The following is a 257,505-nucleotide window of genomic DNA, read 5'->3' as shown; positions in this document are numbered from 1 at the left end:
TCGCGCGAGAGAGAGAGAGAGAGAGACAGCGCGCGCGAGAGAGAGAGAGAGACAGCTCAGCGCGCGCGAGAGAGAGAGAGAGAGACAGCGCGCAGCGCGAGAGAGAGAGAGAGAGAGACAGCGCGCGCGCGAGAGAGAGAGAGAGACAGCTGCGCGCGAGAGAGAGAGAGAGAGAGACAGCTGCGCGCTGCGCGAGCGAGAGAGAGAGAGAGAGACAGCGCGCGCGCGCGAGAGAGAGAGAGAGACAGCAGCGCGCGCGAGAGAGAGAGAGAGACAGTCGCGCGCGCGAGAGAGAGAGAGAGAGACAGCGCGCAGCGCGAGAGAGAGAGAGAGACAGCGCGCGCTGCGAGAGAGAGAGAGAGAGACGAGCAGCGCGCGAGCGAGAGAGAGAGAGAGAGAGAGACAGCGCGCGCTGCGAGAGAGAGAGAGAGAGACAGCTGCAGCGCTGCGAGAGAGAGAGAGAGAGACAGCGCGCCGCGAGAGAGAGAGAGAGAGACAGCGCGCGCTGCGAGAGAGAGAGAGACAGCGGCGCTGCGAGCAGCGAGAGAGAGAGAGAGAGACAGCGCAGCGCTGCGCGAGAGAGAGAGAGACAGCAGCGCGCTGCGCGAGAGAGAGAGAGACAGCGAGCGCAGCGCTGCAGAGAGAGAGAGAGACAGCGCGCGCTGCGCGAGAGAGAGAGAGACAGCGCGCGCGCTAGCGAGAGAGAGAGAGACAGCGCGCGCGCTGCGAGAGAGAGAGAGACAGCAGCGCGCTGCGAGCAGAGAGAGAGAGAGAGAGACAGCGCGAGCTGCGAGAGAGAGAGAGACAGCGCGCGCGAGAGAGAGAGACAGCGCAGCGCGCGAGAGAGAGAGAGACAGCGAGCGCGGCGAGAGAGCGAGAGAGAGAGACAGCGCGCGCGAGAGAGAGAGAGACAGCGCGCGCGAGAGAGAGAGAGACAGCGCGCGCGAGAGAGAGAGAGACAGCGCGCGCTAGAGAGAGACAGCGAGAGAGAGAGCAGCTGCGCGAAGAGAGAGAGAGGACAGCGCGCGCGACGAGAGAGAGAGAGACAGCGCGCGCGAGAAGAGAGAGAGAGAGAGAAGCAGACAGCGCGCGCGCGAGAGAGAGAGAGACAGCGCGCGCGAGAGAGAGAGAGACAGCGCGCGCGAGAGAGAGAGACAGCGCGCGCGCGAGAGAGAGACAGCGCGCGCAGCGAGAGAGAGACAGCGCGCTGCGCGAGAGAGAGACAGCGCCGCAGAGAGAGAGACAGCGCGCGCGAGAGAGAGAGACAGCGCTGCGCGAGAGAGAGAGACAGCGCGCGCGCGAGAGAGAGACAGCATGCGCGCGAGAGAGAGACAGCGCGCGCGAGAGAGAGAGAGAGAGAGACAGAGACAGCGCGCGTGCGAGAGAGAGAGAGACAGAGACAGCGCGCGCTGAGAGAGAGAGAGAGAGACAGAGACAGCGCAGCAGCGCGAGAGAGAGAGAGAGAGAGACAGACGAGACAGCGCGCGCGAGAGAGAGAGAGCGAGACAGCGCGCTGCGAGAGAGAGAGCGAGACAGCGCGCGCGAGAGAGAGAGCGAGAGACAGCGCGCGCGAGAGAGCGAGACAGCGCGCGCGAGAGAGACAGCGCGCTGCGAGAGAGAGACAGCGCGCACGCGAGAGACAGCGCGCGCGAGAGACAGCGAGCGAGACAGCGAGCGAGAGAGAGACAGCGAGAGAGTTAAGTAATTTGGTGGTGGTGAAGCAGGGGACACACAGCATCTAACCCAAAGTCTCTTTTTTGCCACTTTAATTTATTCAAATTGTGAAAGGACTGGAGAAGAAAAGAGGGAGATTAATAGGACACACTGTTAAAAATGACCAGGTTCAGTCTTTCGTGATCAGGTTAAAGCAGCCTTCCCCGACCGGCTGCCTTCCAGATTTTTTTTTGCCTGAATGTAGAAACATACAGGTTTGTTTTTATTCTAAATGTCTTGGTACCAATATAGCCAAGCAATCCACTTATCAAAAGCACATTGAAAAGGTGACTAGCAGGCCTGCTAAACCAGATAGTGTACAAGTAATCTTTTACATTAAAAGATATTACTGTGCAGGCTTCGTCTGCAATACAGCTTTGAATAGACTTGAATACCTCATGGTAAGGTAATACAAGATTTTTTTTGATCCAACTTCACTGTAACCCTTTCAGACTTCGCCTATAGCCAAAGATGTGAAGACCCAGGAAAAATTAAGGAAGTTTTTCCTACCCCTTTTAAGGACTTTTAATTTTCCCCTCCCCAATATATATATATCTCTCTCTTTTAGAGAATACTGTGAAGGACTCCCCTAAAAAGTTTTCTCCTTTGAAATCAGATTTTTAAAAAAGGCTTTACTCACTCAAAAGGTATAGCACAAAGATTTTTATGCAAGATAATCTACAGCAGAGAGAAGGATAATTCCCATATAAACTGCAGAAGGAGCCATGGTGCAGCCCTCCAAATGCTGTTGGACTACAATCATCATCCCCTGCGCTGGCTGGGGATGATGCCATTATGGCTACACCTGCTGTAGACATATACAACACTCAAATCCATGGCGCATTTCTGCATTTAGAGGATTCTGCAGTCTTCATGAGATGAGCCTACAGAGGAACTTTTGTTACTTTCCTATTTCTAGTGACCGTTGAACTTGTTTGAACATACTAGAAGCAAGTATCCTGCATCTGGTATGTTTTTGTCCTGACCCTTACATTGTGGTCATCCTTTCCTCCTCACCCCTCAAAATGGCCAAAAGAGTCACCTTGATACAAAGCTAAGCCATTTATACTTTTGAAGCTAAAATCTTCTGCATGTCCATATAGGAGTAACTTTTACTAAGCAGAGATTATCCCAATTTTTAAGAATACATGCTTTGGATTGCCCTGTAAATTTCATAAATATTAGGTACAATTTCATGCACTAAGTGATAGGTTGGGGTGGGCAACCTACAGTATTAGGGTCAAATATGGCCCTCAGTCTCAGTTTCAAAAGCCCTCTGCAAGTGATTTTAGTTCAGACCTCTGGAGAGAGCTCTCTGTCCAGCCCCTGACTACCTGCAGGAATGGACAGAGAAAGGGCAGCCCACCCACTTTTTTTGCAACCTGTCACATAATCTTAAAGGGAATGCAACCCTCAACAAAGAACAAGTCCCACACTTTTTACAAATGCATTTTATGGTGAAAGATTTCAGTTATCATACCTTAAAGTTTTACCACACTTTTTCATCCAAGTAAGTAGCCTCCAATAGTTTTAAAGTTTTCTAGAAATTTTACATCCACCTGTATCCTATTTTTATAATTCACCATATCTCTTCCAGTGTAGGTGGTTTTTTGATGTACTTTAATTTGACAGGTTTTTCCATTTTTAGAAAATGATCTGCACAGGGAACCTGTCTGGTCAGAAATTAACTTTTTATCACCCTGCCTCTCCCCACCACCTGATCAAGTAGTTAGAGGTTCTATCTCTGAAAACTGTTGTGCATGTTTTTGGTACAGAGTTGAGGTAAATGGAACAGTTATGACAAAGCTGCTTTATGCCCCATGAGTCAAGGTGAGAAGATGTGCACACTATTTTAAATCTAGATATACAGACATTTTATTCAAATTATATAATTTTAAACCTACAAATAAAAACATGCGGTTGTTAAAATGTTCCAGTCTTCCTGAAGTTAAGGTATCAATAATTTTAAATTGTTTATTAATGAGCCTGTTACTTTTGTTGGTGGATTAAAAATGTATCACTGCATGACTGAATAGACTTCTGTATTTCTAAGTGGTACTTCAAATAGTTTCTACACTACTTGCTTTCTTGGTAGCATCTGATAAGATGGAAGTTTTCAAAGTACATATTAAAAGCTTCCATATTTCTTTAGATGTCATTTTAATCAAATACCAAATTAGATATGTTCTCAGAAAAGACAAATACATTTTTCCAATACATATGATGGTTGTATTTTTATAATGTAGGCAATAAAAAGCTACTGTAGGCAAGAGATGCATTATTATAGAGCGATACCCAGCTCATACTCCAAGGCATACTCTTAAGTAGCCCAATTGAAATCAACAGACTTAAATTACTTAATTCCATTAATTTTAGTGGGATACCACCCGGAGATTGTAGTTGTCTAAATGATTATTCAAGTTAAGTAGGTTTGTCCAAAGAAGCAGGCCCCCTAGAATGTACAGGAATTAAGTGGGAAAGATCAGTTACAGCCACAGTGGCTTATTTTGCGTAAACTTCAGTTTGTTGTGAAGACTACAGAGCACACTTCCTGAAGATTCTTTGATGCCATTCCATCCCACTTATACTAATTAATAAGTTAAATTAATTATTCTAGTACCATTTAGGTGGTGATCAGAGAGATCCTGTGATCTTGAAGTATAAGCCACTGCCACAAAGAAAAATGGTATTTTGAAGAGGCTGCATTATTTGTTGTATTTACTAGGACCACTGTGCACACAACAGCATTCTAAAATTTGGCATTGCACTGGCCAGATGCACATTGGAAGGCCCGGGGAAAAAACCGGGAAGATGTCCCCCCCCCCCAAATATTTCCAATTTTCCCTGGGCCTTCACATCGCTACATTGAAGGTCACTCTGGTAGTAAGTTCACCCAGCTAGCTCCATATGCTAATGGGTCTTAGGGCTTCTGCTTCTCCGAACGCAAACCCCTCGTACTGCCTGGTAAGCAGCCATTGAAAGACAGGGGATACCAGAGAAAAGAATCAAGATGCAATATTAATTGTATCCCAGATTATATGCCTAGTAAACAACAGAATTATAGTCTTTTAGAGCAAGCTGCATGAGAATAGACTAGACCTATAGTCAAAGTACAGCTACCAAGATTTAGGCCGCTTTTAACTCATGCTTAAATTCCCATCTAGTTTGGAAATGCAATCAAATGAAGGCAATTCAGAATGAGCTGCACAAGGATGAAGATCTATTAACTACTAAGTCACTATTATAGAAACCCTGAGTTAGCCTAATTAGCCTATTTGCACAGCCATATATAAAATGGAATAAATTATGCTTTATTTAAGGACTAGCTTCAAGGACTAGAGTTCAAATAATTCAAACTTGGCTCTGAAGTGCAAATATGCAAGACAGATAACGCGCACACACAGATCTGGGATTCAAAAGTTGCAGTTGAATTGCAGGAAAGAGTCACACAAGCCATGCTGCCTCCCAGCCCAGCTTCAGTGGTTTCTGAACTAGGCTTGACAGCTAAGTAGCAGAGGTAAAATGAAGCAGAGAGGTTGTTTAGTTTGTCCAGTGCTTTGTTTGTCAGTGTGACAAAGATGAAGAACACTCTGCCTCTGACCAAACCTTCAAGACATTCACAGTACAGGGCACTTCAGAGGGCTCCTAATCAAATCATGATTTACCATACAGATGAGGAGTTTTACCAGCCTGAAGTTTTACCCTACTGGCAAAGGGCTGTTACCTACACTGTGGGCATCTTAGTCAGCAGCAGATCGGGCCTTTTCATATTGAGCCCATCCTCAGTTGATGCCAGTATTTCAACATCCTGGAATGATCAGGGATCACAATTCTAGGTGAGCTAGATTGACATCCACTATAGTGGGAGTGTTACTAGAAAGGTCACTTGTGATAAGGCTGGTAACATTTGGAGATTCCTGGTTTAGTAGTCCAGTAGGAGCTTCCCACATCTTCTCCTACCTGGGCTTGTTGCTGGCAGCAATAGCCTCTGGTCCTTGAATAAGTTGTAGTTCTTCAACATGGTCTCAGCCCTGTTTAAAAAGGAACTGGTCAATGAAAGAAAAGCTAATTTCAAAATGATACTTTTCTAGAGGTTTTAAACCAACCTAGTCAGTTTGTCTTCTGCCAGTCTCTCACGAACGCATAGCTCCCGCTCTCTCTCTGAAACAAAAGACAAGTCACGTTATCCAGTTGCAGAGAGGTACATGCTATGATAGCTTTTTATTCTGACCAGTAATTGGTGACTGTGCCCATAGGAAAAGCAGCACATAACTTATAGTTTGCAGTGTCCCTCGCTTCTATTAACAGTGTTCCAAGTCAATTTGTTAGGTTTGCCATACTGGGAGGAAGGGCAGTATATAAATTTAATAAAATTATAAAAGGATAAAATAGGTCCTTAGCAGAGAATGCACACAAGTACAGTAATGCCATTGCATACATGTTTAGACACCATGACTGCACCCAGAGACCATCAGCTGACTATTTAGTGTATTTAGGTGCATTCCAAGCTACATATGATTTGATCTTCTGTTCTCTTCCAAATGTGCTGCCATATCATGCATCCCATGGAGATGTGTACTCATGTTGTGGCAGCTTAAACTTCATGTGACCCAAGGGAACGCATCCCATTGCCTTTGAAAGCACTTCTGGAATAGAAATCCATACCCCCACATCCCACTGCTGCATTAGTTCTTACGTTCTAGCCTGTGTTCTCTCTCTTTTATGGCTCTCTCCCTCTCTTGTAGCTGTTGTTCCTTCAGTTTCAGCTCATTCACTGGAGTTCCTGAAAGTCTTTCTACTTTATCTTGCTCGCCTGATCGCCGCCCTCTTCTCTCCAAGTTCCTCCCCTGTTCCTCCAGTACCAGCTCAGCTATCAGAGGGTTCTGCAGAATTTCTTCAACTGAAGGCCGATAGTAATCCTTGAAACCAGGGAGACTTATAATATTCAGTGCAGGAATGTAACATTTAAAGAACTTTTTTGGGGTGAGCAATACATTTTGGAATCCAGTTATGCACACACATCCAACACTTACCTGGATTGTGTATGACTGCGGTCACTTCTGCTGCATCAAATACTAATCTGGAGGGGGTTACATGAAAACCATACTTTTCTTTCTGGAGACATGACAGGGTATTTGGATGGGTACTAACTGAATAAAATGGAAAGGGCCAATGGGCCCAGAATAAGGGCAGAGGCTCCTATTGGCAGCTTGTTGGACCACCCTTTGAGAAGTCATCCTTACCTTTAGGTACAGCATCTTCGTGATGAGTTCATTCAGCTGATCTGAGTAACGATATGGGATCCGTCTGAACTTTCCTTCCCTTATCTTTTCCGCTAACTCTTTTTGGTTAAAGGCTGTAAATGGAGGCCTGGAAAGAGTGAACAAGCATGTTCTTCCACTTCACTCCAGCATCAACTTGAAATGAATTGTTTTCTGATATTTCTATAATGTTTTTGTGCCCATATTTTTATTTAAATGCTTCATGTCAAGAAGTCACTGCCAAACGCCTGCCTAGAAACTTTTAGCCAGTACTGTACTTACGACAATGCACACAACTCATACAGCAGACATCCTAAAGACCAGATGTCAGATTTCTCATTGTAGGACATGCGATTTATTTGTTCCTAAGGGAGAAAAAAGCCTCAAATTCAGAATCCATTAACAGTAATTGCTTAACAATTAGTTTGCAAATTAGAGGGAATATTGCCACAAAATTGGTTAGTTAGCAGTATGCATTCTGGAGTACTACCTAGTGATAAGCATTAAGAAACACAAAGAAAGTAGCATTTCATAATGGCAGTAAAATCAGGGTCCATTCAGTACAAGGACTACTGATAGGACAACAGAAACTTCCCCCATCTGCCCCCCCAGTCTGTTCTAGGAATTCCCAAAAACTCTGAAGCAGACTTGGGCAGGTTGTGGTTAGAGGAGAGAAGTCCAATTGCATTAGCAGTAATGCTTGCACTGAGGGAATGCATTAGTGAAATACTGCCCTAAGTATTAACTCAATCTTGCTGCTCACTATATTGTAGGACTATCATCCTATCTATTTGGCCTTGACTGTATCAGCATTAACACTGAAAGAGGAAAGCCATCTTGGAATTCAAATCTGTCTTCAATAGTTACCTTTAACAGGAAAGTTAAAGTTTGTTTTTCTTAACAAGGCTGAAAGGCACAAAATTAATGACGTTCCCCTGATTTTTTTCTGCAATTTCACATTTCTAGAAATGCAACCTTCTATAAAGTCAGTAACAATGGATGATACAAAACAGTTAAACTGGGCAGTTTCAAAGCTGAAATTCACTTTTAAGACTATGCCCAGGAAATATATATACTATATTAGTATGTTAACAGGTTTTGTTAATATGTAAATAACAAAGTATATGCAATTAAGTTTTCCTTATATTGCAGCACTTAAGCTAGCGTAGGTTATTGAATTCTTTCCATTAAATTCACTTCAATTACTTCTGTCTTTTAGAAAGACTGGAGATAATTTACACAGTATATAAAATATGGTATACCTTAGTTTTGTTTACTAAATGCAGGTCAAATATGCTAAATTAGATGCCAATCAGTTTACAACACTGGAAACCCAGACTGCTGCTGAAAGATAACTCAGTTCTGACAACCAAGAAGTAAAAATATCCTGCAGATGTTGAAAAGGTGCAGCAGCAGCTTTTGTCTCAGGACACTTACTGGAGACATGTAATATGGTGTGCCAACAAATGTTTTTGCAAAACTCGTATCATGGTGAAGTATCCTGGCCAGGCCAAAGTCACCAAGCTTCACGTTCTTCTTGCTATCGAGAAAGATATTTGCTGGCTTTAGATCCCGATGAAGCACAGTGTGACCACCATCACTCCGCCTGTGGCACTCCTTTATAGCCAAGGCCAACTGGGTGAGGACGCGAAGGACAAAGTTTTCATCCAGATAATGTCTTTTGAAAGAGGAAACAGCTAGTTATTTTAAGTACCTTTAGGCCAAAATCCATGAGTCTCTTGATAAGCCATTACTGTAGTGCAACCAAAAACCCTAAGTATAGGTTTCTGCATGGCTCTGTTCTAAGTTGCTGGAGTCCAATGACAGGAAATGGTTTTAAATGCAAGAGGGTTGGATTCAAACAAAGCCCTAGTCAGAGTAGACCCAATGAAATTAATGCACCCAAGTTAGTTGTGTCTATTATGTTCAATGGGCCTAAGAGTAGGACTAGCATTGAATACTACCACAAGGATTCTCCCATACAAGTGAATGGCTGACATTTACCCTTCTTGGGAAAGTAAAGCACTAGGCATGAAGAGATTGCAGCAAAATAGGCAAAATGGATGTGATGGCGATCTGGCTGCGACATCTGTCACCCCATTGATCGCCAGGGTTGATTCGGCTGATCTGGCTGGCTAGGCGGTGTCCCCTTCCTCTCTCACCACTCCATGTGCGTCCCTCCCGAAGCTCCGTGCTCAGTGGAAGAGGACGACCATCCCAGATAGAAGGAGTGTACCATTCTTCAGTCAAGGGTATACGAAGGAGCCATAAGCAGTCACCCAAGCAAGGTAAAAGCTGAAACTGCAAATACCTGCTAAGCCTCACGCTGTTCTTGCCAATGCCCTAATAGTAGCTATCCGTAAAGTTTAATGTCTGCTTTTAAGTATCAAGGGTCTTCTATTTCTAGGAGACTGGAAGCCACCACAATTGCTTCATTATTTGCTAGGCAGCTTAATTTTTCTCTAGTGTTTTTTTAATATAGGGAAAAAGTGTCAAAACAAAAAGCTGAACTAGACATCTTTCTTTCTACATAATGCAAGACATCACAGCTTTTAGGCTATTTATAATCCAAAATTTAAAGATTCCAGTACTAGAATGTTAGCATTAAAAGGCCATCAAATGTATTGCCAAAGGACAGTTTCCTTAAGAGCACACTGTAAGTTGCATTTCTGAAATCTTAAGTCACAAAGATTTAATATTTAGTATACCAAGTTGTGGTGTTAGGGCATCAGTGGTGTTAGGGCTATCAAATAAGTAGTGCAGAATTTATAACTGTCATGTGTGAAATCCAAGGATAAGGCCTTTCACAGTATACACCTTTAGCTGTCAAGCTAAAAACCTCATGCCTCTTCTCTGGAACAGCCAGATCAATGTTTTAAAATGCACAGGAATATTCCTCCTGAGGATTTCGGGGGGGGGGGAGAGAATAAAAACAACCTTTACTAAGTAGTAACTTACCACAGTGTGTATGTAATTTGTCTAGTAAGGCAATCATCCATGTCCATACAAACTGCCATTTTGCTACAAGTTGGCAGTTTGTGTAGTAAGGTTTCTTTACCACATGGTAAAATAACACAGATAGAGCAGGTTGTCCAATTATCTGTACAGTCTAGCATTTTGCCAAGTGGAAAAGAATTTTATACTTCATACTGCAAATGTGCAATAAAAATTGTCATTTCTACTCAGTAATATTCTTGCATTCTCAATGAAAGTTGGCTCCAGAGATTTTACATGCCTTTCTTTTGTACATTTTGCAATCAGGGTCGCCAGGTCTCCACCTTCACAGTATTCCATCACAATATATAGAGTTGTATTTGTCCTGTCAATTATGCGGTCATAATACCGGACAATATTTGGATGTTTTAGTTCCCGGAGCAAGTTCACTTCGGAAACAAGCATTTGCTTTTCAGATTCTGTCATAGATCCATAGTCAAGTTCCTTCCAGACCAAGACCTGAAAAAAGTTGAACAAGCCATCTCTAGACAACATACTTAAAAAAACTTGCAGTACTATGATACTGAAAAAAGCGCAGCAGACTAGCATTTTACTTTAAGCCAAGAATTATCAAGCTATATGTCAGCCCCTACCTGCAGCAAACTTGACCTTATCCCTTTGCTGCTTCCACACTGTATCAAAGCAAGGATTACTAGTGGCAGCTTTGTTAGTTGAGATTTCTCTTATAGTAAAATCTCCCCAGGTTGAACATATGGATATATAAAATCTGCAGCTTCCTTTTAAAGGAAATAAGCTCTAGTTAGGATTAGCTTATCACCAGGTGTGTCAACATTGTTATAGTACAAAGACCTGAGTAAGAGAGCCACCTTCCTGGTCATTTACTACACACTATCCAGTACATAACTGCAGAATTAAGAGGGCAGCAAAGTATAAAGGTATGGTGAAGTAGAAAGATCCCATTCATGTGCCAGAACCTAGGTTTCTGCTAGCCTAACTATAAAGGCTGCCTGTTTCCATGCCCAGAAGTGGATCATTTCCGAAGCAGAGGTGCAGCAACTAAGATCTTATAAACAGAACCCAGTTTCCTGAACTAAAGTACAAGGAGCCAGATACCATACTGTTGTTAACAGAAGGGTAATGCCAGCCCAGCAGGAATTGGAGGGGAACTTAGTCGTTGGATCAAAGCTCAAACCTGCTTTGTTTTGCAAGCTGCCAAAAGCCACAAGAGATCTTACATTGGCATCCGACTGTAAGGCAAGAAAATAAATAAACAGTGAGCTATTTCGGTGAGTTACTAACGCCATTAAAAAGCAGCGTGATGCCCTTGTTCCTCCATCTCACCTTCAAATATGAAAGACCAGGGATGCACCACATTTGGCTTTTAGCGGGGGCATGAAAGCAAAATACGCCAGGAAGAGAGTCTGCATTAAAGGCATACGTAGGGGTGTAGCAAAAATAGTAATAAAACATGCGACGGTGGCCGAGGCAAGAAAAAACACTCTGCACAAGCTCAGAGACAAAAGTAGGGCTGAACTGTACTACTGAAGAATGTTTCTGGTCCCAAGCTCTGCCTTGTGTCAAATTCTCTTTAGTGGCGCCACCATACACAAGGTTTAAAAGGGAGATACTGCATTTGCGGACCTCTACATGTTGTTAAGCCTCCAGCGGCTATTAGCCGCGGTCCACACGACCATTGATAAGGCTAGCAATTAGTCATGACGGCTGTAGGCTACCTCCAGCGTGAGAGGCATGCCGCCGAACTCCAGGCGCTGGGGAACTACAGCAGCAGAAGGCTATTAAGCTCCTGTCCTGCTTGGGAGCTTCGGGGAGGTATCAGTTTAGCCACTGTGAGAACAAGATACTGAAAGAGACGAGCCTTTGGCCTAATCCAGCGGGGCTCTTACGCTCCGAGAGGATGATGGGAACTGTAGTCCAGCAACATCTGGAGACCTACAGGCTTCCCACCCTCGGTGTAAAACCTGCCTTCACCATGGAGTCACAGAACTCCCCCACTCTTCCTCGCATCCTCTTCCTCGCATCCCCTGCATCGCTCACCTTGCCGTCCGCCCGCCGCCGCACCTTCTGGCACCTGCCATAAGAACCAGCGCCGATGGTAAGGAGCACCTCGTAATCCTCAGGACGGCTCGGCATTGCTCCACACTACCCAACCGAACGACCAAAACACGCAGCCCTCTCCCGGCAGATGTTTAAAACGCCCCGCGCCTGCCGCTGATTGGCCGGTCGTTGCGGCACCGCCCAGACCTACCCGTCCGCATTCCGATTGGCTCCCGAGGCTACGAACACCACGCGCCGCCTAACGGCTGCTTCGGCCCGTTGCTGGGCAACCGCAACCAGTGGCGCTCGAGGGCGGCGCGAGAAAATTAGGGTTGAGATATTTGCATATACCGCGGAACCGGATCCAAAGTTGTGCTTTGATCGAGGGCTGCCTGTCAATAAGCGTCATAAGGCAGGCGACCGGAAATAAAATATTTTAAAAAAAGAAAACAAAAAGCAAAAGTTTTACACAGCCGTCCCTTCCAGTACTATATTGATTCATTACTCATAGTTACCACTTAATTGCCGGAGAAGCAGGAAGATTTGGGTTGTTTTCTCTATTTCACCGGCTAGGTTTTGTTTCACTAGTGCAGAAGTAATCTTTAATAAGCACTGCAGTCCTGTATGTGTCTACTCGGAGGTAAGCCCCATTGGGTGCAATGGGACTTACTACCAGGTAAGTGACTATAGGATTGCAACTAAAGCATACGTTTGAAAGCTGTGCACCTTCTTAAAACTATTGTTGTTTTGTGCCTTCCAGTGGATTACGACTTATGGCGACCCTATGAATCAGCGACCTCCAGTAGCATTTGTCAATCAATCAATCAAGTTTATTTGCGGTCAAAGACCCGAAATACAATATACAGTTGACTTTACTCATAATAGAAAACCAAGAATAATAATAATAAAAAATATTTACAGTAGCCTGGTTGACTAGGAGGGAGGGGGGATCTTCCTTCGAATCCGTTGGGCTGTAAAAATAAACTTTGCGACGGATAAGGTTATTGATTTGTCCTTGCCATCCAGAAGATATTGCAATAAAACTATCCTGGACCTGCCAGGAAGCTTTATTAAAATAGGATTTAAGTATCTGGAACGTGCCATGCGATAATAAGGGCAAACCAAAAGGACATGAGACAAGGACTCAATGTCTACGGTATTACAGGGACAAAAACGGAGATCAAAGGGGGTACCCTGATATCGACCCACAATGAGCGAGGAAAAAGTACAGTTAAACTGCGCCCTGGAGAAGGCGTGGCGGAATTTAGGTGTAGTCAGGTATTCCAGATAGGGGGCTGAATTGGGGAAGGGGAAACTTAAATTGGAGTATAAGGGAGAACAAGTTTTAGTCGCATTTGTCAAGGAGCTTTGAAGGTAAGTGTCCTTTAATCGAGTCTCTATGGTCCATCTGGCTGTCTCAGGATCCAATGAGGATAAATAATCCACTGACAAGCCTAATAAAGCCAGTTTAGCAAGGAGGGCTTTGGACCATGAACTTGAGAAGAGATCACGCCAAAGAAAATGTAAGTAGCCGGGGGGAAGGTTCATATAGGTTAGTTTGACCCAATATCTAAAAGTTAATACCCAAGCATGGAATTCAAGGGAAGGTAAACCAGCCTCCAGCCTGAGGGCTGCGGCTGGAACACAACGAGGGACTCCAAAAATTAGTCTTAAAAAAGTTGACAGGATTGATTCGATTTTAGGATTAAAACTTGGGGCCCATAGGGGAGCACCATACAAAAGCTGAAGAAAAATCTTTGATTTAAAAACCTGAGAAGCGGCGGGAATGTACTGTCCACCTCTAGTATAAAAGAAACGTGAGATAGCTTTCATTGTATTCCTGGCAGTTTGCATCGCTGAATATATATGGGGGGACCAGGATAGGGAGGAGTGGAACAAGACCCCCAAGTACCTGAATTGCCTAACCTGGGCAATTTTTTCCCATTAATTGTCCATTCAGAAGTTGCACGACGGCGGGAAAAAGCCAAAATTTTAGTTTTGTCAAAGTTTATGAGTAATGAATTTAGAGAGCAGTAGGTCATGAAGGCGCGGAATAATCTTTTAAGGCGTATTGGAGACAGGGCAAGAAGGGCTGCGTCATCTGCATAAAGGAGCAGAGGACACTTTTGGTCAGCCACCTTTGGAGGATGAAAAGTGGGAGAATAACAGCATACAGTAAGGTCACTTAAGTAAAAATTAAAAAGTGCAGGGGCCAAAATACATCCCTGCTTGATGCCATTATATACAGGGATAGAATTTGTTAATGTCCCATCAGAACCACAGCGAACACGGATGGTAGTCGTTTGGTGCAGACGATAGATAAGGTACAGAAGTCTCTTATCGATGTTAGAACGATAGAGCTTGGCCCAGAGTTTGTCTCTTGGTATGGCGTCAAACGCAGATTTAAGGTCAACAAAGGCCACGAATAAGCCATTGCCCAAGGAGCCCATATATTTTTCTGCCAAATGATTCAATAGGATGCAGTGGTCAAGTGTGAATCTCCCTTTCCTAAAGCCAGCCTGTTCCCAGCCTATAATGTTTTCATCCTCGAGCCAAGAGGTCAGCTTTAGATTTAAGTAGCTGGCATAAAGCTTGCTGACTACCGAGAGGAGGCTGATTGGCCTATAGTTCGACAGCTCGTCTCTGGCACCTTTCTTGTAAATAGGAATAACAATGGCTTCAAGCCAGGTGATGGGAAAATGGCCAGTGTTATTAACTGAGGTAAATAAATTTGCTAGGAGAGGCGTCCACCAAGCTTGGTTGGACTTTAGTAATTCAGGGGGAATAGTGTCTGGACCAGGCGCCTTTCCGGGTTTCAGAGTGCCAATCAGAAAGGAAATCTCACTCTGTATAACCAGCGGCCAAAAGGGTTGGGTAGGAGAGTCTGCAAGGGGGAGAAATATTGAGGACTGGCCATTCTGAGTTGCGAATAGGTCAGCGAAGTATTGCTCTCAAGTGCTAGCAGGAATATTACAGGAAATAGGGTTGGAAGAGGTTAGGGCATCAGTGACAAGCGACCAAATTTTTTTTGAGTTTTTATTCTGGGAGGCATTAATCAGAGCTTTCCATCCCTCTAGAGTAGCCTGTCTTTTTTTAATGGTTATCAAATGTTTATATTGTTTTTTGGTAGAAAAATATTCTGGGGGGGTGAGTTTAGGTTATCCCTTCTGTAATGAAGGCATATCTTTCTAAGATTCAACTTGGCGTCAAGACAGGCTTTATCGAACCACCTAGGGTGGTCTCTCACTGGGTGGGATTTGGGGATCGGTGGGTTAGATTTCAGTATTGTGCTCAAAGCCGAAGTCATTGAGGAATAGGCAGTTAAGACGGAACAAGGATGAGGAGCATCAATTATTCGGTTTTTAAAGCTCTGTCCCTGGTAAGAGTCTATAAAAGAGGTGATCTTGTTTCGCATCCCGGTTGTCCATTTAGTTCTCCAGTGCTTCAAGGATATTCGACTACCAGGGAGTCTTTTGTGGGGAGCAAGAAAGAAAAATTTAACGGAAGATGGTCACTATCTTGCCTGAACCCCATGGCAAAATTAAAGATATAATGAATCAGGGGTTTAGGGATCAAAACATAGTCAACTACGCTGCTGCCACGGCCTGAGACGAAAGTAAACTGCACTGTTGTCAACCTGCGAGAGGCCATTCAGGATTGCCAAGTTAAAGCGACTGGCCAGGTGGATGAGGCAGAGTCTCCCATAATTCACCTTCACATCCTTGGATGACCAGTCATCTTTAAAAAGGAGGTCTTCCGTGTCAGCAGCTCCCCAATGTCTAGAGGAAAAAAGTGAGTTATTATTGGAGCCTATCCTTGCATTGAGATCACCCATTATTATAAGGAAGGCTCTAGGATAATGGGATTCAAGACCTACTATATACTGTTCAAGGCCCTCCCAAGCTAAAGAAATTTCTTACCTGGAGGAAAAGGGGGGGGGGATATAGACATTGATTAAGAGGAGAGAGGTAGATTAAAAAGTCATTAGAGCCGCTATTTCAATCTTTCCACAAGGGGGAAGCTTTTTGATGTTTACGCAGGGGGTGGTAGATAACAGTATTATCAGGCCGGCCTTAGGCCTACCTCTCCTATTGGGGGTTCGGCAAGGAGCTCAATTGTTGAATAACCATCCATAAGGAAGTTTTTAGTACATCAGGTTTCCTGGAGTAAAATTACATCAAAGGTATTAAGAAAGGCAAGGATATCACGTTTATCTTGTTTAGAAGCCCATCCTGCGATGTTCCAGGAAAAAAAGTTAAGATGGGCTTTAGTGTGGGTACTTGATTTCCCAGGCTTAGGGGGATGGAAAGGTGGGGACCCTGATTTTAAACTGGACGAAGGGATGGGAATGAGTTTTAGAACTTTCTCTTGTCAGTTTACTTCAGAGATCAAATTGAGTTCACCAGTTGTATCCACATAAATGGACCCAGTTTGAATTGGGAAGGTAGCGTACGTTGATTCCTTATTGTCGAGGGTAGTCATAGGAGGAGTCGTTGGTGAAGGGCCCTGCTCTTCTGGGCCTAAATATCTGGATCGTAACCAATCTGGTCCTGACTGTAAAGGTCTAGATGGGCGGTCCTAGGGATAATCCTTTGGGGGTTCAAGACACTCTGCTACCATTGAGATAGAGTTTGAAGGGGCTCTAAAAGGAGCTGTGGTAGAGATATTAGGTGCCAAGTGTTTTTTAGTCCAGGCAATCAGTGGGTCCAGTTCCCGGGGTATCGGAGGCTCCAGGGGTCGGGGTGGTATCGGTACACGCTCCTGTTGACTGCTGGGATTATCCTGGGACATAACATGAATAAGTGTGTCCCGTAGGCGGGAAAGTCTTAGTGGTAAAGATGTGAATGATTCTAAAAGGTCTGCAGTAGCATTTGTTATAAACCATTCTGTTCAGATCTTGTAAGTTCAGGTCTGTGGCTTCGTTTATGGAAACAATCCATCTCTTGTTTGGCCTTCCTCTTTTTCTACTCCCTTCTGTTTCCCCCAGTATTATTGTCTTTCTAGTGAATCATGTCATGTCTTCACATTAAGTGTCCAAAGTAGGATAACCTCAGTTTCATTATTTTATCTTCTAGTGATAGTTCTGGTTTAATTTGTTCTAACACCCAATTATTTGTCTTTTTCGCAGTCCATGGTATGCACAAAGCTCTCCTCCAACACCACATTTCAAATGAGTTGATTTTTCTCTTACCTGCTTTTTTCACTGTCCAACTTTCACATCCATACATAGAGAGCGGGAATACCATGGTCTGAATGATCCTGACTTTAGTGTTCAGTGATACATCTTTGCATTTGAGGACCTTTTCTAGTTCTCTCATAGCTGCTGTCCCCAGTCCTAGCCTTCTCCTGATTTCTTGACTATTGTCTCCATTTTGGTTAACAACTGTGCCGAGGTAATCCTTGACAAGTTCAATGTCATTGTCAACTTTAAAGTTACATAAATCTTCTGTTGTCATTACTTTAGTCTTTTTGATGTTCAGCCGTAGTCCTGCTTTTGTGTTTTCCTCTTTAACTTTTATCAGCATTCGTTTCAAATCATTACTGGTTTCTGCTAAGAGTATGGTATCGTCTGCATATCTTACATTACTGATATTTCTTCCTCCAATTTTCACATCTCCTTCATCTTTGTCCAATCCCACTTTCTGTATATGTTCTGCGTATAGATTAAACAAATAGGATGATAAAATACACCCCTGTCTCACACCCTTTCCAATTGGGAACCAATCAGTTTCTCCATATTCTGTCCTTACAGTAGTCTCTTGTGCAGAGTATAGGTTGTGCATCAGGACAATCAGATGCTGTAGCACCCCAATTTCTTTTAAGGCATTCTATAGTTTTTCATGATCTACACAATCAAAGGCTTTGCTGTAATCTATAAAGCACAGGGTGATTTCCTTCTGAAATTCCTTGGTCCGTTCCGTTATCCAACGTATGTTTGCAATATGATCTCTGGTGCCTCTTCCCTTTCTAAATCCAACTTGGATGTCTGGCATTTCTCACTCCATATATGGGAAGAGCCTTTGTTGTAGAATCTTGAGCATTACTTTACTTGCACGGTATATTAAGGAAATAGTTCAATAATTACTGCATTGCCTGGGATCCCCTTTCTTTGGAATTGGGATGTATATCGAATGCTTCCAGTCTGTGGGCCATTGTTTAGTTTTCCATATTTGATTACAAATTTTTGTCAAAATTTGGACATATTCAGTGTCCGTACCTTGTAGCAACTCTATTGGTATGCCATCTGTTCCTGGTGATTTGTTTCTTCCAAGTATTTTAAGAGTAGCTTTCATCTCACATTCTAAAATTTCATAGAATAGTAGAGTTGGAAGGGGCCTATAAGGCCATCAAGTTCAACCCCCTGCTGAATGCAGGAATCTAAATCAAAGCATTCCCGACAGATGGCTGTCCAGCTGCTTCTTGAATGCCTCCAGTGTTGGAGAGCCCACTACCTCTCTAGGTAATTGGTTCCATTGTCGTATGGCTCTATCAGTTAGGAAGTTTTTCCTGATGTCCAGTTGAAATCTGGCTTCCTGCAACTTGAGCCCATTATTCTGTGTTCTGCACTCTGGGATGATTGAGAAGAGATCCCGGCCCTCCTCTGTGTGACAACCTTAAATGTACTTGAAGAGTGGTATCATATCTCCTCTCAGTCTTCTCTTCTCTTCTCCAGGCTAAACAACGCCGAGCTCCGAAAGGTCGCGGGGCGAGGAAGGGCAGCCACTGTGGGGGGGGATTCCCAAGCCTCCTTCGTGCCTTGGTCTAGTGCCACCTTGGGGAACCCCTCCTCCTCTTGGGGGCTTGGTGCCCCGCCCCCGGGCTTTCCTTCCCTCCCATGGTGCGGCAGTCCTCACTAGCCTCCCTCCCTTTCTCCCTCCCTCCCTGCAGAGGTGGGCTGCAGAGCCCAGTGGCTAGCTCACAGCTGCATCTTGCTAGTGGTCCTGGGTCACTTGACCTTGGTGCTGGGGGCCATCGTCCATGGCTCCCTCCTGCGCCACGTGGCCCGGCCCACGCACACCATCACCTCAGAGTATGCCGTGGCTAATGTCATTGCGGTGGCTTCTGGGCTCTTGAACGTTGCTGCCGGTATCCTGGCAATCCTGGTGTCCTGGAGCTTCTCCCACCGTTACCTGGACACAGCCCTGGTCCTCTGGCCTCCTTCCTTGTTGATGACAGCAGTGGAAGCTGGTTTGTCTGCCTGGTGTTGCACAGCCTCCCTCCCTCTCTCTGGAATTGGCCCCTCTTCAGCCTCCTACAAAATGGCCCTGCTTCAGGCAGCTGCCCCACAGGAGGTGTCTGCAGAGGAAGGCTTTGAAGGGGAGCCGCACCACCAGCCTCTGGTTGAAATGGACGAGGAAGAGTGCTGCCTTTGAGGGTGGAGGGAAGAGAACTACCAACTTTTGCTGCTACACTGTCCTTCATGTTCTTGAATGGACAGATGGGCTTGTGTTCAAGGTACAGAGCTGGCCAGGCTGGAATCTCTCCCAAATTGTTTTTTTTTTTAAGTGTTTTTAAAATTGTATATTTGTTTTTAATGTTTTTAATTGTCGTAAACCGCCCAGAGAGCTTCGGCTATGGGGCAGTATACAAATGTAAATAATAATAATAATAATAATAATAATAATAAACATGCCTAGTTCTTTCAGTCTCTCCTCTTAGATTTATGAGTGAGCTGTTTGAATAGGAGGCAATAGGGATCTCTTGGGTTCTAAAAAGCGTCTGTTTTTCCCTACCCTTTAGTGCATTTTGCTTGCTTCTGTTTTATTTTCTAGTGGTCCTTGGAATTTCCATAGTTTGCCCATATTCTCCTAGCGACCAGGATGCATCTTTCCTGTGGTGGGTTCATCTGGGATAAGGTACTCCCTAAAAGTTATTTTCTGCAAATACTACTACACAGTAAGTGTGGGTGGATGTTAAAGAATCCCCTCCCCAAGTGGCAAATTAAAAATGTGAAAAGCTTGCAAAGAGGCTTAGGCATGTCTCTTGCTGAGCAGGAGCTGATGTCCAGGCATTCATTAAGAATCCAGTGTGTATATTTGACTTACAGTGCAATGATATACATGTCTACTTCAGAAGTAAGTCTCTGTGTGTAATGGGGCCTACTCCCAGGTAAATGGGTACAGGATGGCAGCCTGCACTTTGGTTTAGGATTGGCATTGGGGATAACAGGCTTCTTGTGCCTTTAACAGCTGTATCTCTACAACCAGGATCAGCAGGACATAGTGACTTCCCCAGCTAAACATGAGCTGTTTTCTAAGGGTAGGAAATCAGCAATGACTGTGCTGTTCCTAATTTTGTGTTATGACATGCCCCTCATGGCAGCTATTTTGTGACCGGTGCCCACAGCATTCTCTCAAAATTTGAAATGTTTCTCTTGGTCCAAAAAGGTTGGCGACCTCTGGAATAAAGTGTGGAGGTAGCACAGGTGTGCTAAGCCCAATCCCTGAACTTCCTTGAGGCTGATGGTCTGATGGAGAAATCTGCCTGCATTTAGCTGAATGCGCTTAGAATCTTCGATCTTGAAGAGGATTCTAAGTCCGATCAGTGGGTCGCGGGAAGGATGGCTCTTCTGATATTTCCATGCAGTGGGCAGCTCAAAGGATGGAACCGGAAGGAGAGGTGTGCAGGGCCACCCCACACTTTACTCCCACTCTTATTATATTTGAGCATTGATAGGGGTTGAGAGTTTAATGGGGGCTGTTATTGGTGCTGCAGTTGCAGTGTTTTGGTTTCAACTGGAGAAATATCACATGCCTTCAAAAGGCTGTATGACAGATAGAAATTCAACAAGTGGAGTGTTTCTCATTGCTTATTTACCCTGATGGACATCTTGTACCTGTTGAATTTCTTCAGGCAGCCTTTTAAACTCTAAAAGACTAAGAGCTCTAGAGAAAAGAAAGTTTAGTTTCTCTTTCAGTAGAGCACAGCACTGCAGCAAAATCATGTCTAATCTGTTTTCTGTAGGTTATTGCATTGGGTAGGTCCATCATTCTTTCTCCCAAATAGGAAGGATTCATACAGCTGTAGTTAGGAATCCAGAGACTGTTGGACCTTGAAGAAAATATATCTGGGAAACAGTAACGAACTTCAGTCGCACCACCAAGCGTCAGTGTCAGAGTCCTTGCTCTTCTCTGCCTGCTTTCATTTCATTTATGGAATGTCCTGTCCAGCACTAGCTTCTGAAACAGATGTGTGGAATTCAAAAGCTTGCATGCTATTTTATGACATTTTGGTTGGCCTAACAAAGGTATTGCCCTAATATGGTCTTCGGAATTAAACATAATAGTTTCCTTTGAAACACACATAACTCCATAGTGAATTTCACTGGTTGGACTTTAAAAACTGCTGCAGTGCCCATTCATAATAATTTAGTAGCAGTATAGGGGATTGTTGGGGTGGAATGGAAGCCATGCATATTAAGCGTTCATGTGCAGGCATCTAAATACAGGTGTGAAAGAGTCAAGATGTATCCACTGAGATATTTAAGGCTGTAACCAGTATAAGTCATACTCAGAGTAAACCCATTTAAATGAATAGACATTATTAATGAAGGTCTATTATTTTCAGTGTTTTTACTCTAAGTAGAACCTAGCTGGATTCAACCCTGTATATAGTGTAAAGACCCAGGAAAGAAGGCTTAAACCTGAAGATCTTTGTCCTTTATTTTTAAACTTAACCCCCATCATCTCAGTGAAAACCAAATAAGTATTTGCACCACAACATAGGAATTGTGCTAGGTAAAGTGGACAGTTAAGCTTATCCTAGAATCACTACCTATTAGTTTATTCCACCTCCCATGTCTCTCTCTTTACCACCCTCATTTACCTTTGGGGTAAATAGCCTTTCTAAACTGGTCCTAAATTAATTCTAATGTACTACCATTTATTATTCCTTCCTATGTCCTAATTATTTTCTCTGTATCTCACCTGGGCTCTAAATGTGGAAATTATGTTGATATAACTGATGAAGACTGTAAAATGTTTTATAACACAATGATAAGTGTTGTTCCTGGAAGGTAAGCTCTATTAGGTAATGTTTGGGAGTGGGCAGTAAGATAGTGTAAAACATACTGACCTCAGTCAAACCAAATTAAATGTAACTGTTTTGGGGGACTTAATTGTGAATTGAGGTATAAATCTCAGTTTTGATCTGTTTTGAAAGACAGTGCAAGTGAAACTATTGTTGGTCTGATATTGGATGCAATAGTACAACATTTCCATTAGATGGCACTTGGTAATCGTTTCTGATCCTCTGAGGAAAAACAGCCAAATATGACAGTTTAAAGTCTTACAGATGTGAACTTGAGCCCATTTTGTTAGATGCATCATGTTGCTGTCAACTTTGTATATCTGTGTGAATATCATTCACACACAGTGAAAAAGTAAGGTCAAAAGGACATGTTTTTCATTGACGACTTGAGGTCTCAGCAGACCACAACTCATATTTTAATAACTATGGTCTTGTCTTTCTAATACAATAATACAAGAAAAATAAAACAGCAACATTTTTTCTGCGCCAGCATTGGCATCATGATCAAAACCAACATCATGTTATGAAATTTGTAGGCCCTAAGCAAGGCTGCTGAGAAGGACCTCTTTTAACTGGTAAATTTTAAGGGGGAAAATAGTAAACTACAGCAGTGCCATATTATGAAAATCGTAACCCTAAGCCTTGTTAGCCTGTTCAGTAATTCTACCCTGCTTAAAACAGCCTTGATATGTTGTCCCCCTCAAAAAATATAGGGCCAAATATAGATATTATTGACTGCTCCCCAGTGTTTTTGTGGACCACCTGAATGGGACTTGAGCTCCGCAGTTTAAGAACCACTGCATTAGGCTTTGTATTGAAGTATTACAAACAAATATTAGTGATTCTCTTAAAATATTTTTTTCCAAACAGAAAATATCTATATATCATGTTTGCTGTTAAATTGTTTTCAGGGTAACAAATAAAATTGGAATAAAGTGTGAGTGTGTGTGTGTGAGAGAGAGAGATCAAGAGATCAACCAAATAATATTGCAGTGTGTCCTTTGTCAGTTATGTGTGTCTCCTTGCTACAGCGTTCTCAGAAACTATGTGAAAATATTTGTGAAATGTAGCCTTGAATTCATAATGGCTCAATTCAGACAATTTTCTAAAACTGGATTCATGCCATGAAATGTTTTTTAAAAACCAGCAAAGTATGGTTAGTGCTTATCCTCCAGCCAGAATCATAAACTCATAATAATCCCATTGGGGAAGGGCTCAAATTAGGGTTGCCAAGTTCAGGGCCTGGCAACCAAGCGGTCTTCTGTATCTCTAAAAGTTGTGCAGGGGGAAGGGAGAATTCCACCTTGTGGTTTTACCCATTATAGTGTTGCAAGAACACCTGCACTTGGCTGACTTTCTCTTCTCCTAAAGATACAGGATCATTCTCAGGCCCTGAGCCTGGCAACCCTAGCTCAAATAGCTCAGTGGCAGAGCATCTGCTTTGCATGTAGAAGGTCCCAGGTTCATTCCCCAGTGTCTCCAGGCAGAGCTGTAAAAGGCCTCTGACTTGAAACCCCACAGAGCTGCTGGCAGCCAGTTTAGACAATACTGAGCTAGGCAGATCAATGGTCTGACTCTGTATAAGGCAGCTTCCTATGTTCAGTTCAATAAAATATACTCCATAACAAATGTCCTTCAGAATACAGCTTTAATTATGATAAATGTTTTTTTAATTAGGGAAGGCTGCAATTTTATACCCAGGTATTTGGGAGTAATCCCCACTGAATGTAGTGGGAGTTAAGTTCCAAGTAAACATGCATAGGGGTGTGTTGTTCGTGTGTTCGTGTATTAACATTCATTGCCTACAGCTGTGGTCCTAAGTACATTTTCCTGGAAGTAAGCTGTTACTGGATTAAGGTCTTTGTGGATCATCTGTGAAAAATTAGATGTCCATTATATGTTAATTATTGTCATAGATTAACACCTGCCCACATATACTGTATACAGATTGGGTTATGGGTCATAGTTCTATTGTGCAAATGATTTTAGACAAAAATTGTTCTAACCAGAGATCACATGTTTGGGCAGAAATCCTAAATACACTTACTAGGAAAGGGAATTTGCTTCCAAGTCATTTCTTTATGAGTAACATGTTGAAGCAGTAATTGCAAAGAAGCCCAGATGATGACCGTAACAATTTGTTCTGACCTTAACTGCCACTCTGTTAAAAATAGTTTTTTTTTCAGATTCACAATGATGAGAAAGTGAAATACAAATTTAATATTGTCTTTGTGCCTGTTAAGAGCAATGAATGTAAGCACTTAACAGGTTTCTTGCTTGCTGCAGCTGGATAATAGAGAACACAAGATAATCATTAGTAGTTCTGGTTATAGTGACCTTACAACAAGGATTCTCTTACATTATTAGCATCATAAATAGACAGTGACATTAGACAATAATATTACACAAAAAAACTGTACAGCATGCATCAGATTGGATTAAATTATAATTTTCTACTTTAAATGTATTGCTTTCAAACTTCTCCCATGCAACACAATGTCAAGTGTCACTCAAAATTAAGTCCCAACTGAGTTCAATCTGACTTGCTTCCTTTTAAGTGTGCTTAGTATTGTGGTTTGAATTAGTAAAAATTCCCATGATTTATCATGATGGGAACAATTCTAGCCAAGGTTTAGGCTCACACACAGTTCACTCCTCCTCCAGTGTGGCCGCAATGGGTGGCATTCAATGCTAGTCCTACTCAGAGCAGACCTATTAAGTTAATAGGCTTGACTAACTTAGGTTCATTAATTTCAATGGTCTACTCTGAGTAGAACTTAGTTGATTACAACCCTAGGAGTTTGAAAGCTTTCCGTTCCATTTTCGATTAAACATAGCTTGTCTTTTTATCTGAACCTGACAAGCTATGGTTAATCTTAACAATAGTTTCTTTAAAACAGGCCAACTTCAAACCATGGGTTTATGAAGCTGGCTTGTTTCAACAAACCATAAAGTCTAGCCACAATGTAGGGTTTGAAAAGAACACAAAACTGTGGTTAATAAAAAATTGAAGTGAAAGCTTCTGATCTCATGGCCTCCCTGGAGAAAGAGAAGAGAGTGGGGCAGTGCACAAGGCCAAGGCTCACCTGGGTTCATTTGCATTACTGTTAAGGATGGAAATTGTTTACTATGTTTTTTAATAATGTTTTTAACCCTTTTTAAAGGTTGTCTTTAAAATGTTTTTAATGCTGTTTTGTTTTAATGTATTTTAAGACCTGTTTTTATGATGCTGTTTTTATGATGTTTTAAAGTTTTTTAGTGCTTTGTTTGCCACCCTGGGCTCCTGCTGGGAGGAAGGGTGGGATACAAATTAAATAAATAAATAATAAAGAGCTGTTAGTTTGTTCCCTCAGTTTTTCATTTTTCCAGTCTTAAATTCAGTTCTCTACATTTCTGCAGCAATCTGTAGATTTTTGAAGGTAGTTTTGACTAATGTACACATTTTTGTAATGAATTTTTCATCATAGAATGCATTTTGTATGTTGTTTTCTTTCACTCATATAGTCATTTTCGTGCACACTTTACCCTAACACATGCATTTTTGTAAACATTGGTTGGCTGGAGAACTGCACTGCAAAATTTGCAAAGTCTGAAGGATGTCTGTATTTCAGTTCTCATGTTGCATTGGAAAGTGCAAATTTTATAGATTTGGCTTGAAATGCAAACTGAATTGAATTTCTTGCCCAAGTCACAATAAAACATGGCTTATCATGATATCGCTGCTGAGTCATTCAGTTTGTGTCTCTTCATTTACACTTCAGTCGAACCTTGAAAACGGCATTGCAACTTCAGCTTCATAAGCTGGTAATAATTAACCTCTAAGTAGTTGTACATGTAACTTGTTTTCTGCAGAACCAGGCTCAATGAGGTTGCAGCTTTTCAAGATGGCTGGTGCACTGTGCCTTTAACAAAAGGTTAATATGCAGACATTAACTGGTACTAATGTTTTTCTCCGTGCTGATGATTTCAATCACCTGATAATTTCTTTAAATAAGACTTTCTTGATGCGTAAAGCCTAGGATTGACAACTCCTACTGTTGCTCCGTTACCAGCAACTTAATGTGCATCAGCACCTGAAACTTTTCACAGTCTGTACATTATCTCCTAGTGTCTATACATAAAAGACAGTGTTCAGTGCAAATTTAATTGTAATAAATACAGAGGCTTGGTGACAGCAAGTTATATTAATAACATTTCTGGAAAAATGTTTTCAAGAGTTTTTTCTGGATGTAATATTCCAGGACTTTGTGCTGTAGATACAAAATGGCAAGACAAAGAGGTAGCTTAACAGAAGCTTATACCAATTTCCCAAGTGCTAGTGTTGTACACTGTGTTTGAGCAAAAAAGTTAGAGAGCTGGGAAAATGTATAGTTGCTCAAGATAGAAAAGCTTTTATCCCCGTTCCTCTGAAGGCCATCTGCCAAATGTTTAATTGGAAAAGGAGGAAGTAAAAGAAATAGATATGCATAAAAAGCACACGAAAGTTTTTAGAAATAGCATGAGAAAAAGATTAGGAAGCTGCGCAGATGGGCAAACAAAAGGAGATATTTCTTTAACAGTTGATATGTAGGCTTTTGTGTGTTTATTCTCTGACCAGTTTTACTCCTTTCATGACCTTGATTGTTTTCAAGTGCAATAATTTCAAAAACCACATATGGTAAAACAATCTTATTTAAACCAGTGGAGTAGGCTCCTTTGCCCCCCTCAAGGGTTCCAGCCAAAGAGTTTTTTAAAACCAACATCATGATTATTTGAACATGATCCTATTCTTAATTTCATTTTCCAAGACCCACATCTTAAGATTCAGTTACATTTACTTCCCTTTTTATTATCTCCCAGAAAGGCCATCATTCAGGGCTAGAACACATGTCCCAGATTGAATTTCTGTTTTCTCCAGGTAGGGCTGGGAAAAAAATCCTGCCTGAAACTTTAGAGCAGGGTGGCTAATTGTTTTTGGTCTGAGGGCCACATACATCTTTGGCCGGCATTCTGGTGGCTGCATATCAGCAGTAGGTGTGACCAAATATGGATATGGGCACCCCGCACTCTCTCACATACATACTCCTACGTCACACACAGGACAAACATACATATAGGAGGACACACACCCCTCAGTTGATCCGTGCAAATCAGCTGAGCAAGGGGATTATTGCACCCTCCACATTCATCAATTGATGAATCTGATATAGCAACATAGGAAACTGCCTTGTACTGAGTGAGAACACTGGTACACCTAGCTCAGTATTACTTACATTGACTGGCAGCAGCTCTCCAGAGTTTCAGAAAGGGGGTCTCTCCCAGCCTTACCTGGAGATGCCAAGGACTGAATATGTCGGAGGAGTTGATGGTCTGCATCCCCACCAGGATGCTGGACTGTAACCTTTCTGCCCACCCCAGCACTAGAGTGTTTGTCTGTCTGTCCTGTGTGTGGTGTATGAGGATGCATGAGAGTGGGGAAGAAGGATGGGCTAGAAATTTGTTTTCTTTTTGCTGCTGCCACCAAAATTGGTGGAGTCTTCCAGGGACCAGAAGAATTTACAGAGAGGTGAGAGTTAACCACTCCTGCCCTAGAGAGCTGCTGCCAGTTAGCGCAGACAGTACTGAGGTAGATAGACCAATGGTCTGAATTGTTATAAAGTTGCTTTTCATATTATGGTAAAACTGTTGAAAATTATTGTTATTACTGCTAGTGATATCGATTATGCCACATTCATTTGTTGCTTATTTTAAAAAATATGCCACGCCCAGTGCTTTTTTGGTAAAAAAAATGAGGTTCCGGTACTCATACATTTATAAAAGTGCTGTGGGTGCCAGCACAAAATGGTTGCCATGGAGAGCCAAAATGGAGGTGCTGGTATTCTGTACTGGTAAGTACCATCACACAAAAAAAGCACTGGCCAGGCCAATGGTTCAGGAAGTTCAAGTTGCATATCCTCCATCATCAAACCACACAAACTCAGAGTCTGCACTCAGCATGTTTCGGCAGCTACTTGGGCCCCCACAAGACCCACTAGCAATGACACCTGTCCTAAGCGCCCCATGCCAAGTTGCTGGGTCTGTGAGCCATAGTATTTAAATTTCCCACAATCCCCTGGAACATAACAGTGTCAGGGGCATTGTGGGAATTTTTACAAGGCAACTGGTAGTTGCTTGCTGCTGCCACCAGGTAAGCCAGCACCAGGGTGTGGGCAGCTAGAGGGAACTTTGAGCTCCCCCCAAACCTGTAGCTGATCCTGCACCCCCACAAAAAATAGCAGCATCTGTAGCAGTGGATTGTGGCACTTCCTTTTTGTTTCGGTCAGGCTTTCATAAACCTGTAACCCACAAAGCTGAACGCTGCTCACTAGTTATGTATCGTAGTGTGCCAGGAGATGATTGAAGGACCTGTCTCGTTCCTTCCTTCCTCAGACAATGCCACTGTGGGAAGGGAAGGGAAGAGAAAAGGCTGAGAGTTTTTGTTATTGTTAGAAGGAGGGAAGCCAGAGGGGGAACCTGATACCATTTTATAAAGTGCAGATGTGAAAATAGGCGAATAGAGTCTGCCTGAGGTGAAAGGGGGAGATCTCTCTGTTACTCCCTCCTAGGCACCTTGCTGAGGTGAAGTGACTTTTGATGCTATTGTGAGAAACAGTCGGGGTGTGTGTGCAGGAAGAAGCTACAGTTGGAGTTTCATCACCCAAGGTACCCCTCCTCCCCAATCAGGGATGGAAGGACCTCTCCGTTTCTCATGTTTCTAATCTTAAACTCGGTTCTCCACATTTCTTTAGGAATTTGTGGGTTTTCAAAAAAATCCTCATGAAAAATCTTCTGCATTTTAGTGCAACTTTTATGCAGTTTTGACTAATGTACATATTTTTACAAATGATTTTTCTTAATATAATGCATTTTGGTATGTTATTTTCACCAATGTACTCGGTTTGTGCACACTTTCCCCTAATAGATGCATTTTTGTAAAATGTAAAATGGAGAACGGCATCAAAACATTTGGATGAGTGCAAATTTCAGAGGACAGCTGTGTTTTGGGTCTCATATTGTTTTGGAAAGTGTGAATTTGATAAATTTGGCTTTCAATGTGAACTGAATTGACTTTCACCCCAATCCCTACCCCTAATACAAGAGTTCTGAACAAAACATGAGCATTTTGAGGTGCTGAGGTGAGGATTTTACATTACTATCATGGCAACATTGTTCCGCAGATTGTTTGAGGTTACCCTCGATCTGTCTCCTCCTCTCCGCATATAAAGCAAGGTCTGTTCAGAGCTTGGAAAAGTTACTTTTTTGAACTACAACTCCCATCAGCCCAATCCAGTGGCCATGCTGGCTGGGGCTGATGGGAGTTGCAGTTTAAAAAAGTAACTTTTCCAAGCTCTGGTTTTATCATAAATTATTATCATTGCTGCTGCTACTATGACAATTGCTGCAGCTATAAAAAACAAAGGACCATGCAAGAAGAATGGGCCATTGATCCTTCTTGTCTCCCACACCTCTCTCATCCCCATCAGTCCATTGTTCCAGCTCTTCAGGAGGAGAGAGGGTTGAGAACCCCTTCCCTACATGCTCCTTCTACTGTTAAAGAGAAGCAGAAATAGATGTAGAACCCATAAGCATGATTAATCAAGAACCATGAGTAGTTTGCAGGTCACAATACAGCAGACTTGTAAATAATAGCTTTGGCACATCTGGGTTTGGCCCTTGGAATATAGTTAGGCAATGCCTGCATGGAATAAGTAGCTATCAAGTTCAATTGCTTGTAATCTGTAAGGTAGGGGTGACCACGACTATTAGCCATGCTAGCTGGGGCTGATGGGAGTTGCAGTCCAACAATAACTGAGAGGGCCACAGCTAGCTACCCCTGTATTAATCCTGCCTCTGGATTGAACAGATTTAATAACCCTCATCTTCAGGGGTTACTCTTACGCCAAGGAAAGTGGTGGGACTCCCCACTTCGCAAACTTACCTTCCAACTTGTGGAACCCATTTAGAATGGTGGTGAGGTGGTGGTGAAGCAAGCATACCTGTTATGTTTGTTTTTTGAAGCAAAGGGCCTGTTTTGCAAGTTTCTGAAGTGCTATAAGAACCAGTAAACAGAGAGGCAGCAGTGAGATAGAAAATCAGAGTTGTAAATGCATGGGGGACCTCCATGAATACAAAAGGCTATCTGGGGAAGCCACTGTTGGTATGGTGGTATGTATTCATCACAATGTTGCCTTTCTGTTCACTGATGTTACTGGTTCTTGTAGCACTTCAAAATGTGCAGACAGGCCTTCATTTCAAAAATATGCTAAACAAGGGTGCAAGTTCCACCCCCATCACCATTCCAAACAAGTTGACAGGTAAACCTGTGAAGCAGGGAGCCTCCTGGTGGTTCCCCACCCTTTCAGAACCCTAGGCTCTAGGAAATTGGTATTTATCCTGTTTTGGATGGTATTGAACTGTGCCTGAAAGAGCAGGTACACAGTTTGGGGGCATTCCTTGATCCAATAGTGCCACTTGAGGCCCAAATGGCCTGGAGTGCCTTTTACCAACTGTAACCATTCCTGGACAGGGATAGTTTAGCCACGGTGACCCATGTCCTGGTAACTTTCCCATTGGAAGCATTATACATGTAGCTGCCCTTTAAAACAGCCTGGAAGCTTCAGTTAGTGCAAAACTTGCCTGCTAGAATGTTAATAGGTACAGCCAGAATTGTTCATATTATATGTATTTTGAAAGATCTATATTGCTTTCCTGTTTGCTCCCAATATTAGGTATCGGTGCTTACCTTTAAAGCTCTAAAGAGCTTGGGACCCAAATACCTGAGGAAGTGCTTCTTCCCATATTGGCCCGTCCATGTCTTTAAGGTCTTCCATAGAGGCCCTGTTCTTAATACCCTTCTTAGAAGAAGTATGTTATGCTTCTACAAAGGAAAGAATCTTTTCTGTGATGGCACCTTGACTTTGGAATGCCCTGCCTAGGTGCTGATATTACAAGCTTTTTGGCACCATATAGATACTTCCATTTTTGCTTATGCAATTTCCATTTTAGATAATTTTTGGAATTGAGTCGTATTTTGTTTTTTTTGTTTTGGTCTCTTATGTTTATTGTAATGTTTATTTGTTGGCTTTAATAATATAGTGTTTATGTGCTGTGTGAAATAATTTATTTAGTTTTGTACATCGCCCTGGAATCCTTTGACGAAGGGTAGTTAAGAAATATTTTAAATAAAATGTATTTTTTAAAAAATAAATAAAATTCCTGTGGCTTTTGAAAACCTGTGTCACTAGAATTGAGATTATTGCAGGGCTATGTATACTGTTATAGATTGACAGAAAGCAGTGTCTGTCTCATACCTTCAACTCTCTTCCCTATTATAATCAGTCTTGGAATAAAATTGAAACTAGTTGTTGTGAAACAGACTAACATCAGACTCTTATAAATATCACCCAGAAGTAAACTCTGCTGAGAATGCATGGGACAGCAGCCTTAAAAGTCTTATATCTGATTGAGGAAGGACCATGGCTCAGTTGAGCATCTGCAGTGCATGCAGAAGGTCTGAAATCCAATCACTGGCATCTCCAGGTAGGGCTGAGAGAGACTCCTGCCTGAAACCCTGGAGAGCCACTGCCAGTCAGTGTAGACAGTACTGAGCTAGATGGATCAATGGTATGACTCAGTATAAGGCAGCTTCCTATGTTTGCCATTTTGGTTTCTCCTAAAGAGAGATTTATAATGGATAGCAATAATAGAATCACAAGGTTGGACAAAACCAGAATGTTAGCATAATCATAGATCTACTGCCTGCATGTCTCTAGAGAAATGTATGCTGGGAATCTGCCTGCCTGCCACAACATACCTTTGGTTCAGCTGTAGGTCTCTGTGTCTCTACAGCAAGCACAGGGAACAGGTGCTCCTCCAGATGTTGTTGAACTATAACTCCCATCATCCCAGACCATTGATCATTCTGGTTGGGGCTCAGTGGAGTTGGAGTCCAACAACATCTGGAGAAACGTCAGGTTCCCTTCCCTCTATAGAGCATAGGTCCAGAGTTTGCTGGACTACAGCTCCAGTCATCCCTGACCATTAGCCATGACCTCTACACTAGACTCTACAGTGCAAAGGTCTCTGGCTCAATTAGAGGTGGCAAAAAGCCTTGCTGATCTCCTGAGCCATATTAAACTTATATTGAAGCCAGTGTTACAATTTTGGGTTAATACATTCTTCAGCCAATTCCACAGTCTGTGGTGTGACTAATTAATTTATCACCCTTAGCAAGAGAGCATATTAGTTGCATGACCTTCTCAGGATATCAGGATTAGCAGATTGCACAGACACGTGGGAGGGTACTGAGGGAATTGAATTAGCAAATGCCAACAAAGCCAATGAGCTGGGGACTTTCCACACTCATGAGCATTAGGAGTTCAGGGCCTTGGGGATCACAGAGACTAGGCAGCTTCTCCACCAGATTGTGTAATATGGATACTTCCTTAGGGATGGGAAGTAAATACGCATTTGGGTTTTTTATTTATTGGTCAGCTTGTGAATCACTTGATCTAATTCACGCCAAAAATGCATACGGTTTCAGTAATCAAGGCTGCGTCAGATTCACTTTGAAATAGGACTTTAATGTTGGTTTTTCATGACATAAACACTGCATCTGATTCTGTTTAGCATAAAAAGTCTATCCTTATTCATACCTACTGAATGGGGATAGAATTGTTCTAAAACTCACCTGCCCTGCTGGAGATCAAAGGCATGTCAGGGCAGTGAATCTACAGCAGTGTTTGTTTGTTTATTTATTTATTTAATTGATGCCCTGCCCTCCCTCCCAGTTCCATTGCACTGGCAGTAGGCTATCTTCAATAGAAGCCTATATTGCAGCAAGACGGGAAAAAATGGGCAGAGTTGGAGATAGAGATGAAAGGATCTATCAGTTTTGGTTCTCTCAGTTTTTCAGTTTTCCAATTTAGCTCTGCAGCAGTTCGCAATTTTTTTAAAAAAATCCTCATGAAAATTCTCCAGCATTTTAGTGCACATTTCTCCTAATAAACACATTTTTGTATACAGTTTGGACTAACGAAAACATTTTTGCAAGCAATTTCTCCTCATAGAATGCATTTTGTATGTTATTTTCACCTATATATTCCTTTTTATGCACACTTTCCCCATATATATGCATTTTTGTGAACTTGGTTGGGTTGCATTGCAAAATTCGGATAAGTGTGAATTTTGAAGGATGGCTGTGTTTCAGTTCTCATATTGTTTTGATGGTAGATATGATAGATTTGGCTTTAAATATGATAGGGTTGGCTTTAAATACAAACTGAATTGAATTTATCCCCCATTCCTTGTTGGAGATGAGGAGATCTTAGATGGAATCCTATACTCACCTAGAGCCGTTCCCTACCTCTGTGTCAGTATAATATCAAACCTTCAAAAGAGATGTTATAAGTTACACTTCTACAGAGAGGCCAAAGAGGTGCTTCCTCTGTCCCTCCAACCATGATAGAGGATAAAATTCCTGCTAACTTAGGAGCCAATCACTCACTGTGGGAGGCTGTGTGGATCCAGAATTGGCCTCCACAGCCATTTACGGACCCACTGTTAAAGGCCTTATCTTGGAAGACAATCTTACTCAGCCATGAGTGATTGCCAATGATGATGAGCAGCCCTAGAATGGAACAAGTCTTTCTTACACAGTAGGGCCCCACTCATACACATAGCTTGGAAAAGTTACTGTTTTGAACTACAACTCCCATCAGCCCCAGCCAGCATGGCCACTGGATTGGGCTGATGGGAGTTGTAGTTTAAAAAAGTAACTTTTCCAAGCTCTGCTCATACGACAGGTTAGGTTCCAGACCCCCACCGAAAAGTGAAAACTGCTGAAAAGTGGATCAGCTGTAGCACGGGGGTCTGGAACCTAACCCGCTGATCGCATCAGAGGAGGAGATCAGATCTTTTCTCCTCTGGCACAATCAGCTGGAGTGCGGGAGTCTGACTGCCCCGAGGAGGAGAAGATCAGCTGTAGTGTGCTACAGCTGATCTTCCCCTCTTCCGGTATGATCAGCTGGAGTGCGGGGAGCTCCAGTCCCCCCTCCAGCTGATCATCGTGCTGGCGCTGTATTAACGGAACGCCGAAAAGCAGGGCCCTACTGTATCAGGATGTACAGCCTGGGGTTGCATCACTCCGTTCCCACCCCGTGTCTGCCAAATTGAGAGTATATAAACTTAGTGAGGAGGGGGAACTTTGGTAAGAGAGTGTTTTTATCAAAAAGCCAAGGCCAACAATAGTATAGGAAGGGCAAATGCACAATGTATCTTCTCAGAACCTTTACAGGTAACTTTACCTCAGGACTCATCCAGATACCTACCAGGAACATCAACTCTACTCCTGCAGTTGGAGCTGTGAGGATAAAGCACCTCACATAGGTAAACAAGGGGGGATCTTCCAGGGCCAGCTCCAGGCATGCCAGGGCCCTTGGGCACCAGCTTGCCCCGGGCCCCTCAGCTCCCCTTCCACGATCCGCGGCAGGGGCACGGATCGCAGGACAGGAGCTTCTGAGTTGCCCGCCATCCCCTCGCTATCCCCCCACTTCACCTACCTTTCTGTACTGTTTTTTGCGGCTGTGTGCACTGTGTGCACAGGGTTGCCGTCAAGCAAGATGGTGGGCGAGGTTTCTGTAAGGGGCTAAAGCCTCTGCCGCAATCTTGGTTAATGGCATGCATGCGCGTGCATTGCTGCTATCAACCAAGATGGTGGCAGAGGCTTCAGCCCCTTACGGAAACTTTGGCCGCCATCATGATTGATGACAACCCTGCTCGCACTGCTGAAAGCAACAAAAAAGCTTTCTTTAGTTACATCCATAGTAAAAAACAGAAAAGAAATTGTGATTCAGCTACTCACTTAGGATGGCAAAATGATAACAGATTACAAAGAAAAGGCAGAAATGCTCAGAACTTGGAAATGTTACTTTTTTGAACTACAACTCCCATCAGCCCCAACCAGCATGGCCACTGGATTGGACTGATGGGAGTTATAGTTTAAAAAAGTAACTTTTCCAATCTCTGAAAATGCTCAGTTCCTACTTTGGCTCAATCTTCTCCCAAAAAAGGGTCTATGATCCTCCTGGCAGATATGAAGTACAAGCTGAAGGGGCAGGATTACAGTTTGAGATTGATAGACAAATGGTCAAGGAATACTTAATTACTTTGAATGAGTTCAAATCCGCAGGGCCTCATGAACTGCACCCTAGAGTATTGAAGGAACTGGCTGAAGAACTCTCAGAACCACTGTCTATTATCTTTGCAAAATCGTGGAGGATAGGTGAAATGCTGGATGACTGGAGGAGGGCTAATGTTGTCCCTGTCTTCAAAAAGGGCAAAAGGGAACCTGGGAACTACAGACCAGTCAGCCTGACATCAATCCCTGGGAAAATTCTGGGCCAGATCATAAAGCCGTCAGTGTGTAAGCACATTGAAAACAATGCAGTGACTACTAGAAGCCAACATGGAATTGTGAAGAGCAAATTCTGGCAGACTAATCTTATCTCATTTTTTAATTGGGTAACCTCCCTTGTAGACTGTGGGAATGCTGTGGACATAATATATCTTGACTTCAGCAAAGCTTTTTATAAAGTGCCCCATAATATTCTGATCAGCAACCTAGCTAAATTTGTACAGGATAGAACAACTATCAGGTGGGTCCATAGTTGGCTACATAATCTTACTCAAAGAGTGCTCATTAATGGTTCCTTCTCAAATTGGGGGGAGGTAACGAGTGGGGTACTGCAGGGCTCAAACATTTTTATTAATGACTTGGATGAGGAGGTGCAGAGCATGCTTATAAAATTTGCAGATGATACAAAATTGGGAAGGATAGCTAATACTGTGGAGGACAGAAACAAAATTCAATATGTTGTTGATAGGCTGGAGATAGGAGAGCTTTGTGCATACCATGGACTACGAAAAAGACAAATAATTGGGTGTTAGAACAAATTAAATCAGAATTATCACTAGAAGCTAAAATGATGAAACTGAGGTTATCATACTTTGGACACATCATGAGAAGACATGGTTCACTAGAAATGACAATAATGCTGGGAAAAACAGAAGGGAGTAGAAAAAGAGGAAGGCCAAACAAGAGATGGATTGATTCCATCAAGGAAGCCACAGACCTGAATTTACAAGATCTGAACAGGGTGGTTCATGACAGATGCTCTTGGAGATCGCTGATTCATAGGGTCGCCATAAGTCGTAATCTACTTGAAGGCACATAACAACAACAAGGCTGGGGCATTGGGCTGCAAACAACAGAATGAAATTTAACAGAGACAAGTGCAAAGCTATACACTTAAGAAAAAGAAACCTAATGCACAGATATAAGATGGGGGATACTTGGCTCAGCAATAGTACATGTGAGAAGGATCTTGGAAGTGTTGTGGATCACAAACTGAATATGAGCCAACAGTGTGATGTGACTGCAAAAAAGGCAAATGCTTTTTTAGGATGCATTAACAGAAGTATAGTTTCCAAATCATGTGAAAGACTAGTTCCCCTCTATTCGGTATTGGTTAGGCCTCATCTTGAGTACTGTGTGTAGTTCTGGACACCTCATGTTAACAAGGATGCAGACAAACTGGAACAGGTTCAGAGGAGGGCAACAAGGATGATCAGGGGACTGGAAACAAAGCCCTATGGGGAGAGACTGAAAGAACTGGGCATGTTTAGCTTTGAGAAGAGAAGACTAGGGCGATATGATAGCACTCTTCAAGTGCTTAAAAGATTGTCACACAGAAGAGGGCCAGGATCTCTTCGCAATTATCCCAGAGAACACAGAATAATGGGCTCAAGTTACAGGAAGCCGGATTTCAACTGAACATCAGGAAAAGTTTCCTAACTGTTAGAGCAGTACAACAATGGAACCAATGACCTAGGGAGATGGTGGGTTCTCCAACACTGGAGGCATTCAAGTGTAGGGTTGCCAGTTCTCAGGGATCCCACTGGAGACTCAGGGATCACTGTTGCTGTTCTGACCTCCAGTCAGACTCACCCGCATGTCCCTGAATCTCCAGCTTTTGTGGATGCCCATCCAGCCATGCATGCGTGTCCTAGCTTCCAGACCCGCATATGCGAATTCCCCCCTTGCTTCTACCTTCTTCAACGTCTCCTTCATTTGCCTCTCTCTCTCCTTTGCATGCACCTGCATTGCGCCACCCACCCTGGCAGCACAACACCCCACCAAGCTGGGGATGGGGAAGGACTCCATTCACCTTCCCACCAAGCACCACCCTGCATTCTCATTGGCTGCTCCTGAGGCCCAATGAGAGCCCAGGCTTCCTCAGCAGCAGCGCAATCGGAGAAAGTGAGGGAGGAACTTGGAGCAGGTATGGCGTGAGTTGGCTGGGTCGCTGGGAAGGGCTCCAGCTTTGCGTCTTTTACCTGGATTAGACCTGCTACCCGGCACCTGCTTAGTTACTGGGTGACCTTGTCATTGCCTCTCAGCCCCAGAGGGAGGCAATGGTAAACCCCCTCTGAATACCACTTACCATGAAAACCCTACTCATAGGGTTGTCATAAGTCCGGATCGACTTGAAGGCAGTCCATTTCCATTTTGCATCCATGCTCCTTAAGCTGGTGAGAAGGAATGACCTTGTCACTTCATCTGGACCTGGGAACACCCTCTTTTAGGTAAGATTTCTATCTTAATTTCCAATCAGATAATTTTTTTTGAATGGTATGCTCCAAGCAACTGTGGTTAATACTTAATGTATCATGCTTAATGACATCACTAGGGCCCGCCCCATGATGACATTAGGACCCGCCCCATGACATCACTAGGGCCTGCCCCCATTTTCTCAAGTTTTCGTATGTTTCCGTTGTGGCAACCCTATTCAAGAGGCAGCTAGACAGCCATATGTTGGGTATGTTTTAAATTGGATTCCTGCATTGAACAGAGGGTTGGACTCGATGGCCTTATAGGCTCCTTCCAACTCTACAATTTTATGATTCTATGAGAATTAAGTTGAAACCCTTCCTATTGTGGAAAATAGGAAACTTCACATACTGCCACTAGGGGGCAAGGTTATACATGCTTTCATAGTTAAAGGAAGAAGTGCTATCTATGACCAGATTTAGGAAAACGCTATAGTTTGCTGGGATGTAGTTTCCTGTTTGGTTGATGTAGTTTCCTGTTTGGTTGATTTTTCCCTCCCCTTCCTCCTCCTCCTTGCGTGCTGCCTTTTGAATTCTCCATTACCACATTGAGCATGGCGCTGCTTGTCAGAAGCTGAAAACTATGAACTGAAAGTAACCTCGGTTTCTTCTTTCTGATTTCCTAAGCTGTGCCTGTATTGCTGTATACATGAAGTGTTCGTGAAGAAACTATTTTTATATAGTTTACTGGGGAACGTGTGGTTGCTTTATTCTGTCAAACTGTATGAGGCAGGACAAAGGGTAAAGAGTGGGACTGGTAATTGTCCTTTCCATTTTTTCCATTTTACTGTGCTAGAGATGGAACCACATGATTGTTTTATCCCATAAACCCCAACACTTATGCCTACCAATGGTCCTTGCAGATACCTCCCCTGAATGCCATTTCTCTACAGACAGGCTCACTGTTGGTTGCTGAGCCTGGTTGGGGAAAACTAGCCTAAAAAGACCTGATGAACATTGCTAAACATCCACTCCCATTCACGAGTAAAAAACATTTTGGAACAAGGGCTCAGAAAGAATATATATTTACAGATTCTGGCCTCTTTTGCCTGTTCACCTCCCACCATAGCTGCTCCGTTCCATTATCCATCCATGTTTACCAGATGACAGTTGCAACAGTGATGGAGAGGCCTCACTGCAGAACCTCCATTAGGCCCTTGATGCTTATGAACCAGGAATCCTATGAAATGTAGTTCCAAAGACCCCTAGTAAAGATGGCTGGAGCAGTGGGAACTGTGTTTCTTCGGGATCCTGATACATTGGATGGCACTGGAACAATGTTCTGGGGCAGAGATTGGAAAACATTTTCAGCCCGAGGGCCAGATTCCCTTTTGGGCAACCTTCTGGGGGCCACATGCCACTGGGGGCAGACTGGGGGCAAAAGATGGTGGAACAATTAATGTGAATTTTATCTTAGAGCAGTAGGCTATTTTCTACACACGCTCACACACCCCTCTCCTCTATCCTTCATCCAAGCAATCAAGAGGGGTTATCACATTTCAAGGATGCATTCCAGCCAGGTGAAAACATTCAAGGAGGGCTGATGAGAGATGTGGCCTGAGCAGAGGGGGCATGAACTGGAAAGAGTTGTCAAGGCCCGATAGAGAGGCCTGGAAAGATTGCTTAGGCCCCTGGACCTGAGGTTACCCATCCCTGTTCTAGGGCTTCATGAGGTATCTCTGTAGCTGCCTCAAGATAAGATGCGGGTGGGGGCTGGGGAGCCCAAAGAGAGAGGTGCTAATCAGCAAAATGTTAACATGTTTTCTGATCATTCATTGTAACTGAGCCCATTCCATATCAAGATGATGGAGGGAGTTCATTCATCACAGTAACAGGAAGGGGAAAATTTTGCTGATGCAGCAGCAGATAATGGAAAACAGCAACATATAGGCTCAAGAAAGGTTATCATTCTCACAGTTATGAGGTGTTTTGGGGAAAATGTGTCCATCCCTGCCACTCCGAAAGCACTACTTCCAGCCCAGAAATGGAAATGGGAGAACATTCAGTGTGCCCCTAAGGATTTCTAATGTACAAAGAGGTTTATCAATGCTGCCCCATTTGTAGAAGTTTTAATTACTATATTATCTTGCCTTTGCTCAGAAAGCAAGCTCCCCTTCCAGCAAGGGAACAGTACACATTGTTGCTATGACATGGGCACTGCTCCAAAGGTGGTGGTCTTCTGACTGCCAACCAAACACAAATGACTTATCTAGCTAGGCAAAAGGTACAGGTGGTGCACTAGCTCAATATATTAGACTTTGACCATAGGAAAGCTGAACTGAGGTCACAAGGAAAAGATAAATGCTTATCATTCTGTTCTCCACAGCTATGGTGAGAGTTCTCTACAATGCTCGTGAATCTTCTTAGAGTCAAGATTAACATTGTTTGACCTATGCATCTCTAAGAGTTTCCTATTATGGCCTAACCAATCCCCAGCATTACATTATGAGGGCTGTGTGGGGCAGGGGTGGGCAACCTGTGGGCCTCCAGATATTGTTGAACTCTAACTCGCATCAGCCCCAACCAGCAAGCCCAATGGTCAGGGATCATGGGAGTTGGAGACCAAAAAATACATATATTCACTTATATAGGAGAAAGTAAAGGGGTGCACTCAAGATGTCCCCACTGTGGGGACCAGATATGTTCCCTGCTGACCAATCAGCCAGTGAGGTCACCCTGGGAACTGTAAGTTTGTTAAGGGTGCTGGAAATGGTAGCTCTGTGAGGGGTGAACTACAGTTCCCAGTTTTTTTGTGGGAAGCCATGGGCTTTAAATGTATAGTGTGGATATGACCTGAGAGTTAAGCCTGGACCCAGCTGCATAGTACCATCCTGGGATCTGTTTCTCGAAAACAGTAAACTGTGATACAATATTGGGAACCTTCTTTTATACATTATTACGCGAGACAGAGAGAATAGCCACAACTAGGCTTTCTACTTTGAAACTAACAAATTAATTATTGTGTCTGAAGTTGAGCATAAACTGAAGTATCAGAAAGATGAATATGGAGGATGTGTCTCTTTCATATTCCACAGCAGATAATGAAATCTCTGAAACTGCACATTAATAAATGGTTTTTTTAAAAAATTAGTTCTATTTAGAGATATGATATGCCTCCCACACCCTTTTTGTTGTTGTTGAGAGAGGGGTTGCAGTATCCAAGGCTGAAGTGTGTTATATAAAAACAACACAAAAGAACATACCCAGACATTCAAGTGTCTGTGGCTTAAGCAGCTCTTCTAAGAATGATTCAGCTAAAGTTAAGCATGTTGAGGATTTCAGTGGAAGAATTAAGCACATGTTTAAGCCTAGCTCATTGAAGTTAGTGGGATTTTAAAGTGGTTGATTTTGCCTGGATCATGCCCATGGCTATTTCCATGTCACCCAATTTTTGGTACAGAATATCCTCAAAACTATTAAATTACCAGCTATACATTATCTATGGCTGCACTTCTGTACATATTTACCTTGAAGAAAGTCTCATTGAACTCAGTGGGGCTTACTGCTGAAGAGACCTGTATAGGATTGAGCTGTAAATATTTCCTTTTTAAAATGCAGGGGTCTGTTATATCAGAATGTTTGGTTTCTGTACAACCTGGGCTTAATTGCACAAAAAATGTTTCATCCACTATAATTGTCTGTTTTTAGTGTTAACCCTGAGATTACCTTATAAAGATCTATCGCAGGGGTGAGAACCTTTTCCAGCTGGGGGCGGGGCACATCCCAGTGGTGGGCAGGGCCACAGACAAAACTGGACAGAGCAAGGAATGCAAATTGTACACTACACATACTCACACACTTCTCCCTTCCAACCAAGCAAGCAAGAGGCATTATCAGAGTTCAAGGATGCATTCTAGCCAGGCAAAAACATTTGAGATGCAAAATAGGGTCACTATGGCGTGGGAAGAGTACTGAGGGCCGGATAGTGCGGTCTGGAGGTCTTCAGCGTGGGCCTGAGGAATCCTGGGCCTGATCTATAGGATACAGAAAACACTTGAGTTGCAAGTTCTACTCAGAGTAGACCACTGGAATGAATGTAACGAAATCAGTCGTGCCTATTTGTTTCAATGGGGCTGAGTGTGACTAAGAGTGGTATTCAATGGTTGTTCTACTCAGAGTAGACCCATTTAAGTTAATTAATTTCAATGGGTCTACTCTGAGTAGGCCTTCGTGGAATACAAGTGTGTTTGAAATTTGCATCTTGGCAATTTTGTTTTGTAGCTTTGGTTTTGAAGTAGAAGACATAGTTCTTATTTGTCTCGCCAAAGCCAGCTACAAACCTCAACACAGATTGTTGAAAAGAAAGCCTGCCCTTCATTGAACGTGTTTTAAAACTGTTTTAATGTACATTAAGTGAATATCCGCCCATTCTCCCTTGCTGGACCCTGCCTTGAACTCACTCCCTGAATTTCTAATGTGGTGCCACCTCTTCTTCGAATCCCTCCTGAAATTCTCCTTGAGAATATTGCCTTAGAATCATAGAATAGTCGAGTTGGAAGGGGCCTATAAGGCTATCGCGTCCAACCCCCTGCTCAATGCAGGAATCCAACTTAAAGCATAGCTGACAGATGGCTGTCCAGCTGCCTCTTGAAGGCCTCCAGTGTTGGAGAGCCCATCACCTCCCTAGGTAACTGATTCCACTGTTGTACTGCTCTAACAGTTAGGAAGTATTTCCTGATGTTCAGTCGAAATCTGGCTTAATGCATTAGTCCATGGTTTGGCCATCGTAGATGTTGTTGGACTACAGTTCTCATTATCCCTCACTGTTGGCCATCCTGGCTGGAGCTGATGGGAGTTGGAATCCAACAGCATGGGGGGCGTCCGATTGGCTTTCTCTGCATTAGTCCTTCTCCCCAAATGAAGTAATGCACAAGTTAAAGCAAGTTCATTTGCTGCTTAGGTTAATCTTTACTGCTCCTTTCCGTTTGTTGGTTGTCTCCCCCCACTGTCAACATTTAAGCTTCTTAAGGTTGTCTCTTTTGCTTACTCCACAAACCATCATGTACCCATATGGCACTATATAAATCAGGGACGGGGAACCTGCAGCCCTTCAGATGTTGTTGAACTCCAACTCCTGTCATTGCTGATCATTGGCTAGGGCTGATGGGAGCTGGAGCCCAACACACTGGGAGGGCATAAATTCACTATCATTGATATAAATAATAAAGCAAATTTGTATCTATTTGCTTATTTTGTATAATTTATGCTCCTTCCACTGGCGATGGTAAGGGTATGCTGCTGCTTCATATTTTGCACAAGATTAAAATGGTCCTCCTAGACGCAGAGCTACTCCACTTTCTGCTTCTTTATTTCATTTGCAAGTAACAGTTGAAGAAGAAAAGAGATGTTAACATTTTAATCTTTGGAAAAATAAAAGGTCATTTTCAATATCCTGAAACCATCTGGGATCCATGTTTGTGAGATCCCAATGTTCTTGCTAAAGCACAGGGTATGTTAGTTTCTGATATTAGCTATCCTGCTTTGACTCTTACAATTCAACTGAAACTGGTTGGGGTGCAGCTGTTCAGGGCTAAACCATGGATGACTATGATTGTCCCTGCTTTAGGAAACTGATGTGCAAAGATATATTGATTCCACAGAATATAAAGTCCAGCCTAGAATGTAGTAGGTGTTGTGGGATCTAGAGAATCTGAATTCATTGTTTTTGCTTACCTTTATAACCAAACAAAATCCAGCAGAAAGTTAGGGGAGAGAGACTCTGTTGCCATCAGGGGAGGCTGCTTCCACCTGCCTTGCCCCACCCTCCAGCCTTCAAAAGGGAGCTGCCTCAAGAGAAGGACTATGAGGGGAGAGAGACTCTGTTGCCATCAGGGGAGGCTGCTTCCACCTGCCTTGCCCCACCCTCCAGCCTTCAAAAGGGAGCTGCCTCAAGAGAAGGACTATGAGGGGAGAGAGACTCTGTTGCCATCAGGGGAGGCTGCTTCCACCTGCCTTGCCCCACCCTCCAGCCTTCAAAAGGGAGCTGCCTCAAGAGAAGGACTATGAGGGGAGAGAGACTCTGTTGCCATCAGGGGAGGCTGCTTCCACCTGCCTTGCCCCACCCTCCAGCCTTCAAAAGGGAGCTTCTTTAGGAGGACTTTCTGATCTTTGGGCTGGGCTGTGTGGGTTGGGGGACAGCTTCTACTTTGTTGTTTAGTTTTATTGCTTCTTTTTTGATGTTTATATACTTTTATGTCTGATGTTTATATGCCTTTATTTTGTACGTCGCTCTGAGTGGCTGGGTTTCCAGCCAGATGAGCGACTAATAAATCGAATAAAATAAATAAATAAATAAATAAATAAATTATGCTGAATAAGTCCTATTGAAACAAATGAGAAATGGAACAGGCTGTTATTCATTTAAATGGGGTTTGTGCACGAGAGCTTCTTGGTGGCTTGTGCCCAAATTGCTGTCCTCCTTAGAATTCCATGCAAAATCTTTTTAGAATACCATGCAAAATCACCAAGCAAGTCCAGACAGCTAAATGCTGTTTAGCGACAGCATATAAAGCACACAGGAACACATATCCAGCATGTATGCCAGTCCCCAGTGTTGCGTGCTTAGTCATGGACGTACTATAAAAAAGGCAACCAGCTCCAGGTGCTCTTGGATGAAACCGATTATCTGGATCCGTTTCAATCCGGTTTTAGGCCCAGTTTTGGCACTGAAACAGCCTTGGTCACCCTCTATGATGACCTTTGTCGGGAGAGGGACAGGGGGAGTGTGACTTCGTTGATTCTCCTTGATCTCTCAGCGGCGTTTGATACCATCGACCATGGTATCCTTCTGGGGAGACTCGCGGAGTTGGGAGTTGGGGGTACTGCTTGGCAGTGGTTCCGCTCCTACTTCGCGGATCGTCGCCAGAAGGTAGTGCTTGGGGAACATTACTCGACACCCTGGACTCTGGACCCTGGACTCTCCATTGTGGAGTCCTTCAGGGGTCGGTTTTGTCACCCATGCTTTTTAACATCTACATGAAGCCTGGGGGACGCAAGGTTCCTACCGACCTTCGTCTGCTGTTGTGCAATGCCAGGTCTGTGGTACAAAAAACTTCACTCATCCACGACATGATCTTGGATGAGTGTGCAGACCTGGCATGTATTACGGAGACTTGGCTGGATGAGGCCTCTGCACCCATTCTTGAGGCCATGTGTCCGCCGGGTTTCTGCTGCGCACAGCAGCCGAGGGTGGGTAGGCGGGGAGGGGGTGTGGCAGTCATTTACCAGGAGTCGTTGGTTTTTGCCAGATCTCCTCTCCATAGGACCAAGTTTGTTGACTGCATGTACTGGAGGTTGGGCCCGAAGGGCAGTTTAGGGATCCTGCTGGTGTACCGCCCACCCCGCTGCACAGCAGACTCCCTGGCAGAGGTGCTGGAGGTGGTCTCGGCTGTACGGGCGTTGTCCCCAGAATTGTTAGTGCTGGGTGACTTCAACGTGCATGCCGGGACCACTCTCACTGGAGCCCCTCGGGATTTCCTGGAAACCATGGCTTCCTGGGAACTGCACCTCAGTAATACTGGGCCCACCCATGTAGCCGGTCATGCTCTCGACCTTGTGTTTGTCTTGGGAGAGGAGAAAAGTGCTCTGAAGTTGGGAGTGGTTCTTTCCACTCCTGTGTCATGGTCAGATCACCATCTGGTAAACATGGACTTCACGTTGCCATACCCTCTCCGCAGGGGTGATGGACCTATTAGAATGGTCCGCCCCAGGTGCCTGATGGATCCTGATGGATTCCTGACTGCGCTAGGGGAACTGGAACCTGCTGAAGGTTGCCCGGTTGAAACCCTGGTGATGGAGTGGAATGGAAAGATCACCGGGGCGTTAGACCGGGTGGCTCCGAAACGTCCTCTCCCCCTGAATAGAACTCAGTTAGCACCGTGGTACACACCACGGTTGCGTACTCTGAGACAGGAGGTGAGACGACTGGAACGCCGGTGGCGGAAATCCCGCTCCGAAGGTGTCTGGACACAAGTTAGAGCAGCAGTAACTGCCTACCAAGTGGCAATAAAGATAGAAAAGAAGGCTTTCTTTACTGCCTCTATTGCGTCTGCAGAGTGCTGTCCCAGGAGGTTGTTCCAAGTGGTCCGAAGCCTGGTCGGTCCAGTTGCTCAGGAACCCTTGGAACAGTCAAAAGCCTCCTGTGACACTTTGGCTAAGCACTTTGCTGATAAAATCGAACACATACGGAGCTCGATCCCGTGCGCCGTGGATACAGTGAATGAATCAGAGTTGACCAGTTGCACGCCGGTATGCTGGGATCGTTTTCAGCCTCTCTCTTCTGAGGATGTGGACAAGGTGCTCTCGACTGTAAGGCCTACCACCTGTCTAACTGACCCTTGCCCATCATGGCTCATCATGAGATGCAGAGAGAAATTGGGAGAGGGGATCAAGGCGGTGGTAAACGCATCCTTGAAAGAGGGTGTGATGCCATCAGCCCTCAAGGAGGCAATTGTAAAGCCCATCTTAAAGAAGCCCTCCTTGGATCCCCAAGTTTTTAATAACTTTTGCCCAATTTCGAATTTACCATTCTTGGGCAAGGTCATTGAGCGAGTGGTGGCCAATCAGTTGTCGACACACTTGGATGAAACGGATTACTTAGATCCATACCAATCGGGCTTCAGGACTGGTCACGGAACTGAAACAGCCTTGGTCGCTCTGGTAGATGATATGAGGAGGGCATTAGATAGGGGAGAATTTACCTTCCTTGTCGTCCTCGATCTCTCCGCGGCTTTTGATACTGTCGACCACAGTATACTTTTATATCGCCTAGAGGGATTGGGAATAGGAGGCACTGTATTACGGTTGTTCCGCTCCTTTCTCTCTGATAGATACCAACAGGTGGCATTGGGGGAGGAGGTTTCAGACCCTTGGCCTCTCAATTGTGGTGTGCCACAGGGTTCTATCCTCTCTCCCATGCTATTTAACATCTATATGAAGCCGCTGGGGGCGATCATCAGGAGATTTGGGCTGCAATGTCACCAATATGCGGATGACGCTCAGCTCTATCTCTCGTTTAAATCTTCACCAGAGTTGGCTGTTGAGACCTTGTCCAAGTGCCTGGAATCCGTGAGTGGATGGATGGGAAGGAATAGGCTGAAACTGAACCCCGACAAGACCGAGGTACTGCTCGTGGGGGACAAGAGAAGGTTGGGAACTGTTGACCTGAAGTTCAATGGGGTGAGTTTACCCCTAAAGGACCAGGTCCGCAGCCTCGGGGTTGTACTTGATTCCAAGCTGTCCATGGAGGCTCAGATTTCGGCTGTGAGCCGGGCAGCTTGGTACCAACTACACCTTATACGTAGGCTGCAACCCTACCTTCCTGTTCATCAGCTCCCACTGGTAGTACATGCCCTGGTCACCTCTCGATTAGATTACTGTAATGCGCTCTACGTGGGGTTACCCTTGAAAACGGTCCGGAAACTACAACTTATTCAAAATGCGGCGGCTCGATTACTCACAAACAGTCGTCGCCGGGCCCTCATCATGCCAGTGTTGTTCGATCTACACTGGCTTCCAGTTGTTTTCCGGGCCCAATTCAAGGTGTTGGTATTAACCTTTAAATCCCTACACGGTCTCGGCCCAGTTTATCTAAAGGCATACAACGCCACCAATCATGCCGCCTGACAAGATCGGCCACACAAGGCCTTCTCTCAGTCCCGCCAACCAAAGCAGCTAGGTTGGCAGGCACTAGAGAGAGGGCATTTTCAGTGGCGGCCCCCACCCTCTGCAACTCCCTCCCACAAGATCTTCGGCACATCTCTTCCCTGAATATGTTCCGCAAGGCCTTAAAGACCTGGCTTTTTCAACAGGCTTTCGGGATTTTTGGGGAGGCTTAATATTCTTCTGTTTAAATGCCTCCTATTATGTATTGTTTGTTCTTATAATTTATATCATTTCACTGTATTTTTGTATTTTTTTTTGCCATATTTATTGTATGTACGTCGCCTAGAGTGGCCATCGGCCAGATAGGCGACACATAAATTAAATTTTATTATTATTATTATTATTATTATCAAGGTGCTGGTTATGACCTATAAAGCCTTACATGGTGTGGGACCGCAATACCTGGTGGAACGCCTCTCCTGCTATGAACCTACCCGCTCACTTCGTTCAGCATCTAAGGCCCTCCTCCGGGTACCAACCCATCGTGGTTACTAGATCTAGGGCCTTTTCTGTGGTGGCCCCCGAGTTGTGGAATAGCCTCCCCGAAGAGGTACGCCTGGTGCCTACATTATTATTTTTCCAGCGCCAGGTAAAGACCTTCTTATGCTCCCAGGCATTTTATTCCTTTTAATCTTTTTATCTTTTTAATCTTGTAATACTAATCCTTTTATCATCTTATATTTTGTTTAATTGTATTTTGTTTTCATTGTGTCTTATATGTTTTGTGATTTTATTATTATGATGTATGTATTTTATCCTATTATGTTTACCGCCCTGAGAGCTACTTGCTATGGGCAGTATATAAATGCAACAAAATAAATAAATAAATAAATAAATCTGTGTGCTCCCACTTTCTCAGCCACTCTTCCTCATCCTTCTCATTTAGAAATAGAACATCGCAAAAATGGTGATGAAGGGAGCTTGCATCTTTGCATCTTAGATAGCATACAGACATTTGTCCACATTCCCAAAATGGCAAATTCTCTGAACATACTCATAAACAATGCCTGTACCTATTATAGTAGGTGTAGCGCTGAAGTTAATGACAATTTACCCATCATGCAGCCACCTCTAACTTTGTTTGGCTGTATAGATGGGGCCTTACAGAAATATGAAAAATATAGAAAGACACTTATGCGTCTTTATGTTTGTCGCTGGTGCATCTGGAACTGGAGCAAAACAATACGCTTGTGCCACATTCCATGCATTATGGTAAACCCATGTTTTCCTGTACTGTGATGAAAACAAGTAGAAGAAAGTAGTTATAGGAAAACAATATCTACCAGCTTCCTGACTGTTTGATAGCGTGGCTGCCCTTTATTTACCTACAGAAAAGAGTGGGAACATCAACAAACAGCTGCAGTATTGGGCAGTATACAGACATGAAAACATTTGGATATTGCAATTCATATTAAATCCAACATAAAATGAAAGAATTGGACTTGAGAGACCAGGGTTCAAATCTCTATTGGGCTATAAAGCTCTCTGGGTGATCTTGAGCCAGTCAGTCTCTCAGGCCTTAACCTACCTCACAGGGTTGTTATGAGGATAAAATGGAGAGTAAGAGAAATATGCATCCTGCCTTGAACTCGCTTAGAGGAAAGGTGGGATACAAATGCAACCATCTGCTAGCTGTTTTGGGAAATTGTTTGTCTCTTTGTTCTCTATGCATTTGGACCCCTCTTAAGATTGTTGTTGTTATGTGCCTTCAAGTCGATTACGACTTATGGCGACCCTATGAATCAGTGACCTCCAAGAGCATCTGTCATGAACCACACTGTTCAGATCTTGTAAGTTCAGGTCTGTGGCTTCCTTGATGGAATCAATCCATCTCTTGTTTGGCCTTCCTCTTTTTCTACTCCCTTCTGTTTTTCCAAGCATTATTGTCGTCTCTAGTGAACCATGTCTTCTCATGATGTGTCCAAAGTAGGATAACCTCAATTTCATCATTTTAGGTTCTAGTGACAGTACTGATTTAATTTGTTCTAACATCCAATTATTTGTCTTTTTCGCAGTCCATGGTATCAGCAAAACTCTCCTCCAACACCACATTTCAAATGAGTTGATTTTTCTCTTATCCACTTTTTTCACTTCCAACTTTCACATCCATACATAGAAAGAAATTGGGAATACCATGATCTGAATGATCCTGACTTTAGTGTTCAGTGATACATCTTTGCATTTGAGGACCTTTTCTAGTTCTCTCATAGCTGCCCTCCCCAGTCCTAGTCTTCTTCTGATTTCTTGATTATTGTCTCTATTTTGGTTAATGACTGTGCCAAGGTATTGATAATCCTTGACAAGTTCAATATCCATGTTGTCAACTTTAAAGTTACATAAATCTTCTGTTGTCATTACTTTAGTCTTCTTGACGTTCAGCTGTAGTCCTGCTTTTGTGCTTTCCTCTTTAACTTTCATCAGCATTCGTTTCAAATCATTACTGGTTTCTGCTAGTAGTATGGTATCGTCTGCATATCTTAAATTACTGATATTTTTCCTTCCAGTTTTCACATCTCCTTCATCTTGGTCCCATCCCACTTTCCGTAAAATATGTTCTGCGTATAGATTAAACAAATACAGTGATAAAATACACCCCTGTCTCACACCCTTTCTGATGGGGAACCAATCAGTTTCTCCATATTCTGTCCTTACAGTAGCCTCTTAAGATATCATAACCAAATTTTTCATTATAGTTTCTGAGACTGAGGAGGTTTTCATCTATGGATACAAATGGAACCTATTTTGAATCAAGTTGGTGGACTGAATCTTTCAAAACTGCACTGATTATAACTAAATGTAAGATTTTGTAAACAAAATTTGCATGATGACTCCTGAGATGAAGGAGCAGATTTTCATCTATGTTTGGATACAATTTTTATTATTATTATTATTATTTATTAAACTTATATACCGCCCGACTAGCAATAGCTCTCTGGGCGGTGAACATAAAATAGCATAAAAATACAATGAATAACAAAATAATACTAAAATACAATCAACAATCCAATACAATAAACATTTTTAAAATTAAATCAGTGTAACTTAAAATGCTTCAGAGAATAGGAAGGTTTTGACCTGGCGCCGGAAGGAGAGCAGAGTCGGCGCCAGGAGTACTTCCTCAGGGAGACTGTTCCATAGTTCGGGGGCCACCACTGAGAAGGCCCTAGATCTTGTCATCACCCTCCGGGCCTCCCTGTGAGTTGGAACCCGGAGGAGGGCCTTCGTAGCAGAACGTAGTGCACGGGCCGGTTCATATCGGAAGAGGCGTTCCGCAAGGTATCATGGTCCCGCACCGTATAAGGCTTTATAGGTTAATACCAACACTTTGAATCTAGCCCGGAAACATATTGGCAACCAGTGCAAGCTGGCCAGAACAGGTGTTATATGCTCGGACCGCTTGGTCCTTGTCAGCAATCTGGCCGCCGCATTTTGCACTAGTTGTAGCTTCCGAACTGTCTTCAAAGGTAGCCCTACGTAAAGCGCATTACAGTAATCCAAACGTGAGGTTACCAGAGCATGTACCACTGATGTAAGGTCCTCTTTACTCAAATAGGGACGTAGCTGGGCTACCAACCGAAGTTGGTAAAACGCATTCCTAACCACCAAGGCTACTTGAGCCTCAAGTGAGAGGGAAGAGTCTAAAAAGACTCCCAGACTACGAACCCGGTCCTTTAGGGGGAGTGTAACCCCGTCCAGGACAGGGTATATATCCACCATCCGATCAGAGAACCCGTCCACCAACAGCATCTCAGTCTTGTCTGGATTGAGCTTCAGTTTGTTAACTCTCATCCAGTCCATTGTCGAGGCCAGGCAACGGTTCAGCAAATCGACAGCCTCACCTGAAGAAGATGAAAAGGAGAAGTAGAGCTGCGTGTCATCAGCATACTGATGACAACGCACTCCAAAACTCCTGATGACCTCTCCCAACGGCTTCATGTAGATATTAAAAAGCAGGGGGGACAAAACTGACCCCTGCGGGACCCCATATTGGAGAGCCCGCTGTGTCGAGCAATGTTCCCCAAGCACTACCTTCTGGAGACGACCCGCCAAGTAGGAGCGGAACCACTGCCAAGCAGTACCTCCAACTCCCAACTCCGCGAGCCTCTCCAGAAGGATACCATGGTCGATGGTATCAAAAGCCGCTGAGAGATCAAGGAGAATCAACAGAGTTACACTCCCTCTGTCTCTTTCCCGACATAGGTCATCGTACAGGGCGACCAAGGCTGTCTCAGTGCCAAAACCGGGCCTAAAACCCGATTGAAATGGATCTAGATAATCAGTTTCATCCAATAGCGCCTGGAGCTGGCCAGCAACCACCCGTTCCAAGACCTTGCCCAGGAATGGAACATTCGCCACTGGCCTGTAGCTGTTAAAATTGTCTGGGTCCAAGGAAGGCTTTTTCAGGAGTGGTCTCACCACTGCCTCTTTCAGACAGCCCGGGACCACTCCCTCTCGTAAAGAGGCATTTATCACTTCCTTGGCCCAGCTACCTGTTCCATTCCTACTAGTTTTTATCAGCCAGGAGGGGCAAGGATCCAGTACCGAAGTGGTTGCACGTACCTGTCCAAGCACCTTGTCCACGTCCTCGAGTTGAACCAACTGAAGCTCATCCAACAAAACAGGACAAGACTGTGCTCCGGACATCTCACTAGGATCTACTGCTATAACTTGAGAGTCTAGGTCCTGGCGGATACATGAGATCTTATTCTGGAAGTGATCGGCAAACTGATTACAGCGGGCCTCCGATGATTCCACCGTGTCCGGAGGGTTTGAATGGAGAAGCCCCCGGACAACTCGAAAGAGCTCCGCTGGGCGGCAAAGAGATGATTTAATAGTGGCAGCAAAATGATGTTTTTTAGCTGCCTTCACTGCTCCTACATAGAGCTTAGTCGAAGCACTAACCAGCGCATAATTGTATCCGTCGGGAGTTCGTCTCCATTTCCGCTCAAGCCTCCTCCTATCTTGCTTCATCGCTCTCAGCTCCGGAGTATACAATTGGACACCATTTGAATCAATATGGCAGACTGAACTTTTCAACGCTGCACAGATTTTTACCACTGATTTCAAAACTGCACTGATACTACACACCAGCTAGAATGGGCAGGAGGAACCCAACCTTGTCTACAGAGTGCTGATGGGGTTGTGGACTGCTTGGTATATACTACCATATGTGTTGGTCATGCCTGGTAGTAGCGGCCTGCTGGACTATCTTCCTTGTCAACAATGAATAAAATACTTTATAAAGAGTGCATTTTATACTTACTGGCCACTGCAAAGATGCAAATAGCTCATCATTGGCAGACCAGTTCCCCCTTCACCATTGAGAGATGGTGGAACAAGGTGTGGCATCTTGCCTTGATGGAATTTCTCACCCATGAACTTAGATTCCGCAGAGGCACAGCCAAGGCCAACCATTTTGAGGATATATGTTGGCTTCTTTTCATGTTTATTAATCAGGACAGTGCTACAGTTTGACCTCCTGAATCACAGTTCAGATTTTGCAGAGAGCTAAACCATTCTTAATCTGAGCAATTAATGTTTGGAGCATAACCTTTACGCTATAGTTGGAAACTTGTATTATCCCTTGCCTTTATATATATGTGCCACTGAATACATTGTACTCGTTATTCCCATGGTTTAATACCCTTTCCCTTTCCCTCCTTTTCCTGTATCCAGCTGAAAAATTAAATAAATATTTGATTAAAAAAAACTGCACTGATTTTTTTTGTTTCTTAGGCTTTCTGAACGATGTCAGGTATGAGGCTGCTAGTAAATAAATAACCAATCTGGACTTTATCCCACATGCCCCCATGCTTTTTGTGGCTTGATAAAGTTGCTTTTTTTTTTTAAGTTACATAGTTTGCAAAAATAAAGAGACAATAAAAAATGAGAGACAAAGTGGCTGTCAGTTTGGATCTTTGAAGCAGTACTTCATAGTATTATGTGGCATTTTCACATGCTTCATTCATCTCTTGTGCTGTTTATGGGTAGGTCCACAGTGTGTGTTTGTTTATTTATTTATTACATTATTATAATATTATTATTATTATTATCTTTATTTATACCCCGTCATTTTTCCAAAACTGGAACTCATGGCGGCTTCCAGATAAAAAATACATATAATTAAAAACATACAAAGTCTACATTAAAATAAGATTAAACTATTTCCAATATTAAAACCATACACACATATAGCTAAAAGAGTTCAGACTAGTTTAAAAATGATATAATAGACATTAGCAATGCAGCACCCTTCACGCCCTGTCCTTAGCCTTCAATTCCAAAGGCTTGTTGGAATAGGAAGGTCTTTGCTTGTCGGCGGCAGGGCTGCAAAGAGGGGGTCATTCTTACCTCCCTAGGTACCTACATTTATATACCGCCCCATAGCTGAAGCTCTCTGGGCGGTTTACAGCAATTAAAAACAATAAAAACAAATATACAAATTTTAAAACACAGAGTGTTAACCTCTAATCATTGTTCCTGCAGAAGAGAAAGTTTCATGGGTGAAAATGCTTATGGTGGTAGTGGTGGTTTCCCCCCGCCCTTCAACGTGTGCCACTCTGCAACATGGAGAGTCTCACACAGAATGAGGAAAAGTCCCCAGCTTTAGCTTTTTTGCTTGTCAAAAGTATGGCACTCGCTAGCAGCTTCCAATTTAACCTCCTGAATAAAACATAGAAGATAAAAATAGATGAATGTGCTACCTAAACTCCCTAAATGCATAAACAGTAAGAAGCATGTGACTGTGTTCTTAAGTCAGTGTTGGCACTAATTAGTGCAACTGGTCTCTTGACTTTTTGCCATATGCATCTTTAGCAAACACTCAAGTTTTGCATTATGTATATCCTTCCTATCACAACAAAAAGGCTGAGCTGAAGTCCAATTATTATTATTTTTTTGGGGGGGAAGCAAGTTTGCTTCTAAAAATAGGTCATCCAGGCATCCACAGCCTGCAGTGGCTAGCATGTGGGTCTCCTTACTGCTGTGCACTTTGAATGCAAATACAGCAAGCGCCCTGGGACAATGTTCCTTCGCTTTCAGGGGGAATGTTACGGGGGGGGGGGGAAACAGTGGCTGGTGTCCTGCCTTCCAACAGAGATACCGAGTTGGGACTCGAGACTTGATTTTTCATGAAGGTTTATTCCATAAGTCAGTACAGGAAGACAGCATCAGGCATTCTAGAAATGAATCAGGATACGGAACAGGAGCCAACTAGGCATGCCTCAGGAACAGACTAGACATGTGGGCATATCTCAGGATTGGAGGCCCAATGACCTTATCACATCCGGCCACTCTAAATAATAAGAGAGGTAAGCTGGCACTCTACTGGCACGAGTTACTCTGGCATTTTCTAGCTTGTACTGGAAGACAGGAGCTCTTTCTGGGAAGAGACGCTGATTCCTTTAGCTGAAGCCTTCTTTTCTCAATTGCTTTTAGTGTTTTGACATTTGTTTGTTGCCCTAGGCTCCTTCTGGGAGGAAGAGCAGGATATAAATGTAAATAAATAAATAAAGTTGCAGCTCGAGTGTGTTTGACCTTGAAGTCAGCTTCACACAGTCTTAACAACTGATTGCCCATCAACCCTGTTGCCATTGAAGGCGTGTCCAATGAAAATGCTGTGCTGTAGGCTCAGGCAGACACAGCAATTGGCCCAACAGCTAAAATGGCCTGGCTGCTTTTGAAGCAACTAGTGTGTCTGCAGCCTTTGTTTTTCTTTCAGCAAGCTTTCTAAATTGATATTTATCCCAGTTGGTATCTGTATTGAATTTGAACTGATTTTATGTATGTGCTGTTGTCATTTTAAATTAATATACATACATAGTTTGCTTTTTAAATTGTTTTTATATATATCATTGCTTTAACTGTTGTTGTTGTTTATTACATTTGTATACCGCCCCATAGCAGAAGCTCTCTGGGCGGTTTACAATAATTAAAAACATTAAAAACAAATACACAAATATACACATTTAAAAACACTTAAAAAAACCAATTTAACAACACATGGTAAAATGCTTGGGAGAAGAGGAAAGTCTTGACCTGGCGCCGAAAAGATAACAGTGTTGGCGCCAGGTGCACCTCGTCAGCAAGATCATTCCATAATTTGGGAGCCACCACTGAGAAAGCCCTCTCCCTTGTTGCCATCCTCTGAGCTTCCCTCTGAGTAGGCACCCGGAGGAGGCCCTTTGATCTTGAACGTAGTGTACGGGTGGGTTCGTGTCGGGAGAGGCTTTCCATCAGGTATTGTGGTCCCAAGCCATGTAAGGCTTTATAGGTTAAAACCAGCACCTTGAATCGAGCTCTGAAACATACAGGCAGCCAATGCAAGCGGGCCAGAATCGGTTTTATATGTTCGAACCATCTGGTCCCTGTTACCAATCTGGCCACTGCATTTTGCACAAGCTGCAGTTTCTGAACTGTCTTCAAAGGCAGCCCCACGTAGAGTGCATTGCAGTAATCTAACTTGGAGGTTACCAGAGCATGGACAACTGAAGCCAGGTTATCCATGTCCAGATAGGGGCGTAGCTGGGCCACCAACCGAAGTTGGTAGAAGGCACTCCATGCCACCGAGGCTACCTGAGCCTCAAGTGACAGAGATGGTTCTAGGAGAATCCCTAAGCTACGAACCTGCTCCTTCAGGGCGAGTGCAACCCCATCCATATGTAACTGATTGTAAATCACTTTGGGATGCCTCATGGGAAGAGATTCATACATGAATTAAATAATAATAAATACATTTATATTATGTAGGATTCTGCAGTTTTAGTTATTTTTTAATTTTACTTCCACTTCACAATGTTTACCAGTGCAGACATACAGCAAAAACAGTGTGGTGCTCCACAGAGTGATACTTCACTCATTAGCTCACTTCCATCAAAGCCCCGTTGTACAGCAGTTCCAAATTGCCCGACCATCAGCTGGCTTGGGAGGCAGTGGGCTTGAAAAGCACTTTGCACAGCACCTTTCAAAACGTCCGACAGCCAGCTGGTACTTGAGCATTTGGGAAGCAAAGGGCTTTGCAAGGCCTGTGCTTTGACAGGAGTCAATCACCTGATGTCAGATGATTGTCAGGTGTTGTCCTGCCCACCTGTCAGTTGACCTGCGGGGGTGGGGGAGAGATAAGGATCTCCTAGCCCATTGGGCCAAAAAGATTCCCTACTCCTGCTCTAAAGGAAAGCCACTTCCTTTATCTCAGATCTCACTCATGGACACTTCACTATATTTTGGTCATTGCTATCAATTCAGAACACCAGCCGTAGACCTGCTCTGCTCATGCAACATAATTATTTTTTATTATTATTATTTATTAAATTTATTAGTCGCCCATCTGGCTGGCTGTCCAGCCATTCTGGGCGACGTACAAAGTAAAAACATACAAATACATTAAAACATTAAAAATCTCAACAATAATAATAAAACCTAACCCACCCCAAAAGCCTGCCTGAGGTGACAGAATGGACTGCACTACTTTAACTGCAGTAGTCTGGAGGGGTAGAGTCCACTATATCACCAGTGTAACAATTAAAATCAATAAGCAATGAAAGGCAGCAAACAAACCTCATTGCAGCCAAGACAACTTCTCATTCTGCTACATGTGTGGACCAGGCCTCACTAGAATTGCTTAAGGTGTTTTTGCAAATATTTTAAAATATTTTAAAGGGACTCCCTCCCCTTCTACCTAGCTTAATTATTCTGCATACTTGTGTCACTTTATAGTCACAAGAAGCTCTCAAACCTGCTTACAAAAGACTGACATACACATTCAAGAATATTATCAGGAACAGAAATGACATTGTGCTGGGATGATTCAGGGTAACATTTCCTGCCCCCATCCTTGGTATTTGCTGGTGTCTTCCTTCCACCACTATCTTCGAAGCAGCAAGTCCAGAGGGTCTCCGAGGCATGAAAGTTGGCCCAAATAGCTAGAATTCACTGAGTCCATGATGGAGGCAAGGCTTCGCTTGCTGGCATTTGGCAGGCAACGACTCCCGTGGAAGAACTCTAAGGCAGGGATGGAGGAACTTGTGGCCCTCCAGCTGTTGCAGGACTACAACTCCCATTGTCCCAACCATTGGCCATGCTAGCTGCGACTGGTGGGAGTTGGAGACTAACACCATCAGGAGGGGCATAAGTTCCCTAGCCCTCCTCTAAGTAAAGGAGTGGGGCTGAGCTTAGTGGCTTGACCTGATGGGTTCACCTCTTCTTCCACACATAGACACACAGATTTCTACAGCTACACCAGCCACCCTTTACTCATTCCCCTCTCCTCCATGCTATTGAATGAGCCCAGGTGCTTGAAGGGATGCTGCTGCTGCTGCTGCTAACCGCCCCAAACATGTCACCTTGAAGGAATTCATACCTCCTTTCCTCATGCTTGCCTGCTGGCCTGGCTTCTTGCCTTCTGTGCTAATCTTGGGCACTCAGTGAGGTGGGTCAAGAACATGGTAATCGCACCTACTACAGTTTCAGCATAACTGCTAGTCTGCACAAAATGTAGTTTTCTGACTTTTAAAAAGCCCCAAATGGTCTAGGGGCAGAGTATCTTAAGGACTGCCTCCTTCGCTATGAACCCTCCTTGTTCGTTTAGATTATATCTAGAGGTCCTGCTTCATATTTGTCAGCCTTTGAATGTGCAATGGGTGGTTATGCAGAACAATGACGTTTTAGTGATGGCACTAGATTATGGAACTTCATCTTGAGGGAGCCTTGCCTTGCTGCCTCACCAATGGAGTTCAGATAGCAAGTTAAGAATTTGATATTTCAGAAGGGATTTGGACTAGCAGCCCACTGTTCTTCACCTTTATGTAATCGTTCAGGAGTGTTATTTTCTTGCTGCGGATACTATACTTGTTTTGTTGGTTTATTATGCTTTTGTATGTTTTGTTTTCATATGGATGTTAAAATAACTTATGTCCCACTGAAAGATGTGCAAAATGGCTTTAACATCTGTATGAAAGCAACACATACAAAAGCATAATAAACCAACAAAACAAGTATAGAGTCCAGTTACCAACCAACAAGGTTGTCCTCAAAAGCTCTTTGCTTGTGTGAGGCCAGCTATTCTACTTTGATTCACAGAAGAGGGGATGCAGTGTATCATCCGATAATCCAGCCTGTATGGCGTACACACTTTTTAAAAGCATTGGAGACAATGGCTTCTTTCAGACATGATGCTAAACCGTGATTCCATATTACAAGAACATATTAGTGAACCTCAGGCATGCACCCCCCCACACACTTCCCCCTTGTGTTACGTGAAGGGAGAAAATTTGAAGTTTCTGGTTACAGTTGTTAACAGCTCAACGCTTCCCATTTCAACTTACTACACAAAACTGTTTACAGTTAACAAACTACGATTTGATTCTCACCATTGCTTGTTCTAAATAAACCATGTTTTCTTGTTGTATCTGAATGTGGCAAATGTGTGGCCCAATATTTGGGATGCAGAAATCACATTTGTATGAAAGGAATGATGCCAGCATGGCTCTCTCATGTCTTTTAGTTGAAACAAATGGGGGGGGGGAGAATAAACAGTAAATATGTGGATAAGAAAAAGCAGGTAAGAGAAAAATCAACTCATTTGAAATGTGGTGTTGGAGGAGAGCTTTGCGGATACCATGGACTGTGAAAAAGACTAATAATTGGGTGTTAGAACAAATCAAACCAGAACTGTCACTGGAAGTTAAAATGATGAAACTGAGGTTATCATACTTTGGACACATAATGAGAAGACGTGATTCACTAGAAAAGACAATAATGCTGGGAAAAACAGAAGGGAGTAGAAAAAGAGGAAGGCCGAACAAGAGATGGATTGATTCCATAAAGGAAGCCAGATCTGAACAGGGTGCTTAATAGCAAATGCTATTGGAGGTCGCTGATTTATATGGTCGCCATAAGTCATAATCAACTTATGTATTTGATTTATATCCTGCCCTTTCTCCCAGTAGGAGCCCAGGGAGACTTGAAGGCACATAACACACATCTGGACAGGTGGCCTTAGCAAAGATGTATTAAGCACTGCAATCTGGTGTGGGGGGGCTAATCACTCCATGTTTTAGGTGCGTAGATATAGATTGATTGGCTTATAAAGTCTGGCAAATGATTTGCAACTTCCTCCACTGCATGCAAATTACCTACAACCTTTAACCTCATTTCCAGTGTGGTCTTTGGTACTCTTCTAGTACTATTCTGATACTTAGCCAACATGGGGAAAGCCTTTGTGTTAGTTTCTGGTCAAGATTCATTACATAACTTCACATGAGCAGAGCCAGCGCATCTCATTCTCATTGCATGTGTCATTCACGTTACCTCAATTTATTGCTGATTCAGCCGAGATACTCAGCAATTTGGAGTTGGAGAATCCACAGAGCATGTTAATAGATTACCTGAAAGACCAAGCGCAAAGAGACCTGGGAGGTATAAATTTTATTGATTTATATCCAATCAGCATGTTATGATATGGTCATACCTGCTCATACAGCTGACATTCTTATAGCCAAAAGACTGTTTTTCCTTTTAAAAATATATTTTTCCCCCAGGAGGAAGGAACTTTACAAACATTGTTTATATTAGAAATGAAAAACAATGGCTTTTGTCAAATATGTGCAGAATAGGGCTGGTCGGCACTGGATCTTTTAGTGTTTTAAACTTTATCTTTCAAGTTCCCCCTACCCTATTTTTTATTTAAAATAACACTTTCATTATTAGCACAAATCCAAATCCAAACCCCCAAAAAATCCAGAAGTGGAACAAAGAGGTAGGCTTTTACCATTGCACAGTTCTCTGGACTGCAAAGTGCTTCGGTCTGCTCTTAAGAGTTTCATTTGTTTCTATTTATTATAGTCACTTGTTTAAAACACCAACACCGTTTGACTAAGGGTTCAGACTAACAGAGCTCTAGACAAGCACCAGGGCTGCCATCAGGCTTGTGTCCGGTAGCTCAGTTGGAATTGCAAAAATCACGGCTGTAGAGACAGCTCCACATGGAGATGCTGACTCTTACAAATATTAGTCTCTCTGCACAAGTCCTGCCGGATCACAAAGCTGTATCATTTTCCTGTGGGATTGCTGTTTGTCTGAACCAGGCCTTAGTGCTATTAGAGAGTGCTATATCACAGGGCCATAATGGAAATGGCACCATGTCACTCTATATTGCTTACGTTAAATGTCCTTTAAATTTAAAGTGGTTGCATACATTTCAAACAAACAAAGAGATACATAATGGCAGCAGCCTTCTTAGGAAAGGGACCTGAAGTCCAAGTTTTCCATATTGAAAACTATCTTGGAAATCCTAATCTTCTGTCCCTTAAGTAAATCTGAAATGTTCATAGCTTTGTATTGGTCTCTAGATCTTTGCAAACATTTATGCAGAGTTATTACAGCAACTGTGAGTTAAAATGGCAAAAGACAATCCAGTCCCTTCTTGCACAGAAAGATGAGTCTCTATGCTATTCCTGAGAACATAAACAGAACTATTCAAGTTGGAAGCAGTATTAACAAAACCATATATTCAGGAGACACACACACAAACTTTCAGTAAGAGCGGTTAATACAATTGATTCAGTGTTTTATGGGAAGCAAAGTGGGTACAATTTTCCCTTTCCTGTCAAACATTCTATTAACAACTGTAACACAAAAACAGAATAAAAACTCCAAATTCAATAATGCCATCTATTTACCTGCAGAGAGGAAAACATTTTGGTATCTAGAATTATAAAAGAATATTGATTGTTTAATTATTTTAATATGAAAAAGTATCTAAGAAAGAAGTCAACTCAAAACTTAAGTCCAAATTTGAGGAGTCCTTTAATAGAATCACATCATGGTGCCTGCATTCATTCCGATCATATGTGGCATAAAACGAAGAAGATAGGGGAAGGAAAAAAAAAAAACAGACGTAAGGTTGTACTGGAAATTTAAGAAGTGTAACAATAAAATGCATAGTCTTTCTTTAAACCACCATATTTTAGGAATTTTTGTAGACAGGTATACAACAGAAGAACCTATAAATTTTGTGCAATAGAAACAAAAGCAATTCACAACTACTTGCAGCTTAGTTTTATTTTCCCTTTCCAACTTCTTCCTTACACAAGCATATAACTGCACAACATGCTATTTTATACATAATTTTTCATGTAGTTCTTTTTGATCCCTCACACATATAGTACAGCAGCTTCAGCTATAAGCTTTCTTTAGCATATCTGGTTCTGGTAGAAATAGAAAGCCACGGTCAATCACTCTTTCAATACCATTCCTTCATACCAACCTGTCGTCTGAGAAGTCCAAAAAAATCATTAACTTTGGTCCCAAGTGTGTGTAAATTTTGTCTAGACATAATTCGCAAAGTCTGAACTGCTGCCGCACACAGTTGTTTGATATTCTTGTTTTCTACTGACAGATGGAGTGATTCACAGCACTGAACAGTAAAGAGGAAGAAAGGCAGCTTTGGGGCACAAACCACCAAGCACTGCTGCAGAAGGTGGTGGATTAAAGGGTGGCTGTTTCCCCCCCGCCCATAATTATATTAAGAGCGGCCCAGTTCACATACGCATGTTCAATCAATCAATGACAACATCAAAGAGCCACAGCTGTTCAGAGACTTCATATCACTTCAAAATGCATCCCTTTTCAACAAAAGCCGTTCACACATTCAGCTGTAAGTCATCAATTGCTGAATAATCAAGTCACACAAATGTGCAAGTATGCAAACTAGTCTTAAGATCCCTCATATTTTGGTTGGGTTTCAAAGGAGTATAATCTTGCTGCCTGAATACCACAAAATCTTTGGATCTTTAAAGTAAGATTTACTCATATAAGTTCTTGATAAAATAGTATAATATGTAAACGTAAGCTTGCAGAAAAGTGATTATCAGCTTGGGAGGCGGGGAGGAGATCTGTGTGAATGGCACACATTGCTTTAATCTAAAACTGTTAAGGCCTTGATGGTTTCTTGTTAATAAATGATTTATTGGTCTTAACAATGTTTAAAATCTTCAGATGATGTACTACCTATTTATCAGACTAATGTTAATTTGCAAGATTGAGAATAGATTGAGTTGAATTTCCAACACCCACACTAAAGTTAAGAACAGTAATGTTTGTGTTTTCTACTGTACACATCTTCCACAATGAAATGCAACTGTCCCATGTTAAACCATTATATTTGCTAAAACAATATTCTGTTGGGATTTTATTCTACACATAAACTGTTCTGAACAGAAAGTATGCAAGTCATAGCAAAATGGGCTGTATGAATAGATTGCTGCCATCCACCTTTCACACTTTGCCAAAGAAGCCCCCATTATTCAGGTGTCCAAGGGCCAGTTCTAACATTACAGCCTCCACAGTGAAGCTGCTAAAAATGTGTGTGCACGTACATGTAATTGGTGCATACTGCCTGAATCACCCATGTGAGTTTTGCATGATGATCCCATGCAATCAAGACCTGTCCCATAGCTAATGTCCATATAGTGATATACAGGTATGGGAAACTGAAGCATGAGAGCTGGCAGCACACTGTATATCTTCAGAGAGAAAGCAAGGGTGCATACTCAAATAGTTTAACACAAATTAGTAGCCTCTTTCTAGCCTTCAACTATTTTGATATCATGATATCAACACACCTCTTTCATGCCTGTAGTGAAACGAGAATTAGTGACTGCAAATTTGGAACTGTAAGGTGCTCACCTAGATTAACTAATACAGGTATTAACATGATACTATCTATCTGGAATTAGGTGATGCAAAGGATGTTGAGGGAATTCATTATGTTCCAAGAAGTAATTACTCTTCCCCTCTCCTCTTTATAACATAATGAATGTGAGGAGGCAGAGGACCAGGCAATGCCCACTCACCTCTCACTATGAAATGCTGTATTAGATGGATGGCTGAACTGGTAAGCCAACAATAACGCACAGGAATTCTGCGAGTTTTCAGCTGAACTGCTATGCTCAAAACAGACTAGACCAGCGGATTGCATATATACAGCATTTCATACAAACAAAAACGTATTTTTAAAAATTTTCTCTTTAACTAATTACTTTCTATTCTTTTGTAGTCCTAAAATATATCCTGGATTTGATCCTGTTGAATTCAATGTGGCTACCGCAGAACAAACAGGTAGTTTGAAGATAATAGTCCAAGCTGAGAACAGGAAGGTGCTTTTATTTTAGGCGTTCCTAAAAACGATGTATTTTCAGTTTCTCCTGGTTCAACCATAAAGGAGACACAATGATCTAACCTTCTTCACATTTTCCAGTACAGACATGTGACAGAAGGGAAGAAAAAAATCAAGTCTAATGTAACTTCCATCCAATCATGTTATTTGGAAGCAAGTTTTACTGATTCCACTTCATACAATGTAGTTGGGGTCATGGTTCTAGTCTACCTTGTTCAAATGACCATCACTGCCAATAACATTTTGCCATGTTAAAAAGGAACATATTGAAACAGGTGATCAGAGTGCATTGAACTCTATGGTTATCCACTTCTGTTTCAATAAAGAACAAATCAGTATTTATAATATTCTAGACAACATAGAACAGTATCTGCAAAGCGTGGGAGCTGTATTAGTGCAGGTGGCTAATATTTGTTAAGAAAGCAGGAAACTGCATACCTAGTTTTTACTACTTATATTTAACCTTGTCTTATCTTAAATTAGGTCATATGTCCAAATAAACTAAATGCTGAACAACAGCTGCTGCTTTGCATCCCAGTTCAATAAGCTTGTTGTTCAGACTGAAGCTCTGATTTATAGCTACATATATCAAATGAACTCCATAACAACTTCCTGCTATGCGGCAAATGAAGCACACTGCTTGCTATAGCTCAACAAGTCTATAGGATTAATCGCTAAACAGGATTAAAAACCAAAGAACTGTCCCCTCCCCCAACCCACACACTGCTTCCTTTTGCAAGAATTACTTTACTTAAAATGGATTTTATTCTTACACTGGTTCTCAACTACCTAAAGGTCAAAAAAGCAGGCTTAAGAACCCATATTTTATGCTCAAGGGAAGAACACACTAATGACCTTTTGCCTTGTATCTGTGATGGTCTCATTCCATTGAAATGTTCCAAAGTATCTTCTAGAATGAAGGACGGATATTGTTGTCATCCATGCTGAAATGCATTTCATTATTATGTTTAGCCTTGAGAAGAGAAGACTGAGGGGAGATATGATAGCATTCTTCAAGTACTTGAAAGGTCGCCACACAGAGGGCCAGGTTCTCTTCTTGATCATCCCAGAGTGCAGGACACAATAATTTGCTCAAATTGAAGGAAGCCAGATTTCGACTGAACATCAAGAAAAACTTCCTAACTGTTAGAGCAGTATGACAATGGAAATAATTACCTAGGGAGGTGGTGGGCTCTTCAACACTGGAGGCATTCAAGAGGCAGCTGGACAGCCACCTGTTGGGTATGCTTTGATTTGGATTCCTGCATTGAGCAGGAGGTTGGACTCCATGGCCTTATAGGCCCCTTCTAACTCTACGATTCTATGAACACTCGTTGTCGTACTTAATTGACATTTCCTGGGAGACCAGGGTTCCAATCCCCACACAGCCATAAAGCTCACTGGGTGACCTTGGGCCAGTCACTGCCTCTCAGCTTCAGAGAAAGGCAATGGTAAACCACCTCTGAATACCGCTTACCCTGAAAACCCTATTCATAGGGTTGTCGTAAGTCAGAATCGACTTGAAGGCAGTACAGCTACAGCTCATTCACATAGCTAGGGGAAATTCATCTTTTCCCATTGTCCCTCTTCCCCACTCAAAACAAAAGAAAAAAATATATGATGCTTTGGTTTTATATTTTTATTTTATATACTACTCACCAAAACTGGTTCTCATGTGATTTTGGGGGGGAAAACCCCCAGGAGAATATATACCTCAAATTCAGCACAGACAGCTGCTGTTGCTTGGCTTTGCTCTCAGAAAAACTTACAGTCCATAAAAAGACAACATTCTGTCATTCAAGTTTTGCTTACACTACTGTATATGGAAATTAGAAACTGCTTCCTAGGAACTGGTTTTTTTAAAATATATCTTCATATATTCATACAGCCAAATATTCCAAGACTGATAGATAAAACATAAAGACCTTTCCTTCAAAAACTGTAATGTTATAATCTGATATCCTGCTTTACTGTCATTCCGCCTCTTAAATTAAATTCCCTTTCTATGACAGTGACATTTTTCAGCCAGATGGCAGACTTTGTAACGTTCTTCATGGTTCAGAGAATTTTCACACTACTTCAGGATGGTAAAGCAAGTGTTTTCCTATTGTTTTACCCAATGACTAGATATATTGTTTTGTGACTTTGCTAACTTCCTTTTATTTTTCCTATAAGCAAAATATTGAGGAACTTGGCATATACATACATAAACCTTCTCACAGATGTTCCAAGTGCTATTGTGTCAAATGGAAATAAAGGCCTCTATAAAGGTTAAAAACAGCACAGCTAACACACATCACCTTGCCTAGACTGTGGCAACTCGAACCCTTTAGCGTTGACAATCCCCAGACCTTCCTGAACTGCTAATAGCTATCAAGAATCCAATCTGCCAGGAACAGCATTAAATTTCTTTCAAGCTATGCAATTTTCTGTTGCTGTATTGCATTTTCAAAAGTGCATTTTGTAAAAAAGAAAAAACATACTTATCAATTTACAAAATGCATTCTAAAACCAAAATGGGAAGCAGATTATGTGATGTGCCAGTTTTGAAGCACCCTTATGAGAAGTTTAAAGACAGTAAACATGGTAAGAACAGATGGGTCTATGAGGTATGCACAATTTTTTCAATACTTCGTGACGCTGTAATGCCTTTTGCTTTTCTAGCTTTCCAATACACTATCTCACTGAGATATTCACCCCCCCAAAAAAGTTAAGATGTCTCTACTAAACAGGTAACATGGGGCAGTCACAATACCATAACCAGGTCTGCAGAGTACATGAAACAGATCCAGCGTGATTAATTACAATACAACTTGAGTTTGTGCAGATGAGGGATCTCTACCACAAGACTTGCAGTACAGACTACTGGAGAGAAAGTTGCTGAAGAGTCCAAGTTTTTACTACAATGTTGAATACTATCCGTGGTGAAAGCATTCCTGCTGCTGATGTTCACCTGTGATAGCTGTATAGTTGCATCTCCTGTTCAAATGCTGTATTTGCTGATGTAGGTGTGTGAGGAGACACAGTCTTTAAAAATATGGACAGTTCTTAAAATACATAATTAGGTCACTGTATTACTGTATTCTGTCTCCTTGTGGAGTTTAAAATCCTCCCAAGGGAAGGAAGTCCATCCAGTATGTTCCTTTTTCCTGCTGTATTCGCATTTGCACGTAACATGATGCACTCTGTAAAGTACCAAGTTCCTCATTGTGTACTTAGGTCCCATTCATTCACCTTTTAAAATAGGCATTGATAAAAATACTGAAGAATGCAGTACCACATACCACCTGACAAAAATGCAAAGAACTGTACGAGGATTAGCCACAAATTGCTAAGGGTCATCTCCCGGGAAACCACTTCTGTCTGTCCGGGCAAAGTGGGGAAGGCCCCTGAAAGAGAAAAAACAGCTTGTGAGTTACACATTCAAGCGACCTTTGCAGAATTACCCCGGTCATGGATATAACAAGAATGCAATGCAATGCAGATGTAACAGAGCATGGGCTCTCAATCATCAAGATACGGTTTACTCAGAAAGCCTTTAAAAAAACTTTCACATAATCATTCATCTTACTAGTAGTGTGTTATTATCTTCCTCTTTGGAATAGGAATTAAGGACAATCGGATCTAAAGGATTTTGGATATGTCTAGCTTCTAAGGCCCTCCTTGAATTTCCTCAAGTGAAATTAAGGAAGCAAACAAGAAGTAATTTCTGTAATGAGACAGCATGACAATTTATTTATTTATTATTATGCTGCTATATGCTTACATGAAGAAGAATCAAATTGCTCTGTTAAGGGAGAATAGTGGGGTCCTTTCTAGTTTCTAGTTTCAATGTTCGGCAGCAGGGCGAGGAGGCCAGGGCCCCCCACTCTGCCCGTCTGTTCCCTGACCTCAACTAAACCGCAGTCTCCAACCCATTGACGTAATAAACCTTAAACAAAACTATGCAGGTAAGAAGCCAGCAGGGGTGTGGGGGCTTTCCAGTGTTTTGCACCGCCTGCAGCATGTACGACTATCTGCCTGTTGGCCAGAAGTCGTGGGTATGCTCTCGGTGCAATGAGCTCCTGGCTCTCCGGGAACGACTTCATTTCCTTGAGGCCAAGGTGGCGGACCTGGAAAAGCTGAGAGAGGCAGAGAGGTGTGTGGAGGAGGCCTTCAGGGACGTTATAGCTGTGTCCCACTCCAACGATGATAGCTCTCCTGCTATCATGGACAACGATGGTCTCGGGGAAGGAGAGCATCCAGCTGAGGAAGAGGGAAACGATCCCTTAGAAGGGACCCATTCCTTGGGGGATGAACAGCTATCCTCTCGTGCCGAGGATATATCTCCAGGGGGTGGAGGGATCCTTGTAGTGGGTGATTCGATCATTAGGAACATAGACAGTGGGGTGTGTGATGGGTGTGTAGACCGCAAGGTGTTTTGCCTGCCTGGTGCGAAGGTTGCGGATATCGCCCGTCGTTTAGATAGTTTGGTAGACACTGCTGGGAAGGAGTCAGTGGTCGTGGTGCACGTTGGCACCAACGACATGGGGAAATGCAGCCGTGAGGTCCTGGAAGCAAAATTTAGGTTGCTAGGTAGGATGCTGAAAGCCAGGACCTCCAAGGTGGCTTTCTCTGAAATGCTACCGGTTCCATGCGCAGGACCACCCAGACAGGCCCAGCTTCGCAGTCTCAATGCGTGGATGAGACGATGGTGTCGGGTGGAAGGGTTTGGATTTGTTAGGCACTGGGGAACATTTTGGGACAAGCCGGGCCTGTACAAAAGGGACGGGCTCCACTTGAACCAGAATGGAACCAGACTGCTGGCACTTAAAATTAAAAAGGTGGCAGAGCAGCTTTTAAACTGACTGAGGGGGGAAACCCGACAGGAGCTGAGAAAGGTCCGGTTCGGAATAAACCTCCCCCCTGGGATAAAAACCAAAGAAATGATGAAATTTTAAAAGGGGTAGGCCTAGAAGTAGGCATTGTGAGAGCAGGGGCACAGGATATAAATTCAGAAGAGCAAAATTACCACAGGCCTAACCACAAGTGCCAAAGACACTTGAAGAGAGACACTGCTTACAAGTGCCTGTACGCTAATGCTAGGAGCCTGCGAACCAAGATGGGAGAACTGGAGTGCTTGGTCTTAGAGGAGAGCATTGATATAGTGAGCATAACGGAGACCTGGTGGAATGGAGAAAAACAGTGGGATACGGTTATCCCTGGATATAAACTATATCGGAAGGACAGGGAAGGACGTATTGGTGGCGGAGTCGCTCTATACGTGAAAGAAGGCATTGAATCCAGCAAGCTCGAAACCCCAAAAGAGGCAGACTCCTCCACAGAATCGTTGTGGGTGGTGATACCATGCCCCAGGAGGGACTTAATACTGGGAACGATCTATCGTCCCCCTGATCAAAATGCTCAGGGAGACCTGGAGATGAGATATGAAATTGAGGAAGCATCCAAACTAGGAAATGTGGTAGTAATGGGTGACTTCAACTACCCGGACATAGACTGGCTGCATATGTGTTCCAGTCATGACAAAGAAGCAAAGTTTCTAGATATTCCAAATGACTATTCCCTAGACCAGTTGGTCATGGAACCGACCAGAGGGACGGCAACCCTGGACTTAATCCTCAGTGGGGACCGGGACCTGGTGCAAGATGTAAGTGTTGTTGAACCGATTGGGAGCAGTGACCACAGTGCTATTAAATTAAACATACATGTAAATGGCCAATTGCCAAGAAAATCCAACACGGTCACATTTGACTTCAAAAGAGGAAACTTCACAAAAATGAGGGGATTGGTAAAAAGAAAGCTGAAAAACAAAGTCCAGAGGGTCACATCACTCGAAAATGCTTGGAAGTTGTTTAAAAACACTATATTAGAAGCTCAACTGGAGTGCATACCGCAGATCAGAAAAGGTACCGCCAGGGCCAAGAAGATGCCAGCATGGTTAACGAGCAAAGTCAAGGAAGCTCTTAGAGGCAAAAAGTCTTCCTTCAAAAAATGGAAGTCTTGTCCAAATGAAGAAAATAAAAAAGAACGCAAACTCTGGCAAAAGAAATGCAAGAAGACAATAAGGGATGCTAAAAAAGAATTTGAGGAGCACATTGCTAAGAACATAAAAACCAACAACAAAAAATTCTATAAATACATTCAAAGCAGGAGACCATCTAGGGAGACAATTGGACCCTTGGATGATAAGGGAGTCAAAAGTGTACTAAAGAACGATAAGGAGATTGCAGAGAAGCTAAATGAATTCTTTGCATCTGTCTTCACAATGGAAGATATAGGGCAGATCCCTGAACCTGAACTAACATTTGCAGGAAGGGATTCTGAGGAACTGAGACAAATAGTGGTAACGAGAGGGGAAGTTCTAAGCTTAATGGACAATATAAAAACTGACAAATCACCGGGCCCGGATGGCATCCACCCGAGAGTTCTCAAAGAACTCAAAGGTGAAATTGCTGATCTGCTAACTAAAATATGTAACTTGTCCCTTGGGTCCTCCTCCGTGCCTGAGGACTGGAAAGTGGCAAATGTAACGCCAATCTTCAAAAAGGGATCCAGGGGGGATCCTGGAAATTACAAGCCAGTTAGCTTAACTTCTGTCCCTGGAAAACTGGTAGAAAGTATTATTAAAGCTAGATTAACTAAGCACATAGAAGAACAAGCCTTGCTGAAGCAGAGCCAGCATGGCTTCTGCAAGGGAAAGTCCTGTCTCACTAACCTATTAGAATTCTTTGAGAGTGTCAACAAGCATATAGATAGAGGTGATCCAGTGGACATAGTGTACTTAGACTTTCAAAAAGCGTTTGACAAGGTACCTCACCAAAGGCTTCTGAGGAAGCTTAGCAGTCATGGAATAAGAGGAGAGGTCCTCTTGTGGATAAGAAATTGGTTAAGAAGCAGAAAGCAGAGAGTAGGAATAAACGGACAGTTCTCCCAATGGAGGGCTGTAGAAAGTGGAGTCCCTCAAGGATCGGTATTGGGACCTGTACTTTTCAACTTGTTCATTAATGACCTAGAATTAGGAGTGAGCAGTGAAGTGGCCAAGTTTGCTGATGACACTAAATTGTTCAGGGTTGTTAAAACAAAAAGGGATTGCGAAGAGCTCCAAAAAGACCTCTCCAAACTGAGTGAATGGGCAGAAAAATGGCAAATGCAATTCAATATAAACAAGTGTAAAATTATGCATATTGGAGCAAAAAATCTGAATTTCACATATACGCTCATGGGGTCTGAACTGGCGGTGACCGACCAGGAGAGAGACCTCGGGATTGTAGTGGACAGCACGATGAAAATGTCGACCCAGTGTGCGGCAGCTGTGAAAAAGGCAAATTCCATGCTAGGGATAATTAGGAAAGGTATTGAAAATAAAACAGCCGATATCATAATGCCATTGTATAAATCTATGGTGCGGCCACATTTGGAATACTGTGTACAGTTCTGGTCGCCTCATCTCAAAAAGGATATTCTAGAGTTGGAAAAGGTTCAGAAGAGGGCAACCAGAATGATCAAGGGGATGGAGCGACTCCCTTACGAGGAAAGGTTGCAGCATTTGGGGCTTTTTCGTTTAGATAAAAGGCGGGTCAGAGGAGACATGATAGAAGTGTATAAAATTATGCATGGCATTGAGAAAGTGGATAGAGAAAAGTTCTTCTCCCTCTCTCATAATACTAGAACTCGTGGACATTCAAAGAAGCTGAATGTTGGAAGATTCAGGACAGACAAAAGGAAGTACTTCTTTACTCAGCGCATAGTTAAACTATGGAATTTGCTCCCACAAGATGCAGTAATGGCCACCAGCTTGGACGGCTTTAAAAGAAGATTAGACAAATTCATGGAGGACAGGGCTATCAATGGCTACTAGCCATGATGGCTGTGCTGTGCCACCCTAGTCAGAGGCAGCATGCTTCTGAAAACCAGTTGCCGGAAGCCTCAGGAGGGGAGAGTGTTCTTGCACTCGGGTCCTGCTTGCGGGCTTCCCCCAGGCACCTGGTTGGCCACTGTGAGAACAGGATGCTGGACTAGATGGGCCACTGGCCTGATCCAGCAGGCTCTTCTTATGTTCTTATGTTCTTATGAGAACGAAGTCATGGAAGGACAATTTTCCCTGGCCAGAGTGTGATAATCCACCCTTGAGTGTCACAAATACCTGCCTATTAGCTGGTAAGGAAACAAGCAGTTTGAAGTGTTTTCCCAGCCAGCACATCAGAAAAAGCAGCAGTTGCTGCTGAGGTGGTAGGTTTCACTGTAGTTAAGGACCTTTATATTCCCTGTTTGCATTCAGTTATTCCATGCCTCCTCCCTGCTCCCATCACACAGGCATTGTTCAAAAGGGGTAATTTCTTCTATGACGGGGTTCCTTGTGCCTGTGTTTCAAGCAGACTGTCTACCTCAGAACGAACACAAACAAACCTCAATTCATTCTCTAAGCACTAGAAGCAGATCCCCCAAGCAGCTTTTCTTGGGCTACCACCACCATTTCCCAGATCCCACTGCAGTAATTCTAGGACCCTCAGGAATCCATCAGAAATAGTAGGATGCTATTCAGAACTTAGCTAGTTTACCCCAGCCTAGCTATAGAAAGCAAATGGCATTTGGAAGCTACAACTGCAGCAAAAGAAGCAAGGAAGTGTTTTGATGCACTGGGGTGAAGTACTGGCCAATTAAGTATGTGTTTGGGGAGGTGAGGATATCTCATGGGAAGCCAAATGCACAATATATCCATACATCACTTTGCCTTCAATTGTCAAGAGTCAGTTTATATGTGAGTAATACAACATTGCTGATGTAGGCAAGCACTAAAATGAAGATTTCATATGCAACTGCACACAGTAGGCATATAACAGTATGGGTGGTTGGGACATTTGTGTACATATATAAGTGGTGTATGTAGTAATTAGCTATTTATCTGTAAAGGAACTGCATACAATGCCAGATTTCCCTAATGTGTGTGTTGGGAGGGGGGGGCTGATCACTTGACATTCCTAGATAAAAGGGCTAAGTTGATTAGGCTTTCAAAATGGGAGTTGTAAACATTTGTTAAAAACTTCTTCAGACAGTATCATAGCTGTAAGTCGAAATAATATATGCAATTAAAAGTGCTTTAATGTATATCTATGTTGGAATTGCTTTTTAATGTTTTTAAAGCTTTTTTTAAAAAAGATGTTTTCAAAGATGCTTTGTTGTATTCTATTTTAAAGTCTGATTTTATGATGTTTTAGAGTGTTTTTAGTACTTGTGTTTGCCGTCCTGGGGTCCTACTGGGAGGAAGGGCGGGATATATATACCAGGTCTGGGTCTGGTCAGTGCCTTGATGGGAGACTAGCTGAGAACCATATGTATGCTGTCTTGGGTTTCTAAGATGAAAGAAAGGTGGAGTATACATGTAATAAATTAATACTGTTTACAAGTTATGATTTTCACTCCTTTCATGTCAACACACTCTCATCAGCTAGTATGGGAGAAGATTTTTGCCAGATGTGGGCCCATACTACTCTGCATCTAGATTTGTATGCAGTCACATTATGAAGTGGCTCCTGTCAGTTGTAACCCCAGCTTCTGCATTTCCTGGATGCCTAATCCTATGCCATTTTCTTCAACATCTCCCTCAGCCCAGTCCTGCCCTGTCTCTAGTGCACAAATGGCTAACCTTTTTTGGCCAGAGGGTTCTATTCAACCTTGGCCAAACATCTAGGGGCTTCAAGCAACTAGTGGCTTGGCCAAAATTAGGTCCCTGAGCTGGCTCAGCTATGCCTGCTCTAGTGAACTTGATAAGATTAAGGGAGATATCCTTCTCAAATCCAGTGATGCCTTGTCAGTTTACACTAAAAATAACAGTTCTGGTATACACTAACATGCTTTTTTCATAGAAGGCCAACAGAAAGCTTCAGAAAGGATGTATGTGTTTACAAGTGACATAAAAATGCAAGAAGGCTGAAACACAACTGTAGACCATCTTTCTTTGTGGCCATCAATTGATTTTAAAAAAAAACTGATTCAAACACATTTAATACTACATTTCTTTCACCCAAGCATACCATCAGCAGAAGAGGCTAAAAGGGACTTTCAGACTGCAATCATATTCACTTACCTGGCAGTAAGCCTTACTGAATCAATGAGGCTTACTTCTGAGTAGATATGTAGAAGATTGGGATGAAAACGGCAAGTCTAAGATTGGAGGTGAAAACTGACATCTTAACATTAGAGTTACAATTTGTTAAACATTAAATGAAAATATGCTTGAAAAGAGCTGAGTTTAAAAATGCTTACTTTTTAAATATTAAGAATGTTTACCTGTTTTGTAGAAGTGTGACAAAAGATCCTCCTTTTCAATGAACCGTTGATACAACCAAGTGGTGAGTGCTTCAGGCTCAACAGGTACATCTTTAATTGGAAAAATCCTGCATTTTAAAGAAAGTAGGAGCAGTATATTAGACCTATAAAATACTTTTCCTTTTGTATGGGGAATCTGGTGAACTTCTTTCTGTTTTGAACTCTGGATCATGCTCTGGCATATGCTCTAATATTTATTCATTCTATTTTCAGAAGAACTGTTTGCATTACTCTCAAGCCCTTTTAAAAAGTCACAAATTGTTGGGGAGGTTTCCCTTTCCTTTTTACTTCTTGCAATGATCTTTAGAAAACAAAAGGGGCACAGTTCTGAATGACTTAATTATGTCATGCTGCCAGCAGAGAGGCAAACTGATTCAGGTTAAGACTTTCAAATAATGATTAAGGTTCAATTCCAGATCAGGAAACACAGAAGTTCATTCTGGTTTTCATTTCAGAACTAGAATTAAAACGGAAACCTTTATTTTTCTTGACTCAGAAAAAACTGAACTTATTTGACTATCTGGTTTACATTTTGCTACAGGTTATATTTTGTTCCTCTGTGGTCTTCTGCAGTTTCTAAGACAAATAAAACTCAAATACTTCCCATTTCCAAGATCCTAGAATGGAGGAGCAAATGATCTCTAGATGTAAATGTGAATCACAATAACCTGAAAAGCTAAAATCAATAACCAGACTGGAGACGGGAATATTTCAAGTTCCTAGGCACCAGGGTCTCTGGTTTTTGTCACCCCTAAAAATGTTTTCCAGTTAGTAAAGTTGAAAATTACATTCACTGATTCATATTCAGCACTGGTGTAGAAAAGCACTACAACTTGCTCTCACCCTACATATCTCAGTAACATACTTAAAATGCATTTTGGGGTGGGGTGGGGTGGGAGGAATGAACAATTCCAGAATTATTTTTCCAAATCCTTTATTCAAATTTTAATCCCTCATTTATACCGAATTATGCACTCAAGGCAGCTAACAGTAATAAGAAATAACAAGTACAACATAATATCAGATGTAATAAAACAACTAATAAAATAAAATAAGTAGGAAAAAACCACTTGCTATCACCCAGCAAATGGAGAATACAATAGAAGGCTTGTCTAAACAAAAAACAACAACAACAAAAAAACAAAAAACACAACTTCACCTGTTGGTGAAAGACTATCAAAGAGGGGGCAAAATAGACCTCCCTCGGAAGAAATATGCAGAGTCAGTGCAGTCACTAAGAAACTCTCCCACTGCCCTGCCAACATACCTCTGATTGTTGGCAAGACACAGAAAAATGCCTCTCCCAAAGATTTTATTACCTGGGCAGCCTCATAACTTCGAACATTTGCTCTCTTTACCCAATCAGCTCAACTCAAATTTCACAATGATCAGGGTCCATCAAGTGTATTTGCACAGGCATATTTTTTCTCCAACACTGTTATCTGCCCCATTCTCAAGGCCAGTCCCCATTTTATCATCACCACTTATAATTCCATTTATATATAATAAAGTGTGGGTGTGTGCACACACGCACATGTACCCCATGCCTCCTGGATTCAGTCTGGTACCCAGTCTAGAATTCAGTCTAGTACCCAGAATCATACTTTCCATCTAGCAAACACAGCATTGACACACACTATCTACTTTCTGTCTCAAAAGAGACCACTGTTGGGCAGTTTTGCACCAAGCAGGACTTTCCCTTAGTGTCAGAAAAGGAGCACTTATGTTACAACAGCCAGGGCTAGTCCCTCAATGCAAGAGCCAGGGAGGACTATATCCCTTTCTGCCATCACCATAACACTGAACCCTACGCCCTGACATTCCAAAGGACAAGATCAAAGAACCAAAACAGAACAAAACAGAACAAAAAAACCAAACACCAACACCAAAACAAAAACACCCAAGTCTTCTTTACACATAATAAGATGGCTAAGTTAAAGGAGTGCAGTTTTATAGCCACATGACATTAAAAAAAAGCTAACTGACTGAATGGAAAATTTTGCATTCACTTCAACTGCCAAGTATTTATCTCATTCATTTCACCAACAAATTTTCATTCCCACCATCACTGCCTCCTTTTTTCAGGATCTTGCTATTATGTTTTAGCTTCAACAAGCCTGGAAGATATTGAAAGGTCAAGAAAGTAGCTCTCTCTATTTATTCTCATTAGTGAACTCTTGAAGGTAACTGTCTTTTGGCTTCTATTATGTAAGACTGCTGTGCATTGGCCTTCCGGTTAAAGGCATGAAATGACTAGCTGAATTTCATCTCAAAAAGGAAAAATCATAATAGGATTTTGTTTGTCACTGCACCTTTCCTATGCCTTTCCTATGCTGTTAGCTGATTTCTAAGTGCTATTTAAACTATAATTCATAACACTGAAAAGATTTACAGGTAACAGAACAGTCTACAGCTGAATGTGCAATGATTTATACAATACACCTTCTCAAAAGGGAAATGGGAAAAGGGAAATGGGAAGTGTCTGAATAGGATTATGAAGTGCTAGGTACCAGTTCTATTAAAATGTTATTTTTATTCTTGCATCCCCCCCCCATTTGTCATGCATGCCTCCTGGATTCACAAATGCAGTGCCAGAAATGTATACTAGTAAATCAAATACTGACATGGGCATCTATCTGCCTTAGCCCTTTCCTTCAATGCTTCAGGTGGGTCAGCTCTTTGAGGTTTCATATTGGTCCAAATATGTGCATATATTTCAATTGTCACCATATAAATAAAATACAAAACTTCTCCAAGCATTATACTGGAGGAGAAAATGTTTAATAATATCACGAGCACCAGCTAATTAATGCTATGCATAGATGGCTTCTGCTGCAAACTTGCAGGACCTTTTCTAGAAAGCTTAACTCTGGAAAGGTACATGGACTGGAGACAGTGAGGATGCCTCCAAGTTTATTTGTTATATGGAAGAGTGGGATATACATTTCTAAAATAAATGTAATGCCCCACTTTAATATTTTTATTAAATATAATAACCCTCTTTCAATCCTTTCCTTCTTCCGTCATGTGCCAGTTTCAGCACAAAGATCTTGCCTTGTTTTAAACTAGAGTTCTGCATTATACAAATTAATTAATTAATTAAATAAATAAATAAAGTGGAAAACTATGGCTCAGTGCAAGCCAGGATCTTCATGATGAAGAGAGTATGTGATGGAAGGAGAGAAGGGACAAGGGAGGAGAATTTGCTCCCAGATTCATAAACCTTGGTCTGTGAAGCCAGGAATTCATGAACTTGTTCAGTCCCAACACTTGGTTATTCATGATTAGTGAAGCCAAGGATGATGCAGAAAGAGAAGAAGCCAACAGAAGAGAGGGTCTGACCCTTCTCCTTTTGTAAATATATTTCTCTCAAGCCCTCAAGTTATTTCAGACAACTTAACAGAGAGGAGAGGGGAGGGCTAGTGGCCAGACTTAATATAGATTGGCTCCCATTATTCAGTAAATTTTCCAAAACTGCAGTCAATGTATTTTGCTTAATTGTCACACACATTCTCAGAGGACCACCTTATACTGCATATGGCAAATCCAAGGTAAATGCATTGAAAACTAAGTCTTGCAGTGTCATTAATGCGTAAACACTTGGTGGACACATGACATCTGCTTTTTGCTCAAAGATGTGCATCACTTATTCAAATTTTCTGGTATTATTTGAATGAGTATCGCCAAGCACTTTTTTTTTGTATATAATGTTTTATTGATTTTCCAAATAAAATTTACAATGTGATGTAACAGAAGTTTTTGTCGTTTCTTCTAAGATGGTAATACATACATTATAATTAATTAAAAACATACATCCTACATGAACCTGCCCAGGATTTGAGATCTTTAGGTGAGGCCCTTCTTGTGGTCCCTACACCTTCGCAAGAACATTTAACGCGGACACAAGATAGGGCCTTTTCAGTGGTCGCCCCTAGGTTGTGGAACTCCCTCCCGAGTGAGGTACGATCAGTTCCCTCCTTGCCGTCTTTTTGGCGACAAGTAAAGACTGTTTTATTTCAGCGGGCATTTGGGACAGAGAACGACCAGGATTAATGTCTTATAGGCTTGGTGATCATATTATATGATTTTATTATTTTAAATTGTTCGCTGTTTTAACTTTTATCTTATAGTTTTTAATTTTCCCTTATAGTTTAATTCTTTTTTAATAATATACTCTGTATGTTTTAATGATGTTGTTTTTAGTTGTAAGCCGCTCTGAGTCCTATTGGAAAAGGGCGGGGTAAAAATAAAGTTTTTATTATTATTATTATTATCTTTTATATAAATGTCAACTTCAAAACAGCTAATTACAAGCCCCTCAAACAAACCCTCCTCCCCCCAACCAAGTGGCATTACTTAAGGAATATGGGGACGTGAAAAAAAAAGAACAGAAAAGAAAAAAAAGGGGGGGATAATGGTGGATGAAGTAGGTGAGCAAAATATACATTTCTAAATTTGTTTAATGTTAGTCGCTCAAAATTTTAGCATAATAAGATGGTGGATTTTGATTGTGCTCTTTATTGTTAACATATTGGACAAAAGAAAACCATGTTGAGGTAAATTTGTCAGTTTTAAAAATACTACAGGCAGCCCTTAGTTTGTGTGTTATTTTTCCATAACAGCAATGAACCAGATCTTGTGGTACCAATATTGTATTATGGCACCTTTTAGATCTTTCCAATGTCTTGCTATGGTTAGACGGGCCTCCATAAGTAGATGTCCAATTAATGGTTTGTCCCTCTCATCCACATCGGTGAGGAGATTAAGGAGCGCTACCTGCCGAGTCCTGTCCTCGAGCCCAGGCACAATTAATTGGATCTCTTCAAAAACCAGATTCCAAAATGAATGGGGCCTGAGGACAGATGATAATACGTGCCCTGCTCCCCGCAGCCCCTCCAACAAAGTCCAGACATTGCTGCTGGATTTGTTTGGGACAGCCACACCGGAGTGACATACCATCTATGCACCAATTTTACAACATGTAGCTGGTTAGAGGCTGATTTTATTATAGGTTTTTGCCAGTAAGTACGCCACAGCCCCTCATCTATGAAAATATTATAGTCGTTCTCCCATTGCATCTTGAGATTGGATAAGTCGGAGCCTTCAAGTGATAACAGCACTGAGTATATTTGAGAAACAATGCCCCTCTCATCATTATTTGCAGCTAAAATCAGTTGTTCAAAAGCTTTTAACTGGCAACAGGCCTGTTTTTTGATGCGTGCCCTTGATAGAAAGTCGTGTCTGATGCCATTGGATGCAAGTAAAATTCATGTCACCCAGCGTATCTCTAGAAGATTGCTCTGTTATTAGTTGGTTGTTAGTGAAAAAGTTTTGAATATGGAAGAGTCCCCTCAACTTCCATTCCTGCCAAGCTATGTATCTATTTTTATTGTAAAAATTGGGATGGACGGAGAGGGGAGTCAAAGGGGAATTTAAACCAACCAGAGTTTTTTCATGCTTCTTCCAGCATTTAATCAATGTGGCTGTAAACGAATTTCCCATCATGCCTTGTAATGTTGTTTTAGTAATTTTTCTAAAAAATTGTGTGTTCAAAGGTAGGCCATTCACCAATACATTCTCAATTTGGACCCATTCCCAAGCACTTCTAAAACCAAAAAATGTAATGAAATTACGACTTAGACTGCAGTCTTACACACTAACCTGTGAACAAGTCTCGTTAAACTTATTAGGACGTATTACCGAGTAGAGATGTATAGGATTACATTGTTAATTGTTATGATCAACTTTTGCTGAATTGTGCCCAGTGTGTTTGAAAAGATCTGAGTTATGAACTAAAACCACTGCATCATTCATTCATTCATTGGCGATCACTCGTCACGAGTAAGATTGTCTTCCAAGATAAGGTCTTTAACAGTGGGTCCGTAAGTGACTGTGGAAGCCAATTCTGGATCCACACAGCCTCCCACAGTGAGGACATAGGTTTCCAGATGGAAAATGGTCGCGATGAGGATTTGCTTGATGTGCCTTCTGCTTAGCTTGTTTGTCCCGTTTGCCCTGTATTCGTGCTTCTTCAAAGTCCACAGCACCTTTGATAATAGCTGACCTCCATTTTGGACGTTCATGGGCCAAGACTTCCCAGTTGTTGATGTTCATGTTACATTTTTTTAGATTCGCTTTAAGAACATCTTTAAACTTCTTTTGCTGTCCACCAATGTTCTGTTTTCCATCCATCTTAAGTTGGGAGTAAAGTAGCTGCTTTGGAAGACGGTGATTAGGCGCTCGAACAACATGGCTGGTCCAGTGAAGTTGATGTTGAAGGATCATTGTTTCAACACTGGTGGTCTTTGCTTCTTCCAAAACACTAACATTAGTCCATCTGTCTTCCCAAGTAATTTGCAGAATTTTCCGGAGGCAGCGTTGGTGGAATCTTTCAAGAAGTTGGGAGTGGCGTTTATAAATGGTCCATGTTTCACAGGCATACAGTAAAGTTGGTAGTACAATGGCTTTGTAAATAAGCATTTTGGTCTCCCTGCGAATATCCCGATCCTCGAACACTCTACGCTTCATTCGGGAGCATGCGGTACTCACAGAGCTCCGACGATGTTGAACTTCAGCACTGATGTCAGCTTTTACAGACAGATGGCTGCCAAGATTGGGGAAGTGATCAACGTTCTCCAACGTCACACCATTAAGCTGGATTGATGGTGCTACAGAGGGACTAGTTCGCACCTGTTGATGAAGCACTTTGGTTTTTTTAATATTAAGTGAGAGCCCAAGCTTTCCATATGCTTCTGTGAAGACATTTCGGATAGTTTGAAGATCTTTCTCTGAATGTGCAGAGACTACATTATCATTGGCATATTGAAGTTCTACGACAGAGGTTGACATTACCTTACTTTTTGCTTTCAGCCTACTGAGATTAAAAAGCTTTCCATCTGTATGATATATGATTTCCATACCAGTAGGAAGTTTCCCCTCATTAAGGTGTAGAATCATAGCAATACCTCAAACTTTATACAGTAACCATACTTGCTGCAAGCTTTATGGTTCAAAGGAATAAAAATTCCTTTGCCTTAACGGTGCCATCTAGTCTTTCCTCATGAACTTTGTTGCTGCCAAGAATTTGTGCAATATATAGCTTATGAAGCTGAATTAAGATCAAAGCTTCTCTCTGATCCTTTGGAGAAAACATGTTAGCTAAACAATGCTGTTCTAATTAATTGTGTGCATGTGGCTATATATGGCAAGAAGAACAGCTTCTTACTGCTGTCTGATGTTGGATAATAGGTACATCATTGCACAAGAGAAGCAGCACTGAATCTGCAAAGATGGGACTTGCATGGAAGCTAGTCAAGTAAAGAAGTCAACAGAAGCTTCATCACTTTTTCCTTGACATCAAGTCTAGTTAAAGGCCCACTGCAAAGCCTGAAAAACTGTTGCAATTGTTGCAGTGACACTAGCCAGTTTCAGTTTCTGTTCCAAATCTCCTTTTATGGGATGATCAAGGGTTTTATGGTCACAACCTGGTACTGACAGTGGGAGGGGAGAAGCTGTGTTGTTCTTCATTATAGATGTCATGGGCACATCTAATAAATGTTTCTGACATTTGCAAGAGCCACACTGACAACAATATGCAAGATCACCATGTTCTCACTAACTAGCATGTACAGGAAGTTATATTGAAGTTTTATAGCAGAATAGCAGCTAGACCATATTGTGCCCACAACTGTCTTGATGCAAATGCAGCAGAATTCTTTCTTCAGCAACTTGTTTCCAGCAATTCAAACAGTGTTAAAAAGAGGATAGCCATCCAGCAGAGCTCAGGAACCCAAATAAAACTGATAGATCATATTGTCACATAGAATTTAAGCTAAGCTCAGAATAGGGAACCGGATATGCAGAAAGGCCTGCCATGAACTTGAAAACTGTGCACACTCCAGCAAGACATGTGCTATAAAAGAAAGCACATGAGACAGTCACTCCCCTTCACAAGGTACTGATGCATAGTGAGTCCGTGCCCAATTCATAACCAAGCCAGGACAACTTCCTTGCTTTGGTTCTTAAATGACACAAAAGACCACAACTGAAGTACTGGTTATAACTGAAGGAGCTTACTGTTGGTCTGACTTTTTACAGCTCATGCCACTGGTAGGTAACGATCCACCTTTCCCCAGCAACAGCTATTTACAGACGTACATCTCCAAGGTACCTCACTGAAAATAATCTGCTGTTCAAAACAGGAAAAGTTTTGAGATATAAAGTAACACATTTTTACAGGTCTTAAATTAAAATTAACAGAAGACAAAGATGTATTTCCTACCTGTAATGTACATGTGTAATTGTTGGTCGCCTGTAACCAAGAATCCAGGTCTGGATGTCTATGGGTTCAGCTTTGGGATATGCAATGGTTGTATCTATCACCCACTGAAGACCTTTTGATTTACTTTCTAAGAGGAAGAGAATGGAAATAGGAAGTGTAAGACTTTCAGTCATAAGTATCATACTTCTGTTTAAATACTACATTTCATTAATGCAAACTGATCTGATCTGTATTCTATGAGATAATGAAGTACCACCATACTACAAGATAACAAAGCAGACAGGCAGATATTCAGTTCTTATTTCTCAAACTAGGAAGTGAGAAGAGAACTCCCTTAAGTTCTAAATTGCCATCTACAAAAATAGCTATCCTTGATCAGGGTTTCATACATTTCAATTATCCAAATTCTGGATATCCAAAGACCCCACCCCTACCACATCACAATCCCCTCCCCCCAGCAATGAAAACCCACAGCATATCCTCCATATAACCCTAGAAAAGAATAATGCAGGCTAAATTAGCACTGCTATGCAGCAACAATCTTTCCTCCTGCGGTTTCTTGGTATTCTGAAGCATATGACTTCTGACCATGAAGGTAGAACACAGTCATCATGGCTAGTAGCCACTGATAGCCTTATTCTCCATGAATTTGTCTAATTCTCTTTTAAAGCCATTCAACCTGGTGGCCATCACTGCTGCCTATGGGAACAAATGTAATAGTTTAACTATATGATGCGTGAAGAAGTACTTTCTTTTGTCTGTTCTGAATCTTCCAACATTCAGCTTCTTCGGATGTCCTTGAGTTCTAGTGTTATGAGAGAGGGAGTAAAACTACTCTATTCACAATATACAATGTGATGAAGCTTTAATAAGAGTATACAAAATATGATTAAAAACATCAGTAGGCATTGAAGTATATCATTAAATATTTAGCATTCTGTCTATAAGTGAGATGGTAATTAAACCAAACACTTAACTCAGTGTTTAAATACTTAACTTAGTGCCATTTTCTGTGTAGGAATATTTTCTCCCTAGGCAGGGGAGCTGACATAAAGCTGATATACTGCTGAAGCTTCAAGTTCTTGTAACTTCTGGTCTCAACAGGCTTAGCGCTCAAATCTTTTTAATACCAGGATCAGCATGGAATGTGTGAAGGAATATCAAAGAAGATATGGCAGTTTACTAATTTATTTATTCTGGCATAAGATTTCATGGTCCAGAGACTTCTCTTAGTCCCTCATTCAGTTTCAGGTTTCCAAAAGCTTCTTCATCATACTTTCTCAATACTGACAAGAACCCTGTTCAGGATATTTTAGCAAAATAGTGGCTATATTTAACAAATGTTTAAACACAATGATATATAATATGCATTTTAATTTACAGCCCATTTAAGTTAACACTTCTTTATTACCTAAGTAGAAGTTTTAAATTACAGGATAAATGGTGCTGTGCCTCACCTCAGTATAAAAAACCCCTAAACTATATATACATGATAAATCACAGGATAATGTTTTCATAACTTCAAAGAGAAAAACACCACATCAGCATCACCATACCTAAGAAAGGAAGTCGTCATAATTTCATAGAAACAAGAACCATACTACCTTATGCTAACTTAGTTTATGACAAACGTACCATGACAAATTAGAAAAAAACAGATAAGGATGTTTTATTTCCACTCAATTGCTTCACTTATTTAAAAGGTTTATATGCTGCCTCTCTGCCAAATGGCATTCAAGGTATCTTACAAAATAACTCAAGCATTATAAAAATACAAAACAGGAGAATAAAGGAGTGCACAGATATAAAAATGCATATATTTATTTATTGTTATTATTTATTTATTATTAAATTTATATCCCGTCCTTCCTCCCTAAGGGAGCCCAGATTAAAGCAGTTGTTTAAATATTATAACCATAGGTTTCGTTTTAACTATGTGCTTTGCTCTTCAAATACAGCACTGGCCCTTGAGTCTGTGACATGAGCTTTCAAAGGCCTACTTCAGATGCATATAACAATGAAATATAGTATAAATACTAGAAACCTTAAGCTAAAGGACTGACTTGTTTGTTTCAATCAATATGTGAAATGTGACCCTGCCCACCCGCATATTCTTGGCTTTTTTGTTGTCTTAGGTCATAATAGTATAGTGACAGTAGAAGCTACAACTGGCAACTCTTCTATGAAACTCAGGTCTTAAAATTACAGGATCACTTTCAAAGACTGTCAATCTACATAGTATGATAAATGTGCTTATTAACAGTTTACTTAAACTACTTGTTTTGAAGTAAAAAGCAGTTGCAGGGTCCCAATCCAGAACATGCTTCTGATATGGATCAGGCCCCGCACTAGTTTCCTGTGAAAATTTCCCCACAACAGCTGCTGTTTGCCCCTGAAGGAGCTGTTTGCAGTGGAACCTCATAGCTGCATATTTTTTTCAAAACAGAAGTGGACACATTGAGCAAAATGTGTATCATAACATGTAGTTTGGCTCTGAGTGTTACACACAGTGAATCGATTCCTCACTTACTGTCATGGCTACAGTTCCTAGCCCCCTAAATCTCCTTTGTCTACCCACTCCTTTCCAATAATACACATTTTCTTCTGCCCTAGGTTTTGTGAGGTTTTGCTCCTGTCTATAGTTTCCTTGATTCTTCTTTTTTCATTCATTGTTTCCTCCTTGCATTATAACCAGGGTCAGCACCAGACTGCAAGGGCCATTGAAGGCTGTGGCGGTAATAGGCTTCAACAGGCCTGGCTGCGTCAGCAGATAAGCACAATGCATGTGTATGACTGCCATCTTGGGTGATGGAAAGCATGCACATGCAGCACACTGATTCAATGCCACAGGAAGTTACGCAGCCAGCCTGCACCACAGGCAGCAGGGGCTTTGCCTGTGAGGGTGGCTGCTGCTCTTTGATCTGTGCCAGCATTGGGTCGCAAGGAGCATGCTCCACAACCCAACGCTAGCACAGATTTCGGAGCGGGAATTACACCTACCCAGTCCCAGTGGCAGGGGCCCCTCGGCCAGTGCCCAACTTGGCTGCCTGCTAGCGCCAGGCCTGATTATAACCTACAATATATTTTCTACCACTTTCTTCAGACATCATATATTAAGGCTAGCTTACCTACTATTCCTATCTCTGTCATCCCACATCAATTTCCTCATCATACAGCCTCTCCTGATCTTTAATGCTAGTAGGGGTCAATCATTCAATTTCTAGTGTTACTTTCACATGTGTTTATCCATGAAGTCTGTTCTATATAGTTTCTGCTTAAATATGAGATTTTTTTTTAAAAAGAATCTGTACAAAAATGGTATTTAAGGAAGATTTTAAAATCTATTTTCTTTGAAATCACACATCTAAATATTTTCTCTCAAAAATAAGAAATAAGAAGAAAATAATCAATAAAAAAGTTTTTTAGCTGTATTTCAGTTGTCATGGGCTCACTGTGAACACTCTGCTTCAAGGTGGATCTTCAAACTGATAAAATATGTATTCCATAGGAGACAGACTAGGATTAACAATTTAACAGATTTTATTAACGTAAGAGCAGAAATCAAATACCAAGCTATGTTAGTTGACAAGTACAGTGTGCCTTATGGTATGAATTGCTTTCTTTTTTCAACACAGAAACCTTCAAAACAGAAGATCTCATATCCCAAACTTAAGAACCCTTGACCCTAGTCCCAGATCTACCTGCTTCGACTGACAAATCCTGACAGCTCCTTCCCCAACATTTTGCCTTCTAGTCTACTGTCCCTCCCTCTTGCCTACTGCATGCAAATGGAGGTAAAGCTTTTCCAGTTTGTGCAGGTCCTTACTTTTTTCCTGCAACAGGATGAAAATCCACAACCTAACCTGCTGCTCTGTAAGTAATATTTCTTCCAAAGCCACTTAATCAGGATCATTAGAGATCCTATACATTTCAGGACAGAAGAGGAGAATATAATTGTTCTTGCCTCCTTTTTTTCTTGATCATCTACTTACTTTCCCTAAAATCTTCTTTCTTCTATTTTCTCTGCTAGCCTTTCTCCTGGGCATTGACCATGTTATATGTTTTGTTCTCATGTAAGCCACTCGCATCTTTACACTTGCATGTCATGATGTCAGCTCTACTTTGGTGGTGGTATTCAAAAATTATTACCTTATAAAACAGATATTAAACTTTTTATAACATTGCTTAGAATGAGTAAACATTTCAGAAGCCCTGACCTTTGCCCCCCCACATCTTCCTTGCCCACTTTTAATAGTATATTATTATTATTACTATTATTATTATTGGTCGCTTTTCTTCATAAAAATTAACCCAAAGTGACATACAATGAAAAGATTAAAACCAATATGAAACTAACACAATAAAAAAGTTAAAAAACACAATGCATGGATAACAGGGTGGAACAACCCACTCCCTAAATGAGACTACAATGTCAGAAATCCTCCAAAAATTAAGAGCCACATGCATGGGAGAAGAATGATTTTGTCTGGTGCCTAAACATAGATAATGATGGTGCCAGATGTGCCTCCCTGGGGAGAGTGTACCATAAGTCAGGGGCCACCACTGAGAAGGCCTGTTCTCATGTCACCACTCAGAGGGGGCACACAAAGAAGGCCCTCAGATGCTGAACACAGGGTCCTGATTGGTTCATATGAGGAGAGGCAGTCCTTGAGGTATTGGGATCCTGAGCTGTATAATTTAATTTTTTTCCAAATGACTGTGCATGCATCAACATCTTCAGCAATGTTATAGAGGCCTAATTCAACGTACTTCTCCCCCCCCCCCAATTTTGCACACCTACCTGACAGTATTAGTTCAAATAAGTCCTACTCGGAGTAGGTCCAGTGAAATTAATGAAGCTAAGTTAGTCATGTTTATTCACTTTAATGGGTCTGCTCTGAGTAGGACTAGCATTGAATATCACCCTTAAAATTGCCTCTATCGGTGTACAAACCACTTCACATAAATGGCTTCCAACTTGTTTTTATTAGACCAAAGGATGAGCGGGCATTTGCAGGACAGGCAGGCAGGCAGGCATTCAGACAGACAGACACAGTGCTTATCTACAACAGCTGTATGCTCCAAGAGACCATAATCCTTATCCTGAAAGAAATACACTATTGCTGGAAGAATGATCATCGTCTACCAGGCTTGGCTCCCAACAGCAGCAATTACTAAAGCTCCAGAAATGCCACTGCTACAATAAAACATTTTAAACAACATTAGTAGACACATTAATGCTTTTTGAAAGAAGGGATTTTAAGAAAGGAATTCAAAGAAAGATGGGGAGTAGACCTGATATGGGACCCCAGAAGAGGCAAACAGGGTAAAATGTAACAAATAAATAAAGGACAGAAATGGCAACAAAGAGGGGATGTCAGGAGCAGAAACTTTGTGATTTGCTGCCTAGATTAATAGAATACACACTTTTAAAATAGCCTGATCATTTTTTTATGTGGCTCCCTCTTGTTGAACTGGAAATCCTCACATGAGAGAAATTGATTCCTTTTTTTGTGTCTGGGCACCTGTTCAAATATAGGCAACATAATATTCCTTTAGGGTTAAGCAAATAAAGGCAACTACATGTTCCTGTCTAACACTTTCTCTATAAAAGAAATACTTCAGTCAGCTGACAGAAGAGATAGGATCCAAGAAAGCTATCCAAACAGTGAACCTATCATGTACTACTCAGGAGCACTGCAATAGGATGTATGCCAAGAGAGATGATGTTTGGACAGGACAGGGATGGTCCCGAAGCCTCTTTCTTACACTCTTGGCTTGCCTAGTGCAGCCAGACATCTCAAGCAGCCAAGCTATTTTGATCTTTCCTTTTAGAAGACAATGAGAGTTTCTTTTTAACAAATGATCCAATTGCCAAGGACTGCTAGACTCAACAGCAGCCAGATCATCTTCTCCCTCCACGGCATGTTCATTTTCCTTCAGGTTTCATCCTGGCTGCTACTTCTCACATGCTATATAAGCTCATACTGAAGCATCTTTGGACAATTAAATTCACAATCCCTCAAAGGTTAGCTACATACGTTGGTGGGCATAGTAAACAAAAATGCAATATAGGCCACCTTGCATCACAGAAACAAATCACAGCATGAAAGAAGTAGCTCATGTCACTTTCTTCATTTCTGTTCTTAAAACTGGAAGATAGGGAAGTGGGTGTTATAAGAAGGACTGTCTCCAGTCTACAGACACACACACTTTGTGAACAGTTGAGGGAGTCACTATAAAAACAGTAGCCACAGAGTACTTATGTGTTTTGCTTCTGTGCTTGATCTGAACACTCTGCCTCTGCCAGAGAGGAGACGGGAACAGAGAGAAAACACAACATGGATATATCCATAGCCACATTGTGGTACTGTACTTCCCCAACTAGGGAAACAAGAAGCACTGTGGCCACAGCTTCCATGCTCTTTTCTGACAGCAGAGAAACATCTGTGTCCCAGCATGCAATGATGGTGGCTGAGTCAGACCATTAGTCCATCTAGCTCAGTACTGTCTATGAGACTGGATGCATGCCGAGGCTAGGCAAGAGGTAGCAGTCTGGAGAGTCAGGACTAATCATAATCTGAGTGCAAACCAGAAAGTAGAACCAGAGAACAAACGGGTCAGGACCAAGACCACAAATGCAAGATATACTAGAGCTCGAGTAGACCTTGCAATTGAGAGAACCTCAGCTGGAAAATGAAGTCCTTTAAACTCCTTCCTGTCCAGGAGAAGCGCAATGGCCAGATCTGGAAGGTTGTTACCTGAACACAAGAAGAGCCTACTGGATCTGGCCAATGGCACATCTAGTCCAGCATCCTGTTCTTACAGTAGCCAGCAGACATCTAAAGCACTGCAGTTATGTGGCTCACTGCATGGGGCAGGGGGCAGCAGTTCCTCACACAGCAGCTCTCTGTGGTTTCAAACGGGACTTTCCCTGTCTTACCGGAGAGATGCTAGGGATGTAACCTGGGACCTTCTGCATGCAAAGAATGTACTTCATCATTGAGCTGTGAGATCAAAGGCTGCATCTAGTTGCATGTGGACATTCTTACATACTGATGCCAGAGATGACCTTTAAACAAATTAGATGGCCCATTGTCCATGGATTTATTTTACAATTACAAAGGATACTTGAGAATAACTGAACAGGTAAGTATCCCTGAGTATGTTCTCCTGCTTTAGAATATAAGAAGTAGCTTGCAGAGACCAAGGTCTACGTAGTTCAGCATTCTTAGCAATAATCAGTAACTAGCAAGAGCCTGATGGTCCAGTGGTGGATTGCAGTCTTCTGCCCATTTCTGCTACAGGGAATCCAAAGTAATGCCAATTTATAAGACTGATCCACATAGCTTTTAAGTACACTGAAATGTGAATCTTTCTAGTGAGGTGTCATCTCAACCAGGCACCACTCAGGCAGAGCCCACAATGCAAGCTGTAACACCCATGAACATTTAGGTACATGGATTGATAGGGCATCTAAAATCCAGACAGAGGTTAATCAGAATCTCAGGAATTAACACAATCACCAGCTATTTAGCATCCAGGGAGCTACAGGATAGAGATTAAGTGAAGCTCTTAGGAAGATGGCACAATATGACAGCAAGAGACTGGGCAAAGAACACTACAGCTCCCTCCAAGCTGATGTTTTATGGTGCTGCAGCACTGGTAGGTGCTATGGCTCTGCTTGCTGGTGAGTGATGGCCTCCAATTCTGCTGTAAGTCTGAGTCAGTCAGGTGCTCCATCTACTGTAGGAGATTTCTGCTGGATGTAGCACTGCCTCATGAGGAGATCATGCCCTGGTGGGGTCATGATCTAGGGTGCCGGGGAGACACAATTCTGGGGCTACTGAGGACACATGTCTCTGGGAATGAATCCCTTTGGACTTTCACCTAATGACATTTCAGGACAACTCAAATGATGACAGCTTCTCATTTTCACACCCTGATAGAAGCTTAGGTGGAAGCTCCTTTCATTTTTTAAAGAAGATATCAGGAGCTTCCTAAATGGGAGAGCAAGAAAAAAAGGGAGGTGCTGAATCAGACAAAAAGAGAGAGAACCCTCCCACCAGGAATCACACCTTGATTAGGGAGTTTAAGAGTATCGAAGAAACTGAGAGCAATGTCATCAGGAGTCTAGACCAAGACTCTAGTCTCCTAGCAGGGTCACCCAAGGTGGAATGGTCAAAGCTGAGACACCAGACTAAAATGCATCCAAACTCAGAGGAAGGCAATGGTAAACCACCTCTGAATACCTTTTCCTATGAAAACCCTATGAATAGACTATCCGAACTGCAACACAAGATAGTGCCGGAAGATGAGACCACCAGGGCAAATGGCACTCAGTGAGTTACTGGGGAAGGACAAGTATGAGTAGCGCTGTGACTAATGACACAACTGGGTCAAAGCCTAAAGGAAGCCCAGAGGCTGAAGCACACATGTGTGAAATGTGAGTCCGGAGCGGTACGACGTACACAATAGGAACATGGAATGTGAAAAGCATGAACCAGGGAAAGTTAAAAATTGTCAAGAAAGAAATGGAACATACCAATATTACAATACTTGGCGTGAGTGAATTAAAATGGACGGGAATGGGAGGCAAATACAAAATATTTTATGCATGAAATGATAAATTAAGAAGAAATGGGGTTGCTCTAATAGTGAGAAGTGATGTAGAAAAAGCAATTAGGATCTATAACGCAAAGTCTAAGTGAGTGATATCAATGAGACTTAATGGGAAACCTATCAACACAACCATCATCCAAGTCTATGATCCAACAGCAAACACAGAAGAAGAGGAATTGGAGAGATATTATGCAGATGTACAGGAAGAAATTGATCACACACCAAAACAGGATGCTCTGGGGGAGTGGAATACAAAAGTAGGCAACAGAGAAGAACTAGAAATTGGGGGAAATGGGGCTTAGGAGACAGAAATGAAGCAGGAAAGAGACTTATTGAATTCTGTGAAGCCAATAATTTGTTTCTCGCAAACACTTTTTTTGAACAACCCAAAAGACGACTGTATATGTGGACGACACCAAATGGTCAATATAGGAATCAAATTGATTATATAATTTGTAGCAGAAGATGGAAAATTCCATACTTTCTGCAAAAAGAAGACCAGGAGCAGACTGTGGTACATGAACATATCGAAAATCAGAGTAAAGCTAAAGAAGAACAAAGCAATCATAATGCAAAAATACAATTTAAATAACATCCCAGAAGAATATATAGATCAAATAAGGAACAGATTTGAGGCTTTAAGCTTAGTTGACAGAAAACCAGAAGAACTATGGAGTGAAATCAGAGACATTATCAGGGAAGAATGCAAGAAGACCTCTAGTTAAAAAGAGAGAAAGGCCTCAATGAATGAATGACGAAACTCTTAAAATGGTTAAAGAGAGAAGGAAAACAAATCAAAGGGAAATTCAGACCATGAGTAGGGATGTTGAATAATCAACAGGGGAACACACTGACTGACCAAGATAAAATAAAAGGAAGATGGAAGCAATACACTGAAGAATTATATAAAAGAGATGCAAGGATGACAGATTCATTCACAGAGGAGCCGTATGAAGAAGAACCAGAAATTTTAGAATGTGAGGTGTAATCTGCACTTAAAATACTTGGAAGAAACAAATCACCAGGAATAGATGGCATACCAACTGAGTTGCTATAAGGTACTGAGACGGAATCTGTTCAAATTTTGACAAAAATTTGTCAACAAATGTGGAAAAATAAACAATGGCCCTCAGATTGGAACCGTTCAATATTGGAAGTGTTCAATATATATCCCAATTCCAAAGAAAGGGGACCCCAGGGAATGCAGTAATTATCGAACTATTGCCTTAACATCCCATGCAATTAATTATCAGGGAAGAATGCAAAAAGACAATACCTCTAGTTAAAAAGAGAGAAAGACCTCAATGGATGACTGAAGAAACTCTTAAAATGGTTAAAGAGGGAAGGAAAGCAAAAAAAGGAAATAAAAACACAATTAGAACTCTAAATGCAACAATACAGCGACTAGTACGAAGGGACAAAGAGAACTATTACAACAGTTATTGTATAGAAACAGAAGAGGAGATCAAAAAGGGTAGAACAAGAGCCCTGTTCCAAAAGATTAGAGAAATGAAAGGGAAATTTAAACCAAGAGTAGAGATGTTGAATAATCAACAGGGGAACACACTGACTTAGATAAAATAAAAGGAAGATGGAAGAAATACACTGAAGAACTCTATAAAAGAGACGCAAGGATGACGGATCCATTCATGGAGGAACTGTATGATGAAGAACCAGACATTTTAGAATGTGAGGTGAAAGCTGCTCTTAAAATCACCAAGAATACACTGAATACCAATGGAGTTGCTGTAAGCTACTGAGGCTGAATCTGTGCAAAGTTTGACAAAAATTTGTAATCAAATATGGAAAACTAAACAACGGCCCTCAGACTGGAAGCGTTCAATATACATCCCAATTCCAAAGAAAGGGGATCCCAGGGAATGCAGTAATTATTGAACTATTGCCTTAATATCCCATACAAATAAAGTAATGCTCAAGATTCTACAACAAAGGCTATTACCATATTGGAGCAAAAAGTGCCATATGTCCAAGCTGGATTCAGAAAGGGAAGAGGTACCAGAGATCACATCGCAAACATACGCTGGATAATGGAACGGACCAAGAAATTTCAGAAGAAAATCACCCTGTGCTTTAAAGATTACAGCAAAGTCTTTGACTGTATAGATCATGAAAAACTATGGAATGCTTTAAAAGAAATGGGGTCGCCACAGCATCTGGTTGTCTTAATACGCAACCTATTCTCTGGACAAGAGGCTACTGTAAGGACAGAATATGGAAAAACCACTGGTTCCCAATCGGAAAGGGTGTGAGAGAGGGGTGTATTTTATAATTCTATTTGTTTAATCTATATGCAGAACATGTCATACGGAAAGTGGGATTGGACCATGATGAAGGAGGGGTGAAAACTGGAGGGAGAAATATCAATAATTTAAGATATGCAGACGATACCATACTCTTAGCAGAAACCAGTAATGCACTGAAATGAATGCTGATGAGTGAAAGTGGAAAGCACAAAAGCAGGACTACAGCTGAATGTCAAGAAGACTAAAGTAATGACAATAGAAGATTTATGTAACTTTAAAGTTGATAATGAGGACATTGAACTTGTCAAGGATTATCGATACCTCGGCACAGTCATTAACCAAAATGGAGACCATAGTCAAGAAATCAGAAAGCTAGGACTGGGGAGGGCAGCTATGAGAGAACTACACAAGGTCCTCAAATGCAAAGATGTATCACTGAACACTAAAGTCAGGATCATTCAGACCATGGTATTCCCGCTCTCTATGTATGGATGTGAAAGTTGGACAGTGAAAAAAGAGGATAAGAGAAAAATCAAGTCATTTGAAATGTGGTGTTGGAGGAGAGCTTTGCGGATACCATGGACTGCGAAAAGGACAAATAACTGGGTGTTTGAAGAAATTAAACCAGAACTATCACTAGAAGCTAAAATGATGAAACTGAGGTTATCATACTTTGGACACATAATGAGAAGACATGATTAGAAATGACAATAATGCTGGGAAAAACAGAAGGGAGTAGAAAAAGAGGAAAACCAAACAAGAGATGGATTGATTCCATAAAGGAAGCCACATACCTGAACTTACAAGATCTGAACAGGGTGGTTTACAACAGATGCTACTGGAGGTCTCTGATTTATAGGGTCACCATAAGTCGTAATCGACGTGAAGGCACATAACACACACACAAGAGAGAACCTCTACCTTCTCCATAAGTCCCAAATTCAGATAGATCACCAAAAACAATTCCAAAAAAATTCCCTGGCCAAGGAATGGGCATACATGCTGCCAGGAAAATCCTTGCACTGATACAACCTTTGTCCATAAAGTGTCAGAGGCTCAATAGATGTAAGTTGCTTGCTGTTTTTTTCCTTTCACCCCAACAAAGAAGTATCCACAATTAATTTGTGGATTAAGTGCCAACATTGCTCACCTCCATCCCCACCTTTCAGACCCTAACTCATTGAAAACAATAGTGTGCCTTGGACCTGGTCTTCATTCAGCCTCTGAGTTAATACAAACATGTGCTAAAGTGTCAGAGATGAAGGAGCATTCTCACCTCCTTGGGCTCCAGCCTCACTTCAGAGGCTGAGGAGGCCTGGTGCTGTGCTTCACGAGTTTTTGGGATGTGGTGCTAGGCCTGCTCAAATCCATCACCCTCTGCATCTCATGGACCCACTGGGCAAGGGGACTATGAATTCTGTATCCCTAGAGTTCTAAGAATAAGGCACTAGCCTCCCAGAATGCCCTAACCTGCTAATCGAGGAATTCAATGGCAGGGATGAGATGGAAGTGGGTAAAAATTTAATCCAACTCCACTCTCTGCTATACTTAGTGATGACTCTAGAAAATCTAGTTTGGAGGAGCAAAGGAATGGCAAAGGCCCTCATTATGGGGTCAAGGATTTTGCCCTATACATTAAATACAACTATACTTCAGCTGAAATCTGGTGGAACAAATGAGGTAGTAGGAAATATTTTTAAGGAGCACCCATCACCTTTTGCTACCTCTTGGAATCACTCCTGCCCATTCCTCTCTCCATTTTTAAGCAAGTTTCTCACAGGTATCCACATTTGATTTATTTATTTAAAAAGATTTACAGACCACTTAATCACAAAACCATCTAAACGATGTATATAATAAAAGTCTTCATAAAACAATGCTAAAATCTACAAAACTGTAACAAATGTACATAAAGTATCAATAAAAGAAAGATAAAAATCAGCAAAACTTTTAAAAATAAATAAAGATAAACTAAATTATAATTGCTGAAAGTTTTCAGCAGGCTAAAACAATATAGCCAGGATGTATGCCTAGTGTCAATATCTGTATGTAGTACTTCTTCAAAGTAGCTCAAGAGTGGTCTACATGGTGATTATCCCATTTATCCTTAAACATCATTAACAGGCAGCCTTCCCCAGCCTAGTAACATCTAGATGTTTTGGGCTACATCTCCCACCAGCCCCAGCCAGCATGGCTAATGGTCAGGAATGGTGGAAGATGTAGTCCACAAGATCTAGAGGGTACCAGGTTGGGGAAGGCTGTAAGGTAATTAGGCAATGAGAGTGACTGGCCCAAGGACACCCACCAAGCTTCATGGCTAAGTGAAGATTATGTGTGTCTCATCCATCTGACACTTTATAATGAAGCTACACTAGAACTCAGTGTGTATTATACCCACTTTTCAGACAAAAGTGCCAGACTAAATACTGGAGATCAAAGATTAACATTTCTGAAGGCATCCCAGTTGAGTTACTAGAAGAAATACAATTTTGTAAATACTTCAGAGACTACACGTAAAAATATTTTTTACAGTCTTCAGTGCTCCTCCACTTGAGAATACTCCTAGTCTTTGCTTCCTCTGAAAGCAAATAAATTAGCCCACAGAGATTTGAATGGAAACCCTGCAGGTTGGAGGATGTATATATCTATCCCTCTCTACACCCTTCCTTCCAGAGGCTGCCAAGAGCAATAGCTTAGCCTAACAGTTCTGAATGTATTCTTTAGTAAGACTACTTTCATCCAGTGCCAATACAAATTCTCACAACACTTGAGGCAATCAAAAAAGCAGAAAAGGAATAGACTTCTTTTAGCAATGTTACCCATTCAAGGATAACATTTTGGGCTATCTGTCCAGGTACCAACCAGTAAACAAATATATAGACACATACATATATTCATTCCCCTTTTGAAAGTTTGGTAACCAGAAATATGGCATCTCTGTGTCACCAATATCATTTGGGTATCATAGCTATAGAAGCCATAACAGAAAAAGCGTAGTATTTATTAAATACAGCATCACAGATATATTGTGTTTCTCCCTGAAGCCATACTGACACTTACAGGATAACTTAGACATTATCTAAATGGAAGTTACATTCCAATACAAGTAGAAAGAAAGAAAGAACACGCAGTAGAGACTATGGAAGGGAAAGACAATGCAGTGGTGGTGACCTGCAAGATGTGTGCAATGGTTGTTTTCTTGCCTGAGATCAACATGGCATACATGTGCAACAAGTGCAAGCTGGTGGCGCTGTTGGAAGAAAAAGTGAGGGGCCTGGAACGGTGGGTGGCTACACTGAAGAGTACAAGGGAATATGAAGAGTTCTTAGATATTACGCTGGAACAACAGCAGCAAAGAGAAGTACAGGAGATGGAAGACCAACAGCATGTTGAAACAGAAGAGGAGCCTGTTGTGGAGGCCAACAATGAATTGGAGGAAACTCTGTGGAAAAGGGTGACACTTGGGAGCAGAAGACATCCATTATCAGTGGAACTATGGACCGCTTCCAGGCACTTGAGGATGAGACTAGAGGAAGGTCTGCAGGGGAAGAATTATAGGAGACCCCATGCAACAGCGAGCGAGACTGAAGCTCAGTCAAGCAGAGGCAATGAAACCATGCCCCACAACAAAAAGAAGAAAAGAGTAGTAGTGGTGGGAGACCACGTGGGATTGACACCCAAGTATGCCGAGAAGATCCATGGACTCACCAGGTATGCTGCCTCCCTGGAGGACAGATTAGAGATGTGATGGAAGGGTTCCCATCACTAATAAGACCCACTGACAGATACTTCTTTCTTCTCAACCATGTGGGAACAAATGATACTGCCAAGAGGAGCTACGAAGAAAGTGACCACACTATACTAGAGTTCTTGATTTTAAAGGAAGCAAAAGCCGAGGGTAGCTATACGCATACCCTGGACTACAGGAAAGTCAATATTAATAAACTCAGAACAATGATAAGTAAGATTACATGGCAAGTGACCCTAATGAGAAAAGGACTCCAAGATGGGTGGGAGTTGCTAAAAGAGGAAATTCTAAAGGCACAATGGCAAACAATTCCAACATGGAAAAAAGGGGTAAGACAGCAGAAGAAGCCAGTGTGGCTTCACAAAAAGCTTACAGATGACCCGAAAACAAAAAACATATATGAAGTGGAAGGAAGGCAAGGCCAAAAAGGAAGAGTACAGACAGGAAGCACGGGATTGCAGGTATGGTGTCAGGAACGCTAAAGCTGAGAATGAGCTGAGGTTGGTTAGTGAGAGGTGCCAAAAGCAACAACAAAGCTTTCTTCAGGTACAACCGCAATAAAAAACAGGAAAAAAAATGGTGGTACAACTACTCAATGAAGATGGCAAAATGGTAACAGTAGACAAAGAAAAGGCAGAAGTGCTCAATTCCTACTTTGGCTCAGTCTTCTCCCAAACAAGAGTCTATGACTAGGGTTGCCATATTCCAGTTCCACAAATCCGGGCAGGCTAATTTGCATATTATGCAAATTATTTGCATATTAATAGTTGGATTGTCCAGTTGTTTTGTTTTTGTGCCTAGGAATTACCACCAAAAACTGGGGAAAGATGTGAGAAATCTTTTTTTTTAAAAGCAACATTTTCAGCCTTAAATGCCTAGACTCTAGTTTCCAACACTACAGAGTATTTATTGATTGATTAAGAGTCTTTATATCCTGCCCTTCTGCTGTTAAAAACAGAGTTCAGCACAGCTTACAAATATAATAAAAACAATAAAAATACACAATCAATATAAAAACATAATAAAAACACAAAATAGCAACAAACATAAAGTAAGTCAGGGCAGCAGTACGGTTAACCATATACGATATATTTCAAAGATGTGGTGGGTGGAGAAAAACAAGAAGCCAAAATGTTAGGAAAAGGAGTCTTTCACACCACATGCTCAGTTCTAAATACTGTTGCAGCAAGTTTTACAAGTTCCTCCAGTATTCCACTGGTGCAGGCACTCAGACATTCAAAGTATCTGTATGTTTCTTAGGTTTTATAAAAGCAGAGCTTTGCTTAACTCAAAATTTCTTCTCCCTTTGATCAACCACATCTACACAGGTTCCACCTCCATACTCAAAATGAAACTGGACCTGGAAGTGTGCAACAACCCCACACATACTTTGCTAATTAGATTACCAATGCCAGGATGTCTGTCTTATTGACTACTTTCCTGCTCCCCCCCCCCATCATGAAAGACCCAGTCCTGGGCTCAGAAACAAAATAAATATCTGGTCCTCTTCAAAGTATTGATAAGCCTCTTGTTTTAATTGAAATAATTATAAACTCTTGCTCTTATCACTAATGGGAGTTAATTATCTTGCATATGCTGCTGTTGCTTCTATGGCTGTAACGGAGTGAGGTTAAAGATAAGTGAAATGCAAATAGGAAAAAAAAACACAAAAGGCAGTAACACTTTCCTAAATGTAATACCATACCAACCGCAAGATTCCTATGAGTAAGGCAAAAAAACTCAGCATCCCACAACCAGTCAGGATTCATAACCAAAAACCCAAACTAAAAAAATCCTAGCAGACAGTCAGCCACGGTCACAGAAATCCCCATGCAGCACAACCTGACCTGGGGACTGCAGTTAATGCAGAATGCTGCAGCACAATTGCTGACACGAGTGAGATCCTATCAGCACATAATACCTCTGCTGTGAAATCTGCACTGGTTGCTGATTTGCTACCAGGCCAAGTTCAAGCTGTGCCTTCCATGTTATGGGTGCCACATAGTACTTGTTCTGCTCTTGTAAGAAATCTGTCCTGTTAAGTGGCAGCACCTACACTTTGGAACTCCTTGCTTATTGACATTAGGCAGACGCCTCTTTTCAGCACCTGCTAAAATCAGTTTTCTTGAGGCAAGCCTCTCCAGGCATGTGAAAGCTATTGTGTTTTAAATCTGTTTTTAACTCATTGTTCATTTTATTATTTTGAATGTTTTTAAGTATCTGTCCTTAACGCTTTTGCCAATAATTTTATTGTTTTAATTCTTTCTGTAAACTGCTTTGAGATTTTTTACAATAAAGTGGTATATAAATGTTGTAAATAAAAATAAATAAATGTTGGAGTCACTGTTGAGTCTCTTCCCACTTTTAGGAACCAAGGAATCTGCCTTATACTGATTCAGGCCATTTTGTACCATGATTTCTTAAATGCAATACCATACCAACCACAACAAGATTCCTATGAATAAGGCAGAAAACTAAGCATCTCACAACCAGTCAGGATTCCTAACCAAAAACATGATAAATGAAGAATTTTTTATATAAGCATGACTATCAAATATATTTATTATTTACACAACTGTAAAGATATTTATAGTGCAATCCTAGGTTTATTTATTCAGAAGCAAGTCCCAGTGTATTCAGTGGGGCTTACTCAAACAGGGACAGAAATGCAACCTCAAGTGATAAGCAACTTCATTCACACAACCCGAATTTCCGAATCATGCCACTTTACACTGTTTTGCAACTGCTTATACTTGTTTTTATGGTTATTGGATTTTAAATGGCTTTATTTCTTCTTGTGAGCTGCCTTGGTTTCCAACCCTACCTCACAGGGGTGTTGGAAAGACTCCATACACGCACACGCACACACTGCAGATGTATAAATACATACAGCCCATATAATAGTTTATTGTCAAACCAGTTGGTCATTGCAGAAAAATCAGTATTAGTTTTAAAAAAATCAGTATTACTTTCCTACAGAATAAAAACTGTAATACCTAAGTAAGCCCTGCCTACTTGCTTTAAAATAGGACTGGAGGGGGAGGGGAACAGAAAGAGTTAGAACACAAGCACAATTCTTTTTTACATTCACTCCAAAGTCCCATTGATTTTCAGCACATTCATAACCATGTCTACTCAAAAGTAAGTCCTATTGAAGTATTGGGAAGATTTTCAAAACACTGCCCAAGATCTGACTCCTGCACACAAGAGGAAAAGAATCTGAAGTGTATATACTTACCCAATTTATGAGATTTTCAGATAAACGGGGGGAAACCACCATTTTGTTTTCTAGACACTGCCTCAGGTCAATGAAACTGAAACACAATCCTGGCTTCACTGATTGGCTGCAATCCTGAACAGGTGGGGTTTAAGCTACAAAGTGATATAGTACTGTATACAGTACTGTTTAAAGAAAGATTTAACAGTCGGGGGGGCGGCTGACGTTTTTATGTATATCTTGAGAACCGGACCACTTAGAAACTTAATTTTTTTTTAATTAAAGCTGAGAATCCGGGCCACATAAGGGATTAGCCAGGCGATGGGTGGCATGCAAAGAATCCGGGTAAAACCCGGCTAACCGGGCAATATGGCAACCCTATCTATGACCCTCCTGGGAAATGTGAAGTTGAAGGGGCAGGATTGCAGCTTGAGATTGATAGACAAATGGTCAAGGAATACCTAATCACTTCGAATGAGTTCAAATCTCCGGAGTCTGATGAACTGCATCCTACTCTTGGAACCACTGTTTATTATCTTTTCGAAATTGTGGAGGATGGGTGAAGTTCAATGGGATTTATTCCCCTGCAATCATGCTTAGGATAAGTGAAACTGACCGGGGGGAGGAGGAGGGGGCAAGAGAGGGTGGGAAAAGGGGACTGGAAGGGGAGGGGGAGCGAAGGAAGGGGGAGGGAAGGGGCAAAAAGGAGTGGATAGGAATGAAGAGGAGGGGAGGGCAGGTTTGATCATTTGCATGCTTTTTAGTTCAATGGGATTTACTCCTGTACAATCATGCTTAGGATAGGTGAAACTGACCTGGGGCAGGGGCAGGGAGGGGGGAGGGGGAAAGAAGGGGAGGGGTAGAGTAGGAAGAGGGAGGTGAGGAGATTGGGTAGGTGGGCACTGGACAGAGGGGAAGCCCCTTTCCTTTCCAAACGGAAAACATTGTGAACAGTATAATTCTTTTTCAGGGTCTCCCCCACCTTTTTATTCTCCAGCAGGCACATGTAGCCTCCCACACAAATTTAAACCAAAGCTGTCCCTGGCCACATCCACACCAGACCTGTATGTCCCTTTAGACAGTCCTAGCTTCCTCCAAAGAATCCTGGGAAGTGTAATTTGTGAAGGGTGCTGAGAGTTGCTAGGAGAGGCCCTATTTCCCTCACAGTGCTGCAATCCTTAGAAGAGGAGCTGTTAAACCACTGTGGCCACTGGAGCTCTGTCAAGGGAATAGGAGTCTCCTAACAGCTCTCAGCACCCTTCACAAACTACACTTCCCAGGATTCTTTGGGGGAAGCCAGGACTGTCTAAAGTGAAATAAATGTCTGCCATGGCTGTAGCCACCTGATTGAATTAGATTATTGTTGTATTGCCTTTTGTTGGCTTTATTAATATCTTGTAACTATGTAATTTTCCAGCTGGTCCCAAAATGGTGCAGAGTCCTGTTTATGGGGGAAGGGTGCGATGTATACGTTTATTAATAAAAGAGCAGTTGTTCTAAATTCTATTAAGTTTTCTGATATTCACATGTAAAGCGGTGGATATCATAATAGCTAGGCCTGCCTTAGGTCTCCCCCTTCCTTTAGCGGGCTCCGCAGGTAGATCTAAAACCGAAAAACTATTTAGGACAATGTTTTTAGTAAACCAGGTTTCTTGCATACAAACCACATCAAATGATCTTAAAAACTCCTCACATCCAGGGCAGTGTAATTTAGAAGCCCAACCTGCAATATTCCATGTCAGAAATTTGACATGGTCTGATTTCAGGCCCAATTCAGTCATCTTTTGATGTCGTCGTACTCCATAGTGTTCAAATGCAGGGCTGTTGGAAGTGACTACAATTTGGGGAGATTGTCAGTCTAGTTCTGTAATCTGATTCAACTCATCTTCCTTATCCAAAAATATGGCTCCGGATCTAGCATAGGGTGGAAGTGGTGGTTTTTCAATTGGTGGAGATTTAGGAGGGCCGTCCAAGTCATGTCCTAGTTCCTCAGGATCAAGGTATCTAGATCGTAACCAATCTGATCCAGATTTTAAAGGCTCATTTGTAGTCTTAAAGACGGATGGCTTATAATGAACCTGCATCCCTTCAGAGTTTGTGCTCGGATGACAGCCATAACCCCTCAGGGGTAGGGACCCAGAATCCTCAAGCGATTCAATCATCTGAGCCAAGGGGTTTAATCTATTCTGCTGAAAAGAATTCATCATGCAATCCGGACTTGCTTGAGTAGATTTCACCGTTCCAAAGCGGAGGGGCATCTTGTCAGAGGCTGAGGCTTGGGCAAGAGTATTTCTTAGAAATGTTAGTCTTTCGACAATCTCATTCTGAGATCTTGTAGGCAAGGAGTGGAACAATTTTATGAGCTATTTTTCTTCCAGTGTAAAATCAAAAGTTGAAGGGCAGAGATGTTGCTGGGAAAGATGTTGTTCAGCTAGTGGAGTGAACCTTGACCAAGGGCCCATCCTGAGATGGAGAGAGATTTCTTGTGTTTTTCCTAAAAGCATGGTCCTGGGATTTGCTGAATAGGTGCATCGGCTTCTGGTTCTCAAATAATCTACTTATACACATGCCTACATGATAATAATGGTCTTTAACCGTGTCACTACTGCTGTAGCGGTTTTGTGCTCGTAAGGGAGGTATTCAACATCTATTATATCTTCCATCAAGCCGCAGTCTGGGACAGTATTTCGTATCAGATATTGTAAATGTACTTTGCGCTGGCTAGGAGTCAACATAGCCCTCGGTTTGGAGAGATTGAAGATCGCTAATTTGCAGCGGCTTAACACCAATTCCCATTTTTGCTGAGTTAGAGGGAAAGGTGTATAAGACACCTTATCGTGCGTCAGTTTGTCAGTGTCCAGAGCGTGTTGCCACGGATCTTGTATTTCTTTACTAAGAGCCGCGCTGTCCCTTGAAGTAGTTAAAGGTGTTGCAAAAGGTATAAAGACATCATCTAGACGAGTGGGAGAAATAAGTGGTTTAAAGCAGAGATTTGAATCGGCCTCCACGGATCTTGCCTTAATGGTCTGTGAATCTGGCTTAAGTGTTTTTACTTGTTTAGCAGAGGTCTGCTGGGATTCTTCCATTATCTTAAAAAATTTCTTAAAATTCATTCCTTTTCGCCGTTTTGAAGGTAAATCGGTTTTCCTTTTAGGTTTAGATGTAGTTTTTTGGTTCAGGGCCCGCTTGGCCTGCTTAGTGCCCTCTGCTTTCTTTGGCTTACGCTTAGTTCCTTTCTTTTTAGGTCTGGAGATAAGTACCTTTGTTTTGGGGTCAGGGCCAATCTTGTCAGTTTTGTCAACTATATATTTTCTTTGGTGTCCAGGGCACTGCACACAGGAATGAGCTTTGTGAAATTCAGCTATTACAACCAAAAGGGCATAGCTTTCAGCCAGAAAGTTTTTTATTTGCACTAGTTCTTTGTTCATCAGGAGCAAGTGTAGCTCCAATTCAAATGGATGGGTGTTCTCTGTCCCCTTCGTCTCAATTTGCCTAGGAGAGGAAGGAGTAATCAGAGGGCTTGACGCTTTGCCGGTCCTTGTTAAGGGAGAAGGTGTCAGACAACCTTCAGTGCTCAGAGTCCGATCGTGGGCTCCATTCCACTCATCGTCCACCCGGAGGGAATCCTCCAGCTCAGCAGCAACTTCAGAGGCCAGAGGGGGAGAGTCTGAATAACATGGTGGCCCCCCGGTGTCTCCACGTGGGATTACTAGAGAAGCGTCCATCAAAGCAATTTCTGCTGCAAGGTCAGTCCCCGGGGAAAGCTTATCATATAAGTATAAGTATCATATAACTGGGACCAAGAGGTCAGAACATATAACACCGATCCTGGCCTGCTTGCACTGGCTGCCTATATGTTTCCGGGCCTGATTCAAGGTGCTGGTTTTAACCTATAAAGCCTTACACGGCACGGGCCCGCAATACCTGATGAAACGTCTCTCCCGATACGAACCTACCCGTACACTGCGCTCAACATCGAAGGCCCTCCTCCGGGTGCCTACTCAGAGAGACGCCCGGAAGGCGACTACGAGAAAGAGGGCCTTCTCGGTGGTGGCCCCCGAATTATGGAACACCCTTCCTGATGAGGTTCGCCTGGCGCCTACATTACTATCCTTTCGGCGCCAAGTGAAAACCTTCCTCTTTGTCCAGGCATTTTAATATTTGTAATATTTTAATATTTTTTGTATCTGTTAATAGTTTATATTGTATCTAATGTTTTAACAGACAGTCATACAACACACCTTTTATAATTGGATATTAGCTGGTTTTTTAGCTGCTTTTAAATCGTTTGTAAGTGTTTATTTTTTATGTACACCGCCCAGAGAGCATTGCTATGGGTGGTATAAAAGTTCAATCAAATAAAATAAATAAATAAATAAATAAGTATAGATCACATTTATTATGAACTACAGTCCAGTCATGGCTAGATGGAATTTGGACCGGCCCCATGCTCTTGTCACTATCCCCACTCTGCAGAGAAGAACTTCTTCCTCCACCTACCCTACGTTCTTCTTTCTTAGGGAAATATGAGATAATTTCTGTTTGTCTTTTCCTTTTCCTTTTGGGAGGGACTGAACCTGTTAGAATGGTCGCCCCTAGCAGCCGGGTTGCTTGACAAGTGAGAACCATTTGCTCAATTGAGTTTGTAGATAAATAAGAAATAATTAAAAATGTCTGCAATATAACAGCAGTAAACACAGCTTGTAGAATAAGGTTTCCCTCTCTCGGCTGGCCGCTGTAGTTAATCAGCTTTTGTCCCGGTGGAAAGGAGGGGGGGGAAGTCTTTACCCTTGTCTTTATCTCTCCAGCGTTTTCCACTGTTTTCACTTCCAGCAGCCAATTTAACACTCCCCCGTCAACTCCAGCAGATGCTATAAGTGAAATAAAGTTGTTTTGCTACAGTTTGGCCATCTATTACAAAGGCAGAGCTTACCAGGCAAGAAAGAAAACACATCAGTATCCAGAAGTTTTAACAAGCTCTGCTAGCACCGCATAGTTGAATTAGAAAAGAAATACCCTAGGGCATATCCCATTGTAATGGGCGACCTAAATGCTAGAATTGGCCCTAATAATGACATCCTGGCTGCATCTCCATTATGGGGGGCAATGGATACTGAAAAAGTTATTCCATGGTATGACAGAAGTTCTAAAGACCAAAAGGTGAATTATGCAGGAACACGCTTGATCCAACTGGTGGCCCGCCTGAATTTGATAATTATAAATGGGCATACCAAAGCTGATGCTCCAGCAGAGTTCACTTACATCTCTGGGTGCGGTAGTAGTGTGGTGGACTATGTGTTGACCTCCCTCCCTTTATTCAGTCAGATCTCCAGCTTTCTTGCTGGCGACAGGTTGGAAAGCGATCACCTTCCCTTGACCTTTAATCTGAAAATAACGGGTGGGATATCTTATCTCATTCCCCCAACATGCGAACAGTCCATCTGACCCCTGTTATAAGAGAGCCTGCTGGAATAAAGTGACCTCTTTAAAGGTGGCCAGGATTCTCGACTCTCCCCTGGGCTTAAATCTTAGATCTCGTATAACAGAGGCCAGTGAAATATCTGCTGCTCTGCTCGATTATTCTACTTTGTCTTCTGCTCTGAAAAATGCTTTAATAACATCATATCAACCTGGTCGATCAATAAAATCTATCTCTTCAAGTTGGTTTGATAAGGAATGCAGGGGAACTAGGTACAATTTAAGAAGAGTATATAACAACTACAGGAATACCAACGCATACACTCTTCCACCCGAATACTATCTGATCAAAAGGAAATATAAACAGCTAATTGCCTATAAAAAGAGACAAGCCATTCAGGAGAGATGGAAGGTTTTAATAAATGCCTCTTTAAATAACGATTCAAAATTCTTCTGGTCTTTAGTTACCGATGCCTTGGGATCTTCCTCCTTCTCCCAGTGCACCATCCCGTCTGCTATTTGGAAACACCATTTTACCGCATTGTTCGCTAACCTCAGGGACCTGCCATTCCAGATATATACTTCGGCAGATCCCAGCCCTACGCTGGACCTTCCTTAGGGTACTTAAACTTGTTATGGAGGGATTTCTTTATAAGCTCTTGGTCCAAGATCTTTAAAGAAAAGATAAAGTGTCTTGGTCTTTCACTGGAGCTATTGTCAACCTGGGACCTTGAGGTAACGAATAATATTGTTGGTCAACGTATTAAGGACATTGACCTTCAATTCTCAATGGCCGGAGCACATACATCTTGCTCACCCATCCATTTTGGCTTGAGCTTTTCGTTTCCAAAATATGCAGCTTATTTTGAAACTTTAACTTTGACTTTTTTGCACTACCGATCCCTGTTTACCAGAGCCAGATTTAATTGTCTTCCCTCTGCAGTATTAGAGGGCTGTTTTCAAGGAACCCCCCTGGAAAGGTGTCTATGCTTCTGTAAATTGGGGGAGGTTGAAACAATTGGACATGTCCTACTTTCCTGTGAACTATACAGGGATGCTCGATCTAGACTTATTTTTCCAATCACCAAAGCCTTTCCCGGTAGGTCTATTGAGTGGCTCGTGCAATATCTTCTGTCTGACAAGGATAAAGACACTACTGAATTAGTTGCAAAGTTTCTCTATGTAGCTCAGACTTTACGGAAAAGGCCAATCTGTACTACCGTGGCCTCTTGCTAAATTATTATCGTTATTACTGTATTTGGTTTTAATCTTGTTTGTTTAACTGACTGCTTAATCACTTGTATTGTGGGTGTATGACTGCATAATAAATTTTTTTTGAGTATCTTCTAAGCCACTCTGGAAGCCTTTTCGGCTGAACAGTGGGGTAAAAACAAACAAACAAACAAACAAATAAATTAGCCAAGCCAAACAGCAGTGAGTTTTGCTTTTAGAACACTGACGGTTCTTACTGAGCATGCCCGACACTATAATAGATGTCAGTGTTAAATTTCTTAAATTAATTAAAAATCAACCAGGCATTTTTTAACTTTTAAACTGCGGAAGATGTTAAGAGTTTGGGCAAGGTCAGTAATAGGATTACAGGTACCCTGTGAACATGGCTTATTTTTAATTAATTTCAACAAATTATGAAACCACTGACAGAAAAAAGTCTAACAGGAGTCTGGATTTCCCCCCCTCTTGTTTTACACTTTGAACTCTCGATTCTCTCTGAGTGTTTTGCATATTGTCATGAAAACTTAGAGGATTGTTTAAGCAAGCGTTTATGAGTTCAGGACTGTACGTTTTGTTTTGAAATGAGCTTATGGGAAGCATCAGAATGGCATGGGGGTATTTTCAATTTAACATTGCAGAATGCAAAAAATCCATGCTGGCTATAGTATACTGCAACTCTCATGGCTATATAATACGTATTTGTTCTGCAGGTGGCAGTAGCATATTGTAGTAATGACTTGAATGCTTCCCCTATTAACTATTTAATTTAGATTTCTCAAACATAATTTAATTCTGCCCCCCTCAGAAACCTATCTGATTTCCTACCCCTTTACCTCCTGTACTTCCCATCTCCTACACCATCTCACCCTCTGTATACTATTTCTCACTCCTGCCTCCTCTTTGAAGGCCAACTCCAACCCAAAGTACCTTAGTCTGCAGAAGTCAAGCACTATAAATAATGGGCCGGAGTTGATGCTCCTTGCAGGATTAGAACATTAACAAATGGGAATATGGTTACACAGAACAGCTAGAGGCTGATTTTAGACATGTAAACAATTAAATCTAAATTAATTAAGCTGGTTCAGAACTAGAATCAGGTAGAAAGCAGCACAGTCCAGGGCAAGGAGGCATTTAATGCATCCATCTGGATGCAATATATAACAAACTCACATATATTTAAATTGAGCCAGCAACTGTCCCCAAATTATTCCTTTAAATGACATCAGAACCCTATCATTCAGGTGCATAATCCAAAAAAGTAGACATAACTATCTGTGTCAATAAGATTTACTCTTATCTAAATAAGTAAAAACCTTCACTAGTATTAACAACTGGCCCACTCCAAATTCAGAATTTTTTTATAAACACTGGCCATTTCATTCCATTATAGCCCTGTCATTAGCAAGATCTGACAAAACCTAATTGCTCTGGTTCAATGGTATGGTATCTGCAAGCCCATTTTGATCCATTGATGATGTTACTAATGAGGTTCTTCTAACTTACATCAGGACTAATGAATAAACACAATGTTTCAATAATAGGTTTATAGCAGTGAGTAATCACAAGCTGTTACAGCAAAAATCTGTTCCTGAAAATTTACACAGCAATGTGATCACAACTGCACTTTCAACCCATTTTAAAAAGCCCAACAGGACCATGACACACAGAAGAGAAAATGCAGACAATAACTGAAAACTAGTTATAGTACCAAAGTGTAATATGGATTATATTATTCCAGAAAGCATCATCATTAACAAACAAAACAAAACTATGAAGTAGCATGAAAACAAAAATTACACACAGACACTGTAGCCTTGTAAAAAGGAACCATCGCTGACAAACAGAAAACTCTCACCCTGAAGAATAGCAATTTGACATGTACATAGTAAGTTCTTGACAATATTTAGCATATAGAATCCCTTATCCTGTAAAGTTATAAAACAAAACTGTCACAGAAGGAAGGACTGTAGAAAGGACAATGCTGAGAAGACCAATGAAACTGCTAAGCAACTGCAGTATGCTGTGCAGGACCAACCATCAATGTCAAAATCCTAAGAGAAGAGAAATCTTATTTGACATGCCAGAAACTGTTCAAGTAACAAAGACCTACAAATAAATTAATATGGCTTCTTCCTCTTAAACTCACACCCCTATAAAGAAGATCCAAATTCTCTGAGTCTCATATTTAATTAAAGAAGATAATCATTTGTAATGCATATTCACTAATAGGCAAAAAACCTTGCGGTTTAAGAACATACCTATAGCCCACAGACAGTTCTATCAAACTTTAAAAAGCAGGGAAATTGGGCAGCTTATAGTGAATGCAGCAGAGGAGCAGCAGACCTGACCTCCTCTCTGAGATATTGGACAGCCCTACAAATTGGTCAAAATGCAAACACAATTTGGGTTGGTCTTTCACAGTTCAATCCACTTCCTGTGTAGCTTGGAAGAATTTGGTAACATGTGCCTCTGAGCATATGGTGAGTGGTGGCAACACCTGCCATCTCCAAAGATGGAGAATTATCTTTTTGTATGTTTGTTGGTTTTCTTCTTACTTTGCTTCTTTCCTGTGTTACTAATATTTATACAGAGAATCTAATCTAGAAAATTTTATTTCCCTCATTATTCATCCTACAAATCTGTGTCAAATTTATTTTTATTAATTTCAAAGCCTTTTTACTGGTCAGTGTCATATGATGGTGAAGACAGCCTTTTGTGTTTCAAATTGGAGGTTATGTTCTATTTCTATTTTGGGTGCATTAACAGTTGAATCTGAAACTGCAGTTTGATGTAAAATCAGACTGATTACATGTTGCTACTTCAGCGATGACTCTAGCTGTTGGAAAAAAGAGGATGCATGTTTTCAGCCTGCCATGTTTCAACCATTTCATTTAAGGCAAGGTAGGCACAGTCAATTAAAAACATAGAGCACACCTAGCATTTTGCTAGAATGTATTTCACCTCCCACTGTTTTATGCAAATTGAGACACTCCTGAGCTCCACTGGAGACTATTCTGCAGGATTGTCAGTGTCATTATTCCACAATTATTTTTGGAGTTTTTTTAGTGTAAATTTTGCAAAGTCTTGCTGTACACATATTCACAGAAATAAAAACAAAATAAAATGATTTCCTATAGGAAACTTCACTAAAATTGCAAAGTAAATCCGACATATTTATAGTGACCATCTGAACTATATCAACTGTCTTAATAATGTTGCTTCCTCCCGGCTTAAACAAGATCAGAACAGCACATGTCTTCTTTCTATTATTTGGGCTGACTGCAGGTGTTGCCACCACTCACCATATGCTCAGACGCATATGTTATCAAATTCTTGCAAGCTACACAGCAAGTGGATTGGACTGTGAAAGACTAACCCAAATTGTGTTTGCATTTTGACAACTTTGTAGGGCAGTACAATATCTCAGAGAGGACGTCAGGTCTGCTGCTCCCCTGGTGCATTCACTATAGCTGCCCAATTTCCCTGCTTTTTAAAGTTCGATAAAACTATATGTGGGCTATAGGTACGTTCTTAAACCGTAAGGTTTTTTGCCTATTGGTGAATTTCTCTGCATTTTAATCTGGGAGGTAAGAGATCCTGTGCAAGTTTGCTGAGGACGTATTGATCATTTGCGTGCTTATTGAGTTCAGTGGGATTTACTCCCCTGCAATCATGCTTAGGATAGGTGAAACTGACCATAGGGGGATGGGGAAGAAGAGGAGGAGCCAGGGGAGGAAGAGGAGGAGCCAGGGGAGGAGGAGCCAGGGGAGGAAGGGCAGAGGGGAGGAGGGAGATGGGAGCAAGCAGGAGAGGGAGGGGAGGACAGGTTTGATCATTTGCATGTTTATTGAGTTCAGTGGGATTTACACCTGTGCAATCATGCTTAGGATAAGTAAAACTGTCCGGGGGGGGAGGGATGGCTGGAGTGGGCAGGAGAGGAGGAAGAAGGAAGAGGGGAGAGGAGGAGGGAGGGAGAGGAGAAGGAGGGAAAAGACAGATCGGAACATTTTCTTGCTTACTAAGTTCGATGGGATTTACTCCTATGCAATCATGGTTAGGATAGGTAAAACTGACCATGGGGAGCAGAAAGGGGAGGGGGAGGAAGGGATTAGAAGGGGATGGGGATGGGTAGGGAGGAGCAAAGGAAGGGGGAGGGAAGGGGCAAGAGGGAGGGGATAGGAGGGAGAAAGGAGAGTGAGTTTGATCATTTGCATAATTTTTTAAGTTCAATGGGATTTATTTCTGTGCAATCATGTTTGAAAATGGACTGCCTTCAAGTTGATCCTGAGTTATGGCGACTCTATAAATAAGGTTTTCATGGTAAACGGTATTGAGGTGGTTTTACCATTGCCTTCCTCTGAGGCTGAGAGGCAGCAACTGGCACAAGGTCACTCAGTGAGCTTTATGGCTGTGTGGGCATTTGAACCATGGTCTCCCAGGTCATAGTCCAACACTGACCCAGGGGAGGGGCAGGGAGGGGAGGAGGAGGGAAGGAGATTGGGTGGGTGGGCATTGGGCAGAGGGGAAGCCCCTTACCTTCCCAAAAGGAAAATACTGTGAACAGTATTATTGCTTTTTAGAGTTTCCCCCACATTTTTATTCTATAACAGGCACATGTAGCCTCCCGCCGAAATGTAAACCAAAGCTGTCTCTGGTCACATCCACACCAGCCCTTTATCTCACTTTGGAGAGTCATGGATTCTCTCAAAAAATCCTGGGAAGTGTAGTTAGTGAAGGGTTCTGACAGTTGCTAGGAGACACCCTGTTCCCCTCACAGACCTTCAATCAGAGTAGCTGACTGTTAAACCAGTCTGGCCACTGGAGCTCTGTCAGTGGAATAGGAGTCTCCTCTCAGCACCCTTCACAAACTACACTTCCCAGGATTCTCTGCGGGAAGCCATGATTGTCTCAAGTGAAATCAAAGTCTGGCGTGGGTGTGGCCCCCTGATTAGCCAAGCCAAGCAACCGTGAGTTTGGCTTTTAGAACACTGACAGTTGGTTCTTACTGAGCATGCCCAACACTATCATTGGGTTCCAGCCAAAATTTCTTAATTAAAAATCAGCTAGGCATTTTTAAAACTTTTAAACTGCAGAAAATGAAGATCAGTGTATGGGGCAAGGTCAGTAATAGGATTACAGGTAGTCTGTGAACATGGTGGATTTTTAATGGATTTCAACAAATTCTGAGAACTCTGAAAAAAGTCCAAAAGGGCTTTGGCTTTTTTTTGTTCTTTTTAGACTTTGAACTCTTTTTTCTCTCTGACTGTTTTGTGCATTGCCATGAAAATTTACAGGGTTGTTAAGCAAGCATTTCTGAGTTCAGGACTATAAGTTTTGTAAGGTTTTGTTTTGAAATGAGGTTATGGGAAGCATCAGAATGGTAATGTTAAATTTTCAATTTAACATTGCAGAATGTGACAAATCCATGCTGGCTATGGTACACAGCCACTCTTGTGGCTGTATTATGTAAAATAACATAGCTTCCAAGTCACTTTTACAGTTATAGCATTCTGTTCTAAATCACGGCATTGAGGAGTAACCATTTTAAGTTGTACTCATATGTGAAATTGTTTGCTAAATTCCACTGTATCTGGTGAACCTTCTAAAAAGTAATTGACTGTTTTGCACAGCAGTATACTGAGAAACTTCCTAGGTTTCTCATATTAACTTTGAACACAGCTGAATTTTGAAAAGCATGCCTCTGAAGAGCCATAAAAACAATCCTGCAGCTCCAACACACCTGAACTCTGAGACCAGTAATGTAAAAAATAATCCATACATTATTCTTCAAATGACAAGGCCATGCTCAAAAAACATCCAGACTACAATACTATAATGCATTGTACACAAAGCTGAGCAAGAATTGCCAAAACACAATCAATGTATTAACAACTGCTAGAAAAAGGAAAGATAGATGTTGCCAGTATGCAGATAACTGAATCCCAGATAATGTACAAGCTCACCAAAGGCTAAATATTTTATTAATTAAATCTCTATACTGCTTTTCTGGAAACTCAAAGCAGATGACAGCACAAAGCCACAACAGCATGACAAAATATAATAACAGAATCAGCAAGCACAACGGATTATTTATTTATTTATTTAATTTGTATCCTGCCCTTTCTCCCAGCAGGAGCCCAGGACGGCAAGATTATTGGTTCAGGTTCCCCCAAAGTCTTTTTAAAGAGCCAGGTATTCACCAGTTGCTGGGACAATGATGAGGCTATAGGGGCCTCTTTAGGGAAGAACATTCTAGACCACTGACACCAGGGGTGTAGTTGTCCAGGATCTCAGGGAGTCTCAGACCCCTTACTTTTCTGGGATCAGGGTCTCTATGTTTCCAGCATCTTATGAGCCAATCAGCATCAAAGAGAAATGTGTTAACCACTGAGAAGAGTCTTCTAACATGCTTCCTTGTCCTTTCCTGCTGATTGGAGCCCGTGAGAGAGAAAGGAGGTGAGCCAGCCACTGAGAACACTCTCCTCTTTTATGCTTATTGACTCCTAGGGATGTCTGTTGTTGAGGGAAAAGGCACTAACAAGGATCTTGTTCTCAACCCCTCAAAAAGGGGTGAGGGGGCATGGTTGTGACTACATGGACCCTGATTCTGCTTTTGCCACTACACTACTAACTGACACCACAACCAAAACGACCCTGTTCATGAGGAACCCATATAAGAGATGGCAATGGTCCTTAAGGTACACAGACCCCAAGGTGCTTAAAGCTTTAAAGGTAAGAACCAGTACTATGAACTGAGCCCAGAAACAAATGGGTAACCAATGCAGAGTCATATGCTTTGTCCATCCCATCCTAAATGGAGACGGTGACATTTTGGACCAAGTGAAATTTCTTCTCACTTTGCAAGGGCAATCCTGTATACAGCTCATAGTTTGAGGTAAGCACTGATAGAATAGAGATGGCAGAGGATCACATCAAAAAGTGTAAGCATTGTTCTTAAGAGTTGTAAAGCAGCTGGTGGGTGGAATTGCAACAGTAACTTAGGTGCAGAGCTAACTAACAGCTCTGGTTGTATCCAGACAGTCCTGGCGCAAAATGGGCTAACAAGGGGAGGGAGTATTGCTTAGCAACTGGGTGGAGACAAAGACATTTCCTTCAGGCTAGATTACGTCTGTATAAAAAAACAGATTAAGGATGCTGTTGGATGACCGCCCACCCTGTTGCTCAACAGCCTCGCTGACCTCGGGTGAGGTGTTGGAGAAATCCAGAACAGTGGTTTTGAGTGATTTCAACATTCATGCTGAGGCCACCACAGTTCCAGCTTGGGAGTTTAAGAACATAAGAACATAAGAAGAGCCTGCTGGATCAGTTTATGGCCTCTATGGCAACTATGGGCCTGTCTCAAATGGTCATCGGACCAACACAACACACAGAGCATACCCTCAATCTAGTCTTTCCAGGGAGGGTGGTGGTCTGGAAACTGGTGGGATGGATATCACCCCATTGTCATGGTCAGACTACTTCCTGGTGAGGTATGGTCTTGCAGCGACAGTTCTCCCCTGCAACGATGATGGCCCAGCCCGAGACTGACGGAATCCAATAGATTCCTGACTGCTCTGGGGGATTCTCCAGTGGATAGAACAGATGATCCTGTTGAGCTCATACAATCATAGAGGTGGAAAGCCATTGAGTCCAACCCCCTGGCTCAATGCAGGAATCCAAATTAAAGCATACCCAACAGGTGCCTGTCCAGCTGCCTCTTGAATCTGTCTAGTGTTGGAGAGCCCACCATCTCCATAGGTCATTGGTTCCATTGTTGTACTGCTCTAAAAGTTAGGAAGTTTTTCCTGATGTTCACTTGAATTCTGGCTTCCTGTAACTTGAGCCCATTATTCTGTGTCCTGCACTCTGGGACGACTGAGAAGAGATCCAAGTCCTCCTCTGTGTGACAACCTTTCAAGTATTTGAAGAGTGTTATCATATCTCCCCTCAGTCTTCTCTTCTCCAGGCTAAACATGCCCAGTTCTTTCAATTTCTCCTCATAAAGCTTTGTTTCCAGTCCCCTCATCATCCTCGTTGCCCTCCACTGAACCCATTCCAGTTTGTCTGCATGCTTCTTAAAGTGTGGTGTCCAAAACTGGACACAATATTCAAGATGAGGCCTAAACAGTGCTGAATAGAGGGGACCCAATACTTCACGCGATTTGGAAACTATACTTCTGTTACTGCTGCCTAAAAGAGCATTTACCTTTTTTGCAGCCATATCACACTGTTGGCTCATATTCAGCTTGTGATCAACAACAAGATCCTTGTCGCTTGTTGTATTGCTGAGCCAAGTATCCCACATCTTATAACTGTGCATTTGGTTTCTGTTTCCTAGGTCTAGAATTTTGCACTTATCCCTGTTAAATTTCATTTAGTTGTTTTCAGCCTAATGCTCCAGCATATCAAGATCCCTTTGAATTTTGTTTGTCTTCCAAGGTATTAGCTATTCCTTCCAGTTTTGTTGTTGTGGTTATGTGCCTTCAAATCGATTACGACTTACGGCAACCATATGAATCAGAGACTTCTAATAGCATCTGTTATGAACCACCCTGCTCAGATCTTGTAAGTTCAGGTCTGTGGCTTCCTTGATGGAATCAATCCATCTCTTGTTTGGCCTTCCTCTTTTTCCTACTCCCTTCTATTTTTCCCAGCATTATTGTCATTTCTAGTGAATCATGTCTTCTCATGATGTGTCCAAACTATGATAACCTCAGTTTCATCATTTTATGTTCTGGTGACAGTTCTGATTTAATTTGTTCTAACACCCAATTATTTGTCTTTTTCAAGGTCCAAGCTCTCCTCCAACACCACATTTCAAATGAGTTGATTTTTCTCTTATCCTTTTTTTCACTGTCCAGCTTTCACAACCATACATAGAGATTGGGAATACCATGGTCTGAATGATCCTGACTTTAGTGTTCAGTGATACATCTTTGCATTTGAAGACCTTTTCTAGTTCTCTCATAGATGCCCTCGCCAGTCCTAGCCTTCTTCTGATTTCTTGACTATTGTCTCCATTTTGGTTAATGACTGTGCCAAGGTATTGATAATCCTTGACAAGTGCAATGTCCACGTTGTCAGCTTTAAAGTTACATAAATCTTCTGTTGTTATTACTTTAGTCTTCTTGACGTTCAGCTGTAGCCCTGCTTTTGTGCTTTCCTCTTTAACTTTCATCAGAATTCATTTTAAATCATTACTGGTTTCTGCTAGCAGTATGGTATTGTCTGCCTATCTTAATTTATTGATATTTCTCCCTCCAATTTTCACACCTCCTTTATCTTGGTCCAATCCCACTTTCCGTATGGTATATTTTGCGTATAGATTAAACAAATAGGGTGATCAAATACACCCCTCTCTCACACCCTTTCAGATGGGGAACCAGTCGGTTTCTCCATATTCTGTTCTTACAGTAGCCTCTTGTTCAGAGTATAGGGTGTGTCATGGCCCCGTCAGAGGACTCCTCAGATGAGGACGACTCGGGAGTAACAGCAGCAGACCCAGGAGCAGCAGGAGACACGGAGGAGCCTCCTGAGAATCCAGTTCCTTCTGCCCCTCAGCTGCAGAGCACCCCAGGGACAGCAGAGGCCCTGCAGCCAGACACAGACAGTGAACAGGATACTCCCCCCTCACCTGCAGAACGTAGACAGCAGAAGGTCAGGCAGAAGAGAGGCAGGCCTGTCTCCTTAAGGCCCAAGCGCTGAGGGCTCACACCTGCTGTCCATCCTGCTCTTTATAAGGCACACCTTGGCTGCAGCTTGTTGCTGACTGCAACGTCAGGCGTGGCTTTGTGTAGACCTAGTTTCCCTGCAGCATCTCTTTGACTGACCTCCTTGGCAACTGATCCCGGACCTCCACTGACCTCGCTTCTGGACTTCTGACTCGGCAAGTACGCTTTGGATAGGCCTGGCAGATTTACAACCCGACTGCTGGCTAAGGACTTTCCTTCCCTGCCAAAGACCCAGGAATTTCCAGCCCCCCCTGACACTGCTGATGCAGTGTAGAGCTGACAGGGTGCACATCAGGACAATCAGATGCTGTGGCACCCCCATTTCTTTTAAAGCATTCCATAGTTTTTCATGATCTACACAATCAAAGGCTTTGCTGTAATCTAGAAAGCACAAGGTGATTTTCTTCTGAAATTCTTTGGTTGGTTCCATCATCCAACATAGGTTTGCAACATGATCTCTGGTACCTCTTCCCTTTCTAAATCCAGCTTGAACGCCTAACATTCCTTGCTCCATATATGGTTAGAGCTTTTGCTGTATAATCTTGAGCATTACTTTACTTGCACGGGACATTAAGGCAATAGTTCAATAATTACTGCATTCCCTGGGATCCCCTTTCTTTGGAATTGGGATGTATATTGAACATTTCCAGTCTGTGGGCCATTGTTTAGTTTTCCATATTTCTTGACAATTTTTTGTCAACATTTGGACAGATTCAACCTCAGTAGCTTGTAGCAACTCTATTGGTATGCCATCTATTCCTGGTGATTTGTTTCTTCCAAGGATTTTAAGAGCAGCTTTCACTTCACATTCTAAAATTTCTGGTTCTTCATCATACGGTTCCTCCGTGAATGAATCTGTCATCTGGACATCTCTTTTCTAGAGTTCTTCAGTGTATCACTTCCATCTTCCTTTTATTTCATCTCGGTCAGTCAGTGTGTTCTCCGGTTGATTCAACACCCCTACTCTTCGTTTAAATTTCCCTTTCATTTCTCTAATCTTTCGGAATAGGGTTCTTGTTCTACCCTTTTTGTTGTCCTCTTCAATTTCTATACAAAAGCCATTGTAATAGTTCTCTTTGTCCCTACATACCAGTCGCTGTATTGTTGCATTTAGGGTTCTAACTATGTTTCTATCTCCTTTTGCTTTTGCATTCATTCTCTCTTTGACCATTTTAAGAGTTTCTTCAGTCATCCATTCAGGTCTTTCTCTCTTTTTAACTAGAGGTATTGTCTTTTTGCATTCTTCTCTGATCACGTCTCTGATTTCACTCCATAGTTTTTCTGGTTCTGTGTCAACTAAGGTAAAAGCCTCAAATCTGTTCCTTATTTGATCTATATATTCTTCTGGGATGTTATTTAAATCGTATTTTCGCATTATGATTGCTTTGTTGTTCTTCTTTAGCTTTACTCTGATTTTCGATATGTTCATGTACCACAGTCTGCTCTTGGTCTTCTTTTTGCAGATGGAATTCTCCATCTTCTGCTACAAATTATATAATCAATTTGTTTCCTATATTGACCATTTGGTGTCGTCCACGTATACAGTCATCTTTTGGGTTGTTCAAAAAAAGTGTTTGTGAGAAACAAATTATTGGCTTAACAGAATTCGATAAGCCTTTCTCCTGCTTCATTTCTATCTCCTAAGCAGAGCTTGGAAAAGTTACTTTTTTGAACTACAACTCCCATCAGCCCCAGCCAGCATGGCCACTGGATTGGGCTGATGGGAGTTGTAGTTCAAAAAAAGTAACTTTCCCAAGCTCTGCTCCTAAGCCCCAATTCTTAGTTCTTCTCTGTTCCCTGCTTTTGCATTCCAGTCCCCCATGAAAACAGCACATCTTGTTTTGGTGTGTGATCAATTTCTTCCTGTACTTCTGCGTAAAATCAATTCCTCTTCTTCTGCATTTGCCATTGGAGCATAGACTTGGATGATGGTTATGTTAATAGGTTTCCAGCTTTGTATCATCTGCAAATTTGATAAGCATTCCCTGCACCTCCTCATCCAAGTCATTAATAAAAGTGTTGAAGAGTACTGGACCCAGGATTGAGCCCTGCAGTACCCCGCTTACCTCCCCCGATTATTATTAAATTTTATTTATACCCCGCCTTTCGGTCAAAGGCCCTCAAGGCGGCTTACAAGAAAAATAAGCAAGTATAAAAATACAATAAAAATATTATAAAAGCAATACAATTTACAAAAAATAATTTAAATAACATTATCATTATCGGCACCGCCAAGAAAGAGGAGGTGGTGTTAGCGGGGGCAGCTGTTCCTGAGAAGCAGAAGGACGATAGGCATTTGTTACAGCAAAGCTGTTTGCTGTTTCGATGTTGTCTTCCTCTCCATGTCCTAGGGCTTGCTCAGCTGCTGCTCCCCGGGCTTCTGCTGGTGGTGGTGGTGATGGTTTATGTTGGGAGGCAGCTGCAGGAGCTCGAGCTCGGGGACCTGGGCCTTGCCTGGAGCAGGAGAAGGATGCAGTGGCTGTTGCTGAGCAGGAGGCCCCGCGTCAGAAGGCCCTCACCAGGCTGTCGTTGAGCAGGAGGCCCCACGCCGAGAAGCGGCAGCAAGGACCTGGGCCTTCCCTGGAGCAGGAGGAGGAGAAGGACATGGTGGTAGCGGCAGCAGCACAGATAGGGTTTCTGGTGCAGCATATTCTATACACAGAGAATCCATATAGGTCAAAACCAAGTCCAGAAGGAAGATCAGTCTCCAACCCATTGACGTAATAAACCTTAAACAAAACTATGCAGGTAAGAAGCCAGCAGGGGTGTGGGGGCTTTCCAGTGTTTTGCACCGCCTGCAGCATGTATGACTATCTGCCTGTTGGACAGAAGTCGTGGGTGTGCTCTCGGTGCAATGAGCTCCTGGCTTTCCGGGAACGACTTCATTTCCTTGAGGCCAAGGTGGCGGACCTGGAAAAGCTGAGAGAGGCAGAGAGGTGTGTGGAGGAGGCCTTCAGGGACGTTATAGCTGTGTCCCACTCCAACGATGATAGCTCTCCTGCTATCATGGACAACGATGGTCTCGGGGAAGGAGAGCATCCAGCTGAGGAAGAGGGAAACGATCCCTTAGAAGGGACCCATTCCTTGGGGGATGAGCAGCTATCCTCTCGTGCCGAGGATATATCTCCAGGGGCTGGAGGGATCCTTGTAGTGGGTGATTCGATCATTAGGAACATAGACAGTGGGGTGTGTGATGGGCGTGTAGACCGCAAGGTGTTTTGCCTGCCTGGTGCGAAGGTTGCGGATATCGCCCGTCGTTTAGATAGCTTGGTAGACAGTGCTGGGAAGGAGTCAGTGGTCGTGGTGCACGTTGGCACCAACGACATGGGGAAAGGCAGCCGTGAGGTCCTGGAAGCAAAATTTAGGTTGCTAGGTAGGATGCTGAAAGCCAGGACCTCCAAGGTGGCTTTCTCTGAAATGCTACCGGTTCCACGCGTAGGACCAGCCAGACAGGCCCAGCTTCGCAGTCTCAATGCGTGGATGAGACGATGGTGTCGGGTGGAAGGGTTTGGATTTGTTAGGCACTGGGGAACATTTTGGGACAAGCCGGGCCTGTACAAAAGGGACGGGCTCCACTTGAACCAGAATGGAACCAGACTGCTGGCACTTAAAATTAAAAAGGTGGCAGAGCAGCTTTTAAACTGACTGAGGGGGGAAACCCGACAGGAGCTGAGAAAGGTCCGGTTCGGAATAAACCTCCCCCCTGGGATAAAAACCAAAGAAATGATGAAATTTTAAAAGGGGTAGGCCTAGAAGTAGGCATTGTGAGAGCAGGGGCACAGGATATAAATTCAGAAGAGCAAAATTACCACAGGCCTAACCACAAGAGCCAAAGACACTTGAAGAGAGACACTGCTTACAAGTGCCTGTACGCTAATGCTAGGAGCCTGCGAACCAAGATGGGAGAACTGGAGTGCTTGGTCTTAGAGGAGAGCATTGATATAGTGAGCATAACCGAGACCTGGTGGAATGGAGAAAACCAGTGGGATACGGTTATCCCTGGATATAAACTATATCGGAAGGACAGGGAAGGACGTATTGGTGGCGGAGTCGCTCTATACGTGAAAGAAGGCATTGAATCCAGCAAGCTCGAAACCCCAAAAGAGGCAGACTCCTCCACAGAATCGTTGTGGGTGGTGATACCATGCCCCAGGAGGGACTTAATACTGGGAACGATCTATCGTCCCCCTGATCAAAATGCTCAGGGAGACCTGGAGATGAGATATGAAATTGAGGAAGCATCCAAACTAGGAAATGTGGTAGTAATGGGTGACTTCAACTACCTGGACATAGACTGGCTGCATATGTGTTCCAGTCATGACAAAGAAGCAAAGTTTCTAGATATTCTAAATGACTATTCCCTAGACCAGTTGGTCATGGAACCGACCAGAGGGACGGCAACCCTGGACTTAATCCTCAGTGGGGACCGGGACCTGGTGCGAGATGTAAGTGTTGTTGAACCGATTGGGAGCAGTGACCACAGTGCTATTAAATTAAACATACATGTAAATGGCCAATTGCCAAGAAAATCCAACACGGTCACATTTGACTTCAAAAGAGGAAACTTCACAAAAATGAGGGGATTGGTAAAAAGAAAGCTGAAAAACAAAGTCCAGAGGGTCACATCACTCGAAAATGCTTGGAAGTTGTTTAAAAACACTATATTAGAAGCTCAACTGGAGTGCATACCGCAGATCAGAAAAGGTACCGCCAGAGCCAAGAAGATGCCAGCATAGTTAACGAGCAAAGTCAAGGAAGCTCTCAGAGGCAAAAAGTCTTCCTTCAGAAAATGGAAGTCTTGTCCAAATGAAGAAAATAAAAAAGAACACAAACTCTGGCAAAAGAAATGCAAGAAGACAATAAGGGATGCTAAAAAAGAATTTGAGGAGCACATTGCTAAGAACATAAAAACCAACAACAAAAAATTCTATAAATACATTCAAAGCAGGAGACCATCTAGGGAGACAATTGGACCCTTGGATGATAAGGGAGTCAAAGGTGTACTAAAGAACAATAAGGAGATTGCAGAGAAGCTAAATGAATTCTTTGCATCTGTCTTCACAGTGGAAGATATAGGGCAGATCCCTGAACCTGAACTAACATTTGCAGGAAGGGATTCTGAGGAACTGAGGCAAATAGTGGTAACGAGAGAGGAAGTTCTAAGCTTAATGGATAATATGAAAACTGACAAATCACCGGGCCCGGATGGCATCCACCCGAGAGTTCTCAAAGAACTCAAAGGTGAAATTGCTGATCTGCTAACTACAATATGTAACTTGTCCCTTGGGTCCTCCTCCGTGCCTGAGGACTGGAAAATGGCAAATGTAACGCCAATCTTCAAAAAGGGATCCAGAGGGGATCCCGGAAATTACAGGCCAGTTAGCTTAACTTCTGTCCCTGGAAAACTGGTAGAAAGTATTATTAAAGCTAGATTAACTAAGCACAGAGAAGAACAAGCCTTGCTGAAGCAGAGCCAGCATGGCTTCTGCAAAGGAAAGTCCTGTCTCAGTAACCTATTAGAATTCTTTGAGAGTGTCAACAAGCATATAGATAGAGGTGATCCAGTGGACATAGTGTACTTAGACTTTCAAAAAGCGTTTGACAAGGTACCTCACCAAAGGCTTCTGAGGAAGCTTAGCAGTCATGGAATAAGAGGAGAGGTCCTCTTGTGGATAAGAAATTGGTTAAGAAGCAGAAAGCAGAGAGTAGGAATAAACGGACAGTTCTCCCAATGGAGGGCTGTAGAAAGTGGAGTCCCTCAAGGATCGGTATTGGGACCTGTACTTTTCAACTTGTTCATTAATGACCTAGAATTAGGAGTGAGCAGTGAAGTGGCCAAGTTTGCTGATGACACTAAATTGTTCAGGGTTGTTAAAACAAAAAGGGATTGCGAAGAGCTCCAAAAAGACCTCTCCAAACTGAGTGAATGGGCAGAAAAATGGCAAATGCAATTCAATATAAACAAGTGTAAAATTATGCATATTGGAGCAAAAAATCTGAATTTCACATATACGCTCATGGGGTCTGAACTGGCGGTGACCGACCAGGAGAGAGACCTCGGGGTTGTAGTGGACAGCACGATGAAAATGTCGACCCAGTGTGCGGCAGCTGTGAAAAAGGCAAATTCCATGCTAGCGATAATTAGGAAAGGTACTGAAACTAAAACAGCCGATATCATAATGCCGTTGTATAAATCTATGGTGCGGCCACATTTGGAATACTGTGTACAGTTCTGGTCGCCTCATCTCAAAAAGGAGATTCTAGAGTTGGAAAAGGTTCAGAAGAGGGCAACCAGAATGATCAAGGGGATGGAGCGACTCCCTTATGAGGAAAGGTTGCAGCATTTGGGGCTTTTTAGTTTAGAGAAAAGGCGGGTCAGAGGAGACATGATAGAAGTGTATAAAATTATGCATGGCATTGAGAAAGTGGATAGAGAAAAGTTCTTCTCCCTCTCTCATAATACTAGAACTCGTGGACATTCAAAGAAGCTGAATGTTGGAAGATTCAGGACAGACAAAAGGAAGTACTTCTTTACTCAGCGCATAGTTAAACTATGGAATTTGCTCCCACAAGATGCAGTAATGGCCACCAGCTTGGACGGCTTTAAAAGAAGATTAGACAAATTCATGGAGGACAGGGCTATCAATGGCTACTAGCCATGATGGCTGTGCTGTGCCACCCTAGTCAGAGGCAGCATGCTTCTGAAAACCAGTTGCCGGAAGCCTCAGGAGGGGAGAGTGTTCTTGCACTCGGGTCCTGCTTGCGGGCTTCCCCCAGGCACCTGGTTGGCCACTGTGAGAACAGGATGCTGGACTAGATGGGCCACTGGCCTGATCCAGCAGGCTCTTCTTATGTTCTTATGTTCTTATCAGTATCGCCAGGTATTCCAAAGTACAGCAAGGCAGCATCACTTCCAAAGTGATGTGTTCTCTCAATATTGGCACTTCCAGCACGTGCCTGATGCTTTTTGAACAGATGGAAAATGTTTCTCTAGGAAGCCTCTTTGCCATTCAGGTCATTATGATTGAGAAGGAACCACTGATTAGCACTCTTTGAGTACGATCTGGAGCCAACTCTGGATCAACCTGATAGTTGTTTCATCCACCCCAAATTTAGCTAGCTTGCTAATCTGAATATCATGGGGCACTTTGTCCAAAGCTTTGATGAATTTGAGATATATTATGTCCACGGCATTCCCACAGTCTCCCAGTCTCAAAAAATGAGATAAGATTAGTCTGGTAGGATTTATTCTTGATAAATCCGTATCAGCTTCTAGTAATCACTGCATTGTTTTCAAGGTTGCCCTGGGCTCCTGCTGGAAGGAAGGGCGAGATATAAATCTAATTAATTAATTAATTAATTAATTAATAAAAAATAAGATGCTTACAGATTGACTGCTTTATAATCTGCTTCAGAATTTTCCCAGGGATCGATATCAGGCTGATTGGTCTGTAGTTCCCTGGTTCCTCCTTTGTGCCCTTTCTGAAGATAGGGACAACATTAGCCCTCCTCCAATCATCTGGCACTTCACCCATCCTCCATAATTTTGTAAAGATAACGGCAGTGGTTCCAAGAGTTCTTCAGCCAGTTCCTTCAATATTCTAGGGTGCAGTTCATCGGGCCTTGGAGATTTGAACTCGTTCAAAGTGATTAGGTATTCCTTGACCATTTGTCTATCAATCTCAAGCTGCAATCCTGCCCCTTCAACTTCATGTTTCCCAGGAGGGTCACAGACCCTCTTTTGGAAGAAAACTCAGCCAAAGTAGGAATTGAGCACTTCTGCCTTTTCTTTGTCATCTGTTATCATTTTGACATCCTCACTGAGTAGCTGTACTACCGTTTCTTTTCTCTGTCTTTTACTATGGATGTACCTGAAGAAAGCTTTTTGATTGCTTTTGGCATCTCTCGCTAACCTCAGCTCATTCTCAGCTTTAGCCTTCCTGACACCATCCCTGCAGTTCCGTGCTACCTGCCTGTACTCTTTCTTTGTAGTCTGGCCTTCCTTCCACTTTCTGTATGCATCTTTTTCTGTTTTCAGGTTATCTCTTTAGTTTTTTGTGAAGGCACACTGGCTTCTTCTGCTGACTTGCCTCTTTTTTCCACTGCAGACTGTCCTCTAGTTTCATCCTCAAGTGCCTGGAAGTGGTTCTGTAGTTCCACCGGTGATGGGTGTCTCCTCGCTCTTCTGCTCCTGTCACCCTTTTCCACAGAGTTTCCTCCACTTCATTGTTGCTCTCCACAACAGTCTCCTCTTCTGCTTCAAAGTGCTGCTGTTCTTCCACCTCCTCTACCTCTCTTTGCTGTTGTTGTTCCAGCATTCTAAGAACTCTTCATCACCTCTTATACTCTTTAGCGTGTCCAGGTGCCATTCCAGGCCCCTCACTTTTTCTTCCAACAGCACCACCAGCTTGCACTTGTTGCATGTGTATGCCATGTTATTCTCAAGCAAGAAAACAACCATTGCACACACCTTGCAGGTCACTACCACTGGAGTGTCCTTCCTGTCCATAGTGTTTACTGCCTTTGTTCCCTTCTTTCTATTAGTATTGCAATGGCCTGTGCTTTGTCCTGTCCTTCTTCAGTGTAAATAGGAGAGTCCCACTGGTATGCGGTGCGCCATACAAGGAGGAAAAAAAGGGTCCTAGTCTCACTATGGAATAGTGAGATACATAGGGCCACTCACATGATTGCTTCTGAGGACCCTCTCTGGTACCGTGGAGCTCCCTTTGCTCCTTGATATACTGAGGAACTGTGATTGATGAAATGGACCAGTGAGGTCTAGAGCATAAGTGGCATACATCTTGCTCCAGAGCCGACCGAGCATGTGTTCAGACTTATAATTGTGCCTACTACATGACGGTGAGGGAAGCAAGCAGATCCTATTTTGCTACCTCCATTGCCTCCTCGAGGAGCTGCCCGGCTGAGTTGTTCTGTGTGGTTCGGAGATTGGTCACTCCTGACCAGAGCAGTGGACGTCTGGAGCACATGGTGTCCAGCTGTAACCAGCTGGCTAAACACTTCAAGGACAAAGTTGCTCACCTCCGCAGTGATTTAGATGTTGCTATTGTGGCAGTTCCAGCCAAAGTGTCCAATGTAACATTAAACCCAATGCTGTGGGATCAATTCCAGTTAATGTGCCCTGATGATGTCGACAAGATAATTGCAGTGCTGCGCATGGCCACCTGCTCATCAGATCCTTGTCCATCCTCACTTGTTAAAATTAGCAGGAAGGGGGTTAATGAATGGGTCACAGGTGCAGTAAATCCATCTTTGCATGATGGTGTGATGCCCACTGCCCTTAAAGAGGCAGTGGTACGTGCTCTTGTTTAAAAGCCCACACTGGACCCAATGGAGTGCATTTTCTATATACCAGTCGCCAACAGCCCATTTCTTGGCAAAGGTGGTGGAGAAGCTGGTTGTAGAGCAACTGCAAGTATTCCTGGATGAGACTGATTATCTAAATCCATCACAATCTGGATTCAGGCCTGGTTTTGAAACAAAATCAGCCTTGGTCGCCCTGTTGGATGAACTTTATCGTGAGAGAGACAGGGGGAGTGCAACCCTGTTACTTCTGCTCGAACTCTCAGTGGCATTTCATACCACTGACCATGGTATCCTCCTGGATTGCTTCAGTGGCATGGATATTGGTGGCACTGTATTAGTGGTTCCACTTTTACCTTCAGTGTTGCGTCCAAGAATAACATTGGGTGAGTGTTCCTCAAGCCCCTGACACTTTGGAATGGCGTTCCACAAGGTACTATTCTCTCCCCACAGTGCTATTTAACATCTATACGAAACCGTTGGGAGCAGTCATTAGGAGTTTTGGAGCACGGTGTCAGCAATATGCTGATGACATGCAGCTCTATTTCTCCATAACATCTGAATCAGGAGAGGCTGTGAATACTCTTGATCGGTGTCTGAATGTTGTAGTGGACTGGACCATGGCCAATAAACGGTATATGAATCTTGGGAAGGCAGAAACTCTTTGGGTTCCCATGTCTGGGAGATAGTTACCTGTTCTGGATGGGATCATGCTCCCTCTGAAGGACCTGGTCTGTAGCCTAGAGGTACTTCTGGATTCATCTTTGTCGCTAGAGGCTCAAGTATCCTCTGTGGCTAGAGTGCCTTTTACCAGCTCATCAGCTATGGCTGTTCTTGGACAGGGATAACCTGACCTCTGTAGCCCATGTGTTGGTAACCTCGAGGCTGGATTACTACAATGTACTCTATGTGGGGCTGCCCTTGGCCTTGGTTCAGAAGCTCCAACTGGTGCAAAATGCGGCAGCAAGACTGCTGATGGGAGCACATGGCCAACACAGGTGATACCACTCTTAAAACATCTGTACTTGCTGCCCATCTACTGCCGAGCCAGGTTCAAGGTATTAAGGTTGTCATCCCATGTTGGCAAGGCTCATTTAAAATTGACACGAAATTGAGTTTCAGTGTCATTGGCCCAGTTCTGTGGAATGCTCTGCCAACAGAAATTCAGCAGGAGCCTTCTGTTATAACTTTTAAACGCTTGCTGAAAGTGCTTCAACGCTTTTAAACACTTGCTTTTTGTTCCGCCAGACTTATGCAGGCAACGAAGAACTTTTTGCAATAGTTGACCTTTGTTTTTACTGTATTTTTATTGGGTTTTTTTTAACTGGTTATAAACCACTTTGATATTTTTAATGAAATACAAAGATATTTATAAAATAAATAAACATTAAAAAGGCCAACATATTCAGTTTGTTGATCAGAGACTGGATGTGATTTGTCTCCTTGTCCCCCCCCCTTCTTTTCTCGGGATACGGTCTATATTGGGGGTGGCAAATATAACTGCGCTTTACAACATTTAGCGGCTGGAAGTTTTATTACTTAATTGGGGGAGTGATTGGCCGCCATTTTATAAGTGGTTAGATTTTGTTTTGGTGTGAGTGTGTGAATGTGTGTGTATGTGTGTTTTTTATCATGTGCCTGGGATAGAGGACTTTGCACCGAGTGGGGAGACTTGCGGGGGGCCCAGTTAGCGTAGTGACGGGTAGCGGGAGGTATGGTGGTGGGAGAAGGACATGCCAGGTAAGGGGAACTCGGCCCAGACAATTAGTGGCTGTGCCCTGTTCCGGTCCTTCTCACATCCACAGGGTTGCTGGGTGTCCTCTCAGCCAGCTCTCGGATCTCCAAGTGCTGCTTTTAAATGCCAGATCGGTACATAATAAAACCTCCCTTGTCCATGATTTAATTGTGGAGGAGGGGGCCGGTCTGGCATGTATAACCGAGACTTGGGTGGGTGAGCAGGGAGGAGTTACTCTCTCCCAGCTCTGCCCACCTGGGTATATGGTTCAGCACTATGGTAGATCCGAGGGTCGGGGAGGTGGGGTTGCTGTGGTCTATAGGAGTTCTTTCTCTCTCGTCAAGCACCCTGTCCATGTGACTACTGGTCTGGAGTGTCTCCACCTTGTCTTGGGCCATAGGGACAGACTGGGAATTTTGTTGGTGTACCGTCCACCCTGCTGCCCAACAGCTTCCCTAACTGAGGGGACAGAACTGGTCTCGGAGGCATTGTTGAGATCCCCTAGACTATTGGTACTGGGGGATATCAATATCCACGCCGAGGCTGCTTTATCAGGGGCGGCTCAGGACTTCATGGCCTCCATGACAACCATGGGGCTGTCCCAATTTGTTATAGGCCCAACACATGTGTCGGGACATACTCTGGATCTGATTTTTGCCACAGGACATGGAGAGGGTGATCTGGAGCTGGGGAATTTTTCAACTATTCCTTTGTCATGGACAGATCACCGCTTGTTGAAGTTTAGACTCACAGCGGCCTTTCCCCTCTGCAAGGGTGGGGGACCCATTAAGCTGGTCCGCCCCTGGAGCCTGATGGATCCTGAAGGTTTTCAAAAAGCTCTGGGGATTTTTCCGGCTGAGAAGACTGGCGCTCCTGTTGAGGCCCTGGTCGAACTGTGGAACACGGAAATGACTCGGGCCGTTAACACAATCGCTCTTGCGCGCCCCCTCCTATGTAGAGCTCATACAGCTCCGTGGTATACCCCGGAGCTGAGAGTGATGAAACAAGAGAGGAGGCGGCTTGAGTGCAGATGGAGACGAACTCCTGACGGATGCAATCTTGCACTGGTGAGGGCCTTTACCAAGCGGTACTCAGAAGCGGTGAGAGCAGCAAAGAAGCGATATTTTGCTGCTACTATCAAGTCATCTCTCTGCCGCCTAGCAGAGCTTTTTAAGGTTGTCCGAGGGCTATTACATTCTGGCCCTCGGGACATTATAGAGTCATCGGAAGCTCGCTGTAATGAGTTTGCTAGGCACTTCCAGGACAAGATTTTATGCATCCGCCAGGACTTAGACTCCAATATTACAGCAGTTGAACCTAATGAGGCGTCCAGAACACAGTCTTGTCCTCATTTATTGGATGAGTTTCAATTGGTGCAGCTTGAGAAAGTTGACAAGGTGCTTAGACTGGTGCGTGCGACCACTTCTGCTCTGGATCCTTGCCCCTCTTGGCTGGTAAAAGCTAGCAGGGATGGTACAGCCGGCTGGGCCAGGGAAGTGATAAATGCCTCCTTGCGAAAGTGGTCCCCAGCTGCCTGAAAGAGGCGGCTGTTAGACCACTTCTAAAAAAGTCTTCCTTGGATCCAGAAAACCTAAATAACTATAGGCCGGTAGCGAATGTTCCATTCCTGGGCAAGGTCTTGGAGCAGGTGGTTGCTAACCAGCTCCAGACACTCTTGGATGAAACCGATTATCCAGATCCATTTCAATCCGGTTTCAGGCCCGGTTTTGGTACTGAGACAGCCTTGGTCGCCCTGTACGATGACCTATGTCGGGAGAGGGACGGGGGGAGTGTAACCCTGTTGATTCTCCTTGATCTCTCAGCTGCTTTTGATACCATCGACCATGGTATCCTTCTGGAGCGGCTTATGGAGTTGGGAGTTGGAGGTACTGCTTGGCAGTGGCTCCGCTCCTACTTGGTAGGTCGGCTCCAGAAGGTAGTGCTTGGGGAGCATTGCTCGATACCCTGGGTTCTCCAGTATGGGGTCCCGCAGGGGTCAGTTCTGTCCCCCATGCTCTTTAACATCTACATGAAGCCGCTGGGGGCGGTCATCAGTAGTTTTGGAGTGCGTAGCCATCAGTACGCTGATGACACGCAGCTCTACTTCTCCTTTTCATCTTCTTCAGGTGAGGCTGTCAATGTGCTGAACCGTTGCCTGGCCGCAATAATGGACTGGATGAGAGCTAATAAATTGAAACTCAATCCAGACAAGACTGAGATACTGTTAGTGAGCGGTTTTTCTGATCAGATGGTGGATACTCAACCTGTCCTGGACGGGGTTACACTCCCCCTGAAGGAGCAGGTTCGTAGTCTGGGAGTTCTTTTAGATCCTTCATTGTCACTTGAGGCCCAGGTAGCCTCGGTGGCACGAAGTGCGTTCTACCAACTTCGGTTGGTAGCTCAGCTACGTCCCTATCTGGGCAGCAACGACCTCGCTTCAGTTATCCATGCTCTGGTAACCTCAAGACTGGACTACTGCAATGCGCTTTACGTGGGGCTACCTTTGAAGATGGTTCGGAAACTGCAGCTCTTGCAAAACGCTGCGGCCCAATTGTTGACTAGGACTAAACGTTCTGAACATATAACACCTGTTCTGGCCCGTTTGCACTGGCTGCCTATATGTTTCCGGGCCAGATTCAAAGTGTTGGTTTTGACCTATAAAGCCTTACACGGCGCGGGTCCGCAATACCTGATGGAACGCCTCTCCCGATATGAACCTACCCATACACTGTGTGCAACATCGAAGGCCCTCCTCCGGGTACCGACTCATAGAGAGGCTCGGAGGATGACGACAAGATCTAGGGCCTTCTCAGTGGTGGCCCCCAAACTATGGAATACTGTTTCTGACGAGGTGTGCCTGGCGCCAACATTGCTTTCTTTTCAGCGCCAGGTTAAAACTTACCTCTTTTCCCAGGCATTTTAATACATTTTAATATATTTAGTATATTTATAACACTCTGGTATACTAAATTAATTGTGTAATATGTTTTAGCTTTTGGGAATTTCTGTTATGTGTGTGGTAGTTATTATGTGATTTTATCATATTGTATTTTTATATTCATGTTGTTCACTGCCCAGAGAGCCGTTGGCTGTGGGCGGTATAGAAACTGAATAAAATAATAATAATAATAATAATAATAATAAACTGCAGCAGTAGTTTCATTCAGTTATATAGCCTGGCCTCATCTGCTCTGTGGTCTGACTGCTTAATCAGAGGACTATTTGTACAGTTATTGCAGCAGTCTTATTGCTACAATTTTGTTCAACCTACATATTTATGCATTATATAGCCATCATGACTAGAAGCAGCCTCTGAGTACTGTGCATCTGCAGTACCCCGTATTGTCCTCATAACATTTGAGATTTTCACTTGAACCATGCCTTCCATTACTCTGGCCAGCTGCATTACTGATTGTCTTTGCTCCAAGCAGATATCAAATTGCCTAGAATAGGAGTGGGGAACCCATTTCAGTGTGAGGGCTACACTTCCTTCTGGACAACCTTTTGGGGGCCACATGCCAATGGCCCAGACCCTTGTACAATTAACTAGTTTCTACACATGCGCACACACACAAACACCCTCTCTATTGTCCATTCTGGCAAGCAAGAGGCATTATCAGAACTCAAAGACACATTCAAGTCAGGAAAAGCACTCAAAGAGGATGTGAAGCAGCAGGGCCAGCAGTAGGTGTAGGTGTGTGTGTGTGGCCTGAGGAGAGTCCTCAGAGCCATATAGGGAGGCTTAGAGGGTCACATATGCCCCTAGGCCTGAGGTTCTCCACCCCGGCCCAGAATTAATGTGTTTATATGAAGATGCCCAGAGAGTGTTATTAAACTGAGAGTCAAAGAAAAAGAAAGGAAATGTCTCTCTTTCTTCTTAGGGCAGTAACAGAAGCAATACATTTTAAAGAACTCATTTCCATGACATTAAACCAGTGATGTTCACTTTCCAACCCACAGACTCCATGGTGGTGGATATCACTGCTCTAAGCTAGGAGGCAGAAATGACTCCCGTACAATTGTTTTAAATGCCAACAGCAAAGAACACTGAATTCTTTAACGCTGTAGGTGAGAGCTACATATTCTCCTTCTGGCAATAAGTCTTGTAACAGAAGCACAACAGGGGACAAGTCAACAATATAGAAGTAATAATTTATACATCACTGTCTACTGAAAGCCTCTCACAATTTTCCCTCCTGCACAAATAGGTATATGCTGCACTCTACAATCCCAGAAAAGTTAAATATACATTTAGATAATCCAAGAAGCACCAGTTACTGTAGCACATTTTTTAAAAGGAACAATAAGCATTTGTTAATTATGGGTAGATTTGAATTTGTTATAGTTTAGGAGTGTTGTATATGTCTGGATGAGGGTCAAATTTATAAAGTACTAAAAATCCAATTTGTGAAAGATTTGGCATATAAAACATGGTATCTAAAAATATACTATATATATATATATATATATATATATATATATATATATATATTGTTAAGGGTTAATTCCTCTGACACACTAAAGCACCTCGAGGGTCATCCTTGAGAGTTATCTACTGTTTTGATTAAGCACCGCCATCTTACAATGGATGTCTATATCCGCCATCTTAGTAATATAAGCTGGTCATGTACTATGGCGGGAAGCATGACTCTGGGAATACACTGGTGGAACTAGTTCAATGTAACACACTGTAATATTACCATATATGGAGTTCCTACTGTAAGCTTCCTGTAAATTGTTTACTGAGGGGTATAAATATCGGGGGAACAAGACAATCTGGGTCGACCGCACTCACTCTGAATTGCTGGTGTGAGTGCTGCTTATTTTTTAATAAATTATTTTTTAAGTTTTTATCCTGAACTGCTGTTAGCGTCTTGTTTTGGGCCAGAGCGAGAAACGAACATTTTCTCACAACAATATGTCTCTCTCTCTCTCATACACACACACATTTATATATACACATATACATATACACACACCATAGAATAAAGCCTGACACTCATTTTGAGATCCTAATCAGCTGACAATTGATTCCATAAACATTTAAAATAATCCATACCTGCTTCTGCAGCATCTCCGCCTGCCAGAGTTCCATTTTCTTGTTGAGCTACCAAATTTTTCAGTATAACTTGTGTGGCCCCCAGTCTTGGCAGTGTAACATGTGTAAGAAATGGCAAATTGTTTTTCTTGGCAAATGCCTGACTGGTTTCTCTTCTTTTTCTAAGAAAACCACCTTCTGGAAACAATACAATCCACTTCCGATCACGGTTCCTATAATATTTTTCTACATGTTCCTGGAGAAGCACAAGCTGCTGGTCACGGTAAGCTTTTCCCTGAAACAGCAATTATAAATGAGATACTTAAGTACAATTTTAGAAGAAAGTTTATTTTCATAATGTTAGTTATTGTTTACATCAAATAAAATTTCCAAATCAAATGATCGCACTTGATACTGAATTTAGGGGTTGGAAGAAAAAAACACTCCCTCCCCAAAAATAATTTCCCTGTAAATACTCTGTCAGAGGGTCTTCACAGGATCAGTAAGGACTCCTTCCCATAAAGTTTATGGGTCCAGAACAATCAACAATGACTCTGTCAAATACATTTATTTGTACTGTTGGTGTGGAAAATACGAGTACCTCAGAAACAACTCCACTGGATCTAAACCATCCCCTTCTTGGCTTATGTCTGTTGTAAAATGTGTATCTCTCCCTAGCCTTTCAGGCTTGTGCTAAGTGAATGTTAATTCTTTGTAAAGTACTGGCATTTAGAATCTGTTGAAATTGCCTTTCTGTATCTAGGGCAAAGGCAAAGAATGTGTTCCCTGCAGAGATGCATTTAACCCTGAAAAGAACAAAACATGTTTGTTCTTTTCCAATACACTAGTAATGAAGGGTCTGTTCAAAGGGGGTGATAACTTTAAGATAGGATCTGTCAAAAGAACAGGAAGACAGGAAGGATGAAAACGCACCTTTTGTTCTTTTATTACGTCTGTTTACGACTTTGTTTATGTCTCTGTCTTTCATCTGTTTACTGGTGATCTATAAAATGTTGGTGCTTCCTAAATAAACTTGTCCATCTGACCATTGCTGTCGCTCGGTTGGACTGAGGGCTGCTTTGTGCTGGTGCAACCTTTGGCCAAAGATCAATTGTGTGTAAATGTGTTTTCCTTCCTAGCCTGGTTCAGGGTCCAATCCAGCTCCATGCCTTACCTGGGGAAGGAGGCACGGTGAGATCAATATCAGGATCTCGCTCAACAGTACAATTAGTCTTATAAAAAACTATTCATTGCCTGTCATGTATTATCAGAAAAATAACGCAGTCACCTCCTCATGGTCTAAGGCAGCCTTCCCCTCCTGGTGACCTCCAGACATTTTGGACATCTGAAGACCAGTCTGAAGAAGCTTGGTCTACGGTCACAGGGTTGCCCATCTCACAACCACAGGGTTGCTTCTTCAGTGATGTACAAACATACTGAGAAACTTCATATTGTATTAATGAAGGTGGTTTGTTTATTCAGAGAACATCTCAGAGAATGGTGGTCAGTATTAATCATTTCTTACAAACATATATCCCATAAGTTACACAACCTTTTGCTTCATAGACAGTAAAACATTTAACACTACCTGGTCACCTATACAATAATTTAGTAATAGGCAAAAAACCTTGCGGTTTAAGAATGTACCTATAGCCCACAGATATTTCTATCAAACTTTAAAAAGCAGGGAAGTTGGGCAGCTATAGGGAATGCACCAGAGGAGCAGCAGACCTGACCTCCTCTCTGAGATATTGGACTGCCCTACAAATTGGTCAAAATGCAAACACAATTTGGGTTGGTCTTTCACAGTCCAATCCATTTCCTGTGAAGCTTGGAAGAATTTGGTAACATGTGCCTCTTACAATAGAAATATCTGTGGGCTAGAGGTACATTCTTAAACCGCAAGGTTTTTTGCCTATTAGTAAATTTCCCTGATTTTTAATCCAGGAGATAAGAAATGGGTTCCTATGCAAGTTTGCTGAGAATGGATTGATCATTTGCATGCTTATTGAGTTCAGTGGGATTCACTCCCATGCAGTCATGCTTAGGACAGGTGAAACTGACCACAGGGGATGGGGAGAGGAGGAGGAGGAGGAGGGAGGGGAGGAAAGGCAGAGGGGAGGACTGGGATGGGAGCAGGCAGGAGGGGGACGGGAGGAGAAGGACAGGTTTGATTATTTGCATGCTTATTGAGTTCAATGGGATTTACTTCTATGCAATCATGGTTAGGATAGGAAAAACTGACCATGGGGGAGGAGGAGGGGGAAAGGGAAGGAGCATATTGGAAGGGGCAAAGGGAGGGGGAGGGGACGCTCGATCATTTGCATGCTTACAGAGTTCAACGGTATTTACTTCCGTGCAATCATGCTTAAGATAGGCAAAACTGACCATGTGGAGGAGGAAGGGGAGGGGGAAGGAGGGAATTGGAAGGTGATGGGGATGGGTAGGGAGGGGCAAAGGAAGGCTGAGAGGCAGTGACTGGCTCAAAGTCATCCAGTGAGCTTCATGGCTGTGTGGGGATTAGAATCCTGTTCTCCCAGGTCACAGTCCAACACTGACCATGGGGAGGGGCAGGGAAGGGAGGAGGAGAGTGAGGGTAGGAGATTGGGTGGGTGGGCATTGGGCAGAAGGGAAGACCCTTTCCTTTCCAAAAAGAAAACATTATGAACAGTATCATTGCTTTCCAGCATTTCCCCCACCTTTTTATTCTACAGCAGGCACATGTAGCCTCCCACCCAAATTTAAACCAAAGCTGTCCCTAGCCACATCCACACCAGGCCTTTAGTTCACTTTGGACAGTCATGGCTTCTCTCAAAGAATCCTGGGAAGTGTAGTTAGTGAAGGGTGCTGAGAGTTGCTAGGAGACGCCCTGTTCCCCTCACAGACCTTCAGTCAGAGTGGTTGACTCTTAAACCACACTGGTCACTGGAGGTCTCTCAGTGGAACAGGAGTCTCCTCTCAGCACCCTTCACAAACTACACTTCCCAGGATTCTCTGAGGAAAGTGAAATCATGATTAGCCAAGCCAAGCAGGTGTGAGTCTGGCTTTTAGAACACTGATAGTTGGTTCTTACTGAGCATGCCCGATGTTATCATTGGGTTCCAGCCAAAATTTCTTAAATTAATTAAACATCAGCCAGGTATTTTTTTAACTTTTAAACTGCAGAAGATGGTATGGGGCAAGGTCATTAACAGGATTACAGGTACTCTGTAAACATGGCTGATTTTTAATGAATTTCAAAAAATTATGAGAACTCTGACAGAAAGAAGTCCAAAAGTGCCCTGGGTTTTCCCCTGCTCTTTTTAGACTTTGAACTCTTTATTCTCTCTGTTTTGTGTATCGTCATGAAAATTGAGAGGGTTGTTAAGCAAGCGTTTCTGAGTTCAGGACTATAATTTTTGTAAAATTTTATTTTGAAATGAGCTTATGGGAAGCATCAGAATGGCATGGAGTGTATTTTCAATTTAACATTGCAGAATGTGAAAAATTCACACTGGCTATACTGTATAATCCCAGAACCAGCAATTCCAGCCAAATTCCTAGACCTAGCTGAATTTTACTGACATATAGTTTATGTCAAGCAAAAGATCACATCAGCAAGAGGTCATATTGTAAGCAAATATTGTATAGGACGGGAGTCACCAACCTGGTATCTACGGCTGCCATAGCAAAATGTGCAGGTACCCTTCTAAGTGATTTCTGTGAAATGAGCCAGCCTAGGTGCTCCTGTCTATCGGTGCTTTTAGCCAATGGGTTAAGTCAGAGCTGTGACTGATAAATGACTTGTTTGGACGCCAGGCAATAGGAATCCCTGGGGTCCAAAAGAGCTGCTGTTTTCCACTTCCTTTTAGTGCACTCTTCCTGTTCGTCGTTTTTCCAGTCCTTGGAATCACCAGCTTGCCTTGCATTTCCCCCTAGCAACCAGGGATGCATCTTTCCTGTGGTGAGTTCACTTGAGATCAGGTGGTCCCTAGAAGTTATTTTCTGCAAATACTACTACACAGTAAGTGTGGATGAATGTTAAAGAATCCCCATCCCCCCAAAAGGCAAGTATCAAAACTTTGCAAAGAGGCTTAAGTATGTCTCCTACTTTGCAGAAGCTAAAGTCTAGGGACTCGTTATGAATTCAATGTACAGTTAAATTACAATAGAATGGCATACATAACTATTCCAAAATCTTTTGTGTTTATTGTGGCTTACTTCTAGGTATGTTGGTACAGGATGGAACCCAAGCTTTTGTTGGCATTGGGGGAAGTCAGGGTTGGTGTGTCTTTAACAGCTGCATGGCCAGCAGAAATTCAACAGGTCAAACCTTTTCTGGTATGGAAATGCAACTATGGGAAAAGTTTCACCTTGACTACTATCTAATTTTATGCTATCATTTTGTGACTGGTGCCCCCAACACTCAAAAATTTGAAATGTGCTCTCTGGTCCAAAAAGGTTGGCGACCACTGGTATAGCAGTTAAAGTGCCACTCTAGGATTAAGGGGATCCAGGTTCAGATAGCCCACTCTACCATGAAACTTGATGGGCTATATTGGGCTCTCTCTCAGCTTTACCTCCCCTCAACAGGGTTGTCTGATGATGAACTGGGTGGGTGGAGGGAAAGACCATGTAGGTAACCCCAAATGCTTTGACAGAAGAGTGAATTAAAAATGTAACAACTACTAGACAACTGGCTGATGCTTAACACATCCATACACAAACACCTGCAATGGCTTCAGCTATTAACTTTTCTCATCAAGGGTACAGGAGCATTCAAATTACCGAGTAATGTAATTTGAGAAGCAACCCCAAGGGTCACCTTACTGAGAGACTGAAAGCAAGTTTTAGAAGTGAAATAGGCTAACACTCAAGTTTGCTCATTTCTCCTTTTAAAGTATATTCTCTCTGAGGGCTTTCATTATTACTAACACTTTTACTGCAGTCTAGTTTTCTTAGGATAGAAATTACGCTGGGCATGATTAGGCTCCTCATTTCAAATAAGACTTGCTATGTCTTTTGACCTTTCTATTATCTACATAATGGGCCTCAATGCATTCAAACAGATTCACCTGAACAGCAAGGATGGTACTTTTCATTCAACCAAGATTAATGTTGATGTATAATCCCCCCAGCCCTCTTTATGCCATGCCATGGCCCTACAAAGTAGGTAAATATTTAAACATATATCTGAGCATGAGCAAGCCATATACTTCTGTACTGGAGCGACACTGAATAAAATCAAGGAAGTCAATTTCAGAAATAAAATACAACATGAATACTAAAATTAAATGCTGTATTAATTAAAGGTAAGTCAATTCCAAACCTCTGCATTTCTGTTTTCTGTTTAAGTTATTGTACACTGCTTAGAGATTTTTGAAATGTTAAACTGTTTACAAATGCTTTTAAATAAATGCATAAAATAGATAAATAAGAGAAATTATTTTGAGAAATTGGTAGAAGTCACAAGTTAGTGAGGGAGCCCATGGTTTGCATGATGACGGTCCCAGCATCTCTAGTTAAAAGGATTGGAGGAAGCAGGGCTGGGAAAGACTTTTAACTGAGACCTTGCCAGTCTCAGGCAAGGGGTCAACACAGCTCTCACAGATATGTCTATATTGGGAAAGGCTTCCCTAGCATCCTATGAATACCCTGAGTCTCCAATGATATGGCACCCTGAGACTATCCCGGGTCTCTCCCAATTTGGCTGCAGTGTCTTCTGTTGCTGCAAATAGGCTAGGAAAAAAACCCTTCTATGTGTTTGGTAACACCCCCACCAAAAAGGCCCCTTGCTCTGCAAATAGGTTTGAAATAGGTTTTTATAATAACAGAGAAGAAAGCACAAGGCTTGCAGCCTGGTCACAACCCCAAACCATGGTTTGGTATTATGCATAAACAGCCTCAGAGACTCTATAGCAAAGATGGGGAATCTGTGGCCCTGTAGATGTCATTGGACTACCATTATCCCTGATCATTGGCCATGCTGACTGGGGCTGATGGGAGTCAGAATCCACCATCTAGAGGACCACAGGTTTCCCAGCCCTGCTCAGTAGAAAGGTTTGACCAGTTTCCAGGGACAAAGTCATAGACTTAAGTGCTCTGAAGACCTTTCTAGATTTTCCATTTCTCCTACTATTTGCCTAGACATTGTCATGCTCTCCATGTGTTTCTCTCTCTCCCCCCACTTCATCAACCTCAAAAACTTTGATTAATAGTCAGGGTATAAATACTTCTAAATAACAGATATCTTTCAATGCTTTTAAAACATTAATTTGGGGATGGACGATTGGTTCAGTGCTGAGGTCCACTGGGAAATGTTTTATACACTATGACTACTTAGCATAGAATCTCTGCAGCGCCTACTGAAGACCTTCCTCTTTCAACAAGCCTTTTAAGTAGAGACCTTATCCCAGTCCAAATCTGTGTTGGAATTGCTTTTTAAGATGGTTTAAAAGCTTTTTTAAAAAGATGTTTTTAAAGATGTTTTGTTTTAATATATTTTAGTCTGTTTTTATGATGTTTTAGAGTGTTTTTTGTGCTTTTGTTTGCTGCCCTGGGCTCCTACTGGGAGGAAGGGCGAGATATAAATTTAATAAATAAATAAATGACACAGGTGAATACTTGAAAAGCAGAGTATGCTACTGATTAATTTTTACCCATTACCTGTCTTATAAAGAAGTCTCCGTGAATTAGAGATACAATTCCAAAGTTTGTATATTTAAAAATATGATCCATCAGCCACATCATCTGACGAACAACCTGGGGAAGTTCAGATAAGAACCTGTCAGAACATTCCAAAGTAATACAACCAATAAGCAAGCCAATATAAAAAGTTAAACATAGCAACCCTTCAGAAATCCATTTTCCTTACCAAGAAGATTGAATATAACTGCTGTCATAGAGAATACCCATGTACAAACGTACCATTAAAAGGCTATTAGCTTTGAATAGTCTTATTTTCAAAGACATCATCTCCCAGCATTCTACTTCCACTCAGTCCCCAAGATCATCACTATTTCCATTTTACAGAAAAAACTAAGATTCTGTTTGTAAAACATTTTGGATAAATCTTTGTTGTTGATGATTTAAAAATAAAAGCAGTCACTTCCAATTAATCTGTAAAGGTTTTAAAATGCACTTCTTAAAATAGGTTATTTTCTTCTTTTCAAATTAATATTTTCTTTGATTTGATTAAGTGGATGATTAACCTGTGCTTGCTTTCTTGTAAAAGAGTGCAACAGAATATGAAGGAAAATCTAAGACATGCTTCCCAGGACAAACTGTACAAGAATAACACATATTCAATGAAATATGTATTGTATTCTTTACATTGCTCTGTTTTAAAAGGAGAAAATATCTATTTAATTTTTTTTTAATGTTCAAATGTTCAGTGTGGAAAAGGAGTTTTGAAATATGACAATACTGGCAAAAACTCATCTGTTTTTCTATTTTTCTCTCTCCCACCATAGGTACCACAAACATGCCTGTATATATACATTTTGTCTTATCATACTTAACAGCTTCTTTAAATGCTACAAATTTCCTATACAGAAAGCACTGTCAAGATACGAAAAAAACATGAAGACCATATAAATTGTTGTGTCTACCAATCACATTCATCTATTTTCTGCATATATAAGTATAGGGAAGCCGTGGCCAACACCACCTTCTCAACATAAAAACGTGTTGTGAAAACAGATGCATATAGGAACTTCTTTACTTTTTCCTATATGAAAATACTTGTTGCGTAGGCAGTTTCTATGTAGGAAATTTGTGGTATTTAAATAGTTACAAAATTGTAAACCTTCTGGATAGAAAATTCAGGTTCCTCCTTAATCTAGTTACTCAATAAACATTCAGCCTCAACATATCTGGAAGACTGCAAGTAAGAGCAGACAATGTTGGGCTAGATCAATAATCCTCAATCTTTTCAAAACACATCTTTAGCTCAAATGTACCTTCAGGGAACCAGTTTTTAATTTTACACACTATATATTTATATGTTGCTAGTGCTGCTGTTTAAATGAGGTTGCAACCCACCAGTGGGCTCCAACCCATCAGTTGAAGACCAATGGGCTAGATGGATGAAAGATCTTGCTCAAAATACCCCCCTATATGTTTTACTGGTGTTGGGTGTGCAGCTGGTATTTAATTAAGGGATTGCTACTAGACATGATGGTATGCTCTGCCTCCATAGTCAGAGGCAGTACACTTCTGAATACCATTTTCTTAAAACTGAGCTGAAGTCCTGTTTATGGGCTTCCCATAGGCACCTGTACTGGAAAATATGAGCAAGAAAATTGTATTTCAAGGAGAAAGATGGTGCTCAGCTATTGCCTCTTTAATGCCTTATCTGGGGCCTATGTAGGAGCCTGAATTTGCTTAATAATATGCTTTTATATGTAGATGTGCCATTGCAATATTGAGTCTCCTTTTGTGTCTTTTGGGGAGTTAAGTCTGTGTAGGAATGAAGAATGACAGAAGCTGTCAGAGGAGGTGCTGTGAGCTGCAGCTCATAGCCAGAGAAAGGGGGGTATATCTGGGGGCCTGGGGGCTTCAGAGTTTCCAAGCATCCTATCTGCATGAGACCCAGCATAGGAATACTTGGTTATTTTTATGGGCTAAGCAACCCCCTCTGAAGTAAAGTTAGCCTATGGCTTTAAAGGCCACGAGAATGGAATGTGAATGGCTTAGCTTCAGTAGCATTATAGAAGTGTATATAAGATTGAGAGTGCCCCAGCTCAGGGGAGATCCCATGAGACAAGGAGAAAGAGGAAGGTACAATTTTATGACTGTCAGGTCAGCCATTGCTATAACAACCAAGGGGATTCTCTAGCAACTGAAGGGTCATAAGATTCTGTTTCTTCTTTGCTTTATGCTACACACCCTCATCCTATGAATAAAAGCGGTTAAAGCACATTTAGTGTTTCTTTCATTGCCCAACTAATTCCTTTAAAGAACATTTACCTCTGTGGCCGTACAGCATCTGGTTGGGCATTGTGAGAACAGAATGTTGAACAAGATGGGCCATTGCCTTGATTCAGTAGGCTCTACTTATCTTGGGATTGGTTAATCTATTTCAGTGTAAACTTTGCTGAACCAGTATATTATATTTGTTACATTAATAATAACCACTGATTGGTGAATTGACTCATTGTAATTTGGAATCAGGCAGTCACGTTACTAAACCAGGGTTATAAACTCAGACAAAAGCTTTCCTGTGTTTTTTATTTATTTATTTTATTTATTTAATTTAATTTATATACCGCCCTAAGCCCAAGGGCTCTCTGGGCGGTGTACATAAAATAAAGCAATCAGGAATATATAAATACAATAAAACAATAGAATCAAACCAACGAAGGTAAACAAAAATAATCAAACAGTAGCAAAATACAACAATACATATAATACGCATTAAAATGCCTGGGAATATAAAAAGGTTTTCACCTGGCGCCGAAAAGATAGCAGCGTCGGCGCCAGGCGCACCTCATCGGGGAGACCATTCCATAGTTCGGGAGCCACAACCGAAAAGGCCCTATTTCTAGTCACCACCCTCCGAGCTTCTCGATGGGATGGTACTCGGAGGAGGGCCTTAGATGTTGAGCGCAGTGTATGGGTAGTTTCATATTGGGAGAGGCGCTCCACCAGGTATTGCGGTCCCATGCCGTGTAAGGCTTTATAGGTCAAAACCAGCACTTTGAATTTAGCCCGGAAACAAATAGGAAGCCAGTGCAGACGAGCCAGAATGGGTGTAATATGAGCGGACCTTCTTGTCCGCGTCAACAATCTGGCTGCTGCATTCTGGACTAACTGTAGTTTCCGAACTGTCGTCAAGGGCAGCCCAACGTAGAGCGCATTGCAGTAGTCCAATCTAGAAGTTACCAGAGCATGAACAACTGAGGCGAGGTCGTCACTGTCCAGATAGGGACGTAGCTGGGCTACCAATCGGAGATGGTAGAAAGCATTCCTTGCCACTGAGGCTACCTGAGCCTCAAGAGACAAGGAAGAGTCGATAAGAACTCCCAAGCTACGAACCTGTTCTTTCAAGGGGAGTGTAACCCCGTCCAGAACAGGGTGAACATCCACCATCTGGGCAGAGAAGGCACTCACTAACAGCGTCTCGGTCTTGTCTGGATTAAGCTTCAGTCTGTTAGCTCCCATCCAATCCATTATCGTGGCCAGGCAACGGTTTAGTACGTTAACAGCCTCACCTGAGGAAGATGAAAAGGAGAAATAGAGTTGCGTGTCATCAGCATACTGGTGACAACGCACTCCAAAACTCCTGATGACTGCACCCAGCGGCTTCATATAGATGTTGAAAAGCATGGGGGGCAGTACCGATCCCTGTGGGACTCCACAATGGAGAGTCCAGGGTATCGAGCAGTGTTCCCCAAGCACTACCTTCTGTTGACGACCCACCAAGTAGGAGCGGAGCCACTGCCAAGCATTACCCCCAACTCCCAACTCCGTGAGCCTTCCCAGAAGGATACCATGGTCGATGGTATCAAAAGCAGCTGAGAGATCAAGGAGAATCAACAGGGTCACACTCCCCCTGTCCCTCTCCCGACAAAGGTCATCATACAGGGCGACCAAGGCTGTTTCGGTACCAAACCCAGGCCTAAAACCGGATTGAAACGGATCAAGATAATCAGTGTCATCCAAGAGCCCCTAGAGCTGGTTGGCCACCACCAGCTCCAGAACCTTGCCCAGGAACAGAACATTCGCCACAGGTCTATAGTTGTTCAAGTTATCTGGGTCCAAGGAGGGTTTCTTCAGGAGTGTTACGATCTTTTGAAGCATCCCTGAATTTTTGTACACGTGAGTCACCAAAGTGTGTCTTGCTAATACACTATGCATAATTTGAAATTCTTTTTCTATCTCATGAATCTTAAGTCATCCTTCTCTGATTGGCCATTATCATGTATGCTTTGTCTATAATAATGAGTAGATCAACATGGAAGCACAGGCAGAGGCAGCAGCTATGAACACATCAAACAGAGGCAGCAATAATGCATTCATGTTTGTTGGAGGACTCAACAGGTTGCTGCGGCCCAGAAGGAGACTGTTCCTGCTATGTCTAATTGCAGGAGAAAGAGCCCAGTTCCAACAAGTGGTTTTCTGGGAAGCGTTAACTGCAGAAGTGGTAGACTCCTTCACTGATTTTTGCTATTTAATCCCTATGTGCAGTGGGAGACTTACATGGATAGTGTTAACAGTCAAACCATAAACAGCAGCATTCATGTAAGTCTCCCACAGCATATATGGGTTAAATAGCAAATGTAAATGACATAGAATAGCTTCTGGTATTTATTCATCCTGTGTCACTGTTAAACTGTTGTTGTTACATGCCTTCCAGTCGATAACAATTTATGGTAACCCTATGAATCAGTGACCTCCAACAGCATCTGTCGTGAACCACCCTGTTCAGATCTTGTAAGTTCAGGTCTGTGGCTTCCTTTATGGAATCTATCAATTTCTTGTTTAGCCTTCCTCTTTTTCTACTTCCTTCTGTTTTTCCCAGCATTATTGTCTTTTCTAGTGAATCATGTCTTCTCATTATGTGTCATTGTTATGGGTTGGGGTTGAGATGGATAATTTCTCTGAGTCCTCTTCCAGCCTCTGATTTGGAATCCTGTGCCTGGGGGTGAGAAACCTGCTCTGTTGGTCAGATGAGTTTCTTTTGTTAATCTAATAAAGTGGCCAGGTGGGTTAATGGGTCTATCAGGTGCCCACCAACTGGTGAATGAGCCAGGGAGATCCTTTTCTCATTGGAACTCTTCAGGAGAGCCTTCCCCCCCTCCTGGGGCCGAGGAGAGGCTTGTGTTTTTTGTTGTGTCTGAAAAAGGCTGGGAACTGGAGGCAGGCAGAGAGACTGGATCTCTGCACCATTGCTTTGGGGTGCCTCTGTAACCCTGATGGAAAAGCTGGATATTGGACCGTGGATGCCTTAAACCCTTCCATCCTTAGCTCAGGCTGGAATGTGTGCAAATAAATAAACCATATTTCATAAAGACCCCAAAGTCTCCACTGACCTTCTTCACAAGGAAACCAAACCCCGGGCCAGCACAGGGACCCCTAGAAATCTCACCGCTTGGAGATTGGGGCGGTACACAATAGTATGATAACCTCAGTTTATCATTTTAGCTTCTACTGACAGTTCTGATTTAATTTGTTCTAACACCCAATTATTTTCAAAGTGTGCTTTATTTGGCAAGAACTGTCTCCAGTACATAAAAGGAAAAATAAAGGAGTGTTTGCTATCCCTGAATGTCCATTGCTTTGCTTCATATTCCTTGGTAACATTCACTGTGCAACTTCACCATCAACTCCTCCTTTTGTCAGAAGCTGACAAGGCAAAGTAACTGTTTGTTTGTGCCTTCCCTAAATCATTTGGTTTGATCTACGTTCCTGGGCCACATGGATTGTTAAATTATTTCTGCCCTGCAAACACTTCTGGTGTCTGCGTGCCCTGCTTCTGAAGCATAGCCATTTGGAGGATTTGGGTTAATCTGTAGGGGAAGAAGGGAGGTTAGAACACTAAATGGATGCAGATTTGTACCTCAGGGCTAGGTACTGGATTTAACAGTACCTTCCAGTGCTATGATTTTGAGGAAATTCTCAAGAGGGCCTACCCAGTATGGAACAATTACATATACAAAAATAGCATACCGTGCCTTTGTCCTGAAGGCACATCATTAGAGTGCAAACATCTCCTGTTGCTTGATGGTTCACCAGCATCACAGCTTCATCTTCTGAAATGGTTTTAACATCATCTCCCCATTCTATGACTATTTAAAAAAAGAGGAAAAGAGAACTTATTTTAAAAATCAAGTATTTTAAAAAGTTACAAAGTATTTGAAATGGTTATTACAAGCTAATTTAAACTATATAATATTTGAGTTAGGCAAAGACTGAGCACTACAGAACTGGTCAAATACGTTCAGAAGACATTCTAGCAGAACGCATGAATTTATAAATTTATAAACAACATGCACCAGTTAGAGGAGGAAACTCTCAAATTAACTTTTTTAAAAAAGCATATATTATATTTATTTCAGATGTTTACATACCACTTAATATTTCAAAAACCTGCTGGGAGAAAGGGCGGGATACAAATCAAATAAATAAATAAAATAAGCAGCGTACAGTCTAGAAATACACCACCATCATCTTCATTTATATCCCACTCTTCCTCCCAAAGAAAGCACAAGGTGGCCAACAGATGATAAAGCACTAAAACATGTTAAAACATCTTTTTTTTTTTTAAAAAAAGAACATCTTGTTGTTGTTATGTGCCTTCAAGTTGATTACGACTTATGGCGACCCTATGAATCAGTGACCTCCAAGAGCATCTGTCATGAACCACCCTGTTCAGATCTTGTAAGTTCAGGTCTGTGGCTTCCTTGATGGAATCAATCCATCTCTTGTTTGGCCTTCCTCTTTTTCTACTCCCTTCTGTTTTCCCCAGCATTATTATCTTTTCTAGTGAATCCTGTCTTCTCATTATGTGTCCAAAGTATGAAAGAACATCTTAAAAAACATATTAAAAAACAATTCCAATACAAGAGCTGTTTGGGATAAGGTAAAATGTAAATGCACTGCCTTCAAGTCGATTCTGACTTATGTATACAGTAGGGCCCCGCTTTACAGCGATTCGCTTTACGGCAATTTGCTAATACAGCTGTCTCAATTAGATGCAATTAGACTAAAGCCCCACTCATACGGCGCTTGTTCAGCTTTTATGGTGGTTTTCGGGCATCACGCACCATTCTATTCCATGAGTTCCGCTTTACAGCAGTTTTTGCTTTAAAGCGGGGGTCCGGAATTAACCCGCCATATGGTGGGGCCCTACTGCGTATCATTAAAACAGAAACAGCCTAAAACAGCAATATAAAAACACATAAAAGCATACACATGCAAATAAAACAGAAATTAACTCAAATATCCTTACAAAGGCTCAAATATATAATCTCCCAATTTGATTATTACGGTGTTGTTTTTCAAAATTCCCAGTTACAGCTGCTGTTAAATTTAGAGATTTAAGGAAAATTTCTACAGAAATATTGAATTTAGCACATCATTACTTGAAATGTATCAGCACTTTTATTATTAAACTTTATATAGTGATATTAATCACACATTGATTCAAAATATCACCAGTGGCGGAGACAAGAAAGGAAGAAAGGAAAGGGCTGGTTAAGGTGAAAACTTTCTAGAAAAGATGGGCTTTGAGGAAGAAAAAAGAAAAAGGTAACACTCCCAGAAATATTTTGGAAGAGAGTGCTAGGCATTTGCAACAGGAAGCAAAAATAGGAGTCAGGACTGTGGAGTCGGAGTCTGAAGTAATTTTGGGTGGAGTCAGAGTCGGTAGAAATGTACTGACTCCGACTTCAAAATAAAATTAATATTTTAATATTGATATTATACAGCCACGAGAGTGGCTGTATACTATAGTCAGCGGGGATTTTTCACATTCCGCAATGTTAAATGGAAAATATCCCCCCATGCCATAAGCTCATTTCAAAATAAAACCTTACAAAACTTATAGTTCTGAACTCAGAAACGCTTCCTTAACAACCCTGTCAATTTTCATGGCGATACACAAAACAGTCAGAGAGAATTGAGAGTTCAAAGTCTAAAAAGAGAGAAAAAAACTCAGAGCCCTTTTGGACTTTTTTCTGCGAGTTCTCATAATCTGTTGAAATTCATTAAAAATCACCCTTGTTCACAGAGTACCTGTAATCCTAATACTGACCTTGCCCCATACTCTGACCTTCATCTTCTGCAGTTTAAAAGTTAAAAAAAATGCCTGGTTGATTTTTAATTAATTTAAGAAATTTTGGCTTGAAGCCTATTATAACGCAGGGCATGCTCAGTAAGAACCAACTGTCAGTGTTCTAAAAGCCTCACAGCTGCTGGGCTTGGCTAATCAGAGGGCCACACCCACACCAGACTTGATTTCACTTGAGACAGTCATGGCTTCCCTCAAAGAATCCTGGGAAGTGTAGTTTGTGAAGGGTGCTGAGGAGACTCCTATTCCACTGAGAGAATGGTTTAACAGTCAGCCACTCTGATTAAAGGTCTGTGAGAGAAACAGGGTGTCTCCTAGTAACTCTCAGCACCCTTCACTAACTACACTTCCCAGGATTCTTTGAGAGAAGCCATGATTAGCTTTGAGCCATGGCTTTGAGAAGCCATGATAAATTGTTTTAAATTGTTTTTAAAAGATGTGTTTTTAAATTTGTATATTTGTTTTTAATGTTTGTAGTTATTGTAAACCGCCCAGAGAGCTTCGGCTATGGGGCGATATATAAATACACTAAATAAATAGATAAATAAATAATTATTGTCTAAAGTGTAATAGAGGCCTGGTGTGGATGTGGCCAAGGACAGCTTTGTTTTAAATTTGGGTGGGAGGTAGGGTTGCCAGGTTCAGGGCCTGAGACTGATCCTGTATCTTTAGGAGAAGAGAAAGTCAGCCAAGTGCAGGTGTTCTTGCAACATTGTAATGGGAAAAACCACAAGGTAGAATTGTCCCTTCCCCCTGCCCAACTGTGAAAGATACAGAAGACGTCTTGGTTGGCAGGCCCAGCCTGGTCAGTTTTACCGATCCTAATCATGTTTGCATAGGAGTATATCCGAGTCAACTCAATAATCATACAAATGATCAGACCTGCCTTTTCCCTCCTTCCCCTTTCCTCTCCCTTTCTCCTCCCCTCTTCCTTCTTCCGCCTTTCCTGCCCATTCCAGCCCTCCGTGCCTCCCCCCCCGTCAGTTTTACCTATCCTAAGCATGATTGCAGGGGAGTAAATCCCACTGAACTCAATAAACATGCAAATGACCACATCTGTCCTTCTTCTCCCCTCCCGCTCCTCCCTGCTCCCATCCCAGTCCTCCCCTCTGCCTTTCCACCCCTCCCTCCTCCCCCTCCTCCCTTCCCCATCCCGTGGTCAGTTTCACCTATCCTAAGCATGATTGCCGTGTGTGTGTGTGTGTGTAAATCCCACTTAACTCAATAAGCATGCAAATGATCAATCCATTCTCAGCAAACTTGCACAGGATCCCATTTCTTACCTCCCGGATTAAAAAGCACGGAAATTCACTAATAGGCAAAAAACCTTGCGGTTTAAGAATGTACCTATAGCCCACAGATATTTCTACCAAACTTAAAAAAGCAGGGAAATTGGGTAGCTACAGTGAATGCACCAGGGGAGCAGGAGACCTGAACTCCTCTCTGAGATATTGGACTGCCCTACAAAGTTGTCAAAATGCAAACATAATTTGGGTTGGTCTTTCACAGTCCAATCCACTTGCTGTGTAGCTTGGAAGAATTTGGTAACATGTGACTCTGAGCATATGGTGAGCGGTGGCGACACCTGTAATCAGCCCAAATAATAGAAAGAAGATATGTACTGTACTGATCTCGTTTTAGCCGGGAGGAAGCAACATTATTAAGACAGTTGATATAGTTCAGATGGTCACTTTAAATATGTCTGATTTACTTTGCAATTTTAGTGAAGTTTCCTATAGGAAATCATTTTCTTTTGTTTTTGTTTCTATGAATATGTGAAGTACAGCAACACTTTATACTAAAAAAACTCCAAACATAATTGTGAAATAATGGCACTGACTTCTGCAAAATAGTCTCCAGTGGGCCTCAGAAGTGTCTCAATTTGCACAAGATAAAACAGTGGGAGGTGAAATATATTCTAGCAAAATTCTAGGTGTGCTCTATGTTCTTAATTGATCGTGAACACCTTGCCTTAAATAAAGTGGTTTAAACATAGCAGGCTGAAAACATGCATCCTCTTTTTTCCAACAACTAGAGTCATTGCTAAAGTAGCAACATATTGTAATCAGTCTGATTTTACATCAAACTGCAGTTTCAGGTCCAACTGTTAATGCACCCAAAATAGAAATAGAACATAGCCTCCAGTTTGAAACAAAAAAGGCTATCTTCACCATCATATGAAATTGACCAATAAAAAGGCTTTGAAATTAATAAAAATAAATTTGACACAGATTTCTAGGATGAATAATGAGGGAAATAAAATTTTCTGGTTTAGATTCTCTGTAGAAACATTAGTAACACAGGAAAGAAGCAAAGTAAGAAGAACACCAACAAACATACAAAAAGATAATTCTCCATCTTTGGAGATGGCAGGTGTTGCCACCACTCACCATATGCTCAGAGGCACATGTTACCAAATTCTTCCAGGCTACACAGCAAGTGGATTGGACTGTGAAAGACCAACCCAAATTGTGTTTGCATTTTGACAAATTTGTAGGGCAGTACAATATCTCAGAGAGGAGTTCAGCTCTCCTGCTCCCCTGGTGCATTCACTATAGCTGCCTGTGACGCCCTTCCCTGGCTCTCCCTGTCAGGTTCCTACCTGCGTGTGGCTACTGCCTGTCTCTAGGCACCACCAGGGACTCCACCAGTCCGGACTGTCCTTTATTTTATTTTTTCTCTCCCCGCTCTAGCACAGATCTCAACAGATCCCCCTGCTAGGCAACCACCAGTCACGTCCTAATACTAGTATTCCCAGAGACTCTGAATACTGGTATTGTTATTCTCTTCACCGCTGCCACCATTTGTTACAGTTCCCCTTCAGCCTTGGTCATTACCTTACCCTCCCTTCTGGTCTGTGAAACCCCAGCCAAGGATCAGGCCTTTGGTAAACCAAATTAAGTATTTATTACAGATAACAAAGCTAACAAGATTAACAAGATTTCTTCTTAAGGCACATAAGCATATGGTTTTACTCAATACTAATCCGAACTCCACCCCCCTCCTTCTCCACTCTCTCCTGGCAAACAACTCTCTAAACCCCACCAAGCAACCCACTCAGTTTCACCTCATCCATCCCCAATTCCACTCTCCCTCTTCCTTTTATACGTTCAGCCATTTTAAACACTCAGCCAATCATCTAGCATTCTACTGCCCATTCACTCCCCCTCCTCTTTCACTCCACTTACCATGTATCTTCTAAACAACAACACTTACCATATATACATTAATATAGGAACATCACACTGCCCAATTTCCCTGCTTTTTAAAGTTTGGTAGAAATATCTGTGGGCTATAGGTACATTCTTAAACCGCAAGGTTTTTTGCGTATTAGTGATATATCCAGGGAACTCCAGCTGTCATTGCTGGACAGCAGGACATGCTGAACACTGATCACCTGTAGCCCACATAAACACTTTATTCCTCACCTCACTATAACTGCAATAAACTTGATTGCCATGTGAGGACTATATCCTGGGATTGCCACAGTTATAGCTGCTGACTATGGAGCATTTCTTTGACTGTGGGAGGAATCGAGTGGCAGCCAGCAGACTTGGTATTTGGGGTGTGGGATCTGATGCACCCAGAGACTCCTTTTTGGCCATCCTTCAACAAGTAATGAGATTGACTGATTGCAATTGCCAAGTCCACCTCCTAATCACACAAAACATTTTATCTGAATCACATCCAATAGCAAAAACAGCTTTATAGCTTTATAGCTCTGAGTGGATTTAACAACCAAAGTCACACACCCTTCAAGTTTCAGTGATTTAAATGGGAGAGTTAAACAAACTGAAATTTGTCTCATTGAAATCACTGGGACTTGAATGTACTTAATTTTGGTTGGATCATGCCCAATGTTATTGTGTCTCGTTAATAATATACCAGCAAGTTCTAGGACAAGTAATTGCTATGTCGAGTCAATAGGAATTATTTATATTGATGGGTGCTAGATTATAATTGATGTAATTAATTGACTGGTTGTCATGGACTTGTTCTTCAATCCTGGGCCACTACAGACTTGAAGATTCACTTGTTTGTAGGGATGTTTAAAAAACATTTTACTTTCAGGACAGGAATGCAATGTTCCATGTCAGGTCTCCTGCTCCCCTGGTGCATTCACTATAGCTGCCCAATTTCCCTGCTTTTTAAAGTTTGGTAGAAATATCTGTGGGCTATAGGTACATTCTTAAACCGCAAGGTTTTTTGACTATTAGTGAATTAATATTAATTTATTAATATTAATACATTAATATACATTTGCCATTTATGAAGGAGTCAGAGTCAGACAGTAGAAAAATTAATATACATTTGCCATTTACGAAGGAGTCGGAGTCGGACAGTAGAAAAATAGAGGAGTCAGAGTTGAAGGTTTGACATACCGACTCCACAGCCCTGATAGGAGTAATTTCAGGGATAATGGTAGAGTTGGAGGAGCAGTGGCATGACAGGAAAAAACCCGATGTTTGTTCCAGATGTAGCAGGGCTTGGGAAGCCAGGGCAGAGATTCAATGATAGGCGTGAACTGGTCTGAGCAATGTGGCAGTTGAATCAAAAGGAATTATTTAAAAAATTAAAATTCCTCCAAATTAAATTCCTAAACTGAACTTTGAAAATGTTCAAAAGTCTAAGATTCAAATTCTGAACAAAATTTCATGTTAATATTATGATGGGCATACTTTCCTCCCCAACTTCAGAATTACAGTCCAGATTAATCACTCAATAGTAGGATTTCTGAATCCAACAAGGCTGCAATTTTAAACCCACTAAGGGACTAAGCCCCATAGAACGCAATAGGATTTACTTCTGTATAGATATGGTTTGGACTGTGCCATTGGTAAAGCTTGAGTAGGGATCCTCTGCAAAGATATCCATATCCAAGCAGGGTAGACAACCCCGTGCCTGGAATGCCCTGCCCATGCCTTTTAACATGGCTGCTCCAAACTTCTTTACAGACTTGACCCTTCACTTCAGAAAGAGCTTTAAGAAATAAGAGTTAATAAGATTCTTTACCTTTTTCTGCCTACCCCGTGGGCTGCTATAAACTCACTCTGACTGCCAGCCCCATTCCAGTGAGTAATAACTGACAAAGAGAAAACACACATCATTTGGTCTATCTTCACACGCAGTAGCTTGGGAACAACAGCAATTGAAGCCACACTTCCCAGTATGTAAATTCTCTTTTATCACTACTGGGCAAGAAAGAAACTGTCATGCAAACAACAAGGTGCATCATCAGTGGCTTTAAGGGGGTTGAACGCACGGAACCACTGTTGTTGCTTCTATGGATGTACGAGAGTGAGGTTAAAGGTAAATAAAATGCAAATAGAAAAAGAAAAAATAGTGATGATTTCCCAAATGCAATACCATACCAATCACAACAAGATTCCTATGAGTAAGGCTGAAAACTCTGCATCCCACAACCAGTCAGGATTCCTAACCAAAATGGAAAAAATCCTGGCAGCCAGTCAGCCAAGGAAATCCTCATGCAGTACAACCTGACCCAGGGGCTGCAGTTAGTGCAGAATGCTGTGCCACGATTGCTGACATGAGTGAGACCCTATCAGCACATATCTCTGCTCTAAAATCTGTACTGGTTGCCAATTTGCTACCAAGCCAAATTCAAGGTATGTTTTCTATGTTACAGGTGCCACATAGGACTTGTTCTGCTCTTCTAAGAAATCAATCCTTTAGTGTGGCAGCACCTACGTTTTGGAGCTCACGGCCTACTGACATTCAGCAAGCACCCTCATTGTACTCTTTGCGGCACCTGCTAAAAACTTTTGTTTAGGCAACCCTACTCAGGCATGTAGAAGCTATTATGTTTTAAATCTGCTTTTAACTCATTGTTGGCTTTATTATTTTGAATGTTTTTAAATACTTATTTTTACCAATACTGTTTTTGTCAATAATTTTATTGTTTTAATTCCTTGTATAAACCACTTTGAGGTTTTTTACAATAAAGTGGTATATAGATGTTGTAAATAAAATACATAAATGCAGCTTGGAGTTACTGTGGCCCTTGGGTCTCTTTCCACTTTTAGGAACAAAGGAATCTACCTTATAGCAGCTCAGGTAATTTGGTTCCACTTAGCTCAGTACTGATGACATGTACCAGCATTGGCTGTCCAGGATTCCAGGCAATAGTCTTTTCCAAAGAATGAATTTTGGACCTTTACATGTAAAGCACGTGCCCTACTACTGAGCTACAGTCCTTCCTCTGTTTAAAAAGTATCTTTTAAAATTGTTCTTTTAATTTCACTAATGAATGCATGGCATATCTAGGGCAGATCCACACTATGCATTTAAAGCACATTCAACATACATTTGAAGCACATGAATCCCACCACAGCATCATGGGAACTGTAGTTTGTTAAGGATGGTGGGAACTATAACTGTGAGGGGAAACTACACTTTCCAACATTCTTTGGGGGAAGTCATGCTCTTTAAATGTGAGTTGGATGTGCTTTAAATGTATTGTGTGGATCTTCTTCATAAACTTTGACTGCATGTACATCGTTTTAATTAATTTTTTAAAATGGAAATAGCTACGTTTACTGCATGACCATGGGCTATTCACCATCTCTCAGCCTAATCTGCCCCTCAGGATGAAAACAACAGAGGAGAACCATGACCACCCCAAGGAAGAACGCACTTATTATTATTATTATAGATGAAATAATAATAAGGTGTGAAATCACATACTTACTGAGACATAGTATGAAGAAATATTTCTATAAGCATGAATGTCAATTATGTTTATTATTTACACAACCTGTAAAGATATTTATAGTGCGATCCTATGCATGTTTACTCAGAAGCAAGTTCCAACATATTCAATGGGGCTCACTCAAACTGGGAAGCATGCAAAGAACTGCAACCTCAAGTGATAAGGAACTTCATTCATCCAACGCAAAATTCAGAATCATGCCACTTTAAGCTATTTTGCAACTGTTTTACGGTTACTGGATTTTAAAGGGATTTATTTCTTGTTGTGAGGTGCTTTGGTTTACAATCGGCAACCCTACCTCACAGGGATGTTGGAGACTCCACACACTACACACACATACTGGAGATGTAAAATACATATACCCCATATAATAATTTATTGTCAAAACCAGTTGGTCATTGCAGAACTTTTTTTTTAAATCAGTATTAGTTTTCTATATAATAAAAACAGTTACACCTAAGTAAGCTCTGCCTAATTGCTTTAAAAATAGGATTGGAGGAGGAAAGATTTACAACACAAAAATAATCCTTTGCTATGTTCACTCAATAGTCCCATTGATTTACAACACAATCCTAACCATGTCTACTCAAAAGTAAAACCTATTAAAATCAATAGGGTTTACTCCCAGTAAGTGGGATTAGCATTGCAGCTTTACTCCGAGAAAAGCGAGGTTTTCAAAACAGGCTATGAATTAGACAAATGAACTGCCCTCTTCGACAGCCCAGGAAAATTTAAACTTGTTTGACTCTTCATAATTAGAAAAGCATAACCCATTGTAATGGCATTTAGTTCTCTTGCACACAAGTGATACACTTACTCAGTTCATGTGGTTTTCAGACAAGCAGGAAAAAAAACAGTTTTCTGGCCTTGCAATGGGTTCTAGCTATTACCTGGAGGTCAACAAATCCCTTGCCAATCACACTCCTGACTTCACTTATTGGCTACAAACGTGAAAGTGCGAGGTTAGAGCAGCCAGCTATGAGTTCATTTAAGCAGAAGCTGTGGGGAGGGGGCAGCTGACTTGGTGTATATCTCTTGAACCAGACTACCTAGGAACTTAATTTTTTAAAATGACAGCTAAGAGTCTGGAGATTTTATTTTATTTATTTATTTATTTATTTCATTTTTAAACCGCCCATAGCGAATAGCTCTCTGGGCGGTGAACAAAACAAGATTAAAATACAATATTACAATAAAATTACAATAAAATCAGCAACAAGTTAAACGAAAAAAAAAGATTGGGGTGACTCACCTGGAGAAGACTCCAAAAATCTGGAGTCTCTGGGCAAAAACCAGAGACCTGGCAACCCTATTCAGCCTATATATTCAGTATGCTATTTATAAATTCTCTTTAAAAATATTATAATTAATTTTCATTAGTTATCTAAAATAAACAAAAACTGTTAGTATTTATTTGTAAGAAAATGTATAAATACTGTACTGGACATATAAGATGAAACTCTATCAAATTAACATACTGGTAATTAAGGCAAGGATTGGCAATAAAAGTAGAACATACTAATTCTGAGGGGGAAAATTGTTACAAGAGTGAGAGCAGTACTTTAAAAGTGTTAAGAGGTTCAATAAACCTGGTATTCTGATACGTGAAGAATTTAAATGCATTGGTGAATGAGAAAAGATAGCAGACATTGGCTAGTTTACAGCTTGAGGAGAACAAGCCACAGTGAGCCTCAGCCTTGCAGGCTCCCCTCTCTTCCTCTGAAGTAGAATAGTTCAGAAGCTTTCCATTCCATTTTTATTTGTTAATGTTAACTATGTTTGTTTTCAAACAACTAACTTCAGACCATGGATTATGAAGCTGGTTTGTTTAAACAAGCCGTAGTTAACATTAACCACAGTTTGAAGCAGAGATAGGGAAACTGCTCTATATGTTATTATTTAATAATTAAGCTTCTATCCTGCCCTTCTTCCCAGAAGGAGCCCAAGGCGGTAAACAGAGGACAAAACACTAAAAACATCTTAAAACATCTCAAAAACAAAACATCTCAAAACAAAACAAAAAAATTAAAAACATATCTTAAAACATATTTTAAAAAATCATTTAAAAAATCTTTAAAAGCAATTCCAACAGATGCAGACTGAGACAAGGTGTCTACTTAAAAGGCTTGTTGAAAAAGTAAGGTCTTCAGTAGGCACCAAAAAGATAACACAGGTGGTGCCTGTATAATATTTGAGAGGAAGGGTAGGTGCCACCACACTAAAGGTCCACTTCCTATGTTTTGTGGAACAGACCTCCTGATAAGATGGTATCTGCAGGAGGCCCCCACCTGCAGATCGCAGTGACTGACTGGGTATATAAGCTGTAAGACTATATTTTAGGTATCCTGGTTCGAAGCTGTATAGGGTTTTCTACACCAAAGCCAGCACCTTCAACTTGGCCCAGTGCAATTCTTTCAGCAGCGGGGTAACATATCAGCAATATCCTGCCTCAGTGTGCAGTTGTGACACCACATTTTGCACCAGCAGCAGCTTCCAGACCAACCTCAAGGGCATGTTGCTGGACAACTCCATCAGCCCCAGCCAACATGGCCAATGGACAAAGATGATGGAAGGGGTTGTCTAGCAACATCTGGAGGGCCACATCTGGTTTCCCAACCATGGTTTAAAGCAGTGATTCTCAAACAGTGCGCCGCAAGAGGTGGTAGGTGTGCCGCGAATATTATGAAATCAATCTGTTACTTGCAGGTAATTTTGTAGCCTTGGTGTGCAACCTGCCCTTAAAAGACATGGCCTCCTCGGCTTTGTTCAGGATGGGTGGCCGCAGCATGCTGCTCTAGGTGGTCAGGTCTCTATGACCGAGGTGGACACCAGTCACCTGACGGCAAGGAAGGGGACAGGGAGGGAGTGTCGGTGCAGCTGTTCATGTGACTGTCCCAAGGTACCGCTGTGGGCTGGGCTGGGCTGGGCTGGGCTGGGCTGGGCTGGGCTGGGCTGGGCTGGGCTGGGCTGGGCTGGGCTGGGCTGGGCTGGGCCGTCCCACGCTGGGTGAACAGCTCACGCGAGGCAGAGGCTTCGAGGCCTAGCAGCAGATGACAACGAGGAGGGAGCAGGAATCGCATTCTGTGCTGCTGCCGGTTCTCTGGCTGTCCCCGCCACCGGCCCAGTTCAGAGCCAGAGGTGAGGGAAGAAGGGAGCCAGCCTGCCTGCCTTGGGGAAGAGGAGGCGGGCGGGGGCTCTGGGGGCACCCCCAAAAGAGCCCCATGCTGAAATCAGCCCCGCTGGCTCTTCCTGTGGGACCGCCCCCAAGGAAATGGCTTGAAGCCAGCCAGGATGAGAGGGGGAGGGCAGCAGTAAACTTGGGGGGGTTGTGGGGGACTAAGGGGGAGAGAAAAGGTGTCGGGGCTTACTAGGCCTGCCTGGGATGGGAGACCCCTCCCCTCCTCTCCTCTTCCCTGTTGCGTGGGAGGCAAAAGGCTCTCTGCACCTGCTCAGGGACACTCACACCCACTCAGGTTCTCTGCCGGTCAGGAAAGAGGTGCACCAGAAAATTTTGATATGTTTTACAGTGCATTGCGAACCAAAAAAGTTTGAGAGCCACTGGTTTAGAGTTTGGATGACAAGTTAAACTGTGGTTAATGGAAATTGGAAGCAAAAACCTCCAATATCATCCTTGCCGCCATGGCAGAGAAGCAGAGGGGAGAAGGGAGCATGTGGGCCTAAGGCTTGGAGTGGCCCATTCTTGTCATGCTAAACTATGGTTTAGCATGCTCACTGATGTGGGCATTAAGGTTCTTGCCATAGAGCATATAAGGTTCTTGCTACTGTGTGACTTAATACAAAAGCAAAAGTATAATCCAGCAAAAAGAATGAGCAGAACTACAACATGTACACCCCTGCCTTCCCAATCATCTGCTCCCACCGGTGGTACATGCCCTGGTCACCTCTCACTTAGACTACTGTAATGCGCTCTACGTGGGGTTACCCTTGAAAATGGTTCGGAAGTTACAGCTGGTACAAAATGCAGTGGCGCGTCTGATTACAGGCGGCCGCCATAGAGATCACATCACTCCTGTGTTGAAGGAGTTACATTGGTTACCGGTTGTGTACCGAGCCCAATTCAAGGTGTTGGTCTTAACCTTTAAAACCCTATACGGTTGTGGCCCAGCTTATCTGAAGGAGCGCCTCCAGCATCGACAGGGATGCCGCTCAACAAGATCAGCCTCAGAAGACCTTCTCTGGATCCCACCAGTCAAAACAGCTAGACTGGTGAGGACTCGAGAGAGGGCCTTCTCAATTGTGGCCCCCACCCTATGGAATTCTCTCCCAAATGATCTACGCCATGCCCCGTCTATAATGAGCTTCCGCCGGACCCTGAAGACTTGGTTTTTTAAGCAGGCTTTTGGAACGGGCTAGTTTTATTGTGTTCTTAAACTTTTAACTGTTTTATATACTGTTTTAACGTGTACGTCGCCCAGAGTGGCTGGCCAACCAGCCAGATGGGTGACTAACAAATCTCATAATAAATAAATAAATAAATAAATAAATAAATAAATAAATAAATAAATAAATAAATAAATAAATAAATGTGTCTCAGTTCCTTGCATCATATCATGTCACAGAATTAATGCTGCTAAGCTGACCACATGATAATTGCTCAAGCTTGCACTCTTTAGCATGTAAATTAAGCAAACCTTTTGTTTTAGTTCTGAACATAACTCTTTTCATGACAGTACCATGTACAACCTTTCCTTTTTACATTCCCCTTTTCTCCTGTAACAGCTCCTATCCCCTTCCTTTCTATTCCCAGTTTATTTGTTTAAAGTATTATTGCTTATTATACAGCCACAAGAGTGGCTGTATACTATAGACAGCATGGATTTTTCGCCTTCTGCAATGTTAAATTTGAAAATACCTCCCCATGCCATTCTGATGCTTCCCGTAAGCTCATTTCAAAACAAAACCTTACAAAATTTATAGTCCTGAACTCAGAAATGCTTGCTTAACAACCCTCTAAATTTTCATGGCAATACACAAAACAGTCAGAGAGAATCAAGAGTTCAAAGTGTAAAAAGAGAGAGAGAAAAACCAGACCCCTGTTGGACTTTTTTCTGTCAGAGTTTTCATAACTTGTTGGAGTTAATTAAAAATTAGCCATGTTCACAGAGTACCTGTAATCCTATTACTGACCTTGCCCCATACTCTGACCTTCATCTTCTACCTGTTAAAAGTTTAAAAAAAAATGCCTGGCTGATTTCTAATTATTTTAAGAAATTTAACATTGAACTTAATGATAACGTCGGGCATTCTCAGTAAGAACCAACTGCCAGTGTTCTAAAAGCCAGACTCACAGGTGCTGGGCTTGCTAATCAAGGGGCCATACCTACACCAGATCTTTATTTCACTTGAGATAGTATAGCTTCCCCCAAAGAATCCTGGGAACTACAGTTTGTGAAGGGTGCTGAGAGAACACTCTTACTCCCTTGACAGACCTCCAGTGGCCAGAGTGGTTTAACAGTCAGCTGCTCTGACAGAAGGTCTGTGAGGGGAACAGGGCATCTCCTAGCAACTCTCAGCACCCTTCACTAACTACACTTTCCAGGATTCTTTGGGAGAAACCATGAATGTCTAAAGTGAAATAAAAGTCTGGTGTGGATGTGGCCAGCGACAGCTTTGGGTTAAATTTGGGTGGGAGGCTACATGTGCCTGCTGGAGAACAAAATTGGGGGAAACCCTAAAAAAGAATGATACTGTTCACAATGTTTTCCTTTTGGAAAGGAAACGGGCCTTCCCTCTGCTCAGTGCCACCCATCCAATCCCCTCCCTCCCTCCTCTTCCTGCCCCTCCCCCAGGTCAGTTTCACCTATCCTAAGCATGATTGCACAGGAGTAAATCCCCCTCAACTCAGAAAGCATGCAAATAATCAAACCTGCCCTCCCCTCCTCCTCCCTCCTATCCCCTCCCTCTTGCCCCTTCCCTCCCCCTTCCTTCACCCCTCCCATCCCCTCCCCATCTCCTTCGAATCCCCTCCTTCCCCTCCCCTCTGCTCTCTCCGTCCCCCTCCCCCATGGTCAGTTTTACCTATCCTAAGCATGATTGCACAGGAGTAAATTCCACTGAACTCAATAAGCATGCAAATGATCAAACCTGCCCTCTCCTCCTCACCTTCACCTCCCTTTTGCTCCTTCCCCTTTCTCCTCCAGTCTCCTCCTTCCCCCTCCTTCTGCTCCCCTTTCCCACCTTCCTCCTTCCCTCTACCATCCCCTCCCCTCCTCCTCCCCCATGGTCAGTTTTACCTAACCTAGCCATGATTGCATGGGAGTAAATCCCACTGAACTCAATAAGCATGCAAATGATCAAACCTGCCTTTCCTTTCCCTTCCTCTTCCCTTCTTCCTCCCCTTCCCACTTTTTCCTCCTCCTTTGCCCACTCTAGGCCTCCCTACCCATGGTCAGTTTTACTTATCCTAAGCATGATTGCACAGGAGTAAACCCCACTGAACTAATTTAACATGCACATGATCAAATCTGCCCTCCCCCTCCTCTCTGGTCAGTTTCACCTATCCTAAGCATGATTGCAGGGGAGTGAATCCCACAGAACTCAATAAGCATGCAAATGATCAGTCCATTCTCAGCAAACCTGCACAGGATCCCATTTATTACCTCCCAGATCAAAAAGCAGAGAAATTCACTAATAGGCAAAAAACTTTAAAAAGCAGGGAAACTGGGCAGCTATAGTGAGTACACCAGGGAAGCAGGAGACCCGACGTCCTTTCTGAGATACTGGACTCAATATGTTACCAAATTGTTCCAAGCTACACAGGAAGTGGATTGGACTGTGAAAGACCAACCCAAATTGTGTTTGCATTTTGACAAATTTGTAGGGCAGTACAGTATCTCAGAGGTCAGGTCTCCTGCTCCCCTGGTGCATTCACTATAGCTGCCCAATTTCCCTGCTTTTTAAAGTTTGATAGAAGTATCTGTTGGCTATAGGTACCTTTTTAAATCGCAAGGTTTTTTGCCTATTAGTGAATTATTGTATTGTTTACAGTATTATAACAATGGTGGTAGTTATCATCATCATCATCATCTCCTCCTCTAGCCCTTTACCCTTGTTGAAGGAGAGCTTCCTGCCTTCCTGGACTTTCCGGCCACCACTACTTTGCACACAAGTTGTTGGGGCCAGCACTGCAGTGGTCCAACCAAAGGCTATGACATGGCTAGAGTGCAAGGCAGGGAAATAAGGAGCTGTTTGGCAGGCTGTGGCACTGCAGCCCACCTGAAAGTGGCTCAAGGCCCATTGATGGGTCCCAGCTGTCATTATTATTATTATTATTATCATCATCATCATCATCATCTTTATTTATACCCCGCCATTTTTCCAAAACTGGAACTCATGGCGGCTTCCAGATAAAAAATACATAATTAAAAACATACAAAATCTACATTAAAATAAGATTAAACTATTTCCAATATTAAAACCATACACACACATAGCTAAAAAAGTTCAAACTAGTTTAAAAATGATATAATAGACATTAGCAATGCAGCACCCTTCACGCCCTATCCTTAGCCTTCAATTCCAAAGGCTTGTTAGGAAGGTCTTTGCTTGTCGGCGGAAGGACTGCAAAGAGGGGGTCATTCTTACCTCCCTAGGAAGGGAATTCCAAAGCCTAGGGGCAGCCACCGAGAAGGCCCTCTCATGCGTCCCCACTAGTCGTACTTGAGAAGATGTGGGTATTGAGAGAAGGGCTTTTCCTGAGGATCTCAGGGCCCGGGCAGGCTCATACAGGGAGATACGGTCTGATAAATAGCCTGGACCTAACCCGTATAGGGCTTTATAGGTCAACACCAGCACTTTGAATTGTGTCCGGAAACAGACTGGCAACCAGTGGAGCTTTTTTAACAGGGGGGTAGTACGGTCCCTGTAACTAGCCCCAGTTAACATTCTGGCTGCAGCACGTTGTACCAACTGAAGTTTCCAAACAGTCTTCAGAGGCAGCCCCACGTAGAGTGCGTTACAGTAATCTAAACGGGATGTAACTAAGGCATGTGTCACCGTGGCCAGATCAGACAGCTCAAGGAACGGGCGCAGTTGGTGCACTAATCTTAATTGTGCAAAAGCACTCCTGGACACTGCAGAAATCTGGGACTTCAAATTTAACGCTGAGTCCAGGAGCACACCCAAACTGCGAACCTGTGTCTTCAGGGGGAGTGTAACCCCATCCAGCACAGGCTGTATCCTTATTCCCTGATTCGCCTTACGACTGACCAGGAGCACCTCTGTCTTGTCTGGAATAAGCTTCAATTTGTTCACCCTCATCCAGTCCACCACTGATGCCAGACACTGGTTTAAAACTGAGACAGCTTCCTTGGAATTAGGTGGAAAGGAGACATAGAGTTGGGTGTCATCAGCATACTGATGGCACCGAACCCCAAACCCCCGGACAACCTCTCCCAGAGGTTTCATGTAGATGTTAAATAGCATAGGGGATAAAACTGAGCCGTGAGGGACCCCACAGGTCAATGGCCATGGGGTTGAACAGGAATCCCCCAGCACCACTTTCTGGGTTCGTCCCTCCAGGAAGGAATGGAGCCACTGCAAAACAGTGCCCCCAAGTCCCATCCCAGCAAGGCGGCCCAGAAGAATACCATGGTCGGTGGTATCAAAAGCCGCTGAGAGGTCCAGCAGAACTAACAGGGATACACTCCCCCTGTCCAGTTCTCTGCGTAGGTCGTCCACCAAGGCGACCAAAGCCGTCTCCGTCCCATAACCAGGCCTGAAACCAGATTGAAATGGATCCAGATAATCTGTTTCATCCAAGAATCTCTGGAGCTGGGAGGCCACCACACGCTCTATTACCTTACCCAAAAATGGAATATTGGACACTGGCCGGTAATTATCCATTATGGAGGGGTCCAGGGAGGGCTTTTTTAACAAAGGCCTTACAACTGCCTCCTTTAGGCAACCTGGAACTCTGCTTTGGTGTAAGGAGGCATTAACCACTCCCCCCACCCACTCAGCCAGTCCCTCTCTGGCACTTTTTATAAGCCAGGAAGGGCAAGGGTCTAGCAGACATGTGGTGGCTCTCACCTCTCCAAGGATCTTGTCCACATCCTCGGGCTGTACAAATTGAAAAGAATTCATCATTATTGGACAGACAGGAGCCAAAGTTACATCCCCTGAGACTGTATCAATTATAGCATCTATAATTCCCTGTAGAGAACTCCTGGACTTGGAAAGGTGTTTCCATGGATGCTATCCAGATAAGACCAAGCTGGAAACCAGGGGGGAGGGCCTGTCTGAGAATGGAGAGGATGTCATGAGCCCTGTAGAGAACTCCTGGCAAAGTGGGCAGGAGGAGGAGGAAGACTGGTATCCAGGCAAGGGGGCCAGTAGTCTGCAAAGGGTGGGGGTTGAAACTGGAAAAGACTTCAGTAGTCTGGCCAGCGACAGCCCTGCCCTGGATGCGCTGGCTGCGATAGATGAGATGGTGTCTGACAGTGAACCTCCCTCCCATCTGCATGCCTTCAGACTCTGCTTTGTCTCCAAAGCCACCTCCCACTCTGCCCCTGGTGCAGGAGTCAGAGTTGCAACTGGCGGAGAGTGGAGAATAATTGGTTGAGGCATCTCCTCCATTATCAAGGACGTGCCACCAGCTGCACAAGTGTGAACAGACTGAGCCCACTCATTAGCCCATCCATATGAGTGCCCATCTGCTGGTCCAGTCCCAATCCGGGAAACAGTTCCCATGCAATTAATGAGTCCACCCTGAGTCTACTTAAGTAGTCCCAGGGTGTGTGTCAAACTGTTGGGACAATATGTGTCAAATTGTTGGGATAAAGTCTTTGTTTGAGCAGCCATGCCCAGAAATGCCTTGTAATGTAATGGAACCTGTGCAATCTGTAAACTGATCTACATATCACTTTGGAGTTAAATTTTGCATTAAAAATAATGGACAAAAGCACTTCAGTGATCCTGAGCCCGATTCTGACAGGGCTGGACAGGACACCGGCACACTGTTTGAGAAACACTTTTGTGGACTAGAATCCACTTCATCAGATCCAAAACAAGTACAGGCAATAAGGCCCTAAGTCACAGGACAAAAACACAGTGCTTGCAAACTGTACAGAAACATATGAACTATATTTAATTTGGCTGGGTTTCAAGTCATCATGTCTCTGTGGTCAAACCCTCCCTTCAGAATTGTCATGCTCACAAGTGACTGTTTGGCCTTCAGACTCCTGGAGCAAGGAAAACAAAGATAGTCTGAGATATGTTTTTGTGCTTCTTTCCATGCCTAATGGCATAATTCCTCAACCTATCAATCAGCAATCAAACAAGTAGATACTGATGTGTTCCACTGCAAAATGGCCAAGAAGCATTCCAGACTCCAGAGGTAAACAGTTTAGAGGGCTACTGAACAATAACAGACTTCCACTGCAACTTGTTCCTATTGCTAAGTTTCACCTTTGAAGGCTGCACTATCAAATAATAAAATACACCAAAGAGAGAAAATGAACCTTGCCTACACTCTTCATGATCCTGCCCTCAAAGAAGACTTGGAAACTTCAACCGGTCCAAAATGTAGCAGCCAAATTACTGGCTGGGGTTTCATTTAGATCTCACATAACCCGTTTTAAAACAACTGCATGAGTTGACAGTTTGTTTCTGGGCCCAATTCAAGGTGTTCATTTTAGTGTTTAAACCCCTAAACAGTGAAGGCCGCAAATATCTGAAAGACCACCTCTTTCCCTACAGATCTTCTTAGGTATTAGGATCAGCAGAGGGGGCCCTCTTGGTAGTTCCACCACACTCAGAAGCCTGGGAGGGGGTGGCACCCTGGGAGAGGGCATTCTCTGTGGCAGCCTCTAAGTTGTGGAACTCCCTCTGCACAGAGGTTGTCTGACAACTTCACTATACAGTTTTTGATGAATGCTGAATACGTACCTCTTTACTCGCCTTTAACTCCTGAGATGTATATTTTAAGGATCTACCCTATTCTTGTGATTTTATGTTGTTTTAAATTGTTTTCATTTGAAACTATTGCAACCTGCCCTAGGACATCAAGGTAATGGACAGATTATAATTATCATTATAATCAGATGATGATGCAAGGAACATACCATCTCTGCATGGAAAAATATTTTGTCTTTTAGTTACTTATAACCCAAGATCCCAGGGCAGGCAACAATAGTTCTAAAAGAAGTTAAGAAGTTCTATTATGTTGATTATTGAAATTGTTCTGTGATTCTGTTAGTTTTGATCACCTTTACATTTTTGCAGTGAACTTTATTATCAGTTTGTATTATACCTGTTATGAACTTGTGCTGAGTGTAGTAACTGCAGAAAAGAGGTATGTAAATAAACTTCACTTGACTACATAATTTTATTGTGCTATTACATCATTGTAAGTCTCTGCATAATTTTGTGTGTAAGGTTTTGTCATAAATTGCTATAAAGTTTTTGACAGGAGACCAATACTTTTATATACTGTATAATAATAAAATGAACAAATACATTTTGGCACTCAAGTACAAAGACTGTGGCCTAATTTCTCACAAAATAATAAATCTCTTCCTCACCCCCGCCAGGGGGACAACACAGCTAAAACACAAACATAGATCCACGAACCAAAGAAGGGAAATGAGAACATTTTAAAATATTAATGATTTAAAAAATATATAGGCCAAGTGGGAGAGGCCAGTCTCATTCCTCACCTAATGGTGCTTCTATGTTCCTATCCCGTCCGCATTTTCTAAGCTATTACTTGCACTAAAAACAGAACACTAAACTTGATGGGAGGACTGGAGATCCATTATTATCTTCCACATTTTTTCCAAACCTTAAAAAGCAATGGGGAGGAGGGAAAATGCAGCACAATTTTAAAAATTCTTTCACCCTGAGCCTGCATACACCTGTATATTTTCAGCAGTAGGGTAAAAAGCATGGGGAGCATTAAATCCCATCTTCCCAGTTCAGCAATCCCAGCACAATCACTCCATGTTGCCTCATTTGACAACTAATCTTGCTAAAGTTTTCTGACTTGAAAAGTAGTGATTCACTCAACTCATTTGTAACTCTCTACTCTAGGTAGGGCCTTATCAGTCACGATGATACCTGAAGCCTAATTCACTGTATCATGTTATAAATGTTAATAGTTCTGCCTTGGGCAATATTTGTGTTATTTCTGCCTACTTAAGACTTTTCCTCCTCCCACCAAACTTCAAGCTCCACAACTCAAAGTCCTGCTATTTTATTACAAATGTAGGCTAAGAGTTTAAGTAATGTCTTTCATTGCTAACTGTCTTGCAACTTATGAAATCTCCAGTCTCTTCTCTATTGTAGAGAGGAAATTAGAACATCACCTGCAGCCAACTTCAACAGCACTCCCTAGTTCTTGGGTCTGATTTACTGTTCATAACAAGAAGTAAACTCTCAAGAGAAATTTCACTTAACCATGTCTTTCTGCAAATAAGTTGTTCAATTAAATATTCTTCTGTTTAAGTTTGTCCTGCTTTGTTCTCACTGAGAGAAGAGTTATACTGTGCAAGAAGCAGAAGTATATACTCCTTTTAAAAAAAAGAGGAACTCAATCATTTGAACTAGATATGGAGGCAGGAGTTCATATGAAATTGTAATGAATGCACACAAAGGGTTTTCCTTAATAATTGCAAACAAGCTAACAAATCTGACTGCTCAGTTAAAAGTCACAATACATTTTAAACTAAAGCATAAAATTGAAATCTAAGGTTATAGAACTTACAGTTCTATGTATGAACAATCAAGATTTTGTGGTACCTTAAAGGCTAACAGATATATTGTTCGTTCTGTGTATCATTACCAGCTTATATACAACATTGACTTATTCATGCTTGAATAATTGAGCAACCTAATGCATGTTACATATAACAATGTGCATAAATACACAAAATACAAATTGGCCCAATCTGCACATCATGTTAAACCATAGGTAATGGTTTACTATGAATGCATCTATCTGGGCTCTGTGCCCCCTCTTCATGTGTAAGAAGAAAACCACAATCTTAACTTTCAAACGGAACCAGGGATTGTTGTTTTGTTTTGTTGTAATAAACCATGATCAGTAATCCAAGAACAAACTTCGCCTAGAGATCATGGTCTGTTGCGGGTGAAACAAACAGTAGTCCCTGGTTCGGACAAACAGGGATCATGTTTCTTCCTAGTGCCCAGCTGACATAAATAGGGAGAAGCAAAGCAGGCATGAATCACTTGTATATGATAAGCCATAGTTTATGGTTTACCATGATGTGTGAACAATATCATCAACATGAATATACACTAAATGAGAACATAATGAAAATATAAAATACAAAACAAATCCTCTCAATAGGAAGGGCTTTCACTTCTTCTCCAAGAGGGCCAGATTTGTATTACAGAACCAAAGGATCTTGGGAAAGATAATCTTGTTCTATCTCCTTCATTCAAATGGACTTTGCCTCCCTGGACTTTCTCTCCATGTGATCCAGAGCATAAAATGCTGCTGCATGAGGGAAACTGTGCTGAGGAGCCAAAGTGCACTAACATTAGCAGTGCCTGCAGGCAAAAGCAACATTAGTAACAGATACTCAGATAACACAAGGTTTCTGCCAAGAGTGAAGGAAATGTTGAGTGATACAGACTATTGTACCATGTTTTGCTTAAAGTTTATTATTTAGCCACCCTCTGATCTATGGAGCCTTTCAGTAGTGATAAATAAGACTGGGAGTGTTAAGATTGCTCAGTGTCTACCACCTAAACCATAGAAAGGTTTAAAATGGACAAGTCCTACAGATTTTTAAAAAATCTGCTGAACATCATGGCACAAATGTTAATATCATATGCAGAAAACTGCATTGATCGAACATATAATGAAAATCAAGGGGTATGAATCTTAAGAGAATGCAGAGCTAGAAATTTAGAAAAGCTTGGGCAGGAATGGATAGCTCTTCCAATATAAAAGCATTTGGAAGGAAATTCAGAGAGAAATAAACCATGTTTAGGAAACTGTTGAAAAGTTACATATTTAGAAGAAAAGTAACAGAACTGAAATCTCATTTCTCAATAGGAGTTCACGCCCCCAGAAGAAGCAGGTGCACAGCTCGTAGGGGGGAGGGAAAAGCTCCTGGATCAAATGGTCCAAGTGGTCTCAGTGGCCCAGAGCTGTGGCTGGTCCATCACCTGCAGTCTGTCCAGAACAGGGATAACCTGGCCACAACAATCCATGCTCTGGGAACCTCCAAGCCAGATTACTTAATGCGTTATATACAAGGTTGTCTGTGAAAAAACTGTTTAGAAATGTCAGCTTACTGAATTAGGCTGCTGGAATTCTGGCTGATTTATCACATTACATCAGTTCTTAAAAACTACACTGGCTGCCTGTTTGCTACCAAACCCAATTTAAGATGCTGGCGCTGACCTGTAAAGCCCTAAATGGTATGGGGCCCAAATATCTGAAGGAGCACCTCCTCCCATATCCTGCCTATGCATTAAGGTCAGTGGGAGCTCTTACTCATGTTGTACCTACAGAAGTACATCATGTAAGTGGAAAGAGAGGGCATTCTTGGTGGTGATGCCGCATCTCTGGAATGCCCTCCAGAGGGAAGTACACTTGGTGCCAACACTGTGCTTGGTTAACATCTTTGTTATTCACCCAAGCATTTTAAATTGCTGTATTTTTAGCTGCTGAGTGGTTTTGATTCTTCTCAGTTTTGTTGTATTTTTGTTAATGTATGAATGAATAGACCCATCTATTTCCAGTCTGTATCAATTTCAAGTGTTTATTTAAGTCTATTCAGTCCTTTCTGCATTAATCTGCCAGCTTGTTTTTTAAAACCAGTAGAAAAATTCATATTTAAATCTGTATTTAAGTATGCATTTCATCTCACTATATGCATTTCTAAATGTATTTTATCTTAAAATACACATTTTACTGCATTTTGGTACTTTTTTGAGTGGAGAGCTGTATTGCAAAATTCAGAGAGGTGCAAAATCCAAAGGATAATTATGTTCTGATTCATATATTTGTCAGAAAGATATGAATAAAGTCAGTTTACTTAAAAACACAAAATAAGCAAACTTCTTCTCCAAACCTAGGTTTATGTTTTTAATATTGCATTGTGGATTGCATTGCATGTACACTGCTCTGAAAACCATATTTGGATCAACACATAGTATATACATTAATGTGGTGTAGTGGTTAGAGCAGCCTTTCCCAACCAGTGTGCCTCCAGATGTTGTTGGACCACAATTCCCATCTTTCCTGACCATTGGCAATGCTGGCTGAGGCTGATGGGAGTTGTGGTCCAACAACATCTGGAGGCACACTGGTTGGCAAAGGCTGGGTTAGAGTGTTGGACTACAAACTGGGAGACCAGGGTTTGAATCCCCACACAGCCATGAAGCTCACTGGGTGACCTTGGGCCTGTCACTGCCTCTTAGCCTCAGAGGAAGGCAATGGTAAACCACCTCTGTATACCACTTACAATGAAAACCCTATTCATAGGGTCGCCGTAAGTCGGAATCGACTTGAAAGCAGTCCATTTCCATTTTTCCCCAAACAAATATTGTCTGCTGCTTTGGTCTACAGAAAATAGGAAACTAAATCCACCCAGTAGGATAGATCCTTATCTTTCCTAATCCTCACAGGCCAAGTTTGATGGGTAGGCATCTACTGCCAGGTGACCCAGTTTGCTTGCTTGGTTTGAAATCAAACCATACAGGCAAAGGCACAGCATGTTGCAACCCTCAACGATCAGCTGACTCTTGGTGCTTGCATATCCAGGGCACAGGGCTTTGCAAGGGCTGCTGATTAGCTGAATGATAGGGCTTACAAACCTTCTTTCAGTCAAGGCCCATCTTTACCTGTCCCACACATGACATTATATATTACATCAGGTGTAGGGCAGGTGGGTGTGGCTTAGCCAAAACAGCCTGGTGTGCTAATGAGGCCTGCAGGCCAGAGGTTCCCCACCACTGGTCTATGGCAAAAAAATCCAGGTTGCTCTACAATGTGTACCAAATGTCATTAAAAACTTTTAAGATTTGCCACACAGAAGAACTTCAAGCCTATTTTTTAAAATCAGTGCAACATATGCAGCATTGAAAAGGTCAGTGATTTAAAAAGCGTAGGTGCAGAACAAAGTTTTCTTTAGCCTCAACTTTGGCATGCTTCTAAATACTTTTTGCTATTGTTTTACCAACCTTTGGCACAATAGTATTCTGGCTGCACATTAACACTTGGGGAACCAAACAAAATTTTGAGTGAAACAGGTCAGAAGTCAGTTTCTGATGCATTCACCTTTTAATTTAATATAACTATAGTTTATGAACATTTTAAGACATCCTTTAGTTAGATACTTTAAAGAAGCAACAAAGGACATAGCTGGGAATGCAAAGGAGAGCTTCTTCTTCAGCCACCCTGAGTCTGCTTTATACAGTTCTCTCTGCCTTAGCTGCATAGGCCAGGGCTTGCCAACATGGTGCCCTCCAGATCCTGTTGGACTCCAATTCACATCAGCCCCATCCAGCATGGCCGCTGGTCACAGATGATGGGAGTTGTAGTCCAACAACATCTGGAGAGCACCACATTGGCTTCACCTGACATAGGTGCTAATCATCTGGAGAGCTGTGTGGAGGATGAGATTGCTAACAGATCACAGAAGCAGGAAAAGGTACATTACATATGGATGGGTAAACCTATATGTTGGCTTTGATGATGCACTGACTGTCCCATTCCTCTAGCCTCTATTTTAGGAAATATTAGACTAAAGGAGAACAAAGAGCTAAGAATTCATTGAACTGAAGATTCTGTCACTTGTGTAGCATACAAGTTATTTTGCAAAGTTTATTTATTTATTACATTTATACCCTGCTTTTCTTTTCATGAGAGAAACCCCCAAGGCGGCTTACATATGGTTCCCAAGAGGTCTCCCATCCAGGCACTGACCAGACCTGACCCTCAGCAGGGTGCTGACCTCATGTGCCTTCAGACCATAGCCTGGGACAAGTTTAATCAAATATCCTTGAAAAAGCACTCTGCAGAACATTATGTGTAACATTAGGGACTTAACTCCGAAATTGTGGCTTAGATGAGCAACTAATGTCTAGTTTATGATCACTTATTAAAAAAACACATAGCTAAATCTAACTTTTACAAAACCAAAGGGTACTAATACAAAGGCTTACATTAAAAATAAGGAAATAGGACCCGTTACTTCATTTACATTTCACCTTAATAGACTATGTACATGTATTCTTGTAATTTGTGCCCATCATTCTGTGTCCTGCACTCTGGGACGATCGAGAAGAGACCCTGGCCCTCCTCTGTGAGACAACCTTTCAAGTACTTGAAGAGTGCTATCATATATCTCCCCTCATTTTTCTCTTCTCAAGGCTAAACTTGCCCAGTTCTTTCCGTTTCTCATCACAGGGCTTTGCTTCTAGCCCCAATTATACTTGTTACCCTCTTCTGAACCTATTCTAGTTTGCCTGCATCGTTTCTTAGTGTGGTGTCCAGAACTGGACACAGTACTCAAGATAAGGCTTAACAAGTGCCAAATAGAGGGGAACTAGTACTTCATGTGATTTGTTAACCATACGTCTGTTAATGAAGGCTAAAATATAATTTGCCTTTTTTGCAGCCATATCGCACTGTTTGCTCATATTCAGCTTGTGGTCAACAACAATTCCAAGATCCTTCTCACATGTAATATTGCTAAGCCAAGCATCCCCCATCTTATAACTATGCATTTGGGTATTTTTCCCTAGGGGCAGAACTTTGCACTTATCCCTGTTAGATTTCATTCTGTTGTTTTCAGCCTAATGCTCCAGCCTATCAAGATCTCTTTGAATTTTGTTTCTGTCCTCCAGGATATTAGCTATCCCTCCCAATTTTGTATCATTTGCAAATCTGATAAGCATTCCCTGCACCTCCTCATCCAAGCCATTAATGAAAATGTTGGAGAGCAGTGGGCCAGGATTGAGCACTGTGATACCCCACCCGTTACCTCCCCCCAGTTTGAGAAAGAATCATTAATAAACACTCTTTAAGTAAGATTATGTAGACAACTCTGGATCTACCTGATAGTTCTTCCATCCAGCCTACATTTAGCTAGCTTGCTAATCAAGAGTATCATGGTGCACTTTGTCAAAAACTTTGTTGAAGTGCATTCCCACAGTCTAACAGGAAGGTTATCAGATCAAAAAATGAGGTAAGACTAGTCTGGCAGGATTTGTTCATGACAAATCCGTGTTGGCTTCTAATAATCACTGCATTGTTGTCCATGCTGGGACTGCCTCTAGTGTTCCAGCTTGGGACTTCATGGCCTCTATGATGACCATGGGGCTCTCTCAAGTTGTCACAAGCCCGAGATATAGGGCAGGGCAGACCCTCGACTTCGTTTTTGGTCCAGATGGAGGAAGAAGTAGTCTGGAGATGGGGGGGTGGATGTCACCCCATTATCATGGTCAGACTACTTCCAATCCTCCCCTGTAGGGGTGGTGGATAGATTAGGATGGTCTACCCCAGAGACTAATGGAATCCACAGGATTCCTGAATGCCCTGGGGGAGTTCCCAGTAGATGGAGCAGGTGACCCTGTTGAAGCCCTTGTCACACTGAGGAACAGTGAGGCGCGTCAGGCTCTTGACACCTGAGCACCGTCTCCATAATTGTGGAGCCCAGTTTGCACCTTGGTACACCAGTCAGCTAAGGGCAAAGAAATAGGCTGGATAGCAGCTAGAGTGCATGTGGCAAAAAACATGCTGTGAGGATGATGGGACACGAGTAAAACATCATAACTTTGCCTATTGTGTGGCGGTGAGGGTGGCGAAGAAGGCCCACTTCTCTGCCACCATCGCATCCTCAAGTAGCCGTCCAGCAGAGCTTTTCCATATGCTCGGGGGTCTGTTGACATCAACTCCAGGAAATGGAGTTTTAGACCCTTCAGAGACCCACTGTGAATTGTTTGCTAGGCACTCTGTTGGTAAAGTTGGAGATCTGAACTTGTTCAAAGTAATTAGGTATTCTTTGAGCATTTGTCTATCAATCTCAAGGTGCAATCCTGCCTCTTCAACTTATGAGTCATGTTTCCCAGGAGGGTCATAGACCTCTTTTGGGTCAAAGCAGGAATTGAGCACTTCTGCCCTTTTTTTGTCATCTGTTACCATTTGCCATCTTTGTTGAGTAGCTATACTACAATTTTTTTCCTCTGTCTTTTAGTATGGGTGTACCTGAAAAAGGTACAAAAATGTACCTTTTTGTTGCTTTTAGCATCCATCACTAACCTCAGCTCATTCTCAGCTTTAGCCTTTCTGATGCCAACCCTGCAATTCTGTGCTACATGTCTGTACTCTTCCTTCCACTTCTTGTATGTTTCTTTTTGTTTTGTTTTCAGGTCATCTCTAAGCTTTTTCTGAAGTTACAGTGGCTTCTTCTGTTGTCTTCACCCTTTTCTCCTTGTTGGAATTGTTTGCAATTGTGCCTCTAGAATGTCTCTTTTTAAAAACTCCCACCCATCTTGGACTCCTTTTCTCATTAGAGTTGCTTGCCACAAAACCTTACTTATCATTGTTCTAAGTTTAACAACATCAGCTTTCTTCAAGACCAGGGTACACATATGGCTACACTCAGCTTTTGCTTCCTTATTGGCTTGGTTCTCAACTAGTTCTACAGAAATGGCTCCTTCTGTTCATGGAGGGAACTGGGGTCCAGTGGAAGCCACCTCTTATACCGCTTCAGAGGGTTCCCCAACCCTCCATAGGACATTTGAGAGGCAAAGTAGCAGCAGAGAGGAAGTGAAATCTGTGTGTCCCATTTTTAGTGGAACTGCACTGGGCTCCTTCTGGGAGGAAGGGCATGATATATATTTAATAAATAAGTAAGAGCTCCTGTCAGGAAAGCCTTGGGATCCAAGCTACTATTAATACACATTTATGAAAACTTGATAGCAAGTATTATCTAAAAAAAAGTCATTCCCCATTTTTACTCATATAGAATACCTCTATGATTGTCTAAGAAAAATGCTGTTCTAGTGTGTTATTCTTCAGTGGTTTAATCTGTGTTTTACATTTTGTAAATAGTTTGTTTTCATTTTTGTAAGCCAGTTTGAGACACAGATGTGGTTGAAAAGTAGGGTATTTTTTAAAAAATAAAGATGTTGCCTGCTGTTACACATGCATGCATAATCTGAAAACCAAGTATACTTCTTTCTTCAAAATAATTATTTTACCCATAAGCAAATGAATGTGAACTTAAGATCAAATCACTAATAGGCAAAAAACCTTGTGGTTTAAGAACGTATCTGTAGCCCACAGATATTTCTATCAAACTTTAAAAAGCAGAGAAATTGGGCAGCTGTAGTGAATGCACCAGGGGAACAGGAAACCTGACCTCCACCCTGAGATATTGGACTGCCCTACAAATTGGTCAAAATGCAAACACAATTTGGGTTGGTCTTTCACAGTCCAATCCACTTGCTGTGTAGCCTGGAAGAATTTGGTAACATCCCTCTGAGCATATGGTGAGTGGTGACAATACCTGCCATCTCCAAAGATGGAGAATTATATTTTTGTATGTTTGTTGGTGTACTTCTTACTTTGCATCTTTTCTGTGTTACTAATGTTTCTACAGAGAATCTAAACCAGAAAATTTTATTTCCCTCATTATTAAGCCTAGAAATCTGTGTCAAATTTATTGTTATTAATTTCAAAGCCTTTTTATTGGTCAATGTCATATGATGGTGAAGACAGCCTTTTGTATTTCAAATTGTTGGTTATGTTCTATTTCTATTTTGGGTGCATTAACAGTTGAATCTGAAACTGCAGTTTGATGTAAAATCAGACTGATTCCAATATGTTGCAACTTCAGCAATGACTCTAGCTGTTGGAAAAAAGAGGATGCATGTTTTCAGCCTGCTATGTTTAAACCACTTTATTTAAGGCGAGGTGTTCACGATCAATTAAAAACATAGAGCACACCTAGAATTTTGCTAGAATATATTTCACTTCCCACTGTTTTATCTTGTGCAAATTAAGACACTCCTGAGCTCCACTGGAGACTATTCTGCAGAAGTCAGTGCCAGGATTCCACAATTATGTTTGGAGTTTTTTTAGTGTAAATTTTGCAAAGTATTGCTGTACTTCACATATTCATAGAAAGAAAAGCAAAAGAAAATGATTTCCTATAGGAAACTTCACTAAAATTGCAAAGTAAATCAGACATATTTAAAGTGATCATCTCAACTGTATCAACTGTCTTAATAATGTTACTTCCTCCCTGCTAAAACAAGATCAGCCCAGCACATGTCTTCTTTCTATTATTTGGGCTGATTGCAGGTGTTGCCACCACTCACCATATACTCAGAGTCACATGTTACCAAATTCTTGCAAGCTACACAGCAAGTGGATTGGACTGTGAAAGACCAACCCAAATTGTGTTTGCATTTTGGCAAATCTGTAGGGCAGTACAATATCTGAGAGAGGAGGCCATGTCTGCTGCTCCCCTGGTGCACTCACTATAGCTGTCCAATTTCCCTGCTTTGTAAAGTTTGATAGAACTATCTGTGGGCTATAGGTATATTCTTAAACCACAAGGTTTTTTTGCCTGTTAGCGAATTTCCCTGCTTTTTAATCTGGGAGGTAAGAAATGGGATCCTGTGCAAGTTTGCTGAAAATGGATTGATATTTGCACGCTTACTGCGTTCAGTGGGATATACTCCCCTGCAATCATGCTTACGATAGGTGAAACTGACCACAGGGAATGGGGAAGGGAGGAGGAGGAGGAGTGGAAAGGCAGAGGGAAGGACTGGGATGGGAACATGCAGGAGGGGGATGGGAGAAGGACAGATGTGATCATTTGCATGTTTATTGAGTTCAGTGGGATTTACTCCCATGCAATCACGCTTAGGATAGGTAAAACTGACCGGGGGGGAAGGAGGGATGGCTGGAGTGGGCAAGGGAGGAGGAAGAAGGACAAGGGGAGGGGAGAAGGAAGGGAGAGGAAAGAGGAAGGAAGGTCTGATCATTTGCATGATTATTGAGTTCAATCAGAATTACTCCTATGCAATCATGATTAGGATAGGTAAAATTGACCATGGGGGAAGGGGAGAGGGAGTGGGAAGGAGCATATTGGAGGGGGGCAATGGAAGGGGGAGGGGAGGATTGATCATTTGCATGCTTATAGAGTTCAGTGGTATTTACTTCCGTGCAATAATGCATAAGGTAGATAAAACTGACCATAGGGAGGAGGGGGAAGGATGGGATTGGAAGGGGAGGGGGAGGGAATGGGCAAGAGGGAGGGGATAGGAGGGAGGAAAAGGGAGGATGGGTTTGGTCATTTGCATACTTTTTGAGTTCGATGGGATTTATTTCTGTGCAATCATGTTTGAAAATTGAAATGGACTGCCTTCAAGTCAACCTGACTTATGGTGACCCTTTGAATAGGGTTTTCATGGTAAATGGTATTCAGATGTAGTTTTACCATTGACTTCCTCTGAGGCTGAGAGGCAGTGACTGGCCCAAGGTCATCCAGTGAGCTTCATGGTTGTGTGGGGATTCGAACCCTGGTCTCCCAGGTCATAGTCCAACACTGACCTGGGGGAGCGGAGGAGATTGGGTGGGTGGGCATTGGACAGAAGGGAAGCCCCTTTCCTTTCTAAAAGGAAAACATTGTGAACAGTATCATTGCTTTTCAGTGTTTCCCCCACCTTTTTATTTTACAGAAGGCACATGTAGCCTCCCACTAGGGTTGTCAGGTTCAGGGCCTGAAACTGATCCTGTATCTTTAGGAGAAGAGAATGTCAGCCAAGTGCAGGTGTTCTTGCAACACTGCAATAGGAAAAACCACAAGGTGGAATTCTCCCTTCCCCCTGCACAACTTTTAAAGATACAGAAGACCTCTTGGTAGCCTCCAGGAGGAAGGAAGAAGATCTCCATTTTTTAAATAAGCAAGCAAGTGCCAAGTTATCCAACTTCATACACACAAAACTTCATAATTCTTTGGAGATTGCCAAACAACTATGGCTCAACAAAGCCTTATTGGCTAAGGTGGGCATAACCACTTTAAGACTTTTTGAAAATTTAGCACCACCTAGTGGATTAATCTCCTACCCCCACCAAGACCAATATAGCATACACAAAAAGGCTCAATCTAATTTCGACCTGCTGATTGACCTGGATTTCCATGATCAAACAGAAAGGAATGATAATTCTTCTAAAGTCACGTGTGACTGTCTTAGTTCTCAATTGATCAACTCACGGGTGACAATCCCACTGAATCTGCTAAATGGGACGTCCACTCTGAACCACCTGGAGGCTACGATCGAGAAAGGTGATATCACCACCGCTGTGCCACCAGGCCCTGTGCAAATCGTAAATAATGAGAGGAACCATTGGAAGGGACGGAGGGAGGATTCCTTAGAGAATGAAGAACATGTGTTGCTTCAGTCTTTCAGTTTTTTACCAGTGATTGACCGGGACGGTATCCTAGACAGACTAGTTCAACTTACTCTACGCTTATCTGCAATCCATGAGAAAAATGAGGGCGGCTCAACTGTTTCTCCAGTAAGAAGCTTCGAGATGGAAAACGAGTCGAAAGAACAGTTACCTATTGAACAAACTTTAAATCAGCCATTACATATAACATCTTCTCTTCCGAGGTTACAACGAGGGAGCTCTCCTCCCAGGATACCATTTATTACACAAACAAGGAAAGGACAAAACTGTCCTCCCATCCTGATGGATGCAACCAACACAGACTGACAGATGACAATCTTCTCCTGGAATATAATGGGATGGTCTAATAAGTTTATGGTGGCAGACCTGTTTTCTTTTTTGTACAATTTTAAGATCATATGCCTCCAGGAAACTTGGATGACACTTTCCCCAATGTTTCTAAATGGATACCGTGCTTTTTCCCTCCCTGCGATCAAATCTCATAGTAAAGGAAGGGGCAGTGGAGGCCTCTGTATTTTCATTTCTACGGATTTATCCGCAGAAATTCAAATCCTGAACCCAAACTGTGATCATTACGTCCAGAGTATAAGCATAACAGATTCCTCTATAGATGCACTTATCATCATAAATGCCTATTTCCCCCCTTTTATGGCTAGAAGACTAGCTACCAGATGTATCTGGAATAAATTATCAGAGTTTTTATCATTCGCTGATTCCCAATTTCCATCGGATAGGGTAATACTCTGCGGGGATTTTAATGCTAGGTTGGGTCCTGGGTGGACCGATGCACCTGCATCGAATCAGGACCTGGCCGCCACCAGCCCTCTAAATCCTAGGATCTCTCAAGATCAGATCATTAATAAACAAGGTTTGAAATTAGCAGAACTCATTCAAATACACCATCTAGAGTGTTTACATGGCTCAGCCGCAGACTTGTCCAAAGGTGCAGTTACATACCTTTCACCTAGAGGAGCTAGTGCAATAGATTTTACGTTCGTTTCAAGGTCTTTAATACCAGAGGTTTTCAAGTTCTTAGTATTAGACAGAATACAGAGTGATCATTTCCCCACTTTGACAGTACTGAGCTTAGGCCACTCTTTACCTCCTTCTGTTCCACTACATCAGGAGGGCCTTCAAATAGCCGATCGCAGAGTTCGCTGGTCCCCAATTTTAAATTCCTCTGTTTTGCAATTTTTGGATAGCTGCACTATGCTCTCTCTTAGGAGAGAAGTTATGGACCTTGAGACAGACGCACTTAATTCTTACCACCAAATTATCATTCTCTTGAAACCTATGTTAATTCAGAAAGCTTGCCTCAAGGCCGCCCCACCATTGAGCAAGAGGTGGTTTGACCCTGATCGTAAAAATGCTAAGCGTCAAGTAGTTAAATTTGCACGTAGAACAAGAAAGGATCCATCCCCATTCCGTCGCACTCATCTTGCCTTCTTGCGCTCTACTTACAAGTTATTGTTAAGACAAAAAAAGGCCCTGTTTATAAAAGCGCAATGGCAACAGCTCAATCAAGCGCTACAGGATGGTAACGAGCGTGTATTTTGGGATATGGTAGCTGGTGGGTCTGGATCCCATAGTCATTTTACAATTGATCAAATTTCCGCCTCAGGATGGTATGATCATTTTACCAAACTCTACACCATCTCTGCTGATATTACTGGCCCCTCCCCGCCTTTTAATGAGCCTATCTTGATTGGCCTCCGGTCTCGGTAACCCAAATTCGTGCTCTTATCTCCACGTTAAAAAAGGGCAAGGCGCTGGGGGAAGATATGATACCACCTGAACTTTTTATAAATTTCCCAGACTGGTGGGCACCCATTCTTGCCAAATTGTTCACCCAGATTAATAACACAGGCATTATGCCGGAGGGCTGGAAGCAGAGCATTGTCATTCCTATTTTTAAGAAGGGCCAGAGACAAGATCCAAATAACTATCGGCCCATTAGCCTATTGGATATTGGATCTAAGCTATATAGCAAATTCCTTCTGCTCAAATTTGAGGAGTGGGAAATAGCTAATGAGGTCATTCATCCAGAACAAGCAGGGTTCCGGAAAGGGCAGAGTACCATCAATCACTGCTTTACCCTTCATTTCTTAGCTAGACAATCGTTGCTGGGTCCCACAAAACACCTTTATGCCGCTTTCGTCGATCTGGCGGCTGCCTTTGACTCAATCGATAGAGGTCGTTTGTGGGATAAGCTTGCTTGAACCAATATTGATAAATGCCTCTTATATCTAATAAAAGAATTGTACTCTAATAACAGTGTGAGAATAAGAGTGGGAAACAACTTAACAGATCCAATTCCCGCAAATAAGGGTGTAAACCAAGGTTGTCTCTTAGCACCCTCTTTATTTAATTTTTATGTAAATGACATTGTTGCTGAACTAGCGGGCCCATCATACTTTCCTTCCTCTTTGGGAAATAGGAAGGTCTCAATGTTTATTTATTTATTTTTAAAACTTATATACCGCCCGACTAGCAATAGCTCTCTGGGCGGTGAACATAAATACAATAAAATACAATATAGTACAAAAACATCACAATCTAAAATCAAATTTCACAATCTAAAAACTGCATAAGCTAAAATCAAATTACAAACATTACAATCATTAACAAAAAAGAATTAAAATGCCTCGGAGAAGAGAAAGGATTTAACTTGGCGCCGAAAGGATGATAGTGTTGGCGCCAAGCGGACCTCCTCAGGGAGACTATTCCATAATAAATAAATAAATAAATAAATAAATGTTATTATATGCGGATGATATGATACTCTTATCTCTCACCCCCATCGGCCTAAGGAGATTACTGGCACAATTAGATGTTTATTGTAACAAGGAACATTTACAAATTAATTATCAGAAAACAAAGATTATGGTATTCGGGAAAAGACACAACAAACACAAATGGGCTACTGGAGGTTATCCAATAGAACAATGTCGTTCCTTTAAATATCTAGGGATCCACTTTCAAGATACCCTCTCCTGGAAAAAACAAATTGCTACCATCAAACTATCAGCCACTAGGACTGCTGGGGCAATCCTCAGATTTTATAGGACCGTGGGGGGATATCTTGTGGCCCCTGCTCTGAGAATCTTTCAGTACAAGGTCTTACCACAGATTCTGTATGGGGCGGCTATATGGGGCTGGGAAATTCTCTCCTTCCCTTCAATAGAAGCCATCCAAAATAGTTTCATCAGACAGCTTATGCGCCTACCCCCCGGCACACCCTCTGCGTGTCTACAAGCTGAATCTGGCCTCTTTCCTATCTGTGCCCAGATTCATAAAGCCATATTAATGTATGGGTCATCGTTAACTAATGCAAATGCTAAGATCCTGGCGAAGGCTTGTTTGGATCTGGCCGAAAGGATCAGATATTGGAATTCTAGATTTTTGAATATTTATCAACAATATCATATTGCTCCTCAGCCCCTCTCTCTTTTGAATAAAGCTAAACTAAGAGAACAGATTGAACAACACTGTATATGGATGGATAGGCTAGCAATTTCCAATTCCAAGTTTTCAAAGTGGTATGGCATATTTAAATCTGACCATTTAAGGGCTAAGTATTTGTCGAACCTTCTATCTGTACACCTGAGACATGCTTTTACAGCTCTAAGACTGCAGACAATGCCCAGTGCTATTGTGTCTGGCCGTTTTCAGCAGATTCCATGGGGTCAGAGGCTATGCATTTGCTTATTGGGAAAGGTAGAAGACCTACCTCACTACCTTCTTGAATGCTCACTTTACTCACACCCAAGATTTAAATACCTTGATTCTTTGATTAAGGGCCTGGGCTCTTGTGGTGAAGAACAAATCATATGTTTTTTACTAGCTGATACTGATTCTAAGGTCACCTATAGGGTGGCCCATTTTGCCCTGGCTGCTCAAAAATTGAGGGCTAAACACCTTACAAATCAGGGATTCTAAGGTCTTTAGAGGCTGACGGTTTCTACAGTTCTAAACGAGCTATTCATAGAGTCTAATATATTTTATTATTGTGCTGGTGCTTTTTGTTTAAATAATTGTTTAATCATGGATTTTTAAAATTTTATTGTTTTTTTCTCTTTTAACTGTCGTGATGGCCTATGGCAATAAACTTTACTACTTACTATCATGATTTTTTACAGTAATTTCAATTTAAATACATATTTGCTTGATCAAGTTGTCTGTTTTTTTTATTTACATAGTTAGGTAAGTCACCAAAAGACATGTCAACATTTAATCTAAACCAATGCCTCTCTGCCTAACATGAAGGGTTTGACCCAAAGAAGTGAAAACAGACCCCTGCTCATGCAACAGGAGTTCCCCACCACTCTTCTCCACTGTAACCCCTTTGAGTTTTCCGAAAATCTGTTCAAGGGACAAGGAATTTTCTAGAATGCTGTGGTTTGGTGGAATGGGGGGGGCATGAGCAGAAGTGCCTTTCCATTTGTACAAAGTGCCTTTGGATCCAAACTGAATGTTCAACTAGATGGTCTCTAGGCCTAATCAGCAAAGTTATTTATGTTCTTCACCTGCAGCTGACCCTGGAGGAGAGTCAAACAAGGCTGGGGAAGGAAGTGAATTAATATGGCCCATGTATTTCCCTCTGTTCCACTGTCTGTTAATCAGGAGATCCCATCAGGGCTCATGCACATATATCATGTCAAATCTTGGTCTATGCATTTGCCCTTATTGGATCCTCAACCCTTGTTCAATTAGCTGTCACTCGACCTCCCCATGACTTCTGCTGTCATCACTCATCTTTCTCTGAGTACAGAACTAGCCCCCCCCTTAGAATAAATAGGATGAGCACAAGCCCTGGGTGAGACAAGTGACAGTAAAACAGGGAGAAAGGAAAACAGAGGCCCAACTAATTAATCATCTTCTAATAAACAACAACAACAACTTCACTCCTTTCTATTTCCAGTCATTTCTCTCTCTTCTTCCTCTCTCAGGCCTCTAGGCAAAACTCATCAACATGACCTACTGGGGGGAAAGTCAGGTGACAGTGGAGGAGGGTGGGCAGAGGGAGAGCTGCTGTAACAATCAAATCTGTTCCTTTTTCAAGTCACTTTGGATGCCAAACATCTGGATCCAGACAGAAGATGCAGATTCCCTTACAATCCAAGTGAGAAATGAATAGGCGGCAATCCTATTCAACAGTCTAATAACGGCACCTAAACTACTGGTCTAGGTTGATGTAATCAAGCACGTTGTCAAATGTAGATTATGAATATGTAACACAGTTCACCATCTACAAGATCAAACTCAATAGTTTCATTACTTTATTATCCTGCCCTATTCTGAAGCTCATGGATGTGAGGAAAAAGGGAAATATTCTAAAAAAATGTTTTATTCCCATTTTACAGATGGGGAACTTCAACTATGAGAGACAATAGCTTGCCTATGGGACTGTTCAATGAGTTGGCATACAGTCCATCGCACCATTGTTCGCTACATATAGTATTTCATCTTCATATCAAAGCACTAGCATTAAAATATTAAAGTATTCTTCTCTCAACCAAGCTTGATATGCACACACAAAACAAAAGCAACAGATGTTAGCACAGAGATCAGTCATACAGCAAGTTCTTCTGTTCTTTGATCCTCAAAAACATATTCCCATTAAGGTGGATGATGGGAGTACCCCTTTAACATTGCAACTTTTATCAATCATGTTTCTTAATTCATCAAACAATGCCTGTAAAAAGGAACATACATACACACATGGCCTTTTTTAGAGAAGGTTGTGAAAGTGGAATATTTTGAAATACAGCTAGCTGGAGCCCTATGAGCAGGCTGTTTCTGTAACAAGTGACAATCCTTCAAAATAGCATCATTCTAAAATCTTTCAGATTAGCACAGATATCTTCCATGTCTTCAAGAGGTAGCATTTTATCCACTCACCATGAACTCAATTATCACTCCCCTAGGCTATAACTCACACACAAAAACAGAACAGTGTGCCAGCAAACTGAAGCTGCTGCTCTCTGCCAGAAAAAACAAAATCAATAGCTGAAATCCTGATATTGTTTCTTGGGGTCAACTTGTTGCAGAACAGTTTTTTGTGTGTGGTAACTAAATACTTCAATGGGGATCTGTTGTACAATACTCTTTCTACAAAACCCAGCAACACTCTCTTTAGACAATAGGTGCACTTAGATGTCCAATATTGTGGTGCAACTGCACACTTACCCTTCTCTATATGCGCATGCCTTTCTCGGTACCGGTGCAACATCCCACAGAAAACCAATTTTCATTTTATTTTGCCTCAAAGTGAGGCAGCTGTAGTTTCACCAAACATGGACATTCCTCAAACACAAACGCAGTCTTTGTCCTCATGACCACAACCATTCAGGGAACACCGCCTGAAGGCACTTCCCGACTCCACTTACATGTTCCAGCACTTCACCCAGTTCACAGCTTCCACTTTCAAATATTTGTTGTCAGCATTTTGCCAGGTTTCTAAATTATTTAGTCCTTTATAAACAGTTTACTGTCAACAGATGTTAAAGCACTTTAATAAGCAAAACCCAAACACAAAATCAAAATATAACGATATACAGTAAGAAAAACTATAAATTTTCTCTTGTTAAGGTGTATAATTGGAATTTAAACATACATGCTATTTCCCTTCCACTGGTTCCACCTTCATTTTTCTAAATAGCCACTGCACAATGAGATCATTACCATATAAAGACCAAGTTCAGATTTAAGGTCACAGCTCTTAACAATCAAATATCTTCAGGTTCTATATAAATGTATTTTCATTTGCCATCCATGACATCCAAGGAGGTAAGTGTCCTGACCATGCAGGAGACAACCATGGGAATCAAAAATAGATGGATATTGCAGTGAACCAAAACAAGACATAAAGAACATAAGAAGAGCCTGTTGGATCAGGCCAGTGGCCCATCTAGTCCAGCATCCTGTTCTCACAGTGGCCAACCAGGTGCCTGGGGGAAGCCCGCAAGCAGGACCCGAGTGCAAGAACACTCTCCCCTCCTGAGGCTTCCAGCAACTGGTAGCACAGCCATCACGGCTAGTAGCCATTGATAGCCCTGTCCTCCATGAATTTGTCTAATCTTTTTTTAAAGCCATCCAAGCTGGTGGCCATTACTGTGTCTCAATTTTTGCAAACCTGAAATAGTGCAGTTGGCAACTACAAAAGCAGTTTGAAAAATGTATGGAGATATATAAAGGAAAGTGTACAAACTATGGGGGGATATGTAAACAAACATGCGTTCTGATTTGAACTCCAGCCCAGCTACAAAGGATAAGTCTCCCTTTGCAGGCACAATTTTCCACCTGGAAAGGAAATAATCAGTGCACTTAAGAGCAATGTCAGGTGATTGAAAGGTGGATGGCCCCACCCATCTGTCAACATGGCCTGCAGAGTTTGGGGTAACTCAAGATCAGATCCACTGCAGCTCTAGGTTTTTACAAAATGTGTATGCGCCATCATTCTGCTAATGATTGGGCTTGTCCACATTTGAGCATTATTTAGCCGTTAATCCACTTTTTTCATCATTTCACTTTTTCACCAATTAATACACACATGGACAGATTTGAATTTGTATATGAGGAGCAACTTCAGTCTTTCCCACTCATACCAGCAGGTGTTCCCTTTTGTGTTTGTCCTTGCCTTCTAATTTATTGATTCTACTATGTCGATTTGAGTACCGAGAGGGCATGTGCGCAGATAGCTGCGTACACCTTGTTTGTTAAAAAGATTCCCCACCAAGGAAATGCACAACAGCACAGAGTCAGGCACTTGTAAATTTGCTTGTGCAGTTTTCTGACTTTGTGCCGATCTGAGGAATCAAAAGAAAAAAATACGCAAAGCTATACTCCCACACTGGAAATTGTTAGGAGCAGGACTAGAAAAGAAATGAAAGCAATTGTAAATTCTCAGCACACACTTTTCAGATTGCTGCGCAGTATCAGGTGTAGAAATTTGTGGTTTGCTTTTCTGGTTTTGTGCAAATCTGAGGGTTCAAAAGGCTACACCTCCATTCAGTAGCACTGCTGGAAAAGAAATAAAAACATTTCTTTGTCTGTGACCCTGTGTTCCTTCTATGACACTGAGTGAAACAGTTTGGAGTCACCGTTCCCCAGTTTATTGGGTTATCCCAATTATCCTGTATCAGGTAAACCTGAATTTACAGGGGAAAAGCACAGAGACTGGTGTTTGAAGGTAACATCATATGGACTACGCAAATTAAATGGGAACTAAACAGCTGCGAGCACACAGTAAACTATGGTGTGGACAAGCCCATTAGGATATGTGGTTATAAGCCTACCTGAAGCCCACCCACACCACCACTCCAGAAGTTTGAAAGAACAGGAAGGAGTCTCCCTTAGAAATGTAGGAGCCTAGCACAATGTTTGTAGGCAGCTTTATAGATCGCTATGGTAACCTCCATCCAAAACATCTAGAAAGGCCCGAGTTGCTGTTATGTTTCAATAGAGACCACAGCAGCCTTCTGAGTGGCAGTGTCCACCTCCTCTAGACCTCAACATCAGTAAGACATTTTAAGTGACAATTATAGTCGTCGTGTCATCACTGTAAAATGTGAATTCCCTTTGTTATTATAATCCCAAAGACATGCAAGAAAAATTATCTGATAAGTTATTCTTCAATAATTTTATTAAAAGAATCAGGCTCTCTCTCAAATAGGTACTTTGAAGACAGCAGTGCATTATAGATATTTTGAGATCCTAGCTTTAAATATTAGTAAGCAAAGCAGTGCAATAAATGAACAGGCAGATTTCTCTCCCCACCCCCTTTCTTTCAAGATAGCCCACTTACATACATCATCTTATACAGTGTAAGGTGAAGTAACTATGGGTGAAAAGCTGAAAGAAGGCACAGATTTCCATGATGACATATTTTGAATAGACCAAAACTACAACATGCCTCTTTCTTTTGTGAATTGTTTTAAAGAGACTGAAAGAAAGTCACACTTAATTTTATACTTTTTCCAACTGTGTATTTCGCCCACACAATTAATCAGTCAGAAGCCAGGTACAGCCTAGGAAGTAAAAGTACTGCAGAAAGACAGTGTACCATGTGTATACAGTCAAACCATTTCCCCCATGTTAGTTTACTTGAGTGCCATCTCCTATACATGATGTCAATAATGGAAAGTTCTTTTCATGTCTCTTCCGTAGCAGAGGCAGTCAACATGTTCCCCAAGGCACTTGTGGTAGCTATGCTGCATATATCGTTCTTAAGAATCTTGAGAATCCAGTAATTCTATTAAGGAAAAGGAGTGCTTCCAACTCACATGACAGTTTCAAAAATACACTGGAGGCTCAGAAACAAGGACTAAAAAAAAAATCCCCAAATGTATTAGGTTTTTCACATTGCGTTATTGCATGGTAATTACAAAAACTCAATGGACAATTCAGGGTTTCTATGGGCACATCCACTCCAGTTAGCTGGAAACAGTGGCTATCCAGGATAGGGTATGTTTGCAAAACCAGTCACCACTCTCTGTTTAGATGGAAGAGACAGGACTCTGGTCTTCTCTGCCTCAGGTTAAGAAACTCTCGGATAAGCAGAAGACAAAATTCCCCATATCCTAGTGCAATGTGAATAGCAGCTTACAACCTATTAATTGACAACAGAGAGACCCAAGTTCCTGTGTGACCTCCCAATTAACACTTAGCTTACCCATTTATGATTTGTTTGGAGAGAAACAAGCCAGGAGTGCTAGTTCACATGTCACAGTAAGCTACGGCTGTGGTTTGCTGGTCCTGCCTATCAGCAGGATAAAACAGAACAGGAGCAATTCAACAGCATGCACTGGCATGCTGCTTGTTCATGGTAAGTATGCTTATGTGCTTATTGTGAGGGTGAACGGGATCAGTATCTGTGCTCTGGGTTTTTTTCCTTTTCTAATTCTACTTCCTTTCCCCCCTTTTGAAGCTCTCAAGCAAATTACCACTTCTCTGGATGACAAAACCGCTATATACCTCTTAATTCCTCTTTCTAACTCAACTGGGATTCACTTGTTTGTATCTGATACCAATTGTCCTACCCTCATCTGGTACCAGTCTTTTTCCACCTTCCATCCAGCATTCTCATAGCACCAATACATTCCCCTTTCTCAGTCTATCTGCCCCAATCCTTTCTATTCTCTATAGATTTAACCACATAGGCAATATTTAGATTGGATGGCAACTATGTTTTGAACTTCTTTCTTTCTTGTAATAAATCATGTACATATATATTTTATCTCTCTAACTCTGCCTTAGTCATCACTAATTCCCTTAGTTAAGAGCCTCCATTTTCCATAGTACACCATGACTCTTGGATTAAGGACCCAGGCACATGATTCCTCCTGTACACATATAATCAGTGGTACGTGTAACACTGTTATTATTTCATCCACTTAGTGTTTAGAATATTACACATTGACACATATATTATAGTCCATTTCAACACAGTTTGTTTTCTGGTAAAGGCTTTTGCAAGAAATTGTCACAGAAAAGCAAGTCTTTCAGCTGAACTTCATCTTGCCTTACTTTTATGCATTCTGTTGTCCAAATTCCTTTGTCTCCAATACCAGAAGTAACCAAGATGAAAAAAAAATTGCCTACGACAACAGTGTGAAAGAGTTCACCTCCCCTCACCTGCACACCCTTTTGGGGTTAAAATCAGACACCCACCCTTTGTATGTGAAGGGTGCAGACATAGTAAGTAAGCATTCACTGTCACATCTAGTTTGGCCCTAAGACTGTAGCCTTAAACTGAAAACACAAAACAAAGAACAGATTAATATTTTCTTATAAGTGTTATTGAAAAATGCACATTTAAAAATTGCTGAAGGCAGAAATATGTAACTAAGCATAAATTAACTGGCAACTACAGAGTCTCAAGTACTTTTATAGTAATAAGAAAGCCAGCAAATTACTGGGCCACACAACTATTTCTGGGACTTTTTCTCCACATGTGGCAAAATCATTTTGTCACCATGGATAGAAAATTTAGGTGAAGAAGCAGTCATCTGAACTCTACATCATAATCCCAACCTGTTTTAGCACATGGCTGTAAATAAATGTTGACACCTGAAGAGTTAAAGACAAATGCATGAGCAAATGATAACAGATGACATAACTGTAAAGCACATGGTACAAATGTAAAGAAAAAACTGAAGAGTAATTTATTTTTATTTCTTAGGGCCACTTTTTAAATCATACAAGAAACAGTGTGGCTTCTTTTTTGGGAGAGAGGTATGATCTTAATCAAATAAGCATTGACAATTATCTTCTAAACACTAAGAAGCACATCAAGTCTGTAAAATGCATATTCACTCATTACAATTATTCTGCGTATATGAAATGCCTGAGATAATGATTACAAGAAAGTTCTATCTAACTTCTGGACCTATATTGACAAGGACTACAGGTAAAAGTATACTGACAAAAAAACTCACTGGAACCTTTTTCCTTATAAATATATTTAGGATAGTTCTTTAACATTCTTACTAGTTTCCGTTACTGCTGTGACAGATCATGTCTAAGCTCTACAAAATAGCGGTAGATCAGAAAATTTTAAGCAGAATAGCATCATGTCACTTTTGATAGACACACTATCTGTTTTTCAAATTGTGAGCATATAAAACTTTGATGGCTATTATTACATTATGCTTCCAAAACAAAAACACCAAGAACGGGGGAAAAGTGCCCATGCAACTTTATAGTCTGGGAAATAAATAGTTAAATGGAAGTAATTTACTAAAAAGATCAGGAAAAACAAATCTGTACAGCCAAACCAATCAAATAATTTAGAATATATGAATTAGTTCCCTTTTTCCAGACATAAACAAGTGATTTGTCAACATTCACTGGTATATCCACAAATTTTGATGGTCTGAAATCTGTTAAATCGTAAGAGACACAGTGAATTCACAAGATGTCAACGTTTTCTAATTCTGGACATTCCCTATCATGCATGTATAAAAGCCAGTTCCCAATATTCTGACACACTGTATAACAACCATAATATATGATCTGGGATAGAGATCAGAAATAATAAAACCTGCCTTTCATTGCAAACAGTGAGTGCTTTTCTTGTAAGCCGGTGTTCATCGGTCAGCCCTATGGGAAACAGGAAAGCACTACACTTGGGATCAGTGTTGACCTGAGGGCAAAATCTGCCCTCTACTCCCGACACTGGGGTTTCTGAATCTCAGTGATACAGATCCCGTAGATGTGTAACATGTCCCTCTTTTCTAGCACCCTTATTGTTGTTGTTATGTGCCTTCAAGCTGATCACGACTTATGGCGACCCTATGAATCAGCAACCTCCGACTGAGAGCAATGCCGTCAGGAGTCTAGATCAAAAGGATGGACTACTAGCAGGGGCACCCAAGGTGGAATGGTCAAAGCTGAGACACCAGACTAAGATGCATCAAAACTCAGAGAAAGGCAACGGTAAATCACCTCTGAATACCTCTTACCACGAAAACCCTATGAATGGAGAGCATCCTTATAATTATGTTTACTTTTCAATAAATCCCACTGATTTCAACAGGGCCTCCTCTTTCCCCAAAGAAGTCCACCTGTCCCATCTCTCTTTCCTTTTAAACAACAAAACAAAAACAATTTTGTCCAAGTGTGTCTTTCAGAGAAGAGGGGGAGAAATGACTTTGGGAGCCTGTTTGATCCGCTGTATTTCTGATTTGAAAAATCATCATATTTCTATTTTACAGGGGTTTTTTTTAACTTGTTCATTCTTTGGAATTTTGTTAGATGGATTGAACGATTGTAAATGTTATTTTACATATATAATAAAAACTTACATAGGATTTTAGCCAAAAATTCTGCAACTCTACAAACATTTAATATATATAAAGAGAAACACATAATTTTTTTTAGGAGACTTCTACTCTTATCAGTGTTGCAACATATAGGTTTATTCTTATATATATGCATATTTCATATCAAGTAGTAAACTGCTCTTACCTGTATATCCTGCCCACCAGCCCCAGGAGGCCACCATAGCTAAAAGCCATTTAAATAATACTCCTTCAATATACCAGAACCATTTACTATCCAAAAATCGGAGAGGTTGTAGTACTATTAAATATAGAACGTAGGATGGAATAGCGACAAGGTTATTGGCAACCATGAAGCCAAATCTTAAGAGTGCTTTCAGAAATATATAGGCCGCCCTTTGGGCCTGTTCTAAAGTCACAGCCATTCTCTTCACACTGGAGTCTGTAGTCTTTTCCTACAGAATAAGAAAGAGAGAAATTACTCAACATAAAGAACACAACTTCCTGCTTAACAGTGGCCAACAAGGCCTTACTTCAAGTAAAGCAAAGATTTCCCCCTCTAATTAGCCTGTTTTCACACACATCCTTCATAGAGTCATATCTATCTTTTTTCATCCTCAGATGAAACAGAGGAGTCTGAGAATTTTACTTAGATCTGTTACACAGAATGTAAATAACCAGCCTTACTTTTAAAAATTGACACACCCAAAAACCTACCATAGCTACCAGAATCAAGAATATTAATATAATCAAGAATATTAACACAAGTGATCCTCTGGTAGCTGTCATAGTATACACATTTTTATTTGTGCTTAATGTGGTAAATAAGTAAGATTTTATGTTTGTGAATATTATTTTTGTAATTATTTTTAACTGTTTGGTTTTTGAAATCTTTGGGTGTAACATAGTTAAAACATTAAAGACTGACTAGAGAGCCATTGTGGTGTAGTGGTTAAGGTGTTGGACTACAACCGGTTTGAATCCCCACACAGCCATGAAGCTCACTAGGTAACCTTGGGCTAGTCACTTCCTCTCAGCCTCAGAGGAAGGCAATGGTAAACCACCTCTGAATACCGCTTACCATGAAAACCCAACTCATAGGGTTGCCATAAGTTGGGATCAACTTCAAGGTAGTACATTTATTTTATAACTGACAGGTAGTATATGTTTGTGAGGGCTGTAAAGTAATTTCACAAAACACTTTCCCATGGTTCTAGGATTTTGTTTACACAAACATTTATATTTTGAGTATAATCAAGTAAATAAACTGTACATAGAATAACTCATTATCATTCACTCTTGCAAAGTCATGGCAGAGATGCAAAGGAAACACACATTTGTGCATTCCAAGTGGTAAGATGATGACCAAATGTAATTATAGTATACTAAAGGGCAGTTCATTTGAGATTCCCTTTGCTTTTCCTCAAAAACTGGTAATTTATCATGGGTTACACTAAGAGCAGGGAGATATTTAACTCCCATTTAGTTAGCAAAGGGAGGTAGATGAGGGGGAAAATAGCTTCTCTAGCTTCATTGACAGGACTATGCCTTTTAGCAAATGCAACCAATGAATGTTGAAGCCTGGCACTAGAATAGTTGAAATGGCTCTTGTAGCCTTCAAATGAGGAAGAAAAGAGTGAAATCAAAATGCTATCTATTAGGAGGCAGTGAGAAGATAAAAAACAGAGATAAATGGGGGAGGGGAGTTGTGGTAGCTGGAAATGGAAAGCACTAAGAGGAAAGAAGAGTAATTGAAGGACTAGGGAAAGAAGGGAAACACCAGTGGTTAGTGGAAGGCAAGGGGAAAAAACAGCAGAAGATAAGAGATAGTGAGAAATCACAAGGCTAAGCAAGTCAACCAAGTGGACTCCGTGGTTCACTCACCTTCTGCTGCGCAGAGGGAAGGAGATGGCAAGGCCGAGGGAGCTGGGCCCGGGAGCAGCAAACGCGTGCGCCTTAGTTAGCGGCTGCTGGTGAATGAGGTGGCGGGGGCGGCGGCGGCAGCGGCAGCAGCAGCAGCTCTGACAGAAGGACGGCGGGCTCATGGACACGGAGATGGCTAGCCTGGCCCCAACGTAAGGAGCTGGGAGCGCTGGGTGCCGGCTCCCTATTCCATTTGCAGCTCCCTGAAGGGGAGAAAGGCGAAGAGTAAGCGGGTATATTTGAGATAGAGAGAAGCGGCACAAATGCAAGGGGTTGCTACCCTGTGAGGAAGGGCGCGGGGCAAGAGGATTTGTCCCGAGCTCGTGGCGAAATCCTTCACCACCGCCGCCTCCAGATATGCCTTTCAGGGCCTATCACGCCCTCCTCCCTCTGCCCCGGGAGAAGAGGTCTGAGCTCTGCCGCCAACCGCGCCGGCGGGTGTGTCCCCTCCTCCCCACACGCCCTCCACCAAGGTGGGGGGGGGAGAGGGGCGCGCCCGCCCGGCCAGGGCGAAAGGGCAGCGGCAAGCGCGACTCCCGCACCTGTTGGGGTACATATTAGCGCTGGTCCCTGCACGATACTGGAAGGAAGGGGAGACGAAGGCCTCACGCCGTTATCTTTCTCCTCACCGCATATTTCGGTTGGAAGGGGGCGCCCACCCTGGCGCGCTGTGGAAAGGCGCTAAACGCTTGCAAGGGCGGCCAAAGAAGGAAATGCTGCTCCCCAGTGAAAAGAAGAACGCCGTGTATCCTTTGCGTGTATCCCACTTGGGGAGGAACAGGGCAACTCTCCTCCTGGCGCTCTTGACAAGAGTGTCGGAGTTAAGTGTATGGATCCGCCACATTTTAAAAAAAAGAGGCAGTGGAATTATCTCTCTTCTCCCCCCTCCTCAAACTATCCCATAGGAAAGATTTTCGTAAGGTCAATAAAGAGGGAAATACCTGGCAATATTGGGGAGCACACTGACTCTGATTAAAGGTCTTTTAGAACATCAGAAGTGAGCCACATGTCTGCTACCTGTTGGGGAGGGGGGAATCCTCGGGATTAGCAATTTAGTTCACAGCAGCCTCAAGAATGGGAGATCCTCTCATGGGTACCAAAAAATCACTTTCCATACAACTAAAAACAAGAGGGTCAATCTGTCCGCAAGAAAAAGCATGATCCTTCCCTATACTCAGTCCTCGGCCTTTTCCAGAGCCTGAAACTGCTAATTTCTCCTCCCAATTTGAGGATTTTCCAATCGAGCATCAATGGGACGATGACACCCCGCTTCATTCACTGTCTGTACATACAGGGATCCTCACAAGGGCGTCAGTGGGATGACTGTGCCATACTCTTCCCTATAAGAGGAAAAGGTTCCGAAGAATACTCAACAGTAGACCTTTCCCCACGGCACTATTGGGATGCTCCCATTCTAATTCAATACAGAATCCAGACCCTTAGGAGAACCATATTTAATCTGGGCGAGAGGGGGAATTATCACCCCTCCTTCTTTGCCTAAAATGGGCGTAGAAAAGCAGCAGTGTGTGGGGGTGACCCTGTCCCCTTTCAGCCTCCGGGTGGTGATGGTGGGGAAGCCTTCTCAAGGGCGACAAACCCTCCTCAACTGCTTTCCTCCTCTCTCACCACCACCCCGCGCAGCTCACCTAGATCTAGAGTAAGGGAAGGACCGAGAAAACAGCCAGTAGGAACAAGGCGCCCCGACCTCATCTCTGGCTGCGAGGGGGATCCTCTCAAGGGCGCCAAAGGGAGCGAGAGCCTGTCCTCCGTTTCTCCTCAGGAGGGAGCTGCTTTTCCAAAAGCCCGAGAAGAGCAGCGCCAGCAGCTAAAAGCCTCCCCCGGGTTTCAGGTCACCCCCCCCGGCTCCCTTTCTTTCAGGATAGTCGCTGTTCTCAAGGAAGGACGGGCGGATGGGGGGGGGGGAGAGAAGGGATTTCCGTACCTCCGACCGGCCGGCTTTCTTCCCCAGGCCGGCTCCAAGGAGCTTGCGAGATTCATAGTAGTAGCAGCAGTAGCGGCGGCGACCGTGGCTACCACAGGGCCGTACGAGCCCTCGCCCACCCCTTCTACCGAAAGAGGATCCGCCGTGACGGCCCGTCGCCACCTCCGCCTCTTTCTGCTAACTCGACTCGGCGAGTCTCTCTCTCTGGCTCCCGAGGAGGTGGATGCAGTGGCAAAAAGCAGGAGCGGGTCCCTCACTGCAGCAAGCACCGCTCCCTCCGGCCGACAGCTCCCTCTAACGAGGCTAGGCAAGCTGGCAGGCTTCGGCCGTCGCTCCGCCCGCCCATCACTCGAACAAATCCCCCGTCGGGCAGGGCCTCAGCAGGCCGCCTCCCTCTATACCCCCCTCCCGGAAGGGCAAAGTAAGCTCGCTCGTTCCCCTTAGAATGAATGCTCATATGTCAGGTGGGAAATTTTCTCTCAAAAGAAAACACAATCTGACAAATAGCGACTGTTAAAAATGCAAAGCCTCCTCCCACCCCACACTTCCTCTTTTTATTAAGCATAAATTCCTATAAACGTAAAAATAGAAAGCCGCGGGCTATAGGACCTAACACCGCCTTCATCTCTCCCATACATTGTCATTAACAAGCGACCCTTGGCTTAGAAAATGTCGCTTTAAAAAACTCAAATGTGCAGCCTGGATTAATACCGCCCCACGACTCGTGTGCATTCTCATTCTCAAACCCGGGAAGGGGGGGGAGAGAAAAGAACACTGAGCAAAGGAGACAGGAACTTGAGGGGGATTGCAACCAGGGGCAATGGGCGGGGGGACACCTCACATAGGATCTACAGATGTATCACTAGAGGTAGGAAGAGGGGAAGAGGCTGGTGGGGTGATAGGCAAGAGGGCTGGGGGACTTTGAGAAGAGGGTCCTGGAGATCCAAAAGAAGGGAGCTGCGTTAAGCTGTGGCTTGTAACGAAAGGAGGTAAGGATAAAGAAGGTGGGACCGAGGGCAAGAGGGTAGGAAAGGAGTCAGATAAGGTTTAGGGACCAAAGAAGCTGTTCGTGGGAGGGAAGGACAGGCACAGAAGTAGCCTAGAAAATGAAGCGGTTCTGAAAACCACATACTGACTTGAAATAAAAACGTAAAAAGCCATCAGAACATTTCACTGGAGATTTGTAGTAGGTTTTATTGATACTCTAAGGGGGCCAGAGAACTTTTTTTATTGGGCTGCATAGAAATGTGGCAATATTAAAAAAACATTTTAATATTTTAATAAGTTTTTGAATGTTTTTAAATACCTATTTAATTTTTATTGACAATTTTGGTTTTTTTTGTAAACTGCTTTGAGCTTTTATTACAATCAAAAGGTATATAAAATTTGTTAAGTAAATAAATAATTATTAGTTTTACAAATATTAATATAATCTGTAGCAAATAAATGGACAAAACAAGATAAATTTTAATTTTACATTGCCTTATCTGCCAACATTCAGAGTGGTTACGTGAGGAAGTAATGTCAGCAGTCATGCCAGTCTGGAACTTGAGCTCTCCCCTTCAGGTGCTAAAATTGGTCAAGAATACGGCACTTACTGCTTTGCAGTACAATTAACATGGGCGTATTTGGTAGTGAAAAATATAAGGAATTGCCTAAAAAAATTTTGAAAAATCTGGTTCTGTCAGGGAACGACGACTCTTGTTCCTTTATCCCCACAATGGGAGAAGAAACAAAATGGCTGCTGCACAGCAGAAGATCCAGAATGGAGACAAAAAAAAGATTTATAAGAAATGATGAGGGAGATTAAGCAGAGCCAGGAACAGCTCATATAGAAAAGCTAACCTCTTTTAGACCAAATTCAGCAGGAGCCATCGAAGAGAAATTTGATGATACAGTGAATATTGCTGAAACTGTGATGCAGCTGGAGCTAACTTCAAGATTAAGTGATTTGGTTACAAAAAATAAATAAAGCCAAAATCTTACTCCAAAGGTGGAAGATTTTGAGAACAGGGCCTGTTGCAAAAACCTGAAATTTCACAGGTTTGCAGAGGACTGAGGATCATAATTCAGCTCCTGAATCAGTTTGTATGTTAATAGCTAGCACATCTTAGGCCTGAAAGATAAAGCATCAGCATGTTGAATGCAAATAGCAGATTGTGATCTTGGGAAATCATTGCATGGTTCCTTCACTTCAGATCTAAGGAGAAGGCTGTATGCTTCCTTTAACATGCCTAAGGGAATCATTCTCATTCTAGGAACACACTATCTGGGTCTTCCAGGATATAGCTCCAAATACTTTGTACAGGAGGTAGGATTTGGAGCTGTAACAGAAACCCTTACATTAACTAAGATGTGATATTGCTGAGGCTATCCTTTCACTTTTTGATGGTGGTGTATAATGATTCTCAGCTGTCAGCAAATAGCTCAGAGAGAGGCTTTGATCTACATTCTGTGCTAAAATAAGAGGTCCCCAAATACTTGTGATGGGAGGACCCAAAGATGAATTTGAACAAGTGGAACAAAGTGATATTGCACCATTGGAGCTGTAGCAACTGGGATTAAGACAGATGGACTGAAATGCCTAGATGTACAGATTGGAAGGACAAGTGTAAAGACGCTTTGCACTTTTGAAACACTTCTACAAAATGCTTTCCTTTTTACCACTTAATGAAATGAGTAAGGTGAAGTGTGAGGAATATAAATGCTAATATATATCTAGGGGGATCTTTTAATTTTTCTCTTCGTATTATAATACCCAGACATTCTGGGGGTTTGCTTGTGATGGTACACTTGCATAGTATGGTCTAGCATGGCAGTCCCCCTTGTAGCTGAATAGCACACCTCTGATAAAGAAGATATCTGGAGAAGGGCGTCAACAGAAGCAGGTTGGTATGGGAGCAGACACTCCTTCAGATGTTTGGGTCTCAAGCCATTTAGGGCTTTAAAGGTATGTACCAGCACTAGCTGTTAAGTGTCAGCAATTTTGCTGCCAAGAAGTTTCTGCTTTTCTTCATCTGATGTCAAAGGAGGTCCCAGGGGGCACTATACTTTTGTAAAAGGAAGTGTTTCTCCCTCTTCTCAACTCTTTGCTTGTAGGCACCAAACTCTAATCAATATATTTTTTTCTTGGAGGTTCTAAATTATATTAACAAACTTACAGAAGGTGAATATGGGGTGGGGGAATCTGAACTTGGTAGTGTACCCACATGTGGACAAGTCACTCTTAACAGTGTCCAAGAAGCTTAACTCCCAAACCCCACTACAGAGCCCTTCAAAAGTATGGCTTGGCTGATGTCTGGCAGGCATCACATCCCTCAGGAGAAGACTTTTCATTTTGCTCCCCATTGCAAAGACTCACTCAAGAATTCATCCTTATATCAGCATCTCTAGTGAGTTTAGTAAGCAACATCATGATTAGTGTCAATGCATAGTTAGACAATGTGTGGGTCTCTAAAGAGTCAACTAGTAAACAATTAGAATGTCAATTTTATGGCAGAAAACAGTTGCTGAGAAGATTTTTGAAGATTAATATTTTAAAATAATACAGAATGTGGGGTTGTGGTGGAAAACAGTCAGGGACTCTAGGAGCAAATGTATCAACATATATTTAAAAGCAGAGGGAAACTGAATTCTGTATTATTGAAAATGTGGTTAAATAAAGTGGTTTTTTTAAAATGAGATAGGCATACGAGTGCCTCTTTAAAATATTTTAAATGTATGTTTTATGACAAAGTGTGAGCATCTTAGGAACATAAAAAGCCTTGCTCAATCACAGAAGACCCACTAGTCTAGGTGTGGGAAATTTTTGGTGCTGCAGCTGTTGCTCATCTATAACTCCCATCATCCCTGGCCATTGGCTATGCTTGCTAGGGCTGATGGGAACTATAGTTCAGCAATATCTGGAAGACCAAAGATTCCCTACCCCTGATCTAGTCCAGCACTCTGGTTTCCATAGTGACCAATCAGATGCCTCTAGAAAGCTCTCAAGCAGAACATGAACGCAGTAGCTCTCTCTCCACTGTTGTTCCCCAACAACTGATGCTCAGAGGCAAACTGCATCTGAAATATGAAGGTCTTCTTTAATCATTGCAGTCTGGGGAACGGACTTAGCTCAGTGGCAGAGGACATGTTCTGCATGCAATTGACTGAATCCCTGGCATTTCCAGGGATGGGAAACCCTCCAGTTTGAGACTCTGGAGAGCTGCCGCCACTCATGTTGACAATACTGAACTCAATTAAGTAATTGTCTGCCTTAGTAAAACACAACTTCCTATGTTCCTGTTTCAGAAAATCACAGTAACATGTCTGAACTGGGTCTATAAAGCCATTACCATGGATGGTGTTAATACACTCCTCAGCAGTGACACAGAATTGAATGTATAGCATTTTCTGCCCAATGTGCTATAAAAACCACTATTTTGGCCCTCCCAAACTTACAGCACTGTTCTATATACGTCACACTACTCAAAAACAATTTCCATTGAATTCAAGATTGGTGTAATAGAACTGCAGCTTTAGAGTGGTTCCTGTATCAGTGTGAAACTGTGAGTCACTTGACTGCCAGCTATGAAAAGTAAGCCATGTGGTCAGCATTGTACAGTATTGCAGCTTGGTGCACAGTGATTCATGAAGTTGAATCTTGGCTATAAAACTTCAAGTCACAGTACATTTGGTGCAACATGAGACTTGTTGTTTCTGTAAGACACTACACAATCGTATTGTTGTGAGTTTGGGGGTTGGAATGGACAATTCCTGTGGGTCCCCTTCCAGCCTCTGATTTGGAACCTTGTGCCTTGGGGTGAGGGGCTGGCTCTGCTGGCCAGATGAGTTTCTTTTGTTAAGCTAATAGAGTGGCCAGGTTGTTAATGGGTTATCAGGTGCCCAGCAACTGGTGAGTGGGCCAGGAAGATCCTTTTGTCATTGAAACTCTTCAGGAGAGCCTTCCCCCTCCCTCCTGGCGGCTAGGAGAGGTTTGTGTTTTTAGTGTGTGTAGAGTTGTGTTGGAGAATAGCTGGGAACTGGAGGCAGGCAGACAGACTGGCTCTCTGCACGATTGCTTTAGGATGCCTCCTGTAGCCCTGATGGAAAAGCTGGATATTGGACTGCTGATACCTTGAACCCCTCCATCCTAAGCTCAGGTTGGAATGTGTGTAAATAAATAAACCATATTTCATAAAGACACCACAGTCTCCGCTGACCTTCCCAAAGGAAACCAAACCCTGGACGAGCACAGGGACCCCTGGAATCTCTCCGCTCTGAGATTGGGGAGGCACTCAATACAATGAATTCAGTGGGACTTACACCCAGATAAGTGCCTTAAGCAGCAATCCTACATGCACTTAGCTGGCATTGAGTCCAATGATTACACAATGCATAAGATTGCACTGTAATACAATGAAACTTTAGGGAGTTGGTTGTGTACTGATACACAAACAAAATGCATATATTGCTGTAGTTTCAGGATCTGCACAGGTCTAGAACTAGTAAACTACTGGTTGTCTTTTGCCATATTTATTTATTTCCATTATCATACAACTCTTCATACAAAATCAGAGCAGTAATATGAACAACACAAAGACCTTGCTCTGAGAGGTGTAAAATGGACTGCTTTCAAGTCGATTCTGACTTATGGCGACCCTATGAATAGAGTTTCCATGGTAAGAGGTATTCAGAGGTGGTTTTACCATTGCCTTCCTCTGAAGCTGGCTGTCAAGAGGTGTAAAGCACCCTCAAAAATTTCTTCCACTTCCACTGTCAGAACAGCAGCAGCAGTCATTTTCAAAAGGCACCCCCTATGTCTGATATGAAGTTTTTCATATACTAGTAGTGGTAGCTGATATATTAAAATTATATTTTCTAAAGAAAAAAAAATTGTAAATTGACATATTTTACATATTATTTATCCAAGAAATTCTAAAAGGCAATATATGCAAAAATTATGTTACATAGTGAAAAAGTACCATTCGATATTTTTAATTTGCTAATATCCTTAAACATGGAAAAGACATCACAATTATTAAATATGCACAATCAAATATCATTAAAACAAACTACACAAATTTTGTTATGCTCTGTTTACTATGCACTGATGAAAACTGCATCACTATGCAATCCAAATGGTCAAGTTACAGATGCATTAAAACAGACATGACATTGAAGTCTGCTTATTAGCACGTTGTGCTTGCCAAAACATTAGGTAGAACACTTCATTGTAATAAAGGACCAAGTGCTCCTGCCACTTACAGTAATACTATAACCACTGTAGCCACAATGAAAAAAGGGTGATGGGGAATAAACAACTACACATTCTGAACTATTCTGAGGAAACAGAGAAACATAACTTGCAAGATCTAGCTATTTACTGTGGAGTTATATTCTGGGTTGACTCCTGACGGCATCGCTCACAGGGTTCATTCAAACACGCAAGCCCACTCACCACTACAAGGTGACGATCCAGCCGTCAGCAGTCATGTACTCCCAGCAGGGTCACCCATGGCGGTAAGGTCAAGGGAGAGGAACCAGACAAAGAACGATCCAAGAAAGTCCTCAATGGCAGAACAGGTGGAGGATAACAATGTGTACGTTACAACGGCTGTGAAGGTGGATGAAGGCTGCAGCAGATAAAAGACTTCCAATCATCATGGTATCCCATGCCATTGGATCAAAGCGTTTTCTGTCAAGATTGTGTGTTGATCATTGTGCGCTGATCTCCTCACATAAAACAAACTCACGCACAGGCGACTTCCAAGCAAACCAAACCAAACCAAACCAAAAGTCCCATGGTGATCAGCAAATGGCAACGGGGGCAGGACTGTGAAATCCAGAAGCCCCTAGTCATGGACTGGCACATGGGCAGTGGATACAGACTCAGTCGTCCTGGCTCAAGGACCAAGGCAGTTGAGTAGATCGGCAACTATATCCACGACTGAGCAGTCCTATTCAGGAACCACTCTACTCACCCCATATGGGGAGGGGGCTAGAGAAGGTGCCCTAAACATAGTCTGCCTCATCTCTCTCCCTGACTGGATTACCGCGTCCAGTGGGGTCACCACTTAGCAGTCACAAAAGACAACTGAATTTAGGAACATGGAATATACGGACATTGCTGGACAATACAGATAGTGAGCGTCCTGACCGCAGGACTGCCATCATCGTGAGGGAGTTGAGACGTTTTAATATTGACATAGCAGCACTCCAAGAAACTCGAAGAGCAGGAGGACAACTAAAGGAAAAAAAATGAGGTTATACCTTCGACAAATACATGGAGTAGGCTTTGCTATTAACAATAATCTTGTGACGCTCTTGTCAGAAGTTTCTATTGGCATTAATGAACGACTCTCAATGCTCCAGTTAAAACTTGCCAAAAACCAGTAGACAACTATTGTAAGTGCTTATGGACCAACATTAGATGCTGATGAAGACATCAAGGAAATTTTTTATAACCAGCTGGACACCATCTTATCAGAGATACCTAAGGAGGATAAAATTATCCTCTTGGGTGATTTCAATGCAAGAGTTGGACGTGATTTCGATTTATGGCCAGAAACCATTGGGAAAGGAGTTGGCAATAGCAACCTGAATGACATTCTACTTCTGACTAAATGTGCAGAGCATAATCTTGTTATTACAAACACACTTTTTCGTCAGAAAAATAAATTCAAAACATCATGGAAGCACCCTCAGTCAAAACACTGGCATCTCCTGGATTATGTAATTGTCCGTGCCAGAGATCGTTGTGATGTACTCCTCACTAGGGCCATGACGAGTGCTGATGACAGTCTCCAAGTGACTTACAAAATTTTAATAGAATAAAGCCAACCCCCCATCATCAGAAACACATTTCTAGGAACATCAACACCGGCTGGGAGCTGCGCTGCAAGACTCCAGCGCTTCCTCGGAAGAAGCCTGTGAGGACCTTGCGTCAGGGTGAGTCGCCGCCACCATTATTACCATCATGGGCATGGAGGCATGTGGGCCCAGCCCTCGGGCACTGACTTTCTGGGACGTAGAGGAGGCTGAGTTGCTGGGCGCCAACACCCAGGGCTCTGAGTCCAAGGTCTGAGTTCAAGTTTGCCAACTTCACTCTGCCCAGCTAGACTCGGATGCTGCCCGAAGTGGGGGGGGGACATGGGCAGCAGCAGAGGAGGAGGTGGTTCTGCACAAGGCACCCCTGGAGTCCCCGGAGCGGCAGTGGGGTTGTCTTCCGGGCCCAATTCAAGGTGTTGGTATTAACCTTTAAATCCCTATATGGTCTCGGCCCAGTTTATCTAAAGGAGCGCCTTCAACGCCAATTATGCCGCCCGACAAGATCAGCCACACAGGGCCTTCTCTCAATCCCGCCGACAAAAACAGCTAGATTGGTGGGAACTAGAGAGAGGGCATTCTCAGTGGCGGCCCCCACCCTTTGGAACTCCCTCCCACAAGATCTACGGCACGCCTCTTCCCTAAATGTATTTCGTAAAGCCTTAAAGACCTGGCTCTTTCAACAGGCCTTTGGGATTTCCGGGGAGGGTTAACTTTTATGACTGAAATGCCTCTTACCCTGCACTAAAATTGTTGTTGCTGCTGTATTGTTTATATATTGTATTAATGTATTTTATCACATTGTGTTTTAACTGTTTACATGTACGTCGCCTAGAGTGGCCATCGGCCAGATAGGCGACACATAAATTAAATTTTATTATTATTATTATGTCACCTCGCCAGGGCAGTTGGACGCCAAAGAAAATCAGGACATTCCCCTCCCAACAACAAACATATGAAACTATAGACCTGGTTGCAAATGCAATTCAGCTGGCTTTGAGGAGACTGGAATTTAACACAGAAAATGCTGTTATGTGTATCACGGATAAAGCCACCATTAAGAGCTACTATGTGTATTGTTATTTAACTTTTGCAGATTGTATTTTGTATTTTGTATTGTTTTATTGACACATTTTTATATTGTATTTTATATTTGTGTTATTTGTAAGCCACCTTGAGGGCCTTTGGCCAAAAGGCGGGGTATAAATAAACTAATAACAACAACAACAACGACTGCTGGACAGATCACCGATTAATTCGATCCACTATGGCTATTAATACTGTTCCTCAATGTAGGCTCCAAGGAAGAAAACCAAGGCGTAAAATGAACATCCATGCCCTTCAAGATCCTATTAAGCGAGCCTGCTTTCAAATAACTCTCAAGAAACATCTACCGATGGAACTCCCTGAAAATGTTGAGGAAAATGTTGAGGACAGACATCCATTATTGCAGCATGTGAACAAACTATTGGTTTGATGAGAATGACAGTGACATTGAACATATCATCAACAAGAAAAGGAAAGCCTTCCAGATATGGCAGAAAGACACTAACTGTGCTGCTAAGGAAAAAAACTATGCCATTGCAAAGGTTGAGGTCCAAAGAAGAACTAGAGAACTTAAGAACGCCTGGTGGATAAAGAAAGCTCAAGAAATCCAGCACTTTGCAGATGCTCACGATGCACAGGGCTTTTTTAATGCCACAAAGGCCATCTATGGACCAACAAATTACGGTACAAATCCCTTACATTCAATGGATGGTACCAAACTTCTTAAGGATAAAGAGTCTATTGCACTGCGCTGGAAAGAGCATTACCACGACCTGCTCAATCGTAACTCTGTCATTGGCCAACTCGATGAGGTCTTCTCGCAAATTCCACAACTACCAGAAACGAGCTTGCAGTATCCCCTAATTTGGATGAAGTCAGTAAACCCATACGGATTATCTGGATCCATTTCAATCTGGTTTCAGGCCTGGCTATGGGACAGAGACGGCTTTGGTCGCCTTGGTGGATGACCTACGCAGAGAACTGGACAGGGGGAGTGTGTCTCTGCTGGTTCTACTGGACCTCTCAGCGGCTTTCGATACCATCGATCATGGTATCCTTCTGGGCCGCCTTGCCAAGATAGGACTTGGGGGCACTGTGTTACAGTGGCTCCAATCCTTCCTGGAGGACCGAACCCAGAAGGTGGTACTGGGGGACTCCTGCTCGACCCCTTGGCCATTGACCTATGGGGTCCCTCAGGGTTCCGTTTTGTCCCCCATGTTATTCAACATCTACATGAAACCGCTGGGAGAGGTTGTCTGGGGTTTTGGGGTTCGGTGCCATCAGTATGCTGATGACACTGAACTCTATTTCTCTTTTCCACCTGAAGCCAAGGAAGCCTTACAGGTCCTAAACCAGTGTCTGGCATCAGTGATGGACTGGATGAGGGCAAACAAGTTGAGATTAAATCCTGACAAAACAGAGGTACTCCTGGTCAGTCGGAGGGCAGATCAGGGAATAGGGATTCAACCGGTGCTGGATGGGGTCGCACTCCCCCTGAAGTCTCAGGTTCACAGTTTGGGTGTACTCCTGGACTCAGCTTTGAATTTGGAGGCCCAGATTGCTGCTGTATCCAGGAGCGCATTTGCCCAATTAAAACTGGTGCGCCAGCTGCGCCCGTTCCTGGAGCTACCTGATCTGACTAGGGTGATGCATGCCTTGGTTACATCCCGCTTAGACTACTGTAACGCGCTCTACGTGGGGCTGCCTTTGAAGACTGTTCGGAAACTTAAATTGGTACAAAGAGCTGCAGCCAGAGTGCTAACCGGGGCTAGTTACAGGGATCATACAACTCCCCTGTTACAACAGCTCCACTGGCTGCCAATTTGTTTCCGGTCACAATTCAAAGTGCTGGTTTTGACCTACAAAGCCCTATACGGCTCAGGTCCAGGCTATTTGACAGATCGTATCTCCCTACATGAACCTGTCCGGGATTTGAGATCTTCAGGTGAGGCCCTTCTTGTGTTCCCCACACCTTCGCAAGCACATATGACGCGGACACGAGATAGGGCCTTTTCGGTGGCCGCCCCTAGGCTGTGGAACTCCCTTCTGAGTGAGGTGCGATCAGCTCCCTCCTTGCTGTCTTTCTGGCGACAAGTAAAGACTGTTTTATTTCAACAGGCATTTGGGATAGAGAACGACCAGGATTAAGTGTCATAGGTTTGGTGATTACATTATATGATTTTATTATTTTAAATTGTCCGCTGTTTTTAACCTATATTTTATGGTTTTAATTTTTCTCATAGTTTAATTATTTTTTAATAATATACTCTGTATGTTTTAATGGTGTTGTTTTTAGTTGTAAGCCGCTCTGAGTCCTATTGGAAAAAGGGTGGGGTAGAAATAAAATTTATTATTATTATTATTATTATTATCAATCAAATGAAGAACAACAAAGCTAGTGGACCTGATGGGATTCCTGTTGAAGTCTTTAAAGAAGGTGGGTCTGAACTTACACAACAACTTCATAAGCTCATCGAAAAAATCTGGATGAGGGAGGAGATCCTGGAAGACTTTAGGGACGCCATAATTATCACCCTTTTTAAGAAGGGTGATAGAACAGATTGTGGGAACTATCATCTCTCTTCTGGCTACCGCAGATAAAATCCTTGGAAGGATCCTCGCAAATCGCCTCCTGCCGATCTCAGAGGATGTCCTCTCCAAATATCAAAATGGTTTCCACCCTTCCAGGGGGACAGTGGACATGATCTTCACTGCACAACAGCTTCAAGGAAAATGCAGGGACCACAATTGACCTTTATATATGGCATTTATTGATCTGACTAAGGTCTTTGATACTGTGAATCGAACCACTCTCTGGACCATCCCTCTGAAAACTGGGTGCCCTGATAAATTTGTGAATATTTTGTGACTCCTTCATGACAACACGACAGCAACAATTTTCGATAACAATGGCTTTCAGAGAGATCCATTCAGAGTTGGATCAGGCGTAAAACAGGGATGCGTCATTGCTCCTACCTTATTTGCTATCTTCACTGCTATGATTCTACACCTTATTGAGGGGAAACTTCCTATTGGTGTGGAAATCATATATCGAAGAGATGGAAAGCTTTTTAATCTCAGTAGGCTGAAAGCAAAAAATAAGGTAATGTCAGCCTCTGTCGTGGAACTTCAATATGCCAATGATAATGTAGTCTCTGCACATTCAGAGAAAGATCTTCAAACTATTCTAAATGTCTTCACAGAAACATACGGAAAGCTTGGGCTCTCACTTAATATTAAAAAAACCAAAGTGCTTCATCAACAGGTGCAAACTAGTCCCTCTGTAGTACCATCGATCCAGCTTAATGGTGCGATGTTGGAGAACGTTGATCACTTCCCCTATCTTGGCAGCTATCTCTGTAAAAGCTGACATTGATGCTGAAATTCAGCATCGTCTGAGCTCTGCGAGTGCCGCATTCTCCCGAATGAAGCGTAGAGTGTTCGAGGATCGGGATATTCGCAGGGAGACCAAAATGCTTATTTACAAAGCCATTGTACTACCGACCTTACTGTACGCCTGTGAAACATAGACCATCTATAAACGCCACTCCCAACTTCTTGAAAGATTCCACCAATGCTGCCTCCGGAAATTTCTGCAAATTACTTGGGAAGACAGACAGACTAATGTTAGCGTTCTGGAAGAAGCAAAGACTACCAGTGTTGAAACAATGATCCTTCAACATCAACTTCACTGGACTGGCCATATTGTTCGAATGCCTAATCACCGTCTTCCAAAGCAGCTACTTTACTCCCAGCTTAAGGATGGAAAACAGAACATTGGTGGACAGCAAAAGGGGTTTAAAGTTGTTCTTAAAGCAAATCTAAAAAATGTAACATGAACATCAACAACTGGGAAGTCTTGGTCCATGAATGTCCCAAACGGTGGTCAGCTATTAGGTGCTGTAGACTTTAAAAAAGCACGAATACAGGGCGAATGGGACAAACAAGCTAAGCGGAAGGCACGTCAAACAAATCCTCATCGCAACCATCTTCCATCTGGAAACCTATGTCCTCACTGTGGGAGGCTGTGTGGATCCAGAATGGGCTGCCACGGTCACTTACGGACCCACTGTTAAAAACCTTATCTTGGAAGACAATCTTACTCGGCCACAAGTGATCGCCAATGAATGAATGATTCTGGGTTGTTTTTTAAAAATCATCTAAAACCAATTTTATTTAGAGATTTGTCTAAAGATCATAGGTTAGAAGAGGTCTTGTACTCCACCATATAGTACAACCATGCTTGATGCAGAAAATCTAGAGCATCCTCAACAGATGACTGCCAACAGTCAAACTGCTCTTACCTTCTCAAACAGGCTGATTTGTGGTTCTCCAGGTGTTGTTGGACTGTTACTCTCATCATTCTTGACCTTTAGCCATGTTGGCTAGGGCTGATGTTGTGTGGTATTTTAAAAATATGTGTGAAATAGGAATAGTTTTGTGGTCCTATTTCTTAGCAGAGATATAAATGCAAGCAGCGGGATGAGAATAAATCAGTCCACCCTTTCCCTCAGACACAAATAATTACAGACACAATCTTCTTAAGTAAAAGATAAAGAATATTTACTCACAACCTTTCATATGTTCAGGAAACATAGGCTCTAGCTTAGATGAAATAAAAGGAGTCTCAGTCCATAATAATGGTCATCTTGGAAGAGAAGCATGTAGATGCTTTTCTCTCACCTCAGGCTTAATGGAGAATATGCAAAAACTACCAGACAAGGAGGAGGAAGAGAAAAGCAGGTAACCCCACCCTTTAGGAATTTACATCATTGGTTAACAGGTACATGGGATATTTCCCAAATATCCCTTAAAGGGAACATGCAAGTTTGCTTATTCTAACATTCCTCCTCAAACTGGCATGCAAGAACCCAACAGCCCCATCTTGACACGAAGTCTCTGGAAACAGTCTCTTGACAATGGCTTTGTCAAGATGTCAGCTGTCAGCTCTGTAGTTGGACAGTAGTTCATCTCTGTCAGCTCACGCACAATATAGTACTTTATCCCTATATGCTTAGTGCGTGGTGTGATTCTCTCAGTCTGAGAAAGCCTAATACAACTTTGGTTGTCTTCCATCATCTGGATTGGTCTTTGTACTCTTATTCCAAAATCCTTTAGTAGTCTAAGCCAAATGACTTCTTTGCATGCTTCTGCAGCAGCTATATACTCAGACTCTGTAGAAGAAAATGCTGTTATGTCTTGCTTGTGACTAGCCCAGGAGATAGGTCCATCTCCATATGTAAACAGGAAGCCACTAGTTGACTTGGAGTCCGAACTGTCTCCAGCCCAGTCAGCATCAGTGTAACACACAAGTTTTGGATCACTAAGCTGGCAATCTCAGCTTAAAATCCACAGTCCCTTTCGAGTATCTAGCAACCCTTTTGACAGCAATCCAGTCATTTTGTGTGGGTGTGCTAGTTTTCCTACATAGCATCCCTACTGCACTTGCTATGTCAGGTCTGGTGTTTGTGGTTAAGTATAGAAGCTTCCCTATTACTGTTCTATACTTGTTATTGTTTCGTAAAGGTTCACGTACATAATTGTCTTTAAGAAAGTCTGTTGCCATGGGCGTTGCTACAGGATAGGCATCTTTGAATTCTAGAGTCTCTAAAAGATCAACGATCTTTAGCTTTTGGTTGAGTAGGTAGGAGCCATCTGCTTCCTTTTCAATCTGGATGCCTAGGTAGTATGTTGCAGTGCCTAACTCTTTGATTTCAACTTCTTTGTTTAAATGGTGTATAATTTCTGTGTAGTTTTGATCTCTTTGAGTTGCCATGATCAAGTCACCAACATAAATCAGGATATAAGTCAAATGTCCATCTTTGCTTCTGGTGTACAGGCATTTGTCTACCTCACCTTGCTTGAAGCCTTGCTCCTTGAGCATTTTATCCAGTTTCTCATGCCAGGCCCTTGCAGCTTGTTTGATTCCATACAGGCCCTATTTAAGTTTGCATACAAGATGTGCTTGCTTCTGGTTCACGAAACCTGGAGGTTGTTGCATGTACAACTCTTCTGTTATTTCTCCATGCAGAAAGGCAGTCTTAACATTGAGGTGTCTGAGATGCATCTGTTTGGAGGCTGCCATGCTTAGTAGCATTCTTATTGTGCTGTGTCAGACAACAGGAGCAAATTTAGCATCATAGTCCTCTCCATATTTCTGCAGGAAACCTTTGGCAACTAGTCTTGCCTTGTAGCATTCAATTTCTCCTCCTGCATCTTGCTTCACCTTGAAAACCCATCTGCATCCTATGGCTTTCTTCCCTGGTGGAAGCTCCGTCAGGGTCCACGTCTTATTCCTGTGCAGTGCATCCATCTCCTCCTGAGCGGCTTTTCTCCACTGAGTGGCTTCGGATGCTGGCATCTGCTTAATCTCCTCCCAAGTCGGTTTGCTGGGTAGCACCAACTCTGCAAGGTATGACAGGCGTAGAGGTGGTACATCCTTGTTGGTTCGCAATGAGCATCTAGGAGCTTGTTCTGGGATCTGGTCTGGCTCTGCAACATTTTCCAGTCCAATCATCTCATCATTCTCATCTGCGTCTGTACCTCTCTCAGCCTCATCATCGCTTTCTGCAGTCTGCCTCTTCCTCTTGCTTAAGGCTTGGTTCAGGTTGTGCAGATGTCTATGGTATCACTTGTGTTTCATATGTGGGTACTGGCATATCTATGAGAGATTGGATGTGGTGTCCTTGCTCTTCTGAGAAATCTAGCACAGTCCCTCTTTTGTCAGCTCTGCTTTGTTCATCAAAGAAGACATGTCTTGTGCTGACTTCACCTTTAGGTTCATAACTCTGTAGCCTTTGCTACCAGGAGCACAGCCTATTAAAATAGTCCTGTTCTAGCATCTAGCTTCTGCCTCTTTTGTTTTGCTATGTAGGCAAAAGCAATGCTTCCAAACACTCTGATATGTGCCAGGTTTGGAATTCTGCCATGCCACGATTGGAATGGTGTGTGTGTGTGGTGCCCTTGGTTGGCAATCTGTTCTGGATATACATTGCAGCCATGATCTCATCACCCCAAAGTCTTTTGGGTAGATTAGCATCAGCCAACATGCATTTTGTCATTTCCAGAAGAGATCTAAATTCTCTTTCAGAAATCCCATTCTTCTCTGGAGTATGACTAACAGTCCTCCTTTGCAAAATGCCTTGTTCCTCCAGAAAATTTTGTGTTTGGTGCGATATAAACTCACCACCATTATCCGTCTGTATCGCTTTTGGCCTCCTTTCAAATTTTGTGCTCATCATCGAGATGTATTTCTTCAGCATCTCATGTGTTTGACTCTTGCCCTTCAATAAGTAAGTCACACAGTACCTTGAAAAATCATCCACAAAAATTAGAACATATCTATTCTTTCCAAGTGAGGGTACATTAAATGGTCCACAGAGGTCACTGTGTATGAGATCTAGCACCTTGGTGCTTCTCTTTTCGGTTCTTGGTGGAAATGAGGGCCTAACACCCTTTTCCTCAATGTAATTTACACACCTGCTTGTTTTATCATGGCACTCTTGGTTTACCTTGATACCTGTTGCAAGGTTCTGCCTTTGTAGTTGTAGGATCGCCTTTGGATCGTGATGTCCCAGTCTCCTGTGCCAAAGTTCTAGGCTGGTCTCATTCTTGTCTACCAAGCTGTATTTGTTTGTTCAGCTGAAAGACTTAATTCATAAACACCATCATTTTCATAAGCCAGTGCAAACAAAATATTATCTTTGGTTACTGTACACTTTCCATCCTGAAAATGTATTGCAAATCCTTTCTTATCTAATGCAGAAATGGTTAGCATATTGCAACTCAATTCAGGAACAAATAAAAACATGATCTGCTACATTTTCTATGGTTTCATTTGGTAGCTTGCACATTAGAGCAACAGTTCCAGATCCATTAATATTTATATACTGACCACTGGCAGTCTGAATTTTTCCTTTAGTATCACTATTTATTTCATCAAATACATCTTCATTATAACAACTATGGTTTGTACATCCACTGTCTAAAATCCAATTGTTTGATTTTTGTTTATAATTATTTGCCACAAGACCTTTATGCAGTAAAAGGAAGTTGCTTTCTTTGGACGCCTCTCTGTTTCCTTATGCTTTGACGAAACATGCTGCCATTGTTTTCTTTGTTTGAAATTTGGAAAGTTGCCATTGGTTGGGGAACTCTTGGGTGAGTCACAGTCCCTAGCCAGGTGACTGCGCCTCCCACATGAAAAACAGCATTGTGATTGGTTCTTGGGAAGGGCTTTTCCCTTCCCTTTATCCTTCTTGCTAGCCAGGTAATTTGAGCCACTCTCATTTGAATCTCTTTGGATAACACATTCCTCTCTTAACTTTGCAAGAGTTTCTTCAAACTGAATCTCATGGTTGTGGTTTAAAAGAGAAATAAATGGTTCAAATCTCTCTCCCAGTGTGCCCATAAGAAAACCCAACTTCTGTTGGTCATTAAATTCAAGTCCAGTTAATTTTAACTTGCTGAATATACGTATCAGGGAAGTTATATGCCTTTCACAGTCTTTCTTTGTTTCTAGTCTTAGCTTCATTATTTCGTGAATCAACATTGTCTGAGATCTAAAACTTGTAAAGCCAAATACTGTCTGGAGTTTGTCTAGCATTTCCTTGGCTGATGTACATTCTGTTACATAGATAAGTTGATCATCCTTAAGAGCATCAAAAATTATAGCTTTTGCAATAGCATCTTTGTCTTGCCAAATGCTTATTTCTTGGGGATCTTCCTCTGGTTTAGGTTCCTCGATACAGGAAAGAGCGTTTTCTGCACCCAGAATAATTTTAATCCTGCTTTTCCATTGTTCAAAGTTAACAGCAGTTAAGCTCTGGCAGTCTGGCAAAACCTCTATTGTTATGCTGATATATTCTTTCTACCTGGTCTGAGAAGAGCTTTGGTTTACTAATACAACTCAGAAAAACAGCAGCCAAAAAAAATCTCTTTAAAACTAGTGCCTGGTAACAGGGCAAAAGGGGGGAAAACAAAAATACACCAAAAATGCTCAAAAATAAAACCCAAAAAATCTGGTTTAATTCTCAACTTATTTCTAGGCTAACCATAACCTGTTTGGTATTTTAAAAATATGTGTGAAATAGGAATAGTTTTGTGGTCCTATTTCTTAGCAGAGATATAAATGCAAGCAGCGGGATGAGAATCAACCCTTTCCCTCAGACACAAATAATTACAGACACAATCTTCTTAAGTAAAAGATAAAGAATGTTTACTCACAACCTTCCATATGTTCAGGAAACATAGGCTCTAGCTTAGATGAAATAAAAGAAGTCTCAGTCCATAATAATGGTCATCTTGGAAGAGAAGCATGTAGATGCTTCTCTCACCTCAAGTTTAATGGAGAATATGCAAAAACTACCAGACAAAGGAGGAGGAAGAGAAAGCCAGGTAACCCCACCCTTTAGGAATTTACATCACTGGTTAACAGGTGCATGGGATATTTCCCAAATATCCCTTAAAGGAAACATGCAAGTTTGCTTATTCTAACAGATGTGAGTGAAGTCCTACAACATCTGGAGGGTCAGAGATTAGCCTGTCCTAATCTAGATGTTTCTCCTAATGTTGAACTGAAATCTTTCGTCCTGTAACTTTAGATCAAATCATGTCCTCTGGGGTAGCAGGGAACAAATCTTTGCCCTGTTCTATGTGACAGCCCTTCAGGTATTCAAAGAGTGCTAACATGTCTCCCCTTTCCATCTTCTCCAGGGTAAAAAGCTTGTTCAAATAATAAACCAACTACAGACAGTCTCAATAAGATGACATTCAAGCTATATGTGTAAACTCACCCACCTTGACAATGCCTTTGGTAACGCCTGTACTATTAAATGCGTCCAGTGTAGTATGAATATGAGGTGATGTCACCTCTCAAGCATGACAACCTGTCTGCATATACTTTTTTTAAAATGCTATGCTATTAAGTCTTTTGAAAGTAAGTTCAGTGCTGCTACTGCAAGCTAGCAAGTCAGGTTCTGTTTCATATTTTATCTGCTTCTTGCTACATCCTGCTTGTCTGGTCATTTTTGTTTTGGGTCAGTATTTATCAGTTGATTTTTAACTTTTTTTTTACCTGGCGTCATTCTGCTAGTGTCTCATGGCCAGACTGCTTATCTAGGACTGGTCTGCAGCAACACTAGTGTTTAACACTTTCCTCCTCTTGCCATTTTCCCAGTCAAAAATCACATTCCCCCAGATTGCTGTTTGCCCCACAGGGGGATCATTGCTGATGAAGAAAGACCTGCACCAAATATATAGCTGCTGACCGCAGTGATGGATGGGAAGGTGGGCATGAGGCTAAAGAAAGAACTGGAATTATTTCTCGTTTCCTGCCCATCAAACTTGACAGATCTTTAGCTAGTATCTTATAAACACCACCATCACAGCACCATCTACATCTTGGGCTGCTTCCAGGTGAATTTTTCTGATCCAGGTGAAATATTCATCCTAATTTGTTGGCAAGGAGATTAGATGAAGCTGCATTATCTCACACTTACCAGGGCATTTTCCAGCCGCTTTCCTTATCACAAGAAGTCCAATATTTGGAGAAGCAGGTTTGTTGTACAATAACTCCCAATCAACTAGAATTGCACAGCCCGGATTTCCCAATATGTGACTGAATCCCACCAGAAAATAGTGACAGCATGAAAATACGTTTTGTCTAAAGTTCTGTCCTTTTTCTCCAGCCAGTTCAGCAACTCTATTCCTTCCATGTCACCCTACCCCCATTTTTTAAAAAAACAACACATTATAGAATTGCCCTTAAGCAGTGATTCTTCACAGTAACATTAGAAAAATAACACTTTATTTTGCTGTGATTGCCAGATAACAGCATGGCGACACAGTGAGTGAAGATTTAAACATCCGAAAGCCGAGCCTAGATCTTTGCTTAACCATGAACTTATTGAACGACCTTGGTCAAGTTTCTCTCTCAATCTGTAAATGAGAAACAAATATTACCTACACTTATCAAGGCCTCTCTCCTCTCCTTGGTAACATGCAGAAAATCATCAACATCATCATCATCTATCATTTATTTTTAATTTAATTTCTTACCTGTCTTTCACCATAAGATCCTAAGGTGGGTTATAGCAATTTGAAAATAAATTAAAATCAGTTAAAATAAATTACATTCAAAATAATTCATTGTACACTTGCTTCCCTTATGTGTTTCCCTGAACGACCTGGAATAAATCTGCCAAGAGGAATGGGCCAAAATCCATCCGACACTGTGTGCAGAGCTGGTACATATCTACCCCAAAAGACTTACAGCTGTTATTGCAGTGAAAGGTTGCTCTACCAAATAGTAATGGGGGGGTTGAATACTTATGCAAGCAACATGTTTCAGTTTTTTATGTTTCTGACAAACATTTCCCAACATAAAACCAATGTCACCTTACAATAATTGATTTAAAGTTTCAATGTTTCAAAATATCATACAGAACAAAATTACAATGAACCATTTGTAATTCAGTAATATGAGAGCATTGGTCAGGGGTCTGATTACTTTTGCAAGGCACTATATATATATCTCTCAGGTGTCAACAGTCAGAGTAAAAAGGTATGTCTTCAGTAACAAAGGTGCCAGATGTACCTCTGCAGGGAGGGAATTTCACACCTAGGGGCAGCCACAGAGAATGCCCTCTCCTGGGCTGCCACCACCACCCTGAGCTTCTGAGGAAGGTGGTGGATCTACCAAGAGGGCTCCCTCTGCTGATCTTCACACACAACAGGATCGGTAAGGAAGAGGCGGTCTTTCAGTAATGAATGCATATCATCATGGCACCACTTTACATCATTGACAGAGGGATGGCGGGAAGAGAGGGAGGGAAACACTTGATGTGGCAATGTCATATCATGAGTTTAATTGCTACATGCTTTTAGGGTGAGGAGGGGAACTAGGTGCTGTTTTTAGCAGCAGACAGCCCCATGAGTGTCATGGCCCCGTCAGAGGACTCATCAGACGAGGATGACTCGGGAGTAACAGCAGCAGACCCAGAAGCAGCAGACCCAGAAGGAGAAATGGAGGAAACTCCTGAGAACCCAGCTCCTTCTCCCCCTCAGCTGCAGAGCACCCCAGACACAGCTGAAGCCCTTCAGCCAGACGCAGAGAGTGAACAGGAGACTCCCCCCTCACCTGCAGAACGTAGACAACAGAAGGTCAGGCAGAAGAGGGGCAGGCCTGTCCACTTAAGGCCAAAACGCTGATGGCTCACACCTGCTGACAAACCTGCTCCTTAAAAGTCAAACCTTGGCTTCAGCTTGTTGCTGACTACAACGTCAGGCGTGACCACTGTGTGTCTTCCTCTCCCCCGAACCTTGACTTGGACTGATCTCTCGGCAAACTAGACCCGGACCTTCACTGACGTCTCTTCTGGATTTCTGGCTTGGCACGTAAGCTTTGAACGGCCTCTGCCGTTATCTTGCTTCCTCCTTGCTAGCCTGGCAGATTTGTAGCCAAGCTGCCGGCTGAGGACTTACGGCCTGGCAATTACCAAGGAATCTCCAGCCCTGCCTGCACCCCCACCGACACTGCTGTCTCAGTGAAGAGCTGACAATGAGCTCCTGCTGGGAGGAAGGGCAGGATATAAATATAATGTATGTATGTATGTTTTGGGTAACATAGTGCCTCTTGTGGTAACCTACCTCACAAGAGTAGTGTGAGAACAAACAACAAAAGGCTAAGAAATTACACTAACAAAAATATCTGTAAGCACATGATCCATAATTAGAAGGTCATCAACAGACTCATCAGATATGTGTCCAAACTTTTTATTATTATTATTGTTCAGAAGTCTCTAGCTGCTATGAATGACATTTGGCTCAAGGAGGCAATCAATTGTATGCAGCTACCAAGACACAAGTACAAGACAATTATCAGATGTGTTTACTGTAAGCTAATTGCAGAGCTACTGAAGGACAAGTTCCAGCTTGCTAATCTATACAAAAAGAGAGACAGAAAGAAACAGACAGAATGAATGATGAAAAAAGAACTGACATAGGTATCTGTATGCAGATTCAATCTAAAGCTCACCCACATGTTGTGGAACTCCCATAGACTGACTGCTTTATGGCTAATCTTGTTTCTGCTTCTCTGCTGAGTGGTAGTGGCCTGTTGAAGACTGGGACAAAAAGGATCAGGGACTCGTCATAGCAATTATTCACTGTACTATTGTAAGTTAATAAATATTAACTTGGGCACAACTGTTCAATTTTTATTTATTCATTATTAGTTACTCCATTTATACCCCTTCCCCTTTCCATATAGACCAGACTCACACAAGTAGCTTACAATAAATTAAGTACGCAAAAAACAACTTATAGTTCCACCAGTAAAAACAGCTTTAAAATAGGATCAAGGGTAACAACAGTATTTAAAAGCTTTAAAACAGTATTTAAAAACCAGCAGTTTAAATCCTTTAACAACCAAATGCCTTTTCAAAAGGATGGGTGTCCTCCCCACTGAGAGAGGCTAGCTCCTCACACCAGTTGAAGCTGCTACCTTGACTCTGAACATACCTGACTATACAGTAGGGCCCCGCTCTACAGCGTTCTGCTAATGCAGCAGTTGTCAATTGCAGAAAGGCCCTGCTCTTACAGCGCTTGTTCCACTTTTAAGGTGTTTTTTTGCCATCGGGTGCTATTTTGGTCAATGTTAAATGGGTTCCGCTTTACAGCGGTTTTCACTTTACAGCGGGGGTCCGGAATGTAACCCGCTGTATGAGTGGGGCCCTACTGTAATGCCCTAATTGCTGACTTGTCCATCCTAGACTAGCAGGGCAAGGAGGATTCCAGAAGGAAGACTAGCAGCCTGTTTGGTGGCTGAATGTAAAGAAGACACTATAAAAATAAATCTCTTTACTGTGCCATCCTATGCGTACCTTCTCAGAAGTAAGTCCCACTGCATTCAGTGTGGGGCTTAGTTCCAGGTACGTGTGCTCAGAATTGTATTCTTGTACACCCAGATGAACTTGAGTTCACTCTCTGCTCCCTAATAAAGTAATGTCATGGGAGCCTAAGGGCCCACTAAATAATCACTGTCTCAGGGACCTCACAAACCTTCACCTTATATTAAAGGCACTGTAGAAAACTCTTGAGGGTTCCACCACCCACAGTGACAAGGCCAGCTTTATTTTACGACATAATGTTAACAACAATCTCTTGGTGTTTTCATGAATGGCATCTTGCAACTTTTGGGTTTACCCACGCTCTGTCTAGGCCTCTGTTAACACCCATCAACTTTGTTATCACCAGTGTGGGAAGTTAGAAAGGCAGCCTTCTGGGTGTTGAGTCTTGGCCCACATTCAGAACTTTGGAGAAGATGATGTCATCAGTTGCTACACTTGCAAGCACATAACTATTGCCCCAAGTGATTTGTTTTCAGCAGCACAATGCCAGAGATTGTAAGTGGCCTATTTTCACACCACAATATACTATAACATACTAGCTGATTGAGGCTGGATAATACATATCCTATTCATGACGAGCATTTTAAAAGGCATACATCTTCAGAGTTTCCCCTTGGATTGATTGAGTTGAAGTCCAAACTATACTTGAAACTAAATGCGCCATTAGAAATTATGCTAGGCTTTCAAAATGTAATAATAGGCTGGGGGGAGGGGAGATTTAACCCTTCCATCTCCCAAACCTGACCTTGGCTGAAACCTCTCCAACACTGCAATTAGTCTTAGGGGGTGGGGGAAGGTCTCATGGGCAGCAATGGGAACTTTTTTCCTAAGGCAAATATCAGTGCATGGAGTAACGATTGGTGGGTCCGCAGCTGGGAAGGGAAGGATTAAACCTAGTGTCTGTGTGTGGCATGCTGCAGTCCCGGTTGAAAATCCCCCCCCTTTTTTTGAAAAACACTACCACCTGATATAGGATACTTCCAGACAGTGTTTATTGTGGGATTGGTGCTGTTCATGCATGCAAGTTTTTGCAGCAACCACATGACATCATTTTCATCAAAATGCCAGCCTGTATCTCTCTCACCCTCCCCCATTTAATCTACCTTTTCCCTTTTGAGGGGAAATTCAGTAAGTTTAAAAAAAAAGCTGCCAACAACCCATTTGCAATATTTCAGTAATGCACTTATAATATTTAGCCCCCATCTGGAAGCACCCATAGTTTCTATTTAAGCATTTAACCTCTCGTTTAGTTTGCCCCTGACACTGTTATAATTTATCAAGCTTATTAGTCACTTTACCCAAGCATCTCAAAGCAACTTACAAATAACAGTAAAATACAGAATGCAACCTATAAAGGAAAATTAAAAATTAACCACAATACAAGGTAACCAAGCCATAAAAACAATCCCTCCATTGCCAACATAGATGTACCCATCACAAGAAGCCCCCCAAATGGGAGCGAGGGATACTGCCAACTGTGCAAAGAAAAAATTAAAGCTCAAATGCTTGTGAGAAGAGAAATGTCTTTACCTGGTGCCATAAACTTGATGGTTTTAATTTATTATCCGCCCTTTACTCTAAGATCCCAGGGCATCTTAAAATAAATCCTTAAAAACAGTTTAAAACAACTTACAATAACAAAAAAAATCACAAAAATAGAGTGCGCCCTAAAACTTTACATCTCAGGCATCAAAGGCCAGGGAAAAGAGATGTGTCTTCAGCATTTGCATAGTGAACTTGCCAGGCTCATCTCTGTGGGGAGGGAGTTCCACAACTTAGGGGCTGCCACATAGAATGCCCTCGCTTGGGCCACCACCACCCGGGCTTCTGAGGATGGTGAAACTACCAAAGGGTCCCCTCTGCTGATTCTAACACCTGAGAGGGAAGGAGGCAGTCTCATATCAATGTCTGTGCCAGCCAAGCCTCCTTGGAGAGCATTCCATAGATGGGGTCATTACTGAAAAATCCAAACTAGACATGATGTTATTCATGCCAAATTTGTCTTGCATGTTGTGGTTTTTTGTTTGTTTTTACAAACAGCCAGTGATTGAAGAATAGCATAGGACCATGGTATGGCGAGAGGGGGTCTTTAATGCTTTGGGTTTTATTCGATATTAATCACACTCAGTGTAGACCAATTGAAATTAATGGATATGACTAAGTTAAGTCCTTCAATTTCAATGTGTTTAGTCTGATTAGTTGTCCTATGCTGGGAGCAACCCTTTGCCCCTATTCAGGTCTTTATCCAGCTTAAGGGAGGATTCCTGCATCAGCTTTATTTTTTTTTTTAGAGCAACAATACAAGGCCAAACGACATGAATAACATCCCATCTGCTTTCCCACTTTATCAAGGCCTCTAATGGTATAGCATCAGTCTCTAGGTTGCAAGCTGGCCACTCTGCTCCTGCTATTTCATATCTCCCCATCCCTCAGCAGCTACCACATGAAGCAGTCACCTCACTGCCTAATGGTAGGGCCGGCTCTGACTGGCACCAAGCATAGGAATTATCATCTCTCAAAGGATTCCCCTTCTCCAGCCATGTGATGGATGTTCAGGAGAAGGATGGTGCCAGCATCCAGGAATTAGCTGCACTGTGCTACAATTATTTGCAATTATAATTTGAAAAGGCCTCACCCAGCACCTGGTCTTCTGAAATTACAGATTTGATTTGGCATACCTGGTAGAAAATTCTAATTTGTCAATCCTAATTTTCACTGTATGTTATCTTAAAGACTAGAGAACTTGGAAGAACCAGAGGCTGCTTTCACACATCATGCCTAAAATGGGATGCTGGCAAATGGCACAACAACATTTTATTTATTTATTTAGAGGGGTAGGCCCCACGTTTCTCCTCCAGAATGGGTTGCTCAAGTGGTTTATAAAGTCTAAAACAGCCACACACACACAAAAATCATCCATAATTAAAAGAATGGTCAAGGGTGCTTCCAAATGAGGGCTTACTAAGTTGTCATTGAGATATCACAAATGAGTTGGTTACAATTTTTCTTTCAATTTAGCAGATTTCCCCCAGAAATGGTATATCCAGATTAAAGTGTGTGTGAGGGGAGAAGGGAAACACACACTGGCATTTTCATTACAATGATGTTGTCTGGATATTATAAGCAATTTGTGTGCAGGAGGAGCACTAATCAATAAGCACCCGTATGGAAGCACCCCTAATCCAACTATGATGAAAAGCAGCATCACAAAAAAATAAAAAAGGTACAAAGAGTAGGCAAAACACAGAGAGGAAGATGACCTAACCTCTTAGGTCTGGGAGTTCACATATGGGCAGCTGCCCAAAAAGCACGGGGGCAGGGAGATGACATACAAGTGGAACCTGCAACAGAGTGTTGCAGCATGTAGTGCTCCTGTTTAGGGATCCATGCAGCCAGCCACTCTCTTTCAGGATTCTCCATTCCATTCCACAGTCTTATTCTTTTTCCCTCATCACTCAGGTATCATTCCATTCAAACGAAGCATGCTTAATAAGCATGCTCAGTCAGCTGTTAAGGGCTCTACCTCCCACTCCTTAGGGTTTTTGTCCTCTAAAGATGTTTAGTGCTTCAGCAAACTTTTGATCCTCCAAAACCTGCTAATACCTTCCTTTTGTTCACAGATTTTGAGCTTCATAAAGATCTAACCTTGAATAATGAGTTTGCTATTGTATATATTTATATCAGTGAACATATGTATATTTGGGAGTATATCTCACATGCATGTGCAAGATTGCATTATCTGCTTTGAAAACACCTTGCAGTATGTAGAGGCAGAAAGAAGGCAAGCCAGTAGGGATGGGGAGGGGTAGGGTGGGGACATTCCTGTTGTGATTGTTTCTCAGGAGCACCTTCTCCCACCTGTTTTTTTTGCTAGCTCAGTGGTTCTATACAATCACCTGGCAACTCGTTGGTTGACTAAGGTCACACAATAATTTTTAATATGCCATGATTGCTGGAACCCTCTCTCTCTTGTGCCTTTGGAAGGGGCAGAGAAACAGTGTGTAGAAAGAATATATCTGAGCAAAATCTAGGATGGCCATGTGCCATAATTTACAGAGGTCAGTCCTCTGCTTGAAGGGCTATCAGAGAGGGTAGTCCTCTATTAGAAAGTGTTCTTTATTTGAAGGGCTGTGTAGTCCAAGTCCAGTTTAAAGGTAACCAGCCATTAGAAAGGAGAAGGGCCTTGGAATTGTCCATGAACCTTTAGAACCTGGACAGCAGATAGGTCACCTTCTCCAACACAGTAAGATGAATTGTCTTTCCATTTAAGTTATAGCAATTATTTCTATTCACCTATACATATAAATGAGCATGTGCAAATTTGGGACTGATGTGTCCTTTTTTTTGGCAGTGTGGCCCTCCTAGCAAAGTCCAATAAACAACTGTGAGTATCTAGCTGGACAAAGCAGCAGCTTTGGGGGTTGGTGGGGGTCCATGCTGGTGCATTGAACATCTGCTATTAGGTTAGCATTTGAGTTCTCCTGCTTTAGGACTGTGCTTGTTTCCAATATGTTCTGCCTGTATTATTTAAACATGTGCAGGTATTATAGAGATATTGCCAGCCTCCATTGCTCTCTTCAATCCAGAGAAAACAATGCTCTGAAATGCTGCCCGTGTTGCTCACAGCTTAGGGGAGCAGGGATAACCTAACACTATGATTAAGGTGTTAAATGTGAAGTAAGCAATGTGCTTTAGGACCACATTAGAAAAGCAGACAAAGAAATAACAGCAGCGGTGGTGCTGTTTGCAGTTCAGAAGCTCTGTTCTATTTTCTTGGCTGCCGTTTCCTGTTTCTCTTTTCTTTTTTCTTGTTCAACATTCTGAACTTATTTATACAGCCATGAGAGTGGCTGTATACTATAGCCAGCGGGCATCTTTCACAGTCTGCAATGTTAAATTGAAAATACCCCCCATGTCATTCTGATCCTTCCCATAAGCTAATTTCAAAACAAAATCTTACAAAACTTATAGTCCTGAACTCAGAAACGCTTGCTTAACAACATTCTCAATTTTCAGAGTCAGAGAGAATGGACAGTTCAAAGTGTAAAAAGAGAGAAAAAACCTCCAGAGCCCTTTTGGACTTTTTCCTCTGAGAGTTCTCATAAGCTGTTGAAATTCATTAAAAATCAGCCATGTGCACAGAGTACCTGTAATCCTAATACTGACCTTGCCCCATACTCTGACCTTCATCTTCTGCAGTTTAAAAGTTTAAAAAAATGCCTGGCTGATTTTTAATTAATTTAATAATTTTTGGCTGGAACCCAATCATAACATTGGGCATGCTCAGTAAGAACCAACTGTCAGAGTTCTAAAATCCAGACTCACAGCTGCTGGGCTTGCCTAATCAGGGGGCCACACCCATACCAGACTTTGATTTCACTTGAGACAGTCATGGCTTCCATCAGAGAATCCAGGGAAGTGTAGTTTGTGAAGGGTGTTGAGAGGAGACACATGTTCCACTGAGAGAGCTTCAGTGGCCAGACTGGTTTAACAGTCAGCCACTCTGATTGAAGTCTATGAGGGGAACAGGGTGTCTCCTAGCAACTCTCAGCACCCTTCACTAACTATACTTCCCAGGATTCTTTGGGAGAAGCCATGACTGTCCAAAGTGAAATAAAGGCCTGGTATGGATGTGGCCAGGGACAGCTTTGGTTTAAATTTGGGTGGGAGGCTACATATGCCTGCCGTAGAATAAAAAGGTGGGGGGAAAGGCTGAAAAGCAATGATACTGTTCACAATGTTTTCCTTTTGGAAAGGAAAGGTGCTTCCCCTCTGCCCAGTTCCCACCCACCCAATCTCCTCCCCTCCCTGCCCCTCCCCCAGGTCAGTGTTGGACTATGACCTGGGAGACCAGGATTTGAATCCCCACACAGCCATGAAGCACACTGGGTGACCTTGGGCCAGTCACTGCCTCTCAGCCTCAGAGGAAGGCAATGGTAAAACTACCTCTGAATACCGTTTACCATGAAAACCCTATTCATAGGGTCAACATAAGTCAGGATTGACTTGAAGGCAGTCCATTTCAATTTTCAAACATGATTGCACATAAATAAATCCCATTGAACTCAAAAAGTATGCAAATGATCAAACCCACCCTCCCTTCTCCTTCCTCCTATCCCCCTTCCTTTGCCCCTCCCTACCCATCCCCATCCCCTTCCGCCTCCTCCCCCTCTCCTTCCTCCTCCCTATGGTCAGTTTTACCTATCTTAAGCATGGTTGCATGGAAGTAAATGCCATTGAACTCTATAAGCATGCAAATGATCAAACCTGCCCTCCCCTCCCCCTTCCTTTGTCCCCCTGCAATACGTTCCTTCCCCCTCCCTCTCCTCCTCCCCCATGGCCAGTTTTTCCTATCCTAACCATGATTGCATAGGAGTAAATCCCACTTAACTCAAAAAGCATGCAAATGATCAGACCTGCTTTTCCCCTCCTTCCCCTCTTCTCTCCCTTCCTTCCCCCTGCCCATTCCAGCCCTCCCTTCCTCTCCCCCTGGTCACTTTTACCTATACTAAGCATGATTGCACAGGAGTAAATCACACTGAATTCAATAAACATGCAAATGATCAAACCTGTCCTTCTCCTCCCCTCCCCCTCCTTCCTGCTCCCCTCCCAGTCCTCCCCTCTACATTTCCTACCCTCCCTCCTCCTCCTGTCCCCATCCCCTGTGGTCAGTCTCACCTATCCTAAGCATGATTGCAGGGGAGTAAATCCCACTGAACTCAATAAGCATTCTTCAGGTGAGTCTGTTGATGTGCTGAACCGTTGCCTGACCGCGATAATGGACTGGATGAGAGCTAATAAACTGAGACTCAATCCAGACAAGACCGAGACACTGCTGGTGAACGCCTTCCCTGCTCAGATGGTGGATGTTCACCCTGTTCTGGATGGGGTTACACTCCCCCTGAAAGAACAGGTACGTAGTTTGGGGGTTCTTTTCGATTCTTCCTTGTCTCTCGAGGCCCAAGTGGCCTCGGTGGCACGGAATGCATTTTACCATCTTCGTCTGGTAGCCCAACTACGCCCCTATCTGGACAGGGACGACCTCGCCTCCGTTGTTCATGCTCTGGTAACTTCAAGATTGGATTACTGTAATGTGCTCTACGTAGGGCTGCCCTTGAAGACAGTTCGGAAGCTTCAGCTGGTGCAGAACGCGGCTGCCAGACTATTGACGAGGACCAGTCGGTCTTCGCATATAACACCTATTCTGGTGCGTCTGCACTGGCTCCCTATTTGCTTCCGGGCGAGATTCAAGGTGCTGGTTTTGACCTATAAAGCCTTACACGGCGTGGGACCTCAATACCTTGTGGAACGCCTCTCTCGCTATGAACCTACCCGTTCACTTCGTTCAGAATCTAAGGCCCTCCTCCGGGTACCAGCTCATCGGGAAGCCCGGAGGGTGGTTACTAGATCTAGGGCCTTTTCTGTGGTGGCCCCTGAGTTGTGGAACAGCCTCCCCGAAGAGGTACGCCTGGCGCCTACACTTCTATCTTTCCGGCGCCAGGTAAAGACCTTTTTATGCTCTCAGGCATTTTAATCTTTTAATTTTCTTAAATCTTTCTACTTTTAACATGTATCCTTCTTAATTTGTGTTGTATTTCGTTTTTGTTGTGCTTTCTGTTGTTTGTTTGTACATGTTTTTGTGATTTTTTACTATGATATATTGTATTTTATCTTGTTTGGTCATCGCCCTGAGAGCTATTCTGCTAAGGGCGGTATATCAATTGAAATAATAAAATAAAATAAATAAATAAATGATCTATCCACTCTCAGCAAACTTGCACAGGATCCCATTTCTTACCTTTCAGATTAAAACGCAGGGAAATTCACTAACAGGCAAAAACCCTTGCAGTTTAAGAACATACCTATAGCCAAGAGATATTTCTATCAAACTTTAAAAAGCAGGGAAATTGCACAGCTATAGTGAATGCACCAGAGGAGCAGGAGACCTGACCTCCTCTCTGAGATATTGGACTGCCCTACAAATTTGCCAAAATGCAAACACAATTTGTGTTGGTCTTTCACAGTCCAATCCACTTGCTGTGTAGCTTGGAAGAATTTGGTAACATGTGCCTCTGAGCATATGGTGAGTGCTGGCAACACCTGCCATCTCCACAGATAGAGAATTGTATTTTTTTATGTTTGTTGGTGTTCTTCTTACTGCTTTTTAAAGTTTGATAGAAATACCTCTTGGCTATAGGTATGTTCTTAAACTGCAACTTTTTTTGCCTATTAGTGAATTAATACTAATTGGAGCTTTTTTGTTACAGTATTCACCAGTATGGAGTACTAGCACCTGTTGTTTTGCTGCCCATACCAGCCATTTTGTGGTGGTACCTATGGCACTGCTATCAATATATGAATACGGCACTTCTGAAAAGAAAAAAGCACGGATAACATTTGCATAGCACTTTCCAAGTTCAGAGCACTTCACGTGTATTACCTGGTTGTAAACCTTACAACAGAGATCATCAACATAGTGCCTCAGGGTGCCAGGGTGCCCACCAGTTTCAGCAAATATACTTTAAAAAATCCACTAAAAACTGTTTGCTCTTCCTGCTTAGTTCCTATTAGCACTGGTTTGGTCTCTCCTACACTGAACATTAAATCACTTTAAATATGCCCACATTTCCATAGATGGCTTCCACTCTGAACAGAGGAAAGATACAAAGAGCTTATCTCTGTAAGGAAGTGCAACACTGGCTGATACAGGTGCCTCTTCCCCATTGATGGGGGAGCAGGCCCACCGCATTTTGTGGCCATTTATCTTTTTCATTCTTTTAGATGCGGCAGATATTTTGTGTCCCCACAAGAGCTTCTCACCCTTCCTTGCACTAAAAATACGATAATAATACTTTAAATTACTGACAATTTGCTGCCTTCTCAAGACACCCAAAAGTAGCTGCTTAGGGCGGCCACCCCTAATGGTAGGGCCAGCCTTCAGAGTTTGTAAAGTTTAGATGAATGAGAAGTGAAAAGAAAGGACTTGGAGAGAAGGGCTTCAGATTGGGCCATCTCTTGGCAAGTGGAGCCTCCAGTTTCAGGAGCAGAATACCTCTGACTACCAGGTGCTGCACTTATCAAAACTTGAGAATGGCCATTCATGCCCTATAGACATCTGGCTGGTCTCTTATGAATACAGAATGCTGGAGTAGATGTGCCTTTTGTTTGATCATGGAAGGCTCTTCTTTATATTCCAGATTGTTACTTTAACTGAAAGCAGGAAATAATCAGATTAGTAATTTTGAATTTTTGTCAAAAACCCTAATCTTTATTTAATTCTGTACAGGAGGCTTCAGAATCAAATTCTTTTGGCTATGCTCAAGCCTAAAATACTCCAAGGGTAGGGTGCAAAACTTCAGGCCTTTGGGACTCTTGCCAGGTCTGTGCCCATCCCCAAGTCACACTCATCACTAGCCCTGCTCTTTCAATCGCTTTCGGCTGGCTGGAATGAGTCCTTGAACTATGATAATGCCTCTTCCTTGCCTGGGTGGTGGATGGAGAGAGGTGTGGTAATGTGTGTGGGTAGGAACCTTTGATTTGAGGAGCATGGGTGGAATGAAGCCTTCTGTATTGGCATGCAGCCCCAAGAGGGGAAGCCACTCTGGCTTAGGGGGTCACACAACCTTTAGTAACTTCCTTTTTGAATCAAATACCCTACATGGGAAGATAGGAAGCCGCCTTATACCCAGTCAGACAATTGGTCCAGTGTACTGTCTACACTGACTGGCAGCAGCTCTCCAGGGTTTCACGCAGGGGACATTCTCAACCCTACCTGGAAATTGAACCTGGGACCTTCTGCAGCAAGGCAGGTGTTCTACCATTGTGCTATGGCTCTTCCCCAAAGATTTGTAATGATGACTTTCCCTAGTGGCAACTGCTGCTGAAGGCTTAAATTACTGAGCTCAGTCTGAACCAGAGTCTTACTCCATGCCATCCTAGAGGTGGGGGGCAGGGAAAAGTGTTACAGAACAGCTGGAAAAGAGCACTGGATTGTTGTCAAGATGGAATGCATCTGTTCCTCACATTCATCCCTTGTTGTCCTTGCCATTCTTTCCTCCCTTCCTCCCCTCCTCCACCCACATGTTGAAATGTATATTGTAAGCTCCTTGGGGGCAGGGATTTTTATTTTTTGCGTACATTCTTCTGCCACATCCATCAGTGATACTTAGCATAAAATAGTAACAATCACTCTGTGCTCAGCCAGTGTGTAGACACACACAAACATGGAACATTGCATTCCTGTCCTGAAAGTAAAATGTTTTTTAAACATCCCTACAAACAAGTGAATCTTCAAGTCTGTAGTGGCCCAGGATTGAAGAACAAGTCCATGACAACCAGTCAATTAATCACATCAATTATAATCTAGCACCCATCAATATAAATAATTCCTATTGACTCGACATAGCAATTACTTGTCCTAGAACTTGCTGGTATATTATTAACGAGACACAATAACATTGGGCATGATCCAACCAAAATTAAGTACATTCAAGTCCCAGTGATTTCAATGAGACAAATTTCAGTTTGTTTAACTCTCCCATTTAAATCACTGAAACTTGAAGGACGTGTGACTTAGGCTGTTAAATCCACTCAGAGCTATAAAGCTATAAAGCTGTTTTTGCTACTGGATGTGATTCAGATAAAATGTTTTGTGTGATTAGGAAGTGGACTTGGCAATTGCAATCAGTCAATCTCATTACTTGTTGAAGGATGGCCAAAAAGGAGTCTCTGAGTGCATCAGATCCCACACCCCAAATACCAAGTCTGCTGGATGCCACTCGATTCCTCCCACAGTCAAAGAAATGCTCCATAGTCAGCAGCTATAACTGTGGCAATCCCAGGATATAGTCCTCACATGGCAATCAAGTTTATTGCAGTTATAGTGAGGTGAGGAATAAAGTGTTTATGTGGGCTACAGGTGATCAGTGTTCACCATGTCCTGCTGTCCAGCAATGACAGCTGGAGTTCCCTGGATATATCACTAATACGCAAAAAACCTTGCGGTTTAAGAATGTACCTATAGCCCACAGATATTTCTATCAAACTTTAAAAAGCAGGGAAATTGGGCAGCTATAGTTAATGCACCAGAGGAGCAGGAGACCTGACCTCCGCCCTGAGATATTGGACTGCCCTACAAAGTTGTCAAAATGCAAACACAATTTGGGTTGGTCTTTCACAGTCCAATCCACCTGCTGTGTAGCTTGGAAGAATTTGGTCACATGTGCCTCTGAGCATATGGTGAGTGGTGGCAACACCTGCCATCTCCAGAGATGGAGAATTATATTTTTGTATGTTTGTTGGTGTTCTTCTTACTTTGCTTCTTTCATGTGTTACTAATGTTTCTACAGAGAATCTAAACCAGAAAATTTCCCCCCTCCTTATTCATCCTAGAAATCTGTGTCAAATGTATTTTTATTAATGTAAAAGCCTTTTTATTGGTCATTGTCATGTGATGGTGAAGACAGCCTTTTGTGTTTTATATTGGAGGTTATGTTCTATTTCTATTTTGGGTGCATTAACAGTTGAATCTGAAACTGCAGTTTGATGTAAAATCAGACTGATTCCAATATGTTGCAACTTCAGCAATGACTCTAGCTGTTGGAAAAAAGAGGATGCATGTTTTCAGCCTGCTATGTTTAAACCACTTTATTTAAGGCAAGGTGTTCACGATCAATTAAAAACATAGAGCACATCTAGAATTTTGCTAGAATATATTTTACCTTCCACTGTCTTATCTTGTGCAAATTGAGATACTTCTGAGGTCCCCTGGAGACTATTTTGCAGAAGTCAGTGCCATTATTCCACAATTACGTTTGGAGTTTTTTTAGTATAAATATTGCAAAGTGTTGCTGTACTTCATATATTCATAGAAACAAAAGCAAAAGAAAATGATTTCCTATAGGAAACTTCACTAAAATTGCAAAGTAAATCAGACATATTTAAAGTGACCATCTCAACTATATCAACTGTCTTAATAATGTTGCTTCCTTCTGGCTAAAACAAGATCAGCACAGTACATATCTTCTTTCTATTATTTGGGCTGATTGCAAGTGTTGCCACCACTCACCACATGCTCAGAGGCACATGTTATCAAATTCTTCCAAGCTACACAGCAAGTGGATTGGACTGTGAAAGACCAACCCAAATTGTGCTTGCATTTTGACAACTTTGTAGGGCAGTACAATATCTCAGAGAGGAGTTCAGGTCTCCTGCTCCCCTGGTGCATTCACTATAGCTGCCCAATTTCCTTGCTTTTTAAAGTTTGGTAGAAATATCTGTGGGCTATAGGTACATTCTTAAACCGCAAGGTTTTTTGCCTATTAGTGAATTTCCCTACTTTTTAATCCAGGAGGTAAGAAATGGGATCCTGTGCAAGTTTGCTGGGAATAGATTGATCATTTGCATGCTTATTGAGTTAAGTGGGATTTACACACACACACACACACACACACGGCAATCATGCTTAGGATAGGTGAAACTGACCACAGGGGATGGGGAAGGGAGGAGGGAGGGGTGGAAAGGCAGAGGGGAGGACTGGGATGGGAGCAGGCAGGAGGGAGAGGGGAGAAGGACAGATGTGGTTATTTGCATGTTTATTGAGTTCAGTGGGATTTACTCCCGTGCAATCATGCTTAGCATAGATAAAACTGACCGGGGGGGGAGGGATGGAGTGGGCAGGGGTGGAGTGGGCAGGGGAGGCAGAAGAAGGAAGAGGGCAGGGGAGGAGAAAGGGAGACGAAAGGGGAAGGAGGGAATAGTTAGGTCTGATCATTTGTATGATTATTGAGTTGACTCGGATATACTCCTATGCAATCATGATTAGGATAAGTAAAATTGACCAGGCTGGGCCCGGCAACCAAGATGTCTTCTGTATCTTTCAAAGTTGGGCAGGGGGAAGGGACAATTCTACCTTGTGGTTTTTCCCATTACATTGTTGCAAGAGCACCTGCACTTGGCTGACTTTCTCTTCTACTAAAGATACAGTCTCAAGCCCTGAACCTGGCAACCCTACCTCCCACCCAAATTTAAAACAAAGCTGTCCCTGACTACATCCACACCAGGCCTCTATTACACTTTGGACAATCATTATTTATTTATCTATTTATTTAGTGTATTTATATACCGCCCCATAGCCAAAGCCATGGCTCAAAGCCAATCATGGCTTCTCTCAAAGAATCCTGGGAAGTGTAGTTAGTGAAGGGTGCTGAGAGTTGCTAGGAGACGCCCTGTTCCACTCACAGACTTCAATCAGAGTGACTGACTGTTAACCATTCTCTCAGGGGAATAGGAGTCTCCTCTCAGCACTCTTCACAAACTACACTTCCCAGGATTCTGTGAGGGAAGCCATGACTGTCTCAAGTGAAATCAAGTCTGGTGTGGGTGTGGCCCTCTTATTAGCCAAGCCCAGCAGCTGTGAGGCTTTTAGAACACTGACAGTTGGTCCTTACTGAGCATGCCCCGTATTATAATAGGCTTCCAGCCAAAATTTCTTAAATTAAGTAAAAATCAACCAGGCATTTTTTTAACTTTTAAACTGCAGAAGATGAAGGTCAGAGTATGGGGCAAGGTCAATATTAGGATTACAGGTACTCTGTGAACATGGCTGATTTTTAATGAATTTCAACAGATTATGAGAACTCTGGCAGAAAAAAGTCCAAAAGGGCTCTGAGGTTTTTCTCTATCTTTTTAGACTTTGAACTCTCGATTCTCTCTGACTGTTTTGTGTATCGCCATGAAAATTGACAGGGTTGTTAAGCAAGCGTTTCTGAGTTCAGATCTATAAGTTTTGTAAGGTTTTGTTTTGAAATGAGCTTATGGGAAGCATCAGAATGGCATCAGGGGTATTTTCCATTTAACATTGCGGAATGTGAAAAATCCATGCTGGCTATAGTATACAGCCACTCTTGTGGCTGTATAATAAAGGAGGAGCTGTGATGTTCCTGTATTAATGTAAATATGGTAAGTGCTGTTTGTATAGAAGATACATGGTAAGTGGAATGAAAGAGGAGGGGGGAGTAGATGAGCAGTAGAATGCTGGATGATTGGCTGAGCGTTTGAATGGCTGAGAGTATAAATGGAAGAATGACAGTTGAATCTGGGAGGTGTTTGGTGGGTTGGTGTGGTGGTATTTGGAGGTGGGTGTTAGGTGGTGGATGTCAGGAGAGTGTGGAGAAAGAGGGAGTGGGAGTTCTAGTTAATGATAAGTCAAGTATCACAGGAATAGATGAAACCATATGCTTAAGTACCATTAGAAAAGTAATCTTGTTATTTCTGTTATTTAATAAATACTATTTTGGTTTACCGAAGGCCTGATCCTTGGCTGGGGTTTCACAGACCAGAAGGGAGGGTAAGGTAATTACCAAGGCTGAAGGGCAACAGTAACAAATGGTGGCAGCGGTGAAGAGGAGAATAATAACATTACAAGTATCCAGAGCAACCCCGAGTTATATGAGATCTACATTGATACAAGGGGGTTGGGAACAGCATAAGCACGCAGTCACAAAAGTAACCGGATAGAGGGAGACTCAGGCAAGGTCTCTGGGAACATTGGTTATAGAATGTGACTGGTGGCGCTGCCTAGCAGGGGGATCTAGTGAGATCTGTGCTAGAGCGGAGAGAGAAACCATAAAAAAGGACAGTCCGGACTGGTGGAGTCCCTGGTGGTGCCTAGTGAAAGGCAGTAGCCACAAGCAGATAGGAACCTGACAGAGAGAGCCAGGGAAGGGCGTCACAGGAGCATCTGTCACTGAACACCTCATGTGTATGTAAGAAACACTAGGAGTGTAACACTGCTGTACCCACAGCAAGACCCAGTTCAGACATCATGCTGCTGCTCCAGCAAAACATGAGATTCTTTTTATAACAGAAACATAGGAAGCTGCCTTGTACCAGTTCAGACCATTGATTGAGGTTCAAATGCAGAAACATAGGAAACTGCCTTATACCGAATCAGACCCTTGGTCCTTCTAGCTCAATACTGCTTATGGTCTAATGGTCTAATTTGGATAGTTTACTGTAAATAAGCAACTGTGCTGGTGCACAGGGAGCAAATCAACCTCCCCCTGCTCTTGCTGCACTACTGGGAACTAAGCCAGTTTGCCTTAGTGCTACATCCAAACCTGGGATAATGGTTTGTCACCCCCCACCCACACAAACAAACCATGAATAAGCCAAGAACAAATCTTGGGTACAGCTCACAGTTTGTCTGGAATGAGACAAACCAGCAAACCAAAGTCTGGATGTAACACTAAGCCAGACCATTGCTTAGCTTCCTGTAGCGTAGCTGCCAAGATCTGAACAGGGTGGTTCATGACAGATGCTCTTGGAGGTCGCTGATTCATAGGGTCGCCATAAGTCGTAATCGACTTGAAGGCACATAACAGCAGCATAGCTGCAGCAGAAGCAGAGGAATAGGAAAGCATATTTGATTTTCACTCCATGTATCAGCATACTTTCTTAATCACGGTAAGCCATACCTTGGCTTGCCATGACATGCAAACCGGGCTACTGCAGCAGCTCTCAGGGTTTCAGACAGGGGACATTCCCATTCCTATCTGGAGACGGTGGGGCAGTCAAGTGTTCACCAGAATGGCTGTCTATTTGTGCTGAGACTGCACTGCTATTATTTGATTGCTGTATACAATTTCCCCTTTGGTTTCATGATGCACTGATTGGGTGACTGTAATGCTATTCAGTGTCTCAGGTTCCTATAACCTGTACACTAGGTTTGTCACTGATATCTCTTGCAGGCTTTAATATTGTATAGTGGTACAAATGAGTCATGACTCCAAGCTCAGCTGCTCCTTCCTAAGGGCATTAAATATGTACTTGGCTATGGGGAATTATGAACAAAACAAAGAAGCCCAGTTTTGGAATTCATCAACCCATTATTGCCATCATGGCAAAAAACACAAGAACAAGATGTATCATTTGTCTGTTTGAACTCTGCAAAAGGAAATTTATCTCTTATCTAGACATATGACACTGTCCCCATTCCCTTACATCTGTTCTAGCTGTTGAGTTTGACAAATCATCTGCCAACAAAATTGAACATACTAGCTAGCAAGTACATGCACAGACCTGTCACAGAGAAAAAAAGATCTAAATTCTGCCAGGGTGTGCTTGGTTAGGAGCTCAAATGTACTCAGTTTATAGGTCAATTTGTAGTGGCAAATTCAGAAGTGTAGGGCCCCTTTATGAAAGTCCCCCTCTTCTAAGATTATACAACCTTCTACAATAGCCTTTACCTACCTTTGGGTCCCCAGATGTTGCTGGACTACAACACCCATCAACCCCACCCAGCATGGCCAAAGTTCAGGAATTATGGGAACTGTAGTCCAGCAACATCTGAGGACAGAAAGGTAAGGAAAGGCAGTTCTAAAACGATAGAATAATCAGCCCATGGCTTGAATACTACTTTCTGTTTCTCTATTAGTCACTGTCTGACTGTCCTCTGTCATTGTCAAGGGATATTGCTTGAATTACTCTCAATTTTATTTATTAATCAAATTTATATCACACCCTTCAATTCAGTGTCTACACATTTATCTCCTGCTGCCACCAAACTGCTTGATGATGTAGATGGGATGCTATCATCAGAATTCACTGTCTCTTTTGTAATTACAGGATTCTCACTCTCCACACCTTGTCTTGGCTTTTTGAAGTAGGAAGTAATAAAGGCCTGCTTGGCACTGACACTCATTGGACTCTTCTCAGGGTCCAACACACTTCTGTTTCACACTGATTAGCTTGTAGGACGTTAGAGACATAGGTACCTTGCTGAGACCTGGATCCCAAAAAAGTAAAGGGTCTAAGACACACACCTCTGGGACCTCAGATAACTACACCCCTGGATACAATTACTTCTCTGCCCACAGAAGGTTTCATTTTGCCCCAAGATTAGCAAAGACGTACCAAGGAACAGGCAATGACTAAAACCGTAGAACAAACCAGTAATCACAGACGGGCATCTCTGCTTCAAAAGTTCTGCAATAGCCCTTTTCTTGAGGAGGTTAACTCTTGAGAGAGAACCATTGGCATTTTCCTTGGACAGGCTGCAGACCTTAACACAGCCTTTCCCAACCGGTGTGCCTCCAGATGTTGTTGGACCACAACTCCCATCAGCCTCAGCCATTGGCTGAGGCTGATGGGAGTTGTGGTCCAACAACATCTGGAGGCACACTGGTTGGGAAAGGCTGCCTTAACATCTCCACCAGTTATTTCTTGTTTCTTTGATATTAGTTGGGGAAAAGGCCAAAAAACCCCAAAGCCAACAGTTGCATTGTGCATTGTGCATGGTACACCATTACATGGGTAAAAGTCTGAAGGGAAGATGTGCTCCTATTGGGAGGAAGAGCAGGATATATATTTAACAAACAAACAAACAAACAAGTGTGCATCCCCAATTACTAGGAGATAGGGATGCAAACGGTCAGGTGCCAGGAACCACCAGCATCTCTGAAAAAGAATGTCCCCTCTGCACTATACATTTAAGACAGTATCACACCACTTTAAACAGTCATGGCTTCCTCCAAAGAATCCTGGGAATTGTAGTTTAAGGGTGCAGAAGGTTGTTAGGAGACCACTGTTTTCCTCACAGAGCTACAATTCCAAGGGTTTCCTGGAAAAAGGGATTGATTGTTGAACTACTCTGGGAATTGTAGCTCTATGAAGGGAATAGGGGTTTCTTAACAGCTCTGAGCACCCTTAACAAATGACAGTTCCCAGGATTTTTGGGAGAAAACACAACTATTTAAAATGGTATGATAGTGCTTTAAATGTATAGTGCAGGTTGGGCCTCTGTCTGGAAACTGCACAGGTCAGGAAGCAGGTTTCACATCCTATGTGGTTGGCAGAAAATGTTGCCAGCTCTTCAGTTGTGCACTTCTCCTTATGGACATGGAGGAGACATGTGCAATTAACTGCTGCTGTGTGACACATGTCACTACATGCTTGACAAAGTGAATTATGAGTAGGGCTGCAGCTCAGTAGTAGAGAACATGATGCTTTGCATGGAAAAGGTCCCAGGTTCAATCCAAGATCAAGTTCCCCTGTGTTCCTATCTACTCTTCACTGTTTGCATGGAAAGTACTTCAACATATTTTTCTTAAAAGGCTCACATCATAATTTAGCTCTATTCTCATAGTCACCTTTACACATTTAAATTGCCACTATATACATTATGGAAGTGATGGTGAACAATCTTCAACAAGACCTTACCTGGCTGAGTTGACAGAGGAGAAACAAGGCAATGACTTTTATGGCCTGAGGGAGTCCATCACAGCCCGAACATCTGGAATACTGTAAAACCAAGCCAAAAAAAGAGTGCCAGCAGTGGTGGAATACTATGATGATCAAAACAAGACCTAACAGCCCTAAGATTACCCATGGACATACAGCAATAAGTGGGCACACTCTCTTATATACAAGAAGGGTTAGACAGAGCATGTAAGTCAGGGTTGGTTTGTGTTTGTTTGGCACAGAATGTTAATGATTTCAGCACAGGGCTAAACTCAACGTGACATCAGAAGATTAATGTTCTCCCAAGTTTTTCTCACAAAGATAATATGAGCCATGGGAGCCTCCAAATTGGATTAAGGCCAAGGCACTAGGGGAGAGAGTTTCAGCAGTTCCCCAGGGCTGGTTTTCTCACTGAAACATCACTTGCCGCCCCAAAGCTGCTTTTTGCTCCATGGACACTACAGGCAAACAGAGGTGGAGTGAATTTTGGCAAGAAAAGTTGTGTGGGGAAAAAGGGTGAACACTCCCTCCCCCAGGACCATGGTCTTAATTTCATTTCTCCACCATGAGTTGCTAATTATTTTTCTAAAAATATCTGATCATCTGATTACTCCATCATATCAACTTTGTCCCACTGAACACAAACAACTCGTATGCTGGTGTTCCTCAGGGCTAACCTGGAGACTACAACCACTGTGAAAAGGCAACTAACGTGCATGCCTTTTTTATGTAAAGAGCAGCCAAGGGATTGGGGTGGGAAGCATAACTCTTCCTCTCTCTACCACGATCCCACCAAAAATCACCTCTCAGTGGCAGCTATTTGCATTTCAAGGGAAGTCTCCAAAGACACCATCACAGAGTGACAATACAAGCTACGTAGGGATGAAGCATGTTTGGAAATGTATTTCTTTATAGCAGTGTACTATAGTGTACTTTATAGCAGTTCCTCTGACTCATTTCCTTGAGTGTCCTTCTCATAACCTCCAACGTAGGTCCTCTCTAAAACACACACCCTGCATATGTCAGCCGCTACAAACAACTTCCTGTGTGAAAAGCTGATTTAATTTGCAAGGATTGGTTTGTCCGAGCTTAATGCCAATCACTGCTGAACTGAAATTGATTTAACCAGCAGATGGCCATCGACCCAGGTAGTGCTGGAAATTCAGTTTGCACAGTTCAAGTTGCAGCTTTTTGGAGAATGGAAACTGTTAACCAGCTGAATTTAGCCTCATGAAATGTGTGGAGATGCACCTCTGTGTTAATCCCATGGTTCGCCATCGTGGTTGCCATGTGCTGGCTGAGCTGGTCTATCTTTGTACTCTTCCTGTAAAACACTCATCAGACAATATATTTGTTAAGGGAACAAGTCCTACCCACCCCACTTAAAGGATGAGCACACACACACAAAAAGACACTGATGTATCTTACCCTCCCAAATAAAAACCAAAAGCCTAGTTGAATTGTTGGGTTTTTATCATAAGTTCTTGTATTTTCACTGCCTTGAAAGTGGAAGAGCCATTTGTGGGCTGTCCTGCCTCCAGTGCCAAAATACCTTGGCTGGCTTTGGGTACTACGACTTGGGGGCAGTGGTGGCTGGTGGCTCCATGTCAGTGAAATCTGCTCTGGGTTTTAGTCTGAGGCACCTCGGACAGCCCCTTGAAAGTTCAGACTAAAACCCGGAGTGGATTTCACTGCCCCACTGACATGGAGCTGCCACTGCTTGGGGGGTGCCATTGGCTGCATTGTTGTAAGCTGTAAAATAGCTGGTTATTTTGTCTGTCTTCTTCTGTGCTGTCTACTCTGACCAGCAGCTTCAGGGCCTCTTTCTGATTACCTACTACCTGATCCTTTTAATGAGAGATGCTAGGGATTAAACCTGGGTCCTTCTACATGCAAGACATATTCTCTACCACTGAACTATGGACTCTCTCTCCAAGGAAGCAGAGTGGAAGGGCCATAGCTCAGTAGGACAGCCTTGCATGCAGAAGGTCCCCGGTTCAATCCCCCGCATCTCAAGGGAGAGACCCCTGCCTGAAACACTGTAGACAATACTGAGCCAGATGGACCAGTGGGTCTGACACAGCATAAGGCAGCTTCCTATGTTCACAGTCACCTAAGAAAAGAGCCAGCATGCAGTCCCTTTCTATTGATGCTGTCTTCTCCCCCTCCAATCGAGGGGTAGGTTTCGTCCTCACCAAAACAGAATTCCAACAGGTAGCAATACAGAATAGAAGTCACTGAGGATTGAGTCTGCCTCTGCATGGTGTAGCCTTGCCCTGGCTCCATTTCTTGGTTATGCTAGACAACATGGTGCCTGCCTGATGCTGTTCAACTACAACTGCCATCATCCCTGACCGTTGGCCATGCTGGTTGACGTTGAGAGTCCAACATTATGAGGGCAACACACTGATTCTCCCTCTTTGCTACGGTTATGACAGAATGATGGGAAACTGGTTTTATTTAGAGAGAAACAAGATTGTCCTCACTGACGGGAAGTATATGTGAGGAGAGGTCAAAAATGCAGTAGGGCTTCCTAACTATGAGAGTCAGGTTACCCAGTTTTTTCTCCCTGAGAAGAGTAGCTCTATGGGGAGTGCCTTACTTTTCCTCTGAATGGATGCTATTCGTTCACTAACATGGGAGAAAGTAAATGGACACTGCTGGATGGGGATAAAAATCCACTGCTAGTGACCCCCAGCCATTAAAAAATTACTCACCAAGCCTCAAGTCTGCTTTTCTCCGAGTCAGACGGTGAGAGAAGTTCAGGAGGTAGCTTTTCCAGGCTGTTCAACCTTCTTACCACCTTGAGAACCAGGTTTCTATATTGCTGCCTTCTCACCAGCCTGCATCATGTAAGAGGATTTCAAATTATGCATACACATAGGTTCTACTACCAGAATTAAATGGAGAAAATTCAGCAAATGTATATATGATTACTCATTTGGGGAGAATTTATACTGCAGAAATCCAGGCCTTGCTAACATCTCATTAATGACTTTATTAAACAGTCAGTCTTTCCTATAGGGCAGACGTTTTCAACCTTTCTTTCCTCAGGCCCACTTGAGACAGCTGAAAATCACTGAGGCAACATCTTTTTCTACTGACATCTAATCCATCTTCGGTGGGTATTCCTAAGTTATTTGCTGCAGCATTTTCCTTGTGGCAAGGAGTTCCACAGCTCAGTTTTCCTCATGCTAATAGCAGGCACTTTTTAGGAGGTATTGTGTCAGCCTTCCCATTTTAGGCAGAATTTGCTAATCCAAAGGCTCTTAAGCAGAGAAGTCTTTTTCTTTCATATTTCCCCCTTTCCAGGCCCCACATGCCTCTCGAAGTATTTTTACCCATCTCCTGTAGTTTCTTCTTCTATTCTCCTTTCACACTGAACTTGTACCTTATCCCCCACCCCCCAATACAAACTGCAAATTTATTTTGCCTCTCCTTCCAGGGCCTTTTATATTCACTTATTTTTCCTACAACAGCTCTCCTCTTATCCTCTTTTCTGTGCCAACATTATATTAACCTTTTATCTCACTTTCTAATTTCCTTCAGTACCTCCTCTGGCCCTTTCCCCTTATAGGAGGGAGAACTGCACTCCACCCCCACCCCCCAAATTTCTCTATTAGACTCATCATCCAAGGAGTTGCTGGTGTGGGATTAGTCCAACCAAAAAGCTATAACATAGCCAGAGAACAGGCAAGTGAGAAGGGCAGGCTCTAGCACTGATGCCCACCTGAAAATGGCCCAAAGCCTATTGGTAGGTCCTGGCCCACTATTTGAGAAACACTGCTGTATGGTATTACGCTAAGGGCAAGTTGCAGGCCCACTGTAATAGCACAGAATATTCAAGGATCCAGAGACACAAATCTGGTGCTATGTGCTGTGGACATGCAAAAGACAGCCAGAGAACTAAGGGGGCAAACACTTGTTAGGCCTAGCACAGGCCCTCCAGATTTGCTGGACTATAACTCCCATCATCCCTGACTATTAGCCATGCTGACTGGGGTTGATGGGTGTTGAAGCTGTTGGGAGTAAAGCACCAACACATGGTACAGGACAAACAACTTGAAACGGGGGGGGGGGTAGATAGAAAGGCAATCTCTTCTTCCCTCTGCTGATTACTCTTCTAAAGTATTTGTTGTTTTTCACAAGCTTTGCTCCTCCCCTTCTCTTTCTATGTTCTCAGCGCCCTGAGTGCTGGCTGCATGGCTGCTTTAGCATTTATGACTTTACCTCTTTGTAGTAAGCAACCTTAAGTTTCTTTATTCATTCAACTACCAGTCCTAACAGACTAGTTATTTTTGCACTTTGCTGCAATATATATATGTATGTATATATACACAGTCTGTTTCTGTGTGGGAATTGCTTTTTAATATGTTTTTAAACATTTTTTAAAAAAATATGTTTTTAACCTTTTTTTAAGATGTCTTCAAAGCTTTTAAAAAATGTTTTGTTTTAATGTATTTTAAGTCTGTTTCTAAGTGTTTTTAGTGCTTTTGTTTGCCGCCCTGGGCTCCTGCTAGGAGGAAGGGAGGGATATAAATCAAATAATAAAACATGTTAAGGGGAATGTAGGTTCAGTGGTTAACATGCATAATAATCGGTCATTGTGCACATTCCCCAGGCCTCATGGAAAATGTGCATATAATCTGTCCATGAAGAGGGAAGTGTGCACATTTCCTGGTCAATATACACAATCCACCAGTCCTTGGGGAACGTGCTCATATTGACTGAATTTTGCACATTCTCCAGTCATTATGCATTATCCCCAACAGGCCTTGGGGAATGTGCATATATTGACTGAATTTTGTACACTCTCTGGTCATTATGTATAATCTTTAAGAGGGTTTGGGGAACATGCATACCTCAACAGAATTGTGTACATTCTGGAGGCAATATGCACATTCTCCAATCAGTATGCATAGTCTCCAAGAAACATGCCTTTGTTTTCTATCTCTAGTTCAGAAGTGTGCAATTTGCGCCCCTGGGCTGTTTCTGGCCCTCTGCCTAATCTTACATGGGCCTTTCACTGAGAAGCTGAGCAGCAGAGTTTGGAAAAGTTACTTTTTTTGGACTACAACTCCCATCAGCCCAATCCAGTGGCCATGCTGGCTGGGGCTGATGGGAGTTGTAGTTCAAAAAAAGTAACTTTTCCAAGCTCTGGAGTGAAGAAAGGCTGGAGCTCCAGATTAACATTTTTCTGTAGTCCTACCTCTTTTTCCTCACTTTCAGCTGTTACCCGGTCAGCACAGGATGGGTTGCAGGGAGAGGGAGTTTAAAACCTTCCCTCTCATGTCATGGCACTCCCTGATTCAGTGCGAGCCACCAGAAAATCAACCAATCAGTACAGAGACACACAAATACTGTAAGGGTGGACCTTGGAGACCTCTCGTCATCCATAAAGAAACACCGTTTATGGTAAGAACAAACTGTTCCTTCTCTCATGGATGACAGACGTCTCCAAGCGGGACGTACTAAAGCTGCAGACATAGGGTGGGACAATGGTAGGCCCAGAGGAGAAGACCTGTTGCAGAACTCTGGCCAAATGATGCCTCCATCAAGGTGCATAGATCAATTTTGTAGTGCCTGGTGAAGGAACTGGGAGTGGACCATGCTGCTTTACAGATATCTAGTATCGGAGCATTTGTGGAAGAACCGCTGATGTAGTGGCAGACCTAGTGGAGTGTGCAGCAATGTGCAGTGGTGATTGCAAGTGTAGGGACTCATATGCTAAGGAAATGCAAGGTATGAGCCAATGAGCTAGGGCTCAACTTGATACTTTTTTCCCCATAGTGGCAGGATGGAAGGACACAAATAGGGACTCGGATCGCCTAAACACAGTTAGGTTCTATTAATATACACCTTCAGTGACATCTAATGTCTAATGAGTGCCACACCTTCTCTTTGGTGTGGGAAGGGTTAGGACAGAAAGAAGGAAGAATGATTTCCTGTTGCCTGTGGAAGGCTGTGTTTACGTTGGTGACAAAGTCTGGGTTAGTGCGTAGCATCACCCTGTCTTTGTGGAAAATACATAAGTGCTTTTCAACAGATAGAGCCTAGAACTCAGACACCCTACGTGCTGTCATAATAGCCACTAGAAGAACTGTTTTGAAGGAAAGAATTCTTACAGGAACTGACCCCAAAGATTCAGAGGTTAGCATCAGCATCATGATAACATTTGAGGGCCAGATCTGACCTGCGTCTCCTGCTTTCCTGTGTTGTGGAAAGAAACATGAGGTAATGAGGCCTTGGTAACTCTTACGCCAGAGAGACGTATGGAGACTCAGGCCAGCAAATGTCTTGGGTACGGCTGAGGTAAACCTAGAGAGCCCCTCGCACAACTAATAAATGCCCAGTCTTCTCCACAGGATGAGTTGGATTGGAATGAAATGAATTGGGGCAAAGGGACAATGAAAACATCATGGCTGGATGCACTGGAGATGCCATGATGGAGTAAACTCCAACTTATCATTTCCAGCAAACATGGCCAAGACATCCGACTAGCACTACCTCATACAGTCACCTAGTAGAATTGAAATTTCTATTTGAAGAGGAAACCAGTTGCAAGATTAAACAACCTGATTAATTTCAAAATGAAACAACTCAGAGACTATTGCCCCCAGAAACCAATCAGAATTCCTTACAGAGTTTTTTGGCAGAAAAAGAAGAACCTTGCACCCCCATGGAACCCACAAGTTGCTTCATAACCTTAAGGCCATCCTGTGGTTACACAGAGATAGCCAACAGCTCGGGTAGCCTTACTATTGTCTTACAGCTACCCTGTAGTTATGCGGGGAGGAAACCAGCAGTTTGTCTGGGTCCAATAGGCAAATACATGGAAGACAAGACCAGCACTGGTCACTAGACACGATGAACATGCCCTGACTGCCTAAACAGGGACAAAATGCTTTGAACCCCTAGCCACCCAAAATGGCAGGAGCCTGTTGCTGTACTCATGTCCTGCCTGCGAGCCTCCCCTGGACATATGGGGCTGCTGGAGAGTCAGCCACAGGAAGTAAATACCCAGGGACATATTCTGACTAAGTACCTATGAAGTAACCAGTCCAGAGGACTACCTGTCAAAACAAAAACGGTAAAATAAAAAAAGATTTATTTATTTTCCTTAACCACTGAAAAGCTTAATTGCAGGTAGTGAAGCCAAATATCCATGCAAATATGCCAGTGTGTGTAACTTTGAGTCAAGTTACACAAACTGAACAGTGAAGTGAGTCTTACCAAAGGCTAAATTGTTTTGATAAATTTAATATGGAATTTTAAACTATAAATCACCCAGGGACCTGCAGATGAAATTTGGGAGTTGACTGAACAACCACCACCTTTCAGGAGAACTGCGCCTCAGCATATATATGCCAATGTGAGTAACCTTGAGCCTAGTTACACAAAGTGAAACTGTGAAGTAAGCCTTACCAAATGCTAAATGGAATTTTAAACTGTGTTAAGTTGTCCAGGCGTCTGCTGGTGAAGGGAAGACTTAACCAAGCAGTCAGCTTAATTTACGTTTGTTGCCGTTATGTGCATTCAAGTTGATTATGACTTATGGCAACCCTATGAATCAGCAACCTCCAGTAGCACCTGTCATGAACCACCCTGTTCAGATCTTGTAAGTTCAGGTCTGTGGATTCCTTGATGGAATCAATCCATCTCTTCTTTGGTCTTCCTCTTTTTCTACTCCCTTCTGTTTTTCCCAGCATTATTGTCTTTTCTATCTAGTGAATCATGTCTTCTCATGATGTGTCCAAAGTATGATAACCTCAGTTTCATCATTTTAGCTTCTAGTGACAGTTCTGGTTTAATTTGTTCTAGCACCCAATTATTTGTCTTGTTCGCAGTCCATGGTATGCGCAAAGCTCTCCTCCAACACCACATTTCAAATGACTTGATTTTTCTCTTACCACCTTTTTTCACTGTCTAGCTTTCACATCCATACATAGAGATTGGGAATACCATGGTCTGAATTTACATTTTGTTGTTGTTATGTGCCTCCAAGTCGACTACGACTTATGGCGACCCTATGAATCAGCGAACTCCAAGAGCATCTGTCGTGAACCACCCTGTTCAGATCTTGTAAGTTCAGAATTTACATTTACCTAGGATGATAACAAGGGAACGCTTAGCGCTTCCAAGGAAGTCACTGGATAAATCCAAACATTTACTCAGACAGTTATGAAGGGCTGCAACTATTCACAGAGCAAACTGGAACTTTGCATTGATACCCTAGAAATAGATACGGTAGAAAACCTCATGTAATTGACAAGCTATATTCAGCTTAATTTACTTATCTTGCTTATTTACGTTTTCCCACCGGAATGACACTAAGATCCTCCTCCGTAAGGAAGTAACTGCATAAATCCAAGAAGTTCACACTGAGAGTTATGAAGGGCTGCAAAAATTTACACAGACAGTTATGAAGGGCTGCAAAACTTACAAAAAGTTATGAAGGGCTGCCACTGTCCATAGGAACAGACTGGGGCTTCCAACTGCAGCCCATGAGGCAATTCATATACCTTCACTACACTGAGGCCCCTACAGAAGCCACAGATTATTCTACTATTGCCTCTGAAGATGGCCTGCTGCTGTTCAGGCCTTGAGAGAACTGGAGCTTTGAGCTGAGGCTCACGAGGCAATCCATATGCCTTCACTACACTGAGGCCCCCCTAGAGGAGTCACCACATTATTCTACTGTTGCGCTGGAAACAGCCTGCTGCTGTTCAGGCCTAGGGGTAAAGGGAATCAAGTCTCTTAGAAACATTGAACCTGCTGTTCTAGTACCTCTCATAAAGACAGGTGGAAAGCTTTCCAGCTGAGGACTACGACATATAGGGTTGCCAGGTCAGAAACATCCCAAAACCTGAGATTTTAGGGGTGGGCCCAAGTGATGTCATTAAGCATGATACATTAAGCATCAATCACAGTTGCTTCGAGCATACAATTTAAAAAATCTGATTGGAAATTAAGCTAGAAATCTTAGCTAAAAGATGGAGCCTGGGTAGAGAACATTTAATCTAGCCTACTTGCTTTCAGCAAGAAGGGTTTAAGTGCTGCCAGGCCAGGCCAGTCACCAGAAGGCCACTGTAGGAAGAAAGGAACCTAGTGTTGTGGAGATGTTAGATGGGAGCATTTGGGAGTGAAGATGGATGCCCCTGAAGGCTGCAATTCTAAACACACTTACTAAGGGACTAAGCCCCATAGAACTCAACAGGACTTACTTCTGAGCAGATATAGTTTGGATTGTGCTGTTGGTAAAGCTTGACTAGGGATCCTCTGCAAAGACATCCATATCCAAGCAGGGTTGGCAACCCCCTGCCTGGAATGCCCTGCCCTTATCTTTTAATGTGGCTGCTCCAAGCTTCTTTACAGATTTGACCCTTCACTTCAGAAAGAGGTCTGAGAAATGAGTAAGAGTAAGAGGATTATCTACCCTTTCTGTCTACCTGTGGGCTGCTATAAACTCACTTTGAGTGAGTAATAACTGACAGAGAGAAAAACACACGTGGTTTGGTCTACCTTCACAGGCATTAGCTTGGGAACGACAACTTCAGCCACATTTTCAAATAAGTGAATTCTCTTTTACCGCTATTGGGCAAGAAACAAACTGCCATGAAACCGACAAGGTGCATCATCAATGGGTTTTAGGGGGTTGAGCTGAGCACATGCAACCACTGTTGTTGCTTCTATGAATGTAAGGGAGTGAGGTTAAAGGTAAATGAAATGCAAACAAAAAATGAAGAACAAAATACAGTGATGGTTTCCTAAATGCAATACCATACTGAACACAACAAGATTCCTATGAGTAAGGCAGACAAATTAGCGTCCTACAACCAGTCAGGATTCATAACCAAAAACCAAAATTTAAAAAATCCTTGCAGCCAGTCAGTTAATGCAGAATGCTGCGGCATGATTACTGTCATGAGTGAGATCCTATCAGCACATAATACCTCTGCTCTGAAATCTGCATTGGTTGCTGATTTGCTACCAGGCCAAGTTCAAGCTGTGCTTTCCATGTTATGGGTGCCACATAATACTTGTTCTGCTCTTGTAAGAAATCAGTCCTGTAAAGTGGCAGCATACTCTGTTTATAGGGTTTTCCTCTGACTTTGGACGCATACCATATTTTGGACACATAATGAGAAGACAGGATTCACTAGAAAAGACAATATAGAAAAACAGAAGGGAGTAGAAAAAGAGGAAGACCAAACAAGAGATGGATTGATTCCATAAAGGAAGCCACAGAGCTGAACTTACAAGATCTGAACAGGGCGGTTCATGACAGATGCTATTGGAGGTCACTGATTCATAGGGTCGCCATAAGTCAAAATTGACTTGAATGTACATTACAACAACGAAGTGGCAGCACCTACGCTTTGGAACTCCTTGCCTATTGACATTAGGGAGATGCCTCTTTTCAGCACCTGCTAAAATAATTTTTGTTTAGGCAAGCCTATCCATGCATTTATTTATTTATTTATTATTTAGTTGCATTTCTAAACCGCCCTATAGCTAGCAGCTCCCAGGGCGGTGTACAACATGATAAAACCACAATATTTAAAATACAGCAAGTGTGTATTGCGCAGACAATATAAAACATTATATAAACAAAGTAAAAGAAAACTAGAAATAAAATAAATAAGATTAAGAAGCATAAAATACATTAAAATGCCTGGGTGAAGAGGTGGGTTTTTACCTGGCACCGGAAAGATGACAGGGAAGGCGCCAGGCGTATCTCATCTGGGAGGGCATTCCATAATTCGGGGGCCAGCACCGAAAAGGCCCTAGATCTTGTTACTGTTCTCCGGGCCTCTGTATGGGTTGGGACCCGGAGAAGGGCCTTAGACGTCGAGTGGAGTGAACGGGTAGGAACATAGCGAGAGAGGCGTTCCATCAGATATTGCGGTCCAGTGCCATTAAGGGCTTTATAGGTAAGGACCAACACTTTGAATCTGGCCCGGAAACATATTGGAAGCCAGTGCAGTTGGGCCAGAATAGGTGTTATGTGGTCGAATTTCTTCGTCCCAGTAAGAACTCTGGCTGCAGCATTCTGCACTAGCTGAAGTTTCCGAATCGTTTTCAAAGGTAACCCTACGTAGAGAGCATTACAGTAATCCAATCTAGAGGTTACCAGAGCGTGAATAACTGAGGCTAGGTTCTCCCTGTCCAGATAGGGTTGTAGTTGGGCTACCAGCCGAAGCTGGTAAAACGCATTTCGTGCCACCGAGGCTACCTGAGCCTCAAGTGACAGAAGCGGATCTAATAAGATCCCCAAACTACGGACCTGTTCCTTTAGGGGGAGTGTAACCCCATCTAGGGCAGGTCTAACATCAACCATCTGAGCAGAGGGCCCCCCAACTAACAGCATCTCAGTCTTGTCAGGATTGAGTTTTAGTTTGTTCGCTCTCATCCAGTCCATTATCGCGGCCAGGCAGCGGTTCAGTACAGCAACAGCCTCACCTGAAGAAGATGAAAAGGAGAAATAGAGCTGCGTATCATCAGCATATTGCTGGAAACGCACTCCATAACTCCTGATGACCTCACCCAGCGGCTTCATATAGATATTAAAAAGCATGGGGGACAGAACTGAGCCCTGCGGGACCCCACACTGGAGCACCCAGGGACTCGAGTAGTGTTCCCCAAGCATCACCTTCTGGAGACGATTCCCAAGATAGGAACACAGCCACCGCCAAGCAGTGCCTCCAACTCCTAGATCCGCGAGTCGCCCCAGAAGGATACCATGGTCGATGGTATCAAAAGCCGCTGAGAGATCAAGGAGAACCAACAGAGTTACACTCCCTCTGTCTTTCTCCCGACAGAGGTCATCATACAGGGCGACCAAGGCTGTTTCTGTACCAAACCCCGGCCGAAAGCCGGATTGAAATGGATCCAGATAATCAGTTTCATCCAAGACAGCCTGGAGTTGGCAAGCGACCACGCGCTCTAGAACCTTGCCCAGAAACGGAACATTTGCTACCGGCCTATAGTTGTTAAAGTTATCAGGGTCCAATGAGGGCTTTTTTAGGAGCGGTCTCTCTATCGCCTGTTTCAGGCAAGGTGGGACCACTCCCTCTCGTAACGAGGCATTAATCACCTCCTTGGCCCAGCCGGCCGTTCCATTTCTGCTAGCTTTTATTAGCCACGAGGGGCAAGGGTCCAGAGCGGAAGTGGTCGCCCATATCTGTCCAAGCACCTTGTCCACATCCTCGACCTGTACCAACTGAAACTCATCCAATAAAACAGGACAAGACTGTGTTCTGGACACCTCATTAGATTCAACTGTTACAATATTGGAGTCAAGGTCCCGACGGATGTTTATGATCTTGTCTTGAAAATGCCTCGCAAACTCATTACAGCGGGCCGTTGATGGTAATATTGCATCTGGAGAACCAGAGTGTAAAAGTCTCAGGACAACCTTATAAAGTTCCGCTGGGCGGTTACAAGATGACTGGATGGAGGAAGCGAAGTATTGCTTCTTCGCCATCCTCACCGCCTTCACATAGCGTTTCGTGGAGGCCTTCACAAGTGCATAATTACAGCCGTCGGGAGTTCGCCTTCATTTACCCTCCAACCGTCTCCTTTCTTGCTTCATCACTCTTAGCTCCTCGGTAAACCAAGGAGCCAATTGAGCTCTGCAATGGAGAGGGCGCACCGGGGCGATTGTGTCAACTGCCCGGGTCATTTCCGTGTTCCACAGAGTGACCAGGGTTTCGACAGAATCGTCAGTTTTATCAGCCGGAAAATCCCCCAGAGCCCTCTGAAATCCTTCAGGATTCATTAGTCTCCGGGGACGGACCATCTTAATTGGTCCTCCACCCTTGCAGAGGGGAGAAGACAATGTGAGTCTAAATCTCAAGAGGCGATGATCTGTCCATGACAAAGGAATAGATGTAAGATTCCTCACTCCCAGATCACCTTCCCCCATTCCAGTGGCAAAAATCAAGTCTAGAGTATGTCCTGACACATGCGTTGGGCCAGTAACAAATTGAGACAGCCCCATGGCTGTCATGGAGGTCATGAAGTCCTGAGCTGCTCCAGACAAGGCGGTCTCGGCATGGATGTTGAGATCCCCCAATACCAAAAGTTTGGGAGATCGCAACACCAAGTCCGAGACCACCTCTGTCAGCTCAGTTAGAGAAGCTGTTGGGCAGCAGGGTGGACGGTACACCAACAGTATTCCCAGTCTGTCTCGCTGGCCCAACGTAATGTGCAGACACTCCAGGCCATTAGCCACTTGGATGGGGTGCCTAACAAGAGAGATGGAACTTCTATAGACCACAGCAATTCCCCCTCCCCGACTCTCGGATCTACCCAGATGCTGAACCGAATACCCAGGTGGGCACAACTGGGAGAGATTAATACCTCCCAGATCGCTCACCCAGGTTTCGGTAATGCATGCCAGATCGGCCGCCTCATCCACGATTAAATCATAGATGAGGGAGGTTTTATTATTTACCGATCTGGCATTAAAAAGCAGCAACTGGAGATCCGAGAGTTGGCTGGTAGAACTACCAGCAATCCTGTGGATGTGATGAGGACCGGAACACGGCACAGCCACCAGTTGTCTGGGCCGAGTTCCCCTTAACTGGCGTGTCCTTCTCACAGGGCCATACCTCCCATTACCCGTCACTGCGCTGATTGGGGCCCCCTCTGGTCTTCCCTCCCAACACCCTATCCTCTCCCCCAGGCACATAATAAAAATAAAATAAATTTAAAAAATCATACTCCATACACAATCACACACTCATTCATACAACCATTCATACACCCAAATAGCACAGCAATAACAGCAGGGTCCCAAGAGCCACGAATCGCAACAGTGGCAGCTGTAACGCCAGGAGCTCAGAAGCGATGAAGCGACAATGCCCCCCACCAGGTAACAACGACGACTGGAACGATCACAAAAGCAGCAGCAATGGCAGTCAGCAGCAGCTGCAACGGTCCCCAAACAGTCCGAAATAGTCAGGACAGAGCAGCAGCAAGGTAGAGCAGCAGCCGGATCCACAAGAGCCGCAGCGTCGATGATAGTATCCGCGGCAAAGCCCAACGCCCAAGACCGCAGCAGCAGCGACAAGGTGGCATCCAGATCCACAACGGTCGCACAGCGATGACGACAGGTGGTGGCAAACCGGGTCACAAAGATGCGGCAACAACTACAGCAGAGCGGCAGCCAAGCCCCCAACCATCACGGCAACAGCCTAGGCACCAAACCGCACCAAACTCCAGCAAAAAGCCCCCAAGGACCAAAAGCCCGAGCGGAGCCAACCCAGGAGGTGACAACAGCCGAAACCAGCACAGCCGCGGACCGGGAGAGCCGGCACAAGCCGATACAAGCCGGGGAGGAACAAGACACTCCCACTACGACCCTGGCCGCACCAGGTATCAACAGCAGTAGAGACAAAAGGCCGCCATCATCCCCGGACTCAACCAGCCGCAACTCCCGGCTCCTGCGGCTCCCGGCTCCCGCAGCATTCAAACCACCGCGCCGATTCAGTCCCGTTCCAGTTCTTTCAAGTCCCAGGTATGTCTCAGTCCAAATAAAAACCGCAATTAAAGTGCGATCAAAGTGCTAAGAATGTTAAAGTGCTAAGTATTAGGAGTTAAGAATGTTAAAAGATGTTTAAAAAGGGATAAGCGGCAGGAGCTATAAACACAGCTCCATGTAGAAGCTATTGTGTTTTTAAACCTGTTTTTAACTCATTGTTGGTTTTTAATCTCGTTTTGTACACCGCCCAGAGAGCTATTAGCTATGGGCGGTCTAGAAATGAAAATAAAAAAATATAAAAAAATGTGATACCTAGGTAAACCCTGCCTAATTGCTTTAAAAATAGGATTGGAGAGAGAGGGAAAGATTTACAACACAAACACAATTCTTTGTTATGTTTACTCAAAAGTCCCATTAATTTACAGCACAATCCTAACCATGTCTACTCAAAAGTCAGTCCTAATGAATTCAATGGGGTTTACTCCAGGTACATGGGTTAGCATTGCTTTATTCCCAGAAAAGCAAGTATTGGATTAAATACTTTCATATTGCCAAGGTTTTCAAAGCACTGCCCTCTCCAACAGCCCAGGGTCTAACTCTTGCACACAAAAGAAAAAAAAACTTTAAGCCATATTCTTACTTACTCAAACTGAAGATCTCAAAGCCACCATTTCCTGACATTGCAATTAAGTGTAGGCACTGCCTGGGTCAACAAATCACAACCCTGGCTTCACTTATTGGCTGCAATCCTGAAAGGGTGGCATTAGAGCCAGAGCTTGGGAAAGGTTTGTTTTTTCTAACTACAACTCCCATCAGCCCAATCCAGTGGCCATGCTGGCTGGGGCTGATGGGAGTTGTAGTTAAAAAAAAGTAACTTTTCCAAGCTCTGCTAGGAGCTGCTATAACAGATCCATTAAACAGATTTAACAGTTGCGGGGGGGTGGCTGATGTTTTGGTGTATATCTCGGGAACCAGACCACCTAGAAACTTTTTTGTTTTAATTGAAGCTGAGAGTCTGGAGATTAAGGTGGGTCAGCCGGAGAGCCGGGGAGACCCCCTAAAACCAGAGTCTCAGGCCAAAAAATTCAGATCTGGCCACCCTAAATATCTGTGCCCAACCGTTCTGAATGGAAAGCTAGGCCCTTTCCAGTCACTAGACACACTAGGATCAAGTGGGAAAAGAATGATAAAAAAGGCGGGGGGAAACTCCTTAGCAAAGGACTATGCCATATTCCTGCCCAAGGATTCTGAATGGAAAGCTAGGCCCTTTCCACCATCACTGGACAGACTAGGACCATAAAAATGGTGGGAAAACTCCTCAGGTACCATAAAAATGGGAGGAAAACTCAGCAAAGGACTATGCCATATCTCTGTCCAAGAGCTCTGAACGGCAAAGTTAGGTCCTTTCCACAGTCACTAGATAGAACAGCCTTTCCCAACCAGTGTGCCTCCAGATGTTGTTGGACCACAATTCCCATCTTTCCTGACCATTGGCAATGCTGGCTGAGGCTGATGGGAGTTGTGGTCCAACAACTTCTGGAGGCACACTGGTTGGGAAAGGCTGGACTAGATCCATAGAAACAGTGGGAAACCTCCTCAGCAGAGGCCTACACCATATCTCTGCCCAAGGATTCTGCACAGCAAAGCTAGGCCCTTTCTTCAGGGTTCTGAGTGGAAAAGATAAGCCCTTTCCACCGTCACTGGACAGGCTAGGACCCAAAATGCAGCACAGAGTGATAAAGAGCTGCCTATTTCTCTCACCACAAGCAGCGTCTGCACCGGAACAGCAATGTTTGGTGCGATTTCTGAGAAGGAATATTTGGAAGGTATTGGTTGTCTTGCTTACCTTAGGGCTTGAGGTCACCAAGTACTGTGCACGCAAGGTAAAGCCCAAATTGCAGGTCAACATTCCTCCAGGTGGAATTCCTTCTGACACAGGCTGTGAAATGTATAAAACTGATGGCCACTGAGATGGCTGCAGCTGCGTATCACTGTGCTGTGCCTCAATAAAGATATCCATAAAAACAGCCCAGGATGGCCCAGCCATAAAGTGAAGGGAAACGGTACCAGACATTATATGGATAGATTCCTGATTAATCAACACACACACAGGTAGAGGGGTGCGGTGAATTAGCGAAGCCAAAAATAACTGCATACAGTAGAGGGGAGTGGTTTGTCCTCTAAATGCAGCCAAGGGCAAAAATAGCGAGGCCAAAAATCACTGCACACAGCAGAGGAGAGCAGTTTGAGCTCTAAAAGCAGCCAGAAGCAAAAATCACCCCACCTCAGGCAGAAAAAAAAAAAAAGATTGGGCAGCAAGACCTGTTGGGCTGTTGCTGGATGGGGGGGGGGGGCGGGATAACCCGTTTCAACTGGCCTGATCTGTGAACAGGCTGCTGTTCTACAACTGAAGCGTGGCTTGATTGGCCATGCATGCCCCATTACTACCACCTCCTCAATAGAGGATGGGGTTTTTGCTTCCCATACACACTTGGCATTAAATATGGAGGGTCTGGAAAATGCAATTCCATCAGGTGTAGCAGCTCCACTGTGCTCCAAAATGGCGGGCACCTCTGCTGTGCTCAGAAATGGCAGGCTGCTCTGAACAGACGGGTGCTGCCGCTCCTTCCCGCAATGATGGACACTGGTGCTTCCCTGAACCCCAAAGATCTTTAGTGACCTCCGTGGACTTACCAACCGGGGATAGCACAGAACCCCTTGATGAAGTCCCCTCAGCGGGATCACCAGTGTCCAGTTTTGGTGCCTGCTGTATAATGGCATGAATCTGTAGTGGCTGGGTGCTGACTGCGGCTACCACTGAGTGCTGCCCAAGGCTCTTAAAATGCCTTTTCTTTGAAGGCTGCCTACGGCTGGGTGCTGAGGCCTCAGTAGTTTTGCAGCCCCATAAGCCTATGCACAAGCTAAGCCCTGAAGACATCCCTTCAAGCGGGTCATCACTGCCAATCAGCAGCCCTTGCTGAAAATTGGCAGGAAGCTGGAGTGGGCAGCAACTAACTGCGGCCACTGCCGAATGCTACCCAGCCTTTTAGAATATTCCTTCTTCCTTGTTGCACGACCTTTCATTTTGCCCATGTCTCACAGGAAGAAAGGCAAGAAAGACAGCTGACAGAAGGCAAGGAAAACTGACAGAGGGAAGGAGACAAAGAATGTGACAGAATTTTTTTTTTTAGATTAAGAACGACAAACAGAGGGGAAAGAAGAGTAAGAAAAAAATAAAGAGATAAAACACGGTAAGGGAGAAGAAATTATTATCCTTCGGAAAGGAAAGACAACTCAGTAGGATATGCTCCAAGCTGAGACAGGAAACAAAACTGAGCCTCAACAAGAGGGGAGGAGCAAAAGTATTTGCTGAAGTATTTCCTGTCTCTGAGCTGAGGGGGAGCTACACTACCCGCTTGAAGACCTCTGTCATCCATGAGAGAATGAGAATTCATCTTCCAGTCAATATGAGAACATTTATAAAATTCCACCAACAACTTCCATTTCAATACAGGGAATTAAAAACATGATAGATTTATTGTTTACATCCTTAAAAATATCATGGGGAACAGTAACAAAACACAGTAACAAAACAGCCACCCCCCAATGTTAGTGGTACTGAGAACATTTATTTAGCTATCATTTCAAATTTGAAATAGGATAATAAAATAGTTGAGATTTTTGAAAAATTGTTAGCACTTACCCAGAATATACAGGAATTTTGGGAAATATAATGAACTTATCTTAAAGAAATAAGACTAAGGTATTTAACGTTTCAAAATGGTAAAATTCTTCAAATTGTAACAGTCAAAGGAAGACAAAGGTAAGGAAAACTAGATACAGTAGGGCCCCGCTTTTCGGTGGCCCGCTAATACAGCAGTTTTCAATTAGAGTAAGGCCCCACTCATATGGCACTTGTTCCGCTTTTACAGCGTTTTCGGCATAATGCGCTCAGCAGCTGAGCATCAGGCGCCATTTTATTGACGGAGTTCTGCTTTTTGGCGGGGGTTTGGAACGTAACCTGCCGTATAAGTGGGGCCCTATTGTACATGCCACCCAAGAGCCAATCAGAAAAAGGAGCTCAGTCTGTATGTTTCAATTGTGGTCAGAAAGGACATTGCAAAAGAGACTGTTTAGCAGCCAATGACAGCTTTCCCTTTGTACAAAGACAGGCTTGAAGCAAGAACACAAATGAGAGCTGATTCATATTAGCAGTTTCAACCAAAAGCAAACCAGTCCAAATCTCGCAGTGATAACAGCTTTTCAATAAGACAAAATAATTCTAAAAATGGACTGTGGCTTACTGATAACAGTCCAATCTCTGGAGGCCCACCCACAGGTCCCTCAATCCTGGTCTAGAGTCTATACCCTGACCAAGGAATTCTGTCACTTTGACTTCTACTATGGCTGTAACATTGTAACCTGGCAAGCAGATGTGGATAGTTAGTGCTAAATGCGGTGGGAAGTGGGGAGACAGACATGGATTTCACTTACAAGTGGAACTTGCAACAAAATACTGCATGTGGAGTTCTCCAATTCAAAATTCCAGCCAGCCATACCTTCTTCCAGGATAACCTTTTCCATTTTCTTCCCCCCTGCCCCCAGATTTTCATATTTTAACCCATAAAACACTCAGTATTTTGTGGCCTACAGCATGATCAGTTTTCACTAGGTTATTTTTAAAGCTTTCGTTTGCCTCCTTTAGTTTTTACTTTCCCCCATTATTTTTTGTTTATCTCCAAACCTTGAAGTTTCCCTGAGAATGCTGATACTACCTTCTTTTTTCAGGTGGCCCCAGTTTTGCTACAATCACATGAGCTCGCAATAGCTGAGTTTGCTATGAGGAGACATGATTGATATGAACTAACTAGCTTGCAGATACTGAATGAGCTAGGATTAGCATAGCACTGACTGGAAGGAACACCATTTCCATCTTCAATCTGGTTTTTTCCTTGGTCAAGCAATATTAAATTTCAGTGAAAGCTAGCTATGAGCATCCTATTGGCTAATTAATCTAGGAGAGAATCTTTATCACTGACATAAACCATATTCAGAGCAGGCTATAAATAATTTGCTTTTTTTCTGTGTGCAAATAGCTACTATATGCTGAATGTTCCCTTTTACAGTGTTCCTCTTTTGGAGAATCAGCATATCCATTCTGAATGACCACTTATTTGCATATTTTTGCAAATCTCCTTCAACACATCTCATTTCAATGTTGTGAAGAAGATAACCTTCAGACGTGTTACATAATAAAGTCACAGTTCTAAGATTCTATAAAATTACTACTTTTATGTACATATACTTCTTCGGTGAGCCTGAAATGTGAAGAAACATTTTCAGTAGGTCCTTGAAATGAAGTATAGCTTATGTTGAACACCCCTCCCAAACTGACTGTTCATGAGAGAACAGACAAGATACTTTTGACAGAATTTGGTCAAGGAAGAGAAATCTTCTTGCATAAAAAGTTTTTCTTCATGATTAGAAGTGTGTATCTAGATACTGCCCATGAGGGAATGATGCCCTCAGGATGAAAAAGGTTCCCTACCCCTTATCATAACACAAGTGGAGCATAATTGTAGATAAAACACCCAAATACAATTTTTCTATGACCCAAAACATTTTGGTTTTGGGGGGGCAGTTCACACATTTGAGTGTGACCAGTGAATCATCAAGTGATGAGAAATTAAAAGATGTGTATGCATATATGAACTGGCCCATAGTTTGTCTGTCAGGCTGCAAGCCAAAGCTAAATGGCAACTGCATCAACCCCTATACTGACCATTACTAGTACAAGCAGTAGCACAAACATATATGCTGGTTTCATGGATACTGTTCCCTTTTTCTCCCCACTTCCTAAGTATTTTAATATAGATTTAGATGCGTACGCCACTTTTCTACTGTAAAGGCCCTCAAAATGGCTCGGCAACAAACAAGTAATAGCATAATGAAACACAGTGAAACTATAATCAAAAGTATAAGTTCTTGCTATTTTACACATTAGAAAGACAGCATCTACCAAATGTTTGGTGGAAAATACAGTTTTATGCAGAGTGGTTTTGTCAATTTTCCTTAGGGAGAAAGTTCCACAGGTCAGAATACAATACACTATATAAATCAGCCCTGGGCAAAGCTGCCATCTAGATACAATTGCTGCTTCTCTGCCCATGCTCATGCTCTTGAGAGAGAAAGAAACTTCTTGAATTAGGTTGTTCATACACATGGTATTTACTGGGGAATAACCATGCTTTGCTCACTCACTTTTTATGGGGCATGTTCATGATATAAGGAAAACAGCCTGTTCCCATTTTTCCCTGTTCAGATTTTTTCTAGAGCTCAGGAAATTTGACTTTAACACAGTGCTACAGTTGTAATTTCACCAGGTATAGATAGTGCAAGCTATTCAATCTCTTCTCTGGCTGATTATTGCCTGTATAATCTGTTATAGTAATTTCCTTCTCTATAGTCCATCTATCCTCTCTAGGAATGAACTCTACCATTTTAACAATTCCCTTTCCAAATATTTCCTTTATGCCAATTTCTTTTCTCTCTCCCCCCACCCAAATGCAGTAAGGGAGGGGGATCATGCTCAGGAATGTCGCAAGTGGGGAGGAGGGGAAGAGGATGTATTTAACCCCTTTCATCTACACTATCATCCAAACAAAAGTTGGCCCTGCCCACTGAATGTTATTTGAATATTCCAGAATCTTGGAAGCAGAGCTGTTATTCCATTTGTAGCTTAAAGCAGAACCGCAACTCCTCCAGCATACTCTTCTCAAGCTCTACCACCTTGCACAAAGACTGGATCTTAAAGGCCCAGCACCGTGGTCTGAAGAAGGATGCTTCTTCACCTTTCTGTGGCCTTCTATCTGGTGCATTCCCTGTGCTTTTGGGCAGGTGGGCAACATGGGAGGTAGCACAATTCTTCCAGCAAGTCAGGCTCAGGGGATAGCGTCTGTGCAGGTCCTAGTTCAGACTCTGGACTAGCAGCCTCAGGTTCTGTGGACTCTGAACCATCAGCATCAGAAGCATGGTCCAATTTCACAGCTGATGGTACAGCAGCCACAGACTTGGTTGGCTCCTTCTCCAGTTCTTGAGCTCAAGGTTGGGGCCATGATACCAAGGATGCCAGGTGCTGATGCTGATCATAGTTCTAGTTTCACAATCCTCAGAAGTTCAGACACACTGCATCAGGCCCATAAAACCATGAGTTAATTACCAGGAAATAATAAAAAAGAACAGCTACACTAACATGAAAAAAAAATTGAATTTCTTCTGTGTTCTGAATTCTGTGCCTTTAAACCAGCACTAGTCCATCCTGTTTGAAATCCCATCTCCAACTATAGCTATTTCTGATGCATCAGAGAAAGGAACTGACATGAACGTCTGATTTACTTTGTACAGTACATGGAAATTGCCTAATCATTATGAGGATTACACATATTTTTAAATAAACTTATTACTCTGTACAGTATCTTTATTCCTCCAACTTCCCATGATGTATAATTTACCTCTGTGCTGATATAGGGAAACTCTAGCTTCGCTCTTCCCAATTGATTTCAATATTGTCGCTATAGGTCAATGGCAGAGCTTGGAAGTAACTAGTCACAAGTAGCGAATTACTTGTAATTCATTACTTTTTTTGAGTAACGAGTGGGTAATTCCTTTAACATTTTGATTGTAATAGGAGTAATTTTACTACTTTTGTGGAGTAATTGTAACATTTCCAGAATTACTTTTGGGCATTACTTGGGGGGGGGAGCAGGGGAAGTTTTCTGCTCCTCTGATTTGTGGATGAAAATCATGTGCCTCAAACTGGATTGGATCAATAGTATTACTGACTAGCAGCAATTTTTTCTTGTCTGGATTAAGCCAGAATGTGTTAGCCCACATCCATTCCCTTACCAATTTCAGGCCAGTCATGGCCTTCTGGACTTAAGTGGACAGGAAACAGACAGCCTAAGT

At 42.5% G+C, this 257,505-nt stretch overlaps 2 protein-coding genes across 3 annotated transcripts in view; both read right to left on the bottom strand.

Moving 5' to 3' along the window:
* Positions 1-12,119, bottom strand: part of NEK2 (NIMA related kinase 2) — a 21,897-nt gene extending 9,778 nt beyond the window's left edge. Inside the window, exons 1-8 of the mRNA XM_061625272.1 lie at positions 11,985-12,119; positions 10,210-10,427; positions 8,412-8,652; positions 7,257-7,339; positions 6,957-7,083; positions 6,410-6,632; positions 5,820-5,874; positions 5,674-5,744 (exon numbers count right to left, since the gene is read on the bottom strand). Of these exons, the coding sequence (XP_061481256.1) occupies positions 5,674-5,744; positions 5,820-5,874; positions 6,410-6,632; positions 6,957-7,083; positions 7,257-7,339; positions 8,412-8,652; positions 10,210-10,427; positions 11,985-12,080 (1,114 nt within the window). The 5' untranslated portion in view covers positions 12,081-12,119. The remainder of the gene's footprint in view (positions 1-5,673; positions 5,745-5,819; positions 5,875-6,409; positions 6,633-6,956; positions 7,084-7,256; positions 7,340-8,411; positions 8,653-10,209; positions 10,428-11,984) is intronic.
* A 48,953-nt stretch (positions 12,120-61,072) lies between these two features.
* Positions 61,073-194,552, bottom strand: LPGAT1 (lysophosphatidylglycerol acyltransferase 1). 2 transcript variants are annotated; one of them, XM_061625270.1, is made up of 9 exons: positions 194,050-194,552; positions 192,069-192,310; positions 190,372-190,639; positions 145,123-145,241; positions 139,117-139,212; positions 132,493-132,766; positions 82,145-82,271; positions 73,825-73,931; positions 61,073-66,926 (listed from the first exon to the last, which is right to left on the bottom strand). In XM_061625270.1, the coding sequence occupies exons 3-9, from the start codon at positions 190,607-190,609 to the stop codon at positions 66,775-66,777; spliced, it is 1,113 nt and encodes a 370-aa protein (XP_061481254.1). In that variant the 5' UTR covers positions 190,610-190,639; positions 192,069-192,310; positions 194,050-194,552; the 3' UTR covers positions 61,073-66,774. The 2 variants fall into 2 exon arrangements, with proteins under 2 accessions (XP_061481254.1, XP_061481255.1); XM_061625271.1 differs by lacking the exon at positions 194,050-194,552 and adding an exon at positions 192,650-192,864.
* Positions 194,553-257,505: the final 62,953 nt, after the last annotated feature.

This window comes from Rhineura floridana, chromosome 4 (assembly GCF_030035675.1).
Source record: "Rhineura floridana isolate rRhiFlo1 chromosome 4, rRhiFlo1.hap2, whole genome shotgun sequence".
Classification (NCBI taxonomy): domain Eukaryota; kingdom Metazoa; phylum Chordata; class Lepidosauria; order Squamata; family Rhineuridae; genus Rhineura; species Rhineura floridana.
Note: the sequence above shows the minus strand (reverse complement) of the source record. Positions and strands in the feature narration are given on the sequence as shown.

What these genes read in the sequence shown, in the direction of transcription:
- LPGAT1 (XM_061625270.1), bottom strand. Translation starts at nt 190,609, where the DNA reads ATGGCTGTGACTTTAGAACAGGCCCAAAGGGCGGCCTATATATTTCTG. An exon ending in GCCTTCAGGACAAAGGCACG is followed by an intron (nt 139,213 to 145,122) that starts GTATGCTATTTT and finishes GAACTTCCCCAG; the next exon opens with GTTGTTCGTCAGATGATGTG. An exon ending in GAGACTTCTTTATAAGACAG is followed by an intron (nt 132,767 to 139,116) that starts GTAATGGGTAAA and finishes TTGCTGTTTCAG; the next exon opens with GGAAAAGCTTACCGTGACCA.